Raw genomic sequence first — 277,396 nt, forward strand, 5'->3', positions numbered from 1 at the left:
GACTTAATGTGAACTGACAGCCCTCTATGTTACACAGTCATAGGTTGGTTCAGAGGAGGATGAGCGGTGTTGTCTAGAGCAGGGGTGTCCAACTCCAGGCTTCAAGGGCTCGTGTCTTTGATTCAACACAGCTGATTTAAACGACCTCCTCAGCATGTCCTGAAGTTCTCCAGATGCCTGGTAATGAACTAATCATGTGATTCAGGTGTGTTGACCCAGGGTGAGATCTAAAACCTGCAGGACACCGGCCCTCGTGGCCTGGAATTGCCCACCCCTGATACATACTGATGACAAATTGAACCAAAAATGTCATACTTAGATTCATGAGACCTACTGCCACTGATTCTCATTAACCAGTTCCCTTTCTTAAGAATGGCTCCTTCACAATCACCCTGTACCTCAGACCATTTCTGATTATGCTTCAGTGAACACTAGAGGGCTCAACTGAAGGGCCGGCTGCATCTCTGTGTCAGGTCTTTGCAGGATTTTTTCCACCCTATTTCTTAATGGCATGACTTTCAGGTATTGATTGCCTGCTCTGTTTATAGTGGATGTGTCGGTTCCTCTCTTGTCCTCCACTTGTCCAATTTTGTCAAATGTTTTAAGGACACTGCACACAGTGTCAAAATATGGCAGGATTTCATCTAATAGCTCATTGGTGCAGACTTGGCACCTATAACACACCCATTTCTGTAATATATCTATATAACCCTATATTATTGCTAATATATATTTTGTAATATATCTATATCATGGCTAAAGCATTTGATGGATGCAAACTGCATTTCGTTGCCTTGTACTTGTGACATGTGCAATGACAATAAAGTTGAATTCTATTCTGTTATCAGAGTTGTCTGTTATGTGTCGACTGCACCAGTTTCTCCCTTGAGTCAGGTAAGACACCTGGGTCATGGGTCAGGGCTTTAACATTCCTCTAAAAATGGTGAAAAACCAGCCAGTGTCCCAGGAAAAACTTCCAAAGGAAGTCAGAACACCTGGAGAACTATTGTTCAAAACCACTTTTTAAAAAATAGCAAGAAAGTCTTTGGAAATCAAAAGTTTTGAACAACTCCTGAAGATGATGTAGTGACAGAAGTTCAAGTTACAGGCAGGAAAAAGCTTTTAAAACTTGAATTTGGGTCCAAATTAGTTTTTGATTTGTAAAAATCAGATTTGAAGAGAGATTCTAAGGAGAAATTTATTTATGCATCATAGTAGCTTCACAAGTAAATTTCCAGTTCCAAGGACAGCAAATGTTAATTAATCATTTAAAACGATGTAAATTAAATGACTGAATTTAGGATCGAAAAGTCACATTTGTAAATTCAGTTGCACAGTAGTCCAAGTGTTAGTTCGAGCCGTTATATTTTTAAGGATTAATCTGAGAGATTGTTACGTTGCAGTCTTTGCGATTTAGGAAACTGATTTTTCTTGTTAAAAACAGAAATGACAGAAATAAAATTGTACATTTAAAATCAGAACTAAGATTAAAGACAGCGCAGTGACACAGGTTCACTTTTCCTTCTCTTTTTAATAACAAAAACTGCATTTCAGTTCCATAAAGAACAAAGAGAGACCCCCCCAGTGACAGACGAGTATAATGTTAAACGTGGAAAAACTGGTGTTCATCATCAGGGTCTGATGGTGGGGGCTTCCAAAATGCATTGAGATCAAGCTGGAGAGGCGCAGAACGACAGGATGCATACATTCCACATCCTAGAGGTTGTACAGGGTAAAATGCAGACGTGGTACCCATGCTTTACCTAAAATATCTCAGTTTTACTCGTAGTTCAGAATGGTACAAAGTTTCAGGTGGCTCGCCTTATTTATCCCTCTTCACCCTTTATGCAGAAAAGGCTTTATGTGGCTCAGAGCGCCCATGACAGGGATGAGGGAAAACCGAAACCCAGACGTGTCTAGAAAAGAAAACGAGAACAGTACATCGGAGGAACAGTCCAGAGACCGCCGTTATACAAAGAATGTATTCACAGCTGTACAGAGGAGTAGGCCTGTGTCTGCTTTCACAAGAAGGCACCTCCTTTCCATGCTGACTGGATACTACTGGCCTTAAAGCACACCTGGCAAGTGCACGTGTGTTTATATATGCTCGTACATACAGTACATACCCCGTGAGGACTTGACGGGGGGGCGGGACGATGTGGATTGTGACAAATCAAGTCTCACAAAATTAGGAGAATGAAATCTGAAGACATTACGCTCACTCGGGAGCGCTGAACAAACATGACCTCAACAATGAACAGTCCTGGTAAAAAGAGTTCTCTGGAAAGATTTGGAGCTGCCAGAAGTTTTATTGTAGTCTTTGGCACACTCCTGTTGTGCCCAAGGAGGGTTTCCTTATCAAACCCTTGGCAGACTTGAATACAAATTAATCTATCTACATATAAAGATTTGTGCTCTTTGACTGACAGGCAGGGCGTTTGATATCCACGCCCTCTCCCACACACTCACCCTCCTCTCAAAAAGAGGCTAAGGGAATAATCACATGCTCCACAATAAAATATATACAAGTCTGCAAACATGGAGTTTGTGTTTACTCAAAAAAAGCTACAGATTCTGACGAAGCATAAAAAGCTGTAGTTTGTTTTTAGTCTAAGGAAACATGTTATTAAGGTAACTTGTCAAGTAAATATGACCATTCAGTTTAAATCCATCGAGGTGTAAAGTGGACACCCGACTGGCTGCTCAGCGAGGCAGTGGTGACAGAGTCTCTGATCCACTCAAGTTCTGGGTTTCTTTTGGATATCTGCCGCCACCACACATTAGCCTCCATCCCTCATGCTGTGAGTGGCATAATCCAAAGGTTTCAGCTTTCTATGCAAACGCTGACATTTTGTATTTTAGCTATTAGTTTGAAAATCAGCCTGAATGCGTCACATGCAACATACAGTTAGTGTACCTGAAATCCAAAGATTTAGTGTAACACTTCCAGAAGGTTGGGAACAATCACAGACTGAACAAAGACATTTGTAGAAGCTGCAGGAACCGAATATTCCTACGCACCAAGCCACTCTAAGCAGAGGAAATTCCCATGCCAGAATCAGGATGACTCCCAGTGACATCACCAGGGAATCTCGGAGAAAGCTCCAATCTGTGTCACACTACACAGACTGAGCTGCACTCAGATAAATAGATCATGATTAAAGCTGTGGCTTTACAGCAGCTTGATGATCATCCCACACACAGCAGGTCGATTTTGAGGCTCGGAGCAGAAGTGATCACGTTTCCACCTTCCTCCTCCTCTCAACGGTAAAGTGCATGAGCTAAAAATACAAGAAACATAAAAACAAAGCAATCACAAATTAGATGTTCCTCCCCCCCAGACACAGAGCTCTCCAGCTGTCTGTAACAGTTTAATGTTAAAGTCCACAGAGTTAGATCTGTTACAACGAACAACAACACGCTCCTTCAACTCCAATACTTGAGGTTTTCAGGGAGAATCCATGTGCATGTGAACCAATAAATAACAAAACGAACTTCTGAGTAAATAACGGACACTGACAGGATTTGAAAAGATGAGCCACTTCTTATGGAGCTCGAGTCTGTCGAGGTCCCGTGAGTCCTCTTTGTTCTGGTAGAAACGAATCCCCAATGTTTCCGTCTGATGGCGGTCGACCATCGTGACATAAAAAAGTGCACCTGAAAGGGCAAGTTCACCTACAGCCAGGTTCAGCGTCTTGTTTCCGGATCTGCCATCATCTTTGGTTGTAGATTTATGCGGTCACTCTGCGATGCAGCTGGTAAAATGAAGTCATGATAAACAGAGATGGAACCTAGCCGATGAAAGGTGCTTGAACTGCTACACAAGGAATGAGGGCTTTGTGGGAACGGTAATCAACAGTCTTAGGACGTGGTCCCTCTGTCTATGATTTCACCAGCTCTTCTACTCGTACAGTGTGACAGTACAGTAGCACAGAGCTGAGATCCTGCGGTCCACACTGGCCTTGTCTGCAGGGAACAGATACAAAACAGGAACTCGTTAATAGAAGTCATTAGATAAACGTGGAATGCACAGGAAATGCTGCAATGTCTCATGAATCACAGCGCCATCCTGAACGCGTCTGAGTAAAACATCCCCCCAAGTTCAACTGCTTAAGACGGTGAGCTCGTGCTTACATTTCATCACGTTTTCGATGTCTGTGGGGTCTTGGAGGATCTTGGACAGGCCGTCCAGGAGCATGGAGGCCTTGCTGTAGCGATAGGCTATGTCCTCCGTCTGCTTGAACATCTCATCGAGAGCTGCTGACTGAACCTGGAGCACGCACACGATCGCATTAGCCTCACCAGCACCAAGTCTATCTGTACAATAGGTTTGTCACTGCATACACATGAGACCCACCAGCTCCACTGCGTGATTGTAGACGAGCTTCTCTGCGGTGACGCTGTTGATTTCGTCCACAAAGCGCTGCTTATCAGAGAAGAAGTGGTTGAGTTTGTCGGTCAGCTGCCTGCACAGGGAGATGCAGCTTTTGTAGCGCTCATTCAGACTCTTGACCACTGAGAGGATAAAGGGAGAGCCTTTATTAAACTAATAAAGATAAAATACAAAGGAAAAAGGCAGCGAGGAAGCCGAAACGTCCTTACCCTGTTTGACAGCAGTGGAAGGGTTGAGCTTGGCAGATTTAATCTGAGCTTTGGCCAGATGGAGCGAGGAAGCAAGGAGCTGAGCTGCCTTCATGTAAAGCACCAACTGCTCCACCTGCCTGTAGGGGGCAGCACAACCACAGCTCGTAAGACAAATGCGAAGTGTTTACAAACAAAGGGCCCTATGATTACATGATATTAAAAACTATATTACTTAAAAATCAGAGCAGACTTAAGTTTCTTACCCCCACTCTTTGCTCAGCTGGCTGATCTGGTCCACAACCACGCTGTCCTGGGGAGGGTAGAGGGATGCAGCCGAGATGCCGAGCTCTGTCCCCCCGGCTCGAAGCGCCGCCATCTCCAGGATGCAGTCGGTAAATGAAAGCATCATCCGCAGGTGCATCAGGGTGTCTGTGTGCTCACGCTAGGGCACGGAAAGAAAGATTGCAATGAAATGTTGAAGAGGAGAAGAGACACTGCGTGAAAAGAATCAACCACTTCTTGTAAGGCACCAATCCCTACTTCTCACCTCCATCAGAGTCTCCTCAGGAAGTTCTGGGGCTTCAAAGGTGATGAACCCCTCTAGGCTGGGAGGAGAGGTCCCATACGGGACGTACCGCAGGCTGCTGGGTGCCCCCTCTGCCCCAGGGGCCAGCTGCCCACCTCCGTAACCTCCTGGAGGAGATGAGCCTATGGCCATGCCCGGAGGAGAGCCGACATAAACCCGACCACTGACTGAGCACAGAGAGCCTGCTGAACTGTTGGAGCCCACTGAGGGGACAGAGAGGAGAGAGCATGGCAGAAAAATTTTAAGCTTTCCTCCTAAAGCTCAGCTCTGCAAGAAGGTGGCAGGTTTCCCTCACCTGAAGTGGTGCGTGATCGGGTGCCCAGGTGGCTGCAGGTTGGAGGAGTGCTGCTCTTGGGTGGTGAACCCACAGTGAAAAGGACCGTACGAGGACTCGCTGACCCACCGGGAGCGAGCGTGCTCGGACCTGCGGGGGCTTTGGGCAGGAGGAAATGTGCTCGTTACTTCTGTCGTTCAGTGAACCGTTTATTTGTAAACGATGTTCTCACGGCTTAAACTGGACACAATGTTGCTAATTTCACACATGCAGAGTATCTGCTCAGTGCTCATACCTGTGTCCATGGGCCGCTCAGTATTCAGGCTGTCACTGCTGCCCTGATAGGGCTGCCCACCCAGAGTGATTCTGATTGGATGGTCAGACAGACGACCTGTACTGACAGACCTGTAAGGAAAGTGCAGATGATGTCAGCAGAGTGTTTCACAGTTAAAACACTCTTAACATCTTTCATGTAAAAAGGAAATCAATCAGATTTCCGGGAAGTCTGAAATTGAGCCAGGCGAAAGATTGTCACTGCATAAGAACACCAACTGATCAGCTGTTTTTTATTTATTTATGACGAATCTCACAGTCCATGTTGTAAGTGACTGCACTGGACTGTCCATATGTGCATTTATCAGATTTAACAGCTCCAATGGAAGCAGATTTGGGTGCTTCTATACCTGCCAAATGTCCGGCTGCCCTCAGGAGCAGCTGGTCGCCCGGCGAGGAAGGGGTTGCTGTGGTGTCCGCAAACATCGTGTGCGTCAGCCAGCATCCTTGTGGGTTGGGGGCTGTCTGCCAGCGCCATCAAGTTACAGGAGGCTTGTGTTTTGGGGATCTTAAATGGTGCTGAAATGGTCTGAAAAAGAGACAAAAAGGTGAAGTAACCTAAATTTAACAGCTAAAAGCATACTTCTTCACTGAAGGGCACTCACTTTAGTTGGGGAGCCAATGATTGTGGGCAGTGGGGACTTTTGAAGCCAGTCAGACGTGCGAGGGGAGGAGCCCAGCAGCTTGGTGGGGGAAGAACCAAGGTTGGCGGGACGGCCAAGCTGCGGGGAGTGACTGCAGGAGGAGGAAGGCTGCACAGGGTCAGACAGCTGCTTGTGGAGCTTCTGCCTGGTCTGGTAGACCTCAGTAAGAATGGGGGCGCTCTGAAGCCGAGCCCCCAGGAGCTGAGAGGATGGGATGGGGGAACCTAAAGACACAGTGGATTAGAACCAATACCAGTTAGTAATCATCCATGGCTTAGCATCAAGTCTACCATTTTCCCTACAACCTTCCACAGAGTGTGTGCTGCTCATTTGTGTGCCTCTTCACACAGGGGACAAAGCACTAAAATCTGATTCATCATTTAGGACAGTGAAGCCTCCTTCCTGGTCACCATGACAGCAAACCTCTTGACACAAACAGTGAACAAGGCGTAAGACATGTGCGGAGCCAGAGACTCTGAAAATGGCCTGGAGTCATGGTGACTCATGCACTTTCCAAAAATTAAGTCATGTCACTAGCAAGAGAATCAGAACTCAGAACAGCAGTTGTTGTCAATTCTGCTTCTTTTAAATGTCAAACACATCGTTGTTGGGAAGGGTTGTATACTGTGAATCTCCTTTTTCATTACAACTGTACCCACAGCACCTGAAACTGAAGGGAACAGGACAATACAGAGTGAGATAGCCCTGAGAACGAGCAGGGAGCCTGAGAACGTACCTCCTGAAGAACTGCGGCTGCGGGGTTCCTGGTTCTGTAGGTGACAGCAGCAGTGACCCAGCTGCTCAGGGATGGTGCCCACTGCACACAGAAAGAGCTTAGATTTGTCAGGAGACTCGAGAGATGTCCCCTTCATGTCTGGGAGGTGTCATTAAACGTAAGCTTACCGAGAGGTGAGGGCGAGTAGGGCCGGGAGCTTCCAGTGGAGAGGCGGCGGCCCACAGTCTGAGGGACGTCTGCGGAGCTCGGAGACCCCGAGCCCACCTTGGGAAAACCCATTGGACTGGTGTTAGATCGCCTCACTGTGCCAGATCTGAAAAACACAAGCATGAATCTTTAATTATACAAAACAGACATGAAGTAACAGTCTAAGCCAGTCTTCCTTTGGCTCATTTCATCTTGTGGCAGTTTGCAAACATTTGTTTGGCTGCTGAGACGACTCACGACAGCTGAAAGTTGGCAGTTTTCAGTCCGATACTAAACTGTGTAGTCTACTCAGTCGTCTAAACATGAATATCACCATCATCAGCTCGTTACACATTCATGGTGCTTCGTGTGATGACACAGATACCCCACATCATCATATCTGTCAAATGTGGGTAATATGTTTTGGTGGTACAGCTGTATGTTCCTCGCTGCACTTATGAAACCACGAAGGCAGGACGAATGTCTGCAGGGCTGAAAGAAATAGTGATTCCATGCAATGCAACTGGTAAACTGCAAAACATAAAACACAGAATGTTTTTTAAAATTAAATTAATATCTTTTAAAATTTGCACAGTCGTTTTTTTGGAAAAACAATTGACACGATTCTCATCCTTGTATTAAAAGAATCTTTGTGGTGATTCTTTATCACACGTGTTAATCATGCACGTTAAAGTGAAACATTACAGTTTGACTGTCCTGTGGTTAAAACATAAACGAACACCTGAAATTCACCTGCATACGTTGCTCACGTAAATTGTGCTAAGAAAACTCAAAAAGCATCAACCTTTCATCAGCTGCCTCCTCTGCACTCCCCACCTAATATTAGCATTTGTGTGCACTGTTCTGCTGCTAATACAGAGGAAAATGAATCCACAGATGAGGAGGAATGTAACTAATGTTGCTCCTGCAGTGAGAACAATAACACTAACCATCTGACTCTGAGCTGAAAGTAGAACCGTGACTGAAGATTTGAATTTGTCTCTGACACTTTGTTCAGCATTACGGGAGGAATTTCACTGGCAAAGTAAGTAAACCACCAGACGAACGAAATTCTACAGAGAAGCTAACATAATAAACTTCTAATAACAGAGCCATTAGCAATGCCACAGTGAGTAGCTCCACATATTTGATTTGGCAGGTTTTTACGCGGGATGCCCTTCCTGACATAACCCCAGAGGGATCTGTGTCTCCTCCCAGGATCCGATCGAGGACCTTTCCCTTGTTAGGCGAATATGTAAACCACTACACTATCATGTAACTAGTTTCCCTGAGAAACAACGTGCCATCCCTTCTCTTCTGTCTTCACGTGAAACTGTCAACAAACCCCTCAGTAAGGCCATAAACTCAAGCAGGCAGTTGACTGATGTAATTTCAGTGAAACCTTATGGCTGATGAAATAGTTGTGGTGAGTTAAGCATTCCTCTGCAGTTCATCATTGCCACTCGATAAGTTGACTGAGCAATCCCAGCAGAGTCCTTACCTGGGGGAGCTGTAGAGTGTGGTGTTCGGGCTGCTGGACAGATTCTGCTTGATGCGCTGGTAGTTGCGAACCTGCGTAGGAACTGGAATGGGGGTGGTCTCAGCCCGCGGGGACACCATAGGCGTCTGTCCTGGGGTGGGCTGTGGCTGCCTGGAGGGGACGAAGTGAGAAAGGAGCGTCGTTAGCCAATGTGTTTGAAGTTGCTGCTGCTTGCTTGTTTGCGTGAAGTTGTCTGGAGTTTCAATTGTCATGGTAAGTCCAAAAGTTACAGCTTGTGAACTTTCACAGCCCTGAGGTCTTTGTTTACGCTCAGATGGAGGCAGGTTGGGGAAGTTCAGTTTTAGCCCAGCCTCTCAGGGACAGAGGCTTCCATGTAAACACAGGCAAGACCAATCAGCTTCAGACTTCACTCTGCTTGGGGCAGGACTACATGTAGGGGCAGCCAATAGCACGCATGAGGACGGTCCTCTGCTGTACAGACACGGGAGGGGAAGTGCATTTACATTCTTTTATCATTCCAGAGGAGACAAAATGTTCTGAGCGTAAGGTAATGACACCTAAACAGGGCCTTTAAAAAAAACATCCTATATGTTCTTAATGTTTTTTAAAGGTGACACGAGTTAGAAACCCGTTATGTAATAATGAAAGCCTGGGAGGGTCCATAAGGGAGGGAGGGAGGAGGACACGTGAGGCTGGACTAGTCCAGACAAAGAACCCGAGAGCAGCTGCTTTGTGGCATATCTGCAGTTCTGAGAAATAAACACTAGCACGTGCTGCACCACTAGCATGTGAGGTAATGAGCCTTGTTGAAGCGATCCATTTTCTCTAAGCTGCTAAAAGCTTTACTGAGCCCGGCCATTGTTAATATGGAGAAAGGTGTTGCGTGCTGCTGTTATTGGCTTTAAAAAGGAGAAAGAACATTTGGTCAGTGAACAGCTGCTCTTCAAAAAGAGCCAAGAGTAGAAAGAGAGCGAGGCTGTATCTTCAAACTCAGCTGCGTCTCCGACGACCTGGTTTTTAAACCATGTCAGCATCTAAAAAGTGTCCTCATTCATCACCATCACTTGCTTTGTCTGTTTTTTTACAGTAACAATATCTCTACACGCTCCTCTCGCTACCCCCAGGGTCCACACTCCCTTCCTGTGCCACCTTTCATCCTTTCTCTGGACTCCAATTCAGGACAAAGAAAACAGGATAAACAAGGCTTTGGTTTTGGAGAGTGTGCCTGCTGTTTCCAAATTGCTAGGGACAACTACTGCAATGAAATGAAAATTGGTTCTTCCTGTGTGTCAATGATTAACTCATTTATGTAAGCACTGAAGACTTATTGTTAAGGGGAAAAACAAAACCATGAGAACAGTAGAGGGAGGGAGTAAAGCTGGCAGCAGAGGGTGTTAGAGGGGCACAGCACAGAATAGACACATAGGAAGCTGAAATGGAGCAAGTGTGAGCAAAACGGGAACAGAGAGTAGTGAGGACTGGTTACACATGAAAAACAGGAAAGTAGGGAGACGAAGTGCAAAGCATTGGGGAAGGACAGGGGCACGAGAAAGTAGTCACAGAGAGCAAGCAAATGTATGCAAAATACTACACAAGGTAGTATTTAACTCTCATATTAACCTTTAACTTGAATTTTGGGTCTGTATTCAATCAAAATACTTACGGGTTTTACCATCTATCTATCCTGCTGAGTTTGAAGTTGTCTGCATTAACAGTGTTAGGCTAAAATGTGTGCTCCATTTACCAGGGTTTCTCCCCAGGGTGGCTGCTGCTTGCACCACTCTGCATGCAGGGGGAGGGGCATACACACACACTGGTGCTCAGCTGTCTGTAGGGTCAAATGGTGATTACAGACAACCTGAGATGCCACGGCTGTAGTAGCTGTTCATGTTAAACGTTCAAGCCTGCCTGATGGCTGCATTGCATCGCAAAGTCTGTGTGAATGAGTCCATGCAGTCACAAAACCACCGGCAGAGATGTGCACACCTGCAGAATGTAGAAACTGTGCGTAAGAGGCTCGGAAAAGCATTCGTGTCAGCATCGCTCAGAAGACAAACAAGTGCTGCTCGCCTGGGGTGTTTTCCCAGACAGCGTTAGGGGTACGCTGCATGCCTGCCGCAGTAATCAGGTCTAACATGGGCAGTGAAACTGAACTCAGCTTTCTATAAGATTGAGTTCACCAAACATTCTTGATGACTAGTTGCAAACAGCTAACTGATGATTTGTTAGAACATCTGTTACAAACATGGTTTATTTGAAGAGTTTCAGTCAGTTTTCAGCACAGAAACAGCGTGAAGGTTACAAATGATCTGGCCTCTGACTGCGCACTCATGTCTGTGCTCGTCCTGCTAGCCCTCAGTGCAGCTTTTGATTTGGGGACCATAAATTTTGATTACAGAGATTGGAGCACGCCACAGAGATTTATAGGTACTTATAGGTACTGCACTCCAATGGTTTGAATTCTATCTAATAGACTCCAATTTGTTCATGTAAATGGGGAGTCGTGATCCATGCTACACATGCTTTGCTTGGGCAGTATCATCAAAAACTAGTATTTATTAGTTCTAGGCTGGACAAGTCAGTCATTATTTATCAGGCTGTCCTAAAATCTCCTTGAGAGTACAGGACAGAACTGGACAGGGACTAGAAAGACAGAGCATATCCCCCATACTGGCTTCTCTTCTCTGCCTCCCTGTTAAACGCAGAATCAAATTCAAGATCAATTTAAGAGTATTTTAAAGTAGAATGGGAGGCAGAGCCTTTAGCTTTCAGGCCCATCTTCTGTGAAACCAGCTCCCAGTTTGGATTTGGTAGACAGACACCGTCTCTGCTTTTAAGATCAGGCTCCAAACTTCCCTTTTGGATAAAGCATATAGTTAAGACTGGATCAGGTGACCCTGAACCCTAATCCCAATAATGCCTTGAGGCACCTGTTGTTGTGATTTGACGCTATATAAATGCAATTAAATTAATAAGGAACTTAATCAAACTAAACTGAATTAATGAATCAGTGTGGGGTTGTGTGCAATTTAATACAACATCACAGGTATCACAGGTAGGACAAGGAAGTCTGAATGTATTTCAATATGGACTATCACATTACTGCAGTAAGAAAAACACCAGCTGATCAAAGGGAATAAACTTAGGAAGCATATGGAAGGCCAAAAGGAGATGAAAGCCGTGTCAACGGCAGTGTGAGAGTGTGTTTGTGTACAGTACTTACTATAATAAGACCAATATTTATTCCATAAACTGTGTTTGCGTGTGTTAAAAAAATGCAAGAGAGGTTTGGGGACTCTTATTCGAATACACACAGTCCTCTCTGTGGGTCTGGTGCTGTTTTTAGCACAGCACCACCATGTTGTCTGGCTCGGTATCTTCTTTGTAACCGATTAATCACGAAGAGCTGGTAGTGGGCAGGAGCGTTCAGTCAAGATAAATAAATCGGCACCATTTAGGGGTTACCCAGGATAAAGCTGGAAGCAGGCTGTTTGTCAAGTGCTCACAGAAATAGTGATACAAAGAAAGAAAGTAAGCCCTGCTGACACAAAAATAGATCATATTAAAATGGATAATATGAGCATTCAAACATGTCTTTGTGTGAAACAGTCTGACTCATCGTGACACACTCCTATTGTCCTGAAAATATCCAATTCACAGCCCACAAACGGTGCCTGGTGGCTTAGTGACGCTGGGCTGCATTCAAAGCATCTCCAACATCCAGTGAGGTAACAGCCTTTTTTATGAATCACACTTAACTGTTGTTAAACAAAACAAATAATTACTGAAAAAAACAGATGTGGCGTGTCAGCCCTACCACAGCTATGTCTGGAAAACCTCCATTCACCTCAATGTGGCCAACTCTAACCCAGCTCATCTTTTACATGCCACCTGCAGTCAACAGGGGTTTAACATTATAGGGCACAGAATTCTGGTAGCAGCAAACCACCTGTCATCTAAATGGGGAGCAAGCACACAAACAGCAATGGGTAGTGAAAGTCAAAGCTGAGTGTGAGTCTGCTGTGGCTGCTCTTTGGTGGCTCATTACTCTCTGCAGTACTTCAAATTGATCCACTGTTTGGTCCAAGTCTCTCTCTGCAGACACACTTTGCTAGTTCTGCTCTTCGGGCTATGTGCATACAGCAACACACGACAAGTGCCAAACTTGCTGACAGAAGCAGAAGTCATTTATGGTGAACTTTCAGTTCTCTCTTTAGAACTGCATTTTCTTTTTCGGCTGATAATTATTTTGGTAAGGTCAGAAAATTCAACCTAACTTAAGCAGAATGTGTTGCACAGCCTCGTACTCACCCTCCACACATGAGAAACTCGCTGGATGCCCGACGACCCGGTCCCATTGGTTGGTCATCTGAGGATGAGGAAAAAAGGAAAGAAAACAATCATTAACACACACACACACACAATGTCTGTGAAGGTTCTCAGTCATCCAGGTCATCGTAGTCTAGGAGAAGCTTCTTCAGTTAAAGAAGGATGAGAGGTGAAACGCCTTCAAGCAACTTAAAGAAGTCCAGACGCTTTTGTTTCCAAGCTCCTTAGACTAAACACACAATGTTGTTGTACAGCAGTTACAAACAGAGGTGAGCAGTCTCTCGGTTTTCTGATGAAGAGTTGAGACATTTTTAACCAAACAGAACTAGTCTAATAAAAGTCCAGTGAGCTCTGATAAATTACTGACCGTTACATCCTAATGGGGTTTTTAAACGACTCGAGGGTTTGAGTAAACGGAACATTTAACACATTATTCTTTGGACAATTCTAACTCACACTATTACTGTCTGAAATGTAAAATGTTGTAGATTTACGAGTAGTCTTAGGAATAGTTTCTTTTTTCTATTAACAAAAAACCCCAAAACAAAACAAAATCTTAAGGAAATATCAGGTGTGCTGGAGTTTGGTTTACACCAGAGTTGCACTGTAGACTACATGGTGCGACATGCTGGTGCTACAGCTGTCATTACTATAGCATAGGTTAGCAATTCCCATAAAAGCTGTGATTTGGTCAGCTGTTATATTGAGATCACACGTGAAGCACATAACTCACACTGGTGTAGTTGCTGGAGTCTTGGAGCATTTTATACTCTACAATTAACTAATGGGAGAACCACTTCTGTCTACAATATAACAAGTGGTCTATGTCAGTCACCTTCAATTAATGAGTACATACTTCTGATACACAGTAAATAAAGACTGAGTTCAGTTTGCATGTGTTACAGCCTGGCAGTCCCTCCAGCTGATACCATGAAGTCACCACATGGTCTGCACACAGATCCATGGATATATGTATAGATTCCTTTAAAATTACAGATAATGGAATGGTGCTGAAGTTATGTCTTTGATGTTAAATTATCATTTATCGTCGAATTAAATGATAATGTAGCTCAGGCTGAAATAGGCAGTTTGCAGTACTATGGCAAAGTTTACAGTGATGGACTCTGGTGCACTGCTAGGTTAGGTCCTGGGTAGACACACAGATATTATAAAAGAGACATAGCACTGAAAGTACTGAACTTTATGGGAGCAGCAAAGTAAAGTAAAAATCAAGCACAAATATAACTTTCCTGGAAAAAGCTAAAGCTTACATTATTTTGGGGGCCATTTTTAGGCAGTTTATTATTATTTTATTATTTATTATTTTATTAAACATTTGGTACATGATGTTTTTATGTTCCAATCACCATTAAAAGTCATTTTAGATAATGCATCATAAAATGTGAGTCATTAATTTAAGCAGGTCTTTAGTTCTACCTCAGTACTAGCGGTTGAAAAGAAGACATGACGGCTAATATAATGAAGACATTAAGATGCAAGTTAGGTGTAAATATAGACAGGTGTTGGCACTTACAGCTGTCAGCAGAGATGTGGGGCACCAGGACAAAGTCGTCCGTGTCACAAGAAGAGTTCTTACTGCTGGTGCTTCCTGCAGACTCTTTGGACAGCTGCAGGAAGTTGGGCGGACCGAGTGGAGGGGATGACAGACCATCCTCTGCTAGAGTCTGCATGTCTGGCAGAGACTGTTCACATGCAGAGAGAGTATGGGAGAGGAGGGGGAGGAAGTATAAATTGTAGTGAGGCTCCTGACTGATCCCATTAAGTCTTCCAAGCAGGGCAGCGCTGACTGTCAAACTAATCTCGTTACATTGTTACAGAGAACACTGCTGAGAAATCTCTCCTTTCCTCCTGCTGCAGTGACATGAAGAGATTGCTATAACTAGCGGAAGATGTAACCGCAGCAGCACTCACGCTAGCAGTATTCAAAGGCAGCACACACGAGGACCTAAAAATAAGGCTGAAGTGTTTTTACACAGGATCTGTGCATTTCCCAGACAAATCCATGTGATACATGTGATCAAACTCACAGGAGGAGAGCTGTAGCGGATACATGGGGAGCTGCCACAGGAGCTGTCTGTCACAGGATTGGAGGTGATGGGCACAGGAACTGGACACGCTGAGGGGGGAAACTCACCATTAATCATGGTTTCAAGTTGATGAGGCGTGGATGTGCTGTAGACTCTGACCTTTGTGCTTACATTTTTTAATGGTGGATGACGACTCCAAGAAAGGGTGGCTGAAAAATGTGTCTGAGAGAGAGATGGATAGGTAAGTGAGAAACAGCACGATATACCCCATCTAAACCTGTTCAGAGTTTTTCTTACTCTTCCCCTCCTGCTGCATCAGAACCAGCCGACTCACACAGATTCATTTTCATTCTTAAAGTTGCTGTCAAAGCTCAGAGTCAAGTTTTCATTTTTACAAACACTGAAATCCCAATTAGGCTGTTAGTTTTTTCCCAGTCGTTACTCATCAATATGTTTTATTTATTTATCTAGATTCTCCATCTTTCTAACTTTGAATCTGTGGACAGTCGTGCAGCTGTCCAGCCAGTGGTCCAAGGAAAAGCTGTGATTGGCTGTCAGGTGTTGAAATCATTTCTTAAGTTTTGCCTTGTATTAGTGGAACATTTTTAATCTTGGTTTATCCTGTTCATTTAATCGTAGGAAACCAAAAATCGTGATTTGTATTGAAATTCAACTGACTTTGTAGCCCTGGTAAACAGTGGAATAAAGTGTCTCACTGTGCACAGTATCCTTATTTAAACCCTACACAGTTTAACACACTTTATACTGAAATTAGAGGAAAAGTATGGAAAGCACCACTACTGAAAGACTGTGATGTCAGTACGTACCAAAGTCCATTCTGTCCTTCTGATTCCTCTGCAGCAGCCCAAGCAAAAGATCGCTCAGCTGTGGGGACGTCTCCCTCGGGATGCTGGGTAGTAAGAGTATGGAAACATCAACACTTTGTTTCTCTCAGGGTGCATATCAGCTGTGCAGTGCATTCTGAGGCACGTCAGACAATGCAATGGGTGCACTGTAGCTTATAGGATTGTTACTGTTAATCACGTACGTATTACAAAGTCAGTACTGTTAGTCTGCCAGTTTGGATACAGCTTGACAGACCATTTGAAAACTGACCTGCAGGTAGCACTAAGTAACTGAAGTCAGAACTTCTACTCCTCCACGGCTCCATCATTCGCTATGGATCTCTGGCTCTCTCCCACAGCTTGTGTTTTTGCCCTCTTCCTCCTCTCAGACAGACCCTCCCTGAGCCTGGTGCTGACACAGGTGTCTTCCTTTTAAAAGGGAGTTTTTCCTTCCCACTGTCACCAAAGTGCTTGCTCATAGGGGGCCATATGATTGTTGGGGTTTCCTCTGTATTATTGTAGGGTCTATACCTTACAATATAAAGCACGTTGAGGCACCCGTGGGTGTGATTTAGTGTTATATAACTGAAACTAAATTGAATATACACCTTAATTTAAAACTGAATTAGTTCTTTTCAGCCTATGCTGCTATTCAAAGCATACAAGTAGTTCAAATATGTCAGAATTGGGGGTGTAACACCTGACAGAACACCACCTTCATGCCCCAAACCATGTCCTGGATGAAACAACAGACGCCTCGGCACCAAAGCTGTGCCTTCAAAGCCGACTTGAATTCTTTCCTACCACTCAAAGCCAGTCTCAGCTTCTTCCTCAGCTCTGTGCAGCATCCTTTAATCCTTTCCTCTGCCTTCACTCGCTTCCTTTTCTTCATGTTCACCTGTGTCCTCCTCTCTTATGTTGGTCTTATATGGTCTTCCCTTTTCTTAAGTCACATGTTCACCACAATCCACAGCAACAGCAAATAACACCATACCTACACAGTTTCTGTTCCTAAAAACTATACTGTATAGTCCCATTTTCAACTAGACAGGTATAAGCCACCAACTTCAAAACATAATCTTCAGGTATTATGTGTCACTTGTATCCTGTTAAATCTATTGATCTATTTGAAAGAAACAGACTGATTGCACATATTTATTATGCATCTCGTGTCTGAGGCTACGGTGTGAAGGTGACTTACATGGGTTGCAGATTCTTGTTCTTCTCATAAAACATCCGTAGGTCTTGGGGACTGTTGGCCTGAAAATACAAGTTGAGAAATAAGACGCACAGTCGCAAACACCGACAGGTCCACGCGTTATTGGTTTGTTGTGCACACTGTTAACCTGGAATGGTGGCTTTCCAACCAGACACTGGTAGATAACCGTCCCTATGCTCCACAGGTCAGCCTTGGCGTCATAGTTCTGGGACATGATGACTTCTGGGGCCTGAGAGAGAACAGGTCACGAGCCAAGAACCACAACACAGAGTTATATGTAACAAACCGAGCAGACAGATCTTTTTTAAAGCTGACACACAGAAAATATAGAGAATAAAACACACTGACCATGTACATGGGGGACCCACACAGTGTAGCTGCCATCATGTTGCTGTGGAGGTACCGTGCAAAGCCAAAGTCAGCTGTAGAACGGAGACATGAAGCACACGTGTTGTTATCACCAGTAACACAAACCACTATTGTTGGATGAAGAATGAATGGAGACGCCCTGCACTCCAAACAGAGCTCGTACTGTGGTGTATAACAACACAACACTGCTACTCATCATCATCATCATGGCTGCATTACTTTTATAAAAACTTTCTGAATTTATAACATATTGATTTAAACTTAACCTCTGGCCACTGTAAATGACACGAAGCGAAACAATGATAGGTCTGTACACGCTTCCAAAATGTAGTTATGAGAAAACTACGCTGCACGTAACTTAATAACTGATAGTAACTGACATTCTTCTTCCATTACCAATTTTGATGCGGATGCCACTGATGTTGGACTTCTTGCGACCCACGTATGACAGCAGGATGTTCTGTGGTTTCAGATCACGGTGAATAATGCCTTTGCTGTTGAGGATGCGCATGGCAGCAGCAATCTGCTGTAGAAAGACCCTCAGTGTATCCTCTCTCAGCGTCCCCTTAGCTTAAACAAAAAAGACCACAGTAGTCAGGATCCAGTTCAATGTTTTTCCTCAAGGAGCATTTATGTAGCAACCATGCAAAAATGTTCATTAAGCTGCATCTATGTCAAATTCTCGCTTTGTTTTCAATTCAAAATTCTTTGAGTGCCATGTTTCGCTCATGTTCCTGCTAATGAAAAATGTTCATTACTGTTAAGACATAAAGTCATAAAAACTCTGTGGGCATAGATAATCTGCTCTCTGCCCAGCACAGCGGATCGACTTCTAACATGAAAAGTTGTGTAAACTGTAGAATAATTTACTAGAGATTATGCAATTTAAATGGCTGTTACCTACGCAGTGTTCACAGCAGCACTCCAATAATAAGAACACAATCACATAAGGTGCCCAGTGTAACGTAGCGCTCTGCCCACAAAGGTTTCAATTTCACAACCACTAGTGTTACTCAAGCAAGGCTCCTGGATCACGGATCCACAGAAGGGTCTGACCGTGACCCATGCTGCAAAAAGCACCACGCAGGCAGGTACGTCATGCAAAGGTACAGTGATAAGAACAGTTTCAGCAGCACAATCAGTGTTTTTATGGAACAGAGGTGTAAACACATGTTCTTATCTAACCAAGGTGCCGTCGACTCGGAGGATTTGATTCTAGAAGCTGACCTGGTTTTAACCCTGTGAAACTATTCACAGAAACAGTGTGTTGGACACCAACACCTACATCAAATAAGCCGAGGTCACAGTTTGCTTGTTTAAATGAACCTGTCCTGTCCGGGTGTCCGGGCTGAGTGTTTCAGCAAAGTTGTTCAGTAAGCCAACAACACTTTATCCTAAGTCAGGGGTGGGCAACTCCAGGCCTCGAGGGCCGGTGTCCTGCAGGCTTTATATCTCACCCTGGGTCAGCACACCTGAATCAAATGATTAGTTCATTACCAGGCCTCTGGAGAACTTCAAGACATGCTGAGGAGGTCGTTTAGCCATTTAAATCAGCTGCGTTGGATCAAGGACACATCTAAAACCTGCAGGACACCGGCCCTCGAGGCCTGGAGGTCCACCCTCCCCGGTGTACACAGTGGTCTCAAACAACAGCCTTGATGTCATTGCAGATGTGATTTTTTTTAAGCCCAAACCTTTGAGATCAATTCTGAAGATGACTTCAGTATATGCATTTAAACCTTGTGACATTTTTACAATATTTCCATGTAATTCTTAAATCAGTGTTTTGCTACACGAGTAAAACTTACTGTAAATATTCAACAGTAAAAAACAAAAGTTGAAACAGAGAATTATTTTGATTAATTGCTTATTTGACTATCATAGCAACAACACTGCTCGCTTTAACATTGTTTATTTTCAACATGGGTTTGAAAACAATCTGATTTTGCTTTCATTTATATTTCATACAGAGCCCAAGTTTTTGGTTGTGGTCACAGATCCAAGGCTGTTAGCTTAAAGTGTGTAACCTGCGTCATCCAAAATGCAAACACAAACATGAAACTTGACTATCTGGTTTTTCTCATGTGCAGCTTCAGATTCTTGTCAGGGTGGCACATCCTGCTCTCATGACAATCCCCCACCCTCAACTTCACAACTGACCTGGTAAACTTCACACTTCCTTTATTTTCTTTGCTTTACGAGCAGACATGCTGATATGATACACCACTGCATGCACACATAATCATAATATCAACAGTTACATTAGCTACTTTGTTTTGATGAACAATAATAGGTGTGTGGGGCAGACAGATGCTTACCTTGCAGGTAGTCTGCAAGATCACCTCCGTTACAGTACTGTGTGTGCAAAGACAGACAAACACCATCAGCAACAATTACATTCAGTTTCAACAAGTTGATTGGCTCCTTATGCATATACATGTGCCTCGGCATGCTTTTATTTTAATCCTAGTCCAGATTACTGCAGGTTTATTAGTTAACCTGCTAAATGTCTTAAAGGTTACCAGTGCTGACAACTCCACTTGAGAGAAATGATTTCTCATGAGTGAAAAGAAGAAGGGGCAGATGAGACTGCAGCCGTGAGTTAAAGGAAAGGGCTATAATACTCTGTTATGAGAAAAGCTGAGAAAAAAACTGATCTAGGATCTGCTTCCATTTAATCTGTGAGCTCCAGGTACAGACGGTTGGTGATCAAAAAGCTTCCCTGCTCTGATCTGTAGTGGAGGGATGACACAATCCTTCGAAAAGCTGCATCTTGATGCTGTAACAGTGGAAGCCAACCCATAACGCATTTTAAAGCAATTGGCTTGCCTCCAGCAGAGGATAAACAGGGACTGACTTTACATCATGTTCAGTGGAGCTTCACAGACTAACATTGTCCTGAAATACCCCACAGGGGTTTAGTTGACTTGACTCTCAAATCATCATAAGTGTAAACTCGACTGTGGGAAGATCCTGCGCTTCCAGAGGCTGTTTGTTTTCTGAATGGAAAGCTGGATTTCAACCAGAAAAGTCATCAGCCATTACTACTGGAAGAGAGAGATGGGCAACTTGGTTAACCATGACTATCTGTGACTAGATATCAGCTGAACAACATAAGGCTAGTATGGTTTTTAAACTTATTTAGTAGTTCTTATCTCCTTTTACTTTAATCCCAACAAAGTATACGATGTAATTAATGTAACGTAACAATTCCATACACTGGCCAACCTAACAACTGAAGCCTGGGTCTAAAAACATCTAAAATATGCACTCAAACGCTTTAGTGTAACAACAACAAGCACCATGTGCTAATGAAGGTAAACATATCACAAACCAACTCTATAGAGAGACTTGCACTGGTGGATTTTGGTCAGTTGACATTCAAACTGTAGAACTTTATTTGTTCATTTGATGAGCATCAGACATGTCGCCTGTATCGCTTACACAGATGCTTTTATTTGTTTCATCTGTGTAGGCAGGTCTTTTAAAAGACAAACAAAAAACACTAATATAAATATACCAGAGCAGTTTTCAAAGATATGTCTGCTGCTGAATGAACAAAGAAATATTCAGTGTTCTAACAGCTTCACTGTTTATATTATCCCCTCCAGACTCGGGGTTCAGTGAATACAATGCTCTCTTCATTGGGACTGCATCTGGCACATTTGCTTGGGGCCTATGGTTAATGTTTCCAATACCAGAACAAGACGAGGTTTCTCCACCCAAACAAAACACGAGGGCACAGCTCCAATTTGGCCAGGGCAAGTTCATACTTAACATTCCAGCGAGGGCCTGATGATCCGGTGGTGCTTATTCCTTCTTAAGGATGGAAGTTGGAAATATATCCATAAGAATTAATTAGCAAAGCTCCACCAATCTTCAGCTAGTGCCAGCTCTGAAAATTTTCATACATATGATGACAAACCCCCAGACAAGCTGGAGGAGGTGGCTGGGGAGAGGGAGGTCTGGGCTTCTCTGCTTGGGCTGCTGCCCCCGCGACCCGGCCCCGGATAAGCGGAAGAAAATGGACGACAAAACTGTTATGTCAACATCCTCAGAGTAATGTAACCTCGCTGTAGGACAAACAAAGTCACGTTTCTAACAATGTAATGTCCTAAAAACTCCAAAGCAAGATTTTAAGCCAAGGCAGATCTGATTCTTAGAAAAGAGGCTTGTTGTCAGAGAGAACCCTGAGATGGTTTGTTTTCTATCCTGCAGCCAGCCGAGTGTTGCAACACAAGTGCAGAAAGTTGGAGACCGTGTACAGAGTGAGGTCATCAGGAGGTTAAGAGAAAAAAAGGCAGCAACAACAGAACATTAGTGAAGCCTACGCCAGCACAGAGGGAAAGAGCACATGCTGACATCTGGCCATAAATCATTACTGTGTTTAAAAAACACATATGTTCCAACTATCTACAGTGTCATGTTTCTATACTTACCTCCATGACCAGGAAAACAAAGTTGGGCGTTTCCTGGAAAAGAGGAGACACAGAATCTGTTACAGCAGCCATTTATCCTGCAGCAGCTGTCAGCTCCAAACACACACGACAAAACAGCCACTGGAGAAAACACAACGTACCCAAACTACTTGCGGATGCCATTTATAACAGACCTGGCTTTTTCTGAACCTGCATTTTTATTACTTCCATCTTACTATGCATGTACGTGATGTTAGAATAATCTGCAACATCGTTCTGAATGGGAACGTTCACCAGAATGCCCACTCGACTTGGAAACTGAGAAAACGTTGTTGCCAACTTCTGAGGGAAATTTTGACCCGTTGCCAAGCTGCTGATGTCACGCACGAGCGGCAGATGAAAGTAAAGGGGTGACTATGGAAACCAATTAGTGGACATAACTGAGATGAACAGGTCAAATGATTATATTTGCATGATGACGCTTCTGTTTAGTAGCTTCCAATGATTAAAATCATCTGTAAAAGTCTATGCACTGTTTCATCCTTTGATCATGTGACCGCAGTGCATTGCTCTTATTAACCTGCGCTCTCACTGACTTATTCTTAGTGCTGATTGGTTGGTGAAGCCTAACCACATAAGACAGCACGGTGGTCGTTCCCACTGACCTCCATCAGCAGCGGCTTTATCTTTCTGTTGCTGTTAGCTTAGTTTAAGTACAGGATGAGTTGACGGTTACCAGCACTCCTGTTTTCAGTTTGGTTTATCTAAACTAGTTTAGAGGAGCAGCCTCAGTCCAACGGCCCACTGTGTGGTTGACTCTGGGTTTTCCTCCTCTTTTGTTTGTTTAGCCATATGGGCAGCCATCTTTTTTGTTTCTGTTTGTCCTTCGTAAGTAACAACATTTTAACTCAACGTTGTGGCGTCTTATATGTTCTGTTCTTTAGAGCCATAAAATTGTGAGCGCCAATGTATCAAATTCATCTAAACACAGATCAGGCCCTGAGGCTCAATTTCAGTCACAACATAACTTTAGTGCACCACACGCACAAACTCTTCTCTAGCATTTCATGAGATTCACTCAGCTTATCGAGCCACACAACAAACACGACTACTCGCTGTAGCACGGTGACACCATGTAAGTCAGCTGATGTGTGTGACCCCGACATAAATGGCTTTGGTGTTTTGTGTCTTCTAGGTAGCTCTTAAGTAATCCTTTCCAACTCCATACCAATGATTTCACCAGCTGGGGCAGATGTTGGAGGGAGATGGGACAGCCGAATCCATTCTTGGTGTGTCAAGTAGGAGGGATTACATAATGTGGTCGTAATCTTGAAGAGGGGGAAGTGAAAGAAGAGTCACATCACAAAGCCCACTTCATAACTAACCTCAGAGACACTGAGGTTAGTTATGAAGCAGACATGACTAAATAACACTCTTACACAAACAAGTTTGAGCATCCACAGAAAGCAGAGGTTAGCAAACAGCAGGGAGTGAAGCTGTTGCCTGGGGATTGATCCGTTTTATCCATGACGGTTCGGGCCCTTCACACGTTACCGTCTCTGGCTGCAGCAGTTGCTTCGGTTTCGGCGCGTTGCCCATTGGTAAGAAACAACATGAATTTCAAGAGGCAGGTGGTGACGACTGCACATAGGGCAGCCTCTGTCTGTGAGAGCTTAGAGGAAGTAGCAGCTCACAGTTATAAAAGTGACAATCTCTGACCATTTATAAATGATTTCTAGAATGTACCGTTCACACACACTGGCTGCTTCTGATGTAAACACGGGTGAACTTTGGATTTTGATGGGTGGATTGGGCTGGGCTCCAAAAACATCGCCTTCCAGCACAAAATTTCCAAAACAACTATGACATAAATAGACTCTCTCCTCCTCTCACATCATAGCCATGTCACACACACATAGCACTTAGAAGCCGTTTCACAAGCAACTCAGCTGGCTGGCTGCTTCGCATGATAACTGACGACACAATACATGGGCGCTGAGCACATTCACATGAATGCAAAAATACTTTGGACTGCAATGAGTCAATGTGAGCCAAAACAAGATACTGCCTGGTTAGCTGTTCCACTATTACATCATGCCAACTCCAGGAGTGCACGGTTATGTAACTATATGGGGGATGGGGAAAGGTCAAACCGAAGAGGGCAGGGGTGCACGGTGAAGCGGGAGGTCAGGAGACAGGTTCTTCACAAAGACTGGAATAATTCAAGGGAACTCAGCTCCGAGAAAAGCCTACGTTTGACCAACGGGAGAACAACGCGACAGATGGCTTGTGTAAGTGACAGCAGGGAGCAAAACAAAAAAACAACTAATGATGTGTTTAGAACAATAACTCAGGATCACTTGTTGACCATCACAGCTGCTCAGTCACAGATACACAGGACAGGATGTTTATCATTTCGCAGGAAGAGAAACATCGCGTCATTACGCAGATATGCCAGTTCACTCATACATCAATATACACTTGACTGCAACAGGTCAGTGCATGTACAACAAAAAGGCCAATAATACACTTTTATTAAGGGCCAAGACAGTCTGACACACAGTACCCACAGTTTCACAGGCTTGTATTTTGTGGCTTGAGACCTTCAGTCAGCTTCTTATGCAACATGTGTACTGAACATCATGTGACTGTGTGCGCTCATGCTTACGTGGTGATTAAACAGACACATGTACATGTTCTAAGCAGATGACTGGGCATATGTTTGTGTGCTCCAATGAGCAGCCACAGTGATTTCCTCTGATCTTCTACCCAGTTAAATGTCTGGAAAGCAAAGCTGTGCAAAAAGAATGTAGACACAGGACGATTTTCTAGGAAAACTCAAACGAGCTCTAAAACAGCAGCTAAGAGGAAATGTGCCTCTTGCTCCTTAAAACAGCCCCTATACCAGATGTTTTTACACATGTCAGGCTGGAGGGACCCTCCTTGAACAAGCACACAACGTTCCTAGGAGCAGCTTTCTCAATAACCAAAAACCTGTCTTCCTCTGTTTAACACCAGTCAGAACCTGTCCTGCTTTAATCATGTTGATCTGCTCAGTGTCCAGTTATTAGCCTTTTGTAGAACTTTCAATAATAAAATTCAAATCTTTGTCAGGAGGCAGGAATTACTCAGTTGGACATCATTCTTATGTGCTGAGAACAACAATCAACTTTTTGTTGACTGAGCACATTTTCTCTGAGTCGTCTTGTTTCTCATTTGACGAGAAGGAATTCAGTGAAACCATGAAATCAGCCATTATTATGCATCCATCCATCCATCCATCGATAAGAATCCAAATAGCAAATCTGTGGTGGCGGCAGCGTTAGAGAGGAGAAGGAACCAGGAGCCTGACACGGGACACCTTATAATTAGACCAGGCTACCTCACGCTGCTGCAGAACGCTTAACATCAACAGTGCAGAGGACAAGGACTGTAAGCCAATCAGCTGTGTGCTTGAGGCTGTCATTAAACACAGCAAATGAACAGAGCTCCTCCAAACTACAGCTCTGGTCCCAAGGACCTGCAATCTTTCAAAGGTGCAGACTCCTACATCCAGCTACACGGTCTTCTGTCAGCACACAGCTATTCTGAGAGGCTGCTGGTGCATCTGTGTACATCTGTGACTCACTGCATCCAAAAAAGCTAGCACACTCTAGTGTATGTAGAGGTTTCCAAAGATATGTAGAAGTTTATTTAGATTCTACAGTATGACCAGAGTGAAAATCAGCAGAGAAAAACATGAAAGAACTGTGACTGTTCTGTGCCATCAGCAACTAGCACGAGAAGTGCTGAGATGCCACGCTGTACGTTAATATAGTCCCTCGTCAAAGTGTGGATGCTGAGTGAACACATGTAACATACACAGGGATGTAAGCTGTTCTACTAAGTGTGTAGTAACAAGCACATGATCTATATGGTGCTCATAAAGATCCAAAGCAGTGTGAACACAAACAGCACTGTGAGCTAGAATCGCTTGATCTCCACATCTAAATTTTCACTGACCATCGAGCTAGCATTTTCCAAATGACCCTACTGAAAAAAGCAGTAGGTCACTGTGTGTACTGTTATCACTCACAATGTTCTGCAGTTCCAGCTCATACAGGATTGCCACAGTAATGTAAAACCAGCTTTGTTGCCAGTTTGCTTTGTGGGCTTGGGATGAAATATTAAGGTAGTGGAACCATAAGAAGCAGAAAATCTCTGCTCCATGCTCCTAATACAGCGGCTAGGACGGTTGCACAAGTTGGTTTGGGTCACATTTCCTGTTGTGTCTGGTAAGCCCATACATACAACACATGCTTCAAACAACAGCTAATAGAGCTGGGAACAGGTCAAGTGGGGGAGCTGGGGGGTTAAGTGAAATATATATCACGTATAAATAATGGGAAGTGACAGCTGCCAGGCTTGTAATACACCAGACAGTACAGATAACCGCCAAGGGAGCCCAGCCTGCCACGCAGCATTGTTCTGCTAGCACAGGGAACACTAAAGGGACAGTAAAAAAAGATGCAGCTGCTAAGAAAAGACACGGAGACACTGTGCCTGAAGCGGTGACAGGCAAAGCTTGGTGACCGTCTCAGACATGCAAGCAAGAGGTGACAGAGCTCAGGTAAACAAAATCACGACCCAAAGTGTACGAGTACGAAGGAACTGCAACCACACAACTGAAAGAGTGCTGGGAGTGACTAAAATGCTTTTAAGCCAAAAACAGCAGCAGTATCTCATCTCATGCCACAAACATCATGTTGGGTTTGGGTTCTTTAAACCCCAATTCTGTCAGTATGATAAACAGATTTGCACACTAAAGTCAAGTATCAGTGGGATGATCTCATAATTTCACTGACCTCTACCAACCACGACTTTTTGTGTGCCTTCTCTTTTATGTGAGTCTCTTATTTTCTCATGATGTAACCATTTCTCCCCCCAAACACCTGATTAAATATGAAACTCAGAAACTTGAGCATCTCATCCCTGCTGGAAACGCACCCTGACTAATGGGTTCCTCAGCCACTTGCTTGTGGAAGAGATCTATTACATCAGCAGGAGAGTGGATGGGTGATGAAGGGATGAGGACATGGTGGGAGGAGTGGACCGGTGGAAAGGCTGACCAGCAGGATCCCAGAGGGAGGCTTACGCAAACACAGGAAGTACCATTGCTATGTGGGATGTGCTTCACCATCACATTTGAAGTGGTAAATTAGTAGTTATGGTATTACAGCCAATTCTGGACATCTAAACAGAACCTTTTTACTGCTTGCTGATATGAACCAATATAACAGAGGATATAAACAACATAGCAGTTTGAAGAACGGGTTTTTCAGCATTCTTGTCAGAACCATCCTACTGTGCGCTCGCCTTGTGACAGACATCAGCAAAGTGGAGTAAATCACGTCATTTATTCGTGACTGCAAGTTTTCTGCCTTTAAAAAATTCAAAATCAAACATTTGTTTAACATGTGTGGAGTAAATGCAGAACAGCCTCTCTCACACCCACCATCAGTGAACAACAGTCTGTGTAGGAAACTAACTCCATCATTAATGCATCACAACATTATCTACGGCTCAACCACTGCTAAACACTACAGACAGACAGCTTTGAAAAATACAATCAAAGGCTCTCCTGACTCCAGTCTCGACGCACGCTCGTCCAGGTAAAGAAATCCACAAACGCTGACCCCGTCCTTCTGGACGTAGTGTTTTCTAAGTGACTTCTTCTTCAGCCTCAGCTGACAGCAGGTTTCCCCAATCATATAAACAGTACATTTCCTTAATGACTGAAACCAGCACCACTAACTAACAATGAATGTATAATTGTTAGGTCTAAAGGGGATCTAACCGGAGGTAAATGGTATGATGCCCGATCTGTGGTGAAGATCCGGGTTCAGGAGAGATGAGCAAAGGTAGCAAGCGCCTGGCGACGGGAAACAGCTAACACTCCTGTCTGTGGACAGTTAAGCTAGCTAGCTAAGTTTAAGATTTGCTGCGAAGCGAGAAGAGGTTTTTGAATAACCACCGTGTAATAGCGCAAGCTAGTTAAGGGTGGATGGCTCTGCCCGACATGGCCGTCGCCTTCACCAGCCAATCAGGATTGGCGGAATGAGATAAATGCTTTTGAGGAATACGCAGGGAGGCGCATCCAATAGTGAGACATTGCAGTCATGCTACTCTGAGAACCGGGGTTACACAAGTAAGCTAAAGTTTTTGTTTTCCTCCTAACGTGAACATGGGCAGCTCAGCAGCAGACTGACTGCACTGACAGGTTGGCCTTTCAGATTAAAACACTTTTCTACTAATTTGACTGCAACATATTACGACTATTTTCTTGTGGTGCTGTGATCTACTCTTAGAAATGCATATAACAGCATTTTCACATCAAGCTCGATGTGCATGTGAGCCATAGAAAAGGCCAAAATGATAGACTTACTTAACTGTAACTGCAAAGCACTCTGGGTAATTAGTCACATGGCCGCCAGATTGTATTCAGGAATTCTGGAAGCTTTTATTGTGTTTGTCAGAGTTAACGGTTTTAACACCATCATATAACACTAATGCACTTTGACACATTTAAGGAGGTTAACAGGCTTAGTTTGTGAACTTGAGCTGCTTTGTTAATGCCAACAGCTGAGATCAGAGTAAAGCAGGCGAGTTCAGAATCAGATTTTTTACCCTCACTAGGAGTTTTGCTTGAGTTCACTCATGTCTAGAAACACAGACAAGTTTACCCACAGACTTAGCGTTTCCAGCAGAAACTGCATCTGTGGCAGTAGCGAGGCCGAGGGCGTATGCCGGCGCATGAACGCCCGCAAACATGTTTGTGGATGGACAAAAACCACATACACTTTGTAACAATATTCAGCTGCCTCTAAGTTTGTCATCAATATTCCCATCTAGGAAAGCCTATGTACGGCAAAACAACAAGACCAAGTGACTAATGCAATAAAATAATTTTTTAACCAAAGTATTTTTATTTATTTAAACATTCCTTAATGATCCCTTCACTAAGATAAATTCTGACTAGTTGTGCCAAAGTTATCAGATTAAGAAGACAAGCTGCTGCTCAGCTCTTAATACTCAGAGATCCCAAATAAAGTGATTAAGATAGCGGTGTGATAACCAGGACAGCGTGCGTGATCTCGTTGGCACAAAAGATCTACGGCATCATCACAGTTTAGTGTCACCCGTTCATCATCCTAAGCGTCCATGACTTATGCTATATGTGGCACTGAACAACAACATTATCATTTCTTTTTTGAAATTCATATAACATGTTATCATAGCTATCAGAGACAGTTGCTGCTGATCTCACAATCACAACAGCTGCAGATGTGACTCATGTTTGAGGATATATTTACATTTTACTTTCACATTATTTAGCAACATACATTTGAATTATGTCCATAACATGCTAACAAATGTTCATTTCTAACTTACCAACGGATAAGTATACTGCCAGCGCAGCCTGATAATCCGCACCTCTACAATATCATTCAATCACATCCGTTTAAACGTATGGCCAAAATGCTGGCAGCTTGAAATAACAGTAAACCAATGTGTAACTTTAATATGGCTTCATCCAGCTTTCACGTACTGCCTGTGCATTGAACCATAGCCAATCCCAGGTTAGGCTAGCTGAACATATTCTTACGCTTGGTGATCTTTTTGGATGAAGGTTCATTTTGAAAATTTCTGTTTTTCTACCACGGACTTTAGAAGCTCATCCTCTCAGACACAAACAAACGATGAAACAGTAGTTAAAGAAGCTGCATACTAAAATTAAATCAAACACTAAAGACGTACATTACTTTAAAAGATTCCCAAACTTACCTGGACATCATAAAGTGCCACAATGTTTTCATGCTGCAGCTCCTGAGCAAAAAGAGCAGAAAAGTGAAAAGCATTAGCAGGAGCATCAACTAGCCTACGGAAGTTAATCGGGTCACTTTCATTCATGTTTCTATCTGGGCCGGATTTTATAAGGTGCACGCTCAAGTCGAGTCGACTCCAGTAAAGAGGAAAAAAGGAGGGAATTAAATTCAGGGTCATGCTCACCTTCAAGATTTTGATTTCCTTCCCAAGAAGGATCTGGGACTTGGACAGGTTCTTCTTGTTAATGCTTTTGATGGCCACCTCCCAATCAGTCTTCTACACAACACAAAACAAGAGGAAACAGATCACGTGAGAAGTTAACAAGGATGTTCCTGCACAACAGTTCAGATTGAATTTTTAATGCTGCCACTCATACGTTTCCTCTTGAGGTTTTGAGTTCCTTGACGCTGCAGGCTGACCACTTAAAACCAATAGAGAAAGTGCATGAGTTAGTTGTGGCTAGAGGCAACCATCCTTTCACTCAGGAAATATTTTTGTTGACCTGAAACCCGTAACATCCTGGCCAACTCGTATTGTGATCAATATACCTCGGAGACAGCCCAACAGAAACACACATGTGGGATTTAGTGTGTGATAAAGCTCTACCAGAGTGTTTTATTATTCAGTCTTAGCAAACACTGCCTCGGTTTTAGACGAGGCACGCTAAGGTAACAGACTTTATCATGTAAGATCAAGACTGGAGGTGGAGGTGAAAGAGAGATAACGGACAGTGTGAGCACAATAGCAATATGTACGTGAGGTCATAAGCTCAGCCCAATCAATCTGTGTTTACAGGATGCCCTAGAAGTCTTCGAACCACACTGGGAATCTTTAACATCAACTTCTGTCTAACTGACCGAATGTTTGCATGGTGTTCTACACTGAGCACTGTTTAATACAAGCCTCATTCACCCTGTCACAAACACTCATACAAGTGTATTTTCTATACCCTACACCGTGCCGATGAGTCAGCATGAACCACAAAGAAGGCATGAGACTTACAGACAGCAATCTAATCAGTCCATTAACTTTAAAGGCAAGAGCAGCCAAATTTATCCCCCTGATTTCCAGGTCCTCATCAATGATGGCAACCCTAACCCCTGTGGCTATCTGGCTAAACATTCTGCCACACATCAAAAACTCTAGATTTTATTTTTCTCCAAAATCTAAGGTTACATCTTATCATTGATGTGAATTTACACTTCAAAATTAAACTGATATGGCTTTGATTTTTCTAGCACATGCAAAATGCTGTTGGCACTGCAGTGGACAAGTTCTCGTGAAGGACGAAGGAAATTTTAGCTGTCCCAGTGACACCGGGTCAACTGGCTTTCTGACAGCAAGGTTCTGCACTCAGTGACAAGGCGCTCAGATGACTGTTAGAGCAATATCTTGTTTCCAGATGAGCTCTTGGATCAGGATGCCTTTATTGTACAATATAAAGGAAATGTATTTGCTCAAACCTAGCTAATTGCCACATAAGAGTTATGAAAAGGTGGAGTCACCAGATTTGCCCTGTTGAGCGCGACAGAAGCACGTGTTCATTTTCCAGGATAAAGCATTATCTCATTTATGAATCACAGCTGATTACAGACCTGTGAGCATCAAAGAGATTATAGTCAATAACACTGCAACCAGATATAGCTGAAGGTGAGACTGGACAGCTGAAAGTAGGACCAGAGCACTGTGAGCAGCGCTCTTCATAGCTTATGCGAGCCACTCATTGTACACAAAGTTTAAAATCACTTTAAGCATATTTGCACTGCACAAGACATGATGTGGATCGCACAACACTGGTCACTATATTCTTCATTTCCAGTTAATACTTGTACAGCTGCTGTTATTGTGTGTGTGTGTGCGCGCGTATAATATAAAAAAATATATATATATATACACCTTCATACATTCTTATATATTTCTATATTGTGTATTGTGTATTTTGTTGTACAGTTATTTTATTTTCAACTTTAATTTATATATTTTATCTTATTCTTTCCCAGTTAAATTTACCCTTCATTCTAATTTGTGTTGTACAGTTATTTCATTTCTAACCTTAATTTTTTATATTTTATTCCTTCCTAGTTAAATTTACCCTTTTTAATTTTTCATATTTATTTCCTATCTTATTCATAGCCTTTTCCTTTTTTTCTTTAGGTCACGAGCAGTTGTCTAAGCATTTCACTGCATATCGTACTGTGTATGACTGTGTACGTGACAAACAGAATTTGAATTTGAAATGTCCTTGTCCTGAAAACATTGGGTAGATCAACATCCAGTCAATTAAAACCAGTGGTTATGAATACATCTCTACGATTCATGTTTCAAAGAATAAAACTTGCATTGAGAAAATATTATAATTTGTTATATTATTATGAAAAGTTAAGAAAGCATTTTTAAAATGTAACAATTCTGCATCATTCTAACATGAGTTAAACAAAATCACACCCACAGCATGGCCCCAAAGGAAAACTGCAATTACAGATTTACAGAATTTAATCTTAATTTTATTTTTTATACATTTAAGTCGTATTTCACATAAAATAAAATGAACCTTTGTTTATCATTTGGCCAGAAAAATCAGGTAAACAACTCACTGTCTTATCTATACAGACTGGTAGCGCTGACTTGCACAGTCCTCCCCTACAGACCCACTTTGGGTGAGGAAAATTACCCCTTTATTTTTGAAAGGAGGGGGTGCTTGTTTTGCATTAAATACCAGAAAGAATTTGATTTTGGTAGTTTCTAAGGTGATAACATATTTGGTGTAATGTATATTATATTCATTCGCCTCAAAAAATACAGCAGTCATATATCTGTCACCTCATTGCCACTAACTGGGCTGGCTGAACTGTTCCTATTGACTTGCTAGCAATAGCTGATAACATAGCTCTCCACCCAACAGTCCAAATATGGTCATTTCTATCTGAAAAAAAAAAAACACAACAACAACAGGGCAGCAGAGACAATGTTGAGGGTCTTAAATGCAGTCCAAAACCAGTGGGCGATGTCACAGTTGTTACATCATTTATATAAAGTCTAGGAATAAAACACAAAGTGAAAAAGTGTGATATTCACACCAAATACATTTATTTCTTTTCCGACATTTGTTGTTTCAAAGTTCGAGGGGGAATTACCCACAGAAGCCAAAAGACATTTCTCAAACTAGCCCCCGGTCTATCTTATCTGTGAACAGACTCTGCATAATAAATTGATATTTCAGTGCAACATGAGACCATATGCAACATCCAACACCGCCCGAGGAATGAATCAATCCATTAGGTCTGATGCATCCAGGTGCCTCCAACTGTCCTGCGCCTGTGAGCCCACACAATCCTATAAATAGGCTAAACAGAGTGCAGATGATGGGACTAAATTAGTAAACACACTGATCACATGCCAGGTCTGTTTTAACCTGACATGGAAGCATGTGACCACACACAGGGATTGTTTACACAGACACATATGTTTCAGAGTTTCCAGGCTCTGAGCTGGTAATCGATTGTCACAGTGAGATAGAAGCTTGGCTCCGGGGATGCTCTGATGCAGCTTCAGTTCAGGAATTCAGGACCATCTGTTTCACACCAGTAGCACTGGGCCACCGTGATGTCATGGCCTGCATCTCTGTCACACATATATAAACCCACCCCATCCTAAGCTTCTTCTGTCACGGAAAGCCCCACTCCGGGAAATGTTAGCAATTTAATCCACTTTCTGAGCTTAATGATCTCTCTGTGGTTCAGTGTGAATGAATGTTGTGCAGCTCTTACATAAGTAAAGCTCTTCTGCTTAAAAAGGCAAAAGGAAAAACACTGCACCCCCCATGCTCCCTCCTGCCTTAGTACGTCAGCAAGTCATTCACAGCTGCCTGACTCATCTCGATCATGAATGAACGAAATAGCATAAATGCACTCATGCACCTCCCATCAGGCTGGTGAAATGGCACCATAATCACCTGTCACAGCATGACTCCACATTACATCAGCCAGGATGCAGGGGTTTAGTTATGAAAGTGCTTGAAAATATTATCTTTCCCCACAAAAAAGGGTGATATAGTGCTGCAGAGCAGCAGTCCCCAGTTCTACTGACTGACCCAGATTTCCAAACGAGTTGTCTGCTCGCTCTCCCTTTCCCTGCAAGATGAAGTAAAGGAGGGGATGCAAATGTGCAACTGATTTATTTACCTTCCTGTGTCTTCCTTTGAACACCACAGCAAAGGCTCCATGTCCAACCAGATCTTTTCTGCTGTACTCAAAATCTCCCACAGTTTCCATTGTGAATGACCGATGGTCCAGCTGGGCACAGTTGGTTATCCTTGGATGACGCTGTCCTCTTTAGAGGAAAAAAAATCCCAGGGCAAGCTATCGACTGAGTCCTGATGATGCTGCTGCTTCTTGCACTGCGGAATTATTTCATGACAGGCTGCTCTGGTGTGCGTTATTGCATAAATAAGAGATGCAGCCAGGACATGATGCATTCACATGCCCTCCAAGCAGGCTGGGATGTTTGCAATATCACACACAACGGACGAGTTTAAGCATGGCTAACTCAGTCTGAGCTAAACTATATCCGTGCCAGCTGTCACTCGTTCACCTAGTTCAGTAGCTTCAATCCAGCTTTGCAAAGCACTCTAAGGACGCTCACTAGCACATTGCGTGTCCTGGTCACCTAACCCGTTCAGAGGGACAGTCTACATGATGCCAATCTTGCAGATGCAGACAGTGAGCTATCTGTTAGCCTGACAGTGATATAGCCCTTTGGCTATACCAAGCGTCATGTAAACAGCGCCTAGGAACATACTAAGAAGTATAAGAACGTAAGGATACCTGTCCCGATACTTGACAATAAATCCAGACTCAAGCTAAAACATACAAGCTGTAGCAACCTATGAAGCTAGCCAGCATCAGGGAGCTAATACACAGACCATGTTAGCGTAAAACATCAACACAGGACTGTTAGTCCCTATTATCTGTCTTCTTCGACAGCAAGCCCAGGTCCATAAGAGCTGTTGGAAAAACACAGACGTCTCCCCGGTTAGTATAAATTTCATCCGTGTAAATAACAAAAACACTTCGTTGTTTCCTTCGTCGTCGAGTCTGGCAGGACAGCTAACGCTGCCTCTGGAAGTAACTGTCACCTTCGATTAAATCTGCTTCCAAACGCAACGACTGTAAGTCTGCCTGTACATATACTGTGCAGTATTTAAATCCCCGTACAGTGCTGTCACTTCTCAAAATACAGCAGAGCCGCCTACTCTGCCGTTGACTTAAACAATACAGAAACTTAGTGCCATATTTCCTTTTATAGTCTCTCCGTCCGCGAAGGCCAACATAGACCCTTCCTTCCGCTGCAAAGGTTAGTCCCGGCAGTCTAGGACTGTTCGTACAAATAAGACTCACAGCGATAAAACGATACATTTTATCAACGATGTTTGATGGCTGTTTAGATTAACTCTAGTTGATATTCTTATTTTTAAAAAATGATCACAATGAATTCTGGGAAATTAGGGGTGAAGGAGGAGGATGTTGCCTTTAACACATGTAGCTCATATATTTTATTAGTGTTTTTTGACATATATCCTATTTAAACGTGAAACAATGGATATTTTAACAATGGTTAAACAACAAAAGTTGTGTGAGAAGGGGGTTAATTAAACATCTAACTATATGTAACTATACAATATGACAGCAAATATATTTAAAAGAGGGGAAAAACCACCGTTTGTCAGCAAAATAATACATACACTGTTATTAACGACACATCTTGTCTTGCTTAGTGTTTAAAGTCTACACCCTCTGGGGCTGGGAAAAATAGCAGTAAAAGGACAAAGCTGAGTGGACATTTTAACTTGTGCAACAACTTAAAAAAAATGTCTTTTGTAACTAAGGACTGGCACACACACCCAGAATCCCTTCTGTGAAGGAGGTGAAGGCGAGCCTCCACCCTTCCAGGAAGAGAGCCTGGAGACGTGGAGGTGCGCTGTAAAAACACAGCCAAACAGACGCCATAAAAGATTAATAATAAGAACAACTTGAATTACTGAAAGAAACGTTCACTTAGTGGAGCCTTTTATCTAGCTGACTGTATCCGAACAGTGTGATACGGGAGATGTTCAAATGTATGTGCAGGGTCAGTGGGCAAAAGAGCACATTTTTAATCGACTTAAAACAACTGTAAGAAAATCAATATAAGAGATAAAACAAGAGTTTGTTTAAACTCTTTCATGACAAAGCATTTCCACGAACAAATACAGCTTATCCCTTTATCTACATGTGACGCACCACTCCTGAGTGTTTGGCTTGAAGAAAGGTGACATGTATAGATTTCTCATTAAGGATGTTTAAATAGCTAAAAGTCACAACAGTAAACAAAGTCTGCCTTTCTATTTAATTTCTACATCATTATATCTGTATATAATATCATTACTGCAGTATTACTGCAGGCTCATCTTCTACTTTGAGTCCTTTAAAATGAGAAATGTCAATTAGACTCCCAGTGAAGATGATCTGTTGTCTAATTATTAAGTGTTCAAAAACAAACATCCTGACTGGAAGTTTCACATGTACCTGTATCTTACACTAGCCTCTCTGACAGCACCAATAAGAAGATGAGGTTTAATAAGCACCCCTCACCCCACCCCCACCAAAAAAACAAAACAAAAAAACCCCAAAATGGTTTATGTTCCTGTATAAGGCAGAGATATAGTACAAAGGATGGGCTTAAGCCTCCTGAAACAGAGAAGCTAGATCATTTAGATAGGGGTATGTCTAAACCCAAAGAGAAACATCAGAACAAAAATCACAATAATATGGATTTTATTGAAAGGTCAACATTAAAAGTGACAGTTCTGGATGGTTCACGACGGCAGCTTCTTCCTGATAAACGGTGTGACTCACACAGACTTACACATACATGTTCATACATTCACAAATGTAGAAAAAGATCTCTTAAAATCACAGTAAATTAGATAATATTGTCTTGTGGCACTTCAGTTCTTCTTCTTGGCCTTAGCTGACACGTTCCCAGGCTTAGAGGAGGCGTTGTATGTCGAGGACATCAGCATGGTGAGGAGGAGCAGCACAGGCACCAACAGGTATGGTGCATATATGGAGACTAGCAACCAGCGCTCCTGGACAGTCTGAGGACCAGGATTGGGTTTCAGAGGGAACTGATAGAAGAGGATGTGGGCGAGGATTGGGATCAATGTGGTGGCCACGTGTGTGGAATACACAATGGCAGGAATCCGGATCCACTTACAACCACCTGTTTGAGCGATTGGGAGAAAGGACGTAAGACACAGAAAACCTGTGACGCCAAGTCTGTGAATCATCCAAGGCAATGCAGACGTTTTGTTTGTTTCCAACAAGCACAGAAAATTCAATTCCCTTCATCTTTATTATTTGTGTGTATAATACAGTGTGGTGGTGGCCCGGGTGACATTTTCTCCACCCTCACTGGTTCTTGGTCATTTCCTGGAAACGCCCCTGGCTGAGCTGCAGTTTGGTTACAAACACTTGAGGCAGTAGATGTCTGATGGTAAGGCAACATAAAGGCCGACAGAGGTCGCCTTTGACCAGCGTCTCTGTCCTACTAGGAGATAGTGATGGGATTTCCGGCTCTTTTTAGAGATCCGGCTCTTTCGGTTCGGCTCACTAAAAAGAGCCGGCTCTTTCGGCTCCGGCCGGATCTTCGGGTTGTTTTGTTGCTTTAATTAATTTATTATTAACAATAATATAAAATTATGCACAAAAGGAATTACTAACGTAAAAAAAAGTGGTTTTATTTATATGTTTATATATAAATATATGCGGTGGCCCCTAGAGACAAACCACGTACAAACTCCAAAACACATTTCTAGCATGAACTGAACTTCCAAAGCAGAGCTACTAGATCACTTAAATTACACAACTGAAAGCATGTGTGTATTGTTTGTGTATTTATACACAGGCACTCGTATATATATTCAAATAATTAAAAAAAAAGTTCATTTACCTGTTACTACCACACACCAAATCCGGTCGTTGGTACTTGCTGGCTTGTGTAGCCAGTAGGTAACAAAAGCTCAACACTGCGCCCAGCATCCTGGAGCACTTCTGTTGTCTTTTGTACGTGTTTTGAGTTTTTATGTGCTTCTGAGTTTTTACGTGTTTTGGAATTTTTTCGTGTTTTGGAGTTTGTACGTGTTTTTACGTGTTTTGGAGTTTGTACGTGCTTTGTCTGTAGGGGCCACTGTAAATATACTTTTATTTATTCACTCCACATAAAATGTAATAAATAAATCATATAATACAAAAATCAACTATTCACATTTCAACTTTTAACTATTTAAATGTTCAGCTTTTTCTTTTTAAACAAATTTAAAATGAAACAACACAAAACACTGCAAACCACAACACAATTAAATATAAATTAAAATATGAAAACAAAAAGAAGATGCATATTCTCTGTCATATGGACCTGCATGAATAAACTTTCTGAATCCTTTATCATCTGCAACTGAAAATAGTTGTAGATGATTACTATACCTTTCTAATGTGACGTTGTTGTCCCTGCTCTCTCTCTCTCTCCCTCCCGCTCTGTTCCTGTGCTACTGAGTAACTACCGCCCCTCCCCCCTCTGCTCAGCGTAAAGCACAAGGCTCGCTGTGGAGTGAAGCAGAAAAAAAAGTGCGAGAGAGAGGGTGAGAGAAAGAAAGAAAAAAAAACCTCCCGTCGTTCACTTCAAGGAGTCGGCTCTAAGAGCCATTTCGTTCGCGAACGACCCATCACTACTAGGAGAGCAGCTGACCTGAGAAAGTGCGCGGTTGGCTGGGTGGGTGAGTAGCTTTGATTTATTATGATGATTTTAGTAAAGTTTGGCTCAACCAGCCACTTTTCGTGTTAACTGACCTTTCAGAAAAGCGTACGCTGCAATGGGGAAAAACGGTGTTTGAAGCAAAGCCTCGCAGAAAACAAAGGACTTGAACCACTCCGGGGGGTCCAGCACCATGGGGTCTTTGAAGTCGGCTGCGTACCATTTCAGAAGGTCCTTCAGCTGGAGGGGAAAAGTGTGCATTAAGTTGTAGCTGGAAATGTGCGTGCGTGTGTGTGTTTATTTAAAGTAACTCACCGGTTGGGGGTACACGTGTTCAGGCAGCAGAGCTTGTAAGTCAATAAATAATGTGATCGGAATATGAGTGGCGAAGTAGAAGAAGAAGATTAGTTCTAACACACGGAGAGACATGATCTCTGACTTACTCAGTGCACATAACGGCAGAAACGGGGTCCAAGTCCGCTGTGGAAGCAGTGCAACGTTGAAACGCCTGTTCCCAGGCTGGATCCCATTGGCTAGCGAGAATGACATGAGGGCGTTCCTGAACGCACCATTCGTCCCACAGTGGAGAATGCGCATGCCGCTTTACGAGCTCCTCGTGAATGTAGGAATTATTATTATTATTATTAGTAGTAGTAGTAGTATTTTACAGTTTTCATTACAGCATTAAGAAAAGATCCAGTATGTAGGATAATTTTGTGCTGGTGGTAATAGCTCTGTTATTTGGAGAGATTTTAGACTCAGAAAGCAGAATCCGAGCAAAGGAAAGATGAGACAAAAATTTAAATATAAACGGAGTGCAGTCTCTGACTTATGACTGCAAATATACTTAAGACCTACTTTATTCAGTCAGTGGAAGAACTGCCAGAAGAGCTGTCAGAAAATTCAGTAACTGAGTCCACTTAAATCAAACACACGGATCAATGTGAAATCAGATGAATAATTAACCATTTAAACCTCTCTATCTGCCTTACCTATACCTTGTTAGTAATCCTGCTTTCTTGATCCGTTTTCCAGCTAAAACCTCCTGTGAAAAACATCTGGAGACAAATCGTCCAGTTTCCACGTGCAGAAGAAAACCCCTTTCCTATATGACAATACTTGGCGGTAAAGCTCATCTTAGAATGAAAACTGTGTGTTTGTGGTATTTGGTGGTTAATCTCCGATAGCCCATCACAGCAGAACAGAATCCCAGTGGCCATGCGAATTAGGACCAGGGCAGGACACCCCGGAGTCTAGAGGCTGGTGGTGGAGATGAAGATGGAGGCTTGAATGGAGCCTGAGTGACATGTGAGAGCTGGTGATGGGGAGAATGACAGATGCGCAGTGAGCTTTGAAGTGCAGGGAATGAAGGCTGACCAGTGATGTCACAATCAGCTTGACAGTGTGGGAAAGTGGAAGTGATTTAATGCTTAGATTAGCTGCAACAGCTGGGAAGCAGATGTGTGATGACAGATAATCAGAATCAGAATACTTTATTGATCCCTGGGGGAAATTATTACAGTGCTCCATTATAAACCAACATAAACCAACATTAAGACAAGACAGACAATACACTAACTATGAATAGTACAATATATACATATATATACATACATACATACATAAGTCACTCATAAATAAATAGTTGGAAAAGAAACATGTGTAGTTGTAGCAGCAAACAGTGTGTTAAGTGGATGCGTTGTACAGGGAGATGGCCACAGGCAGGAATGATTTCCTGTGTCGTTCAGTGGTGCTTTTCGGTAATCTCAGTCTCTCACTGAACGAGCTCCTGTGACTGACCAACATGTCATGGAGTGGGTGGGAGGTGTTATCCAACATTGTCTTTATCTTGGACAGCATCCGCCTCTCCGACACCACCTTGAGGGAGTTCAGCTCCATCCCCACAACATTGCTGGCCTTACGGATTAGTTTATTAAGTCTGTTGGCATCTGCGACCCTCAGCCTGCTCCCCCAGCATGCAACAGCATAGAGGATCGCACTGGCCACAACAGACTCATAGAAAATCCTCAGCATTTTCTGGCAGATGCTGAAGGACCTCAGTCGCCTCAAAAAATAGAGACGACTCTGGCCCTTCCTGTAAAGTGCTGTGGTGTTTTTAGCCCAGTCCAGTTTATTGTCAATGTGTACTCCAAGGTATTTATAGTCCTCCACAATGTCAACACTGACCCCCTGGATTGAAACAGGGGTCAAGTGTTTCCTGGTCTTCCTGAAGTCCACGATCAGTTCCTTGGTCTTTGCCACGTTGAGCTGCAGATGATTCTGCTCACACCACGTGATAAAGGAGTCGACCACAGCCCGGTACTCTGTCTCATCATCCCTGTTGATGCATCCAACCACCGCAGAGTCATCAGAAAACTTCTGAAGATGGCAGGTCTCTGTGCAGTGGCTGAAGTCTGTGGTGTAGAGGGTGAAGAGGAAGGGGGAGAGGACAGTCCCCTGTGGTGCCCCTGTGTTGCTGATCACCTTGTCAGACACACACTGTGGGAGACGTACATATTGTGGTCTTCCTGTCGGTTGATCTGATATCCTCGTGTTGGTGTTGTTCCCAGATCATCATACTAAATGTTGTTCCAGGATCAACATTGCAAGTGACCAATCAGAATGTTGTGACGTCACACTTTTGCGACTTCGGGAAAAAACGGTGTAAAACAAAAAACTGTACTAAAGCTGCGTGAAACCGCCTCTGTCCACCGATCAACGGACCCTGACCCTAACCGTAACCCTTTAATAAACAGCAAGCAGAATTGATATTGTCCTTGCAACATTGGAATTTCATAAATGCACGAATGGCTTGGCGCGCAAAAGAATAACGTCACAACAATGTGATTGGTCACTTGCAATGTTGAACCTGGAACAAAATTTTCATGATGGTCTGGGAACCACACCAACACGAGGATATCAGATCATCCCTTCCTGTCAGGTAATCAACAATCCAGGACACCAGAGAAGCATCCACCTGCATCGCTGCTAACTTATCACCCAGGAGGGTCGGCCTGATGGTGTTGAAAGCACTAGAAAAGTCAAAAAACATGACCCTCACAGTGCTCGCCGGCTGGTCCAGATGGGTGTAGACACGATTGAGCAGGTAGATGATGGCGTCCTCTGTTCCGAGACGAGACTGATAAGCGAACTGAAGGGGATCCAGATGTGGTCTTACTATGGGTCGCAGCTGGTCCAGGATGAGCCTTTCCAGGGTCTTCATGATGTGGGAGGTCAATGCCACGGGCCTGTAATCCTGGGGGCCACTGGGACGTGGCGTCTTTGGTACAGGGACGAGGCATGATGTCTTCCACATCACCGGGACCCTCTGCAGACTCAGACTCAGCATAAACAGTTTATGAAAGACTCCACACAGCTGGGGGGCACAGGTCTTGAGGACAAGGGGACTCACTCCGTCTGGTCCAGCAGACTTGCCTGAGTGAAGTCTCCTCATTTGCATCTCAACCTGGTATTGAGTGAAGGTGATGGGTGGGGGAGGGGTGTCAGGAATCTCACAGGAGGCAACAGCGCCATGTGAAGAGAGAGGCTGGCACAGTGGTGTGGCTCTGGATTCCAGGCTGACTGCAGGTGAGGTTGTGGGGGTGGGAGCAGACACTGTGGTGTCGAATCTATTGAAAAACAGATTCAACTCGTCGGCTCTATTCTCACCTCCCTCAGCTCCCCTGCTGTTGGTTGGCCTGAATCCAGTGATGGTCTTCATGCCCCTCCACACCTCTCTCATGCTGTTCTGCTGGAGTTTCCACTCCAGCTTCCTCCTGTAATTGTCCTTAGCCTCTCTGATCTTGTCCTTTAGTAACACCTGGATCTTCCTCACCTCCTCTTTGTTGCCCCCTCTGAAAGCCCTCTTCTTGTTGTTGAGGAGGGCTTTGATGTCCTTAGTCACCCACGGCTTGTTATTTGGGTAACAATGAACAGTCTGAGCTGGAACAATGGAGTCGGTGCAGAAAGTTATGTAGTCTGTGATACACTCAGTAAGCCCACTGATGTCCTCGGCGTGAGGCTCACAGAGTGTTTCCCAGTCGGTCACCTCGAAACAGCCCTGTAGTTCTGCTAAGGCCTCCTCTGACCACCTCCTGACAGTCCTGGTGGTCACAGGTTCCCTCCTCACAATGGGCACATAGCGGGGGGTGAGGTGAATCAGGTTATGATCTGACCTACCAAGTGGGGGGAGGGAGGAGGAGCTGTATGCATCCTTGACGTTAGCATACAGTAAGTCTAAAATTTTCTCTCCCCTGGTGGGACAGTCCACATATTGTTTGAATGTTGGTGTATTGTCCAGTGATACATGGTTGAAGTGACCCGAGATCACAATAAAGGCACTCGGGTGCTGAGTCTGTAGCCGAGCTATGGCAGAGTGGATAGTGTCACATGCAGCTGTGGGGTTAGCAGAGGGAGGAACATAAACAGCCACCAAGATGACGTGAGAGAATTCCCTGGGTAAATAATATGGCCTGAGTCCAACAGCACACAGTTCAGTGTCCGGGCAACAAATCCTTTCTTTGATTGTTATGTTGGCAGGGTTACACCACCGGTTGTTAACTAAAACAGCAAGCCCACCTCCTTTCCGCTTACCGCTAGCGATGCTGTCCGTGTCCGCCCGAACAGTGTGGAAGCCTTCCACGGAAGCATTCTCATCGGGAATGTCCTGGTGCAGCCATGATTCGGTGAAACACATCAGGCTACACTCTCGGTATTCCCTCTGACTCCGTACCAGTGCTGAGAGCTCGTCGATTTTATTCGCTAACGATCGCACATTTCCCATCACGATAGACGGCAGACACGGTTTAAACCTCCTCCTCGCTTCGAGCCTCCGCTGTCTCACCGTCTCCTTTTTTCTTCTCTTCTGTCCTTGACCTCTGCATCCCCGAAGTGTTTTCCTCCAAATTTCAGCTGGTACTTCTGCGGGCCTGGCCAGCGAGCCGGCCGGCATCAGGGCGATCAGCTGATCTCTGGAGTAAACAGTCCGTGCGTGTAGGAGATGTGCCGCGGTCCCGTTCCTTGATAAAAGTAACAGTTCCACGGCCACCAGAAGAACAAAAACTCTCTCAATCCACATGATTGAGTAAAAGAAAATAAACGGATGAAAATACAAGTCAGAACAAAAAAGAATACGTAAGAAAAAAGAGCTAAACTAAGAGAAAAAGCAGGAGCGACTGTAACAGGCTGCACGCTGGATGGCGCATGCGTACTTACTGCTTCATAAGCTTCATTACCTGGTTGGGTCACCCTCAGCAGCAACAACTGCAATCAAGCGTTTGCAATAATTGACAATGAGTCAATGACAACAGCGCTGTGGAGGAATTTTAACCCTCATTTTGCAGAATTTTTGTAATTCGGCCATTTTGAAGGCTTTTTAGGCATGAACCACCTTTTGAAGGTCATGCCACAGCATCTCAATCGATTTCAGGTCAGGACTGGGGAGGCCACTCCAAAGTCTTAATTTTGTTTTGTTTTTTTAAGCCATTCAGAGGTGGACTTGCTGGTATATTTGGATCATTGAGGTCAGCTTGAGGTCCTGAACAGATGGCTGACACTCTCCTTCAGGATGTTTTGGTAGACGGCAGAATTCATGGTTCCATTTACCACAGGAAGTCTTCCAGGTCCTGAGGTAGCAAAACAACTCCAACCATCACACTACCACCACCACAGGAGGGGGAGGGGGCATTTAGGATTTTTCCCCCTTAATAATAAACACCTTCATCTACATTACACTGTACATACTATGCAATGATATATTGAAACAAGTGCAAATACACAGGTAAACACAGAGTTTGTCAGCATTTATATTTCACAGTATGAGCTCTCTTAGGCTAAGTTTTTTGTAAAGGCTCTCCAGGTTCTTGAGGGACATTCTGATGCTCTTCTTTGGATGTTGGATGTCTTTTGTTTCATTTTCTGTCAAGATGATCCCACAATACTACAATTATCAAAGTCAAAGCTAACCGCTAACCCATGACAGACCCTTCACTATGTTTTACGCACGGCTGTAGACACTCACTGTCGTACCCCTCTCCTCACCTGCTCTGTGCATATTTCGGGCGATCGTGGCTCAAGAGTTGGGCGTTCGCCTTGTAATCGGAAGGTTGCCGGTTCGAGCCCCGGCTTGGACAGTCTTGGTCGTTGTGTCCTTGGGCAAGACACTTCACCCGTTGCCTACTGGTGGTGGTCAGAGGGCCCGGTGGCGCCAGTGTCCGGCAGCCTCGCCTCTGTCAGTGCGCCCCAGGGTGGCTGTGGCTACAATGTAGCTTGCCATCACCAGTGTGTGAATGGGTGGATGACTGGATATGTAAAGTGCTTTGGGGTCCTTAGGGACTAGTAAAGCGCTATATAAATACAGGCCATTTACCATTTACCATATTTCTAATTTGATTAAACACCATATGAGCCGTTCCAACTGTTTTCTGTCCACGTCTTGTGTAACTTCTCCACCTTTTTGTCCCCCTTCCTTCTTTAAGAATGGCTTCCCTTCAGGTGAGACCATTTCTGAAGAGGTTTCAGCTGAAGGGCCAGAACCAGCTCTCCTAATGGCATGACTTTCACATTGTTCTGAGTGAGAAAGTGTTTCCAGACTCATCACTACTTCTTCTGTCTTCCAAGGACTAAAACAGCCAGACAGACCATGTGAAAGATCAGGATGCACATGTGACAAATCTGTCTGTTAATATTGCTTCTTTTGTTAAAACAATGTATTGTAACACACTTTTTTTTTTAATCTGGACAATATTCCAGATTTACATCTGCATCAAATGCCACCCACCCATCTATCCACGGTGGTTAGCACTGTTGCCGCACAGCAAGAAGGTCCTGAGTTCAGTTCCACCATCAGGTCGGGGTCTTTCTGGGTGGAGTTTGCATGTTCTCCCCGTGTTTGCGTGGATATTCTTCAGGTTTACTCCGGCTTCCTCCCTTACAGTTCCATATAGTCCAAAGACATGCAGGTAGTGGGGTTAGGTTAATTATTAACTCTAAATTGCCCGTAGGTGAGACTGAATGGTCGTCTGTGTCTATGTGTTAGCCCTGCGACAGACTGGCGACCTGTCCAGGAAGTACCTCTCGTCCTAAGACAGCTGGGATAGGCTCCAGCTTCCCCTGAGACCCTGACAAGGATAACTGGATGATGGATTGATCGATTCATCAATTTTAATTATTCTTGCAATTTATTGAAGACCTATCATGTTATTGGGAGCCAGTTACAGAATTAACAGTTTTTCTTGAAAGAAATTTGTTTTGTTACAAGTATCTTGCAGCTATCTTAGAAAAATTATGAAGTGATCTCTAGATAGTGGTAAAGTCAAAGGAGCAGTACCGAAGAAAACCATTTTATACTGTGAAACATGAGCTGTTGCTACATAAACGTTGAAAGCCAACTTTCTCACATCTCTTCTGTTCTGGGTCGATCTGACCTGCAACATAACAGGAGGGATCATAAATGAAATCTCAAGAACAATGCATAAAATGAATGGCCTGATCATCTTTCTAAAATCCCTAATGTTCAGTTTTGGGACCACTACTCTTATCTGTACATTTGAATAGAATAGAATTAGAATAGAATTCAACTTTATTGTCATTGCACATGCACAGGTACAGGGCAACGAAATTCAGTTTGCATCCATCCAGAAGTGCTTTAGTGATATAGATATATTACAATATATATTAGCAATAATATAGATATGTGAGTATATTACAGAAATGGGTCTATTATGGTATGTTATAATGTACACGGTATGAAGTATGTTGTGAATATTCTATAACTATAAGTATGTACAGGCTGTAGTGAGTACAAGCTATGTACAGGATATGTACAGGATATAAATATGAAAAACTATACAGAATATGAAATAAATAACTTTACAGAATCTGGGATATACAGCTATACAGAAATGGGAACTATGCAAGTTGTAAACAGTTGTAGGATTAAAGATTATCGAATGTACAGAATGATTATTTACACAGAGCTATACAGTAGTGCAGTTATGATAAGTGAGATATAATTCCTACAGAGGCTATATAAAGTGCTGGTGGTTGTGAGTGGTGGTTCAGTCCATGTTATTATTGTGTGTTTGAGGGTACAGTTGTCCATTGTGGGTGTGTGTATGTTCAGTCCATGTGTTAACGTGGGTCAGATGTCAGGAGGCAGAGTTCAGGAGTCTGACAGCTGTGGGGAAGAAGCTGTTCCGGTACCTGGTGGTCTTAGTCCGGAGGCTCCTGTAGCGCCTCCCAGAGGGCAGGAGGGTGAAGAGTCCATGTGATGGGTGACTGGGGTCTTTGATGATTTTCCCAGCCCTTTTCAGACACTGCTTCCTGTAGCTGTCTTTTATGGCAGGAAGTGGTGCTCCGGCGATGCGCTGGGCAGTTTTCACGACCCTCTGCAACGCCTTCCGGTCCGAGGCAGAGCAGTTCCCGTACCAGACTGTTATACAGTTGGTCAGGATGCTCTCGATGGTGCAACGATAGAAGTTCACCAGGATGTCTGAGGACAGGTGGTTCTTCCTCAGAGTCCTCAAGAAGAAGAGGCGCTGGTGAGCCTTCTTGACCAGCTTGGAGCAGTTGGTCGTCCAGGTGAGATCCTCGGAGATGTGGACTCCCAGGAACTTGAAGCTGCTCACACGCTCCACAGCCGTCCCCTTAATGTGGATGGGTGGATGTGGGTCAGCATTCCTCCTGTAGTCCACGATGAGCTCCTTGGTCTTCTCGGTGTTAAGCAGCAGGTTGTTTGTGTCGCACCACTCAGCCAGACGATCCACCTCCTCCCTGTAGGCGGCCTCATCGTTGTCACTGATGAGGCCAATCACCGTGGTGTCATCTGCAAACTTAATGATGGTGTTGGAACCATCAGCAGGTCTGCAGTCGTGGGTGAAGAGGGAGTAGAGGAAAGGGCTCATCACACAGCCTTGTGGTACACCGGTGTTCATTGTGATGGTAGATGAGCAGCGGTTATCCAGCCGGACATGTTGGGGGCGGTTGGTCAGGAAGTCCAGTAACCATTTGCAGATGAGGGAACTGATGCCCAGGTCTGTCAGTGTCCTGATGAGTTGTGAGGGGTGGGTTGTATTGAATGCTGAACTGAAGTCTATAAACAGCATTCTGGCGTAGGTGTTGTTGTTGTCCAGGTGTGAGAGGACAGAGTGCAGTGCGATGGAGACTGCATCCTCTGTGCTCCTGTTCTGACGGTATGCGAATTGGTGGGGGTCCAGGGTGGGGGGGGAGACAGGATTTTAAGTGTGCTCGGACTTTGAGTTACCAGACAGCTTTAAAATGGCTGAGTGTCAAGTGTTTGAAATGTTTGACTCGTGGCTATGGTTCCAAATCGCTTCCACTTTGTTATAATACCACTAACAGCTGACTGTGGAATATTTAATATATTGGGAATTTCATGACTGGATTTGTTGCACCCTAACCCTATCACTGGAATTCACTGAGCTCCTGGGAGTGACTGGAACGCCTGAATTCAACAATTTGGATGTGTCAGTACTTTTGGCAGTGTAGTGTGTAAATCAGCTACATCCACGAGAGGGAGAAGAGTTAATGAAAAGGTAAATAATTATGCCTCACAGTGATTTCAAAATAATTTCCATTTTATGATTTCCACAGAAATCGTACCAATGTGTTCATGACACCACCTGCAGGGGTTGGATGTGTTAGTGATGGGCAGGAGGAGAAGTGCAGAACACTGGTGGATAATTTGGTTCAGGAGAAGTCATCTGCCTTTCAGTGTGAAGGTGGCCAACCTCAGGAGGAAGAGAACAGCTGCACAACCCATTTTCATCCTGGGACAAGATGATGATGTGCAAGTATTTGTCGTCCACACTGACAACAAGTTGACCAACACACAGGCTGTATAAGAGAAAGCTGTGTTTCCTAAAGAACCAGAGATCCTTCAATATGTGCAGCAAGTGTGCATTGTTATGGTCGTCTGGGGGGAGTAGCATCAGAGTTTGGATAAACTGACTGCAAACTGGTCACTTACTAAACTGTTACCCTGCTGGGTAATCCTGAGCCTCTGCACCAGTTAGTGAGCAGGTAGTGAAGCACCTTCAGACCGATTCTGCACCTCTGCCACAAAGACAGAGGTGAGTAATCTCTTATGAAAACATGCTATTGGTAGTCTACCCAGTAACGGCTCCTCTTGTTGTTACACCTTTCAAGTAATAGGAAAAAAATCATATTTATTTTATTTGCATATCAACAAAAACAAGCCACTTATCGGGGCCTGGAGCCTGGGGCTCGCTCGGGCCCCTTCGGAGGTGGGGTGCCCCCGGCCTCTCGGCCTGGGGCTCGGTCACTCAGGCGCGGCTGGCTGCCGGCGGAGCTCACGGGCGCGTCACTGCAACCCCCCCTGGCTTCTGCTCCGCGGCTGCTGAGTGAGCCCTCATCTGGGACTCTCCTCAGCTCTTTCTGGGACAGTGGTGCGGCTGCCCCTCTGTTGGTCTTCCTTGGTCTCTTGTGTTCTGGGGGCCTCTGGATGTCTGGAGTTTTGATCTCCTCCATACCTGCTTCATGCCCTGGAGGACGGGGCTGTGGCCCCCCCACACCCTCTAGCAGATCATTACATGAAGGAACCTTTTAAAAAAACAAAAAACAAGCGCGTCCATGCTCACAGGTGTACACACGGGTGATCACACCCACAAACTACACCCTTTTTGGCTCCTACCTCAAAGCACACTGTGTTCTGTTGATCTTATGTGCTGCACAATAATGTTTAATATTTAGTATTTACTGTCATATTCCCATATATCATTGTGATGTTGTTTATTCTATTACTCTTGTTCTCTTCTGCTTGTTTTCTTTTTTCTTTCTCAGCAGGTGATCCAGGTGATTGATATATGCATTTTTTTTCTCTGCCCGTTCTGTTGGTTTTTGTTTTTTGCCCTTCTCCCCCGTCCCTCTTCTCAGCTGTTTCTCTTTCCCTCTTTCTTTCTCCCCTTCTTTCCCCCAGTCAAGTCTGTCCCGTATTCAGTAAGTGAAAATAAAATAAACAATAAAAGGTGAATCAAATGGACCATTACGGCAAGGCTGGGATGGTCAATTTGGTAAAGTAAATCCGTTGGGCATCTTTGTTTGCCTTTAGACAACAATTCTGATGCAAAAGAGCCAAACGGGACAGGCAAAAAAAAAAGAAAAAACAAAACAAAAACAAAAACAAGCCGATGAGTTAAACGTAGAACAGCATTTGGTCCGTCCCCCTTCACAGGTAAGTCTTCCTACAAATCTTTGTCTGCTTGTGTTAGTCTCAAACGTTTCCATTAATACAATTCTGTTCTGTCATTTATCTTTATGTTTGAGTCTTAAAAGCAAAACCAGGGACAAGGTCTGCAATTCAGCTGTTGCAGTTTATTCAGATGTAGCAATGTTAAGTGACCCCTGCTATAGAAATACATTAAAACTGGATTTTTTTATATTGGTTTACAAAACAGCAAAACAGAAAAGCTAAAATATACAAATGAACGCAAACACTGAGAAAGCTTTGAATAAATTAATAAAGAAATGCTATTAAAATACAGACATATTAAATAACGTACATCAGACATGTCAGACTGCTGAATGCTGAACAGCTCCTCCTGTTGGACTTTACGTGTGATCATCTTGTTTCATAGAGGTTCTTCAAACGTTGAGCCGAGAACATAAATGTGATCTAAAAACGTATGTATGTTGAATTTTGCACATTTTCTGCAAACAGTTTATGAAACATCCTTGTAAAGAAAACACAACAATTAGACTCCAGGTAACAAATCAGTGCACACTGAATGATTATGAAGTGAGGCTCTGTATTGCTTTCAAATAATTATTCTCAACTTTTCTCATTTAGTATTACTCAGGCTGCGTCGCTGCACACACTGGCATGATTCAGCCTTCAGTGGTCCCGTGTGTAGCTGGTAATGTGTCAGTATTTGTGTCTGTTGTCAGAGGAAGTTGAAGTGTGCGCCTGTTAGGATACATTCACAAAAACAAAGTCCTGAAATGTGACAGTCATCAGCGTACAGTCGGCAGACTGTGATCACACAGTTTGATTCTGTTTACCACAAAAATTGGTTTTATATATAAACTAATATTTTATATATGAAAAATAATATAAGAATATAAAAATACAGAAAATGAAAACCACAGGTATATATTTAAAAGAATCCTTTTTGAACAAACATGCACATTATGACTGTTGTGATAAGTTTTCTGCTCCTTTCATTTATTCAGCAGGAATTAAAAGCCCACCTGAAATCTGCACGCATGATTTAAAGTACCCGTTTAGAAATTAGTGTCCAAACTGACACTCGCTGCTCGTAAACGATTGTTTTCCTGAATTTCGGCCTCATCTGTCACCACCTGCTCTGGACTCTCCACATCCACGTAGTCCTGCAAAGAAGAACACAGTTTATCTCACACATGTTTGTCTATCTGCAGGTTCAAACTGGGAGAAAGTTCAGAAAATAATCTCTATAAACACAATTCAACTACATGTGGGTGCATTTAATAACCAAAACACGATGAAGCAAAAGCTGAGTGAAACTCAAACGTTACCTTTCTGTTTGATTGAATTCATTTCAACAGAATTATCGCGTCAGTGAGTATTTAAGACAGAGAGACTGAGGAGTTTACTCTGACAATACTGTGGAAACACTTAATATAGTCGCGTTTTTGTCAGGATTTTAATGCTGTGTGATGAATATCTCAGCACCACAAAGGCTATGCTGTGATGTTTACAGATCATAACAAAGAGAGAAGAGCTTAAAACATGCTGCTGCTTACCGCATCGTTTTCCATGATGCTCTCCAGCATGCAGACGATGTCTGTGAACGAGGGCCTCAGGGTGTACGGCTCCTGCCAGCAGTCTCGCATGATGTGAAGTCTGTGAGGTCAGAGGCCACTCAGTGATACACAGTCCATGATTCTCTATCATAGTTACTATCATCCTGAGGTATAAGAGGATGGTACATAAGGAATGGTGCGGGACTGGCACATGAATGCGACTCATCCAGTTTAGATATTGATGGGGGGACGAGTTGAACCGAAATTAAGCTAAAGGAGGAAAAAGGTCGGAAAGCTACGTCCAGCAGAACACAGTCGCTTTCAGTTTTACTTTGTGAGTCATCTACACACGTGTTCTGATGACACCTCCCCCTCCTAAACACACACTCCCATCACAAGCACAACACACAAAAGACATGATTTTGTTTTTCTGAGCATAACTTCATTAAATATTCTCCTGAAAACAAAACTCTGTATGAGCCATGAGGCTCGACAAAATGCTCCTGACAGCGAGCCTCTTTAGTAAACGCAGCAGCTTTTTAGCGGTTTTACACAGATGTTGATGGGTCTTTTAGATTTCTGCCAAGCTAACGGGATCGAGGTGTATTCCTACCTTCCTTGGGTGAGGCTGACTCCCCCCTTTGTTAGAACTCTCTCTGCTTATTTGGCCGTTACAATTAGCCAATCAGCCTCCCCGGTGTACGTGCACCTGCTGTTCGTAACCTCTGGTTTGCACGAGCGATCTTGTTCCTTCTGCAGCTTGTTTTCCAGCTGTTTCTTTGCGTATGACACTTTGTCATTTGCTGACTGCGTGTCATAACTGGCCGACTGTGCCTCGTGTGTCCTCCTCTGAGTTCTACCAGATATCTTTGATTTGACAACAATTGTTCTTAAATTTTGGATGTTGATGTTGCTGCTCGCCTGCTGACAGGGACACGCTGGCTGCCCGTCCGTCTTAGAATTGACTTTAAAAGTTTGTTGTTCTCCTGGCTCCTACGTACCTCTGAGCGTTTGCTGTCGTGGCCCCCAGATTATGGGATACGTTGGCCCTCTGTATTAGACATATTTACATCTCTTTTAAAAACACACATGTTCTCTGAGGCATTTTAGGAAAAACCAGCTTCTGGACAGATTTAGTCAGTTTTTTGGTCACTTTTAATCTTTGTTATTTCTTTAATTGTATTTATTATCTAATTATTAATTCAAGTGTATCTTTTATTTAATTATTTTATTATTATTTAATTTTCTTTGTCTGATTAATGTTTGATTTCTTAACTTTTATCTCTGTTTTTACTGGAAAGTACTTTGGTCAGCCATGTTGTTTTTAAAGTAGAAATAAAGTTGGATTTTTTCTGATTTTCAGCAACAGTTTATGTGTTGAATATTGATGCTATGATGGCATGTTGTGTTCTTTAAAGCAGCAGCTTCAGATTTGCTCTGAAGTCTCTCACAGTGACACGTGAGCATTACTCTGCTAGAAACCTGAAAGCTGATGTTTGTGTTTCAACAAAGCTCAATGAAACCTGACTCTGAGTAACAGCTGATTTCATTACGAGGATGATTCTTCTGTTGAGAACAGCAGTATTACTCTTTACTGCAGCAGAGTACACATGTGCGGTTGCATCACGAAACATGAAACGTGGCACGGCCTGCTGAGGGACCCACTGTGACAGGGGGGAGCTGTTTTCAAAATGAAGAAATAAATCTAACTTAACTGACATATATCAATAACTAATATACCTAAAGGCAGTTTTCACTTACATCTCTGGTCTGCAGCCTTCCGGGTTTGTGTTTTTGTGACCCATACAGATGTGGTACACCACTTGCTCTGATGTCTCCAGGTTTGGATACGGCAGCGTACCTGAAAATGTATTCATATCACAATTTCTCTTAAAGTGGATTCTGTCACTGAATATGTGCCCAGAGCAGCAAATATCACTGTGTAATAGAAATCCCTGTGTGGGTGTGGACTGCAGACTTTTAGTAATTTACAGTAAGACAGATAAAAGTATCCAACTCATAATCTCTACAAAGAACCGTACAAACACTGCAGGGTCCACGAGTTATTAATACACTGTAATTCAATTCAGCTGTATTTATATTGAGTCAAATCACCACAACAGTTGCCTCGAGGTGCAGCTATTGCAGTTGCACTGTAGACTTACAGGACAGCTAACGTTTTAAATGTCATACGACTGAACTGGAGAGCGAAGTCAGACAAAAGTAGGACGACAGGATGCTTCAGTCAGCTTCTTCATGTGTTTGGATGCTGGTGACAAGGCGCCAGGTTTCCACCTCTGTTCAGAGATGTACTCGTAACCAATGACACAACTTTCCAGAGTCAATTTATGTTTATATTTGTGCTTACATTAATGTTGTGTTATTTCATTTCAGCACTGCTAATACACTGTGGCTGTATCACGGTAGAGGAAACAAGCTTTTAATTTCTCCATTTTATTCTGGCCGGAGTGAACAGCGGCCCGTTGTAATGACTTTCAACCAAAACACGGAGCCACCACAACACAAGGCCGCTCTTCAACAAAGAGCACGTTTGGAACATATTACTGAACAAGTAGAGGAGAAGTCATGATTTCCAGTGGTCAGAGAGCAGCCCAAACCTCCCACTCACCAAATGTCTGCATCTCCCACAGCACGATGCCAAACGCCCACACGTCTCCCTTGTAGCTGTAGTAGTTGTTCTTGAAGTACTCTGGGGGGTACCAGCGCAGGGGTACACGTTGCTGCACAATTTACACATGATGGAAAAAGTGATTTCACCAAAACTTGAAGGTGATATTTTCAACTATGTCAGTGGGACAATTTTAGACATCTAAAAAGATCGTGGAGGAAATGCACGACACCATTACTGCTGGTCTTTTTCTGCACCACAGTTTCCTGTTGAAAAGGATGTTGCTAAATCTCCTGCACACGTGCAGTAACACAGAAGCAAAGTCTGTTTCAAACTGGGCTCAAAAAGAGTTCACTACATTTGTAGCTCAACCAGTAACAAAGGTCATCCTATCACATCAGGTCGGACCAAACGTGAGATGCAGTTACACTTTTTGTTTTTGTAATATCCAGGTTACATTTGAAAGTGTTGTCCTGAAGCACTTTCAGTCAGGACCACTTTAGCTAACGAGAGATCCGCGGTCATTTAGATTTGCTGGTGTGGCTCATCTCTGGGACATCCCCGCTCTTCCATGTGCACACATCGAAAGCTGGAGGTGGGGAGAGGAACAGCAGCAACAAAGCAAGGCACCAGCAACTACAGACAGTGATTAAGTCAGAAATTACATAAAAGGAGAAACAATGGCGGAGGAAGGGGGTGCGAAGCGGCCTAAAGACGCGCAGTAACTGTGGACGGCTCCAATAGCTTGTACAAAGGCATGACTGGCTGTAACTCAGGATGTGGAGCAGGTCATCTGCTAAATATAAACACCAAATATCCTCAGGCAACATCTGACTCAAAGATTCTCTCCTGAGTACAGATGTGTGCACACGTTGGACAGAAAGCACTTCTGTAGAAGCTCGTATGAATGGAGCAGAGCTCATTGAGGCTGGTGCTGAGATCAGCTGATGTGACGGTGGCTGACTTTGTTCAAACTCTGCTCAAACCTCAAACATGCATTGATGTTACAGTGAGAGTGAAACTACAGCGCGGGAGCAAAGCTGGAAACGTTTGGGTCACTTTGGATTCTCACTGGGAATCAAACACGAACGGAGGACGTGATCATCCACAAATAAGATCAATGAATTTGAAAATGTGCTGCAAAGCTGTTCGGCAGTCCGAGGACTGTGAGAAAAGGATGCTGTGTGTGCGTACTGCGATCTTACACGTGGGTTTCTCCAGCGACTGCTGCGACGGCTCGCCATTCGCGTCAAGTCTCGGGCGAGACCAAACTCGGCCACTTTCACCTCCCAGGGAAACTTGTTGACCATGACATTCCTCAGAGCCAAGTCACAGTGAATAATCTGCACAGAGAACCAACAACATTAATGCAAAATGTAAACACAACGATAAAAAGTGTGTTCAAACTGTCAAAAACAAAAGTCACACTGGGACAAAGTGGGACCAGTATATTTCCTATCAGTCTGCTATGCTCTTACCATTTTGGAGCGCAGGTGCTGCATGGCTAGAGCAACGTGGTACGAGGCAATGGTGAGGAGGCTCTGCAGCTCAGGGTCAGTACTCAGGTGGGCTCTGTTGGTCTGCAGGAAGGTCCTCAGAGTGCCGTAGCTCACATACTCCATGATCAGAATGTAGGGCTCTGCACAGAGAACATCCCAGTCAGAGACAGAGACGTAGGGCCTTACAGAGGGACACGCCTCCAAGAAGAATGCAACAGACGTTACAGGTTAGTTCGTAGTTACAGGTTAGTTCGTAGTTACAGGTTAGTTCATAGTTACAGGTTAGTTCGTAGTTACAGGTTAGTTCGTAGTTACAGGTTAGGAAAGGGGGGAAACTAAGCATATCTGTCGGTGTGGAGGAAGATGACAAACAAACTGGTTCTTTCTACTCTACCTGAGCACTCTATAAAACATTTACCCGTTCATACAAGCACTTTTTCATGGTTACGTGCTTTTTGGCATGCAGACTGGAGCAGCCAGGGCTCAAACCAACAACCTTCTGATTAAGAAGGTTCCAAGCCGCTCTACCTGAGCAGAGAAACAGCAGTCTGTATGCACATGTTCATCACCTGCAGTGGTGTTCCAGTCCAGTAACTGGAGGATGTTCTTGTGGTGCATCAGTTTTCTCATGATGGAAACCTCCATGTCCACGTGTTTGAGGCGGACGCCTGAGGTAGAGGAAGACACAAAGGTCAAACCAAAGCCCAGATGTAACTGGCTAAATCAAAAGGAACGTATTCAGTTTTGTACTAAAGCTCAGCATGATTCATGTTAAAAATAATCCTCATTATTATTCTTGTCCTGACTCTTAGTTCAGCACCTGAGCTGAAGTGGTAAACGAAAAAGACAACAAAGAATAGTCGATGGATGCTAAAACTGTAGCTACAGCTGAGAGGAGTTGCAGATTCAGGTGGTTAGCCTCTGTGAGCTTGTCTCTGTGGGCAGCTCCTCCCACTTCCTTTTACAGTATTGAATGCATTGTTGTTATACGGCAAAACTTATATTGTACAAGATGAATTTGGTGCCATCAAAGTTCTCCTAGCTCGTCTCAGAGCTGCGTTTGACGTCACTGGTCACAGCATTTTAGCAATTTCATGAAGTCTGGAATCCCACAGGGTTACGTGTCAGTGCTTTTACACTACACTCGCTTCGTTTTTTTCAGTGCTAACAGTAAGTTATGGTCGGGGCTGTAATATTAACACCGAGCGCAACGTCAAAAATGTATGAAATGGCTCAGACCAATTTGTTTTTCAGGAATATTTGATCAACCAGAGCGATGACGTGTTGCAAAAACTGCATGAAAAATGTAAACAAACGTGAGCTTAAAGATTCCCACTAATTCTACTTAAAAACAGAATATTTGAACATCATTATAGGACAGCTTACAATCATTTACTTGGATGACAGTTTCCTTCTGCTTATCATGTCAAGTACTTAATTACTGCTTTCAGGGATGCTCCGCCTGCAGGCAAACCTCCAGCCATGTCCTTACCTTCCTTGCTGATCTTACAGGTGAACATGCTGTGGCCTTTACACGTCCCTCTGGTCATCCTGGCCTGGTAGAAGACGCCCTCCTTTCCTGCTTTGATCAGCTGCAGAAGGTTCAGGTCTGACTTGGTGAAAGGAGGATCCTTGAATTTGAAATAGACCCGTTCGTACATCATCAAGGTAGAACCGCACCAAACAGAACATGTGAAATCTAAATCTATCATCATCTGAAGGCTCATCTTCTGTGTCTACAGCAGGAACACAAAGATATCTGTGAATCAGCGCTACCTGCTGCAGTTGCTGCAGACCTTTCCACAGCTTCTTGGACGGAGACCTGGCTGAAGTGCTGGGTCGGAGTGGAGATTTGGGAGGAAGTTCCTCCTCCTCCTCCTCCTCCTCCACCACAACTGGGATCGGCCTCGCAGGTAAGAGGGGAGGCTCTACCCGAGGCACAGCACTCATCAGCATCTTGTTCTGCCGGAGCAATCTGATTGTCTTGAGAGCGGATCGGTATCTGCAAAATAACGTAGACAGTAGAACAGGTAACACCGACCCAGGTACGGAGGCGAAACACTCGGCTGCCCTACTAAACCAGGAGCAGCAAGTCTGACGACACACAGTTTGGGACTCGGAGCTAAACTGTGTAACTGTAAGTGACACTGCACATAAACCAAAGATCCAGACATCCAGTCTCTTCCACGTGTCCTTGTCAGTGTCATTGGGGGTGGAGCCTATCCCAGCTACCACAGGGTGAGAGGAAGGTCACGCCTGGGACAGGTCGCCAGTCTGTCGCAGGGCTAACACAGAGAGATAGACAACTGCTCATATTCACACCTATGGGTGATTTAGACTCACCAGTTAACCTGAACCCACTAACTGCATGTCTTTGTGCTGTGGGAGGAGCCAAGAGAACCCACTCAGACACGGGGAGAACACCCAGACTCCACACACTCCCAGCCAGACAGCGCATTCAGACCCAGGAGGCAACAGTGATAATATTCCTAACCTTAATGAAAACAAATCACATTTATCTAGAAATACATTATCTATAAACAGATCACCGAGTCTTGGGAGCTTTATTCTAAAAAAACGAGCTAAAACTGGTGGTTGGATAACACAGACATGAATTCAGATGGAGGCTGCAGAGCTGACCCTGACTCAACATTCGTTTTGAATAAGTCAGTCTTTTGCTATTATTTTTCACTTTTCCACTTTTTGTAATGCACCATCATTTTAGTTGGTAACATGCTGCACAAATAGAAATGTTTTCAGAATAAAAGAACGAGGAACAGCTGAGAACAGCTGGCCATGTGTTCTTTTTGGCTCATTTCAAAACAGCGACACATTTGAATGGGATTGTATGCTAATACTGAAAGATAACATATGACGCCAAAATATTAGAAACATCTAACAAGGTGCTGTATAAAGTAGGTCCGTAGACATCTGTATTATGAGTCTATGTTAACACGATCTCTTACAGTGGATAACATCTGTTTTTGGACCTATGGCGCTATGCATTTATTATAATAATAATAATAATAATAATAATAATACAAAGGCTGAGCAAAAAAACTAAATTCATCTTCGGTGTTTTCACGTTCTACTTTAAAAGTACATAAACACTGAAATCTGAAGACTGCAGATCTCAGGAAATGAGACGATCAAAGAAGAACATCTCACTTTTGTAAAAAGGGAAATAAACATCTACACCAAACTTCACACAGCAGGTGAGAGGTACATTTCACAAACAAGCAAAGACAAACTTTAAGGAAACCGTTATAGCGGTTAGCATCTGAGCGGCTCATTCCCTCCGTGAAGCCAGTGTGGCCAAAAATGGGCTTTTATTAACGTCTGATCTTATAATATATTCACGCTAAAGTACGTGAAGGGAAATTGTTATGTTTTATTTAATAATGCTGCTGTTACTGTTGCAGCTTTGGTGAGGACAGTCAGCTTAATTTGAACATAAAATGTAGCAAACAGACCAAGTGAGACTGAGGTCACGTCGTTAATAAAAGCCTTTTTAAAGAACTTAAAATGGACTTACTTTCTGATGCACACGGCTCCCAGCACTGTGAACACCACGATGGTGAAGGAGAGAAGACCGCTGAGGGTGTATACAACGGAGTAGACATCTGAAAGGCCACAAATAAGTAAGTCTAAGATTCACGAGCTCTTACAAAGCGTCAAAGCCTCAAAGCTCACCTGAACAGTTCGCCATGTCCTCTGCTCAGTGTTTGTTTTCTGGCACAAACTGGTAAAAGAACATCAGGCTGGTCTGGAACAGCGATAGGAAGAACGTTTAGAACGTTTCTTTTTATAGAGCTGATTCACTGAAGCCCAAAATACAAAGAAAGCACAGGAAGAGAGTAACTAAATGAAAAAGCCCTACCTGTGCTCTGTGACAACTTTGATCAAGTCCATTCTTCTCGCCTAAGCCTGCCAGTCAGACACCAGACAGTATTTATTCTGCTCGGTCCCACTTAAAAATTCAAAAATCCGCCTTGTGCTGGATAAAATGTCCGACCCGTGTTGTGTTCAGCAGGAGCTCTCACAGTACATCAACCACAAGACAATCAGAGGAAATGAAGTGAAGCAGCAAGTGGTTTGAGATGCGCTGTTTCACCTCACGCTGATTTCTAGAATGAGTGTGAGTCCACTTCACACTAAACTGTCTTCATGTCAGCTCTCCCAGCTCACGCAGTAACGCTGCAGATGCTCGGTCAGTTTGTAGAAGTATGAAAGTTCGTCAAAAAACTTTAATCATGCAAACTGTTTTTTTCTTTTAACTCTTTGGTTTACCCCCGCACCCTCTCATTAACCACAGTGGAATATTATTTAATGCAGCAAAAATAGAAATACCACAGTACTAACGACATAATCTCAAGTTAGACTCGAAGACGTTATCTGTGCAACTTACAGTAACAATGTCATGTAGAGGGGCTCAAATCAATGTAACAATGTTACAGTGATTATTTGATGGAGCTCGTTTTAAGCACATTATTTACTGTCGGGTAGTTTATTGTTCTGAAAAATGACCTCACTTTAATGTTTAAGGACAGCTTTCATAAGCTTGTTGGGGCTGCCAACAGAAAGAGAACCAGATCAACAGGTCATCTAAAGTACAAACATTTTAAATTTAATCACACCCAAAAGTTAATCTAGTGTTAAGTTACCGACTTAAACACACTGACGCAGTCATTTTCCACGTCCAACGTGTGACCAGTCACAGTCTCTCTGCTCTGACACTAAAAACTAAAAATGTCAGTCAGGATTAGGCGAGAGGCGGAAAAGCCCCTGACTGGTGCGCAGGGCAGAAAGAGTAGCGCTGTTTAATTCGGAGAAGCTGCTGCAAAGCCCCTGTGTGTGGTTTCCTCTCTCGTCTGTTAGCTGACTGCAAAACACCGAGGAAGGACAAGAAAGGTCAACAACCGTTTTAAATTTGCTGCACTTCTTCGTTATGACGAGCACAATCATGTAAAACCACTGCTGTTTCTAACATGTTAGCATGCTTACATTTGCTCATTTGAACCAAATAATAAGTCAAGTTTAAAAGACTTCCATGCAAAGAAATGAAGGTCCAGGGCTTTGTGGTCTAACCTCTGTCTGCCAAAACTCGCTGTAGGTGCATGTAGTGTGACATCTGTGGAGCCCGGGCATGTGTGGGAGGCTGAGAGATACGCACAGCACGCGCTGTAGAGAGCTCCTCTGCAGTAAAAAGTGGTAAACTGGGGTGAGCACGTATAGACATCTCCAAAAAATACAATTAAAGGAAAACTTTTTAATAATCAGTTAAACTTGTGGGATGTTGCTCTGCTCAATTAACCCTCATAATGTCCTCCCGATTTCCACACAGCTGTGGTCCTCAGGGGTCAGAAATGTCCCCACTTCATTTGAGTGTTTTTTAAAGTATAAATTGTCAATCAATTCAGTGTTACACCTTAGTTTTACTTAAGACCAACACATTAACACAAAATTTACCCAACATTTTAGGGCCACCAGACCTTGTTTACATAAAGTACACTTTGTTTTTGAGCGAAAATAAAACGAGACAATAAAAGATTGTTTTGACTGTTTGTCTAACTACAGAGTGCTGTATGTTGAACTGTAGTGAGAAAGTTCTTTTGAAGCATTTATAAATTTTAAATGGCAGCACATACTCACAGCTGTGGTCCTCAGGGGTCAAAAATGTCCCCATCTGGTTTGATTGATACTTAATTAATATGAAGTGGATTTTTCCCCACTTTTAATTAAAACTTAATTCAAACATTTTGACACAATTTTTTTTATTCCATTTTGAATTTAAGTCTGATAAAAACCTCATAAAAATGAATTTTTTCTTTGTTTTCGGGTAAAAACTAAATTAAATCATCAGTTATTGTGAGGATCGTTTCACAACCAGAGTCGGTTGCTTTAAAGAGCAGGAGGGGCCGTTACTCAGTTTGCTGCTATTAGAGATCAGGATGAAATCCTTGTGAGACCCTGTACTGGTGCAGTGGGTCCTGCTTTCCACCTGGTGCACGACAGTGCCCGGACTCATGTGACCAGATTATGCAGGCAGTTCCTGGAGGATACCACTGCCTGGTCTCCATGCTTGCTGGACCCACGTCCAATAGAACCTCTGGGAGATAAACAATATGAGAACAGCACCACCAAGGCTGGAGATGGAGCAACACTGAAAGAGAGGACCGGTGAAGCACGCAACACATAACAACAATGCTCAGTGGCTAGGATCTAAGAGCACACCACAGCAACCATCACAGTGGTAGAATGACTCACAGAAGCTAAAGCTACAGAAGCTAACTACACTCCATCAGCACAAATTAACGAGCTGCTTATGTATGAGATACACCCAGAATGGCTAACTGAAGGCTGGATAGTCCTGATCCCCAAAGATCCCCAGAGGACATCAGTCATGTCCAACTACCGGCCAATAGCCTGTCTCAGCACTACATGGAAGCCCCTTTTAGGCATTATAGCAGCAAGATGGATAGGTGTATGGCTCAATACATAACCAAGGAATTGGCAGAAACACCAGAGGGGCAAAATACCAACCAGTGTTCGAGCAGTCTCGCTAGACTTCTAGACTTCTAGACTCTCTAGACTGCCTAGAACTGTACAAGATCAGTGTGATGCTGAGAACCTTCTTCAGGAATCCCATGGGGGAACAGAGACCAACAGAGGCCAACTAAAAGTCAATACCACAAGTTGCCATCAAGTCTAGGATCTAACACATGCTCCGTCCCAAAAGCTGTTCTGCATAGACCTGAACCCCATGGATGGAGCAGTCGTTAACCACCTCTAGATGGACGACATCAAGCCTTATGCCAGGAGTGAACAAGACACCAACTCACTGATCCACAACAACAACATGGGAATGCCATTGGACTGGACAAGTGTGGTCACATGGTAACAAAGACAGGGCAACATTGCAGACACCTACAAGTACCTTTGGGGGGACACAGAGGCAATTTGGAACCATGAAGAGGCCACCAGGAAAGTTGCAACCAACAAAATAAGAGATAAAAGCCACTGACATTGAAACAAGGAAGCTCCTTACCATGCATGGAGTCCAGCACCCTCCAAGGAAGGACCTCGCTCTCCTGCAGCAGTGCGGTATGAGAAGGGTCCAGAGGAACAAGTGGTATAAATGAGCCCAGAAGAATCTGGTCTACATCAGAAGGTTGAATCTAGTCAGATATGCAGACCACCTCAACCTACTGGATGACTTATACGCAAGTGTGTTTCAGGCACGTCTAACCAGGAGGAAGCTCTGTGGCAGAGCCCATGAAGCTGTGGTTGCAGCCTTACTTCCCCTACAGCGAAGACATTGACTGTATTCCAAATTAGAGATGGACCGATCCGATATTACGTATCGGTATCGGTCCGATACTGACCTAAATTACTGGATCGGATATCGGAGAAAAATAAAAAATGTAATCCGATCCATTAAATATCACGAAAGCACCTCACAAAACTTGCAACACGCCGTAACTCACCTCAGAACGTTAGCACGTCGGAGCAGTATGCATCACGTGATAGAGCGGCTGTGGCATGCGGGACCTGTCGGTGGTCTGGATAGCATTTGGAGTTTCGCTAGCAACCCGGCATTTCATCTCCGACAAAGTTATCCCGAGAGAAGTAAAGCAAGTGTGTAAGTCCATCTCTGAATGTTTGTAAAGCATTCCTGCGTTAAGCTTAACAAGCGATATATGGAGCGACTGCCTCTCCGGCTGCTACTTCAATCATGAAACTGCTAATGATCAGCTGATCGGCTTTTCTGTTGCGAGTCCGTCTCTCTAGTTTGCTTTTGGCCCACTTTGCACCAGAAAGAGGAAACCAGCGGCTGAACAACAGCAGCACGTTTAAGCTTGATCAGCTGTTGTTAGAATTTATTTAATATTACTTTCTACTCGAGGATCTTTTTCTACGTAGCTGACGCTGGTAACTGTGCAGGGGCGGATCTAGCAAAGTTTAGCCAGGGGGGCCGATAGGGCATTAACAGGGAAAAGGGGGCACAAAGACATACTTTTCTTTCTTATTCTCATTTAAAATGTCGAGCTTTTAATAAATAATTATCTGACACCCAAAGTTTTAATTTGATGTAAAATGAGTAGAAGTCAATTACTGTATATAGTAACTATTAAGTCTAATATACCCTTGTAAGCTATAGTACTTTTTCCTTTGGGAAGGTACCATCTGTGCAGTCTGCAATTTTGTTGAAGAAAGATGTTGAATCTATTTAATATTTCTTGAAAAATAATTGATTTCTGTGCATTTTTTTTCACACTGCATCAAATTAAGGTTGATTACGTCGATTAAGCATCATGAGGTGGAGCGTGAGGGGTGGTTCCCTATTTTTTATTTATTTATTTTTGTTGTTGCTGGGAGTTGGAACCCTATTAGTTAGGTTGCTTAATATTTATGCTAAGTACTCTTTAAAATACCAGAATAGGGAGGATGGTGTAGGTTTAAGTTTATTAGATTGATCAGTATTGCTGAACTATGAAATATTTTTTTTTGCATACAGGTATAACAGAATAGCTTTAGTGTAGTTGTTGTTTTAAACTTGAGTATGAACTTATACAAAATGCAGCAAGATATTTAAAAAACAGTTTTGTTGATTAAAAAACACTATATCGGATTCATATCGGTATCGGCAGATATCCAAATTTATGATATCGGTATCGGACATAAAAAAGTGGTATCGTGCCATCTCTATTCCAAATATGGATAAAATAAAGTAGCTCAACCTTGACAAAAGTCACTCTGCTGGGTTGGGAAGGCAATATGAAGGAGCCAAGTTAGTTTATTACTACAGTCTGATTATGTTAACTCGAAACTTGTGAGGTAAATGTGGAACTTTTAGGCCGTTGGCTGCTTTAATCAATTGGGGATCAAGGAATAGCTGAAAGTGTTGGGGTACCTGGGTCTGGTGGTCAGTGGTTTTGATTTTGTTTGTCTATATTCTGTGACTTAGTGTTTCTCTTTTTTAGTTAGTATCTCCTGATTTCCAGTCTTAGGTTTTGTTTATATGCCTTTTCATGTCAGGTTCACACTGCTGTGTTGTTTCCTGTTTTACTGACAGTCTGCGTCTGTTAATGTTTCCAGCTGTGCTCTCATCCTGTGTCTCATTCCCTCGTCATCCTTCTCTGTATTTAAGCCCTGTGTTTTCCTTGGTCTGTTTCACGATGCCTCTCATGCTGTGTGTTCTACCCGTTTAATCCTTGTTCATTTTTCCAGTTGAACCTCCGAGGACCTGGCATCCACACGTGGACGTCACATTTTGGGTTGTTTAGACCAAAATACTAAGTTTTGCTCTACAAGGGCCTGATATCCACTTATGAGGACGTTATCCTGCCACTGTTCTATCGAAATTTAAAACGAATGTCCTCATGTGTGGATCTCATTTTTCTCAGCAACAAACATCAGGTAAAAAACAAAAACAAACAAAAACCTGGTAATTCTTAGTTTTTACATTCATCAGATCCCAGTCAGCCTAAATAGGAAAGAGAAATTAAAAATGCATGCTGTGAAAGAGTTCGGGTCTTAGGAGGTTAAGTTAGTTTCCTGTTTTTCTAATAAATCTAAGTTTCTAAGTTTGACCTCCTGCAGTCGGCGCTTCGGGTCCATTCCTGCCTGCCGCACACAGCCTGACACAAAGGAGCTTAAAAATATGTTGGAGTTCAGTCAACTTATGGCCAAACATAATGAGACACCATCGAGTTGGATCGTTTCTGTCTGTGTGATGCTTTGCTCCTGCTTGTGGCATTAAATTGAGATGATCAACGAGGCTGTTCTACTTCACAAGTCTACGCAAATTGCCTGAAGTGTCAGATCAGGGTTGTGACCACAACAAAACGACTCTGATGTCATTTCCTTTGCTGAATTTAATTTGTTGCTTGGGTATTTCGTTACAGATCAACAGGATCACTCCATATACACAACTACAGGTACAGTATTTTGTACAGTTCATATTCAAATACATAGTTTTCATTGGCTTATTTACAAAACACGTTTTGTTTATGTACACGTTTTCATGTCAGTGCAATGTGACTTTCTTCCAACGAACACCTTACAAAAAAGTTTATTAAATTAACACATCTGGTTCACATCAGACAGATATGAACTTAAATAAAAAAAGAAGCTACACACACTGAAAGACAGCTCAGTAGTCGATCGCACTGCCTGACACCGTGAACTAATCTTCCTGGGGGGCGGGGCTTCAGGTGCTAGCCCGATGTTCTACAGAATCCGTGCTAGTCCAGTTTCAGAGATAGTCCAGTTTCCCTGGGCGTCAAATCCTCGTTCCTGGATTAGAAAAATTGTGCTGAAAGTAACCCCGACATGAAACATTTCTGCTAAGAGATTACGCTACCGGCCGTTTGAGGGCACATTCACAGCCCAAGAAACAAAGAGAAAAAGAAAGAAGTTGACATCTATTGCACCTTTAAGTAGAGCAAACATTGCAAACTGAGCTCTCAAGGGACAATTTTTCCTTCGAGTCCTGTGATAACCTTCAACCACAGACACAAACTGGACACTGTCTACAGCTCAGTGCGACGGCAGGAGGGTGGAGGGGAAAAGAAAAAGAGCTGGCCAAGCAAACATAAATAACACTCTTATGTACATTTCCATTTGTTCAACAAATGTGATCTTTGCAGAAGGAAATAAAGTTTCATTCAGTGACAGATTTATCTCCAAGTACATCCATAACAAAGTTGTCTCATCACAAATACAGCAGCTAAAAAAGGGGACGAACGCAGAGACGAGACTCTGCGCTCCAGAAGACGAAGCCGGGCGCCATCGACAGTCTGCCGTCTGTTCACAGTGATTAGACGGAGCCCCCTGACGTGACAGGAGCTCCGCCATTGCTGCTACAAAGCAGACACACAGAACTCTGCAGCTGGAACCACGCGGTGAAAACATGGGCTCGTCCATCTCAAAGAGACCTCAGCAGCCACGTCGAAGCAGCCAAACCTTCAGAGGAAAGGAGGAACGGCAGCACTCTGACCCACAGAAACAAATCATTTGCTCGAACGTTGGCTCCAGTCGTGTAGCGATGCATTTACGCTCCTCACACAAACAGACTTTGGTTACTTTCCACACGTGAGCACATCTGTCTACGGGGGGATGGTTGTTTCCAAATCATTTCCCTGAAAACATCCCGGCAAAAGGTGAAAACGTTCTAAGACACTTATTTGATTTTTCTTAAAACTTTCATAGAACTTCCTGAAAAAGTTTAAATATTTATTCATTTCCACCAGAAACCATCATCCCAGTCATCAAACGTTATGCCAGCAGCTAAGAAATGAAATCATTAAAAATGGACACTGCTCCGTCTACACTGACCTGTCACTCGCTTTTGTTGGACACCCATCAGGGTGTGGCTGGCCCACTGGATGGCTCAGCTGAGGAAAAGGGGGAAACTGGTTTAAGATATGAAACACTAAGCTATTAAAATGAGATTGTGAAAGTCCGTCTATTGAGACTGGGCATTAAGATCTGCTAGAAATACAGAAGCTGGAGTAAGACCTTACAGTTTGTGTTGTGCTTTGATGGTACCCATTCACAAATATGTGGTTTCAGCACCCCTGCTGCAGCGATCAGACTGCACAGGACGGGGCACCTCACACGGCTCTCCAGGCTCGATACCCACAAAGCTCAGAAAGGTGAATGCTTGCATTGGTGGTGTCATTCACAAGCAGGCTGCTCATACACGGCAGGGCAGATGTGGCCAAGTGCACAAGTGACTAATATACCAGCCTATGGAGGCTGTAGCCAGTGAGCTAGCCAACAAGTGGTTATCCATAGATTCATTTTTTCCCCCTAAAACTAAAAAGTGTTCCAGGAGCATCTATGATCCCCTAAGCAGCAGGAGGTGGGACCACTGCAGCGATACTTCACTGCATCTTTATACACTCATGCTTCAGGTTTTAGGTGTGCTAAGCGGCATTGAACCCGAGGCTGAGCCTGCTGTTAAAAGGGAGCTCTGTTCCTATTACACATTAAAACAACTCAAAAATACAAGATGGAAGCTTTAAAAATGTAATGATGTGGAGTCGGAGAGAAGCGACTGACCAACCCTCTGCAGCCGCTCCATTGGTCATTGCATTCGCCTCTCACTCAAATGAAATACTCGTGTCAGTACACTACAAACTGTCTGACACAGTGTGTGAACTCTGACAGGGGAGAGAAATCACACGAGTGGGAATTTATCGGAGATATTTGTTAGATATCCGTCCGATCTATGAGTGCACGTCCGCACTCGACACTGAAGGAGCTCTTCCTTATTTCCTATCGTGCACACACTGGTGCAAAAGTCACTGCTCATATTAAACAGCATGACTTCTGACCTCACAGTCCAGGAAGGTTTATCAGGTCTGTATGAATTCACTGAGAGTAGATATATGAACTATGATCGCTTCAGGGACAGAAGTTAGAACCCAGGTGCTTTTCCAACTCCACGTTTGCACGGTGCAACCAAAAGTACCTGAACTGTGAATCATGCAAAGCTGCTCTAGTTGCGTGAAAAACAAAAAACCCAACAGTGCAACACATGAAACACTCATGGTTAACAAAGGCTTCCCTGCCTCTGTGCGAAGTAGCCAAGGTGACACCCGGTGAAGGTGAGAAACACTCACAGCGATCTGTGGGACTCGTTCGAATGTGAGCAAAGTGAAGTGTAAGCACAGAAGCCACATGAGACACAGTAATAAAGGCTAAAGTTGGATTCTGAATAGCATTATGGGTAATGTGGTTTACAGGCTTTGAGCAAATAAAAAAATCTCTGCTTCTTCCGTTTTGACACTTTTAAAATAACAAACAGTAAAATAATTGGCTGTGATGGACGCAGGAAGTCCAGGTTTGGGTGGACAGCAGAGAACTGCAGAGGTTTGCATCAGCCCCGTGGAGATGTGCCTGGTGTCTACAGGCGGGGCCTTTAGGTAGCCTGAAGCAACTCTAAGAAAAACTAAAAAAATAAAGCAGATCCTCTAAAATGACACATTTACACAATCAAAAAAAAGCGTTTAAACATATACCGTACAACTTTTTAAATCATGGCACCTGTCCCCAACAAACCCAGGTTCTCAGTCGTCGTGGCTACATACTGGTCAACATTGCACAAATCACCGTGGATATTTGGCAGCTGCAGGACCAAACACAGCTTTTGGCAAACGTGCCGAATTTGATGTGAACATCAGGACCCGAGGGGGGTCTTTGTGGGGGTGTTCCTGAATGCATGTACCGAGTCTCCTACACTAAAAGGAAGCATTTCATGATATTAATACTGTCACAGACTTTTGGGGTCCAGTTGGCTGAAAGAATGCAGGAAGCGATGAGGTAGCGTATGACGCGTGTTTTCCTGCTCACACTATCGCTAATAAAACCTCAGCAGAACCATTGGTTTGAAAGCTTGCCCGGGCATCCGTCGTCTCCCGTGGCACCAAACGTGACTCCAGCACACAGTGAACGCTGGGCCCCGTGTACAGTTGGCATCCGTAGGCCTGCAGGGACTCACGCCTGGAGCACATCGGTTTTTCCCTGCTCAGGTCAAATCGTGACTCTGGGTAGAAAAAGCCGTCTTTTGTTTTGAATCCTGACATCACAAGTGATAAGTGCACGATAAGAAAGCAACATCGCTGCATGACTCGGCCGTACTGCCATACATTCAGAGATGCGTTAGTGTGCAAGTATATTTTACATCTATGTCATGGCGAGGATCACGGGGTGGGAGCTGATGGGAGTTCGTCGGGCTCAGCAAAGTGCACCGGTCGGGTGCTTTCACAGGGAGGGGCTTCGCTGTTGTCTTAGCAAACCTTTTCACCGATCCGTGTTTGCAGTCGAGTTTAGAAAGTGCTGCGAAGCAGCCATAAAGACGGCGCGCGGTTCAACTGTCAGCCGTTCGTGAGATCTTCTGGCGCTTCCTGTTCAGAGCAGCAGGCTGAAAGAGGCGAGCGGGCGTAGTGCTGGCTGATGGAAGACGAGCTGCGGTCACTGGAGGACGCAGTATTTCTTGTAGTCTGACTCAAAGTCTTCGTCCATGCTACTGGTGTCGGCCATCTTCTTGCCATCGATCTTTGGCAGGAACTGGGAGTAGTTGACTCCCTGCTGCTCGTAGAAGAGAATGTAGGCCGAGTCGGTGTCGATCTCCTCAGAGTGCACTTCCTGTAAATGAAAAAACAAATAAAGCGGAGTGTTGTTACAGCGTGGTCGCATTTGGGGTGTCGACAGAGCCAAACTTTTCCTTACATCACACAAGAGTGCCCAGCGTGTGCAGAGCAGCATGTGTTAAAGTCATGATAAAGCAATCACAAGTTTGGTAAAGGTGTGTGTGTGTGTGTGTGAGACACTTTAACCAATAAAAACAACCCACATAAACCAGCACAGCTTTAAGAGGACCATCTGTTTCCCTGCACAGTGCTCCTCTAAGCTGAGTCTGTGGAGGTCGTACTGGATGTGTAGGAGGCTGTAACTAGTTACCTAGTACCTGCAGACAGTAGTGGAGGTGTGCTGGTGCCTTACCTTGCAGCTGCTGTCATTGTAACAGTACCATTTCCCATTGGGGTTTTTGGCATATGTCACATAGTGGCCTCCTCCCAATATTCCTGAATGGCACTGGAGAGATGAAGCAGAACAACATTCAGGACTTGTCTGACTGTTCTCCCCGCCCGTATGCCAGCGTGCACAAAGCGCCTGACTTACTGATATTGCATAGAGGTTGTATATGGCATCCAGACACATGTTGTCTCTGTGCTGCAGCAGAGAGCCGTCCGGCTCCGTGCTGCTCTCTGTGCTGCAGTCGGAGCACAGCCCGTTGCTGTCTCCGTTCACAAGGACCACGTCACAGTGGCTGCTGGATGCTTCACTACCGGAGGACGATTCTGATGCAACGCCCTCTCCTGACCCCTGAAGCCCTGACGCTCCTCCTGCTGCTGAACCCTCTGGGTCCGCCTGCGGTGCATCGTCTCTCAATTCAGCCTCAGAATTAGCTGCTCCGTCCAGGTTCTCCTTGCTGTTGGAGAGGCGATGTCTGCTGCCCAACTGGGGAAGGCGCAACCGACCTGGTCTGCGGCCTCCGCTCCCGGCCTTCGGGCTGCCAGACGGGCTACTGTTCCGGCTGAGAGAGGGAGCAGACTTCCTGCTTGAAGCTGGGGAAGCTGTTGGGGAAGCAGCAGTGTTAAAGCATTAGCACTTCAATTTTCACATTCTTTAAAAAACACAAACAGTGATGAAAGTCTTTACTGGACATGCCGTACCTTTGGGGAGGTTGCCAAAGCCAGCGGGTGCAGAGATGGAGGACAGATTGTCTTCTCCGACCCTCAGCAGATCCTCGCTCTCACTGCGGGAGTGGAGGCAGCGATGCTCGAGGTCCCTGGGAGCCAGGAAGGCGCTGGGGTCAAAATTCTCCCGTGGAAACTTGACGATCTTTTGGGACTTGATCCAGCGACCATTCACGAACTGGAAGCGCTTCAAGTGGACAATCTACACAAGTGAACACGTGTCAGACGCCGTCTCTAAATTTATTTCACGTGAGAACGTTAAATGCTACCAACACCCACGCATCGTTTCACATAAAACACTCAGATGCACGAGTCTGCTCCTGACCAGTATGGGTGGCAGCCTCCAGAGGTCCAGCTTCTTGGTGGCCAGTCGGTGGGTCTTGCACTTGGAGCAGTAGTAGAGTTCGTCCTCTCCCAGCTCCTCCTCGCTGGTGAAAGCCTTCAGACAGCTGTCCAAGCTGATGGGCTCAGCCTGAGCTCGCCGAGACTGCTCCACACTGCAGTGCTCCTCCACAATCTGCAGGGAGAGGAGCGCGATGCATGACGGAGGATAATGGACCACGAGAGCAGACACTCGGGGAAACAGCTACCAGGTGTCGTTTTAGAGCCAAGCAAAGTGCAACTTTAATGCATCTAACAAGTTTTACTGCTCAGAAACTCATTTTTCCTAGAATTCACATAAACCACAGCACTTACCAACACACCTCGAAGGAGTCTGGACACTTTAATCTGACATTTACTGACTCACTGACGCCTCCGTGTGGCCATACTCTGAATCACACCATATTCTGGTTTGCACAGCGATCATTACATGAGGACAACTGGACCCTGATGTAGAATTGCTAATATGACGGTGTGAAATATGAAAGCAGTGTTGCTGCTCATCACTCCTCCTGCCCCGAGGAAAGCTGGTGTTTACAAATGATGACGTTAATGACAGCGAGCACCATTTTCACAGAAATTCCATTACTGCTCTAACTCGAAGTGACTTTTTCTCTGCCTGAATTGGTGCTGTGTGTGTGTGTGTGTGTGTGTGCGTGCGTGCGTGCGTGCATGTATCCTTTACCCTCTCCTGGGAGGTCTGGTAGCGGAGGTGCAGGGCAGTTGGATCCCAGTCTACAGCTATGTAAGCATTTCCTACAGAAGCTCGGTCTTCTGTGCACTCTATCGTACAGCCTCTGCAGAACCTGCAAACACACAGATGTGCAGTACAGATGTGGGAGTTTTGCTTACAGAACACGGTTACAACAAATCAAATGTCATAATCTTGCATCAAAATGTGCTACTCCCACTTTAAGCTGTATGTAAGCCTGAATTTCACAGAACTTCAGGACAATGAGGTTCGGTTTATTTTGCCACAGCTGCACTCTCACTTTAAGCACACAAAAACAACAAAACTCTGTATTTCCAGTATTGTAATTCAGCAGGAGACGGCGTGCATGGCGTCTATCGTAGATATTAGCTGCAGCATTTGCACGCTGGGGGCTGGAGGATTAGAGAGTTCGGCTGCGTCACACAGCTGAGCTTTTGCGTGCACCTCAGAGCTGCAGAGCGTGTGTGAAAACGGCTTTAGTCGCGAGTGTCTGTATCCGAAACGCTCTTACCTGTACCACGGACACCAGGCACACGAGTTTCCATCCTTGCCCACGACCCTCAGAGTAAAGGGGTACTGATAGCCCATGCTGTCATCACTGCAAGTTAAAGGAAGACAAAAATGTCAACAAACTTGTCAGCAAAGTTATTTTTTCCTTCCAAAATTAAATTACACTAAACAAGGGAAGTGGCACGGATCAAGCTTTAGACAGCTGATGCTGATCCGACCTGATCCTGATTGTGTAAGAGACTTCGTCCGGACAGACCTGCTGCCTCAGTTTAACAGAGGAGAGTCTGGAAGTTCGCTCAGGTTCACACTCGAGAGGGTAAATGCTTCTTCAGATGAATGTTACTCAACAGAATCACACGAGTGTTTCTCTAATAAAGAGATTCGTAGGAGGAAATTACCAGTCCTGGGCATGGTTGCTGGCCTCCTGTGGGGGCAGGGGACTGGCCAGTCTGGACACCTGGATCCAGACTGCGTCGTACAGGTCCTTCTTACTGGTGTGCACAGTGCAGGGAACAATGAGCGGCATGCCGAACAGACTGGGTCGGTTCTTCTGAGACGACAGGAAGTACAACTCTGTGCGCATCTAAAGCGGGGGGCACAAACATTTACGTGTTACGTCTACAACAACCATAAAAATGACACTGCATTAGTTTTTTCTACGAGTTCTCACCATCTTCCTGTGCATAGCGATGATGTATCCAATGAAGGGGCTCTCGTGCACCGGTGTGATGTGTCCATTGGCGACCCCGTTGGTCAGAGGCGTCTCAGGGCTGCAGGGCCCACCGTTAGGGATGAGGTCTAGCTTACTGCCCACGTGCCCATTGGCAGCTGTATTGTTGGCTATAGGTGTGATATCTGATGGAGGAGGGGAGAAAATGAGAAACTCGCAGGTAGCTCTCTGGTGAGTGCGCAGACATGTGTAAGATGACACACCTGTCAGCGTGGGCGAGCTCAGTGATGTTGGTGAACCCGGCACCGGGACCTCGAACGCACACAAGAAGCCGTTGACAGACAGACGGACCTTCTGGTTATCCTGAGGGAAGTTCTGAAAACCAAAGGTCAGCACATAAGACTGCAGCAATAAAGACGCCTACATGCAAACATTTCAGCAGAACTACGAGTTCATTACACGCCGGTTTGTGCCACACATCTAAAACCTTGGTAGGACTTTAACTCTCGTTCACGTAGATGGTGCTAAATGGCGTCTGCAGCTAGTGGTGCAACGGATCAAAACTCTCACGGTTTTAAAGTCACGGATCGGATCAATTTTCGGATCAGCAAAAATAGAAAAAAAAGACAAAAATTCGACTCGCCGTTTACTTATTCAAGTATTTTTTGCCTATTAAAAATCATTCAACTGAAGACTCATTCCAGGCACTTATATAAAAACAAATTAAGGTGCAATATGGACATTATGGACCATGCTGGGCAGCCTCTGCACACGGCCATAAACAACCAGAGGAGTCTGTTCAGTGACAGGTTGCTTCTCCCAACGTCAAGGACCAGCAGACTTAAAAAGTCCCACACGCCAACAAACTGTTTAACTCCTCGCTGGAGGGGAAACGGGGACAGAGGAGGGGGGAACAAGTAGCTGTAGTGCCTTTTCACTGTGCAATAGTTGTTGTTAATATCCAACGGTGTAACAGACTCACAATACTTAAAATGTGCCGTTCCCTTGTATTCTTATTCCTATTTATTCTATTTATCCCTTTTGTATTCTCTGTATTTATAAATGTGTATATTTGGTATATTTCTGCTCACATTCTGCAACTTCTGTGGGTGCTGTGCTACTGGAAACTGAATGTCCCGGAGGAACCCACCCGAGGGATAAATAAGGTTTCATCTAATCTAATGTAATCCATAGGGCAGTGCAGGGCTTTGTATCTACCACTCTGGGCAGCAAAGGGCTGCTTAAATGCCGCAAACTCCTCTGCTCCGCTACTTGGACCGCTGGCGCTGACCATAACTATCGCTTGACAGACTGACCACGCGCACCATACACATACTTTTTTTTCCCCCCCGAGTCTTCGGATCACGTGCGTACCGAACCGTGGAGTGGGATCGGTTCGGATTTCGGATCAACCGTGATCCGTGGCACCACTATCTGCAGCAGCAGCTGCGTGTTTCCATGCAGCCGTATAACAACTGGAAGACGTGCTGCAGCAGCACTCACATCCTCTGGCACTTTTTATCTTTGATCGTGTTCGACGTTTCAGCCGTTAATTCTGGAGCGCTCTCACTGCGCCGCATATGATCGCCTAAAATATCAAGATTCTTATTATGGACACAAAATACACCTCACAGAGGAAACGTAACCATGTGGACTGACAGACAAATGAGTGTTTTTAACACAAAGAGTCTCGTGTTAAAAACACTACAAGGTTAGAGTTAGTAACGTATGACTTTCACCAGGGTCTAAGTGTGAGTGTGTACGGTCATGGATTGAACACAGCATTACGCCCCCACCAAGAACCAACCACACCGCCTGCCACAGACGGGCCCTTTATGTCGTCCAGGAGAGCGACCACCACCTCCACCACCACAGCAACATTTCCACACACCAATGAGACAACGCGGCCAAAATGTGGCTCCGACCCACACGCTTCGATTATGCACGTACCGTGGCTTTCCTGATCGCTGCTGTCAGCACGTCTGAACCAAACTGTGAGGAACATTAACATAACGTGATCATGTCTCACTGAGGAGAGGATGAGGCCAGCAGTGTTACGAGATACGAGCATCACTCACACACATTTGTAGTTTTTAAGTATAAATCGTAACCTAGATGAGCGAAGACAAACAAGCAGTGACTGCAAAGGTTCGAGACAAAACGATTCAACGAATCCTTCATTTTAATGCCGTCTTCTGCTGCATGGCGCACAGATGAGAGAGGAGGCGTTTAGCGTCAGCGTGGTGCGAATACCTTGATATTAGAAGAATGGACCTCAGCCAGGAGGATCTGCTCGGGCTTCAGGCTGCACAGTTCACTCAGCTGTTTCTTCAGCCCGGTGTACTTCTCGTCCATATTCAACCTCAGGCCGTAGCGCACGGGCGTGGAGCCGTCCAGCTTGATAACTACAGACACATCGCAGCATAGCACCGTTCAGAATTTGTTCTTTAACAAAGAAATAGGTTTTAATGACCACACAGCACATTTTTATAGATTCACTTAAAAAAAAAAAATACAAATCCAGCAGAGTGTGAGAGAATGAAACAGCGAAAGGTGGACCTCCTATAAGAAGGACACATTACTGCTGCAGGGCTTCAAACAGGCTGCTGACAGAACGAGGGAAACATGGTCAGGTCTTACGTCCAGGCTGGAAACATTTGTGTACAGTCACACTTCCGGCAAGGCTGCCGGACACTGGCGCCACCGGGCCCTCTGACCACCACCAGTAGGCAACGGGTGAAGTGTCTTGCCCAAGGACACAACGACCGAGACTGTCGGAGCCGGGGCTCGAACTGGCAACCTTCCGATTACAAGACGAACTAGCCATTTCCAGCAGGATACAAGCTTAAATCATCGCAAACTGGTTTCTCAAACCTGTCATTGAGTTCAATGCACTAAAATGACCTACAGAACGACCTAATGTCAGTTTCGTGGAGCAGCTTTGTGGATGTGGTGGGAGAACAAATCTGCAGCAACGGTGTTATTCCATCATGTCAACAAGGACCAAAATCTGAGACGCTAAGAATTTTATTCTGAAGCAAAAAGGGAGTCCAGCCCAGTGCTAGCCTGTCTGCCTCCAGCTTTAACCACTAACACTGATCAGTTCTGCAGCATTAACTCTAAGCACAGTTGATTTCTGTTCATCGGCCTGCTCACCGGTGATCTCCAGATGCATGGAGCTGTCCATGGGCAGAGGCAGAGACAGGAAGTTGAAGGGATCAAAGCGAGCGCTGATGTGGCCGCAGGTCTTACACTTCACCTGAGACTTGAGCTGTCCGTGGAACAGGTCGACCACGATGGAGCGGTTCCTACGCAGGTGATTCTCCCACGCCTGAGAGTGGAGAAAGCATAGCAGACCGTCACCAGATCATACGCTGTTAATTCTGTAAATCCCAACATCAATACGGTGCCTTATCCTCCGATTCAGACAAAGAGATCGCAAAGGCTGTGAATGAACATCGACATCCCTCTGAAGAGGGGAGGGCTCGCTTTTCAGCTGAGACCACAAAGCCTGAGGATAGAAGTCAGAGCCGGCCTATCCCCATTTCTCAGGTTTTACCCAATTTTATCATCTATCTCCCAACAGAGTTAGCTGAAATAGTTCAGCTACAGTTATTGTACCGTTATAAGAACATTACTAGTTAATGCCACTTTAACAACACGGGGAAGTCCTTCCCTCTGAAGACATCCTTTCTTTCTTTTTCTTGGTTGTGGTAACAAATAACTAAACAGCAACAGATAAAATGTGATTTGTGCCACTGCAGACACCTACAGTTTCAGAAAAATTAATAAATAGTATAAAAAAAGACAGTAAATATGATTTGAAGTGAGTAGAAGTGAGGACAATGAGTGTTTTAGCATAAAGGGATTGTTTTCATACCTTTCTTATTGTTTTTGAAAAGCAGCCCCTGCCCATCACACTCCCACCACCCTGTCTGACTGTTGCTGTCATGTTCTTTATTAGAAAATGCTGTGTCTGTTATACACCACATGTAACGCAACCCAAACCTATGGGCTCAAAATGTGGTCACAAATATTTTGTACTTGCAAAAAAGATTTGTGTGTGGACTTAGCCAAAAAAACCCTGCAAGTTACAAGTACGAATTTTGACCCTATTTTTCTTCCTTTAAGCTGATTGGTCAATGTCATGTCAATCACAAATGTAACAATCCAATCAGAGAACAGATGGGTTTGGCTGTCGGAGGGTCGCTTTTTTTTGAACTGCAGGTCTTTGAAGGGAATAAATGCCCTTTTACATGCCAACCCAGCGTTTTCCTTCATCACCACGAAGGAAAACAGTCTGTGGTCGTCCGAGTTTGGTGATTTTTATGTCACAGGTCTACGTGTATACAGGGACTTCCACAGCCTTTTCAACAGCGCTGCGGGGGGGGGGGGCAGTGTTTTGGAAATGACAGTCTTCATTACAAAGCTTTCTTCGTTATGAATTAGCATACATGTTTTTATTGAACATTTGAAGAACTAGCAAAAAAACCCCACAAACTCTTGTAGTTCACATAAAGTCAGAGATAGAAAAGACAAGGAGCAGGTGCATCTAGTGCAGGTAGAGCTGCTGCAAAAACCCACAGAGCCCAGCAGCCAGCAACAAATTCTGGATCCTTTGCTTTTAGTTAGCAGTTAGCATTAGCAGCACATCCTGCGTCCGATGTGAAAGGACTTTTATGCTGCGCACTGTGACTCACAGCAATGGTCCTGGGTCAGCCCTGACTTTGTGTTAGACTAATCCTAAAGTAATAATGTTATTTCTAACCACTGATATAGCACAACTTTATCCTTTCAACAGCTGCTGAAAGTTAGGGGACCTAGCTGCTATCGGATATTTATATAGAGATTACCCTTCAAGGACCTGCAGTTCAAAAAAGCGCCCCTCCGACAGCCAAACCCATCTGTTCTCTGATTGGATTGTTTAATTTGTGATTGACATGACATTGACCAATCAGCTTAAAGGAAGAAAAATAGGGTCAAAATTCGTACTTGTAACTTGCAGGGTTTTTTTGGGCTAAGTCCACACACAAATCTTTTTTACAAGTACAAAATATTTATGACCACATTTTGAGCCCATACAAACCTTCCAGAAAGTTCAACTTTTGTCTCGTCAGTCCATTTTCCCAGAAGCCATCATCAGTATGTTTTTGGCTAAATGTGAGACGAGCCTTTGTGCTCTCTTTGGTTTGTGTCATCTCATTAAAAACTAAAATGCCAGAAGGGATTTCTTTAAACACAGATGCCATTTTTCCTCAATCTCTTCCTCATTGTTGAATCGTGAACTCTGAACTGCAGTTCTTTGTTGTTCTGGTGTGTTGGTGACCTTCTGGATGAGTCTCAGCCTGGCTGATCCTGGAAGGTTCACCGCTGTTCCAAGTTTTCCCATTTGTGGATAATTACTGTCACTGGAGTCCCAAAGCCTTACAACTTACTTTGTCATCCAATGAAAGGTGTCAGTGACCTTGTTTCTCATCAGTTTCTTTAGATTGTTGCTTTTTAGGCTGGAAGATTTTCCAGAGGTTCTATTAAGGTGACAACAGGACTTATAGCAACTAGAGATGGCACGATACCACTTTTTTATGTCCGATACCGATATCATAAATTTGGATATCTGCCGATACCGATATGAATCCGATATAGTGTTTTTTAATCAACAAAACTGTTTTTTAAATATCTTGCTGCATTTTGTATAAGTTCATACTCAAGTTTAAAACAACAACTACACTAAAGCTATTCTGTTATACCTGTATGCAAAAAAAAATATTTCATAGTTCAGCAATACTGATCAATCTAATAAACTTAAACCTACACCATCCTCCCTATTCTGGTATTTTAAAGAGTACTTAGCGTAAATATTAAGCAACCTAACTAATAGGGTTCCAACTCCCAGCAACAACAAAAATAAATAAATAAAAAATAGGGAACCACCCCTCACGCGCCACCTCATGATGCTTAATCGACGTAATCAACCTTAATTTGATGCAGTGTGAAAAAAAATGCACAGAAATCAATTATTTTTCAAGAAATATTAAATAGATTCAACATCTTTCTTCAACAAAATTGCAGACTGCACAGATGGTACCTTCCCAAAGGAAAAAGTACTATAGCTTACTAGGGTATATATATTAGACTTAATAGTCACTATATACAGTAATTGACTTCTATTAATTTGACATCAAATTAAAACTTTGGGTGTCAGATAATTATTTATTAAAAGCTAGACATTTTAAATGAGAATAAGAAAGAAAAGTATGTCTTTGTGCCCCCTTTTCCCAGTTAATGCCCTATCGGCCCCCCTGGCTAAACTTTGCTAGATCCGCCCCTGCACAGTTACCAGCCGTCAGCTACGTAGAAAAAGATCCTGGTGTAGAAAGTGATATTAAATACATTCTAACAACAGCTGATCAAGCTTAAACGTGCTGCTGTTGTTCAGCCGCTGGTTTCCTCTTTCTGGTGCAAAGTGGGCCAAAAGCAAACTAGAGACACGACTGGCGACAGAAAAGCCGATCAGCTGATCATTGATCAGTTTCATGATTGAAGTAGCAGCGGAAGAGGCAGTCGCTCCATATATCGCTTGTTAAGCTTAACGCAGGAATGCTTTACATTCAGAGATGGACTTACACACTTGCTTTACTTCTCTCGGGGATAACTTTGTCGGAGATGAAATGCCAGGTTGCTAGCGAAGCTCCAAATGCTATCCAGACCACCGACAGGTCCCGCATGCCACAGCCGCTCTATCACGTGATGCATACTGCTCCGACGTGCTAACGTTCTGAGGTGAGTTACGGCGTGCTGCAAGTTTTGTGAGGTGCTTTCCTGATATTTAATGGATCGGATTACATTTTTTATTTTTCTCCGATATCCGATCCAGTAATTTAGGTCAGTATCAGACCGATACCGATACGTAATATCGGATCGGTCCATCTCTAATAGCAACCAGTTAATTAAAAATATAACAATTGGCAGCTTTCCCTTGATAACAGATGAAGTCAACATTTAAAAACTGCATTTTGTATTTGCTTCACTTCTCTTTGTCTAATAATAAAAATGATTTTGTGATCTAAAAACAGCAAACATGCAAAAACAGAAATCAGCAAATGTAACCAACAATAAGCAGCGTTGGGGAGTAATGGAGTACATGTACCAGCGTTATTCAAAATACAAAACACGAGTAACTGTATTCTGTTACAGTTACCGTTTTAAAAGGCTGTATTCACAATACAGTTACTTTGTTGAAATAAAGGGATTACTCGGCGTCTTTTCCTGTTTCATACGTTAGGCTGTCCCCTCTCTATTTCTTCACGCCGGTGGAAACCCAAACACGCGAGGCTCAATCTCACGGCTCGTAATGACGTGAAGGAATATTTTTTAATTATTGTTCAAAAAATGATTTAATATGAAGGCAACAGGCAGAGTGTTACAGCCCAGCTGTAAGTAAGCTATTAAGACTCGACTGTGTTCGTGTTTTCCTCCCAAACAATAAGTTCCCTTTCAATGCCTCTCTCTGTCTCTCGCTAGCAAAGTCGACCCAGACAACAAAGTAAAGCTAGTTTTCAGCTACGAGCCTGACGTATCAGCCAGAGGTCCCTTTACTACGGTTCGGAGCCGCTGACCTGTTTTATATACGCACGGAATAGTTTTCTACACGAGATCGCTGCAAAAAGTGCAGCCTTACCTAATGTCCACCTACTGTTACTCATTTATATTAAGATTTAAACATCTAGTTGCTATTGGTATGGAGAGTACCCTTCAGTAATAGTAATAAATCACACAGCAATAGGACATTCATGTAGTTGTAAAAAGCATGATAATATATTAAGTAATCCAAAGTATTAAGAATACGTTACTCTCACTGAGTAACGTATTCTTAATACGTTACAAAATACATTTTGGGGCATGTAATCTGTAATCTGTAGTGCAATACATTTGAAAAGTAACCTGACAATAACTTAACATACAACAATAATGTAACCAGTGTCTGAGCAGAAGCTTCCTGTTAAATATGCACGTGAGAGAGCAGCGGAGGCCAGTGGACAGCTGTGATCAGCCTTTTCCACTGAAGGAAACATGAAGCCTGATGAATACCAGGTAAGCTGTGGGTTGCAAGAACGCCCTCATTTTTTTGCAATTTCTGGAAAAAAAACGCGTCTCCTGTCCTTAAATCTCAGGGTGCTACGAAACAACACTGACGCCATATTTGGCAACTTCCAAACGTTAGCCAAGATCACCTGCAGCGAGGCTGCGGGGCTCCGATTGTCCTGCAACATTACGCCACAGGGACACATACGGACTCAGTATTTCACTCAGTGCTGTAACGTTCTTATGAACATGATCACTCTTTTGCATTCACTCGTATGAAGCTCTCAGCTTTTACTTGTACAGTGAATTAAGCACAGCCGGCTTCCCTGACAGGAGTGTTTGTTCATCTTTAGAGTTTGAACTCAGTCGCTCGAGCAAAGATCCTGGAAGTCTCAACACAATTTACCCGGTTGAAGGCTATAGCTCACCTGGCTGTGCAGGTGAGGCTACTGCAGAGGTGTGGCTTAAAATCCCGCCCAGATCATTACCGACCAACCTTTGCTGCTACGTCTAATTAAAGGTTCTCTCTCTTTTGCTTGTTTTTATATTTATTATCTATCATTTGAATTAAAGCTCAGGGACTCCCCCGTTACAGTGTAATTACCTGAAATGTTTAAAATGATAATCCAGATGTTTATTATCTTATCAACCAAAATAACTTATTCTTGCTCCAATTAATCAGCAGTGTGAACTCTGACCTCAGAGGCCACCTCCCAGTCTGGCCGACCATCGCTGTCCTTCAGCTCCACGTACGGCTTCTCGTGGACTCTGTTCAGGTCTTCGTGGAGGCCGTCCAGGAGGAAGGCCAGCAGCTCCTGAGAGTCCTGCTGCTGGAAGCCATTGAAACGGGGGGCGTACTTTGCTATCGTCCACTAAAGCAATGAATCATAAACTCTGATTAGAACATAAGCACGACAAAACATAGCTGAGCCAAAAATATCATACTAGCTAAGACAGTCCCACACTATCACTTTAATATTCTGTGGCCTCCTGTGGATGTGCACCCGCCTGCACATGAAACTCTTTTTGTGACTAATATATGGGAAATGCTGCAACTTCTCACCCTGAGTTTGAGTGGAGCTACATTCTTCTGTGTCCCACTCCACAGCTCCATCACCAGGTCGCCGTAACACTTGGCCATGTGACCTCGCATCCCAATAGGATTGGTTCTATTGATACACCAAAACAAAAGTTAGTTAAAATGAAAATGTTTGTTTTTCCCCTCATTGTTGTTTTGTATTCATTATGAACAGTTGGTTTTCTGTTTTTCTTTAAACTATATCCACAAATACTCAATAAAATATTTTGAATAAAAGGCACCTGTTGAGCTCGTAGAGGTGTCTCCCTGAGAGGAAGTAGTCTGTGAGAGGCTTGGTGTTGCTCACACACTGGATGCTCGAGTTCATGAAGCAGGTGTTGCCAAGGTTACTGAGGCCAGTCGCCCCTTTCTCTGTGGGAACTGTGTTGGGATACAAAGACGTGTTGTTCAGATGCTAAAATGCTTAACTGAAGAAAAAAAGAGTCATACATACAAGCACGTATGACTTCAATATGTTTTTTACATATGAGAATAAAGGACATGAGGCCAAACTGTCTTTGAACGCTTAGACAGGAGTCCTCAAAAAACAAACACCTAAACAAAGAAACAAAAAACCTTTGAACTCCAAGCACTTTTGCTTTACTTCAAAACAAACTTTATACAAATTTTAAAAATGGATCAAAGGGTTAAAAATATCCTTTTTTCCTCTTTAGACATAATTCTGTATACTTATTATTATTATTATTATTAAAATGTATTTAGTGATATAATCTGCACTGGTCATAGTTACTTCTTGGATTTTGGAGTTCAACATTTTCCAGAGCTCGGGCGCCGCTTTAGCTCACTAGACCAAGCAACCATATTGTGGTGGATTTTTGTGTGATATGTATAACTATGTAACTATATACACTATATATCTATGTGTTCTGAACATATATATTTTAACTTTAATGTAGAGTGTTAAGCACAAGACATTTTGCTTCACCGAGGTTATTAAGGTTTTACAGTAACAGGGCAGTTGATGCTGTTGAGAGTTCGCCTGAATAACTCTCCAGCTCCGGGAACTGACCTTCACTAATACACACTCAACATCTTTCATGCAGCACAACCAAAACAGTAACATTGTAACAGAGATCCTGAACACATCACGATAAAATATCCTATGATATAATCACACACACACACACACACACACACACACACACACACACACACACACACACACACAGAAGTGTTTTTATATATGAGAAAGCATGTATGTTATACGATTGTGCCACTTGCTGTATACGATTTAATAATTAGGATTAATGTGTGATGTTTGACTGTGTCATGACCTATTGTGATAAGCCAGAGCAGGGGGTAGCCGGAGTCCTGACTGGCCTTTGGCCAAGACCTTGGCCGCTACCTGACCCCTGCAGCTGTGTTTGGATGGGTGGGAAAGTTACCCAGCAGCAGGGGGATACTGGTCCCTGTATTAGGGGACCAGAGGACACCCCCAGAGCTCTTTTTCCTCCTGCCCGTCTCGGTGTTGCTCTGCTGTCTGTGCTTAAGGCTGTACACCCCGGGGTTTTGCTTTGCTTGCTTTCTGCTTTGCAATTTTCTTGCTAAATGTCTGTATGTATTTTTCCTGCTGTTCATATGATTCAGTGTATTAAACTCTGTTCCAAGAATTCTACTCTTTTCCAGAGCATCTTTTTGAGTGTCTTGATTTTAATTGGATCTAAAGAGGTTGGATCCCCACATCGTTGGTGGGAGAAGGTTATCAGGGTTGCTTCAAAATTTGCGACCACAATATGAGGCCGCGTGGCTGAGAGCGGCCGGCCCGGGTTCGAATCCGACCCGTGGCCGTTTGCCGCACGTCTCCCCCCCGCTCTCTCGTCACTCTACCCTTTCAAATAAAGCTGTACAAAGGCCAAAAAATGATCTCCAGAGCCTTTTCTTTAGAGGCAAAAGCAGAAGAAACATTACAGCATCCTATCAGAGCATGTCAGCGGTTGCACAGTGCGCTCTTTAAACTTACCTTTGTGTCTGTCCATCTTACTACTGTTGGCAATGAAAGACATTTCCTCAGGCCAGCTCATGTCTTTGTTCCTGACTGTGGAGAAACAAAAGACATGTTTGTTCCACTCTGCTGTGCCGTGATACAGAACGATCAGCAACTCTGGGGAGAAACAACACCTTCAATAACCAGCTGCTGCTCATCCTGGATCTTCAGGCTTTCCAGTGTGTGATCTTCATCATCCAGAAGTGTGAGGTAGTTCTAGTGGACAACAGGTAAAGGAAACAGGAGAAGATTGGTTGCAGTTCATATGGCTGTTTAATAACTTTTGACTTCTTTCAGCACTGGGCTAACAGCTCTGCTCAGCTTTCTTCTGTGTCAGCTTATTTTAAAAGCAGCTGTAGTCTGGGCCGGGTTAATCTGCAAGAAGGTCCTGGGGGGCAAAACGATCTGCTGGGCCACAGACTGCTCCACACTGAACGAATGCACATATAAGTTCAGACTTACCACCACCCCCAACTTTCAGCTACATAATAATGTCTACAGGAAGCATCTAGCACTCTGCTTTGTAGCAGCAGTGCTTCCTGCAGGAGATTCAAGCTTTCTTCAATAGAAATGGGATTTAGGGAACAACACAAGGCTTTTAAAAGCAGTGGATTTCTCCCTGTTAAACATACTTTCATGCAGTTGGATGTGCACTTTGGGATTCTGAAAGTGTTCTGACACTGGGAATACATTTTCCTTTAAAATGCATTCAGTGTGCTGCAGTAAACTCTAATAAAGGCTCGTATGGCCTTCATAAACAATAATCTCTCCAGGTCTGTCCAGCACTCTCATCTGAAGCTCTGTCCTACGAAACGCTTTCTTCTCTGTTTTCCTTTTAAGCATCTCATCAGCTTCATGACAGTAAAGCTCCTGCAAACATCTGGGCCTGTTGTGTTTCTGGTTGTTCTCTACTTTCTCTGGAAACCAAAGCAGACATTGGCTAACATATATCTAATATCTCATCAGAGCCCAAAAATATAACAACAGTGTGTGTGTGTCTCAAAGTCCAGGGTTAAATAGCGGGGATCGCTGTGAGAGATTTGATCCTCACCTCACTGTTGTAGAGCCAGAGCCTCATGTCCTCCTCCTTGATGCGGAGCCTTTGCGACAGGTACAGGTGGATGTCCTTAATGGTGCCCATGCGGCTGAAGCAGCCCGTGTAGGCCAGCATCCTCTTCAGAGGAGCGTTGGGGGATGGCACGTTACCTGCTCGAAGAAAGCAACAGTGACATACCCCAGCCACGCTCGGATGCAATTATTCATTCACACTAATGTCTGTTCCCATTGGCTCTCACATAATCACTGTTCATCTGTTCACAGGTTGGCAGACCCAAACAGCTGATCGGTACCAACAGCAGCATGTTGCTGACTGAGGATTAGTTGTAAGAAAGCAGCAAGAAAAGGGCAATCAGTGCAGGTTTGATTGGTCAATCAACTTAGTGAATTTAGAGGACTGTGTGTGGATTAAATCAAACACAAACCAGGCAACATTAGTCCTGTTACAATCGAGATTGATTGGAGGGTTTTTCATGTGCACAGCTTTGTAATTAAGCATCCTATAAACTTGGTGTGATGCTTCACTGCCGCCTACAGCTGTCAGGATTACATTCTGTGGAATATGAGGTATAAATTAGATCTACAGTATATCAGATACTCGACTCCATGCCTAACAAAGGTCTGAATGCCCAGCAATGACAGCGGCTGCCCAGATAGCGTGAGTCACGATGGAAGCTAAAACTCAGCGGGCTCTGTGAAACCTGTAACCAGAAACTCGATCTGTTGACTTGATTAGTGCCGGCAAGCTCGGGGTGAGCGCTGAGCATCTCCAATCTGATTACAGCTCGAGTGACTACGCACGCCTACGCATTTCGCCTCGTCATCTCGCCGCAGTGGGACATCTTTTGTTTACAGGTGTCCGTTTATACACTATGCAAGAGAGAATGAACCGCTGAGCTGAAAATCAGGCATCGCTTACTGTGTGAGTGGGTGGGTCTATAAATAGAGTCAACTGGGAGCGTTTTACCTCATATGGCTGAGCAGCCATCTACCTACAGCTCACTCACACCTGCTGGAAAAGACTCCAAGAATCTGGAGAAAGAAACTACTGACAAAGCTAAAAATCAATATTGGGCTGCAAGCTGCCACTGCCATGTGTTCATGTCACCCAGTAATTAGAAATGAAGGTTGAAGTTCCATCAAACAAAGAAGAATCAGGAAATGAACATCCAGGCCCAGTAAGGCTGCTGGCCTTATGGTTTTAAAATGGACCGAGGCACAGAAACTGCTTTGTGGACCAATGAAGAGAGGGGCCACTGACGGTCTAGGGTGCATCAGAGCCCTTCCAGCACAGGTTTCACATCTGGAAAGACACCATCAGTGCAGAAAGTTACAGTGAAGTTAGAACCTGCAAGTGCACTGGAACAATGCACACTGCATGTATTACCACAGCGTGGCTTCATACTAGTCGGGGCCCTAAAACGGCAGTCCAGACCTTTGACCGACTAAAAACACTGAAGACCCCACAGGAGCAGGCGGAGTCGTCTCGGACAAGAACGAAAGCATCACTGCTGTCCTCAGGTCTGTTTACAGGTGCTGTTGAGACAGGAAGCTGCGTAGCTGTGAACTCGCTGCAGTCTCCGTGTTTTAAACGTGTTCAAAATGAGCTCATAGTTTTCTTAGTTTAAACATCTGACGTTGTCCACAACACGGATCAGTGAGAAACTCATTGGGTTTTTTAGAATTGGGGACGTAACCATAGCAACAGGTTTTCTGCTGACAGGAAGCACATTTCTTTATGTGGTGATGGATAGCGTTTAGAAACAGCTGCTGCTCCCTGTTTGGGGTTTTCCTGAAGTTTCCTGATTTTGGAAATTGTTCTGAAAAGCAGGGAGACCGAGGCGACTGTGATTACGCCGCTCACTGCTCCACCTGCTAAATAACACTACGACGAGCTGTGTAGATGAAAATAAAATGGTTTGATTATTCCAGTGTTAGACTGATCAGCATTTCTCCTTTGTGCGCCGTGGGTTCACTCCAGAGAATCGCCTGGGTTGGATCAGTCAACTTAAAGAAGATTAACGGAGAGGAGGCGGGGGATGCGGGGTTGCTGAATGAAGCACTGTTCGACGGCTTGCTCTGGTCTTGCTGCAGGCTTACGTTACCTCTTGTGGGGGGTAAATTCGGTGGGAACATTCGCAGGCTGGTCATACCCATATTGACCCAGATGTTGGATTGGGGGGAGCGCGTGGCCGGCTGCTGGCGAAGGAAGAGGAGGTAGCGGGGGAAGCGTTCCAGCTCCGGCTGGCCTGTCTTACTTTCCAAGATTACCTGCAGGGGAAGGAATTTCAAAGGCCCATGAAACATTCTTGTACTAATAATCAACATAAAACACAAGAGACATGCAGCACATCTGAATATAAACCTTTTTTCTGCACTCTCAACTTTAATCTGCACTTAAATCTGAAACCATGTGACTTCTACGCAGCTAAAGTGGAGTACAATAAATGCACGTAATACTAGTAAAGTAGGATATTTACTGAGAGAACATGTGCTTACTATCTGCATGTTGCTGAAGTTCAACAGATGACCTTATGTACAATATAAAGCCCCTGAGGAAACTGTTGTTGTGATTTGGAGCTTTATAAATAAAGCTGAATTTGACGGCAGTGTGGTAACCCGTGGAAACGTCACCAGTGCTAATGACTGTCACAGTCATGGTTCTCTGTGCATGCTTGGATAAAAGCGAGGGAGTACAAAAACACACATGTGCTGTATTTATTTTTATTGAATTTGTGTAGAAAGCAGCTACTTTTGAACTTCCAGTGCACTTTTCAGTTTTGCCTACACACTCATTTGTTTGCTCATGGATGACCTGCTCCAGCCCAGCAGCTGACTGATTATTCCCAGGTACTGCATCACAGTGAAAGTGAAGTTCATTAGCTTGTGAGTGGTTTGCTGTGTTCACTCACCGGTCGCGGCAGGCTGAGGTTGGCACCGTACCAGTGGTAGAGCGCCCGCCACACAGGCTCTGGCACCGTCTCAAAGTCTCTACGAGGCAGCAGCTGCAGGGAGCGTTTTAGCCTGCCGCCCTCCATAGTTAACGTGGGCGCCTGCACAGGACACGGGACACACATCAGCATTTGAATAAGGGCACAAAGACGCTGGTCTGTCTCTCTGAATTACGCATAATAAAAAGAGACAGCACCCTGATGCTACACACGAGCAGAAATGCTGCGATGATTACAGAAAGATAAGACAAAAGGAAAGAGAGGTGCCATCTGGCCCCGCGGAGCCTTTGCCAGCAGATGAGGAGCGACTCCAAAACAAACCGAGAAAGAATCTGGTGGATACGGTTTGGGTTTGTTTACACGTGCTAAAGATTGCAGACGCCCTCATTGTCAAAAGCCAGGACCACATCTGTCTGTTAGACGCACAGCTTTGTAAAACATGATGCATGAGCACCACCCAGAATGCAAATCAGGAGGGAGTGCAACGCTGCTGGAATGAGCGGCTTCTCTGAGCTCGTGTGTCAAACATACGCTCCAGCTGAGCTGTGAACGTGATACGGGACGCGCGCTATGCCTGAAAAGCTGCGACCTTATTACAGCCATACTGAGTTAGTCCTTGCCTTCATGGGGTCAGTGGTGACCAGAGGCTGGTTGTCGATGGCTCCAGGTCTTTGTGCTGCCAGCTGGGAGGGGAGGTGGCCGTTGGCTCCAGAAAAACACTGATTGTTGTTGTCTGAGACGTTGTGCTGACGTGCGAAACAGCTCTCTGTGGCTGAGGCTACCTGTGGGCTCAGTGCTGCTGAGACAGAGAGGGAGCAGAGCAAATACATAGTACAAAAATAACACCCACGATTTTCATTTTGATCTACAATCCGTGATGTGCGGACTGACCAGTTTCTGTAGCCTCTGAGGCACTGGACACGGCATCGGGTGACCTCTCCTCGGTGGGGCTGACGTGGCCGGACGTGGCCGGTCCTCCCAGGCTTTCAGGGAGGGCAGGCTCGACGGTGGCCGTGGCCATTGGAGTTCTGAGTGAGCTCAGGATGGACGGCTGTTCCACCACGATGCCCTTATGCTCCTGAGGGGAAGACGACACAATTGGCAAGATTGTTTACCGTGAGAGCCGCTATCACGTTTTATCTTACTGGCTGATGGTCACTGCTTCTGTCCCAGTGAAGTTACAGCACAAGATGCAACGATGAGTCTGACACACTGACTGGAAGTGCATGAATGGAAACAGAAACTGTCGCAGATGTTTTTAAGTGGGGGAAAATATAAATACATATACCACTGCTAAATCGCACACACCCGAGACATATATAAATAATAACAGGACAGCTGTCACGCATGTAATGGCCTGTAGCTAAGCTTTGTAGTGATGTATGAAAGTGAATGAGAGGTGAAGGTGAAAACAGGGCACTCGACTTTAAAAGGCCCCGGATAAACAAATGCATGGAGTAACGAGATTGTGACCAGTTCCCGTTTAGGTGCAGAAAAGGCGACTCAAAGAGTGTCCGCTGAATATTCGATCCTGTGCCGTTCACCGCACAGCATCACGGGACGCTGCCTAACATATGTTAACCACAGTGCTGTCAGCTATTAGCAGCTATATTTAAAGCTTTCCCCATAATGACAATGTTTGACAACCTCCCCGTACCCTTAATGACAAGTTGTGACATCTTGGTACATATCAGAGGTGGTTTGACGACCATCAGAACAGGTTCCAGGTGTTAGACAGAGATCAGACTCATTTCTAACGCGCGCTCAATCATTTTGCTCCCGACGCCAGAAACCTGCTCAGCTCAGAAAACAGAAACAGACGTCTGAGGGGAAAAGAGCTCAATAAAAACTCCTGTTAATGCACTACTTACATATTTAACGTAGTCTTTCCACTGCTGCCACCACAGCATCGAGATGAGGAACCAGTTCTGGCCTTGCTGCAGCCCATGTCTGCTCTCCCTCTCTAACCAACCCCTACACACACACACAAAGGAGAAAATCACAAATCGGACCTTTCAACCAAACAATGACTGGACAGGTGGCGAGGACAGGTACGTACCTGATGATTTGCCCCTCCTCCTCTGGAGTAGCAGGCCTGAGCCCCAGGACTATGTGGCACACCTGAACCGAGATAAAGATGAAAATACACGAGGATAACGAATAAATACTCAACTTCAATGTGAACACTGTGTGAGTTTTAAGACTGTAGCATCTGGGTGCTGACCTGAAAAAGCAGGTTCAGGAACTCGTTGGCCAAAGCGCTCTTTACACTCCAGATCTGGTAGTCCTCGAGGGTCAGGTGACCCAGCTGGTGGAGAGTGAAATAGAACCAAGGCGAACATAATCAGGCACGCAACTCTGAAAATAAACACTGCTGTGACACCTTCGAATAGCTGTGGGTAAGATAAGGTGGCTGAGGACTGCGAGGTTATTGTCAGTGAGCAGCCAACACTCACACGGCCGCGTGAAAAGTGTTTGCTTTTTCTGAATGAGAGCAATGATTTCTTTAAAGCTGCAGACGCTTTAAAAGCCTTAAAAATTAATCATGAATACTAATGAGCATTTATGTATTTAGAGGTTTTGCACAGGACTGTGTTCCAACGACGATAACATGGAGCTGTCTTACCTTAGTTGTGTCGTGCATCTTTAGGATGTCTTCTACTATGTCTGACACACTACTCTGCAGCTCCTGCAACAGCAACACAATAGATCAGCATGCAGCAAAACACAGTAAGCGCCTCGTCTTAACCTCCTCCAGATCTGCAGCAGGCCATCACTGAGCTCCCGGACAGTCTGACGCGCAACCTGCTGACACTCGATGCTCTGTCGTCTCAGACTTGGATTTAGGTTGGGTGAGCATGGGAGCAGTGGACGGCACCACTTCGTTCATCCTTTGGTACCTGACTGCGCGTTTGCACCACGTGAGGCCGGGCATTGTCGTGCACCAGTAAGAACCCACTACACCAGAGCAGGGTCTGACAGTGGGTCAGTGGAGTTCATGCTGGTACCTGATGGCAGCCAGGGTGCCGTTAACTAGCCTGTAGAGGTCTGTATGTCCCTCTGTGGATATGCCCCCCTACTGAACAAGGTTACATGCAACAATGTTCCCCATGACTCATTCAGACCCTTTTACATCTGTCACATGTGCTCAGGGTGAACCTGCTCTCATCTGTGAAAAACAGAAGGTGCCAGTGATGGACAGTGGTGGACCAGTGGAGGATGATGGGCTCTCAGGCCACCGTCATGAAGTCTGGTTGTTTGGTCAGAGACATTCACACCAGTGCTGGAGGTCATTTTGTAGCTCTGGCGGTGCTTATCCTGTTCCTCTGTGCACAAAGGAGCAGATACCGGTCCTGCTGACGGTTAAGGACCTTCTGGAGTCGTGTCCAGCTCTCCTAGAGTAACTGTTGGTCTCCTGGAATCTCCTTCATGTTCTTCAGACTGTGCTGAAGCAAACAGCAATCCTTCTGGCAATGGCAAAATATTGATGTGCCATCCTGGAGGAGTTGAACTACCTGTGCAACCTCTGCAGGGTCCAGGTATCGCCTAATGCTACCAGTAACGCCCCTAGCCAAATGCAAAACTAGTGAAAAAAAACACACGAGGAGGGAGAAATATCGATGCTGATAGTGGAAAAGTTCACAAAGAGAACAAATTTACAGATTTACATTCTATTTATGCTGAATGTGCATATTTGCATACGTCTCTTAAACAGATCAGAAAATATTTTGTTATCAGAAAAAGAAAAACCTCTCTCACTCACAAAACCCTGACTGCTATAATTACCTTCCACAGTTAAAAGAACAGAGCACAGTTCTGTGCATGAGTCAGGTTCCAGTAGGCATAAATATGAAAGTTCACCCTTGATCGCTCTGGAGGGTTGTGTGCGTGTGTGTGACAGTGTGAGTTTACTTACAGGGAGTAAGTCTGTCCGATTGTCCTTCCACACCTCCAGCAAGGCCACCACCATTTCATGAAGCTCATCTCGAGACAGAACCCCATCACGGTCCACATCAAACACTTTAAAGCAAACTGGAAGTGAAAGAGACCAAAAAGACGTTTATGATGTTGATGAAGCACCACGCCGATGCATCGTGCCGTTCAGTGTACGAGCACGCTGCCACTGCTGCCAGTGCAAATGTAATTTCAAGCACCAGTGGAAGTCCTGATGAGAGCGGTCCATGACTGTACCGACCGATCGGGACTTTCTTTAAGGAAAAAAAAGACATTTAAACCCTGGATATCAGCTTCAACTGAGAAACGGGCTTGTTATGGGCAGCGGTGGAACTTGTGTGGGGTGTCTGTGTGGATCTGAATCCACAGTGAGCCTTACATTTCTGTCTCTCAGCAACAGGCCCCCTGCAGCATGCGGAGAGCCCACAAGAGATCTCTTTAAAGTCGATGTGATTGTCCCGATTTTCATCGAAGGCGTGAAACAAGCCTAAAAAACAAGATCAACAACACATAACATTAGGCACGCTTAAAGCAGGTCGTGTTCTCTGCTGAGGTCGCGTATTCAAAGCAAGAACGCCACTTTGGTCTCGTTTCTTCATCATTATTGCAAAGCTATGCAGATATGAAACTGAGCAAGTATCGTCTTACCTTCACTCAGTGACGCATGAATAGGAGGAGAGACGAGAGGAACGAAGGTTTCCAAGTCAAAGCGGCCGGTCCTGGACTGAGCTTTCAGCAACCAGTAGCGCTTCTCCAAGTCTATAATGTCAGACTCCTCCACTGCAGGAGACGCACAGAGACGGGCAGTCAGATATTTGTCACTGAAGGATCGTACTGCAGGCGAATGTTGCACAGTGACATTTGATTGAGCAGTTTCTCCACACTTTCCAAGAATTAGGAACAGCAAATCAGAAAGTTTTTATGAGACAGGTTTAAAGCCTGTTTGGACTTTCTAAAGTCAACGCATTCATCCAGAGACTGCCAACATATACATAAAGTGAAAACGGGACAAATGCAGAAGAACAAAATAAACCAAAAAACAAAAACTATATTTCTTCCTGAGACTGGCTCCAGGACGTCCGGTGTGCTAACACAACCGGCTGGGCTCCATCCACCGTTTCTGGGGTGTTGGTGTTTCTGCATCACTAAATGGAAGCACGGGACAGATGAGGTGCTGTGGTACAGAACAGCCAAGAACACGAGAGCCAAACGTCGTGTTCTGTTAGTCTGTTGCTGGGAACTCATAAACAGGTGTGTTAGTCTGTACACTGCTGCTCACAGTTGATTAAATCAGCATGCCAAACAAGCTAGCTAGTATCAGCTGATAACTTCACTCCACCCCCTTTTGCTCAAGGTCACTTCAAAATGTCACGTTGGAAGCTGACGGAGCCGTCTGTGTTTTTATTTCAAACAATATTATCCTGGTTACAGTAACAAAACTATGGAACAGCTGCCACGCGGCTACACGGTTACTGTCTGCGGCACTGAGCCACAGAGCCAAAACGAATATGTGTAATTTAAAATGGAACAACAAAGAAACAGTTGAAACACCGCAGATCTGAATTTGACCTGATTTCTGTAAATGACCAATCCAGCACCGTTGATGTGAGAATGGAAAGATAAAAGCAAACTGTATTTTAGATCGTCCAGATGAAAGCCGTTTGCAAACATGCACTGCAGACCTGAACGTCTCTTTACATGTGAGGCGCATCAGCATGTCTAATGCAGGCAGATCAGCTGTTAATGCAGCCCAGCGTACATGAAGCATCTGCGTTAATCGTTATCTTTTTCTTTACAGGTTATTAAGCTTAATCGGATATTTTTACTTAAGATGTGTCGGCTAAAACTTCTAAACTTCAAACCTTCTTCTTGCATCTTCATTACTGATGCACATTTTTCTCACGTCATGCAGCTCTAACTGAATTTTATTACTGTACAAACCATGCAAACGGAGAAAAATAACACTGTGTACTGAATCATAAATATGGTGCTTGAGGGCAAAGAGGAAAGAAAACACGGGAGCATGCGATCCATAAGTGATGCTGCTGACAGGTGAGGGAAGAACTTCTGTGGGAGTATGGAGGAGCAACACGACACGAGCGCACTCAGATACTTTATCGTACATCAGCAGAAGAAAGGATCTCCTGGGGAGAACCAGGCTGTCTCCACTGCCTCAGCAGAGCTCGGTCATTATCCTCCACTGAGAAACAGTCGGCCAGCTTCTCCTAGCAGCTCGTTTGGTTATGTTCCCGTCTACGTTCACATCTTCTCCATGAGAACAGTCTAAAAGGATGAAGGTCGTTCTGTTTCCTTTCTGATTTCTTTAAACGGTTTAAATAACTAATACAGAATGAAAGCATTGCAACTGCTGCAAACAAAACAGTGACAAAAAAGTGTGTGAGAAGACACGCTGAACACTAGTTCAGTATTTAAAGCGCTGTGTGTGTTTATGGCTTTAAGCACGTTGCTCAGTGAGACTGAGAAAGAACCAATAAATTGATAATATTGAGCCTATTTCATGTCAGCAATGAAAGCCGGCTAAAACGACGACTTTGTGGTGTCACAACTCTCACTGATTATAACAGAGCGTTTTGTTAATGTTTAAAGACAGGTCAGGATGTTGTTCTTTCAGGTGTAGCCCAGGTGACGTTTAACCATCCGAAAGAAAGAAATACAAAAATTTATTCAAACGTGTCATCGGAAATTTAATACAAGTCCACAAGTACAAATTTAGGATCATATAAACTAATTATTGCTAATTAAGCAATTACATTTGGTGACCACACACACACACACACACACACACACACACACACAATCATCATCAGTAAACCCAGGGTAGGGTTATGCAATGAGCAATGGGAGAATTTGCCTCTGGTTGTCACAAAGTGATACGGATCAGACCGATATAGCACATGAAGCTCCGCCCGGGGTAACAACCAGCCTCCTCCTTTAACTTTCTAATCTGCAGCTTAAGCTAACTGGATTCAGCAGCTAGTCAGCTAGCCTGTGGCAGGTAGCCAAAATGATAATAGTTGTCAAACGCAGACGTATGAATCAAATGGCCGGCACTTCCTGGTAGAAACTGGACTGTGGATTCTCGGTCAGGTGGGCTGAAAGCTTGTTTTTAGCAGCTACGGGTAACAAACAGGTTGCAGTGATGGGAGGCAGGTGAAGCTGAAGCCCAGACTTCTCTCTGACTCAGAGAAGGTTTTTATAACTCTCTGTAGTAAAGACACGGACGTCGATACAGCTCGACGACCTTTCTCACTTCCTGGTTCAGACATTTAAAGTTAAAGGAAACACTGAATACAAAACGAATGATTTACACCAGGGACTGTACGGAGACTGCATGGAGGAAATGATACAAGCCAGAAATATTACTGAAGGCTCTGATTCAGTCAAATGACGGTCTGACTGCTAATCTATAAAACTCACGAGGCTCACTTTGGATCCACTCCTGCACATCTCCCATCCACCATAGGCTCACTTCTACAAACACTGGCGTAGACTCGAAGACACACAAGAGCCATTCTTTGCTGGATTTAACGTCTTTATAATGATGATGAGCTTCAGTTTAGCAGTCTTCTCTTCTGAGTACGTGCATTAACTTCTACAGAGCCCAAGGACCTGCACTGCTGCTATGCTAGATGTGCTACTCAGATGCTGGTACGCATAAATCTACCAACGAAAAACAAATCCAGGTACTTTTCATTTGAATGACAAAACCGATCTGATGACGGGCCGTTACACGTCATGGCGCCCTGCAGGTCTGATACCCACCCAGAGGTGCTACTCTGTCCGAGTGGCAGCAGAGATACCATACCATTATCCAGGGAACATCCTTACACAGGTGTTGCCACCGCCAGTACGTAGCACAGCAAAACTCCCCGCATCAGCTGCCTGGAAGGTTATTTCCAAGGATTTCTACTCAAATAACTCCAAGATAGCATCCAAGCTAGCATGTTAGCAGCAGATTCACCGTGCTAAGCTCCGCCGCGAGTCACGCTTTATGTTCTCGTTCTGGAAAGAGTCATGAACCAGGGCCGTGTCAGTCATGCTCTCTCTTCATCTCACACTCACAAATACAGATCAAGAGACGCAAAGGTAAGAGGATAAGCTGGTAGCAGCCAGATTAAAGACAACCTCAGCTTCTCTGGACAACACAGCTTCTTTGCAGCCATCTGAACTTAACGGGCTAAATTTACTTCTTGGTCTTGTGAAAACACTGACCTACAGCAAACAACAGAACGTGCTTTTGTTTGACGTGCCAGCAATCACTGCTGTTCGTACGATCGCTCCATCGTTACTCTCACTGTAACTGTGAGACGCAAATGTGGAAAACTGAGCTAAAAGCCACAAACCAATGTGACACACCCACATGCATCTCTCTGTGTTTGTGGAACAATGTGGATCTAAGGTATAATGAGGTCAGGGAATCATGTGGCATGAAGTTGGCTAAGAAATTGTTTTAGAATAAAGTTTTGTGGAGACAGAATAAGTGTACTGCTACATCACACACTACTTCTTTTAAAAGACTTTTTGCAAGCATAGACACACTATGACCTGCTTATGTCGAGCTTAGTATGCGAGGACGTCCTCAACACAATAACAGTAACCAATTTTTTTCTTTTCTTTTTTGTCTTAAACTCTTTGTCGTAGAGTAAAAACTTGCTGTTTCTGAGTGACGTAATCATGTTTTTAGACACACTGTGCTGTAGATCAAACGTCTGGGCTGGTAATAAGGCTTTGTATCTGCAAACCACAGCGTGTTTCTAAAGTGAACTGTAGGGTATGAAAAGGTTTCATTATCAAGCCTTTTTCAGCTCCTTCATTTTACACAAGCAAAGCAAAGTTTCTCTCATCAGGACAATATCTTTAAGGACTCGTGTAACGTCCTGTACTGCACACGCTGCACTATACTACACTTACTGACCCTGAACAGTCTTTCACAAATCAATCAGTAACATCAGGCAGAAATAAAACCACCCATTCAAATACTTTTGTTACATAAGAGCCGGCTGGGACAGAGGTGACTGTCAGCATGGGAAGACACTCGACAGCATCAACATTCATGTTCTCTGGTTCACACTTTGACAAGAACTCGCGATTCATATGAAGGAGTGATGGAGTCACGAAGCTGGAAGACGACATGAAATAAGAATCGGGGTCAGTGGGTTTAAAAACAGCACGTTTTAAGTGTAACGCTGTCGGAGCTGGAACGCACGCCGGGAGACGTTTGTGGTGTTTCCTGAGACGTTTGCTCTCCAAGACCGAGGACGGAGGTGCAGGAAGAAGAAGATGGAAATGGGAAAATGTCCGTTTCACTCACTACGATATGGCAGAACATCACACAGTGAATCTATCACGTCCCTGAAATATTTCACTTTTAGTCCCTGCTTTTTTATTTAACCTCCCACTGAGATTCAAAACCTCTTTCTTAAGGGAGACCTGGCCGAAACAGGCAGCAGCAAGTATCTCACAGTTACAAATATTACACAATTAAACACAGGCAACAACAACAACAACACACACAAACAAAATGTAATTAAAATGACATCAGTCTCATTGAAACAGGTGTGGAAGGATCCTGAGTTTTAATTTTTCAGTGGTTCTGCAGCTCGGTCCAAGCCGAGGGTTCAGTTCGTGCAAACAGAACAGAAAGCAACAAGACGAAGAGAATAACCACCAGCACGTTTCGCTGCTTCGAATTCAGGAACAAATATTTACAAATAATCAAACGTTCTGCGCGACCAATCAGACGGGGCTGCACCTTCACATGCAACAGGCTCCTCCCAGCAGCCTGTGTTTACTGGTATACAGTGTTGGTCAAGTTACTTGAAAAAAGTAATCAGTAACTAATTACTGATTACTTCCCCAAAAAAGTAATCCCGTTACTTTACTGATTACTTATTTTCAAAAGTAATTAATTACTTAGTTACTTTTTAAAAACACGATTTACAACCTGAAGAGGTGATAAATAGATCTTTCAGCCCAATTCTACTTTTTCTACATAATCCATCATACAAAATGTAATCAAATGGAAAAGTCTCTTTTTAAAACTTGTTTTATTAGTTTTAATCTTTTAACTTTATGCATCAAGCAAAAATTTAATTATCTGCAACATTCTCTGACTGGAAGAAATTAGTTTAACATTTAAACCTATTTTCTGCACATTCCAGAACATAAAATAAAATATTTTTGTGTTTACACTCAGTCTTTCAAATAGATGCAAGTAAAACACAGCAGAAAATAAATAAAATAAATAAAGTCAAAGACTCAGCGGTCCTGTTGCTCTATTTTCACCTGTAAAGCAGGAGTGGGGTAGGCGGAGGTTTACCCTGGTGCAGGTGTGCCGCGGTCAGTGGAAGAATCCGCGAGTTTCTCTGTGAGTTTCCCATTACGTCGTAGCTACTCGGTGCTTGTTTGGAAGTTTAGGGGTTTTTTTGCTGTAAAAAGAAGTTTTCTTCCCACGCACAGCGGACACTAATGTTTTTGTCACTTTTTATGGAATCAAACTCAAAGTAAGGTCAGTACTTCCACGCTTTAAACGCTGCACGCTCATACTCTCTCTGCACTCGATATATGATCCACTGTTGATCCGCACACAGCTGTTGTCACGAACGTCGCACTCGCTTACGTCACTGTCGTGAGACATTCTCGCAAAAAAATCACGGTTTTAGTAATGCAGTAACGCAGCGTTCCTACGGGAAAGTAACGGTAATCTAATTACTGTTTTTGCAATAGTAATCCCTTACTTTACTCGTTACTTGAAAAAAGTAATCAGATTACAGTAGCGCGTTACTTGTAACACGTTACTGCCCATCTCTGCTGGTATATGTCATCACCTTCTAGCAAGAAACCTCCACATCTTGGCAGCAGCTGCTGCTCATATTAATGCAAACTTTATACCAACTTGTGGTTCCTGGTAGCATCAGGAACACCATCAGCACAAACTGCATTCCCACCACTCAGAAGAGTCTGATGCTCTCCTTTTCCCCTTACAAACACTACTCTTCAAACCAGCTCTAACCTGCTGAAGTTTTATTTTTTTTTATTGTTTTATTTATTAATCCTCCCCTCCGCTTTAACAAGCTACAAGCCATCAATTTTCTTGGAGCAGTTTCACATTAAAAGCTTTCTAAGTTATTCTCTGTGGAGCAACATTGGTTAGTAAGGCCTTGTGCATTGCAGAGTTTGGCCAGGCAGGTCAGAATTTCTTGTAGTGACTAAAAATGCTGAATAATTATCCAGACTGATTCCAATCCAAAGTCCATCTAAAACAAACCAGGTATCAAATGAACACCTGAGCGTCTCAAGTGTGAAGTAAACACATAACATTCAGGCGCACTGCTGCAGGACGCTGTTTTAGGGGTGGCCTTACGGTGTGTGACGCCCGCTAGGGTCTGGTAGAACGTGGGCGTGTCGCTGTCATCCGTCAGCGTGACACACACTCCTCCCGACAGCAGCCATCTGGACAAAGTGAAGGCTTCCTTGTCCTGCAGGAGCCAGTTCCTGAAGCGATCGTAGTTGACCTTGTCTCCCTGCACAAACAGAAAGGCAAAATGAATCTGCTGTCGCCAAAACACCGATCGCCAGCCGTGTGCCGAGTCCATCCTCGTTTGGCTATTTAATGAGGAAAGGCTTTGGCCCGTCGCTACGGACTCATTAGCTATTGTTATTCATCAGTCAAAGTGTTTTGGGGTTTAGGGCTTTTAAATTTAAACTAACAAATTACACAAAGTCTGACAAATCGAATCATTCGGTCGTGATGAGAAGCACCGACTTCTGCTTCTTGAACGTCTTTTTCCCCCAACAGAAGTTTACTGACATTTTAAAGAAGTCAGCTCATCAAAATGAGTGACAAGTGCCGGGGCAGGACTGCAGAAAGTAGCCAAGGACGAGGGCGCAAACATAGATAAGGGAAATGCACTTTGCTTCACATCAAGGTGGAAGCTCTATTCAGTTGACAGATGTCAGTTTCACGCTGCAAACATCAAACAGAGAACGACAGACGAGGCTCTAATATAAGAAACCTGATGAATCGTAACGATCCCCGATGAATGCAAATGTTCCCTCGTGCACAAACTTAGAGCTACTGTAGGAACGGCCTCGTGCACACCTGGACTACCAGTGGCCGAGGCAGCAGGTAATGCAGCCACCCCTTTAAAACCAAAGTGACACTTAAACATGTTATATGTCACAATGGCTTTGCTAAGGCCTGAACTCTGTATGTGTGCTTCAGTCAGCGAGATGATTGGCACCACAAACACAAGCTGGTCAAAATAGAGCGAGCCGAGCTGCAACACCTCCCTCTAGAAGGACTTGACTTAAATTATTTTGATACTTCAGCGATAAATAATGTTAACAGCTGCACATAAACTGTGCAACCACATTACGTACATGTGTGTGGACGTTAGCCTACATGCTGGTGCTAGCACTGCTAATGATAGCTCCAATAAACTCATTGTGAAATCATTGAGTGATATTTATTGTGCTCCAAGAAGGCTCTTAAATACACGTGCACTATTTTCAGTTGAACCTTAGGTTTGCCTTCTTTTGATGTTTTAAAACTCTTTACAGCAGCGGTCGCCGCAGACCGGTTTATGTCCAACAATATTTTCACGGACCGGCCTTAAAGGTGTGGCGGATAAATACAACAAAATAAAACCAGTGCCGGTGTCGTGCCAAAGGAGGTATCCCCGACAATGTTTCCCCTGTGCTGGGAGCACGCAGGAAGTACTGATGTTTTCATTTTGTGAAAAAGTGAAAAATTAGTATCGTTACATTACCATTCAGTTTGAGGGTTACTACAGAAAATTATATATTTATTGCTCAGATGGGATTATTTTAACAAACCATTAACATTTTGGCTGATAACTATTTTTATTCTCCTGTAACTTTACTATATAAAGAGCTAAATCCTCCAAAGTTTCAGGAGTAATGCGTCATAATAAGAAGTGTTTGTGAACTAAAAATCAGCAATGTGGGAGACCGTTTGTCCGTGATTTGGACAGTCCAGCTTGTGCTCCTGACGCAGGGGAAACAAATTCTGTCGGGGGTACCAAGTTTGGCACGACACCGGCACCAAACAAAAAGGAAGATTTATTCATAACACACAGGAAAAGACGCAGGGAAACCAAGTTAATGATAAAAACGATAAAAGAATAACGCTGAAAGCCGATAAAAACCCTGAAAACCATGAATTCCCCCCCGGAGCCTCAACTCTTGTGGCCCAGTACCAAACGACTTTTTTGTTTCTCCTGCACACAAACAATATCCCGACTCTGTTTAACCCACAAATAAGCATCTAAACAAATGAAACAATCAGTCTTGGACATGGATTTGGTTAGTGGTGATTTCAGAAGTGAACATGTAATTGCAGAAGGATAATAATGGACATAAACATCATCAGGGGAAAATGCAACACCTGAGTATTAGACTTTATTGTGTTGTGTCTCTAGAGATGTTTGCATGCTATAAAGGAGGTGGGAGTGGGGAGGTTTGCATGCTTTCAGGTGGTATTTTAATAACCAGCACAATGACTCGCTGATAAGCCAAACTTTGTATTATCACAGCGAGGAGGCTCCCTGTGCGCTCCTAGTAACAATGGCTCTTTTATAAGCATGTGACTGAAACCTCTGCAACGATCAAGCGCTCTGCGATAGAAGCTGAGGAGTCATTAGTCTGCAGCTCACTTGCATGAGTGCATGAGTTAACAGATTAATGCTGTGCAGTCTTTTGCAGCGTTTGCTCACCTCGCTGAAGGACTCCTTCAGGGATGCCGGGACTTCTCCATCCAGGACCTGCAGAACTGCTTCTATATCTTCCCTGGCAGCATATCCCCCCAGATCACTGGCAAACAGGCTGAAGAGGTCTGTGCACACAAACACACGAAGAAGAAAGCTCAGCTTTATCACAGGAACGCAGGCGTCCAGCACACAGCAGCAATGAGCTGATAAAAGTCTCAATGTCAATAATGTCCTGATGGATTTGAATGCCTGCGACATGTGAGATACGACTACCAGAATGAGCCTGAGGAAGAGGAGACGAACCAAAAGCATGAAAAACAAAAAGAAACGAAACATTTCAATCACTGTGGTCTCAAAACAGTCGCTCCTTCAGCTTGTAGCCTATCCTACAAAAAATCAACCAGATGTCTCACACAGTTCTGAGAGTTTCCGGCCCATGTGTGCTTGGACAGTTAAGGTGAGCGAGCTTTTCTGAAGCTGTATATGTAGAAATACCTTCTAAAAATGATGTTTTGCAGTAAAACAGAACCACTCACCAGCTGTCATCAGTCCACTGACAAGTTCAACATTTCAATGTTTTGTTCCCAGATTAAATTCAAGTGTTTCGCTGCAGTTCCGACTTCGCTGACTCGCTTTTTCATAGTTTTCAGTCACGTGAGCGACTCGCCACCCTGTCGGGCAAAACATCGCTCCATCATGACGGTCAGCAGTGGACGGTCAGTAGTACTGCAAGACTAAAGTTTTGTTTTTATCTCGAGCCAAGACTACGTTCATCTCTTCATGGAGGGGAGACAAAGATATGAAGAGAAACCGTGATTTTTGGGGACTTGTGACCTGCTGGATGGGTAAATAACACCACCGTGTGGGAGGCGAAGAACAAGAAACTTCACCGTTAAAGCAAAGATAACTGCTACAGCTAGCTTCAAGTACCACGTGTAAATTCATTCATTTGTCACGTGTCAGAGTATTTGTCCGGTGTCGGCTAAACCATTCCTACAGTTTCACTGAGCCGCCACTGACAGCCTGGTTGCCGTGGAGAATGATTTGGCCTGTAAGGCGGGGTAGGTGTAGGTGTGTTCACAGGTTGGTGCCATATGCCACGCCCTTCTGGAAGCTGGTGCTGTGCCAAGTTAAATCTGAAGACGTTTAGAGGACAGCTGGAGGACCGCAGTACTGTTTTGTCTTCCAGGTGGACGTGTCCCAGTAGTGATGTGACAACTATGAACACTGCATCTTTTCTCTTTGATCACAGTGTATGTATATATGCATGTACCCCATCTCCTCCTTAACGAGTGCGTCGACGAATGTCATCACACATACAGTAACTATTAACATTTAAAAGATTTTTAAGAAAAACTTTTATTATAAAGCCCCAAATCTGTTTCGTTTATGTTAATTTCATCATTCGTTTGTTTTGTCACGTTCAACATATGTTGCCTATACATAACTCGACGGATGCCAACATCCGTATCCGGGATGGATTTTGTTCCAAGTAACACTTAGCATGGAACAAAGAATGGAGACAGATATTATAAAGGACTAAACCGCAGGTTAAAATGAGTGATTGCAGAATTATTGACCCAGGAGACTAGTTTCTTAAAGTTTACAGATATAAAATTGATAGTGGGGAAAAAATAGCTGTGGAACGAGTCGTCTCATTATTTGTTTTATTAGCTTCTAAAATACAACAAAGAACAGTTTGATGACCTCAACAGAAATCTACATAATTGTTCATCTTTCAGTATGAAAGCAAACATCCAAGACAGCACTGGACGAGGCTTAGGATAAATGTCCGAGTCAAAGCCCAGAGGGAAATTTCACCAAGTAATCGTGGAACAAATCCAGGAGTCTGTCGGGCCTTTACACGGCTGAGATACTGAGAAGTGTTCACAAGGGTCAGCTGCTAATTAGTTCTTCACATTTTTAAACAGTACCTTCAAAACACGAGGCCTGTTAATACCTGTGCCAGAGCTCAGCCTCAGAAACAGCATTTAGTTCAGCTAAAGCTAGCTCGAACCAGCCTGATGCTGATTATTTGGTGGTGGAGATATTACCGAGTGCAACTCGCTATGAAAAGAGGTAGAGTGAAAGCACTTAAAGGTAAATATATGACAGGAAATACAGCCTCCGGATGTTTAACCATGACACCCCGTCTACATGCAAAGGGGGTTCGTTTTAGCAATTTAGAAATACTTTAACAAATGACTTTTCATAGTAGGTAATGATGTAATAAATTACTTTAATGACAGTAAGTATGTTTATCCAACTGTGGCAGTAGCCATGGCAACCCGTGATCACTCCTTGACTATAACTAAACTGCATTAGCTTAAAGCTTACATTATATCTCATAAAAAACAAATTTTAAAACTACTTTTATTCTGTTTTTTGTTTTGTTTTTTTTAAAGCGAGACAAGAGAGAGGGAAATGAAATCAACATCTCATGGCCTAAACAGATACTTACACTTTGCCTTCTCCTCATCACGTCCTCTGGTCAGAAGCACCAAACCCACGATCAGATTGTTAAAGTGCAGCCCTTTGGCAGAGCCTCCAAACGAGGTGTAGATCACCTAAAACACACACATAATCGTAACGTTAAACACGAGCTGCTCCACCGCCTGTAACACGATCGAGACGTCAGCCCATCCAAACACCACAGTGACAAAAGCTGCCAATGTGTGAGCAAAGAAGAGTTTTGACCAACGTCATCAGGTTTCACCGACAACTGAGAAAAAAAACAAAACCATTTGAAGTTTGTCGTTCAAAAATATAACAAATGTAACATTTAACATAACAGCTTGGATGCAGTAATGTTGGTGACTCTGGAATACTGCAAGACCTACAGTACGATGTCAGTAAAAGGAAAGCTGACAGGAGGAAAGTACTTCCTGTGCTGGACTTACAATTCATTTTCAGTTCAGTTTCTCAGAAGCAGCCCTGGACTAGTTTCTGTGGAACTGTGAGAGAAAATCACCCAAAACAAAAATAGAGAAATGTGCTCCTCATCTTTAAAACTATATCAGCTCGTGTTACGGAGGCGCTGCTGTCATTAAGCTAAAGGACACGCTGATGGCCTGCATAACATGACTCTGCAGTCAGAAGCTGATGAAGCATGTCCATGCCAGCAGGTCACACAGAGTACAGAAGCTTTATTTGTGGCTTTTAAAAACACGGAAGTCACACTGTGTCATACGATGCAAATTCCTAAATCCAACACTTTCACCGTCATCTGCCGCCCCTTCATCACACACTGCTGCTTAGAGTCCCAGAGAGCAGCCATTTGGCTTTCTACCTGGTAGGCTTTTAGCTAAGCTTTAGCTTCAGCCAAGTGGAAGCTACATTGGCTAGTCATTCATATGTAAATTAGGTTGTTACCTGAGAATTCTGGAGGGCAGTGGGGGTGTGTGAATGATTGCTGATTTCTAACTGCCAACTGCCTCTTTGTTTGTCGGGGGGGGGGGGGGGGGGGGGGGGGGGGGGGCCGCTAAAAGCGGTGAACTTCCTTTTGTGTTTCATCTTGATGCATTCTCAATCATCCAGGAAAATAAATCTCCAAAAGTCACCAACTTGGAGTGTTTCAGTTTGCCATCTTAGGGAGAAATCAACACACATGGGTGTATGTCCTTTGTTGCTGAGATTTATTGATAAAAACAGTACAAAAAACCAACCATTTGTACACATATTTACAAATAATAATAAAAAGTGAGTGAGTGCACTTCAACATTTTCAGCAATCACTCACAATCCTGGCACTGCCATGGTATCTGTATTCTGCATTTACCACATGTGTATCTGTAGCAGTGAACACATCGCACAGTGGCATGATTGTTCTTGCATTTGTGTTTGACCTGACACATGGCTCTTTTTCCAGGGATAGGTGTGGAGGGTTGTGTCCGAAGCAACTGTTCTTTTCTTGCCTTCTTCCCAGCTACATGAGAGTGAGCCAACTCTCCTGCAAGCTCCACCAGGAAGTCCACCCGTCTTTCCTGCGTCCCGGTGCATGCTTGATACAGCACATGTGCATTCAGTGCTGCCATGTCAATCATAATTATCAAAGACCAGTGGTCTGATTGATACCACAATGGACCACTGATCAATGGTCCACTGGACCACTGATCAGACCACTGGTCAGCAAACCTGGGAAACCCACAGATAATAGTCGACGCGTCGTTTGAAGCTTTGTAAGATCACAAAAGACGCAGGAATAAGTAGCAGGATTTCAGAGTGTAATAACGCACTGAAACAGAAGATGGCAGCACTGCATGTACGAGGATGCCAGCTGCCGTTAAACCCCGACGAAGAAGAAGCTGTGTCCCAGAATTCATAGCGCGGCCCAGCTCAGTTTCCAACAATGGCGGCAGCTAGTTAGTTTTAACTTTACTCTTATTATTCTTTCTGGGTCACAAAATAAACGTTTAACATATTTTCAGGCGAGAATGTAGCTGTGTAAACCTCAAATATCTGCTCAGTTTATCAGGACACCACATATTTTCAAAAGCGCTCCGACGTTTTCGGAGACGTCTGTTACCCACTAGCTCGATAGTTAGCCGGGGGCGAGGCTCACTAGAGCCGTGAGAACACCGGACTCCCGGCAAATCGTTTTCAAACCCACCGCGGTCTTTCGCTACTCAGGTTAAACATGATATATGAGTCACTTAGATAACTTAAAATGTTGTTGTTTGGCTTTTTTTGGTGTTTTATTTGTTCCTGAGTAAATCGGTTTGGCTGAGATTAAAGTTATAGTTTTTACACAGCTGAATAAACGTCAAGCAGACAGCTGATTATCAGAAGTGTGAGATGCTCCAGAATATACTCCGGTGTCCTGTTATATCTTAGATAGCAAGGAGTTTATTAAACTTCACCGAAACAATCTGCAAATTTCATTAAAATTGAATAAACTATCTTTTTGTCTTTATTTTTAGTTAGCACAGACCTTAAACACTTAACCATCTTCTTCATTTAAACCTGCATTTATTTATTTATATTAAAAAGTGACAGAAACTAAAAATACTGATGCATTCACTGATCCATGTATAAACTGTAAGTCAGGTTTGTATTCACTGCCATCCCGACTGCCAAAAACCTGCAAATAGTATTTATTGAATACACACACGCACAAAAAAAAATCTCAGTGGCTTTATGAAGAGAAACGTGATCAATTTCAGTAAACGCACATTTGTGGGAAAACAAAATTAAAGGGGAAGTCCGCCGATCTACATGCAAAAGGTCAACCGTCACAGAAAGCACATTTCACCTGTGAGAGACAGCGTGTCTTTAGTGTTTCTCAGGAACATTGGTCAAGTCATAATTCTGACGATGTGACGAGTCCACGAACAACGACAAACTGGACAAAATGTGTTTAAGTTGGACAAAGAGTAGAGCTGATGAAGACACACAGGTCGGAGTGTTTTTGGAGCTTAACTCAAACTATGAAACGGAGAATTCGTGTCCACGAAGCTCAGAGCCAAGTTGAGTCGTCAGGTTGCAGAGGAAACCTCTACAAGAGCAGATTAGTTCTTTATTCTTTTTAAAGCTGTAAATATTTTGTTACTGTTACTCTTTAAATATCACTACACGCATATAGTTTCATACATGAAACTGACTGTGGAGTCCCCAGAGACTGTGGGGAAGTCCTCGACGCAGCCAACTAAAGCACGCTTCTTAACTCGTCTGTCTCTCCTCCCACTCCCACTCCCACCTCCCAAACAGTGATCGGCTCAAACCTTGTTGTTATATTACATGTGGAAGGTGTAATGGTATTTGTGTTCATCCTGAAGCATTTGGTAGTTCACCATGAGACCTTCTTGCTACAGCACACTGTGAGCAACAATAACTCCTTGTACTTATACATTAACTATCAGGATTTATCAGCATATGTGTGCCTGAGGAACAAAATACCAGTTAATAACTGTTCATCCTACTGAGATAACACTGAGTGAAAACAAACAAAAAACAAAACATCAAGCCAACATGCGATTTATCCAGTACATAAAATCTCTGGATACTTGGCCACGAATGATCGTCAGCACCGTCATTATTAGGGCTGGGTTTTGATTATCGATTTATCGATTAAAATCGTGATATCGATTCATTAAAATCCTGAATCGATTTTTTAATATAAATTTATTTTGCCTGAAACGCCACAATCTCAGGTGAAACCTCACAAAATTTCAACAACCGCCAAACAGCTAAATAGTAAATGAGAGCAGGAACACGGATTCTGCACAAAGACGTAAACACACAGCGCCGACGGATCAGAATCAGTGAGATGTGACTTTCTCACCGACAGCACGGACACGATCAGGGCTGAAAGCCGACAGCTCGCTGACTCTGATGTGTCGGCGGGTCCGCGCTTTGTGTTTACGCCGTTTTTGCGCTGATTCTGAAGCTGTTAGTTTGATGTCTCTCCAAACAATATTGACTGAACCAGCAGCAAAAGAAGATCCAAACTACGCTTCACATAAACATCATCATGGATTCTCTGACTTTTACTGTTTTGCTTCCACCAGGATGCACAGCTCTCTCTCTCTCTCTGTACTTCAACAACAGTTTCCCGTCTAAAAATCTGTTTTCTGCATTATTCACTTGCTTGTTACGCACAAGTCTACCGTTGTTTACAGCGCTGTCGGCCGATGTTTTTTTTTTTTTCCTTTTACTTACTTCTGAAAAGAAAACCTAATTTCTGCTGTTCAACAGGCTTCTGAACAAATTGAAACTTTTTAAAAGTATACAAAATACAAAACGCCGTGTCTCTAATCAAACTGCTGTAACGTCAGAGGTGATGTTCATATGCTGGTTAATGATTTTCGTTCATTTTTGATCTACTGCAGAATATTTTTATAAAATCCCAGAACAGGAAAATCACCTTCATGTTTTTCTGTTTTATCTTCAGCGACTTTGACACAAAGGCCTCTGCTGTGATGCTCACACCTTTGATAAAGTCTGGAAAGTGTCAGCTTCCTTTTTATAGATACAAAAATATGTAAATGTACTGATCAGAATTATAATATTTCTGACTGTCTGAGGCAAAATTTCCCAGATTTAAATCGAATTGAATCGAATCAAATTGAATCGAATCGAATCGGGATCTTGTGAATCGGAATCGAATCGATTCTAGAAATCAGTGACGATACTCAGCCCTAGTCATTATACACTTATGATAAAACACCAGATAAACCTCTGAGCACTGAACAGTGCGTGTTCCTTGACTGACTGATTGGGTCGGGCTTTCTTTGAACTACCAGACTGTGCAGTAGCCACGGCTATATTTGAAGACACCAGCAGCAACCTTACATCTGGACTGCTGTCACCGCAGTAACTGCTGCCATGGTGACAAAGGAGAAGAAGGAGGGAGATGACACGTGCTGTAGTGAAGACATGCAAGCCGTGTGTTTAATAAGCAGCAGATGGAGTGGGGGGTGCGCGATGACTAACACTGGCCTTACTAATGCACTGAGGAGACAAGGTAGGTGTTGTTATTGTATGCTCAAGAAACTGGCAGAGCAGCGAGCCTTAACTGAATCACACACGTTTTTGTTTGCCATTGTAGTGTTTTCCACAAATGTACAGCGTATGCATAGCAGATATGCACAATCCAGCCACAACACGTGGTTACATTTTTATGAAGCAACTGAAGCTACAGAAGAAAGCAGTGGGACACGACAGAGGAAAGCCCACGTTTGGACTGAGATAACCATTTGCTGTCACCTCGCAACTAAGACTGCAGAGGACAGCAGGGGACATGTGCTCTTGAACAGTTAGAGCAGCATGATTTATGATATAATGTGAGGAAAATGCATTCCTATTACACAAGCAAACTGATTTTAAACGATTGTGAACTTTAAATGGTTGTGCCCACACAACGTGCATGACACGGCACAAAAAACACAGGAGAAGAAAAAGTGACAGGCAGGTGTGAATTATGTCAGAGCACCTTTATCAGTAGTTCATGGTAGGATCGTCACTCCATCGTAAAGTCGAAATGCATACAGAGCAAGGACAACAAACTTCAATCAAAACCTCGTTTTTCTTTTTTTCTTCATTACATAAACAATCATGTGCAGAGCGGTGAGGGTAGGTGTGTTTGAGCAAAGCAGACAAGACTAAAGAAACCCTGTCGTCAGAACATTAGGATGCTCCCATGTGTCTGACTGGACTCTAACTCCCTTAAATGCCCCAAACAATGAAGCAGGATCTGTAATTTGGGCCATATTTGCACACACGCTATTCAAAACCTAACATTGGTAAAAGAAAGAAATACAAAAAAGAAATCTTCATTCAACTTTCAAGTAATCCAAATAAAACTAAACTCTGGAAATTCTATTATTTCTGTTTAATACAGACACATTTAAAATGATTCAGGCTGCCCTCTACCTGTCATTTCCCTGGAGCAGTTTTATAATTCAGGTTATTCTGAATGAACAGCCTGACATCTACCAATTTAAACTTTGTCATACAAAAAGCCCATAAACCAAAATAATTAAAAGGAATGAACAAAGGAATTAGTAGCTCATTTCAAGAGCAAGACCAGGTTGCTGTCAACACAAAGCGATCAGTAGCCCAATAAAAACCAAACCAAACCCGAATTAAATAATTAAATATCCATCCATCTGTATAATTGAGCCGTTTGTACATATTAGCGCTATTTCTTACATTTGTAAACTCTCTGACATGTTGCATTATTTAAACAGTTTAGTCTGTTACTGTCTTGTTGGTTACTGTCAACTGTAACCCACAGAATTTAGTCAGGGATTAATAAAGCATTCTGATTCTGTCCTCTCTATATCTATATGTATAGAGAGAAAGATAAACTGCCCATTCTTCGATGACTATTACACTTTGAGTCTTTACATTTCATTTCAGTCTATATTCCTCCAGAGTATTTTTAAATCTGTCAACTTCACCAGAAGAAGAAGAAGAAGAGCAGGTTTCAAATGTGTAACATGAGAATGACAAGTCGTAAAAAGTGACAGGAGGAAGCTCTGTCAGATGGGGATGTGTGAGGGAAACTGTAGTCAGACTATATTATACGTATATCGTCATACTGTTGCATATACACCAGCTGTATATATCAAGTCTAGGTCTGTGTTGATTACTTTAATGATTCAGTTACTTCAAAGAAAAACAGACTCTCCTCTGTATCTGCACGAAGAGTCTCCTTTAAGCAGCTATAAATAAACTGGAAACAACGTTGCTATTCTATATTTATTCCCCTGCAGAACTTTGGCTGTTCTTTAGCCTCGAACATCAGACTGATGCTTTTCAACAGGAAACACAGAGCTATAAAATGGTAATGATACCTTTTTATTGGATCAATAAGTCTTTCAGTGGAATGCAAGGCTGAGCCTAATGTGAGGTGAAATGGCCCCTCACTACAACTAAAATCTCTAGCTTGTACTTACAATAAAATCCTTCATACAAAGCTCGTTGGTCACACTGCTAAGGCATAACCGAACTGATTTTGTTGGCTTCCTGGAAACTGCCGCCACCGTTACCCACTCAGAATACGTGGTGTGACATCATTGTGGCTTACCTCTGCGACTTTAGGGGGAACTCCATCTCCCAGCACTTCCCTGTAGAAACACTGCTGGGTCATGTAATAGGAGAGGCCACTGGTTCTTTTGAAGGCATCTTTCAGCCGCTTCAGTTCCACATCAGTGACTACAGAGAGACAAACAGAGATGGGATTACATCAACAGAGACGGAGAGCTGATCTGCAGTTGTTTGCGAAGTCATGCTACAAGTCTGCAAGAGAAAAACAGAATCTACGAAAGATAAACAGTAAAGAAACAAGCAATGGCTACAACAGTTTAAAAACTGTATTAGGACCAAGGTCTGGATGGTCCTGAAATACGTCTTTAATGTTTTTAAATGTCATTGTTTGAAGCTCTGAGGACTAGACGCCAGATTTCTTTCACCTTCACTTCACTAGGACTGCAGCACAACTGTTGGCAGCAACACAGAAAGAATGACTTCCATCCAATTACAGTAAACAGAGGAAGCGCTTTTAATGCAACGGTTAAAATGATCTTCTAACAGAAGCGCCTGAAAAAGAAGTTTAACGGTGTCATGTCGTTAATCCATAGATTAACTCTGGAACAGTTGGTAAAAATGACAAAGCTGCTTACACATGTAGTAGTAACTGTGGCGCTGTAGCGAACAATGTCACCGACTATACACAGCGGTGACAGCAAACTGCTGACTAACGGCTGAAAAGGATCCTGTTTACAGCTTCCATGACCACATTGTAGCTAAATGATCAACAAGATACCAGTAGGTGCCGCTCATCTGATAGGCAAGGGGTCAGCGTGCAGTAAAACGGAATCATTAACTGTTGACTTATCAGCTTTCAGCAGCCAATCACAGTTCAACAGGGATAAGCTGCAGTAAATTAGCAAATACAAATGTAGGTACATTAGTTAGAAATTGAGGGCACTTTAAAGACTCCATATGAAAAGCTGGTAGTGCTGGGGTTGGAGCCACAGCAGCATGACAGAACTGCTCGACTGGTTTTGACAAATGTCTGATTAGATTGGATGACTGGTCCACCTGCTTCAGGATTGGATGTTGCTCGTCAGAGGGTAGCCTATCAAATGATCCAAGCGCAACTTTGATGTTTTCTGAATCAATGATAAACTAAAACAGTGTGTTTCCTGTTGTAGTCTTAAGAGACTACAAATAACGGACGTCCTTAAATTTGACCTTGTCTGCATTAAAGTGTGGCTTTAAAGAAAGAAACTTTAGTCATTTCAGTATGCTCATTTTCTACACTGCTTATGTAATTGCAAATATACAACTGTTGTTTGTCACAGTCAGTGTTGGGGAGTAACGGAATACATGTACCGCCGTTACGTATTTAAAATACAAAATATGAGTAACTGTATTCCGTTACAGTTACCGTTTAAAAAGGTGGTATTCAGAATACAGTTACTTTGTTGAAATAAATGGATTACACTGCGGTACTTTCCTGTTTCATGTTGTCGCGGGTCAGGACTGTTTGGGTTTTGTTTGACAGCTACGTTCTGTTGTTCCAGGCGGCAGCGTTACGGTTGCCATGGTTACAGGGCGACGCTCTCTCTCTCTCTCTGCGACTGTGTGTTTCCTGGGTGAGAGAGCGCATTTCGTTGTTGTTGTTGTGCTAAGCTAACAGGCAGAATGCTACAAGCATAGCTCTAAAGAATGTAGCATCATGGGCAGTGTAGTCCGTGTTGCAGGGAGAATGGACTGCCATACACGTTATGGGTCTGTGAGCGCGAGGAGGGAGGAAAAGGGGAGTGGAAAGGTACGAGTTATCATCGAGGAAAAACGGGAGCTGGAAGCATGTAAATATAATAATAACCACTGCAGCCAAGAAGAGTGCCTGACGAGCCCAGTTGTAAGTAAGCTATTAAGACTCGACTGTACACCGTGTTCGTGTTTTCCTCCGAAAACAATAAGTTCCGTTGGAGCAGCCTTTCAACGCCTCTCTCTGTCTCTGCTAGCAAAGTTGACCCAGACAACAAAGTAAAGCTATTTTTCGGCTACGAGCCGACAGGGACCCCGCCGTATTAGTCAGAGGTCCCTTTACTACAGTTCGGAGTCGCGGACCTTCAGTAACAGTAATAAATCACACAGCAATAGTACATTCACGTTGTTGTAAAAAGCATGATAATATATTAAGTAATCCAAAGTATTCAGAATACGTTACTGTCATTGAGTAACGTAACGGAATACGTTACAGAATACATTTTGGGGCATGTAATCTGTATTCTGTAATGGAATACATTTTAAAAGTAACCTTCCCAACACTGGTCACAGTACAACATATAGTGAACATGCAGTGAAATGCTTGTGTCCTGAACTGTGGACAGGCTGCAGACGTAGCCACGCCACTCCAGGGCTTGTTTCTAGCATGGGGGTCATAGCCAGGACCCTTACTGGATACCGGGTGGAAATCAAACTTGCAACCCCCGCTCCAGAGGTGTGTAGTCTTACCACTACAGTATGCAGCTTCCATTACAGCCATTGCTGCAATTACACCACTTGTGGCTACTTGTATTTATATGCCTCCACCAATCAGAGAGGTTGCAGGTTAGTGTTATGACTAGAGATGGCACGATACCACTTTTTTTATGTCCGATACCATAAATTTGGATATCTGCCGATACCGATATGAATCCGATATAGTGTGTTTTTAATATATTGCTGCATTTTGTATAAGTTCATACTCAAGTTTAAATAAACAACAACACTGAAGCTATTCTGTTATACCTGTATTTAAAAAAAAATACACTACACACAAAATATTTCATAGTTCAGCAAAACTGATCAATCTAATAAACTTAAACCTGCTCCATCCTCCCTATTCTGGTATTTTAAAGAGCACTTAGCAGAAATATTAAGCAACCTAACTAATAGGGTTGCAAACTCCCAGCAAAAAAATAGGGAACCACCCTCCACCTCATGATGCTTAATCGATGTAATCAACTTTAATTTGATGCAGTGTGGGAAAAAAATGCACAGAAATCAATTATTTTTCAAGAATAATTAAATAGATTCAACATCTTTCTTCAATAGAACTGCAGACTGCACAGATGGTACCTTCCCAAAGGAAAAAGTAGTATAGCTTACTAGGGTATATATATATTAGACTTAATAGTCACTATATACAGTAATGGACTTCTATACATTTTACATCAAATTAAAACTTTGGGTGTCAGATAATTATTTATTAAAAGCTCGACATTTTAAATGAGAATAAGAAAGAAAAGTATGTCTTTGTGCCCCTTTTCCCAGTTAATGCCCTATCGGCCCCCCTGGCTAAACTTTGCTAGATCCGCCCCTGCACAGTTACCAGCCGTCAGCTACGTAGAAAAAGATCCTGGAGTAGAAAGTAATATTAAATAAATTCTAACAACAGCTGATCAAGCTTAAACGTGCTGCTGTTGTTCAGCCGCTGGTTTCCTCTTTCTGGTGCAAAGTGGGCCAAAAACAAACAAGAGAGACGGACTCGCGACAGAAAAGCCGATCAGCTGATCATTGATCAGGTTCATGATTGAAGTAGCAGCAGGAGAGGCAGTCGCTCCATAGGTTGTTAAGCTTAACGCTGGAATGCTTTACAAACATTCAGAGACGAACTTACACGCTTGCTTTACTTCTCTCGGGGATAACTTCCTCGGAGATAAAATGCTGGTTTGGTAGCGAGGCTACAAATACACACGACCGCTCTATCACGTGACCACACTGCTCCGATGTGCTACGGTTATGAGCTGAGTTACGCCGTGTCGCAAGTTTTGTGAGGTGCTTTTTTGATATCTAATGGATCGGATTACATTTTTTATTTCTCTCCGATATCCGATCCAGTAATTTACGTCAGTATCGGACCGATACTGATACCTAATATCGGATCGGTCCATCTCTAGTTATGACAGACAGGACTGTGCTAACTATGACATAATTACCATAACAGTTATTGGACTATTCTTGACCTTTAAATGTTCATTGACATATCAGCTAAACTTTAGCTCATCCTTGATTCCAAGTGTGCAACAAATCTTGAGAAATTTTCCAGAGAAGCTTATGAGATGTTGATGAGGACGGGATGGAGAGCACTAGAATCTCCATCGTCATCGAGGTATTTTAAAGTCTGATTGGAGAATATGTTTACAATGCAAGATGTTGTTTATATGATGACAAAGACACACCGTCACTGGAGATGGTGGAGACCAAAATAAAGCTTAAAAACAGATTCATGTGGTCAAAGTCAAAGCTAACCATGTGTGATAGATATGCAAACATGCACATCCGTTAAAGCCAGTGATATCTGCACAGCCTTTGTAACGTGTGATGATTCGACTTTTTAGTGCACTTAAGGCAAACGTAAAAACAATCCCAGTCTTTCTTTCACACTGTTACATGATTACATTAATACTACCACGCCTCTCTGTCAACGCTCACATTGTTGATGCTGTCTAATCAGCTCCACTTCGACAACTGCTCTTTAATACACGTGTAATATTTTCTGTCACAGCTTCAGCTGAATCAGTTTAATTTAACCCTTCGACAGCACAAGGTCAAAGCAAGAAGCACATATGACATTTTTGTTTGCGTCTTACGGAAAACTACTCATGCCGAGTTCCATCAACAACTCCCTTAAAAGCTGTTATTCCGCCTTTATGGAAACTTTTCTTTATAAGCGTCTCTGAACCACACTCGGGTTTCTGATATCACCTATTTCGACAGAGCCAGTAGGGGCAGTAGTGCTCATGGGGTTTCAGGTTTGACCCTAAAGCCTACCCAGACACACGTGCAAACGCTCATGCACACACACTGTCACCGCGATGTTAGCCGGCAACATTCAGGCATAAACTCATTTTGAGCAATAAACTTTATTTCCAACTAAAAGTTTAAGAGGAGAGACATTAAAAGAGAATCGCTTTTACCTGGATACGTTGGTGTTAGGGTGCAACAGCTAATTCAAATAACAGTGGACTACTGTGCCTTTAACAAAAAAGCAGAGCCCGTGCACGCAGGCTAACGACATCCGAGGAGACCCGGAGAGCACGCCTTCCACCGAGACAATGCCCTAAAGAAAGTAACAACACTAAAATTCAAAAGGTTCTTCTTCTGACCATGCTCCACCTCTCCACTAAGTTTACTGAAATGCAGACAGTTACTTTTACTGTAATCTTGCTGACAGGCCGATAATCAGTAAAACTGAGCTAATCACATACCTCTGACTTCTCTTTAGCAAGTAACCAAGAGTAACTGGACATAAATCTTTATTTTAAAAAAGTAAAAATCAGTTTAACAACAAAACAGAGTTCAAACCCCATTTACAGGAAGTGACGGTGCGGGCGCACACACCATGCATATACCTTGGTTGGCCCAGTAACCTTTGTCATCTCCACAGACGCAGTTTCACTCTGACTACTGTCACACAGACAAAGCCTTAAACTAACGGCCTCAGCTGGATCAAACTTTACTAAGAATGCACAATTTGTGTTAACGGGCTGTGCTAATGAAGTGACGCAAATAAATTACCGCAAATGCCTTTCAGCAGTAACAGCAGGGTGCTGGTGTTTGACCGAACTGACATAACAGGTATGAGGAGGGAGCTGGTGTCTCTTCAGGTAATTTAAGTAAGAGTTGTAAGATCAGCTGATGGGCAGGGTGTGACTCCACCTTCATTCTTCACATTTATTTCCACAAAAACAGAAACACTGAACCATACAAAACCTAAAAAATGTATTTATAGATACAGGCTCAGCGAGTTTGAAAAATGTTAAAGGTCACACTGCTACTGAGGCTTTTCTCCTGCCTGAGAGGACGAGCACATCGTTAGGGTGGTGTCTCCTCGCAGCATGAAGAACCCAAACCACAGCCGGGGTTTCCTGGGTGGATTTTAAATTGGCAATGATGTGGTTTAAGTCTACAGAATAAAGTGCTGTACAAATGCAAAGTAAGTAAGTGGTCAGCAAGACTAGGAAAGCATTATATAAATGTATAAAACTAACAACACGTCTGCTGGGCACAGGTGTGCTGTAAGCACAACACAGAACAAGAACCTTTTCAATTATCCTGGTTTTTGGGCACAACACATGAAAACTGTGTCAAGTGCCAAAAAAGTGCCAAGATGTGGTTTTATGAAAGGTAAGCTGACGATCAGAAGGTATTTACAGGTCACTGACAACCTCGCAGAGACAACGAGACTAAAGAAAGCCACTGTCCCAAAGAGTCATGGGTTTATCTGCTCCCTGCATAGTCCTGCACGTTGGTGTGCAGGTTGTGGTAATACTAAATATGAGTGGAAACTGCACGGAATGTAAAAAACAGACTATCATTAGAAAATAATACATGATCTCGTGTTCTGAGATAATGGATGGGAATCGTGTGTGTTTTGTTTTGGGAGAGATGAATTCTATTAAAAAAGGCCTCCGGTCCTTTTCACAGATCACTCCAGCTGCTGTAACGACACCTGCGTGCAGTCTATTACAACACAGAAATGGTTTCCTGGTGCACAGCGGTGAGAGCCACTGAAACATGGAATGACACCAACAAACATCAGCGCTTAATGACATCCACCCGACGGAGTGCAACAGCTCTGAACTGTGAACATTTATTTCGCTGGTGCCTCGTGTATCTGCTGCTTCTGCTGGCTGAAAACTACATGGGGATTTTAGCTTGCGTGTTGCGAATCCAAAGAAGCTGTGCACGTCTAACCCTACGCCTTTCACTTTCTTTAATAAGTCATCGCTGGTATAAAGATGAAGATATCCCAAAGTTAGACGTCTGAGGGCTGCTTTTTTAAAATCTTGGTCATTTTGGCCTGTATTTGTATAGCGCTTTTCTAGTCCCTAAGGACCCCAAAGCGCTTTACACATCCAGTCATCCACACATTCACACACTGGTGATGGCAGCTACACTGTAGCCACAGCCACCCTGGGGCGCACTGACAGAGGCGAGGCTGCCGGACACTGGCGCCACCGGGCCCTCTGACCACCACCAGTAGGCAACGGGTGAAGTGTCTTGCCCAAGGACACAACGACCGAGACTGTCCAAGCCGGGGCTCGAACCGGCAACCTTCCGATTACAAGGCGAACTCCCAACTCTTGAACCACGATCGCCCCATTTTGCAGAAAAGCTCTGATGCTGAGCCAAAGCAAAGCGAGATTAATGGGTCAGTGAGCTACGTCGAGCTTCAAGTCAGAGTTCTTGGTGTTACCAAAGTGGCCCTCTTTGTAACTGACCAACTCACCATGGCAACTTCTTCTGAGCACAAAACCTTAGAGAAACTCTTTTATTTGCATCATATTTTAACTGCAATGTAAATTCTCTGTATTCTCTATGTGCCAGTTGTTAAGCTGTTTAGCTTACTAACAGCAAATGAAGCTACAAAGTCAGAGCAGTGCAAACTGTGCATCTTGTTGTTAGTGGCTTGTGCAGTCTATTCTTTTGGTGATGCCAGAAATCTATACATTTTTGCTTTACTTTGCTGCCAAGTCTCCTTTACACTGTTGAATTGGAAGCTACTAGAACACACAACAACAACCAAGAATAGCTATTTGATCAATGAAGTTAATTTCCCTTTGTGTGCAGGCAAACTAAAAGGATTTCCACATCTCCTTCATTAGCCGGTGGGTCAGTAAGTTTCAGTGTTTAAATGTATCCAGTTTAAAGTTTCCGAGCTAATGTGAGGCAGTTATGTTAAAAATGAACAGCAGCACCGTGAGCACACCCACACTTAAAACAATTAACTCTGATTAAAATGCTCATCGTACCGCTCTGGGCGCTAAATCACAGGATTAACAATTTTCTGCAACATTAATTTCCTGTCTTCTTTGCAACAGTGTTGCAATGTAATGTTAGATTTTATCACCATTTCAATATAATCATTTGATAACACTCACTGGAGTCGGCTGTGCTCGTGGGGATTATTCTGTGCTGAAGGAGAGTCGGGCAACACATTAAAAGCCCCTTTGATGAGAATGTGCATCGGACCCAGAGCAGAAAGCTCAGCTTAACACAGGAAGCTGATAACCACCGTTGTGATACCTGTTATGTCCAGCTGGGGTTTTAGATTTTTTCAACTCCGCTAAAGCAAAGAAAGCCCGGCTGTATTGAATTTCCCTCGTAGTGCAAGTGTTTGCATTTCTTTTATATCACTAAAATCTGCAACAGGCCAACAATGATAAACCACATCTTCAAGTATGAAGCCAAAGATCAACTTAATAGAAGGTGTGTGTGTGCGTGCGTGCGTGTGTGTGTGTGCATGCGTGTGCGTGCGCGCGCGTGTGTGTGTGTACGCACCTGTGTGGCAACAGTCGATAAAGTCTATTGATTTGTGGAAAAAAGTGACAAAAACAGTGATTTTACTTCCCACTGGGGGGGGCGATGCCTAACATCCATGTGATCTTACCCAGACTGAGGCACCAGTAGATCACTGGTGACCTTTTTCTTTCATCCTGCAGAAGCAGGACAAACGGCTGTCCACTCCTTTAAACCTTGCTGTTAACGATGTAACATTTTTCCACATGTACTAAAACAAGCTGCAACATCTGATGTCGTCTTTGAGCTCAGAAATGTCACTGCAGTCACACACACACAAATATTACATCACCTTGTGGATCAAGGGATCCTGAAACAGAAATCCTGAAAAGGGCTCATGGGAAGGCCAATTCTGCATACGCCCAATGCCACCCAATGGCAGTGACCTTGGCTCCTCCAGTGAACACAGCTACCCCTACTTAGCTGCCTCCAAAGTTCTCATGCCTAGCACTGATTTCAGTGGTGGATCTGCACCTAAAGAGCAGAACCGACTGCCAAGGAATCTTTGAGCAACATCAGCAGCTAAAATGTTTCATTAGATTTTGGTTGCAATGCAGGATGATGCTATATAGTTTATATCTAGTAAGGTCGATACCTTAAAATTGGACTACATACAGTGTTCGCTCGGCAAAGCCCCACACCCACTCTCCTTTTGCACACAGATCTCTGCAGATTCTCCCGTAGCAAGCAGGGAGACATGGCTCTGATCCAAAACAACAAATATCTTGTGTTGGTTTTGACACTCTAAGGTTAACATTAACTTCTGTTAAATATCCATGTGTGGGAAGAGTTGACAATATTTGAATGAAAACACAAAGAAACGACTGTTTTTAAAGGCACCAAACAGCCTTTTGTACTTTGCAGAAAAGCTGCATGTCTGTGTGATCTAGGGCCATTTATAAGTCATCCACGTTCAGGGATGTGCAGCTAGGACTACAGGGAAATATGTTTCTCTTCATGAACTGTGCACACAGAACCCCATAAGCACCTGCAGGACCACAGAGTATGCATTGGCCAGTCATTAACCTACCAGCTGCCGAGTACAAAATCTACGTGAAGCTGGATGGCAACTGCAGAAACTGGAGCAGCTAATACTCCTGTTTATGTACGGCTGCCTCGAGAGGCTGATGCTGAGCTCATGCAGCTCACTAATTTAATTTTTCTCATCACTGCTAATACAACCCCAGTGCCAAAAACACTGTGCACATAATGCAATGACTGAGGTGCAGATCCACTATGTTGTTTTTATGATCAGTTGTCAATAAAATATTTAATATTTAAAATGAGAAAATGTACCGCTTTAAGAGACGTTGTTACAATTCTGTATCCCCTCTATTTTAGCACCACTTGTGGTGTTACTGGGAACTGAGGAAAGCATTTGCTGGACTTTTGAGAGAGCAAAGTGTTTGAAAGGTTGAACCTGAGGTACGTCAGATCAGCACCATGAAGCTATACTGTGGTAACAGATGAAGCGTGCACTCGAGCAGCGTCCTGCTGACACACAAGGCCCTACCTGAAAAAGACATCCATCATCTGGATGGGAGCATATCTTTCATACCTTTCAGCCTCGGGTGCCTTTTCCAAACGTGCAAGCAGCAAATTCCATCAGCACCTATCCAATTATGTAACCCTAATACATTAGCACATCCCAGAGTACCCAGGCAGATTACTAAACATCCTCCTACATGATTAGCATTAAAGCTGACCACAACATCACTGATGAGCTTAGCTTTGAGAATTACATCTTCACAAATTCTATAGCCATAAGATATATTGACAATATGGATAAATATAATTATATTAAGCAATCTGTACAAATAATATTGATGGAATTCTAACAATACACCTAAGCCATTTTAATAAACTGGCCCAGCTACATGCTGTGGGTCTGAGGTCAGCAGGGTACCCGCCTTCTACTCGGGCCTGAACCCATGCATCAATGAGAGGTGACAGCTACCCAACTGAAGACAGGACTGATTAATGCTCAAGTGCTGAATCACAGGCTGCAGGCAGCCAATCACACATGGGGATCAACACAGAGCACAAAGCTGCAGGAAGAGAGACTAAAGCCCCCTTGTGTGTCATGAGAGGTAGCAGCTAACTGTATTCATGACACAAGCAGCAGAAAACGATCCGTACAACCACTGCACACAGAAACCTGGCTGTCCTCCACATCTCTGATTAACCGCAAAACAAACAAACAAACAACAAAAAAAAAACAGCAAATAAATCTTTGAAGTTGTTTTTTAATGTGAAGGATGATAAGAATCAGATTCATGAATTCATTTTGTTACATGATTCGTTATTCAGTTCAGATTCTGAGCTCCTCTCTGAGTCTGAGCTGTAGACTTCAGACATAAAGAGCTTAACCCAACAGAGCTTTTTGACTCATTTTATAAAGAAAACCGATGAAAGATTTGGAAAACGAACAGGAAAAAAGCAGACACTTCACACTGGCTTTGCACTGCCTCGACTCGAAAGAAAAAGTGAACCAAACACTGGTGACGCAGATCAACCGTTAACTCGAGTTCAAAGGTCAGTTCAAAAGCAACGAAGTAGAACAAATCAGGGTAAGTACTAGTTTTCCTTTCATGTTTCGCCCTCCCTCCCTTCTTCACACGTACAAGCATGAATTCAGGGTCCAACGCCTCTTTGTGGCCTATCAATAATCTGTATTACCAACCAATAAATTGACCTTGTGCAGCCAGAGAGCAGCAGTAACAGCACTCAGCACACTCTATTCAGCTGCAGCAGCTGCACATAAACTGAGGTCATGAAATTTCAAACCACATTGATGCAGTTTATTAAAAGACACGTGAGAAAACTGAATGACATCAGTCCATGACCGATGCATAAAAAAAATGTTGTATTTTTATTATGACTACGAATCAAGTGAAACATATTTCTAATTACCTTCCATAACTCATTACAGTCTGTAATATAAATACATCCAACGTCAAAGCATCAACAGCCCAGCCAGTTAACCATTAACCTACCAGGACAGGATTTAATGAGGCTGTAGAAAAGCGATTAGTCCCCTCCCACCTCTCCATGCAAGAATGCAGATTAAGGTACAAACAGATAGATGGCTACAGACGTTTTGGCTTATTGTTCAGATTTGGGCCTGTGGAAATGTTCACAGCCTATAGTGGGACTTGCTGCCGTAACGTACACACATCTAATATTATGGCGATGATGACCAGGCACCTTAAAGTCACATGAATTGTGAAGATGTGGCGGCCTTCATCTCACACATATTAGCAAGTGCAAGCATAACAAATACCCTGGAGGTCCTAGGAGAGCTCCACAATCTCCATGGTGACAGATGTGGAGGTGGTTCACCAGAGGTAGCAGAGCACAGCTGGCTGAGGAGCCCATTTAGTCCTCATGAGTTTGGAGTCTGATGTTAAATATTCATCAAGTTAAATCGTTTCTGTTTAAAACAGTAACTGCATTGATGAAGATATTACACCTGTTCTGAGGAGCAGATCTCCAACAGCTCGTTAATATTGAATGTCTGGATTTGTGTCTGGCACTGAATTTAGATTTGCTTGCACTGGTCATCTTCTACAACGTTAGTCTCTTGAAATGAGCTTTTTAATGCACACAGCCACCGAACCAGAGACCAGCTTCTTTCAACGGGAATAATAAATGAAGGGCAGGCTCTTTCCCTCCTGTAGCATCTGCTTCACTTATTGTTTTTAAAGCTACGAGTTCTAAATTATAGTCCTGTCGTTACTGGTTCTTCAGGCTTCCAAGCAGATTTTACAAGATTGTCTTCAATAACCACCCCATGCACCTGACGAGGGAAAAAAGCTGTCTACTCTGTAGACAACAAGCCTGCCACTTTGAGGAAAACACGTCTGAAATAGTCGTGGCTAGCAAGCCCGAGCTTGTAAAATAAGTTTGGGGGACTCTCACCAGTAAAATAACTGCAGAAGGCACCGTTCTTCTGTATGGATATGAACAAAGACTGCAAAAAACTAAAAATGAATGCTAAACAGAGTCCATGTATGACTCCAATCACATAAAACCATCCGAATGTATCAGAAACATTTTTTTAAAAATGAGGGCACGTCTGAGAAAGTTTCTATGATTTCTTAATTCTTTGTTTTTAGTGTCACACACTGGTTAAACAATGAGCACTGTCACCTGACTGCGAGGAGGCTCCCTGCGCCTCTGTGGGTCTCCTCCAGGTACTCTGGCTAACTGGTGACTGTAAACTGGCCATTTACAAACAGGGCCTTAATAACTGATTCTACTGATACTGATGTTTACTGGGAAATTAAACTCAGTCCATCAAATACCTTGTCAGTACCACAGGAAGATCAGCATGGTGGTAACAGCAAACCTGGTCAGACACTGACCCTCTCACCCAGCTGAGCATGGACATTTTAAAGCTAACAGAAGAAAGCTCTAGAACCAAAGCTGCCCCCGAGCCAGCAGCCTCACTGAGACCAGAGGACCAAAGTAGTTACAAGGAAGGAAAAAGGGTTCATGTCCTGGTGATGTCATAAACATACTGAAAAATTATTTTATTATCTAATATTCGTTTGTTGTTTTTAATGTAAATCTGTTATTTTGCTTGGTGAGGCAGAATATGCCACCAGATAAAGGTGCACGTACAGCAACTCATTTTCAGTTAATTATTTGCACCTCCTTTAAGTTCAATTTATTAAAGCGCTTAAAGTGAGAGAATATCCTGTGACTCAGTGCAGTCAGGTGGAACTACACAGTTTCATAAACAAGTAAATGACACTGTGCATTGAAGGACAGTTGAATTTTGCATGTACATGCTGTCAGTTACAGTTCTTATAAGAGAATCAGCAAAATGAATAAATCACAAATCGGAGTCAGACACCAAAACTGCAACAAGGATGTCTCTACTTTTTGAAACTATCTTTTTACTGCGACTGATGAATCAAACTCTACTTTAGATCAAGCTTCAAAATAACAGTTTCATTGGTTCAATGCCTTAATGCTTTCTTGGTATAAACCTTTGATGATTTACGTTTGTGAAAACCATTTCTCACACATCACAGTTCTTTTGATTTTCCTGTATATTGCGCTCATTTCATCTTTGCCTTGATGACACCTTCTGTGTTTGTTTCACGTTCAACGTGCGTCACTTTTACATAACTTAAGGGCTCCGCTAAATACAGAACGAAGAATCTGTAAACCAAGCGAAGACGAGTTTGAGTCAAATAAAATAAAACATTGTTCTCCTGGAACTCCTGATCTAACGTGATGATTGGCACTGCCAGAGAGCAGAAAACTGTTGTAATAAGACGCGCTAATGGGAAAGTAAACAAAGAAAGGCCTCATTATGGAGAACACTTTGTGTATTGTAATGCTGTGATGCAATCCGGGTATTCTTAGACACTGAGTGGCATTAAATGCAATGGCTACCATTCGATTCACACAAAACAATGGGTGTGATTTCTACGAGTGCCCCAAACACACTTTTCAGCCACTCACAGTCTCAGGCTGTCTAAAGACTGCGTCTGTAACACCCGACACAAGTCACTGCATCCTTAGCTTGTCTTTGGCTCTCCCATACTGTCCACACAGACACTTTCACAGCAGGTTTCCACTATATGGCCACCTCGCTAAATCATCATGGCAGTAGAGGAGCAGCCAGAACCTCCTGCTGTGACTTGATGTTTTCTGTCCTATAAAATAAGCTGAGCCTGGTCGGCCGCTGCTGCTGTCGAGACTGGAAGCCTCCACCATGGCTTCTGAAGCAGCAAATCCTGAACTCACATGTGCCTCGGTGCCCTGTTTAGTCTGGGCAAAGCATCAACAGAAACACCTAGAGGCGCAAACATACATGCAGCTCTGTTCTTGAAGAGCTCATTTCACCTGTGGACATGATGTCACGCAACCAGCACGAGGCTGCTGTGTTGTGGGGTCGGCAAGAGGAAAAACCACATAAAACAGGAAAATCATTTTTACTCTCAGGGTCTATTTTGTGCTGTCGGAGAGGGAAAAAAGGTGAACAACAAAAACAACAAATGGGTTTTACATAATAAGACTATTACAGATTCTTCTGAGTTTAGAGCAATTACTCTAAAAAAAGCAAACAAACTGTACAATACAGCCAAGGAAGGAAAAGAAACACCTACAGAGGCTGAACGGGCTCATGGATGGTTAACTATACCATTCATGTCAGATGGAAACAGGATCATTAAGAGTCAGAAATAAGCAAAGAATAAATAAGAAGTGCAACTGAAAAAAAGCTAGTCTTCCAATTAATTTCTATAAAACGGAAATAAAATGTGGACCACAATCGATGAATGTCCAGAGGCATGAAACCTTATTGGCAATGACAACATGAGGTTTCAAAATTTTACATGAACAAAAATTCTACAAGCAGATATGCATCCACCTACAATGCAGCCATGACAGGAGCAGAACAAGTTTCCAGTGGTGAAGGACAGGACAGTAACTTTGGACCGACACTCGGTTTTTATTCATAGACGTGGAGGGATTTCTCTCCTTAAGTCCTAATGGGACTTACTGGGGAGCCTCTGGTCATTTGTAATAATTTTGGAAGTAGTCTGTGTCTCACAGTGTTGCCCGAGTTCGCCGTCTCCATAATTTGTTAAATATCCCAGTGCAAAGAAATGGTCTTCCATACTTATCCACACACAGAAGCGATGCAGCCCAACATGCTGCCTCTCAGATATTTGCTCCAATGGTAGCATTCGCTGTCATCTTGTGTCTAACGTCCGTCCCACTCACAGCCCTGCTCATCATTATTCGGTTTGCTGCACTGTTGCACATTCAGCAGTTTTGTGAATACCTTTGGTTATGTTTAAATCCCCTCTGTTTTATGAAAAGCGATGAGTGAAATCTTTATTATTTATCATTGTTCAGCATGATGTTTCACTAGCTGAACATGAAAAATACGTTTCAGTGATTCAAAGGGGCGTTCAGATGTGACTTGTGAATTCTGTACTTGATTTTGAAATGATAGAATACCGTCACACCCCAGCTCGGCACCTTCAACATGTACTTTTGGTGTAAAAACAAAAGAATGCCCTTGTTGTGTGCCTTTCCTAAAACTAGAAGGCTTAAGATCCCTGTGTGTGGTGTAAACTTACAGTAACCACATGCAGGAAGTCTAGGACCAAAAACTAAGCAACCTCCAACTCAAGGAGGCTGTTTAACAGCTGATAAACTTCTTATCTTTGCTCAACAATGAAAAATAAATACTTGCTGTGAAGCATATACCACGTGGTCGTAGAAAGCTCCATCACACTGGATTTCCACAATATTAAACTGCATCCTGGAATAACCTGACATTTACAACTTTGCTCAAAATATAGAGATTGTTGTATAGACTGTTGCACTGCTATCTAGTCACGTTTCCATAGCAAACACCATACTGGAGGTTTCTACGACAGCAGAATACAAATTTACATCCCCATGCAAAGCAGCGCTGCATTAACTCAGCTGATAAGGCCTGCTGACGTAGAGTGAGTGTGAGGCTGTGTGTCACAGTGACCGCTGTTGTTGTTGCATCGCTGAACTACATAGTGGTCAACCACAAAGGTACAAATAACCCGTGAAGGTGTTCCAGAAAAGTGCCAGGAAAGATTACTAAGAAGAACCGGTCTCACTGAGAACACAAGGAACCACAACAACAGGTAAACACGTCAACCCAACTCTTTGACAGCTCCATCAAAATCATGAACAATTATTCTGGACAGCAAGAAAGACATCCAGATGAAGCTCCACATTTTTAAAGCCACGTATTGTTGCTCGGTTAAAAACGTCTTCCTCAAGGCCAGTTCATCAACAACAGGGCTACCTGTGACAACTGAGATCAGCCTCTCACCACCATGACTGGAAGGGTCCATATCATCTGCTCCCTCTTGAATTTGACTGACAAGAAGGAACGCCAACAAGCACATCGCCGTTAAACTCGGCCAAACACGAGCATCACTGTGAAAAAGGAAAGTGGCACAATAGTTGTGCTTTCTTCATCACAGAACGTCCAAAAATCAACTACGACTCTATGAAGTGTGCAGGTCTGAACACTATACTTGTGTTCAGCGCTCCACTTCCTATTATTCCCACTGCAAAGAAACTGACTGCGATTCAGTGGCAGGAGTAGCAGAGGGTGAAAATGACTGAATGAAGTTGCATTTCTAAAAAAGTGTTGGTTTTCACAAATACAGTATCGATAATATTAAATCACCTCATTGCATCCTGTAAAACATTCTGCTATGTAATCTATTCAGGTTTAGGATATGAAGGAACTCTTTGATGTGAACTGTTTCCAAATGACGACTAAAACAGATGTTAGAAGTGTTGTTAAATCATACGAGAGATTTCCATGTTTGTAGAAGGAGCAGGTGCCCGTGGTGGTTGAAGGTCATGCTATCAAGAAGCTGTTGTTGGTTGCTCTAATGCATGAAATCAAAAATGCATCACAGTGGTGCCGTGAAATCCCCAAAACTCACAGAGAGGAACTTTAATACAACGAATCTGTTGCTTTGATTCTATCAAAACTGTATCTCTAACACGAAGAAAAAGCTTTACTGTATGAAATTTACACAGAGCTCTGTTCATTCTGGACTGAGTGGGAGGGGTTTTTGGTTTTTTAGAATTTAAGTTCATTTGCTTGTCATCTCTGGGCAAGCTGACCAGTCAGAGCAGCCTGGAGTTAGTGGGCTGGGGAGTGTAAAAAAGACAGGAGTATAAAAGAAAAACAGAATGTAACCAAATGTAATCCCCAAAATCTGAGCCTGTAAGTGTACCCGGGCTCCTCAACCACAGTCTCTATAAGCACATATGATACACGATGATGAGTGCCCACCTCTGGCCCTGGACGGAAAGCTTTGTGAACATTGTCTGCTGCAGTATGCACAATCAGCTGCTAAATGGAAGCATCACTTCCCTGCTGTAAAGTGCCATTCAAAGTGAGATTACTTTAAAAACGAACCTTATTACTCAAGAGAGAATCACACCCATCATCCTTGATAGTTTTACAAATGCAGTTAAATGTTCGTTCAGGTCACGTTACTGTTCTGTCAGCTCTGTTCCTCACGGACAACGACGATGGTAATGATAACAGCAGATTCAAGCATGTGGAGCCGTTCAGTGTGGAATAAACACCATCGCTAGACCTGACCTGAAGTTAGCTGTCACTGCAGCAAGCCACTCACCAAATGTTTGGACTTGAGCCTCGAACCTTCTCTCAAACAAATTAACGCTCCACTCTCCCACATGAGTAAATGTTCAATTGTACTGTGAGTCAACAGAAAAAGGGAAGATGACTTTTACCTCTAAAATCTTAACACTCTCAGATGTGTGTCTCTTGAACCCCTTATTACGGTACATGTTTATATATTAGATTTCCCACATTTCTAAGATTTGAGTTTATTCTATTTCAGAAAAGTGACGATGAGGAGGAACACGCACTTTTTGGTCAGATCTAATGTTTCAGGCACAATTATCCCTCGAGAAACTACCACGCACAAATCAGGCTTGAATGAATAAATGGTGGTGAGGAGTAATCGGAGGATAACACAACAAAGGTGAATCTTTCTGACTGTAAGCCCATTACGCTGCTGATGTCCTGGCAGAATAGGCTCTCGTGAAAACTGAACTCATAATTGCGGCAGTCAAGCCTGCTGTAGCAATTAGAAATGGTGTCATGTGACTGCTTTGATAAGACTGGACGACTAGATAATCCCACCCTGTGTGTATGGTCACATATGATCGTCAGAGTGTAACTGGCAATCTGTTTGAGGCATATTTAAGCCGCAGTATTACAAAGACTGAAGTCACGCTACCCGAAAATCTAAACTGTGCTAAGGCAACATAATAACATTAATAATAATAAAGATGTCCGGTCAAACTTCCCTGCGGAAGCCTGGTAAAGATATGACACAGTAATAGATGTGTAACAGGCTCTCGTGGCTGGAATCCGGACTGACAAAGTTCAGCTGTTGCCAACCCAGGGAGTAAAGTGCAACAAGAAAGCCATCAGGGATAAGATCTCTGTGTGTTTGCAGATAAATGTTCACCCATATCTTACATAAGTGCCGCTATGCTTACACTGTATCCATTGCTTCACCTGTGCGTACTTAAACTAACCTGACAACAAAATGCTTCCAGTAAAGCCCATACGAGCTGAAATACATCATGACGCTGCATTAGATTACAGGCCTGTCAACGCTTGTTTGTTTACCAGAGACCAGCCAATGGCTTCCCCAGTGTTAAAAAGCCCACCTGATCATTTTTAAGAGACTGACTGCAGCGGCAGCTATTTAAAGCACAACTGGTTGTTGTTCCGCTCCAACTACACGGCTAGCTGGTGGACGCTAGGCTCCGCAGAACCTGACAGCTCACTAGCAACAACAGTAACGATTAAGCAGCACATGGCTCGGTTTGAAAACCGGGAGACGAGGGCTGCAACAAACAGTCTGGAGGCATTCCCCACTGACAACTTAGGTGAAAGCCAGCTAACTGTCTAGCTACTAGACAAGCAAGCTAGTGGTAGCAGCACAGACATAAACGTTAGTCAGCTGCAGTTAGCTTGATACAGAGGCAACCTGTGATGCCATCCAAAAATATATATAAATGAAAAATATATTCAAGCACGGATTCGAGATTTCTTTCACAACTGTTTCTCCAAATACTGTCCGCGCAGCCCATCCCTCCTCGCTAGCCAGCACTAGCTCCCACAGCAATTAGCTGGACAGGACGTCAAACCAAGCGTAGTTCAACAACCTGCCAATTTAACTAGACCTTGCACTTAAATAAAGACACGCGCTTCATAAAAATACTTCAGGATTATCTCTATGCTATAAGGAATAATAATTAAATTCGGCGCGGTCAGATTTTACACAGCGACTGTTTAACTACGTTATTTTTCAAGATTTCATTATCCACATACGCTTTCCGCTGCAACCCAGCGTTGTCTCTTACGAGGGCAAACGACTGCGGAAAATACATGCTCAGCTAGTGATTAACTAAACATCAGAAAAAATAAGGAAGCTTTTCGACTAATTTTAATGCCGAAATGAATACTGGGCACAACAATTCCATCGAGGCCGTGCGTTTACTTTATACCCGGCGTCTACTTCGTATAACAGGTGAACCCAGTTAAAGCGTTACACTTTAACGGGTGGTCAGGACGTTCTCTTTTCCATATGGCTAGCCCAAAAGCAGACAGCTAACCTAGCGCAACGACAGATTTCTACTTCCCACGATTTTTGGCTTACCTCTCTTAACGGCCTCGTCATATGACAGGAATCCTATCCTCGACTCCTTGGCCCCCATGCTCCCCTCATTTCATTGCAGTGTGAGGAAATAAACGTTACGAGCTGAGTTGGACAGGGGTGTTTGTCGCCTTATCCGTTTATTGTGAAATGGGCTCCTGGCGGTATGTGTATGTGGTGAACGGGTGAATGTTTTTCAGCGACGCCTCCATTCTGTCACATGATCTGACTCTACAGGTCAGTTGATCTGCGAGTTCTAATACGAGTGAACGCAACCCGAATCACATACAGGGGTGGGGGGTTTCGACTTCAGACGGGGTTTTCAGTCTTATCCGGGAAAATGCAAAACAGCACTTTTACTTAGTATGCGAAGTCATACCAAGCTGTCAGTGTGCGACGAGTGCAGCCACAGTTCAAACCAGTGATAACAGCCCCACCGTGTGGTGGTGCTGCTGAATAACGCTAGCTGACTCTCCCCACAGCGACCCCCGAAGGTACGTTCAGTCAGACGATACTGGTGGCACATAGCAGATGAAAGTTTGCAATATATAGTGTCTAATAGTGATGGGCAGATGAAGCCTCATGAAGCACTGAAGCTTTTCATCCAATTGGTTCACCTCAACGCGAAGCTTCTTGAAGCTTCATTTGCTCTAGCAGAACACCTACTGGACGTAAAAATATTAGTTGGCATGAATTTGAAGAGTGTGGCATTTTGCACACAGCCTGTAAATGTCAACAACAAAAGGAGTGTGTAAAACATCTATATTGTAGTGATGGCAGTATACTGTGTATATTTATGCTGGCAGTATGGAAAATGATTATTTGCGGCAAAGTTTGAACCGCTTCCTGAACCAGTCACGTGGTACAGCCGGGCAGCGAGGCTTCGGACGTCATCATTTTCAGCTCCTCCCATAAATGAAGCAAGCCTCGATACGCGCTTCGCGGAAACGCCCCCTCCATTACTCGACACACGCTTCGAAGCCTCGATACAGAACGTCACATCACTAGTGTCTAACGCGTATATGGCGTTTGTTGCATTTCAGTGAATGTGGGAAGTAGTCCACTTATGTCAGTCGTTGTGAGTTCAGAATTTTTACACCAAAGTCGTAAATACTTATTTAAAGTTTGTCATAATGCTTGCAGAGGCGGATCTAGAAGGGTGGCATGGGGTGGCAAGTGTCACCCTAAAATGATCTCTTGCCACCCCAAGTGCCACCCTAGTTTTACATATGACAGTGTTGTTTATTAAAATAAGATAGTATTAACACTTTAAGTGCAGTTACAGTTAACAGTGAATATAAATTCTAAAACTGAATATATTGCATAGTGTTACCCCCCTCCACCATTAACAAATGGTTCAACCCACAGCGCAGACCTCTTGTTTTCAGTAGTAGTCAAGAACGGCCAATTATACCCTGGACCACAGAGGGTTAAATTTGAAAACGGTTTAAAAACAAACAAACATCCCCATTCTAAAATGTCATGTGACAATCTGATTCATAAAGAGTGATGATGTCACAAGGACATGTGATGATGTCACAAGGACATGCCTTTGATCCTTTGAAGTTTTTCTATAAATAGGGGTCAGGAGCAGCAAGTTTTAGTCAGTTTGTTCGCAGCCTTCAAACGTTCGACCAGAGATACATTTGAAAGTATTTGTAAACCTCTTCAGAGTCACTGTGCACAGGATTAAAAATGGATCCACGAGAACACCAACAAAGAATAAACAATCTTGCTGCCTCTCCTTCGAGGTCTGGCCGGCCACTCACTGCAAGAGGTAAGCCTGATATGACACGATCCATTGGTGCCTCATCAGTCCAAAGGACATTACAGGAAAACTCCGACCTACATGCAAAAATTAAACAAATTGAAGAAGAGAAGCTTCAACTGGAGGAGAAGTGCAGACAATTGGAAGCACGAAATCAAGAGCTGGAAAAACAACAGCAACGCCAGCCTTACACAAAAATTATTAGTGAGGCCTGGGAAGGAAAGTTTGGTGAAGCACGAGAGAGGATTTTGGTCCTGATGAAGGAAAACAAGACAAAGAGTGCTGAATTAAAAGAAACGTCTGCCCAGCTTCAACGCGCGAATGCTACTATTGGGGAGATGCAAAGGGATCTCCAAAACATGGAGCAAAAGAATCAGGCGCTCCAAGGAACGCTTGATGAAGCTATGGAACAAACTGCACAAATCCTCGGACAGAAAAAGGAAGGGGTCACACAAATGCAGGACCAACTCAAAGGCATAAAGAAAAAATACGAAGTGCTGAAAGTCAGGCTGGATGAAACAGAGTGCAAAAATAAAGAGCTTCTTCAAGAGAAAGAGCAACAGGAAGAAGAAAAAAAACGTATTCTCCAGGACTTGGAGAGAAGAAATGAGCAGTTAGAAAAGATGCACGAGGAAAAACAACAGCAAAATACAGACAACCGCAATCTATTAAAAGAAATGGAGCAAAGATGCCAGAAACTTGAGAAGGAAGTTGAAGAAACAACCGATCAGCTGAGAACCCTCATCCTAGAGAAGAAAGTGGTCGTGGAAAAGCTCATGGAAAAGAAGAAAAAACGTTTCCGCTTCTTCTGGAGGAGGGACACTCCTGCTTTTTCTACTTTTTCTATTTTTTCTACTGCAGATGTCACCTCGTCTCCCTCCACCTCTGTTCCATCTTAATTTTCACCTCTCCTCTCCCCTTCTCTCCTAACACTTCTTCCCTCTCTCCTTCATCTTTTTTCACCCCAACCAGTCCCGGCAGTTGACTGCCCCTCGTGAGCCTGGTTCTGCCGGAAGTTTCTGCCCGTTTAAAGGCAGTTTTTCTTCCCCACTGTCGCCTAGTGCTTGCTCAGAGGGGATTGTTGGGGTTTTCTCTTTTCTTTTTTTTCCCTTCTTATTACCATTTTCCTTTATTTACCGATTTGTTTTGTTTACTTTTCTTTTACGTTGTTTCTTTATTTACTTGTTTAACTTTTTTTCAACTTATGTAATAAACTAATAAACCAATTGAATTTATCCTCTGCGTATTTTACATCTAATCTTTAAAGAATATTTCCAAAACATTTTCAAACATCACGATCTGTCTTTTGTTTGCTTGTTAAAACCCCGTAAATGGTGAAGTAAAAACCCTGTGATATGGTTTAAAACATCAAAATAGACTAAACAACTAGTCTAAAACTAAGAGACACAGGATAAAGTTGGTGTGAAGGTTTCAGTCTGTGAATGAATCTAAGCACCATCACCTTAACTTTAAATTCATCTCTGTTACCCTCTTTGTGACTGAACTCTGACCGTGAGCACCACAGCCACTGCGCACCAGTCACACGCACTTTAAATCCATCACAGTAAACACTTGGACTTAACGCTACAAGCGCCACTTCAACGACCACATGGGATCTGTACAAGACACAAACTGAAAGCATTGGGGGATATATTACACCACAGGTGCCGTATTTGTGGGGGTAGTTACAGAGGTTGTAATTTTTGCAACGAGACTTTGGCTTTAACCGAAGATGGGGCTCCAAGTTCTGCTTTACTGGCCGAATATTGTTGGTGAGAAACACTCAGTTGTGTTACATTGCTGTGTGTTTGTATAACGAGTCACTTAACTGGTGCTGTGAACATAAAGCAGCTTGTTGCCTGCTGGAGCATTTCGGTGTGTTGGGAAGCTGCTGAAGCAGAATGACCACACTTGAAAAATGTGTAGAAATTGTGAGCTGGCCTTAAGTGTATCAAGTACTGTGTGAGTCTCAGTTTGTCATGTCTCTGTGTTTTTCAGGATACATCAGGATTGGCTGGTGTTTGCTGCATGGGCTGCTTACCAGTAGTGTTTCTCCCTCTTTACTCACTGCGTGTATCTCTTGATGGTAATGCACCCTCTGCTTAGCTCGCTGGATCTGTGAGCACAACTTTTGAATGACTTTGCTGAAAATAACTTGAATAATTTCTGCATTTCTCCTAAGCAGGTATATGCAGTTGATCATACATGTACCATATGTGAAGAGGGGCATTTCAAGACTATTTAAAATACTTTTTTTTAGGTCTTACTGACCACATAAGGCACTTTAGACTCAAAGTTACCTTTAACCATACAGCGCTTTATTCTGTAAACTTCAAGCACTTTATCTGCCTCAGTTTAATAATAAATTAACCCACAATGCTTCACATACTCTGGACTATTTAAAAGGATCCTTCTATGGCCTCTGACAGTGGACTCATCTCTGTGCTTGTCCTGCTAGACCTTAGTGCAGTGTTCGATACTGTCGACCATAATATCCTATTAGAGCGATTAGAACATGCTGTAGGTATTACAGGTACTGCACTGCAGTGGTTTGTATCATATCTATCTAATAGACTCCAGTTTGTGCATTTAAATGGAGAGTCCTCTTCACACACTGAGGTTAATTATGGAGTTCCACAGGGTTCAGTGCTGGGACCAATTCTGTTTACATTATACATGCTTCCCTTAGGCAGCATCATTAGAAGGCAGCATACATTTTCACTGCTATGCAGATGACACCCAGCTCTATCTGTCCATGAAGCCAGATAACACACACCAATGAGTTAAACTGCAGGAATGTCTTAAAGACATAAAGACCTGGATGGCCGCTAACTTTCTGCTTCTTAATTCAGATAAAACTGAGGTTATTGTACTCGGCCCTGAAAAGCCTAGAAATATGGTATCTAAGCAGATTCTTACTCTGGATGGCATTACCTTGGCCTCCAGTAACGCTGTGAGGAACCTTGGAGTCATTTTTGACCAGGACATGTCCTTCAATGCACATATTAAACAAATATGTAAGACTGCGTTCTTCCATTTGTGCAACATCTCTAAAGTTAGAAATATCCTGTCTCAGAGTGACGCTGAAAAACTAGTTCATGCATTTATTACTTCCAGGCTGGACGACTGTAATTCATTATTATCAGGAAGTCCTAAAAACTCCCTGAAAAGCCTTCAGCTGATCCAAAATGCTGCAGCAAGAGTCCTGACAGGGACTAGAAAGAGAGAGCAGATTTCTCCTGTTTTGGCTTCCTGTTAAATCCAGAATTCAAAATCCTGCTCCTCACATACAAGGTCTTAAACAATCAGGCCTGATTTGTCCTCCTTCTTTTCTCACAGAGCATGGAAGCTCCTATTTTAATCCTAAAACTGTACTAAGAGACTTTGCTAAGTTTTCCTTTAATTTGTCACCCATCCGTAAACCCTGAACAGATCTTTATAAATAACTGAAGAAACAGATTTTTGTCGATTTTGCACAGATAATGTAACAACGTAACTGTGCAGGTAGTGCTGAAATAACCAAAGAAGGAAGGGAGTAACGTAGAAATGAATTAGCTACAGTGAGTTATATATGATAGTATAAATGGTCTGTTTGAATATAATGTTGACAGTGATGTGTGACTAATGTAAACGTTCAGGAAATAAGTGTAGCACTTTATAACAATGCTGCACTATTAAGCATTATTAAGGTATTAGTAAGGTGCTGGTCTTTGTGAGTCCATGTTTTGTCCTGATGTACATTGCGGGTGAATTCAGGGTCCTGGTGATGATGTTTTGACACCAGCTTTTTATCTATAAGCAATAATATATTATGGCGGAGTCCATTAAGCTTTGATGAAGTTTTTATCACTTGTGTTTTCCATATGACAAGTAAGAACTGTCTGCATGGGCTGCTTGAATATGAGCTTCACACTGTTCTTAGTGCAGATAAGAACTGTTTAATCCCATCTAAGCCCCACTGTTCTCTGTGCAGCAGTGGACGGCTGGCTGGCAAGGAGGCTGGGCCTGACCTCCAGGTTTGCAGCATGGCTGGATGTAGCTGTCGATAACCTGGGCAGAGGCATGCTGTGGAGTCTGCTGCTTAAGGTCTTACGTTTGAAGCACATCATCACACATGCACAAGGCGATGAAAACGAGGCTGTACTTAAATACCAGCAAAAAATGTTGTGCAGAAGTCAGGAAAGACTTGAGATGAGGTATTGGTGACTAAAGCCGTAATCAACCTGCTGAGGAGGTGTTCGGGGCAGGAAATGGAACAAGGAGGCTTGGTGGTGGGATGAGGAAGTATTCAAAAGTAAAGTGGAATAAGCAGCGAGGTATATTTGAACATACACAATAGTTTATTTTTAGCTTACAAACATCTGAGCATAAAGTGCTGACAAGGAACCCTGGTGTAAACATTAAAATGAAAGTCAGTACAATGTGCAGATTGCAGAAATATACATAAAAAAAATCAGTGGCTTTACCACACTCAGTTTTTCGACATCTGTGAACTACTAGACAGTCATTCAATTAAAAAATAATATTAAATAAATAAAACTAATAAATAAAAAATACACACATCTTACTGATCTCTGCAGTCAGTAACATTACACATAAAGTGCAAACATAATAGCAATTGTATAAACACACACACAAACACGCCTTTAAAGTTTAAAGGCGTGAAATTGGACGGTCTAGTTCTGATTAGCGTCACCGCTGTCTCGGTGGAGTTTAATAAACTCGGCCGTCTGCTTCTTGCTATCTAAAATATAACCAGACACTGGTGTAAATTCTCGACTGTCTCATACTTCTGTTTAATAAGTTTTCTGTTTGACGTTTAGTCAGCTGTGTGAAAACCAAGGAGGAACCCACCCGGGGGATTAATAAAGTTTTATTTTATCTAATCTAATAACTTTAATCTCAGCCAAACCGATTTACTCACGAACAAACAAAACACTGAAAAAAGCCCAACAATAACATTTTTAGGTTGTCTAAGTGACTTATATATCACGTTTAACCCGAGCAGCGAAACTCCGCGGTGATCTGAAAATGATGTGCCGGGAGTTGTGCCGTTCTCGGCCGCATCAGTAACCCTCGAGCTCCCGGCTAGCTGTCGAGCTGGTGGGTAGCAGACGCCTCTGAAAACGTCGAAGCACTTTTGCAAATATGGGATATCTTGATAAACCGAGCAGATATTTGATGTTTACACAACTACTTTCTCGCCTGAAAATATGTTAAAAGTTTATTTTGTGACCCAGAAAGATTAGTATGAGTAATTTTAAAACTTAGTAGCGGCCGCCATTGCTGGAAACTGGAGTTTGGCTGGGCCGCGCTATGAATTCTGGGATATGGTAGTAATTTGGACAGCCGCGCGTCGCTGTGACGTAATCGGTCTACAAATGCGGCCTCAGGAGGATGCAGCCCATGAATTTGGACATGTCCAGAGTATAATTGCAGCCTTTGCGGTTAGAAAATTGCACTTGATCATGTCGCGATATTATCGCAAATGCGATATATCGTTCAGCCCTATTGTCATGTCATTGAGAGAATTTAATATTTGAGCAGAGTTCTAGCTCCCATAGATCTCTGAAACATTAGTCAGTGAATTCCAGATACTCCCCATCTTAACTCATTATGTGTATAAAGCACACCTGTCTGCAGAATCAGTTTCTTTCCAGTTTCTCCACCAAAGAACAAAAGTCTTCCCACATGACATTAACCCAAAACATACCAACAAGGTAACAAAGGAGAGGATAAGAAGAAGCTTGGCATTCCTATATGAAATTTGTGGAGTGAGCCGAAGCCTCAAGTTGCTAAGCAACAGCCAGGTTTTAGAGTTTCTGTAAAGAGCAATGGGCCAAAATCCCTACAAGAAACATCTTACTGCTGTGCTTCCCAACAAGGGTTTCTCCACCAAAATACTAAATATTTATTTCACTTAGAAACTGATTTGCATGTCATTAACTTTTACATAATGCGTGTTTCTGGATTTTGGGTTGATATTCTCTGTGCCTTAAAACTTTAGAGCAGGGGTGTCAAACTCAAATACAGAGTGGGCCAAAATTCAAAATGGAACAAAGTTGCAGGCTAACATTAATATTTATTGAAAAAAAAATCTTCCTCCAGATGTAAGAATGAATCTTTTCTTATGGACTCAAATAGGTTTTGCTGGAAAACTGAATATGGAACAAGCAAAGTATTAGTATTATACAGCTAATATATATATTAGCTGTATAATACCAGTAGGCCAGCTCTAATAATAATTTGGTATGGCTTCGCAGGCCAAATGTAATTAGGCTGCGGGCCAAATTTGGCCCACGGGCCAGAGTTTGACACCTATGCTCTAGAGATTTCTTTCTAAGTGACCAAACTTCCAGTCAAAGTTTGGTTTTCTTAAGACCCTTGTGCTATGACCAGCAGACACCATAGTTGTTAGGCAGATGACTGTCATGTTTCTGTTTGTAGGTGGCTTCTTGTCTGATGCGGGCTGGTATGGAGATGCAGAGAAAGTGTTTCTGTCGTGCCTGCAGCTGTGCACGCTCCACAGTGAGGTCCTCCACTGCTACCGGGCTGTGGAATGCTGTGTCAGGTCAGTGTCAAAGAGCTGCTTTTATTCACCAGGGAACTCTGTGTCCTATAGTTACAATACCATAATTGTTAGATGTGCCAGATATGATGTTACACAACATGTGTTTTCTCCCAGAACACTTAGGCGTCTGACAGCACAGCTTGAAATGTTAGTTGTGAATAAAAGCCACTGAGTGATTCATATGAAGAGCTGTTATACAGTCTGTCTTTACATTTTTTTGATTCTTATCAGATGAAAACGGATAAAACACAGAAACTGTATCTCATCACAGACGGTTAAGCTTTCCTTCTGAGTGGAAGTAGCAGCTATCTGTCATGGAGTAACAACACTGTAACTGTTATAAACTAAAACAGCAACATTGTTAGAAGTACCATGGGCCCATATTTAAGGCCTTGTATATAAATGAATCCTAGCAAATGGTATTAATGAATAAACTGAACACTGTAGAGCTAAGAAAAAGCTGCAAAAATGTTTGATCCAGATGTTTCTGTAGCATATTTGGTCCTGACGGGTGTGTTGACCGGGCACAAACATGTAAGCTGTGGTACAGTTTTATATGAGCTCTGCTGTCTCTGTAGTGTGTAACCGAGTGGGTGTGATGGGTTGTCCGTGATGGAGAGCAGTTTGTTCAGTGACCGCCTGTCCCTTGCTGCCCAATGACGATTCCAGATTAGTTTGTTGATCCTGCTACATGTCTACCAGCATCCCGAGAAACTAGAGACTGTTCATCCGCCTGTTGTACACAGCATCACTGTTGGGTTCTCCAGTTTAGTGTCCAGTCATTTAAGTGAACTATGGAAGTCAGCAACCATCTCTTTGTCCTGGGGACGTTCAGGAAGGGGAGATTTTTGTTGGACCATCCCACAAAACGTCTCACCAGTACCTGTACTCTGACTCCTGCCCACCCAACCACTGCAGTGTCGTTAGAGAGCATCTGCATGTGGCTCGATTCCCTGTTACACTGGAAATCTATAGTGTAGAAAATCAACAGGACTGTCCTGTGTGGTGCCCCAGTAGCACTAACACCACATTAAAGATGGGCTTCACCATCCATACAAACTGAGGAATCCAGGAGACGGTAGCAGTGGTGACAGCCAGCCTGAGCTTCTCTCATACATGCACACACACATGTTGCAAATTGCGGCAAACTGAATCCAGTTATTTTCAGGGAAACCAGTGCAGCAGTTTCCTTCCACAGCTTTTGTTGTTTTTAAATTGACAGTTATGCAGTAATACAGCAGATAAGACTGAGACTGAAGCGTCCCTGTCTTCTCTCTTCAGGCTGCTTCATGTCCGTAATGGAAACTGCAAGTACCACCTTGGGGAGGAGACCTTCAAGCTTGCTCAGTCTTACATGGACAAACTAGCCAAACATGGCCACCAGGCCAACAAGGCAGCGCTGTACGGCGAGCTCTGTGCCTTGCTCTTTGCCAAAAGCCACTATGACGAGGTGTGTAGGTTTGACCACTGAGGTGCTTTACAGTTTTGATACTGAGACAACTGAAAGTCCTTTCTGTCTGCAATGACCTTGTCTCTCAGGCGTACAGGTGGTGTATAGAGGCTATGAAGGAAATTACTCCAGGGCTGCCTGTCAAAGTAGTGGTTGATGTCCTTCGCCAGGCCTCCAAGGTAACACTCACACATGTATTTATCGCTCAGATCAGTCTTTGTCTGAATTTTTACACTAGTCTTCCAGACACATGTGTAAACTGTGGATTGTCTCTTCCCTGCAGGCCTGCGTGGTGAAAAGAGAGTTCAGAAAAGCAGAGCAGCTGATCAAACATGCAGTGTTTCTAGCAAGGTAACCCGCTGGGTGTAATGAAGACTCGACAGGGTACTTTCTAACATCGCAGTTTCTGACTGAAAATATTGTCTTACAGAGAACATTTTGGACACAAGCATCCCAAGTACTCCGACACGCTGCTAGATTATGGATTTTACTTATTAAATGTGGACAACATATGCCAATCGGTTGCTATTTACCAGGTACGTAGAGCGATGTGCTACAGGAGTATGCTCTTGTTTTCAGTGATGTTATTTAATTCAATCTTGTCTGATGTACAAATCCCAGACAGCGCTGGATATCCGACAATCGGTCTTTGGGGGGAAGAACATCCATGTTGCCACAGCCCATGAAGACCTAGCCTACTCCTCATATGTGCACCAGTACAGCTCTGGGAAATTTGACAATGCTCTGTGAGTGCATCTTCTAAACTCGGCTAATTACATTCCTCATGAGCTGCCTTGTAAATGTAGTCCAACACCCAAAGTCAGACTCTGGTATTTGGGTAATGTGTATGCAGCTGCACATATCAAATGTTTAACTGTACACACGGGCAGACGTAAAGATGACTGGAGATGCCTGTTGTTTGTGTAATTAATCATGTGATGCTCCTCGTGTATACAAAGGCTGTGATTCAGCATTGCCTAATGGTGAGACCTTTGATCCACTTTTGGACCGTATGAGCTGCAAAACAACTTTGTTCAATGGAAACACTTGATATTCTTGGAAGTGTTTGTCCCCAATATGTAGAGTTTCCAGCCAAGTCTGAGTTACACGACTGAGTGCTGTGTTTGTCCCTCAGATTCCATGCAGAACGTGCCATAGACATCATAACTCACATTCTGCCTGAGGACCATCTTCTGCTGGCCTCCTCTAAGAGAGTCAAAGGTAAGGCAGGCAAAGTGGAGAGTAGTATTATGCTCGTGTGTGTGACTGGCTGCTTGTAATAAAGTACCTTGAAAGAACAATTTAAAACTGGTTCTTTGCTAAGTTGTCTATTCGTAGGTCAAACTTTTGTGGTTTGACAGATTAAAAAAACATTCAGCAAGTGAGTGAAAAAGCAGCCGATGTCCAAACAAACAGTTTGAAAGAGCTTCAGGACGCCTGGAGAATTATTGATTAAGACCAGTTTACATGGAGTCTGAATCCTTTAAAACATAAGAAGTTAGGGATAGCTCAAGACTTTTGCACAGTGCTGTATCTGTTTGAAGCTGTGCATTATGTCTTATAGACTCTATCCGCGTTTGCTTGTTTTTCCCCAACAGCCCTGATTCTGGAAGAAATTGCCATCGACTGTCACAATAAAGAGACAGAAGAGCGCCTCCTGCAGGAGGCTCACGACCTGCACCTCTCCTCGCTGCAGCTGGCCAAGAAGGCTTTCGGAGAGTTCAACGTACAGACAGCCAAACACTATGGCAACCTCGGACGACTCTACCAGTCCATGAGGAAGTTTAAGGTGAGGAGGACATGTGTGGTTTGTAATATTTGACACAATAATTCAAATTAAGGGGCATAAACCATCCCAGCGTGTGCCAGTTGTGCTGCCTTGTGATAAAAATAATCTCAGTGTAAGAAAAGGTCAACGGCAGAGAACAGCTATTCCACATTCACCTCATCTTGATTAAGAGATGAGTGTTTGTGTGAGAGTGAGTCACATTGTGCTTTTACAAGCACAAACCACTGTTTGTGGGAGACTGAATGGTTTTTGCTATTTAAAGCCAGAAATGATGAGATGTGAAATATTGTCATTGCAGTTGGCTGGGATTACACAAATATCAGAGTGGTGCACATTTATAAAGAGTGTGCACCAGTCTTAGATGCTGTCTTTGGCCTATAAAAAGCCAGAGTGGAGGTTAAAAGTAATCCTGCAGAAGTTCTAGTCTGCAGCTGAAATGACTTTGGGCAAGTATCTAATATCCTGCTGTTAATGAGAGACTGACTTGGGACTACACGTTATTCCTTTTAGTCCATTGGAAATGGACTGGAAAACAATTTAAGTGTGAAAGGCCATAACTTGCTTTCAGAGTGTAATGTGACAACTTTACTTTGACCCAGTTACAACACTTACAGGCACTGAACCACTTTTTGTTTTCAGTGGAAACGTAGCTGGATGTTTGATTTATGGGAAAGGCCATGGAAACCAAATAAATATTGCCTTTGAGTTTTGTCTTTGTTTGTGATTCATATCTCTTTGTCTTGCACACGTATTTGTGTAACCAGGAGGCAGAGGAGATGCACATCAAAGCCATCCAGATTAAGGAGCAGCTACTGGGCCACGAAGACTATGAGGTGGCTCTGTCTGTGGGTCACCTGGCCTCCCTCTACAACTATGACATGAACCAGTACGAGGATGCAGAGAGGCTCTATCTGCGCTCCATCGCTATCGGTCAGTAAGAGCAGAACAAGTGCACGTCCATGTTTTTTAGTGTCACAGTAAATGAGGCCCAAGGCCTGGGTCCTGATGTTGCTTCGTCACAGAACATGTTGTACTGAGATGCATCATACTCAACCTACTTCTCAGTTAATTGCCAAGTTTTGCTGTTATTGTTATGTAATCATTTATGTAGAGCTGACATTAATCAGTCCAACACCTGACGTTACTTCGCTACAATGGAAGAGGGTAACATTATCAAAAACGGGGCTCGAGTCAGAGAGACTGAATGAAACATGGTCTGTGATGTTTCTGTCTTCACAGGTAAAAAGCTGTTTGGCGAGGGTTACAGTGGGCTGGAGTACGACTACCGAGGCCTGATCAAACTCTACAACTCAGTGGGAAACTACGAGAAGGTGTTTGAATACCACAACGTACTGTCCAACTGGAACCGGCTGAGGGACCGGCAGTTTGCAGTGGCGGATGCCCTGGAGGACGTCAACACTACACCCCAGCAGACCCAGGAGGTGGTACAAGCTTTCCTATTGGCCCAGAGCCTAGGCCCCACCCGCCCCTGTCTCGGCTGATTGGTTGACCGAAGGAGAAGAGAGGAGGGAAAAGAGACAAGTGGGTGGGTTTTAGCCTGGTGTGGACATGATTTGAGCCCAAAATGTGATGCTTCAGTTTCACACGGATTAGTAACACAGCAAATTCAAACATCACTGGCAGCTTGGTTGACTTTGTATGCTGCCAGTACACACACACAGACATACACACGTTTTCATGGAATAAAAAAAATAAATAGAGAAGACACTTATCAAACCTCATCAACACACTCTCACCATCAAGATGCAGTCACTGCGTTTCTCCAACAGAAAGAGGACACATGCCCGAGACTGGGGACTCGAAAAGAAACGTCAGACGTCCTATAAGGATGACGCACGACCTCCTCGCCTCTCATCTCACTCGCCTTTTTCTTCCTGGACAGCAGTTTTGCTTTTGTACCGTACCAGTGTAGCTCAGATCTCCGGGAGCGAACCCGTGTTCTCAAGAGCTGCACGACAGCATCTGTGGAATACCTGCACATCCATCAGCATCACTTGGCAGATCACAGCTGGAAATAGTTGGATATTTTTGACACTTGTACAGTTAAAGAAAATACAGATTGTACTCTTGAGTTTTATTTGAAGGCTTTTTGTTGTTGTTTTTTTCTTTGCAATTAACTGAACGCGAACCCTCAAAGTTGCGTGGAGGAGAATGTGATAACACCAGGTGTGGTTTTTACACACAACAGGTTTTCACAGGTCTTTTTTTCCAGCTTAGTACTGACATAGCATCATTAAAATGCCAATAATTTATATGCAAACATATGTTTATGTAGCCCTTTGTTTAAGTTTTCTTACTGAATGAGAAATGGCTCAACACTATGATAACAAGGGACACGGATGGGAGGGCAAAGAGGAAGCTGCTACATGTGCAAAGGCTCCGCAGCCTCGCTTTGTTCATCTTGAGGCTGTATGTGTGAGTGAGTGAGTGGAACACAACTCTCGGTGCCCAAGTGCTCCACCGATGACTACCAGCCTTACACCAGCTTGCAGTTATCTGTCTGTAGACGGACCCATATTTTGAAGTGCTAAATAAACTATTATATCCTTAACGGCGCTACAGTGGGGACCAATATTGTGTGCTTGTGTGCGTGTTTGCATAGCAGCCTGATTATTGTGCATGTGGCCTCTCTGCTTCACACCCTCCTGTCAGAAAATCCCATTAAAGTTCCTGATATGTTTTTCTGTTACTGGCCCATCGTTCAGAGTCTCGCTGTCCAGAATCTCATCTGTTGCTTTATTTAAAAGCTCAGCTTCGGCTGGTTTTCAGTTTTACTCGACATCTTAGCTCTATAACAGGGGTGGGGGAACTCCAGGCCTCAAGGACTGGCGTCCTGCAGGTTTTACATGTGCTTGATCCAACACAGCTGGTTTAAATGGCTAAATTAAAAAGGTTTCCAGAGGTCTGACAATGAACTAATCATTGGATTCAGGTGTGTTGACCCAGGGTCATATCTAAAGCCTGCAGGACACCAGCTCTACAGCTGCCATGTTGGTATTTTAAAGCTAACTTAGGCTCTCTAGTGGACAAAGTATGCAACGGCCATTACATACTTTGTGCCGAAAGGGCTTTAAAGGAACATGTTCTTATTTTTAGGCTGTAATATTGTATCTTTTCATTATTCTCAGTTCTAAATAATCCTTATTGACCTTATCCTGAGCCTTGGGGCAGCCACTCAAGTCAGTGTCTATCTGAAAACAGCTCTTTTAGTGCCTCTGTCTCTCTTAAAGCCAGCTCTCTTCTGCCTGTCACACACAAATAGTTTGAACAGCAGGTGTGTAGCCAGAGCTGTGTGCGTGACTTAACCATGTTAATGGGTTTGGCTCACTGACATGAGAAAACAGAACATTTGAACACCTAGTTGGTCCATTTGAAACCTGTTTGGATTTTGTTCTGTATATTTGGAGTAAGCTACAGTGCTGCGACAAAGTATTTGCCTCCTGATTTCTTCATTTCATGCATGTTTGTCACACTGCAGTGATTAAGATCATCAGACAACATTTAAAATGAGATAACATACGTTTTTAATTGATTTGTGATTTTTGGTGAGGGACAAAAGAACCTACCTGGCCCTGTTTGAAAAAGGAAAAAAACAAAAACAGCTTTTCATAAAAAGAACATCACAGTAAGAGCATGTGGAGGGAGTGGGAGTGGAAGTGGGCTGCTTGGATGATTAAGGATCTGGATGGAAAAAGGAATTCTGCTCTCGACGTACAGCTCGAGCGTGCTCGGGTTACGCAGCAGAACAACACAATCCCAAATATACCAGCAAGTCCATGACCTTAACAGGTTGTTCATGGCCAACACCCCACCAGTGCTCCTCCGTACTCGACCAGTTTTTAGAGTTTAGGCCAGGTAGGTTTGGATAACTTTTTACCCTTAATCCTAATTTTGAGCTTATTCTGGTTATGTCTGTGTAACATTAACAGTTGTATGATGACCTGAAAGTGAGACAAAAATGCAAAAAAACAATGTATATATCAAGAACGGGGCAAGCTCTTGTTCACAGCACTGTTTATGTACCTGTGATCCTGTAAAGCCTTCCACTGCAGATGCTTTCAGTCTAATATTTAGTCCACAGTTTGGGAATCACCAGCTTCTCTGGATGGGATTTTTTCGTTAGTGCAATTCTAACATTACACATGGACCCTTGTTTCACTAAAGCAGTCTGTCAATATAAGAGGTGAAGGAGAAATGAGCGCTTAAAGAGACGCTGCGTAACAGTGGCGTGAAGAAAGGCATGGACGCATGCTGTAGCAGATGAAGGATGAGATTTTGCACAGTCGAGGCTGAACACAGGCTGTGGAGATTCTGTGCAACGTTACTGAGAATGTGATGCCATGGATGAATAGTCCGCTGTTAATTTAGTATTTAGTTTGTTTTGAAAAGAACGAATGAAGAAAACGAGCTTTGCCTTGCTGTTGCTTCAGTGCTGTCAATGTCTCCCTCTGTAACAGTGATGTGAGGGGCTGTAGCTGAGGAGGAGGTCCAGCTCTCAGCTAAACACTCAGTGCTTTGGCTTAAATAGACCCCCCACCCCTCCACCTCTGAGTAGATTTCTTATCTACAGACTTTACTTGTAAACAGGTGCATACAAAGAGAAGGATCATGAATATTTCTTTGTCTTAAAAAGTGAATCATGGAGAAACTTTGCATGATTTGACGTGTGTGCTGTGAGGGCTACGTCTGCATCTTCTCCAGAGGATTACAAAACAGGTCTCGGCAGCAGTTTCTAATCCAGCTTCGGCTGAGGTGCAAGTTCCTTTTTCCTGCTTGGCCAAGATGATCTGCTGATGTCTGAAAGGGAATAGTGTAGTTCAAGTGGTGGTGTCGGGGGTGGGGGGCGCAGGACAAAGTTCAAATTGAAGCTGCGATGTCTCCAACAGCCCGCTTCTCTCTTCAGAGTTCAAAGGAGACGTGTGGGATGTGTTCACTGTTGTCCTGTTACTGCTTCACTGTTAGCTTCAAAAACATTAAAACATCGTTGACCATCACAGTTTCCCTCTTTGCTGTCCGTCAGCTGTACACATCTGGACTTCACCATCCCAGCAAACAACAGGACACTTTTACACTGATGAGATGAAATATTCAGTTTATTTGATTTCAGTCCTTCAAGTTTTCTTCCTTTAAATCTGGCTTTAAGTATAGGTGAGTTATAGTGCATAATACAGCGAGTGGAAAGGAACTTCAGACTTTACTTGGAAATTGCCATTTTTGGCAATTGCCACTACATTTCACTGTGAAACTTTTACTCCTTTTATAGACTAGCCTTACAGCTTCCATCACTGACATTTTACACACAAGACAGATTTTAAAGGGTTAGGATTGCTGCTATACAAATCATAATCTTTTTTTTTTTACATATATTTGATCGTGCTGGAATTAAAAGTACACCCTGCAGAGCACATAAAAGAGGCAAACGAGGTAAAGTGTGCATAGTAGCAGGCACAGGCGGACGATCTTCCTGCGAGCATGCAGAGGTGGGATGCCCAGGATTTGTAAAGTGTTCACTCTGCAAAGTGCTTCTATTGCCGGGCATAAATGAGGGTCGTTAGATCAGGTAGCGAGGCAGCAGAGAAAGCCACAAGGTGTCTTTGGATCAAGAAGGCAGATCTGTTGACGACTGCGGCTGTGAGTCTGATTAATCCAGGTGAGAGAGGGTGTCTGATGTTGAGAGGTTTAAAACCTGTGATGACCTCATGTTACATCACTGATGATGCATCCCAGCACACTAGTCTGTCATGCAGACCTCAACCAGGCACCGCTCATCACCCGAACACCACCATCACTACAGCGAAGCACGGTGGGGGCAGGATTACACTGTAGGGATGTTCCCTCTAATTTTTCATGTGTCTGAGCGAACACACAAACTCCCTGAGTGGTCTCTTGGACCACTGTGAGCAACAGCAGACGTGTGCACTGTGGTCACGCCAGCATCCAATCCACCCAGGTTACATGGTTTATTAAAATAATCAAATTACAGCATTTATGTTAGACGACTTTTAATTAACTGCTTTAGCCCACTTACAATGATTTTTTTTTTTTTTAAGAAATCTTGTTCATGACCTGTGCAGCATGTTAAAACTATTGGAAGTAAAAATAACTTAAACTCCAATTTTGAAAACACAACTTTCTAAAAAAGAAATTTATGAAGCTCTGACTCATATCATGAGTATGAGTCTGTGGTCTGGGAGAGAGTCTGTAACTCTGTCTGCAAAATACAGTAAATAATGACCAATGCTGGGCAGTTAATTATATAGTTACTTCTTCAAAAAGGTAACTGAGTTATGCAAACAACAACATTTTTTGCAGCTGTTTACCTAAAAATGCAGCCAAGGCGTTTTTTTTAAATAAACATTTCAAGCTATTTACAGAACACAAATTATTTGTGCCACTCCAAAAAATAATTCCTGTCCACTATGAGATGAAGGAGAACAACAGCCTGATACCTGCAGGCCTGACAGCAGCAGACGTATCACTGCTGTAACACCTGTAACATTCAGCAGTCGCCTCATTGTTCTGACACACAACAAAACTATTGACTACACTACACACTAACTACACACTAACTGCACACTAACTACACACTAACTACACAAGATTTGCACTAAACGTCGCAAATCTCTCACATCTCAAAAACACGCCGTCACTCCTGTTTTTACCGTTTCTTCCCACAGTAAATATAAACAACGACAGTATTCAGTAAAAAACAAAGAAACATTGCAGATATTTTTATCATAACTCTGGTTTTACGTGGCCGATCAACACAATTTAAAAACTGGTATAAAGTCCACACTTTTCCCTCAGTTGTTCCGTGGATGAGCCGAGGTCTCCCCTCTCGCCGCCGCCTCTGAACACACAAATACAAATTGCATGTGAAGCAGGAGGTGCAGATTTTTTTGCTATTGTTTTCTAAATCCAGGCTTGATCACGTGGAGGTATTTGGAAAACTTTTTTTGGCCAGCGGACGACTGTTGTCTCGCAGAAAGTCAAATCAAATGTATGCGATACACAATCAATTCACAAGAACACATTTAAACAGAAGGTGCCTGATTTCAACTAAACTAAATCATATCGTCACGTTTGGTTTTTTTCTTCTTTCTTGTTTTTTTTTATTTTTAAATTAAGCATCTTCTAATGAGAGTGCAAAAACAGTAAAGAAAGAAAAAAAGAGACCTCTTTCCTCTCGATGGAAAAATGCACCATGTCGACCAATTTTTTTAAAAAAAAGTCAGCATCTGGGATTTGGTTGTTTAGGAAGAGGGGAAAGCAAGACAGCGAGAGAGAGACAGAGATCGATAGCCGGTTTTGAGATGTGGGAGATTTGTGACGTTTAGCGTGGAGTGTATAGTTAGTGTGTTGTGTAGTCATAGTTTTGCTTTGTGTGTCAGTGAGGCCACTAATGACTGTCACAAAGGCACATTGCAATGTAAACACTGTCACCAGGTGAAAACAGGAGCAGTGCTACACCTGTTGTCCTCTTGTGGTGGACATTTTTTTTACTGGCACAAGTAGTTTGTGGGGCATCTTATTGTGACACCTGATTGTTCTTTCATTTTAGTTATAGTAGTATTTTTAAATGGTTGTACCAAATTTTAAAAATGCCAGATGTATTGGTTGCATTTTCAGATAAATAGTTGTATATGTTTATAAAATGTGTGCACAACTTTTAAAAATGTACAATTTATATTTGCATTTCAAGTTATAAAAATAATTTACTCAACATGTCTGTGGTTTTGACAGTAAAAAAAACCTAACTACTAGGATTTTATGGGGTTTTTTTGTGTGATTTCAGATTTCGAGATTTCGAGAACAGTGGTTCTCGAAATGTGGTTCTCGAAATGTTTAGGCTTCCTTCACCCCCAGCACATCACATAACCATAGGGCAAGAATCCAAATTGAATATAGCCTGAATATAGCGCCACTATATACTTTTTTGCTGCATAAACCATCTTCTTTCAGCTTTGGTAAGGTGCTCACTGATGTCCAACTGAACCCCTCTCCCTCCAACTGGTATAATTTTATATCCATAGCTGATCATTTTTAATTAAAGAATGTATCACACCAGAATTGGACACGAGAAGTGTGGACAATGCTGCCTTGTCTGGCAAGTCTTGATTTCAGCAGGACATTTGAACGGCAGGATCAGAATTTAATGTGAACAACATAAATGCATGGATTAATCCTGCCTGTTGGTAGAGGAAAGTTTGGTGAAGCACGACAGAAGATTTTGTTCCTGATGAAGGAAAACAAGACAAAGAGTGCTGAATTAAAAGAACCGTCTGCCCAGCTTCAACGCGCGAATGCTACTATTAGGGAGATGCAAAGGGATCTCCAAAACATGGAGCAAAAGAATCAGGCTGTCACGGTTGTTAAAGAGTGGACTCAGGCGCGGAGCTCAGAAATAATGACAGTGCATTTATTTACAGTGCAGCAAGGTGACAACAGTTCAAATGTGCAACAATGGTGATAGTGCGTCCCTCCTTCCGTGTAAGCCCGTGCGTGGTAGTGAGTGCCCGTCTCTCCTCCAAGTGCTTCCTTAGTGTCCGTGAATCCTCCGTCAATCCCAGGCTTAGTGCAATACTCCAGCGCTGTCTGTCGCTCAGCCACACCATTAAGTAGCCCTGCTGAAGATGGTAGTTGATTGGCAGCAGCTGGTGGATTGACCGCGGGTGCGGCAGCTCCGGGCGAAAGCACTTCCGGGTCGGTACATTGTAAATAGCTGTACTTTGTGTGAAGTTGTTTTAATAAAACAAAAAAGAATAGTATATTTGTTTGTTTTTCTTTATTATAGATCTATTCACATGTACACAGCAATCACATAAAAATGAAATGCAAACTATTTACATCGCACCACACAGCTGTCATCAATCTTTAACCACAACATGAAACATTACAGGCTATTTAGAGCAGCACGTTGTTTCCAGAAGTATTTCCCAACAAGTTCAGGAAGGCACACTTTACGAAAGAAGTCTTGTGCTTGCTTTAAGCGCGGTTTCCAGAAATCCACAGCAGGGAAGACGCGAGTCACAGCAAGGTCTCTCTGTGTCCACACAACGAGGTCACAGTGGCTGGCGCCCGTAACAAAGACTCAGCGTCTCTGTTGTGTAAACACGCCAGTGATTGGGGTAATGTGGGTGAGTGTGTAGTGTAGTTGGTGTAATAGTTTTCGACTCCACACAGTCACTGCTTTGCTGTGCTTCTGCAGCGTATCCAGTAATGGTGACAAATCCTCCAGCGTTGCAATAGGAAGCTGCTCTTAAGCGCAGAAAGAATTGTTTCCAGGGATTTCTATTTGTATCCAGCTTGGCGTGCAGGATCCTTTGTGTAATCTATGCTTACATATGTATTTTACACACAGACAATGTGAAAAATACAACACATTGCTATGGATTGATGCTGAAAGTGCTAATTGCACTAAAAAATTTAGCTGAAAAAAAAAACACCAACTAAATAGATAAGCATGTCTGTTAACAAAAAAACCCAAACGCTTTACCCAACTGGGGTTTTTCAACTACCTCAGGGACAAAGCTTTACCACAATCTTCCAACTCAGACCCTGTGACAAGGTCTGTGAAAACCACGTTTTTATGCCTGAAATACTACAGTACTACAGTCCCACCAGATGAGCTCATGCAGCCTGTCACGAACCGGGACATACAACCATGACAAAACAGGAGATGCACACACAATTTATTGTGTTATTAATTTAGATGAACTGTGCTAATATAGTATACCAAAATGAAAACAATAACTCAAATTTCAGATATTTGAGGTAGTGCTGAAAATAATGGTGCCAAATAAGGCAAGAAAAACATATTTTAAAGGTGAAATATAGAGGTAAAATCAAAAATAGTCAAGAACGGCCAATTATACCCTGGACCACAGAGGGTTAAATTTGAAAACGGTTTAAAAACAAACAAACATCCCCATTCTAAAATGTCATGTGACAATCTGATTCATAAAGAGTGATGATGTCACAAGGACATGTGATGATGTCACAAGGACATGCCTTTGATCCTTTGAAGTTTTTCTATAAATAGGGGTCAGGAGCAGCAAGTTTTAGTCAGTTTGTTCGCAGCCTTCAAACGTTCGACCAGAGATACATTTGAAAGTATTTGTAAACCTCTTCAGAGTCACTGTGCACAGGATTAAAAATGGATCCACGAGAACACCAACAAGGAATAAACAATCTTGCTGCCTCTCCTTCGAGGTCTGGCCGGCCACTCACTGCAAGAGGTAAGCCTGATATGACACGATCCATTGGTGCCTCATCAGTCCAAAGGACATTACAGGAAAACTCCGACCTACATGCAAAAATTAAACAAATTGAAGAAGAGAAGCTTCAACTGGAGGAGAAGTGCAGACAATTGGAAGCACGAAATCAAGAGCTGGAAAAACAACAGCAACGCCAGCCTTGCACAAAAATTATTAGTGAGGCCTGGGAAGGAATGTTTGGTGAAGCACGAGAGAAGATTTTGGTCCTGATGAAGGAAAACAAGACAAAGAGTGCTGAATTAAAAGAAACGTCTGCCCAGCTTCAACGCGCGAATGCTACTATTGGGGAGATGCAAAGGGATCTCCAAAACATGGAGCAAAAGAATCAGGCGCTCCAAGGAACGCTTGATGAAGCTATGGAACAAACTGCACAAATCCTCGGACAGAAAAAGGAAGGGGTCACACAAATGCAGGACCAACTCAAAGGCATAAAGAAAAAATACGAAGTGCTGAAAGTCAGGCTGGATGAAACAGAGTGCAAAAATAAAGAGCTTCTTCAAGAGAAAGAGCAACAGGAAGAAGAAAAAAAACGTATTCTCCAGGACTTGGAGAGAAGAAATGAGCAGTTAGAAAAGATGCACGAGGAAAAACAACAGCAAAATACAGATAAGTGCAATCTATTAAAAGAAATGGAGCAAAGATGCCAGAAACTTGAGAAGGAAGTTGAAGAAACAACCGATCAGCTGAGAACCCTCATCCTAGAGAAAAAAGTGGTCGTGGAAAAGCTCATGGAAAAGAAGAAAAAACGTTTCCGCTTCTTCTGGAGGAGGGACACTCCTGCTTTTTCTACTTTTTCTATTTTTTCTACTGCAGAGGTCACCTCGTCTCCCTCCACCTCTGTTCCATCTTAATTTTCACCTCTCCTCTCCCCTTCTCTCCTAACACTTCTTCCCTCTCTCCTTCATCTTTTTTCACCCCAACCAGTCCCGGCAGTTGACTGCCCCTCGTGAGCCTGGTTCTGCCGGAAGTTTCTGCCCGTTTAAAGGCAGTTTTTCTTCCCCACTGTCGCCTAGTGCTTGCTCAGAGGGGATTGTTGGGGTTTTCTCTTTTCTTTTTTTTCCCTTCTTATTACCATTTTCCTTTATTTACCGATTTGTTTTGTTTACTTTTCTTTTACGTTGTTTCTTTATTTACTTGTTTAACTTTTTTTCAACTTATGTAATAAACTAATAAACCAATTGAATTTATCCTCTGCGTATTTTACATCTAATCTTTAAAGAATATTTCCAAAACATTTTCAAACATCACGATCTGTCTTTTGTTTGCTTGTTAAAACCCCATAAATGGTGAAGTAAAAACCCTGTGATATGGTTTAAAACATCAAAATAGACTCAACAACTAGTCTAAAACTAAGAGACACAGGATAAAGTTGGTGTGAAGGTTTCAGTCTGTGAATGAATCTAAGCACCATCACCTTAACTTTAAATTCATCTCTGTTACCCTCTTTGTGACTGAACTCTGACCGTGAGCACCACAGCCACTGAGCACCAGTCACACGCACTTTAAATCCATCACAGTAAACCAGTTAGTTTACCTCAGTTTGTTTTGCAGCACATTTCACAACATGCAAAAGCATAATGTGCCATGTACAGACTCAAAATCTGATTTAAAAACATGAGGACTGACCTGTAAGCTTTACATTTACAGTTTATCACATACCACTGAGCAGTTCTTACCTGTAATTCTAAGCCCTCTTCTTCCTTTTCTGGTTTAAAACATCAAATTAGACTAAACAACTAGTCTAAAACCAAGAGACACTTAAATATTAAGTTAAACCTCTGGGGTCGCCGGACGCGTCGGCGCGTCAAAATCACATGACCAATTTAAGACGACACAGCTACAAGATGCACCGATTCAGAGGCTGTATCCCAATTCAGGGTCTGCAGCCTTAAAGGCCGCATTTTAAGGCCGATTACGTCACAGCGACGCGACGAAGGCCTAAAAATAAATGTTGGTTTCAGTTCTATGAAGCTTTGAGTATTTTGGATCAGTAGCACTGCTGTGTTTGTTGCATCATATTGCTGTAATTGTTTATATGCTTTATATATTCTGAGGTAAGTTGATCGATAGTGTTACATCATATTCTATAAGGATGTTATGTGTTTGTGTACTTTCTGCCCAGTTTGACCCATTTAGCAGAAGCCAGCCTGGTTCCACTTGCCTCTTACCCGTGATTTCAGTGGAAATTTCAAATTCAGGATCTGACACACACTGTTTCATGTCCTACACAGTTCTTGCAAGTTCATAGAAATTTGTGCCTGCCCGAAGGGTAAGTTTCATGTTGGACTCATGGTTCTTTGTTAGTCCAGTTTAGGACAATGTCTCTGACGTATGTATCATATCAAATATATGTCATATCAAAACAACCCCACACCTGCAGTTGTTTCAGTTTTTCACAGGTGTTTCCTGTCAGCCGGTCAACCTCACTCAGGTGGACATCCATATCAGCCAACCAAACGACAAGCTCCTCCCTCTGTGCTTCAAATCCCTCCCATTCTGAGACCAGGAGCTGAGAGAGAGAAAACAAGGGTCAATTATAAAGAAGAGCGAAAAGTGAAACCTCCTGAGAAGGTCTGACTCGCATACCTGCAGTCGACCTATGATTGGCGTTCACGTCATCCCAGCGGCGGCCGCACTCCCTCGCCACTGCCAGCAGCCAAGTCTGCAGGGTGCCCTGGAAGAGCAGAGTTAATGTTCGACTCCTCACATCTCCAGTGGTTGTACACGTTGTCATTAACGTGGCTTCACTCCACATCAGCCGCTTTGCTAAAACACCGGTGTCAGCACATAAGGACGCTGTCAGCCTGTCAGCTACGTTGATTAGCTGCGTATATACGAATGTGAATCGCATCATTGGCTGGACTGTGGGATAAGGTGGCCTCGTTCTGATCCCATACGGGAGCAGCCAGTCACTCACTGACTAACACTGCAAAATAGAATTGTTAAAGTATTAATTTTAATTTCAATTCAGGTCAGAATTTTTTTCCGTGCGCAACGCAAATTTTCTGTGCGCAGAGACCGTGCCAGCAGTGCGCAATTGCGCACGCGTGCAGCTTAGAGGGAACATTGCACTGTAGGGATGTTTTCGGCAGCAGGAACTGGGAAATGACTCAAGGATGAGGGAAAGAGCAATGCAGCACCATACGTAAACATCCTTGATGATAACTTGCTCAAGGGCACTATAACAGGACAGTGATGCTAAGCACACAGTTAAGATAACAAAGGAATAAATGGTATATGCCACATTTCTCTAGAAGGCTCTGCTGTTTTTCCTGCAGCAGCACGCAGCTGTCCGAGCGGACGTTTGAACAGTGGAGAAGTTCCCACGTGAAGAACGACGAACAAAGTGCCAGCCACTGCAGCACCATGCTGCCTTTCCAATACAGTTACATTAGCAGATAATTTCCTTTTCTCGGGATGTAACGGCCACTAAACACTTTGCACACACAACACATTTACAGTAAACACTGCACACATTTGCTTTATTAGATTTTTACAGTAACGTTGCATTTTAAGCCTTTTAAATGGTCAAATAAAGTATATAAATATATTTCAAATGCATTTTATCTAACCATCAAAGTCTTAAGTCTCACAGATTTCCCTTTGGTAAACTGTCTTTCTGGGGGAATAACAGCAATGACAATGCAGGTGTTCAAGTACTGCTGACATTCCAAAGACTTCCTGTCCCCTCTAAATGACAAAAGCATTATTCCACAGTGTCAAGGTAACAGGATGAGCCTCATCTGCCAAATGCAAAATCAAATGTGATTTAAAAAGAGAAATCGAGCTCTTAGTTTCTTCCAGGTGCTCGATGTGTGTCCATATGCACCACACCTGCAGAGAAAACATCTGTGAGAGAGTTCTCCAGTGGACCGTTTGGGTTCATGTTTCAGACACATGAGCGTTTGCCACATAACCTCAGCTGACAGAGCCAGCACTCGGCCTGCAACCAGCAGCAACATCCCCACATGCTGGATCCACAGAGGCAGCTCCAACCAGTGGGACAGCCCTCCCACTGGCATGGATACAGCCACACAGGGAGGCAAGCCGCCCACCACCCAAACTCCCAGAGGTGTCCGAAACCCCGGCAGCAAGACATTTATGTGGAGCTGTGTACCAGCACTAGCTCAAACACGTTGGCAGGAGGATTACCGTTTGCCATGACAGCCTGTACGAGTGGGGGGCTGCTGCCGAAGCTGTTCTTCCACTGCGCCCCCGGGTGTTGTGGTTATCCATGAACACACACCACTCCAGTGCAGACACCATCCAACCCCACAGCAATTCAATGCACCACCGCTGTTAGTGTGGCACAAATGTTAAGGCGGCAAAGAACTGCAGAGTTTTTCTGATTCCTCTCGTGTTTTTGTGATTCATCTGCCCCCCCCCCCCCTCTCATTTCCCCCCATTCATAAGCTCCTCCTCCAAGTACTCCTCCCATCTTCAAAATACTCTCTCCCTCTCTGTCCTTCTGCACGTCCTTTTCAGCTTAATGTCTCTGTTGGTTGTTTTCTCCTTCCTCAGTCTCCACCTTCACAACTCATAATACGCCTTTACTTCACCTCGCTGCTTATCCCACTTTACTTTTGAATACTTCCTCATCCCACCACCAAGCCTCCTTGTTCCATTTCCTCTGTGCAGAGGCTGCCCCGAACACCTCCTCAGCAGGTTGATTACGGCTTTAGTCACCAATACCTCATCTCAAGTCTTTCCTGACTTCTGCACAACATTTTTTGCTGGTATTTAAGTACAGCCTCGTTTTCATCGCCTTGTGCATGTGTGATGATGTGCTTCAAACGTAAGACCTTAAGCAGCAGACTCCACAGCATGCCTCTGCCCAGGTTATCGACAGCTACATCCAGCCATGCTGCAAACCTGGAGGTCAGGCCCAGCCTCCTTGCCAGCCAGCCGTCCACTGCTGCACAGAGAACAGTGGGGCTTAGATGGGATTAAACAGTTCTTATCTGCACTAAGAACAGTGTGAAGCTCATATTCAAGCAGCCCATGCAGACAGTTCTTACTTGTCATATGGAAAACACAAGTGATAAAAACTTCATCAAAGCTTAATGGACTCCGCCATAATATATTATTGCTTATAGATAAAAAGCTGGTGTCAAAACATCATCACCAGGACCCTGAATTCACCCGCAATGTACATCAGGACAAAACATGGACTCACAAAGACCAGCACCTTACTAATACCTTAATAATGCTTAATAGTGCAGCATTGTTATAAAGTGCTACACTTATTTCCTGAACGTTTACATTAGTCACACATCACTGTCAACATTATACTCAAACAGACCATTTATACTATCATATATAACTCACTGTAGCTAATTCATTTCTACGTTACTCCCTTCCTTCTTTGGTTATTTCAGCACTACCTGCACAGTTACGTTGTTACATTATCTGTGCAAAATCGACAAAAATCTGTTTCTTCAGTTATTTATAAAGATCTGTTCAGGGTTTACGGATGGGTGACAAATTAAAGGAAAACTTAGCAAAGTCTCTTAGTACAGTTTTAGGATTAAAATAGGAGCTTCCATGCTCTGTGAGAAAAGAAGGAGGACAAATCAGGCCTGATTGTTTAAGACCTTGTATGTGAGGAGCAGGATTTTGAATTCTGGATTTAACAGGAAGCCAAAACAGGAGAAATCTGCTCTCTCTTTCTAGTCCCTGTCAGGACTCTTGCTGCAGCATTTTGGATCAGCTGAAGGCTTTTCAGGGAGTTTTTAGGACTTCCTGATAATAATGAATTACAGTCGTCCAGCCTGGAAGTAATAAATGCATGAACTAGTTTTTCAGCGTCACTCTGAGACAGGATATTTCTAATTTTAGAGATGTTGCGCAAATGGAAGAAAGCAGTCTTACATATTTGTTTAATATGTGCATTGAAGGACATGTCCTGGTCAAACATGACTCCAAGGTTCCTCACAGCGTTACTGGAGGCCAAGGTAATGCCATCCAGAGTAAGAATCTGGTTAGATACCATATTTCTAGGCTTTTCAGGGCCGAGTACAATAACCTCAGTTTGATCTGAATTAAGAAGCAGAAAGTTAGCGGCCATCCAGGTCTTTATGTCTTTAAGACATTCCTGCAGTTTAACTCATTGGTGTGTGTTATCTGGCTTCATGGACAGATAGAGCTGGGTGTCATCTGCATAGCAGTGTAAATGTATGCTATGTCTTCTAATGATGCTGCCTAAGGGAAGCATGTATAATGTAAACAGAATTGGTCCTAGCACTGAACCCTGTGGAACTCCATAATTAACCTCAGTGTGTGAAGAGGACTCTCCATTTACATGCACAAACTGGAGTCTATTAGATAGATATGATACAAACCACTGCAGTGCAGTACCTGTAATACCTACAGCATGTTCTAATCGCTCTAATAGGATATTATGGTCGACAGTATCGAACGCTGCACTAAGGTCCAGCAGGACAAGCACAGAGATGAGTCCACTGTCAGAGGCCATAGAAGGATCCTTTTAAATAGTCCAGAGTATGTGAAGCATTGTGGGTTAATTTATTATTAAACTGAGGCAGATAAAGTGCTTGAAGTTTACAGAATAAAGCGCTGTATGGTTAAAGGTAACTTTGAGTCTAAAGTGCCTTATGTGGTCTGTAAGACCTAAAAAAAGTATTTTAAATAGTCTTGAAATGCCCCTCTTCACATATGGTACATGTATGATCAACTGCATATACCTGCTTAGGAGAAATGCAGAAATTATTCAAGTTATTTTCAGCAAAGTCATTCAAAAGTTGTGCTCACAGATCCAGCGAGCTAAGCAGAGGGTGCATTACCATCAAGAGATACACGCAGTGAGTAAAGAGGGAGAAACACTACTGGTAAGCAGCCCATGCAGCAAACACCAGCCAATCCTGATGTATCCTGAAAAACACAGAGACATGACAAACTGAGACTCACACAGTACTTGATACACTTAAGGCCAGCTCACAATTTCTACACATTTTTCAAGTGTGGTCATTCTGCTTCAGCAGCTTCCCAACACACCGAAATGCTCCAGCAGGCAACAAGCTGCTTTATGTTCACAGCACCAGTTAAGTGACTCGTTATACAAACACACAGCAATGTAACACAACTGAGTGTTTCTCACCAACAATATTCGGCCAGTACTTGAACACCTGCATTGTCATTGCTGTTATTCCCCCAGAAAGACAGTTTACCAAAGGGAAATCTGTGAGACTTAAGACTTTGATGGTTAGATAAAATGCATTTGAAATATATTTATATACTTTATTTGACCATTTAAAAGGCTTAAAATGCAACGTTACTGTAAAAATCTAATAAAGCAAATGTGTGCAGTGTTTACTGTAAATGTGTTGTGTGTGCAAAGTGTTTAGTGGCCGTTACATCCCGAGAAAAGGAAATTATCTGCTAATGTAACTGTATTGGAAAGGCAGCATGGTGCTGCAGTGGCTGGCACTTTGTTCGTCGTTCTTCACGTGGGAACTTCTCCACTGTTCAAACGTCCGCTCGGACAGCTGCGTGCTGCTGCAGGAAAAACAGCAGAGCCTTCTAGAGAAATGTGGCATATACCATTTATTCCTTTGTTATCTTAACTGTGTGCTTAGCATCACTGTCCTGTTATAGTGCCCTTGAGCAAGTTATCATCAAGGATGTTTACGTATGGTGCTGCATTGCTCTTTCCCTCATCCTTGAGTCATTTCCCAGTTCCTGCTGCCGAAAACATCCCTACAGTGCAATGTTCCCTCTAAGCTGCACGCGTGCGCAATTGCGCACTGCTGGCACGGTCTCTGCGCACAGAAAATTTGCGTTGCGCACGGAAAAAAATTCTGACCTGAATTGAAATTAAAATTAATACTTTAACAATTCTATTTTGCAGTGTTAGTCAGTGAGTGACTGGCTGCTCCCGTATGGGATCAGAACGAGGCCACCTTATCCCACAGTCCAGCCAATGATGCGATTCACATTCGTATATACGCAGCTAATCAACGTAGCTGACAGGCTGACAGCGTCCTTATGTGCTGACACCGGTGTTTTAGCAAAGCGGCTGATGTGGAGTGAAGCCACGTTAATGACAACGTGTACAACCACTGGAGATGTGAGGAGTCGAACATTAACTCTGCTCTTCCAGGGCACCCTGCAGACTTGGCTGCTGGCAGTGGCGAGGGAGTGCGGCCGCCGCTGGGATGACGTGAACGCCAATCATAGGTCGACTGCAGGTATGCGAGTCAGACCTTCTCAGGAGGTTTCACTTTTCGCTCTTCTTTATAATTGACCCTTGTTTTCTCTCTCTCAGCTCCTGGTCTCAGAATGGGAGGGATTTGAAGCACAGAGGGAGGAGCTTGTCGTTTGGTTGGCTGATATGGATGTCCACCTGAGTGAGGTTGACCGGCTGACAGGAAACACCTGTGAAAAACTGAAACAACTGCAGGTGTGGGGTTGTTTTGATATGACATATATTTGATATGATACATACGTCAGAGACATTGTCCTAAACTGGACTAACAAAGAACCATGAGTCCAACATGAAACTTACCCTTCGGGCAGGCACAAATTTCTATGAACTTGCAAGAACTGTGTAGGACATGAAACAGTGTGTGTCAGATCCTGAATTTGAAATTTCCACTGAAATCACGGGTAAGAGGCAAGTGGAACCAGGCTGGCTTCTGCTAAATGGGTCAAACTGGGCAGAAAGTACACAAACACATAACATCCTTATAGAATATGATGTAACACTATCGATCAACTTACCTCAGAATATATAAAGCATATAAACAATTACAGCAATATGATGCAACAAACACAGCAGTGCTACTGATCCAAAATACTCAAAGCTTCATAGAACTGAAACCAACATTTATTTTTAGGCCTTCGTCGCGTCGCTGTGACGTAATCGGCCTTAAAATGCGGCCTTTAAGGCTGCAGACCCTGAATTGGGATACAGCCTCTGAATCGGTGCATCTTGTAGCTGTGTCGTCTTAAATTGGTCATGTGATTTTGACGCGCCGACGCGTCCGGCGACCCCAGAGGTTTAACTTAATATTTAAGTGTCTCTTGGTTTTAGACTAGTTGTTTAGTCTAATTTGATGTTTTAAACCAGAAAAGGAAGAAGAGGGCTTAGAATTACAGGTAAGAACTGCTCAGTGGTATGTGATAAACTGTAAATGTAAAGCTTACAGGTCAGTCCTCATGTTTTTAAATCAGATTTTGAGTCTGTACATGGCACATTATGCTTTTGCATGTTGTGAAATGTGCTGCAAAACAAACTGAGGTAAACTAACTGGTTTACTGTGATGGATTTAAAGTGCGTGTGACTGGTGCTCAGTGGCTGTGGTGCTCACGGTCAGAGTTCAGTCACAAAGAGGGTAACAGAGATGAATTTAAAGTTAAGGTGATGGTGCTTAGATTCATTCACAGACTGAAACCTTCACACCAACTTTATCCTGTGTCTCTTAGTTTTAGACTAGTTGTTTAGTCTATTTTGATGTTTTAAACCATATCACAGGGTTTTTACTTCACCATTTATGGGGTTTTAACAAGCAAACAAAAGACAGATCGTGATGTTTGAAAATGTTTTGGAAATATTCTTTAAAGATTAGATGTAAAATACGCAGAGGATAAATTCAATTGGTTTATTAGTTTATTACATAAGTTGAAAAAAAGTTAAACAAGTAAATAAAGAAACAACGTAAAAGAAAAGTAAACAAAACAAATCGGTAAATAAAGGAAAATGGTAATAAGAAGGGAAAAAAAAGAAAAGAGAAAACCCCAACAATCCCCTCTGAGCAAGCACTAGGCGACAGTGGGGAAGAAAAACTGCCTTTAAACGGGCAGAAACTTCCGGCAGAACCAGGCTCACGAGGGGCAGTCAACTGCCGGGACTGGTTGGGGTGAAAAAAGATGAAGGAGAGAGGGAAGAAGTGTTAGGAGAGAAGGGGAGAGGAGAGGTGAAAATTAAGATGGAACAGAGGTGGAGGGAGACGAGGTGACCTCTGCAGTAGAAAAAATAGAAAAAGTAGAAAAAGCAGGAGTGTCCCTCCTCCAGAAGAAGCGGAAACGTTTTTTCTTCTTTTCCATGAGCTTTTCCACGACCACTTTTTTCTCTAGGATGAGGGTTCTCAGCTGATCGGTTGTTTCTTCAACTTCCTTCTCAAGTTTCTGGCATCTTTGCTCCATTTCTTTTAATAGATTGCGGTTGTCTGTATTTTGCTGTTGTTTTTCCTCGTGCATCTTTTCTAACTGCTCATTTCTTCTCTCCAAGTCCTGGAGAATACGTTTTTTTTCTTCTTCCTGTTGCTCTTTCTCTTGAAGAAGCTCTTTATTTTTGCACTCTGTTTCATCCAGCCTGACTTTCAGCACTTCGTATTTTTTCTTTATGCCTTTGAGTTGGTCCTGCATTTGTGTGACCCCTTCCTTTTTCTGTCCGAGGATTTGTGCAGTTTGTTCCATAGCTTCATCAAGCGTTCCTTGGAGCGCCTGATTCTTTTGCTCCATGTTTTGGAGATCCCTTTGCATCTCCCCAATAGTAGCATTCGCGCGTTGAAGCTGGGCAGACGTTTCTTTTAATTCAGCACTCTTTGTCTTGTTTTCCTTCATCAGGACCAAAATCTTCTCTCGTGCTTCACCAAACATTCCTTCCCAGGCCTCACTAATAATTTTTGTGCAAGGCTGGCGTTGCTGTTGTTTTTCCAGCTCTTGATTTCGTGCTTCCAATTGTCTGCACTTCTCCTCCAGTTGAAGCTTCTCTTCTTCAATTTGTTTAATTTTTGCATGTAGGTCGGAGTTTTCCTGTAATGTCCTTTGGACTGATGAGGCACCAATGGATCGTGTCATATCAGGCTTACCTCTTGCAGTGAGTGGCCGGCCAGACCTCGAAGGAGAGGCAGCAAGATTGTTTATTCCTTGTTGGTGTTCTCGTGGATCCATTTTTAATCCTGTGCACAGTGACTCTGAAGAGGTTTACAAATACTTTCAAATGTATCTCTGGTCGAACGTTTGAAGGCTGCGAACAAACTGACTAAAACTTGCTGCTCCTGACCCCTATTTATAGAAAAACTTCAAAGGATCAAAGGCATGTCCTTGTGACATCATCACATGTCCTTGTGACATCATCACTCTTTATGAATCAGATTGTCACATGACATTTTAGAATGGGGATGTTTGTTTGTTTTTAAACCGTTTTCAAATTTAACCCTCTGTGGTCCAGGGTATAATTGGCCGTTCTTGACTATTTTTGATTTTACCTCTATATTTCACCTTTAAAATATGTTTTTCTTGCCTTATTTGGCACCATTATTTTCAGCACTACCTCAAATATCTGAAATTTGAGTTATTGTTTTCATTTTGGTATACTATATTAGCACAGTTCATCTAAATTAATAACACAATAAATTGTGTGTGCATCTCCTGTTTTGTCATGGTTGTATGTCCCGGTTCGTGACAGGCTGCATGAGCTCATCTGGTGGGACTGTAGTACTGTAGTATTTCAGGCATAAAAACGTGGTTTTCACAGACCTTGTCACAGGGTCTGAGTTGGAAGATTGTGGTAAAGCTTTGTCCCTGAGGTAGTTGAAAAACCCCAGTTGGGTAAAGCGTTTGGGTTTTTTTGTTAACAGACATGCTTATCTATTTAGTTGGTGTTTTTTTTTTCAGCTAAATTTTTTAGTGCAATTAGCACTTTCAGCATCAATCCATAGCAATGTGTTGTATTTTTCACATTGTCTGTGTGTAAAATACATATGTAAGCATAGATTACACAAAGGATCCTGCACGCCAAGCTGGATACAAATAGAAATCCCTGGAAACAATTCTTTCTGCGCTTAAGAGCAGCTTCCTATTGCAACGCTGGAGGATTTGTCACCATTACTGGATACGCTGCAGAAGCACAGCAAAGCAGTGACTGTGTGGAGTCGAAAACTATTACACCAACTACACTACACACTCACCCACATTACCCCAATCACTGGCGTGTTTACACAACAGAGACGCTGAGTCTTTGTTACGGGCGCCAGCCACTGTGACCTCGTTGTGTGGACACAGAGAGACCTTGCTGTGACTCGCGTCTTCCCTGCTGTGGATTTCTGGAAACCGCGCTTAAAGCAAGCACAAGACTTCTTTCGTAAAGTGTGCCTTCCTGAACTTGTTGGGAAATACTTCTGGAAACAACGTGCTGCTCTAAATAGCCTGTAATGTTTCATGTTGTGGTTAAAGATTGATGACAGCTGTGTGGTGCGATGTAAATAGTTTGCATTTCATTTTTATGTGATTGCTGTGTACATGTGAATAGATCTATAATAAAGAAAAACAAACAAATATACTATTCTTTTTTGTTTTATTAAAACAACTTCACACAAAGTACAGCTATTTACAATGTACCGACCCGGAAGTGCTTTCGCCCGGAGCTGCCGCACCCGCGGTCAATCCACCAGCTGCTGCCAATCAACTACCATCTTCAGCAGGGCTACTTAATGGTGTGGCTGAGCGACAGACAGCGCTGGAGTATTGCACTAAGCCTGGGATTGACGGAGGATTCACGGACACTAAGGAAGCACTTGGAGGAGAGACGGGCACTCACTACCACGCACGGGCTTACACGGAAGGAGGGACGCACTATCACCATTGTTGCACATTTGAACTGTTGTCACCTTGCTGCACTGTAAATAAATGCACTGTCATTATTTCTGAGCTCCGCGCCTGAGTCCACTCTTTAACAACCGTGACAGCCTGATTCTTTTGCTCCATGTTTTGGAGATCCCTTTGCATCTCCCTAATAGTAGCATTCGCGCGTTGAAGCTGGGCAGACGGTTCTTTTAATTCAGCACTCTTTGTCTTGTTTTCCTTCATCAGGAACAAAATCTTCTGTCGTGCTTCACCAAACTTTCCTCTACCAACAGGCAGGATTAATCCATGCATTTATGTTGTTCACATTAAATTCTGATCCTGCCGTTCAAATGTCCTGCTGAAATCAAGACTTGCCAGACAAGGCAGCATTGTCCACACTTCTCGTGTCCAATTCTGGTGTGATACATTCTTTAATTAAAAATGATCAGCTATGGATATAAAATTATACCAGTTGGAGGGAGAGGGGTTCAGTTGGACATCAGTGAGCACCTTACCAAAGCTGAAAGAAGATGGTTTATGCAGCAAAAAAGTATATAGTGGCGCTATATTCAGGCTATATTCAATTTGGATTCTTGCCCTATGGTTATGTGATGTGCTGGGGGTGAAGGAAGCCTAAACATTTCGAGAACCACATTTCGAGAACCACTGTTCTCGAAATCTCGAAATCTGAAATCACACAAAAAAACCCCATAAAATCCTAGTAGTTAGGTTTTTTTTACTGTCAAAACCACAGACATGTTGAGTAAATTATTTTTATAACTTGAAATGCAAATATAAATTGTACATTTTTAAAAGTTGTGCACACATTTTATAAACATATACAACTATTTATCTGAAAATGCAACCAATACATCTGGCATTTTTAAAATTTGGTACAACCATTTAAAAATACTACTATAACTAAAATGAAAGAACAATCAGGTGTCACAATAAGATGCCCCACAAACTACTTGTGCCAGTAAAAAAAATGTCCACCACAAGAGGACAACAGGTGTAGCACTGCTCCTGTTTTCACCTGGTGACAGTGTTTACATTGCAATGTGCCTTTGTGACAGTCATTAGTGGCCTCACTGACACACAAAGCAAAACTATGACTACACAACACACTAACTATACACTCCACGCTAAACGTCACAAATCTCCCACATCTCAAAACCGGCTATCGATCTCTGTCTCTCTCTCGCTGTCTTGCTTTCCCCTCTTCCTAAACAACCAAATCCCAGATGCTGACTTTTTTTTAAAAAAATTGGTCGACATGGTGCATTTTTCCATCGAGAGGAAAGAGGTCTCTTTTTTTCTTTCTTTACTGTTTTTGCACTCTCATTAGAAGATGCTTAATTTAAAAAAAAAAAAAAAAAACAAGAAAGAAGAAAAAAACCAAACGTGACGATATGATTTAGTTTAGTTGAAATCAGGCACCTTCTGTTTAAATGTGTTCTTGTGAATTGATTGTGTATCGCATACATTTGATTTGACTTTCTGCGAGACAACAGTCGTCCGCTGGCCAAAAAAAGTTTTCCAAATACCTCCACGTGATCAAGCCTGGATTTAGAAAACAATAGCAAAAAAATCTGCACCTCCTGCTTCACATGCAATTTGTATTTGTGTGTTCAGAGGCGGCGGCGAGAGGGGAGACCTCGGCTCATCCACGGAACAACTGAGGGAAAAGTGTGGACTTTATACCAGTTTTTAAATTGTGTTGATCGGCCACGTAAAACCAGAGTTATGATAAAAATATCTGCAATGTTTCTTTGTTTTTTACTGAATACTGTCGTTGTTTATATTTACTGTGGGAAGAAACGGTAAAAACAGGAGTGACGGCGTGTTTTTGAGATGTGAGAGATTTGCGACGTTTAGTGCAAATCTTGTGTAGTTAGTGTGTAGTTAGTGTGTAGTTAGTGTGTAGTGTAGTCAATAGTTTTGTTGTGTGTCAGAACAATGAGGCGACTGCTGAATGTTACAGGTGTTACAGCAGTGATACGTCTGCTGCTGTCAGGCCTGCAGGTATCAGGCTGTTGTTCTCCTTCATCTCATAGTGGACAGGAATTATTTTTTGGAGTGGCACAAATAATTTGTGTTCTGTAAATAGCTTGAAATGTTTATTTAAAAAAAACGCCTTGGCTGCATTTTTAGGTAAACAGCTGCAAAAAATGTTGTTGTTTGCATAACTCAGTTACCTTTTTGAAGAAGTAACTATATAATTAACTGCCCAGCATTGGTCATTATTTACTGTATTTTGCAGACAGAGTTACAGACTCTCTCCCAGACCACAGACTCATACTCATGATATGAGTCAGAGCTTCATAAATTTCTTTTTTAGAAAGTTGTGTTTTCAAAATTGGAGTTTAAGTTATTTTTACTTCCAATAGTTTTAACATGCTGCACAGGTCATGAACAAGATTTCTTAAAAAAAAAAAAAATCATTGTAAGTGGGCTAAAGCAGTTAATTAAAAGTAGTCTAACATAAATGCTGTAATTTGATTACTTTAATAAACCATGTAACCTGGGTGGATTCGATGCTGGCGTGACCACAGTGCACACGTCTGCTGTTGCTCACAGTGGTCCAAGAGACCACTCAGGGAGTTTGTGTGTTCGCTCAGACACATGAAAAATTAGAGGGAACATCCCTACAGTGTAATCCTGCCCCCACCGTGCTTCGCTGTAGTGATGGTGGTGTTCGGGTGATGAGCGGTGCCTGGTTGAGGTCTGCATGACAGACTAGTGTGCTGGGATGCATCATCAGTGATGTAACATGAGGTCATCACAGGTTTTAAACCTCTCAACATCAGACACCCTCTCTCACCTGGATTAATCAGACTCACAGCCGCAGTCGTCAACAGATCTGCCTTCTTGATCCAAAGACACCTTGTGGCTTTCTCTGCTGCCTCGCTACCTGATCTAACGACCCTCATTTATGCCCGGCAATAGAAGCACTTTGCAGAGTGAACACTTTACAAATCCTGGGCATCCCACCTCTGCATGCTCGCAGGAAGATCGTCCGCCTGTGCCTGCTACTATGCACACTTTACCTCGTTTGCCTCTTTTATGTGCTCTGCAGGGTGTACTTTTAATTCCAGCACGATCAAATATATGTAAAAAAAAAAAGATTATGATTTGTATAGCAGCAATCCTAACCCTTTAAAATCTGTCTTGTGTGTAAAATGTCAGTGATGGAAGCTGTAAGGCTAGTCTATAAAAGGAGTAAAAGTTTCACAGTGAAATGTAGTGGCAATTGCCAAAAATGGCAATTTCCAAGTAAAGTCTGAAGTTCCTTTCCACTCGCTGTATTATGCACTATAACTCACCTATACTTAAAGCCAGATTTAAAGGAAGAAAACTTGAAGGACTGAAATCAAATAAACTGAATATTTCATCTCATCAGTGTAAAAGTGTCCTGTTGTTTGCTGGGATGGTGAAGTCCAGATGTGTACAGCTGACGGACAGCAAAGAGGGAAACTGTGATGGTCAACGATGTTTTAATGTTTTTGAAGCTAACAGTGAAGCAGTAACAGGACAACAGTGAACACATCCCACACGTCTCCTTTGAACTCTGAAGAGAGAAGCGGGCTGTTGGAGACATCGCAGCTTCAATTTGAACTTTGTCCTGCGCCCCCCACCCCCGACACCACCACTTGAACTACACTATTCCCTTTCAGACATCAGCAGATCATCTTGGCCAAGCAGGAAAAAGGAACTTGCACCTCAGCCGAAGCTGGATTAGAAACTGCTGCCGAGACCTGTTTTGTAATCCTCTGGAGAAGATGCAGACGTAGCCCTCACAGCACACACGTCAAATCATGCAAAGTTTCTCCATGATTCACTTTTTAAGACAAAGAAATATTCATGATCCTTCTCTTTGTATGCACCTGTTTACAAGTAAAGTCTGTAGATAAGAAATCTACTCAGAGGTGGAGGGGTGGGGGGTCTATTTAAGCCAAAGCACTGAGTGTTTAGCTGAGAGCTGGACCTCCTCCTCAGCTACAGCCCCTCACATCACTGTTACAGAGGGAGACATTGACAGCACTGAAGCAACAGCAAGGCAAAGCTCGTTTTCTTCATTCGTTCTTTTCAAAACAAACTAAATACTAAATTAACAGCGGACTATTCATCCATGGCATCACATTCTCAGTAACGTTGCACAGAATCTCCACAGCCTGTGTTCAGCCTCGACTGTGCAAAATCTCATCCTTCATCTGCTACAGCATGCGTCCATGCCTTTCTTCACGCCACTGTTACGCAGCGTCTCTTTAAGCGCTCATTTCTCCTTCACCTCTTATATTGACAGACTGCTTTAGTGAAACAAGGGTCCATGTGTAATGTTAGAATTGCACTAACGAAAAAATCCCATCCAGAGAAGCTGGTGATTCCCAAACTGTGGACTAAATATTAGACTGAAAGCATCTGCAGTGGAAGGCTTTACAGGATCACAGGTACATAAACAGTGCTGTGAACAAGAGCTTGCCCCGTTCTTGATATATACATTGTTTTTTTGCATTTTTGTCTCACTTTCAGGTCATCATACAACTGTTAATGTTACACAGACATAACCAGAATAAGCTGAAAATTAGGATTAAGGGTAAAAAGTTATCCAAACCTACCTGGCCTAAAGTCTAAAAACTGGTCGAGTACGGAGGAGCACTGGTGGGGTGTTGGCCATGAACAACCTGTTAAGGTCATGGACTTGCTGGTATATTTGGGATTGTGTTGTTCTGCTGCGTAACCCGAGCACGCTCGAGCTGTACGTCGAGAGCAGAATTCCTTTTTCCATCCAGATCCTTAATCATCCAAGCAGCCCACTTCCACTCCCACTCCCTCCACATGCTCTTACTGTGATGTTCTTTTTATGAAAAGCTGTTTTTGTTTTTTTCCTTTTTCAAACAGGGCCAGGTAGGTTCTTTTGTCCCTCACCAAAAATCACAAATCAATTAAAAACGTATGTTATCTCATTTTAAATGTTGTCTGATGATCTTAATCACTGCAGTGTGACAAACATGCATGAAATGAAGAAATCAGGAGGCAAATACTTTGTCGCAGCACTGTAGCTTACTCCAAATATACAGAACAAAATCCAAACAGGTTTCAAATGGACCAACTAGGTGTTCAAATGTTCTGTTTTCTCATGTCAGTGAGCCAAACCCATTAACATGGTTAAGTCACGCACACAGCTCTGGCTACACACCTGCTGTTCAAACTATTTGTGTGTGACAGGCAGAAGAGAGCTGGCTTTAAGAGAGACAGAGGCACTAAAAGAGCTGTTTTCAGATAGACACTGACTTGAGTGGCTGCCCCAAGGCTCAGGATAAGGTCAATAAGGATTATTTAGAACTGAGAATAATGAAAAGATACAATATTACAGCCTAAAAATAAGAACATGTTCCTTTAAAGCCCTTTCGGCACAAAGTATGTAATGGCCGTTGCATACTTTGTCCACTAGAGAGCCTAAGTTAGCTTTAAAATACCAACATGGCAGCTGTAGAGCTGGTGTCCTGCAGGCTTTAGATATGACCCTGGGTCAACACACCTGAATCCAATGATTAGTTCATTGTCAGACCTCTGGAAACCTTTTTAATTTAGCCATTTAAACCAGCTGTGTTGGATCAAGCACATGTAAAACCTGCAGGACGCCAGTCCTTGAGGCCTGGAGTTCCCCCACCCCTGTTATAGAGCTAAGATGTCGAGTAAAACTGAAAACCAGCCGAAGCTGAGCTTTTAAATAAAGCAACAGATGAGATTCTGGACAGCGAGACTCTGAACGATGGGCCAGTAACAGAAAAACATATCAGGAACTTTAATGGGATTTTCTGACAGGAGGGTGTGAAGCAGAGAGGCCACATGCACAATAATCAGGCTGCTATGCAAACACGCACACAAGCACACAATATTGGTCCCCACTGTAGCGCCGTTAAGGATATAATAGTTTATTTAGCACTTCAAAATATGGGTCCGTCTACAGACAGATAACTGCAAGCTGGTGTAAGGCTGGTAGTCATCGGTGGAGCACTTGGGCACCGAGAGTTGTGTTCCACTCACTCACTCACACATACAGCCTCAAGATGAACAAAGCGAGGCTGCGGAGCCTTTGCACATGTAGCAGCTTCCTCTTTGCCCTCCCATCCGTGTCCCTTGTTATCATAGTGTTGAGCCATTTCTCATTCAGTAAGAAAACTTAAACAAAGGGCTACATAAACATATGTTTGCATATAAATTATTGGCATTTTAATGATGCTATGTCAGTACTAAGCTGGAAAAAAAGACCTGTGAAAACCTGTTGTGTGTAAAAACCACACCTGGTGTTATCACATTCTCCTCCACGCAACTTTGAGGGTTCGCGTTCAGTTAATTGCAAAGAAAAAAACAACAACAAAAAGCCTTCAAATAAAACTCAAGAGTACAATCTGTATTTTCTTTAACTGTACAAGTGTCAAAAATATCCAACTATTTCCAGCTGTGATCTGCCAAGTGATGCTGATGGATGTGCAGGTATTCCACAGATGCTGTCGTGCAGCTCTTGAGAACACGGGTTCGCTCCCGGAGATCTGAGCTACACTGGTACGGTACAAAAGCAAAACTGCTGTCCAGGAAGAAAAAGGCGAGTGAGATGAGAGGCGAGGAGGTCGTGCGTCATCCTTATAGGACGTCTGACGTTTCTTTTCGAGTCCCCAGTCTCGGGCATGTGTCCTCTTTCTGTTGGAGAAACGCAGTGACTGCATCTTGATGGTGAGAGTGTGTTGATGAGGTTTGATAAGTGTCTTCTCTATTTATTTTTTTTATTCCATGAAAACATGTGTATGTCTGTGTGTGTGTACTGGCAGCATACAAAGTCAACCAAGCTGCCAGTGATGTTTGAATTTGCTGTGTTACTAATCCGTGTGAAACTGAAGCATCACATTTTGGGCTCAAATCATGTCCACACCAGGCTAAAACCCACCCACTTGTCTCTTTTCCCTCCTCTCTTCTCCTTCTCATTCGGTCAACCAATCAGCCGAGACAGGGGCGGGTGGGGCCTAGGCTCTGGGCCAATAGGAAAGCTTGTACCACCTCCTGGGTCTGCTGGGGTGTAGTGTTGACGTCCTCCAGGGCATCCGCCACTGCAAACTGCCGGTCCCTCAGCCGGTTCCAGTTGGACAGTACGTTGTGGTATTCAAACACCTTCTCGTAGTTTCCCACTGAGTTGTAGAGTTTGATCAGGCCTCGGTAGTCGTACTCCAGCCCACTGTAACCCTCGCCAAACAGCTTTTTACCTGTGAAGACAGAAACATCACAGACCATGTTTCATTCAGTCTCTCTGACTCGAGCCCCGTTTTTGATAATGTTACCCTCTTCCATTGTAGCGAAGTAACGTCAGGTGTTGGACTGATTAATGTCAGCTCTACATAAATGATTACATAACAATAACAGCAAAACTTGGCAATTAACTGAGAAGTAGGTTGAGTATGATGCATCTCAGTACAACATGTTCTGTGACGAAGCAACATCAGGACCCAGGCCTTGGGCCTCATTTACTGTGACACTAAAAAACATGGACGTGAACTTGTTCTGCTCTTACTGACCGATAGCGATGGAGCGCAGATAGAGCCTCTCTGCATCCTCGTACTGGTTCATGTCATAGTTGTAGAGGGAGGCCAGGTGACCCACAGACAGAGCCACCTCATAGTCTTCGTGGCCCAGTAGCTGCTCCTTAATCTGGATGGCTTTGATGTGCATCTCCTCTGCCTCCTGGTTACACAAATACGTGTGCAAGACAAAGAGATATGAATCACAAACAAAGACAAAACTCAAAGGCAATATTTATTTGGTTTCCATGGCCTTTCCCATAAATCAAACATCCAGCTACGTTTCCACTGAAAACAAAAAGTGGTTCAGTGCCTGTAAGTGTTGTAACTGGGTCAAAGTAAAGTTGTCACATTACACTCTGAAAGCAAGTTATGGCCTTTCACACTTAAATTGTTTTCCAGTCCATTTCCAGTGGACTAAAAGGAATAACGTGTAGTCCCAAGTCAGTCTCTCATTAACAGCAGGATATTAGATACTTGCCCAAAGTCATTTCAGCTGCAGACTAGAACTTCTGCAGGATTACTTTTAACCTCCACTCTGGCTTTTTATAGGCCAAAGACAGCATCTAAGACTGGTGCACACTCTTTATAAATGTGCACCACTCTGATATTTGTGTAATCCCAGCCAACTGCAATGACAATATTTCACATCTCATCATTTCTGGCTTTAAATAGCAAAAACCATTCAGTCTCCCACAAACAGTGGTTTGTGCTTGTAAAAGCACAATGTGACTCACTCTCACACAAACACTCATCTCTTAATCAAGATGAGGTGAATGTGGAATAGCTGTTCTCTGCCGTTGACCTTTTCTTACACTGAGATTATTTTTATCACAAGGCAGCACAACTGGCACACGCTGGGATGGTTTATGCCCCTTAATTTTAATTATTGTGTCAAATATTACAAACCACACATGTCCTCCTCACCTTAAACTTCCTCATGGACTGGTAGAGTCGTCCGAGGTTGCCATAGTGTTTGGCTGTCTGTACGTTGAACTCTCCGAAAGCCTTCTTGGCCAGCTGCAGCGAGGAGAGGTGCAGGTCGTGAGCCTCCTGCAGGAGGCGCTCTTCTGTCTCTTTATTGTGACAGTCGATGGCAATTTCTTCCAGAATCAGGGCTGTTGGGGGAAAACAAGCAAACGCGGATAGAGTCTATAAGACATAATGCACAGCTTCAAACAGATACAGCACTGTGCAAAAGTCTTGAGCTATCCCTAACTTCTTATGTTTTAAAGGATTCAGACTCCATGTAAACTGGTCTTAATCAATAATTCTCCAGGCGTCCTGAAGCTCTTTCAAACTGTTTGTTTGGACATCGGCTGCTTTTTCACTCACTTGCTGAATGTTTTTTTAATCTGTCAAACCACAAAAGTTTGACCTACGAATAGACAACTTAGCAAAGAACCAGTTTTAAATTGTTCTTTCAAGGTACTTTATTACAAGCAGCCAGTCACACACACGAGCATAATACTACTCTCCACTTTGCCTGCCTTACCTTTGACTCTCTTAGAGGAGGCCAGCAGAAGATGGTCCTCAGGCAGAATGTGAGTTATGATGTCTATGGCACGTTCTGCATGGAATCTGAGGGACAAACACAGCACTCAGTCGTGTAACTCAGACTTGGCTGGAAACTCTACATATTGGGGACAAACACTTCCAAGAATATCAAGTGTTTCCATTGAACAAAGTTGTTTTGCAGCTCATACGGTCCAAAAGTGGATCAAAGGTCTCACCATTAGGCAATGCTGAATCACAGCCTTTGTATACACGAGGAGCATCACATGATTAATTACACAAACAACAGGCATCTCCAGTCATCTTTACGTCTGCCCGTGTGTACAGTTAAACATTTGATATGTGCAGCTGCATACACATTACCCAAATACCAGAGTCTGACTTTGGGTGTTGGACTACATTTACAAGGCAGCTCATGAGGAATGTAATTAGCCGAGTTTAGAAGATGCACTCACAGAGCATTGTCAAATTTCCCAGAGCTGTACTGGTGCACATATGAGGAGTAGGCTAGGTCTTCATGGGCTGTGGCAACATGGATGTTCTTCCCCCCAAAGACCGATTGTCGGATATCCAGCGCTGTCTGGGATTTGTACATCAGACAAGATTGAATTAAATAACATCACTGAAAACAAGAGCATACTCCTGTAGCACATCGCTCTACGTACCTGGTAAATAGCAACCGATTGGCATATGTTGTCCACATTTAATAAGTAAAATCCATAATCTAGCAGCGTGTCGGAGTACTTGGGATGCTTGTGTCCAAAATGTTCTCTGTAAGACAATATTTTCAGTCAGAAACTGCGATGTTAGAAAGTACCCTGTCGAGTCTTCATTACACCCAGCGGGTTACCTTGCTAGAAACACTGCATGTTTGATCAGCTGCTCTGCTTTTCTGAACTCTCTTTTCACCACGCAGGCCTGCAGGGAAGAGACAATCCACAGTTTACACATGTGTCTGGAAGACTAGTGTAAAAATTCAGACAAAGACTGATCTGAGCGATAAATACATGTGTGAGTGTTACCTTGGAGGCCTGGCGAAGGACATCAACCACTACTTTGACAGGCAGCCCTGGAGTAATTTCCTTCATAGCCTCTATACACCACCTGTACGCCTGAGAGACAAGGTCATTGCAGACAGAAAGGACTTTCAGTTGTCTCAGTATCAAAACTGTAAAGCACCTCAGTGGTCAAACCTACACACCTCGTCATAGTGGCTTTTGGCAAAGAGCAAGGCACAGAGCTCGCCGTACAGCGCTGCCTTGTTGGCCTGGTGGCCATGTTTGGCTAGTTTGTCCATGTAAGACTGAGCAAGCTTGAAGGTCTCCTCCCCAAGGTGGTACTTGCAGTTTCCATTACGGACATGAAGCAGCCTGAAGAGAGAAGACAGGGACGCTTCAGTCTCAGTCTTATCTGCTGTATTACTGCATAACTGTCAATTTAAAAACAACAAAAGCTGTGGAAGGAAACTGCTGCACTGGTTTCCCTGAAAATAACTGGATTCAGTTTGCCGCAATTTGCAACATGTGTGTGTGCATGTATGAGAGAAGCTCAGGCTGGCTGTCACCACTGCTACCGTCTCCTGGATTCCTCAGTTTGTATGGATGGTGAAGCCCATCTTTAATGTGGTGTTAGTGCTACTGGGGCACCACACAGGACAGTCCTGTTGATTTTCTACACTATAGATTTCCAGTGTAACAGGGAATCGAGCCACATGCAGATGCTCTCTAACGACACTGCAGTGGTTGGGTGGGCAGGAGTCAGAGTACAGGTACTGGTGAGACGTTTTGTGGGATGGTCCAACAAAAATCTCCCCTTCCTGAACGTCCCCAGGACAAAGAGATGGTTGCTGACTTCCATAGTTCACTTAAATGACTGGACACTAAACTGGAGAACCCAACAGTGATGCTGTGTACAACAGGCGGATGAACAGTCTCTAGTTTCTCGGGATGCTGGTAGACATGTAGCAGGATCAACAAACTAATCTGGAATCGTCATTGGGCAGCAAGGGACAGGCGGTCACTGAACAAACTGCTCTCCATCACGGACAACCCATCACACCCACTCGGTTACACACTACAGAGACAGCAGAGCTCATATAAAACTGTACCACAGCTTACATGTTTGTGCCCGGTCAACACACCCGTCAGGACCAAATATGCTACAGAAACATCTGGATCAAACATTTTTGCAGCTTTTTCTTAGCTCTACAGTGTTCAGTTTATTCATTAATACCATTTGCTAGGATTCATTTATATACAAGGCCTTAAATATGGGCCCATGGTACTTCTAACAATGTTGCTGTTTTAGTTTATAACAGTTACAGTGTTGTTACTCCATGACAGATAGCTGCTACTTCCACTCAGAAGGAAAGCTTAACCGTCTGTGATGAGATACAGTTTCTGTGTTTTATCCGTTTTCATCTGATAAGAATCAAAAAAATGTAAAGACAGACTGTTTAACAGCTCTTCATATGAATCACTCAGTGGCTTTTATTCACAACTAACATTTCAAGCTGTGCTGTCAGACGCCTAAGTGTTCTGGGAGAAAACACATGTTGTGTAACATCATATCTGGCACATCTAACAATTATGGTATTGTAACTATAGGACACAGAGTTCCCTGGTGAATAAAAGCAGCTCTTTGACACTGACCTGACACAGCATTCCACAGCCCGGTAGCAGTGGAGGACCTCACTGTGGAGCGTGCACAGCTGCAGGCACGACAGAAACACTTTCTCTGCATCTCCATACCAGCCCGCATCAGACAAGAAGCCACCTACAAACAGAAACATGACAGTCATCTGCCTAACAACTATGGTGTCTGCTGGTCATAGCACAAGGGTCTTAAGAAAACCAAACTTTGACTGGAAGTTTGGTCACTTAGAAAGAAATCTCTAGAGCATAGGTGTCAAACTCTGGCCCGTGGGCCAAATTTGGCCCGCAGCCTAATTACATTTGGCCTGCGAAGCCATACCAAATTATTATTAGAGCTGGCCTACTGGTATTATACAGCTAATATATATATTAGCTGTATAATACTAATACTTTGCTTGTTCCATATTCAGTTTTCCAGCAAAACCTATTTGAGTCCATAAGAAAAGATTCATTCTTACATCTGGAGGAAGATTTTTTTTTCAATAAATATTAATGTTAGCCTGCAACTTTGTTCCATTTTGAATTTTGGCCCACTCTGTATTTGAGTTTGACACCCCTGCTCTAAAGTTTTAAGGCACAGAGAATATCAACCCAAAATCCAGAAACACGCATTATGTAAAAGTTAATGACATGCAAATCAGTTTCTAAGTGAAATAAATATTTAGTATTTTGGTGGAGAAACCCTTGTTGGGAAGCACAGCAGTAAGATGTTTCTTGTAGGGATTTTGGCCCATTGCTCTTTACAGAAACTCTAAAACCTGGCTGTTGCTTAGCAACTTGAGGCTTCGGCTCACTCCACAAATTTCATATAGGAATGCCAAGCTTCTTCTTATCCTCTCCTTTGTTACCTTGTTGGTATGTTTTGGGTTAATGTCATGTGGGAAGACTTTTGTTCTTTGGTGGAGAAACTGGAAAGAAACTGATTCTGCAGACAGGTGTGCTTTATACACATAATGAGTTAAGATGGGGAGTATCTGGAATTCACTGACTAATGTTTCAGAGATCTATGGGAGCTAGAACTCTGCTCAAATATTAAATTCTCTCAATGACATGACAATAGGGCTGAACGATATATCGCATTTGCGATAATATCGCGACATGATCAAGTGCAATTTTCTAACCGCAAAGGCTGCGATTATACTCTGGACATGTCCAAATTCATGGGCTGCATCCTCCTGAGGCCGCATTTGTAGACCGATTACGTCACAGCGACGCGCGGCTGTCCAAATTACTACCATATCCCAGAATTCATAGCGCGGCCCAGCCAAACTCCAGTTTCCAACAATGGCGGCCGCTACTAAGTTTTAAAATTACTCATACTAATCTTTCTGGGTCACAAAATAAACTTTTAACATATTTTCAGGCGAGAAAGTAGTTGTGTAAACATCAAATATCTGCTCGGTTTATCAAGATATCCCATATTTGCAAAAGTGCTTCGACGTTTTCAGAGGCGTCTGCTACCCACCAGCTCGACAGCTAGCCGGGAGCTCGAGGGTTACTGATGCGGCCGAGAACGGCACAACTCCCGGCACATCATTTTCAGATCACCGCGGAGTTTCGCTGCTCGGGTTAAACGTAATATATAAGTCACTTAGACAACCTAAAAATGTTATTGTTGGGCTTTTTTCAGTGTTTTGTTTGTTCGTGAGTAAATCGGTTTGGCTGAGATTAAAGTTATTAGATTAGATAAAATAAAACTTTATTAATCCCCCGGGTGGGTTCCTCCTTGGTTTTCACACAGCTGACTAAACGTCAAACAGAAAACTTATTAAACAGAAGTATGAGACAGTCGAGAATTTACACCAGTGTCTGGTTATATTTTAGACAGCAAGAAGCAGACGGCCGAGTTTATTAAACTCCACCGAGACAGCGGTGACGCTAATCAGAAGGCTAGACCGTCCAATTTCACGCCTTTAAATTTTAAAGGCGTGTTTGTGTGTGTGTTTATACAATTGCTATTATGTTTGCACTTTATGTGTAATGTTACTGACTGCAGAGATCAGTAAGATGTGTGTATTTTTTATTTATTAGTTTTATTTATTTAATATTATTTTTTAATTGAATGACTGTCTAATAGTTCACAGATGTTGAAAAACTGAGTGTGGTAAAGCCACTGATTTTGTTTATGTATATTTCTGCAATCTGCACATTGTACTGACTTTCATTTTAATGTTTACACCAGGGTTCCTTGTCAGCACTTTATGCTCAGATGTTTGTAAGCTAAAAATAAACTATTGTGTATGTTCAAATATACTGTTGTGATTGAAGAAGTTAAATAAAAATGTCAGTCATCAATTCATGCATCACCTCATGTCATCATAACAGAGGTCTGTCTTCCAGGAAAGAACAGTTTAAAATTAATGTAATATAGTATTGGCCATACTATATGATGTATTGCTTGTCTTTGTTTAATAATACAGAAGACAAAGACCTTAAAAAATAATCGCATATCGCATCGCAATCGCAATATTGGGGCAAAAAAAAAAAAATCGCAATTAGATTATTTTCCATAATCGTTCAGCCCTACATGACAATTATTATAATAACGTATTATCATAATACATATGGCCTAGGGCTGTTCAATATAACGATATGTATCTGATGACTATATAAAAACGTCTATCGTTTCATTTTACCCTCTCGTTTGTTTCGTGGTGTCACAAAATAAACTGTTTACGGTAATATTTGTTCATGTTCTGATGGTCACTGTAGTGGCTATATTAATTTCTTAAAGTTCTCTCTTTCTCTTATATTTAATATCACCACACTACGGACGGACAAGCGCCTGTTTTTATGTGTTGTCGTTAGCAACAACGACGGTAACACCATCGCGTGTTCGATTGTTTATGTTCCACATAAACCTTTCACAATAAAGCTCAAGATCCTGTTGAGACTTTTCAAAATAAACTGAATCACGTGAAAGATGCAGATTATTTACAGATGAAAAGTAAAAAAGAGCCGTCCGGTGCTAAAAAATAAACCTTAGACTCAAACGTTAGAACAGGCTTTTCCCCGCAGCACGCCGTGTAATAAATACTCACAAAGAAAACGGCGCCGTTACAACTTATGTCTAAAAATGTGTCGTTTCATGCATCGGTTAAAACACTCGACTCCAGCTACATGACGCGCAGCTGGAAACACTTCACCTGCCCGAGATTCACAGACTTTACAGAAAATGTTACATTTTTGTGATTTATATCGTTATCGGGACGATAGAGGTCTTATATCGGGATATGAGATTTTGGTCATATCGCACAGCCCTAATATGGCCCACATTATATGCTGTTTATATTGTACGTTATCAACCACCTAACATAAGGACAGCTCTGCACTTCTATCCCACACAGTGCTTATCTGAAGCCTCCACTGCCCAGCCCTGACATTTACCCAGCACAAAGCCAAACTGGATGGCCTTCTCTTTGACGTGGGCGTCAGACTCGGCGATGTAGGAGCAGCGGCGGCTGAAGGAGTTTGCCAGAACTGAGGCCACTTTCACACCGTGGTCCATAAGGGCCTGGAAACAGTGGTGCAGGAGGTGTCTGCAGTGATGAAGTCAAAGGGAGACATCGGGTCAACAGTCAAATTGCAGGAAACACAAAAAATAAAAAAATCCAGTCCACAAGCAGCTTTTAGCGTAAACAGATTCTTATCAGTCATGGCCGTAGACAGCATGGCACCATCCCTACTGTACAGAACACCTGGCACAGTTAACTAGCAGTAAGAATATCACACAAGGGACCGTCAAGAAATGAACAACAGGTCAGTGTACGCAGTTGATGTCCTCGTCATACAGAAGGGATCTCATTTCCATATATGAGCATTCCTCAGTCTAAAGAAGATTCACATGAAACGATGTCTACGATGATAGGTGCCAAATGTGTTTTCAAAGATCTACAAACAAGACCTTAAATTCTCTAGTTAGAAATTATATGATGGAAGCAATCACAATATTAGAGTTTTGGTTGATGGACATTGCTTCCTTCCTCTCTGTTCCAGCATCATTAGTGTTTCACACCTATCAGCCTGCCTAACACTACATTTAACAGAGTGGACAAGAGTTTCAAAAGAGCTAAAAACAGATTTCTCTGGTTACCTAAAAACATGTTTAACATCATTAAGGGCACCCGACTAAACCTATGCTTGGTTCCAGTGTAAAAACTGGTTCCATCCACTGTTGGAAAAAAAAGAAGAAAAAAAAAAAAGAAGAGGATTCCAGTATGAACAAATGAAAATGCAAGTTTGGTGAATGATGAAAAAACCGGCATTCACCAAACTCCAAATACCATCTTTACTGATGACAAAGTGGCCAGAGCTCATTAAAATGACTCTTTTCTACCCTCCTAAATTTAAAGTTTAGCATCCCAGTGTACAGTGACATATACTTGTATACTTCCTCTATGTTTAGTAGCCAAAGGGTCTCCAAAGGTTAGGAATATTAATATTCCTCGTTTTACTGGATTAAGATAGAAGTTCTGCTTTTCATTTAACGTGTTGCCATGGTGAATTGTGCTATCAAAGCTCCATTGAAGGTGGCTTTCTTTCCCTACTCGCACACACTAAACTCAAGGTGAACGTACTCGGAGTTAACTGATCTCAAAGGTAATCAACTTGCAGTTTATGGTTAATCTCAGACTCTGCTGAACCTGCTCAGGACTGCAGTGGAAGTGTGAAAACTACTTTAGGAGAGTGATGGGCACAGTTTGGCCCCATTATGTTCTTACCTTTTGTCTGAAGCCCGCAGCACTTTAGCAAACACCTCCAGCTCACAGAACTCTCCCCCCAGCTGGCAGAGTCGACCCTGCTGGTAGAGCTGAGAGCACAGCACAGTGAGACACAGTGAGAAATGAGATTCAGTAACAATACAACAGATGTCATCTCTATAGGTACAAGTCAAATTTCTTAATGTGCAGGGGAACCAATGTCTCAGCTGCAGGTAAATGACAGTCTAACCTGTAACTACAGGAGTGAAGCTGAACATTTTTTACTCTGCTTTAAGTGATGCAACCAATGTTGTCTGCTGAACAGGATCTTAAACAAAAAAAAAACAAAAAAAATTGCTGATGTCTGGCCTGTCATCAAAGTGCACGCAGCTGGAAACTGTTATACTGAGCCAGGATTATGCTTGTTTATGGACATGCACGTGGGCTGCTGTGGACCCCACCCTCCAACTCTGCTTGCAGTCTGCCTGGAATGTCCATACAGAGCATCACAATCACATCTGATAAGAAAATCAACACCACTCAGATTAAATAGACCCTCGTACACTTGTGGACACAGACAGTATAATCCATATAATCCTTGACACGAATGGCTCACCATAGTGGTGTTTGTGACGGAAACTATTAATCACAGATGTCTCTCTCCAAGGTTCTTACATGAAATCTCACCTAATGAAAACTTGTACTGCAGCCACTGCTGTACTGGGGCGTTATTTTGGTTGTGCAGCTTTAACCTTTCAGTGCTTGTAATTTAAGTCAAACGCTCTACTCACAAGTAGTCACCTAGCTGTGGAGGGCAGTGGGAACCAGAAACAGGAAAACATGTGCAGTGTGGACAAGACAACTTCATGATATTAGGTGTGTGCGCCATTTATGTGTCACCATTTCATAGTGTGTGTAAAAACACAGTGACAATTGTCTAGAACGGTGCTTAAAATTCTAGCATGAACTCCACAGATGTTCATGTTGCCCTCAGGATGATTTGGCACACTGGTAAAAATCAGTGTCAGTGCAGGTGAATTCACCATGTGCTATGTTTCAGCAAACTGCTGAAACTGACAGGAACCTCCACAGTGCACACAGAACAGTACCACAGCACTCAGCTTTTAGATGCTAGCTTGTGTTTGATGAAAACTGACACTTTTGTTACAGCTGTACCTTCAATTTATTGTAATGACTTAAACTCGTGGCAGCATTTTCACATGAATTAGTCCAAAGCAGACTTTGAGCACACTGAGCAAAACTCCAGTATATCGTATCAAAAACACATCAGCAAAATGGGTAAACCAGCACTTGTGTTATTGTGCTTTCCTAATCATGTTAGGAGGCACTGAGCACATCGAGTCCATGCCCCAGACTTCATGTCAGTGTGTTTCTCCTGGGAACTGGGGCATCTGAGCTCTAAGGAAAAACCCATTTTGGTTTATTTACAGAAAATATTTATTCATGCTTTTGCTGGATTTGCACCAGAGTCATTATATAAAAGGAGAAAATGTTAACGAAAGCGTAAGAAAGTAACAAAATTTTGTGCATTTGTAGCAGAAGAAAAACTTTCAGGGAAAAACAAAGATTTTTTACTGGGTTTCTGTCACAGTGACCACTGAAATGCACAGATGGTGCAGACCACCCAAAACTTTGTTGTACATGTACAATGACAATAAAAGCCTATCCTATCCTAAACTTAGAATTCTCTCCCCATTCAAGTCTGTATGGGTTTTAAAGTAACTGCCCAGCAGCGTTTCAGATAGCGTCTGTGTTTAATGTTGCTTCTGAAATGGCTTTGGTTTGTGCCCACTAGGACAATAAACATGTATTTTAAAATGTTAATGAATCAATACAAACACAATTGAAAATGCTCTCTTCCCCTTTTCCATAAGTGTGAAGACGAGCTGACTGACAGCTTAAAGGTTTAATTCTTACTGTTAGACAAGAGAAAATTTATAATAAACTTTTATACCATAACCACTGACAGTGTCTAATGAAGGTTTTATGTCACCTTGACCCTTGTTTTTCAAGAAAGACTCCATCTGGAACCTGCAGCACAAAGTAAGTTTAACACACTCAGCATATCATTTCTTTATCTGAACGTTTAAGCACTTTGGTCAGCAAGACTGCAAAAGCACCGTTTTAGTTTGTTTTCCAGCTGTTGTCGTGTTGTTGGTGCGAGAAAAAAAGCTCAGAATAAATAAATAAAATGGAATTCAAACCACTGCTTGCAAATTGAATATAATAAGGTCAACAAGTACAAAGAGGAGCCTTTTTTTAGAGAATAATTTAATGTTAAAATTATCTGCAACCAATGAGAAAATAAAACCTAATAATAATCAAGGAACACAGAATATGAATATTTATTCATAAAGAATATTTCCCCTTACTACTGCTCATCAGGGAAAAGCAAACTGACACTACTAAAAAACTTCAGACCCTCTTACTATCCAAAGGGATCTTCCTGGAAGAGACACCATTTTCCTAAACACTGATTGGTCAGTAGGCAGTGTTTTGAATTTCCAGTGACTGCTCTATAAATCATCAGAACACACAGAAACCCACAATGCCCGATTTCTTCCCAACTTAGCCTTAAGACACGTGGAGTAAAACTAATTATTTTTCCATCTGTGTCTTAAGACACACAGAGAGGCGCACATTAACAGAAGGACTACATGAATCAAAGTTACCAAATTGCCCCAGTTCTTAGCTCCATTGGCCCCCTGTCTTAATGAAGCTCTATTTTTTTCTTTCTTTGGGGGGGGACACAGTGCAGTTTGCAGGTTAACACCTGCCAGTAAAATTAACTGCAACCACGCCAAGCTGGATGTGAAACCTCATCTCTCAGGAAAATCAAGATCGATCCAAGATAAGGGCATTTTTGCCTGTAACTATTTTTCTACAATACTTCTTACTAGAGCAGGGTGATATAGCCAAAAAAATTTATCACGATATATATTTGAAAATTTGCGATAACGATATAACCGACGATATAATTGATGCAAGACAAAATACAACTCCACAACATTACTAGCGCAAAAAGACAACCTTCCATTTATTTTCACTTAAACAAGAAGCTGGTTTTTATGTACATTAAAGCTTTATAAAAATGTAACAGTGCAAATGCAAATTCCTTGCTGAAAGTTTAACCAAAAGGCATTTCCAGTAGAAATGGGCTGACATATCCTGAGCATAACCATGTATAATATCCACTGAAGTTAAAAAGAGGTGCTTTGCAACATTAAACGCATTTTTCGGACCATAAGGTGCACGGGATTATAAGGCACATTAAGCGAAACAAAGCAGTCAGATAAATCAAACTTTATTAAACTCATTCTTCTTGCTTCCTCCACTTCTGTACCATTGATTCATTAATGTTGAATTCTCTGGCAGCTGCTCTATTCCCATGTTGTTGCAGTATATTAATGACTAACCTCGTATTGTGGATGGATTATCTCAGTTGTTCTCCTGACTGAAGTTTGGTCCGTTTACAGCATCCTGCCATGCGATTGCATTTGTCTCTAACCATGAAGAACCTTCACGTTAACTTTTATAAGTGGAAAAGTGTTAGTGTTCGTCCTCCAGCTTCACTGTTTATGTTATGCTAACATAGCTGTGTCGCTAGCGATCACGTAGCACATCATTATATACCAGCTAGCCCAACTTCAGTAACCCTACAAACGTCACTGCTGTTTAGTTTCCTGTCTTCATTTATGTTGGAAGTGATAGCAGAGCTGTACGTTTGATTTTTTTCACAAATCTCTCAGTCAGAACATGCTATATCATGCTTAGGTAACTAGCGAAACTAGCGAGCTAACTTCCGCTAGCTTCCTGCTAGCTTCTAACTCCGTTAAATGTAATAACTTTTGTTTTCATGGATGCCTGGAAGTTAAACTTTATAGTTACACCTGGTAAAGCAGCAATGCTGATCGTTTTATTAAAGATGAAAGAATTTATACAGTTTTTAACTCTCAGTGATGCTGCAGTGTTGTTTGACCTGAAGAATACGGAGTTTAGGACACAGATTACTCCCAGATTTAAGAGCATCTTAGTCCGACAAATACGACAATAACGACGGCCGCTTGCATGTTCTGCAAAAAAATGTGCTTTGTTGTGTATCTGACGGACAAACACCAAACCAGTTCCACATCACTGAAGTTGCACCATTTTTACAAACCAATTCTGGTTCATCTGTTTCACTCAACAATCGGCCATGTGCGTATGAAAACAAAGGCACTGCGCATGCGCGTTTTACTCATATTCTATCGCGATATTTCATTTTCCTATCGTTGCCTAACATTATACCGGTATTACCGTGAACGGTATAATATGGCCCAGCCCTATTTACAATGCAAGATGTTGTTTATATGATGACAAAGACACACCGTCACTGGAGATGGTGGAGACCAAAATAGAGCTTAAAAACAGATTCATGTGGTCAAAGTCAAAGCTAACCATGTGTGATAGATATGCAAACTTGCACATCCGTTAAAGCCAGTGATATCTGCACAGCCTTTGTAACGTGTGATGATTTGACTTTTTAGTGCACTTAAGGCAAACGTAAAAACAATCCCAGTCTTTCTTTCACACTGTTACATGATTACATTAATACTACCACGCCTCTCTGTCAACGCTCACATTGTTGATGCTGTCTAATCAGCTCCACTTCGACAACTGCTCTTTAATACACGTGTAATATTTTCTGTCACAGCTTCAGCTGAATCAGTTTAATTTAACCCTTCGACAGCACAAGGTCAAAGCAAGAAGCACATATGACATTTTTGTTTGCGTCTTACGGAAAACTACTCATGCCGAGTTCCATCAACAACTCCCTTAAAAGCTGTTATTCCGCCTTTATGGAAACTTTTCTTTATAAGCGTCTCTGAACCACACTCGGGTTTCTGATATCACCTATTTCGACAGAGCCAGTAGGGGCAGTAGTGCTCATGGGGTTTCAGGTTTGACCCTAAAGCCTACCCAGACACACGTGCAAACGCTCATGCACACACACTGTCACCGCGATGTTAGCCGGCAACATTCAGGCATAAACTCATTTTGAGCAATAAACTTTATTTCCAACTAAAAGTTTAAGAGGAGAGACATTAAAAGAGAATCGCTTTTACCTGGATACGTTGGTGTTAGGGTGCAACAGCTAATTCAAATAACAGTGGACTACTGTGCCTTTAACAAAAAAGCAGAGCCCGTGCACGCAGGCTAACGACATCCGAGGAGACCCGGAGAGCACGCCTTCCACCGAGACAATGCCCTAAAGAAAGTAACAACACTAAAATTCAAAAGGTTCTTCTTCTGACCATGCTCCACCTCTCCACTAAGTTTACTGAAATGCAGACAGTTACTTTTACTGTAATCTTGCTGACAGGCAGATAATCAGTAAAACTGAGCCAATCACATACCTCTGACTTCTCTTTAGCAAGTAACCAAGAGTAACTGGACATAAATCTTTATTTTAAAAAAGTAAAAATCAGTTTAACAACAAAACAGAGTTCAACCCCCATTTACAGGAAGTGACGGTGCGGGCGCACACACCATGCATATACCTTGGTTGGCCCAGTAACCTTTGTCATCTCCACAGACGCAGTTTCACTCTGACTACTGTCACACAGACAAAGCCTTAAACTAACGGCCTCAGCTGGATCAAACTTTACTAAGAATGCACAATTTGTGTTAACGGGCTGTGCTAATGAAGTGACGCAAATAAATTACCGCAAATGCCTTTCAGCAGTAACAGCAGGGTGCTGGTGTTTGACCGAACTGACATAACAGGTATGAGGAGGGAGCTGGTGTCTCTTCAGGTAATTTAAGTAAGAGTTGTAAGATCAGCTGATGGGCAGGGTGTGACTCCACCTTCATTCTTCACATTTATTTCCACAAAAACAGAAACACTGAACCATACAAAACCAAAAAAATGTATTTATAGATACAGGCTCAGCGAGTTTGAAAAATGTTAAAGGTCACACTGCTACTGAGGCTTTTCTCCTGCCTGAGAGGACGAGCACATCGTTAGGGTGGCGTCTCCTCGCAGCATGAAGAACCCAAACCACAGCCGGGGTTTCCTGGGTGGATTTTAAATTGGCAATGATGTGGTTTAAGTCTACAGAATAAAGTGCTGTACAAATGCAAAGTAAGTAAGTGGTCAGCAAGACTAGGAAAGCATTATATAAATGTATAAAACTAACAACACGTCTGCTGGGCACAGGTGTGCTGTAAGCACAACACAGAACAAGAACCTTTTCAATTATCCTGGTTTTTGGGCACAACACACGAAAACTGTGTCAAGTGCCAAAAAAGTGCCAAGATGTGGTTTTATGAAAGGTAAGCTGACGATCAGAAGGTATTTACAGGTCACTGACAACCTCGCAGAGACAACGAGACTAAAGAAAGCCACTGTCCCAAAGAGTCATGGGTTTATCTGCTCCCTGCATAGTCCTGCACGTTGGTGTGCAGGTTGTGGTAATACTAAATATGAGTGGAAACTGCACGGAATGTAAAAAACAGACTATCATTAGAAAATAATACATGATCTCGTGTTCTGAGATAATGGATGGGAATCGTGTGTGTTTTGTTTTGGGAGAGATGAATTCTATTAAAAAAGGCCTCCGGTCCTTTTCACAGATCACTCCAGCTGCTGTAACGACACCTGCGTGCAGTCTATTTCAACACAGAAATGGTTTCCTGGTGCACAGCGGTGAGAGCCACTGAAACATGGAATGACACCAACAAACATCAGCGCTTAATGACATCCACCCGACGGAGTGCAACAGCTCTGAACTGTGAACATTTATTTCGCTGGTGCCTCGTGTATCTGCTGCTTCTGCTGGCTGAAAACTACATGGGTATTTTAGCTTGCGTGTTGCGAATCCAAAGAAGCTGTGCACGTCTAACCCTACGCCTTTCACTTTCTTTAATAAGTCATCGCTGGTATAAAGATGAAGATATCCCAAAGTTAGACGTCTGAGGGCTGCTTTTTTAAAATCTTGGTCATTACTAGTCCCTAAGGACCCCAAAGCGCTTTACACATCCAGTCATCCACACATTCACACACTGGTGATGGCAGCTACACTGTAGCCACAGCCACCCTGGGGCGCACTGACAGAGGCGAGGCTGCCGGACACTGGCGCCACCGGGCCCTCTGACCACCACCAGTAGGCAACGGGTGAAGTGTCTTGCCCAAGGACACAACGACCGAGACTGTCCAAGCCGGGGCTCGAACCGGCAACCTTCCGATTACAAGGCGAACTCCCAACTCTTGAACCACGATCGCCCCATTTTGCAGAAAAGCTCTGATGCTGAGCCAAAGCAAAGCGAGATTAATGGGTCAGTGAGCTACGTCGAGCTTCAAGTCAGAGTTCTTGGTGTTACCAAAGTGGCCCTCTTTGTAACTGACCAACTCACCATGGCAACTTCTTCTGAGCACAAAACCTTAGAGAAACTCTTTTATTTGCATCATATTTTAACTGCAATGTAAATTCTCTGTATTCTCTATGTGCCAGTTGTTAAGCTGTTTAGCTTACTAACAGCAAATGAAGCTACAAAGTCAGAGCAGTGCAAACTGTGCATCTTGTTGTTAGTGGCTTGTGCAGTCTATTCTTTTGGTGATGCCAGAAATCTATACATTTTTGCTTTACTTTGCTGCCAAGTCTCCTTTACACTGTTGAATTGGAAGCTACTAGAACACACAACAACAACCAAGAATAGCTATTTGATCAATGAAGTTAATTTCCCTTTGTGTGCAGGCAAACTAAAAGGATTTCCACATCTCCTTCATTAGCCGGTGGGTCAGTAAGTTTCAGTGTTTAAATGTATCCAGTTTAAAGTTTCCGAGCTAATGTGAGGCAGTTATGTTAAAAATGAACAGCAGCACCGTGAGCACACCCACACTTAAAACAATTAACTCTGATTAAAATGCTCATCGTACCGCTCTGGGCGCTAAATCACAGGATTAACAATTTTCTGCAACATTAATTTCCTGTCTTCTTTGCAACAGTGTTGCAATGTAATGTTAGATTTTATCACCATTTCAATATAATCATTTGATAACACTCACTGGAGTCGGCTGTGCTCGTGGGGATTATTCTGTGCTGAAGGAGAGTCGGGCAACACATTAAAAGCCCCTTTGATGAGAATGTGCATCGGACCCAGAGCAGAAAGCTCAGCTTAACACAGGAAGCTGATAACCACCGTTGTGATACCTGTTATGTCCAGCTGGGGTTTTAGATTTTTTCAACTCCGCTAAAGCAAAGAAAGCCCGGCTGTATTGAATTTCCCTCGTAGTGAAAGTGTTTGCATTTCTTTTATATCACTAAAATCTGCAACAGGCCAACAATGATAAACCACATCTTCAACTATGAAGCCAAAGATCAACTTAATAGAAGGTGTGTGTGTGTGTGTGTGTGTGTACGCACCTGTGTGGCAACAGTCGATAAAGTCTATTGATTTGTGGAAAAAAGTGACAAAAACAGTGATTTTACTTCCCACTGGGGGGGGCGATGCCTAACATCCATGTGATCTTACCCAGACTGAGGCACCAGTAGATCACTGGTGACCTTTTTCTTTCATCCTGCAGAAGCAGGACAAACGGCTGTCCACTCCTTTAAACCTTGCTGTTAACGATGTAACATTTTTCCACATGTACTAAAACAAGCTGCAACATCTGATGTCGTCTTTGAGCTCAGAAATGTCACTGCAGTCACACACACACAAATATTACATCACCTTGTGGATCAAGGGATCCTGAAACAGAAATCCTGAAAAGGGCTCATGGGAAGGCCAATTCTGCATACGCCCAATGCCACCCAATGGCAGTGACCTTGGCTCCTCCAGTGAACACAGCTACCCCTACTTAGCTGCCTCCAAAGTTCTCATGCCTAGCACTGATTTCAGTGGTGGATCTGCACCTAAAGAGCAGAACCGACTGCCAAGGAATCTTTGAGCAACATCAGCAGCTAAAATGTTTCATTAGATTTTAGTTGCAATGCAGGATGATGCTATATAGTTTATATCTAGTAAGGTCGATACCTTAAAATTGGACTACATACAGTGTTCGCTCGGCAAAGCCCCACACCCACTCTCCTTTTGCACACAGATCTCTGCAGATTCTCCCGTAGCAAGCAGGGAGACATGGCTCTGATCCAAAACAACAAATATCTTGTGTTGGTTTTGACACTCTAAGGTTAACATTAACTTCTGTTAAATATCCATGTGTGGGAAGAGTTGACAATATTTGAATGAAAACACAAAGAAACGACTGTTTTTAAAGGCACCAAACAGCCTTTTGTACTTTGCAGAAAAGCTGCATGTCTGTGTGATGTAGGGCCATTTATAAGTCATCCACGTTCAGGGATGTGCAGCTAGGACTATCGGGAAATATGTTTCTCTTCATGAACTGTGCACACAGAACCCCATAAGCACCTGCAGGACCACAGAGTATGCATTGGCCAGTCATTAACCTACCAGCTGCCGAGTACAAAATCTACGTGAAGCTGGATGGCAACTGCAGAAACTGGAGCAGCTAATACTCCTGTTTATGTACGGCTGCCTCGAGAGGCTGATGCTGAGCTCACGCGGCTCACTCATTTCATTTTTCTCATCACTGCTAATACAACCCCAGTGCCAAAAACACTGTGCACATAATGCAATGACTGAGGTGCAGATCCACTATGTTGTTTTTATGATCAGTTGTCAATAAAATATTTAATATTTAAAATGAGAAAATGTACCGCTTTAAGAGACGTTGTTACAATTCTGTATCCCCTCTATTTTAGCACCACTTGTGGTGTTACTGGGAACTGAGGAAAGCATTTGCTGGACTTTTGAGAGAGCAAAGTGTTTGAAAGGTTGAACCTGAGGTACGCCAGATCAGCACCATGAAGCTATACTGTGGTAACAGATGAAGCGTGCACTCGAGCAGCGTCCTGCTGACACACAAGGCCCTACCTGAAAAAGACATCCATCATCTGGATGGGAGCATATCTTTCATACCTTTCAGCCTCGGGTGCCTTTTCCAAACGTGCAAGCAGCAAATTCCATCAGCACCTATCCAATTATGTAACCCTAATACATTAGCACATCCCATAGTACCCAGGCAGATTACTAAACATCCTCCTACATGATTAGCATTAAAGCTGACCACAACATCACTGATGAGCTTAGCTTTGAGAATTACATCTTCACAAATTCTATAGCCATAAGATATATTGACAATATGGATAAATATAATTATATTAAGCAATCTGTACAAATAATATTGATGGAATTCTAACAATACACCTAAGCCATTTTAATAAACTGGCCCAGCTACATGCTGTGGGTCTGAGGTCAGCAGGGTACCCGCCTTCTACTCGGGCCTGAACCCATGCATCAATGAGAGGTGACAGCTACCCAACTGAAGACAGGACTGATTAATGCTCAAGTGCTGAATCACAGGCTGCAGGCAGCCAATCACACATGGGGATCAACACAGAGCACAAAGCTGCAGGAAGAGAGACTAAAGCCCCCTTGTGTGTCATGAGAGGTAGCAGCTAACTGTATTCATGACACAAGCAGCAGAAAACGATCCGTACAACCACTGCACACAGAAACCTGGCTGTCCTCCACATCTCTGATTAACCACAAAACAAACAAACAACAACAAAAAAACAGCAAATAAATCTTTGAAGTTGTTTTTTAATGTGAAGGATGATAAGAATCAGATTCATGAATTCATTTTGTTACATGATTCGTTATTCAGTTCAGATTCTGAGCTCCTCTCTGAGTCTGAGCTGTAGACTTCAGACATAAAGAGCTTATCCCAACAGAGCTTTTTGACTCATTTTATAAAGAAAACCGATGAAAGATTTGGAAAACGAACAGGAAAAAAGCAGACACTTCACACTGGCTTTGCACTGCCTCGACTCGAAAGAAAAAGTGAACCAAACACTGGTGACGCAGATCAACCGTTAACTCGAGTTCAAAGGTCAGTTCAAAAGCAACGAAGTAGAACAAATCAGGGTAAGTACTAGTTTTCCTTTCATGTTTCGCCCTCCCTCCCTTCTTCACACGTACAAGCATGAATTCAGGGTCCAACGCCTCTTTGTGGCCTATCAATAATCTGTATTACCAACCAATAAATTGACCTTGTGCAGCCAGAGAGCAGCAGTAACAGCACTCAGCACACTCTATTCAGCTGCAGCAGCTGCACATAAACTGAGGTCATGAAATTTCAAACCACATTGATGCAGTTTATTAAAAGACACGTGAGAAAACTGAATGACATCAGTCCATGACCGATGCATAAAAAAATGTTGTATTTTTATTATGACTACGAATCAAGTGAAACATATTTCTAATTACCTTCCATAACTCATTACAGTCTGTAATATAAATACATCCAACGTCAAAGCATCAACAGCCCAGCCAGTTAACCATTAACCTACCAGGACAGGATTTAATGAGGCTGTAGAAAAGCGATTAGTCCCCTCCCACCTCTCCATGCAAGAATGCAGATTAAGGTACAAACAGATAGATGGCTACAGACGTTTTGGCTTATTGTTCAGATTTGGGCCTGTGGAAATGTTCACAGCCTATAGTGGGACTTGCTGCCGTAACGTACACACATCTAATATTATGGCGATGATGACCAGGCACCTTAAAGTCACATGAATCGTGAAGATGTGGCGGCCTTCATCTCACACATATTAGCAAGTGCAAGCATAACAAATACCCTGGAGGTCCTAGGAGAGCTCCACAATCTCCATGGTGACAGATGTGGAGGTGGTTCACCAGAGGTAGCAGAGCACAGCTGGCTGAGGAGCCCATTTAGTCCTCATGAGTTTGGAGTCTGATGTTAAATATTCATCAAGTTAAATCATTTCTGTTTAAAACAGTAACTGCATTGATGAAGATATTACACCTGTTCTGAGGAGCAGATCTCCAACAGCTCGTTAATATTGAATGTCTGGATTTGTGTCTGGCACTGAATTTAGATTTGCTTGCACTGGTCATCTTCTACAACGTTAGTCTCTTGAAATGAGCTTTTTAATGCACACAGCCACCGAACCAGAGACCAGCTTCTTTCAACGGGAATAATAAATGAAGGGCAGGCTCTTTCCCTCCTGTAGCATCTGCTTCACTTATTGTTTTTAAAGCTACGAGTTCTAAATTATAGTCCTGTCGTTACTGGTTCTTCAGGCTTCCAAGCAGATTTTACAAGATTGTCTTCAATAACCACCCCATGCACCTGACGAGGGAAAAAAGCTGTCTACTCTGTAGACAACAAGCCTGCCACTTTGAGGAAAACACGTCTGAAATAGTCGTGGCTAGCAAGCCCGAGCTTGTAAAATAAGTTTGGGGGACTCTCACCAGTAAAATAACTGCAGAAGGCACCGTTCTTCTGTATGGATATGAACAAAGACTGCAAAAAACTAAAAATGAATGCTAAACAGAGTCCATGTATGACTCCAATCACATAAAACCATCCGAATGTATCAGAAACATTTTTTTAAAAATGAGGGCACGTCTGAGAAAGTTTCTATGATTTCTTAATTCTTTGTTTTTAGTGTCACACACTGGTTAAACAATGAGCACTGTCACCTGACTGCGAGGAGGCTCCCTGCGCCTCTGTGGGTCTCCTCCAGGTACTCTGGCTAACTGGTGACTGTAAACTGGCCATTTACAAACAGGGCCTTAATAACTGATTCTACTGATACTGATGTTTACTGGGAAATTAAACTCAGTCCATCAAATACCTTGTCAGTACCACAGGAAGATCAGCATGGTGGTAACAGCAAACCTGGTCAGACACTGACCCTCTCACCCAGCTGAGCATGGACATTTTAAAGCTAACAGAAGAAAGCTCTAGAACCAAAGCTGCCCCCGAGCCAGCAGCCTCACTGAGACCAGAGGACCAAAGCAGTTACAAGGAAGGAAAAAGAGTTCATGTCCTGGTGATGTCATAAACATACTGAAAAATTATTTTATTATCTAATATTCGTTTGTTGTTTTTAATGTAAATCTGTTATTTTGCTTGGTGAGGCAGAATATGCCACCAGATAAAGGTGCACGTACAGCAACTCATTTTCAGTTAATTATTTGCACCTCCTTTAAGTTCAATTTATTAAAGCGCTTAAAGTGAGAGAATATCCTGTGACTCAGTGCAGTCAGGTGGAACTACACAGTTTCATAAACAAGTAAATGACACTGTGCATTGAAGGACAGTTGAATTTTGCATGTACATGCTGTCAGTTACAGTTCTTATAAGAGAATCAGCAAAATGAATAAATCACAAATCTGAGTCAGACACCAAAGCAACAAGGATGTCTCTACTTTTTGAAACTATCTTTTTACTGCGACTGATGAATCAAACTCTACTTTAGATCAAGCTTCAAAATAACTGTTTCATTGGTTCAATGCCTTAATGCTTTCTTGGTATAAACCTTTGATGATTTACGTTTGTGAAAACCATTTCTCACACATCACAGTTCTTTTGATTTTCCTGTATATTGCGCTCATTTCATCTTTGCCTTGATGACACCTTCTGTGTTTGTTTCACGTTCAACGTGCGTCACTTTTACATAACTTAAGGGCTCCGCTAAATACAGAACGAAGAATCTGTAAACCAAACGAAGACGAGTTTGAGTCAAATAAAATAAAACATTGTTCTCCTGGAACTCCTGATCTAACGTGATGATTGGCACTGCCAGAGAGCAGAAAACTGTTGTAATAAGACGCGCTAATGGGAAAGTAAACAAAGAAAGGCCTCATTATGGAGAACACTTTGTGTATTGTAATGCTGTGATGCAATCCGGGTATTCTTAGACACTGAGTGGCATTAAATGCAATGGCTACCATTCGATTCACACAAAACAATGGGTGTGATTTCTACGAGTGCCCCAAACACACTTTTCAGCCACTCATAGTCTCAGGCTGTCTAAAGACTGCGTCTGTAACACCCGACACAAGTCACTGCATCCTTAGCTTGTCTTTGGCTCTCCCATACTGTCCACACAGACACTTTCACAGCAGGTTTCCACTATATGGCCACCTCGCTAAATCATCATGGCAGTAGAGGAGCAGCCAGAACCTCCTGCTGTGACTTGATGTTTTCTGTCCTATAAAATAAGCTGAGCCTGGTCGGCCGCTGCTGCTGTCGAGACTGGAAGCCTCCACCATGGCTTCTGAAGCAGCAAATCCTGAACTCACATGTGCCTCGGTGCCCTGTTTAGTCTGGGCAAAGCATCAACAGAAACACCTAGAGGCGCAAACATACATGCAGCGCTGTTCTTGAAGAGCTCATTTCACCTGTGGACATGATGTCACGCAACCAGCACGAGGCTGCTGTGTTGTGGGGTCGGCAAGAGGAAAAACCACATAAAACAGGAAAATCATTTTTACTCTCAGGGTCTATTTTGTGCTGTCGGAGAGGGAAAAAAGGTGAACAACAAAAACAACAAATGGGTTTTACATAATAAGACTATTACAGATTCTTCTGAGTTTAGAGCAATTACTCTAAAAAAAGCAAACAAACTGTACAATACAGCCAAGGAAGGAAAAGAAACACCTACAGAGGCTGAACGGGCTCATGGATGGTTAACTATACCATTCATGTCAGATGGAAACAGGATCATTAAGAGTCAGAAATAAGCAAAGAATAAATAAGAAGTGCAACTGAAAAAAAGCTAGTCTTCCAATTAATTTCTATAAAACGGAAATAAAATGTGGACCACAATCGATGAATGTCCAGAGGCATGAAACCTTATTGGCAATGACAACATGAGGTTTCAAAATTTTACATGAACAAAAATTCTACAAGCAGATATGCATCCACCTACAATGCAGCCATGACAGGAGCAGAACAAGTTTCCAGTGGTGAAGGACAGGACAGTAACTTTGGACCGACACTCGGTTTTTATTCATAGAGGTGGAGGGATTTCTCTCCTTAAGTCCTAATGGGACTTACTGGGGAGCCTCTGGTCATTTGTAATAATTTTGGAAGTAGTCTGTGTCTCACAGTGTTGCCCGAGTTCGCCGTCTCCATAATTTGTTAAATATCCCAGTGCAAAGAAATGGTCTTCCATACTTATCCACACACAGAAGCGATGCAGCCCAACATGCTGCCTCTCAGATATTTGCTCCAATGGTAGCATTCGCTGTCATCTTGTGTCTAACGTCCGTCCCACTCACAGCCCTGCTCATCATTATTCGGTTTGCTGCACTGTTGCACATTCAGCAGTTTTGTGAATACCTTTGGTTATGTTTAAATCCCCTCTGTTTTATGAAAAGCGATGAGTGAAATCTTTATTATTTATCATTGTTCAGCATGATGTTTCACTAGCTGAACATGAAAAATACGTTTCAGTGATTCAAAGGGGCGTTCAGATGTGACTTGTGAATTCTGTACTTGATTTTGAAATGATAGAATACCGTCACACCCCGGCTCGGCACCTTCAACATGTACTTTTGGTGTAAAAACAAAAGAATGCCCTTGTTGTGTGCCTTTCCTAAAACTAGAAGGCTTAAGATCCCTGTGTGTGGTGTAAACTTACAGTAACCACATGCAGGAAGTCTAGGACCAAAAACTAAGCAACCTCCAACTCAAGGAGGCTGTTTAACAGCTGATAAACTTCTTATCTTTGCTCAACAATGAAAAATAAATACTTGCTGTGAAGCATATACCACGTGGTCGTAGAAAGCTCCATCACACTGGATTTCCACAATATTAAACTGCATCCTGGAATAACCTGACATTTACAACTTTGCTCAAAATATAGAGATTGTTGTATAGACTGTTGCACTGCTATCTAGTCACGTTTCCATAGCAAACACCATACTGGAGGTTTCTACGACAGCAGAATACAAATTTACATCCCCATGCAAAGCAGCGCTGCATTAACTCAGCTGATAAGGCCTGCTGACGTAGAGTGAGTGTGAGGCTGTGTGTCACAGTGACCGCTGTTGTTGTTGCATCGCTGAACTACATAGTGGTCAACCACAAAGGTACAAATAACCCGTGAAGGTGTTCCAGAAAAGTGCCAGGAAAGATTACTAAGAAGAACCGGTCTCACTGAGAACACAAGGAACCACAACAACAGGTAAACACGTCAACCCAACTCTTTGACAGCTCCATCAAAATCATGAACAATTATTCTGGACAGCAAGAAAGACATCCAGATGAAGCTCCACATTTTTAAAGCCACGTATTGTTGCTCGGTTAAAAACGTCTTCCTCAAGGCCAGTTCATCAACAACAGGGCTACCTGTGACAACTGAGATCAGCCTCTCACCACCATGACTGGAAGGGTCCATATCATCTGCTCCCTCTTGAATTTGACTGACAAGAAGGAACGCCAACAAGCACATCGCCGTTAAACTCGGCAAAACACGAGCATCACTGTGAAAAAGGAAAGTGGCACAATAGTTGTGCTTTCTTCATCACAGAACGTCCAAAAATCAACTACGACTCTATGAAGTGTGCAGGTCTGAACACTATACTTGTGTTCAGCGCTCCACTTCCTATTATTCCCACTGCAAAGAAACTGACTGCGATTCAGTGGCAGGAGTAGCAGAGGGTGAAAATGACTGAATGAAGTTGCATTTCTAAAAAAGTGTTGGTTTTCACAAATACAGTATCGATAATATTAAATCACCTCATTGCATCCTGTAAAACATTCTGCTATGTAATCTATTCAGGTTTAGGATATGAAGGAACTCTTTGATGTGAACTGTTTCCAAATGACGACTAAAACAGATGTTAGAAGTGTTGTTAAATCATACGAGAGATTTCCATGTTTGTAGAAGGAGCAGGTGCCCGTGGTGGTTGAAGGTCATGCTATCAAGAAGCTGTTGTTGGTTGCTCTAATGCATGAAATCAAAAATGCATCACAGTGGTGCCGTGAAATCCCCAAAACTCACAGAGAGGAACTTTAATACAACGAATCTGTTGCTTTGATTCTATCAAAACTGTATCTCTAACACGAAGAAAAAGCTTTACTGTATGAAATTTACACAGAGCTCTGTTCATTCTGGACTGAGTGGGAGGGGTTTTTGGTTTTTTAGAATTTAAGTTCATTTGCTTGTCATCTCTGGGCAAGCTGACCAATCAGAGCAGCCTGGAGTTAGTGGGCTGGGGAGTGTAAAAAAGACAGGAGTATAAAAGAAAAACAGAATGTAACCAAATGTAATCCCCAAAATCTGAGCCTGTAAGTGTACCCGGGCTCCTCAACCACAGTCTCTATAAGCACATATGATACACGATGATGAGTGCCCACCTCTGGCCCTGGACGGAAAGCTTTGTGAACATTGTCTGCTGCAGTATGCACAATCAGCTGCTAAATGGAAGCATCACTTCCCTGCTGTAAAGTGAGATTACTTTAAAAACGAACCTTATTACTCAAGAGAGAATCACACCCATCATCCTTGATGGTTTTACAAATGCAGTTAAATGTTCGTTCAGGTCACGTTACTGTTCTGTCAGCTCTGTTCCTCACGGACAACGACGATCGTAATGATAACAGCAGATTCAAGCATGTGGAGCCGTTCAGTGTGGAATAAACACCATCGCTAGACCTGACCTGAAGTTAGCTGTCACTGCAGCAAGCCACTCACCAAATGTTTGGACTTGAGCCTCGAACCTTCTCTCAAACAAATTAACGCTCCACTCTCCCACATGAGTAAATGTTCAATTGTACTGTGAGTCAACAGAAAAAGGGAAGATGACTTTTACCTCTAAAATCTTAACACTCTCAGATGTGTGTCTCTTGAACCCCTTATTACGGTACATGTTTATATATTAGATTTCCCACATTTCTAAGATTTGAGTTTATTCTATTTCAGAAAAGTGACGATGAGGAGGAACACGCACTTTTTGGTCAGATCTAATGTTTCAGGCACAATTATCCCTCGAGAAACTACCACGCACAAATCAGGCTTGAATGAATAAATGGTGGTGAGGAGTGATCGGAGGATAACACAACAAAGGTGAATCTTTCTGACTGTAAGCCCATTACGCTGCTGATGTCCTGGCAGAATAGGCTCTCGTGAAAACTGAACTCATAATTGCGGCAGTCAAGCCTGCTGTAGCAATTAGAAATGGTGTCATGTGACTGCTTTGATAAGACTGGACGACTAGATAATCCCACCCTGTGTGTATGGTCACATATGATCGTCAGAGTGTAACTGGCAATCTGTTTGAGGCATATTTAAGCCGCAGTATTACAAAGACTGAAGTCACGCTACCCGAAAATCTAAACTGTGCTAAGGCAACATAATAACATTAATAATAATAAAGATGTCCGGTCAAACTTCCCTGCGGAAGCCTGGTAAAGATATGACACAGTAATAGATGTGTAACAGGCTCTCGTGGCTGGAATCCGGACTGACAAAGTTCAGCTGTTGCCAACCCAGGGAGTAAAGTGCAACAAGAAAGCCATCAGGGATAAGATCTCTGTGTGTTTGCAGATAAATGTTCACCCATATCTTACATAAGTGCCGCTATGCTTACACTGTATCCATTGCTTCACCTGTGCGTACTTAAACTAACCTGACAACAAAATGCTTCCAGTAAAGCCCATACGAGCTGAAATACATCATGACGCTGCATTAGATTACAGGCCTGTCAACGCTTGTTTGTTTACCAGAGACCAGCCAATGGCTTCCCCAGTGTTAAAAAGCCCACCTGATCATTTTTAAGAGACTGACTGCAGCGGCAGCTATTTAAAGCACAACTGGTTGTTGTTCCGCTCCAACTACACGGCTAGCTGGTGGACGCTAGGCTCCGCAGAACCTGACAGCTCACTAGCAACAACAGTAACGATTAAGCAGCACATGGCTCGGTTTGAAAACCGGGAGACGAGGGCTGCAACAAACAGTCTGGAGGCATTCCCCACTGACAACTTAGGTGAAAGCCAGCTAACTGTCTAGCTACTAGACAAGCAAGCTAGTGGTAGCAGCACAGACATAAACGTTAGTCAGCTGCAGTTAGCTTGATACAGAGGCAACCTGTGATGCCATCCAAAAATATATATAAATGAAAAATATATTCAAGCACGGATTCGAGATTTCTTTCACAACTGTTTCTCCAAATACTGTCCGCGCAGCCCATCCCTCCTCGCTAGCCAGCACTAGCTCCCACAGCAATTAGCTGGACAGGACGTCAAACCAAGCGTAGTTCAACAACCTGCCAATTTAACTAGACCTTGCACTTAAATAAAGACACGCGCTTCATAAAAATACTTCAGGATTATCTCTATGCTATAAGGAATAATAATTAAATTCGGCGCGGTCAGATTTTACACAGCGACTGTTTAACTACGTTATTTTTCAAGATTTCATTATCCACATACGCTTTCCGCTGCAACCCAGCGTTGTCTCTTACGAGGGCAAACGACTGCGGAAAATACATGCTCAGCTAGTGATTAACTAAACATCAGAAAAAATAAGGAAGCTTTTCGACAAATTTTAATGCCGAAATGAATACTGGGCACAACAATTCCATCGAGGCCGTGCGTTTACTTTATACCCGGCGTCTACTTCGTATAACAGGTGAACCCAGTTAAAGCGTTACACTTTAACGGGTGGTCAGGACGTTCTCTTTTCCATATGGCTAGCCCAAAAGCAGACAGCTAACCTAGCGCAACGACAGATTTCTACTTCCCACGATTTTTGGCTTACCTCTCTTAACGGCCTCGTCATATGACAGGAATCCTATCCTCGACTCCTTGGCCCCCATGCTCCCCTCATTTCATTGCAGTGTGAGGAAATAAACGTTACGAGCTGAGTTGGACAGGGGTGTTTGTCGCCTTATCCGTTTATTGTGAAATGGGCTCCTGGCGGTATGTGTATGTGGTGAACGGGTGAATGTTTTTCAGCGACGCCTCCATTCTGTCACATGATCTGACTCTACAGGTCAGTTGATCTGCGAGTTCTAATACGAGTGAACGCAACCCGAATCACATACAGGGGTGGGGGGTTTCGACTTCAGACGGGGTTTTCAGTCTTATCCGGGAAAATGCAAAACAGCACTTTTACTTAGTATGCGAAGTCATACCAAGCTGTCAGTGTGCGACGAGTGCAGCCACAGTTCAAACCAGTGATAACAGCCCCACCGTGTGGTGGTGCTGCTGAATAACGCTAGCTGACTCTCCCCACAGCGACCCCCGAAGGTACGTTCAGTCAGACGATACTGGTGGCACATAGCAGATGAAAGTTTGCAATATATAGTGTCTAATAGTGATGGGCAGATGAAGCCTCATGAAGCACTGAAGCTTTTCATCCAATTGGTTCACCTCAACGCGAAGCTTCTTGAAGCTTCATTTGCTCTAGCAGAACACCTACTGGACGTAAAAATATTAGTTGGCATGAATTTGAAGAGTGTGGCATTTTGCACACAGCCTGTAAATGTCAACAACAAAAGGAGTGTGTAAAACATCTATATTGTAGTGATGGCAGTATACTGTGTATATTTATGCTGGCAGTATGGAAAATGATTATTTGCGGCAAAGTTTGAACCGCTTCCTGAACCAGTCACGTGGTACAGCCGGGCAGCGAGGCTTCGGACGTCATCATTTTCAGCTCCTCCCATAAATGAAGCAAGCCTCGATACGCGCTTCGCGGAAACGCCCCCTCCATTACTCGACACACGCTTCGAAGCCTCGATACAGAACGTCACATCACTAGTGTCTAACGCGTATATGGCGTTTGTTGCATTTCAGTGAATGTGGGAAGTAGTCCACTTATGTCAGTCGTTGTGAGTTCAGAATTTTTACACCAAAGTCGTAAATACTTATTTAAAGTTTGTCATAATGCTTGCAGAGGCGGATCTAGAAGGGTGGCATGGGGTGGCAAGTGTCACCCTAAAATGATCTCTTGCCACCCCAAGTGCCACCCTAGTTTTACATATGACAGTGTTGTTTATTAAAATAAGATAGTATTAACACTTTAAGTGCAGTTACAGTTAACAGTGAATATAAATTCTAAAACTGAATATATTGCATAGTGTTACCCCCCTCCACCATTAACAAATGGTTCAACCCACAGAGCAGACCTCTTGTTTTCAGTAGTAGTCAAGAACGGCCAATTCTACCCTGGACCACAGAGGGTTAAATTTGAAAACGGTTTAAAAACAAACAAACATCCCCATTCTAAAATGTCATGTGACAATCTGATTCATAAAGAGTGATGATGTCACAAGGACATGTGATGATGTCACAAGGACATGCCTTTGATCCTTTGAAGTTTTTCTATAAATAGGGGTCAGGAGCAGCAAGTTTTAGTCAGTTTGTTCGCAGCCTTCAAACGTTCGACCAGAGATACATTTGAAAGTATTTGTAAACCTCTTCAGAGTCACTGTGCACAGGATTAAAAATGGATCCACGAGAACACCAACAAAGAATAAACAATCTTGCTGCCTCTCCTTCGAGGTCTGGCCGGCCACTCACTGCAAGAGGTAAGCCTGATATGACACGATCCATTGGTGCCTCATCAGTCCAAAGGACATTACAGGAAAACTCCGACCTACATGCAAAAATTAAACAAATTGAAGAAGAGAAGCTTCAACTGGAGGAGAAGTGCAGACAATTGGAAGCACGAAATCAAGAGCTGGAAAAACAACAGCAACGCCAGCCTTACACAAAAATTATTAGTGAGGCCTGGGAAGGAAAGTTTGGTGAAGCACGAGAGAGGATTTTGGTCCTGATGAAGGAAAACAAGACAAAGAGTGCTGAATTAAAAGAAACGTCTGCCCAGCTTCAACGCGCGAATGCTACTATTGGGGAGATGCAAAGGGATCTCCAAAACATGGAGCAAAAGAATCAGGCGCTCCAAGGAACGCTTGATGAAGCTATGGAACAAACTGCACAAATCCTCGGACAGAAAAAGGAAGGGGTCACACAAATGCAGGACCAACTCAAAGGCATAAAGAAAAAATACGAAGTGCTGAAAGTCAGGCTGGATGAAACAGAGTGCAAAAATAAAGAGCTTCTTCAAGAGAAAGAGCAACAGGAAGAAGAAAAAAAACGTATTCTCCAGGACTTGGAGAGAAGAAATGAGCAGTTAGAAAAGATGCACGAGGAAAAACAACAGCAAAATACAGATAAGTGCAATCTATTAAAAGAAATGGAGCAAAGATGCCAGAAACTTGAGAAGGAAGTTGAAGAAACAACCGATCAGCTGAGAACCCTCATCCTAGAGAAAAAAGTGGTCGTGGAAAAGCTCATGGAAAAGAAGAAAAAACGTTTCCGCTTCTTCTGGAGGAGGGACACTCCTGCTTTTTCTACTTTTTCTATTTTTTCTACTGCAGATGTCACCTCGTCTCCCTCCACCTCTGTTCCATCTTAATTTTCACCTCTCCTCTCCCCTTCTCTCCTAACACTTCTTCCCTCTCTCCTTCATCTTTTTTCACCCCAACCAGTCCCGGCAGTTGACTGCCCCTCGTGAGCCTGGTTCTGCCGGAAGTTTCTGCCCGTTTAAAGGCAGTTTTTCTTCCCCACTGTCGCCTAGTGCTTGCTCAGAGGGGATTGTTGGGGTTTTCTCTTTTCTTTTTTTTCCCTTCTTATTACCATTTTCCTTTATTTACCGATTTGTTTTGTTTACTTTTCTTTTACGTTGTTTCTTTATTTACTTGTTTAACTTTTTTTCAACTTATGTAATAAACTAATAAACCAATTGAATTTATCCTCTGCGTATTTTACATCTAATCTTTAAAGAATATTTCCAAAACATTTTCAAACATCACGATCTGTCTTTTGTTTGCTTGTTAAAACCCCGTAAATGGTGAAGTAAAAACCCTGTGATATGGTTTAAAACATCAAAATAGACTAAACAACTAGTCTAAAACTAAGAGACACAGGATAAAGTTGGTGTGAAGGTTTCAGTCTGTGAATGAATCTAAGCACCATCACCTTAACTTTAAATTCATCTCTGTTACCCTCTTTGTGACTGAACTCTGACCGTGAGCACCACAGCCACTGCGCACCAGTCACACGCACTTTAAATCCATCACAGTAAACACTTGGACTTAACGCTACAAGCGCCACTTCAACGACCACATGGGATCTGTACAAGACACAAACTGAAAGCATTGGGGGATATATTACACCACAGGTGCCGTATTTGTGGGGGTAGTTACAGAGGTTGTAATTTTTGCAACGAGACTTTGGCTTTAACCGAAGATGGGGCTCCAAGTTCTGCTTTACTGGCCGAATATTGTTGGTGAGAAACACTCAGTTGTGTTACATTGCTGTGTGTTTGTATAACGAGTCACTTAACTGGTGCTGTGAACATAAAGCAGCTTGTTGCCTGCTGGAGCATTTCGGTGTGTTGGGAAGCTGCTGAAGCAGAATGACCACACTTGAAAAATGTGTAGAAATTGTGAGCTGGCCTTAAGTGTATCAAGTACTGTGTGAGTCTCAGTTTGTCATGTCTCTGTGTTTTTCAGGATACATCAGGATTGGCTGGTGTTTGCTGCATGGGCTGCTTACCAGTAGTGTTTCTCCCTCTTTACTCACTGCGTGTATCTCTTGATGGTAATGCACCCTCTGCTTAGCTCGCTGGATCTGTGAGCACAACTTTTGAATGACTTTGCTGAAAATAACTTGAATAATTTCTGCATTTCTCCTAAGCAGGTATATGCAGTTGATCATACATGTACCATATGTGAAGAGGGGCATTTCAAGACTATTTAAAATACTTTTTTTTAGGTCTTACTGACCACATAAGGCACTTTAGACTCAAAGTTACCTTTAACCATACAGCGCTTTATTCTGTAAACTTCAAGCACTTTATCTGCCTCAGTTTAATAATAAATTAACCCACAATGCTTCACATACTCTGGACTATTTAAAAGGATCCTTCTATGGCCTCTGACAGTGGACTCATCTCTGTGCTTGTCCTGCTAGACCTTAGTGCAGTGTTCGATACTGTCGACCATAATATCCTATTAGAGCGATTAGAACATGCTGTAGGTGTTACAGGTACTGCACTGCAGTGGTTTGTATCATATCTATCTAATAGACTCCAGTTTGTGCATGTAAATGGAGAGTCCTCTTCACACACTGAGGTTAATTATGGAGTTCCACAGGGTTCAGTGCTGGGACCAATTCTGTTTACATTATACATGCTTCCCTTAGGCAGCATCATTAGAAGGCAGCATACATTTTCACTGCTATGCAGATGACACCCAGCTCTATCTGTCCATGAAGCCAGATAACACACACCAATGAGTTAAACTGCAGGAATGTCTTAAAGACATAAAGACCTGGATGGCCGCTAACTTTCTGCTTCTTAATTCAGATAAAACTGAGGTTATTGTACTCGGCCCTGAAAAGCCTAGAAATATGGTATCTAAGCAGATTCTTACTCTGGATGGCATTACCTTGGCCTCCAGTAACGCTGTGAGGAACCTTGGAGTCATTTTTGACCAGGACATGTCCTTCAATGCACATATTAAACAAATATGTAAGACTGCGTTCTTCCATTTGTGCAACATCTCTAAAGTTAGAAATATCCTGTCTCAGAGTGACGCTGAAAAACTAGTTCATGCATTTATTACTTCCAGGCTGGACGACTGTAATTCATTATTATCAGGAAGTCCTAAAAACTCCCTGAAAAGCCTTCAGCTGATCCAAAATGCTGCAGCAAGAGTCCTGACAGGGACTAGAAAGAGAGAGCAGATTTCTCCTGTTTTGGCTTCCTGTTAAATCCAGAATTCACAATCCTGCTCCTCACATACAAGGTCTTAAACAATCAGGCCTGATTTGTCCTCCTTCTTTTCTCACAGAGCATGGAAGCTCCTATTTTAATCCTAAAACTGTACTAAGAGACTTTGCTAAGTTTTCCTTTAATTTGTCACCCATCCGTAAACCCTGAACAGATCTTTATAAATAACTGAAGAAACAGATTTTTGTCGATTTTGCACAGATAATGTAACAACGTAACTGTGCAGGTAGTGCTGAAATAACCAAAGAAGGAAGGGAGTAACGTAGAAATGAATTAGCTACAGTGAGTTATATATGATAGTATAAATGGTCTGTTTGAATATAATGTTGACAGTGATGTGTGACTAATGTAAACGTTCAGGAAATAAGTGTAGCACTTTATAACAATGCTGCACTATTAAGCATTATTAAGGTATTAGTAAGGTGCTGGTCTTTGTGAGTCCATGTTTTGTCCTGATGTACATTGCGGGTGAATTCAGGGTCCTGGTGATGATGTTTTGACACCAGCTTTTTATCTATAAGCAATAATATATTATGGCGGAGTCCATTAAGCTTTGATGAAGTTTTTATCACTTGTGTTTTCCATATGACAAGTAAGAACTGTCTGCATGGGCTGCTTGAATATGAGCTTCACACTGTTCTTAGTGCAGATAAGAACTGTTTAATCCCATCTAAGCCCCACTGTTCTCTGTGCAGCAGTGGACGGCTGGCTGGCAAGGAGGCTGGGCCTGACCTCCAGGTTTGCAGCATGGCTGGATGTAGCTGTCGATAACCTGGGCAGAGGCATGCTGTGGAGTCTGCTGCTTAAGGTCTTACGTTTGAAGCACATCATCACACATGCACAAGGCGATGAAAACGAGGCTGTACTTAAATACCAGCAAAAAATGTTGTGCAGAAGTCAGGAAAGACTTGAGATGAGGTATTGGTGACTAAAGCCGTAATCAACCTGCTGAGGAGGTGTTCGGGGCAGGAAATGGAACAAGGAGGCTTGGTGGTGGGATGAGGAAGTATTCAAAAGTAAAGTGGAATAAGCAGCGAGGTATATTTGAACATACACAATAGTTTATTTTTAGCTTACAAACATCTGAGCATAAAGTGCTGACAAGGAACCCTGGTGTAAACATTAAAATGAAAGTCAGTACAATGTGCAGATTGCAGAAATATACATAAAAAAAATCAGTGGCTTTACCACACTCAGTTTTTCGACATCTGTGAACTACTAGACAGTCATTCAATTAAAAAATAATATTAAATAAATAAAACTAATAAATAAAAAATACACACATCTTACTGATCTCTGCAGTCAGTAACATTACACATAAAGTGCAAACATAATAGCAATTGTATAAACACACACACAAACACGCCTTTAAAGTTTAAAGGCGTGAAATTGGACGGTCTAGTTCTGATTAGCGTCACCGCTGTCTCGGTGGAGTTTAATAAACTCGGCCGTCTGCTTCTTGCTATCTAAAATATAACCAGACACTGGTGTAAATTCTCGACTGTCTCATACTTCTGTTTAATAAGTTTTCTGTTTGACGTTTAGTCAGCTGTGTGAAAACCAAGGAGGAACCCACCCGGGGGATTAATAAAGTTTTATTTTATCTAATCTAATAACTTTAATCTCAGCCAAACCGATTTACTCACGAACAAACAAAACACTGAAAAAAGCCCAACAATAACATTTTTAGGTTGTCTAAGTGACTTATATATTACGTTTAACCCGAGCAGCGAAACTCCGCGGTGATCTGAAAATGATGTGCCGGGAGTTGTGCCGTTCTCGGCCGCATCAGTAACCCTCGAGCTCCCGGCTAGCTGTCGAGCTGGTGGGTAGCAGACGCCTCTGAAAACGTCGAAGCACTTTTGCAAATATGGGATATCTTGATAAACCGAGCCGATATTTGATGTTTACACAGCTACTTTCTCGCCTGAAAATATGTTAAAAGTTTATTTTGTGACCCAGAAAGATTAGTACGAGTAATTTTAAAACTTAGTAGCGGCCGCCATTGCTGGAAACTGGAGTTTGGCTGGGCCGCGCTATGAATTCTGGGATATGGTAGTAATTTGGACAGCCGCGCGTCGCTGTGACGTAATCGGTCTACAAATGCGGCCTCAGGAGGATGCAGCCCATGAATTTGGACATGTCCAGAGTATAATTGCAGCCTTTGCGGTTAGAAAATTGCACTTGATCATGTCGCGATATTATCGCAAATGCGATATATCGTTCAGCCCTATTGTCATGTCATTGAGAGAATTTAATATTTGAGCAGAGTTCTAGCTCCCATAGATCTCTGAAACATTAGTCAGTGAATTCCAGATACTCCCCATCTTAACTCATTATGTGTATAAAGCACACCTGTCTGCAGAATCAGTTTCTTTCCAGTTTCTCCACCAAAGAACAAAAGTCTTCCCACATGACATTAACCCAAAACATACCAACAAGGTAACAAAGGAGAGGATAAGAAGAAGCTTGGCATTCCTATATGAAATTTGTGGAGTGAGCCGAAGCCTCAAGTTGCTAAGCAACAGCCAGGTTTTAGAGTTTCTGTAAAGAGCAATGGGCCAAAATCCCTACAAGAAACATCTTACTGCTGTGCTTCCCAACAAGGGTTTCTCCACCAAAATACTAAATATTTATTTCACTTAGAAACTGATTTGCATGTCATTAACTTTTACATAATGCGTGTTTCTGGATTTTGGGTTGATATTCTCTGTGCCTTAAAACTTTAGAGCAGGGGTGTCAAACTCAAATACAGAGTGGGCCAAAATTCAAAATGGAACAAAGTTGCAGGCTAACATTAATATTTATTGAAAAAAAAATCTTCCTCCAGATGTAAGAATGAATCTTTTCTTATGGACTCAAATAGGTTTTGCTGGAAAACTGAATATGGAACAAGCAAAGTATTAGTATTATACAGCTAATATATATATTAGCTGTATAATACCAGTAGGCCAGCTCTAATAATAATTTGGTATGGCTTCGCAGGCCAAATGTAATTAGGCTGCGGGCCAAATTTGGCCCACGGGCCAGAGTTTGACACCTATGCTCTAGAGATTTCTTTCTAAGTGACCAAACTTCCAGTCAAAGTTTGGTTTTCTTAAGACCCTTGTGCTATGACCAGCAGACACCATAGTTGTTAGGCAGATGACTGTCATGTTTCTGTTTGTAGGTGGCTTCTTGTCTGATGCGGGCTGGTATGGAGATGCAGAGAAAGTGTTTCTGTCGTGCCTGCAGCTGTGCACGCTCCACAGTGAGGTCCTCCACTGCTACCGGGCTGTGGAATGCTGTGTCAGGTCAGTGTCAAAGAGCTGCTTTTATTCACCAGGGAACTCTGTGTCCTATAGTTACAATACCATAATTGTTAGATGTGCCAGATATGATGTTACACAACATGTGTTTTCTCCCAGAACACTTAGGCGTCTGACAGCACAGCTTGAAATGTTAGTTGTGAATAAAAGCCACTGAGTGATTCATATGAAGAGCTGTTAAACAGTCTGTCTTTACATTTTTTTGATTCTTATCAGATGAAAACGGATAAAACACAGAAACTGTATCTCATCACAGACGGTTAAGCTTTCCTTCTGAGTGGAAGTAGCAGCTATCTGTCATGGAGTAACAACACTGTAACTGTTATAAACTAAAACAGCAACATTGTTAGAAGTACCATGGGCCCATATTTAAGGCCTTGTATATAAATGAATCCTAGCAAATGGTATTAATGAATAAACTGAACACTGTAGAGCTAAGAAAAAGCTGCAAAAATGTTTGATCCAGATGTTTCTGTAGCATATTTGGTCCTGACGGGTGTGTTGACCGGGCACAAACATGTAAGCTGTGGTACAGTTTTATATGAGCTCTGCTGTCTCTGTAGTGTGTAACCGAGTGGGTGTGATGGGTTGTCCGTGATGGAGAGCAGTTTGTTCAGTGACCGCCTGTCCCTTGCTGCCCAATGACGATTCCAGATTAGTTTGTTGATCCTGCTACATGTCTACCAGCATCCCGAGAAACTAGAGACTGTTCATCCGCCTGTTGTACACAGCATCACTGTTGGGTTCTCCAGTTTAGTGTCCAGTCATTTAAGTGAACTATGGAAGTCAGCAACCATCTCTTTGTCCTGGGGACGTTCAGGAAGGGGAGATTTTTGTTGGACCATCCCACAAAACGTCTCACCAGTACCTGTACTCTGACTCCTGCCCACCCAACCACTGCAGTGTCGTTAGAGAGCATCTGCATGTGGCTCGATTCCCTGTTACACTGGAAATCTATAGTGTAGAAAATCAACAGGACTGTCCTGTGTGGTGCCCCAGTAGCACTAACACCACATTAAAGATGGGCTTCACCATCCATACAAACTGAGGAATCCAGGAGACGGTAGCAGTGGTGACAGCCAGCCTGAGCTTCTCTCATACATGCACACACACATGTTGCAAATTGCGGCAAACTGAATCCAGTTATTTTCAGGGAAACCAGTGCAGCAGTTTCCTTCCACAGCTTTTGTTGTTTTTAAATTGACAGTTATGCAGTAATACAGCAGATAAGACTGAGACTGAAGCGTCCCTGTCTTCTCTCTTCAGGCTGCTTCATGTCCGTAATGGAAACTGCAAGTACCACCTTGGGGAGGAGACCTTCAAGCTTGCTCAGTCTTACATGGACAAACTAGCCAAACATGGCCACCAGGCCAACAAGGCAGCGCTGTACGGCGAGCTCTGTGCCTTGCTCTTTGCCAAAAGCCACTATGACGAGGTGTGTAGGTTTGACCACTGAGGTGCTTTACAGTTTTGATACTGAGACAACTGAAAGTCCTTTCTGTCTGCAATGACCTTGTCTCTCAGGCGTACAGGTGGTGTATAGAGGCTATGAAGGAAATTACTCCAGGGCTGCCTGTCAAAGTAGTGGTTGATGTCCTTCGCCAGGCCTCCAAGGTAACACTCACACATGTATTTATCGCTCAGATCAGTCTTTGTCTGAATTTTTACACTAGTCTTCCAGACACATGTGTAAACTGTGGATTGTCTCTTCCCTGCAGGCCTGCGTGGTGAAAAGAGAGTTCAGAAAAGCAGAGCAGCTGATCAAACATGCAGTGTTTCTAGCAAGGTAACCCGCTGGGTGTAATGAAGACTCGACAGGGTACTTTCTAACATCGCAGTTTCTGACTGAAAATATTGTCTTACAGAGAACATTTTGGACACAAGCATCCCAAGTACTCCGACACGCTGCTAGATTATGGATTTTACTTATTAAATGTGGACAACATATGCCAATCGGTTGCTATTTACCAGGTACGTAGAGCGATGTGCTACAGGAGTATGCTCTTGTTTTCAGTGATGTTATTTAATTCAATCTTGTCTGATGTACAAATCCCAGACAGCGCTGGATATCCGACAATCGGTCTTTGGGGGGAAGAACATCCATGTTGCCACAGCCCATGAAGACCTAGCCTACTCCTCATATGTGCACCAGTACAGCTCTGGGAAATTTGACAATGCTCTGTGAGTGCATCTTCTAAACTCGGCTAATTACATTCCTCATGAGCTGCCTTGTAAATGTAGTCCAACACCCAAAGTCAGACTCTGGTATTTGGGTAATGTGTATGCAGCTGCACATATCAAATGTTTAACTGTACACACGGGCAGACGTAAAGATGACTGGAGATGCCTGTTGTTTGTGTAATTAATCATGTGATGCTCCTCGTGTATACAAAGGCTGTGATTCAGCATTGCCTAATGGTGAGACCTTTGATCCACTTTTGGACCGTATGAGCTGCAAAACAACTTTGTTCAATGGAAACACTTGATATTCTTGGAAGTGTTTGTCCCCAATATGTAGAGTTTCCAGCCAAGTCTGAGTTACACGACTGAGTGCTGTGTTTGTCCCTCAGATTCCATGCAGAACGTGCCATAGACATCATAACTCACATTCTGCCTGAGGACCATCTTCTGCTGGCCTCCTCTAAGAGAGTCAAAGGTAAGGCAGGCAAAGTGGAGAGTAGTATTATGCTCGTGTGTGTGACTGGCTGCTTGTAATAAAGTACCTTGAAAGAACAATTTAAAACTGGTTCTTTGCTAAGTTGTCTATTCGTAGGTCAAACTTTTGTGGTTTGACAGATTAAAAAAACATTCAGCAAGTGAGTGAAAAAGCAGCCGATGTCCAAACAAACAGTTTGAAAGAGCTTCAGGACGCCTGGAGAATTATTGATTAAGACCAGTTTACATGGAGTCTGAATCCTTTAAAACATAAGAAGTTAGGGATAGCTCAAGACTTTTGCACAGTGCTGTATCTGTTTGAAGCTGTGCATTATGTCTTATAGACTCTATCCGCGTTTGCTTGTTTTTCCCCAACAGCCCTGATTCTGGAAGAAATTGCCATCGACTGTCACAATAAAGAGACAGAAGAGCGCCTCCTGCAGGAGGCTCACGACCTGCACCTCTCCTCGCTGCAGCTGGCCAAGAAGGCTTTCGGAGAGTTCAACGTACAGACAGCCAAACACTATGGCAACCTCGGACGACTCTACCAGTCCATGAGGAAGTTTAAGGTGAGGAGGACATGTGTGGTTTGTAATATTTGACACAATAATTCAAATTAAGGGGCATAAACCATCCCAGCGTGTGCCAGTTGTGCTGCCTTGTGATAAAAATAATCTCAGTGTAAGAAAAGGTCAACGGCAGAGAACAGCTATTCCACATTCACCTCATCTTGATTAAGAGATGAGTGTTTGTGTGAGAGTGAGTCACATTGTGCTTTTACAAGCACAAACCACTGTTTGTGGGAGACTGAATGGTTTTTGCTATTTAAAGCCAGAAATGATGAGATGTGAAATATTGTCATTGCAGTTGGCTGGGATTACACAAATATCAGAGTGGTGCACATTTATAAAGAGTGTGCACCAGTCTTAGATGCTGTCTTTGGCCTATAAAAAGCCAGAGTGGAGGTTAAAAGTAATCCTGCAGAAGTTCTAGTCTGCAGCTGAAATGACTTTGGGCAAGTATCTAATATCCTGCTGTTAATGAGAGACTGACTTGGGACTACACGTTATTCCTTTTAGTCCATTGGAAATGGACTGGAAAACAATTTAAGTGTGAAAGGCCATAACTTGCTTTCAGAGTGTAATGTGACAACTTTACTTTGACCCAGTTACAACACTTACAGGCACTGAACCACTTTTTGTTTTCAGTGGAAACGTAGCTGGATGTTTGATTTATGGGAAAGGCCATGGAAACCAAATAAATATTGCCTTTGAGTTTTGTCTTTGTTTGTGATTCATATCTCTTTGTCTTGCACACGTATTTGTGTAACCAGGAGGCAGAGGAGATGCACATCAAAGCCATCCAGATTAAGGAGCAGCTACTGGGCCACGAAGACTATGAGGTGGCTCTGTCTGTGGGTCACCTGGCCTCCCTCTACAACTATGACATGAACCAGTACGAGGATGCAGAGAGGCTCTATCTGCGCTCCATCGCTATCGGTCAGTAAGAGCAGAACAAGTTCACGTCCATGTTTTTTAGTGTCACAGTAAATGAGGCCCAAGGCCTGGGTCCTGATGTTGCTTCGTCACAGAACATGTTGTACTGAGATGCATCATACTCAACCTACTTCTCAGTTAATTGCCAAGTTTTGCTGTTATTGTTATGTAATCATTTATGTAGAGCTGACATTAATCAGTCCAACACCTGACGTTACTTCGCTACAATGGAAGAGGGTAACATTATCAAAAACGGGGCTCGAGTCAGAGAGACTGAATGAAACATGGTCTGTGATGTTTCTGTCTTCACAGGTAAAAAGCTGTTTGGCGAGGGTTACAGTGGGCTGGAGTACGACTACCGAGGCCTGATCAAACTCTACAACTCAGTGGGAAACTACGAGAAGGTGTTTGAATACCACAACGTACTGTCCAACTGGAACCGGCTGAGGGACCGGCAGTTTGCAGTGGCGGATGCCCTGGAGGACGTCAACACTACACCCCAGCAGACCCAGGAGGTGGTACAAGCTTTCCTATTGGCCCAGAGCCTAGGCCCCACCCGCCCCTGTCTCGGCTGATTGGTTGACCGAAGGAGAAGGAGAAGAGAGGAGGGAAAAGAGACAAGTGGGTGGGTTTTAGCCTGGTGTGGACATGATTTGAGCCCAAAATGTGATGCTTCAGTTTCACACGGATTAGTAACACAGCAAATTCAAACATCACTGGCAGCTTGGTTGACTTTGTATGCTGCCAGTACACACACACAGACATACACACGTTTTCATGGAATAAAAAAAATAAATAGAGAAGACACTTATCAAACCTCATCAACACACTCTCACCATCAAGATGCAGTCACTGCGTTTCTCCAACAGAAAGAGGACACATGCCCGAGACTGGGGACTCGAAAAGAAACGTCAGACGTCCTATAAGGATGACGCACGACCTCCTCGCCTCTCATCTCACTCGCCTTTTTCTTCCTGGACAGCAGTTTTGCTTTTGTACCGTACCAGTGTAGCTCAGATCTCCGGGAGCGAACCCGTGTTCTCAAGAGCTGCACGACAGCATCTGTGGAATACCTGCACATCCATCAGCATCACTTGGCAGATCACAGCTGGAAATAGTTGGATATTTTTGACACTTGTACAGTTAAAGAAAATACAGATTGTACTCTTGAGTTTTATTTGAAGGCTTTTTGTTGTTGTTTTTTTCTTTGCAATTAACTGAACGCGAACCCTCAAAGTTGCGTGGAGGAGAATGTGATAACACCAGGTGTGGTTTTTACACACAACAGGTTTTCACAGGTCTTTTTTTCCAGCTTAGTACTGACATAGCATCATTAAAATGCCAATAATTTATATGCAAACATATGTTTATGTAGCCCTTTGTTTAAGTTTTCTTACTGAATGAGAAATGGCTCAACACTATGATAACAAGGGACACGGATGGGAGGGCAAAGAGGAAGCTGCTACATGTGCAAAGGCTCCGCAGCCTCGCTTTGTTCATCTTGAGGCTGTATGTGTGAGTGAGTGAGTGGAACACAACTCTCGGTGCCCAAGTGCTCCACCGATGACTACCAGCCTTACACCAGCTTGCAGTTATCTGTCTGTAGACGGACCCATATTTTGAAGTGCTAAATAAACTATTATATCCTTAACGGCGCTACAGTGGGGACCAATATTGTGTGCTTGTGTGCGTGTTTGCATAGCAGCCTGATTATTGTGCATGTGGCCTCTCTGCTTCACACCCTCCTGTCAGAAAATCCCATTAAAGTTCCTGATATGTTTTTCTGTTACTGGCCCATCGTTCAGAGTCTCGCTGTCCAGAATCTCATCTGTTGCTTTATTTAAAAGCTCAGCTTCGGCTGGTTTTCAGTTTTACTCGACATCTTAGCTCTATAACAGGGGTGGGGGAACTCCAGGCCTCAAGGACTGGCGTCCTGCAGGTTTTACATGTGCTTGATCCAACACAGCTGGTTTAAATGGCTAAATTAAAAAGGTTTCCAGAGGCCTGACAATGAACTAATCATTGGATTCAGGTGTGTTGACCCAGGGTCATATCTAAAGCCTGCAGGACACCAGCTCTACAGCTGCCATGTTGGTATTTTAAAGCTAACTTAGGCTCTCTAGTGGACAAAGTATGCAACGGCCATTACATACTTTGTGCCGAAAGGGCTTTAAAGGAACATGTTCTTATTTTTAGACTGTAATATTGTATCTTTTCATTATTCTCAGTTCTAAATAATCCTTATTGACCTTATCCTGAGCCTTGGGGCAGCCACTCAAGTCAGTGTCTATCTGAAAACAGCTCTTTTAGTGCCTCTGTCTCTCTTAAAGCCAGCTCTCTTCTGCCTGTCACACACAAATAGTTTGAACAGCAGGTGTGTAGCCAGAGCTGTGTGCGTGACTTAACCATGTTAATGGGTTTGGCTCACTGACATGAGAAAACAGAACATTTGAACACCTAGTTGGTCCATTTGAAACCTGTTTGGATTTTGTTCTGTATATTTGGAGTAAGCTACAGTGCTGCGACAAAGTATTTGCCTCCTGATTTCTTCATTTCATGCATGTTTGTCACACTGCAGTGATTAAGATCATCAGACAACATTTAAAATGAGATAACATACGTTTTTAATTGATTTGTGATTTTTGGTGAGGGACAAAAGAACCTACCTGGCCCTGTTTGAAAAAGGAAAAAAACAAAAACAGCTTTTCATAAAAAGAACATCACAGTAAGAGCATGTGGAGGGAGTGGGAGTGGAAGTGGGCTGCTTGGATGATTAAGGATCTGGATGGAAAAAGGAATTCTGCTCTCGACGTACAGCTCGAGCGTGCTCGGGTTACGCAGCAGAACAACACAATCCCAAATATACCAGCAAGTCCATGACCTTAACAGGTTGTTCATGGCCAACACCCCACCAGTGCTCCTCCATACTCGACCAGTTTTTAGACTTTAGGCCAGGTAGGTTTGGATAACTTTTTACCCTTAATCCTAATTTTGAGCTTATTCTGGTTATGTCTGTGTAACATTAACAGTTGTATGATGACCTGAAAGTGAGACAAAAATGCAAAAAACAATGTATATATCAAGAACGGGGCAAGCTCTTGTTCACAGCACTGTTTATGTACCTGTGATCCTGTAAAGCCTTCCACTGCAGATGCTTTCAGTCTAATATTTAGTCCACAGTTTGGGAATCACCAGCTTCTCTGGATGGGATTTTTTCGTTAGTGCAATTCTAACATTACACATGGACCCTTGTTTCACTAAAGCAGTCTGTCAATATAAGAGGTGAAGGAGAAATGAGCGCTTAAAGAGACGCTGCGTAACAGTGGCGTGAAGAAAGGCATGGACGCATGCTGTAGCAGATGAAGGATGAGATTTTGCACAGTCGAGGCTGAACACAGGCTGTGGAGATTCTGTGCAACGTTACTGAGAATGTGATGCCATGGATGAATAGTCCGCTGTTAATTTAGTAATTAGTTTGTTTTGAAAAGAACGAATGAAGAAAACGAGCTTTGCCTTGCTGTTGCTTCAGTGCTGTCAATGTCTCCCTCTGTAACAGTGATGTGAGGGGCTGTAGCTGAGGAGGAGGTCCAGCTCTCAGCTAAACACTCAGTGCTTTGGCTTAAATAGACCCCCCACCCCTCCACCTCTGAGTAGATTTCTTATCTACAGACTTTACTTGTAAACAGGTGCATACAAAGAGAAGGATCATGAATATTTCTTTGTCTTAAAAAGTGAATCATGGAGAAACTTTGCATGATTTGACGTGTGTGCTGTGAGGGCTACGTCTGCATCTTCTCCAGAGGATTACAAAACAGGTCTCGGCAGCAGTTTCTAATCCAGCTTCGGCTGAGGTGCAAGTTCCTTTTTCCTGCTTGGCCAAGATGATCTGCTGATGTCTGAAAGGGAATAGTGTAGTTCAAGTGGTGGTGTCGGGGGTGGGGGGCGCAGGACAAAGTTCAAATTGAAGCTGCGATGTCTCCAACAGCCCGCTTCTCTCTTCAGAGTTCAAAGGAGACGTGTGGGATGTGTTCACTGTTGTCCTGTTACTGCTTCACTGTTAGCTTCAAAAACATTAAAACATCGTTGACCATCACAGTTTCCCTCTTTGCTGTCCGTCAGCTGTACACATCTGGACTTCACCATCCCAGCAAACAACAGGACACTTTTACACTGATGAGATGAAATATTCAGTTTATTTGATTTCAGTCCTTCAAGTTTTCTTCCTTTAAATCTGGCTTTAAGTATAGGTGAGTTATAGTGCATAATACAGCGAGTGGAAAGGAACTTCAGACTTTACTTGGAAATTGCCATTTTTGGCAATTGCCACTACATTTCACTGTGAAACTTTTACTCCTTTTATAGACTAGCCTTACAGCTTCCATCACTGACATTTTACACACAAGACAGATTTTAAAGGGTTAGGATTGCTGCTATACAAATCATAATCTTTTTTTTTTTACATATATTTGATCGTGCTGGAATTAAAAGTACACCCTGCAGAGCACATAAAAGAGGCAAACGAGGTAAAGTGTGCATAGTAGCAGGCACAGGCGGACGATCTTCCTGCGAGCATGCAGAGGTGGGATGCCCAGGATTTGTAAAGTGTTCACTCTGCAAAGTGCTTCTATTGCCGGGCATAAATGAGGGTCGTTAGATCAGGTAGCGAGGCAGCAGAGAAAGCCACAAGGTGTCTTTGGATCAAGAAGGCAGATCTGTTGACGACTGCGGCTGTGAGTCTGATTAATCCAGGTGAGAGAGGGTGTCTGATGTTGAGAGGTTTAAAACCTGTGATGACCTCATGTTACATCACTGATGATGCATCCCAGCACACTAGTCTGTCATGCAGACCTCAACCAGGCACCGCTCATCACCCGAACACCACCATCACTACAGCGAAGCACGGTGGGGGCAGGATTACACTGTAGGGATGTTCCCTCTAATTTTTCATGTGTCTGAGCGAACACACAAACTCCCTGAGTGGTCTCTTGGACCACTGTGAGCAACAGCAGACGTGTGCACTGTGGTCACGCCAGCATCCAATCCACCCAGGTTACATGGTTTATTAAAATAATCAAATTACAGCATTTATGTTAGACGACTTTTAATTAACTGCTTTAGCCCACTTACAATGATTTTTTTTTTTTTTAAAGAAATCTTGTTCATGACCTGTGCAGCATGTTAAAACTATTGGAAGTAAAAATAACTTAAACTCCAATTTTGAAAACACAACTTTCTAAAAAAGAAATTTATGAAGCTCTGACTCATATCATGAGTCTGAGTCTGTGGTCTGGGAGAGAGTCTGTAACTCTGTCTGCAAAATACAGTAAATAATGACCAATGCTGGGCAGTTAATTATATAGTTACTTCTTCAAAAAGGTAACTGAGTTATGCAAACAACAACATTTTTTGCAGCTGTTTACCTAAAAATGCAGCCAAGGCGTTTTTTTTAAATAAACATTTCAAGCTATTTACAGAACACAAATTATTTGTGCCGCTCCAAAAAATAATTCCTGTCCACTATGAGATGAAGGAGAACAACAGCCTGATACCTGCAGGCCTGACAGCAGCAGACGTATCACTGCTGTAACACCTGTGACATTCAGCAGTCGCCTCATTGTTCTGACACACAACAACACTATTGACTACACTACACACTAACTACACACTAACTACACACTAACTACACACTAACTACCAGGGCCGTTGCTAGCCATTTGGGTGCCCTAAGCACAAATGCTTTATGGTGCCCCCCCCCCGCCACTGAAAAAAAAAAAAAAAAAACATTAATACTTTTGAATTTCTCAGTGGAATTTGTTTAATTAAATAACAACAAACATGACAGTTAAACAAATAAATAAGGTTAAAGGAGGTTAAAAATACTGTTACAAATAAATACTGAAACAAAAATTGAACATTGGAACAAGAACAAAGAGCCTGGCAATAATGTGTAATTTTTTTTATAAAAAAATAATATATATAATATAATAGTATTATTATTAATATATTTACAAATAGTTTCACAATAGAATTTAAATAAGAAACTTAAATAAGAAAAATAAGAATTTGAACACAAAAGCCACATTCCTTAAGTAACTATGTTAAACATTTTTACAATTCGTTGTCAGAGTATGCCCTAGACTCTAGGGCATACTCTGACAACCAGAAAATGCAGGCGTGGTGTGCCTCTCTAGGGCCTAGAGAGGCACACGCCTGCATTTTCTGGTTGCAAAATCAGCTATAAGGTCATCATATGATAGCTTCTGAGCCACGTCACCATTGATGCTGATAACAGCCAGACCACTTAAACGTTCCTGCCCCATTGATGAACGCAGGTACGTTTTAATGAGTTTGAGCTTTGAAAAGCTTCGCTCAGCAGAGGCAACTGTGACAGGCAGGGTCAGTGTAATACGCAGAGCAATCCACAGATTGGGATATACCTCTTGAAGCTGATTGTCATGTAAAAATGACAGCATTTCCAAAGCAGACGTCTGTGGTGGCAGCTGAGGAAGGTTGATGATTTCCTGCATCATCTCAGGTCCATCAATGTCAGCTACTCCCTTATCTGTCAGTGTCTTCTGTACTTCAGTGGGATTGTTGCAGGGTCTACAATGGCTGGTGGTTGATGTCCAGGGATGGCACTACTACTGGATGGTTCATCCTGTCCTTGAGATCCTCCTTGAACATATTTAAGCATTGACCCTGCATACAAGAGAAAATATTCAGGGATTTTACAGAAATACAATTTTGAATCTACAGTAGGCCTACGAAAGATTGCATTATAAGACTAATAAATTAAGTAAGTCACTGGTACATTTAAAAATTACTAACTATATTTTACATGTATAGATTTTCATAATGGCAAATGGCAATATAAACATGCTGTACATAATTTGATATAAATGCGCAAGTAGGAAATCTATATTACTGGAAGATATAGGTTTCATATTACAGTTTCACCAACAGATGTCGCCCTTGATCTATGAACCTAAAGAAAGACGAGAACTATTTATGTGTTCAGACGTCAATGGCATAAATAAGATATGCGTCTTTATAGATATCCTGAAATGCAGCAACATACAAAGTAATCTTGTCTAATCTGATAATAATACTTGTCTGCATCACTGACCTATCCCAAAGTTAAGGTTAATCAGTAGCATGCATGACGTTAGCCAGCTAGCAACCTGAGGAGGGAAATGCTAGTCTCACGAATCACGATAACGTTAGCAATCGTGAGTCACGATTGCTAACGTTATCTGAAAACCGTCAATTGAGTGACCATGATGAGTTGCTTTTAGTAGTCCATTCTATATTCATATCCACAACGTAAACAAACTACCCAACATCAATCATTTGCAACATTTGTTAACACAGTATGAACACTGCTAACAGGAGCTATCACAGAGTTGACGGACATGAGCGTGCAAGCAAGGGCTACAATAATGAACTTTTTTTATTATTATTATTTAAACATTGCCTTACCGGCAAGCGACGCCTGAGTTTCATCACGCTTCCTCTTCTTCTTTCTTTTCTCCGCTCCCGACTCCTGTTACCGTTTCGAGGCCATGTTCAAACAGGTGTTTACCAATTATAGAACAGACCACTGGGAGTGGGGGGGCACCAGGAGGAGACTGGAGACAGGGCACAAAGCAGATTCACCCCTTTTCTCGGGAAAATTGTTTTATGTTGCTTTTGTATTGTTTAACCATATTAATGCATATGATATTTATAGTATTAATATGGTTTACTTTTTTTTTTTACGACCCTGATTTTTTTGGTGCCCTACCGGCCATTTGGTGCCCTACGCAGTGTGCGTTATGTGCGTTTGCGGAGCTACGGCACTGACTACAGTACTACACTCCCACCAGATGAGCTCATGCAGCCTGTCACGAACCGGGACATTCAACCATGACAAAACAGGAGATGCACACACAATTTATTGTGTTATTAATTTAGATGAACTGTGCTAATATAGTATACCAAAATGAAAACAATAACTCAAATTTCAGATATTTGAGGTAGTGCTGAAAATAATGGTGCCAAATAAGGCAAGAAAAACATATTTTAAAGGTGAAATATAGGAGGTAAAATCAAAAATAGTCAAGAACGGCCAATTCTACCCTGGACCACAGAGGGTTAAATTTGAAAACGGTTTAAAAACAAACAAACATCCCCATTCTAAAATGTCATGTGACAATCTGATTCATAAAGAGTGATGATGTCACAAGGACATGTGATGATGTCACAAGGACATGCCTTTGATCCTTTGAAGTTTTTCTATAAATAGGGGTCAGGAGCAGCAAGTTTTAGTCAGTTTGTTCGCAGCCTTCAAACGTTCGACCAGAGATACATTTGAAAGTATTTGTAAACCTCTTCAGAGTCACTGTGCACAGGATTAAAAATGGATCCACGAGAACACCAACAAGGAATAAACAATTTTGCTGCCTCTCCTTCGAGGTCTGGCCGGCCACTCACTGCAAGAGGTAAGCCTGATATGACACGATCCATTGGTGCCTCATCAGTCCAAAGGACATTACAGGAAAACTCCGACCTACATGCAAAAATTAAACAAATTGAAGAAGAGAAGCTTCAACTGGAGGAGAAGTGCAGACAATTGGAAGCACGAAATCAAGAGCTGGAAAAACAACAGCAACGCCAGCCTTGCACAAAAATTATTAGTGAGGCCTGGGAAGGAATGTTTGGTGAAGCACGAGAGAAGATTTTGGTCCTGATGAAGGAAAACAAGACAAAGAGTGCTGAATTAAAAGAAACGTCTGCCCAGCTTCAACGCGCGAATGCTACTATTGGGGAGATGCAAAGGGATCTCCAAAACATGGAGCAAAAGAATCAGGCGCTCCAAGGAACGCTTGATGAAGCTATGGAACAAACTGCACAAATCCTCGGACAGAAAAAGGAAGGGGTCACACAAATGCAGGACCAACTCAAAGGCATAAAGAAAAAATACGAAGTGCTGAAAGTCAGGCTGGATGAAACAGAGTGCAAAAATAAAGAGCTTCTTCAAGAGAAAGAGCAACAGGAAGAAGAAAAAAAACGTATTCTCCAGGACTTGGAGAGAAGAAATGAGCAGTTAGAAAAGATGCACGAGGAAAAACAACAGCAAAATACAGACAACCGCAATCTATTAAAAGAAATGGAGCAAAGATGCCAGAAACTTGAGAAGGAAGTTGAAGAAACAACCGATCAGCTGAGAACCCTCATCCTAGAGAAAAAAGTGGTCGTGGAAAAGCTCATGGAAAAGAAGAAAAAACGTTTCCGCTTCTTCTGGAGGAGGGACACTCCTGCTTTTTCTACTTTTTCTATTTTTTCTACTGCAGATGTCACCTCGTCTCCCTCCACCTCTGTTCCATCTTAATTTTCACCTCTCCTCTCCCCTTCTCTCCTAACACTTCTTCCCTCTCTCCTTCATCTTTTTTCACCCCAACCAGTCCCGGCAGTTGACTGCCCCTCGTGAGCCTGGTTCTGCCGGAAGTTTCTGCCCGTTTAAAGGCAGTTTTTCTTCCCCACTGTCGCCTAGTGCTTGCTCAGAGGGGATTGTTGGGGTTTTCTCTTTTCTTTTTTTTCCCTTCTTATTACCATTTTCCTTTATTTACCGATTTGTTTTGTTTACTTTTCTTTTACGTTGTTTCTTTATTTACTTGTTTAACTTTTTTTCAACTTATGTAATAAACTAATAAACCAATTGAATTTATCCTCTGCGTATTTTACATCTAATCTTTAAAGAATATTTCCAAAACATTTTCAAACATCACGATCTGTCTTTTGTTTGCTTGTTAAAACCCCGTAAATGGTGAAGTAAAAACCCTGTGATATGGTTTAAAACATCAAATTAGACTAAACAACTAGTCTAAAACCAAGAGACACTTAAATATTAAGTTAAACCTCTGGGGTCGCCGGATGCGTCGGCGCGTCAAAATCACATGACCAATTTACTGCTTTACTGGCCGAATATTGTTGGTGAGAAACACTCAGTTGTGTTACATTGCTGTGTGTTTGTATAACGAGTCACTTAACTGGTGCTGTGAACATAAAGCAGCTTGTTGCCTGCTGGAGCATTTCGGTGTGTTGGGAAGCTGCTGAAGCAGAATGACCACACTTGAAAAATGTGTAGAAATTGTGAGCTGGCCTTAAGTGTATCAAGTACTGTGTGAGTCTCAGTTTGTCATGTCTCTGTGTTTTTCAGGATACATCAGGATTGGCTGGTGTTTGCTGCATGGGCTGCTTACCAGTAGTGTTTCTCCCTCTTTACTCACTGCGTGTATCTCTTGATGGTAATGCACCCTCTGCTTAGCTCGCTGGATCTGTGAGCACAACTTTTGAATGACTTTGCTGAAAATAACTTGAATAATTTCTGCATTTCTCCTAAGCAGGTATATGCAGTTGATCATACATGTACCATATGTGAAGAGGGGCATTTCAAGACTATTTAAAATACTTTTTTTAGGTCTTACAGACCACATAAGGCACTTTAGACTCAAAGTTACCTTTAACCATACAGCGCTTTATTCTGTAAACTTCAAGCACTTTATCTGCCTCAGTTTAATAATAAATTAACCCACAATGCTTCACATACTCTGGACTATTTAAAAGGATCCTTCTATGGCCTCTGACAGTGGACTCATGTCTGTGCTTGTCCTGCTAGACCTTAGTGCAGCGTTCGATACTGTCGACCATAATATCCTATTAGAGCGATTAGAACATGCTGTAGGTATTACAGGTACTGCACTGCAGTGGTTTGTATCATATCTATCTAATAGACTCCAGTTTGTGCATTTAAATGGAGAGTCCTCTTCACACACTGAGGTTAATTATGGAGTTGCAGGCCGAGTGCTGGCTCTGTCAGCTGAGGTTATGTGGCAAACGCTCATGTGTCTGAAACATGAACCCAAACGGTCCACTGGAGAACTCTCTCACAGATGTTTTCTCTGCAGGTGTGGTGCATATGGACACACATCGAGCACCTGGAAGAAACTAAGAGCTCGATTTCTCTTTTTAAATCACATTTGATTTTGCATTTGGCAGATGAGGCTCATCCTGTTACCTTGACACTGTGGAATAATGCTTTTGTCATTTAGAGGGGACAGGAAGTCTTTGGAATGTCAGCAGTACTTGAACACCTGCATTGTCATTGCTGTTATTCCCCCAGAAAGACAGTTTACCAAAGGGAAATCTGTGAGACTTAAGACTTTGATGGTTAGATAAAATGCATTTGAAATATATTTATATACTTTATTTGACCATTTAAAAGGCTTAAAATGCAACGTTACTGTAAAAATCTAATAAAGCAAATGTGTGCAGTGTTTACTGTAAATGTGTTGTGTGTGCAAAGTGTTTAGTGGCCGTTACATCCCGAGAAAAGGAAATTATCTGCTAATGTAACTGTATTGGAAAGGCAGCATGGTGCTGCAGTGGCTGGCACTTTGTTCGTCGTTCTTCACGTGGGAACTTCTCCACTGTTCAAACGTCCGCTCGGACAGCTGCGTGCTGCTGCAGGAAAAACAGCAGAGCCTTCTAGAGAAATGTGGCATATACCATTTATTCCTTTGTTATCTTAACTGTGTGCTTAGCATCACTGTCCTGTTATAGTGCCCTTGAGCAAGTTATCATCAAGGATGTTTACGTATGGTGCTGCATTGCTCTTTCCCTCATCCTTGAGTCATTTCCCAGTTCCTGCTGCCGAAAACATCCCTACAGTGCAATGTTCCCTCTAAGCTGCACGCGTGCGCAATTGCGCACTGCTGGCACGGTCTCTGCGCACAGAAAATTTGCGTTGCGCACGGAAAAAAATTCTGACCTGAATTGAAATTAAAATTAATACTTTAACAATTCTATTTTGCAGTGTTAGTCAGTGAGTGACTGGCTGCTCCCGTATGGGATCAGAACGAGGCCACCTTATCCCACAGTCCAGCCAATGATGCGATTCACATTCGTATATACGCAGCTAATCAACGTAGCTGACAGGCTGACAGCGTCCTTATGTGCTGACACCGGTGTTTTAGCAAAGCGGCTGATGTGGAGTGAAGCCACGTTAATGACAACGTGTACAACCATTGGAGATGTGAGGAGTCGAACATTAACTCTGCTCTTCCAGGGCACCCTGCAGACTTGGCTGCTGGCAGTGGCGATCGAGTGCGGCCGCCGCTGGGATGACGTGAACGCCAATCATAGGTCGACTGCAGGTATGCGAGTCAGACCTTCTCAGGAGGTTTCACTTTTCGCTCTTCTTTATAATTGACCCTTGTTTTCTCTCTCTCAGCTCCTGGTCTCAGAGTGGGAGGGATATGAAGCACAGAGGGAGGAGCTTGTCGTTTGGTTGGCTGATATGGATGTCCACCTGAGTGAGGTTGACCGGCTGACAGGAAACACCTGTGAAAAACTGAAACAACTGCAGGTGTGGGGTTGTTTTGATATGACATATATTTGATATGATACATACGTCAGAGACATTGTCCTAAACTGGACTAACAAAGAACCATGAGTCCAACATGAAACTTACCCTTCGGGCAGGCACTCTTCAGTTTTTGGTAGCCCAAAATAAATTTAAGTAGCCCAAATAAAAAAAGAAAAGAAAAAGAGGACAGTTTTTTGATTGATGTTTTGTTTCCTTTACAATATTGTAAAGGAAACAAAACATCAATCTAAAAACATTTAAAACACAAATTACAACAACAATTTCAACCATCAACTCAAATATTTGGTTCTAATTGAACAGAAATTTCTATGAACTTGCAAGAACTGTGTAGGACATGAAACAGTGTGTGTCAGATCCTGAATTTGAAATTTCCACTGAAATCACGGGTAAGAGGCAAGTGGAACCAGGCTGGCTTCTGCTAAATGGGTCAAACTGGGCAGAAAGTACACAAACACATAACATCCTTATAGAATATGATGTAACACTATCGATCAACTTACCTCAGAATATATAAAGCATATAAACAATTACAGCAATATGATGCAACAAACACAGCAGTGCTACTGATCCAAAATACTCAAAGCTTCATAGAACTGAAACCAACATTTATTTTTAGGCCTTCGTCGCGTCGCTGTGACGTAATCGGCCTTAAAATGCGGCCTTTAAGGCTGCAGACCCTGAATTGGGATACAGCCTCTGAATCGGTGCATCTTGTAGCTGTGTCGTCTTAAATTGGTCATGTGATTTTGACGCGCCGACGCGTCCGGCGACCCCAGAGGTTTAACTTAATATTTAAGTGTCTCTTGGTTTTAGACTAGTTGTTTAGTCTAATTTGATGTTTTAAACCAGAAAAGGAAGAAGAGGGCTTAGAATTACAGGTAAGAACTGCTCAGTGGTATGTGATAAACTGTAAATGTAAAGCTTACAGGTCAGTCCTCATGTTTTTAAATCAGATTTTGAGTCTGTACATGGCACATTATGCTTTTGCATGTTGTGAAATGTGCTGCAAAACAAACTGAGGTAAACTAACTGGTTTACTGTGATGGATTTAAAGTGCGTGTGACTGGTGCGCAGTGGCTGTGGTGCTCACGGTCAGAGTTCAGTCACAAAGAGGGTAACAGAGATGAATTTAAAGTTAAGGTGATGGTGCTTAGATTCATTCACAGACTGAAACCTTCACACCAACTTTATCCTGTGTCTCTTAGTTTTAGACTAGTTGTTTAGTCTATTTTGATGTTTTAAACCATATCACAGGGTTTTTACTTCACCATTTACGGGGTTTTAACAAGCAAACAAAAGACAGATCGTGATGTTTGAAAATGTTTTGGAAATATTCTTTAAAGATTAGATGTAAAATACGCAGAGGATAAATTCAATTGGTTTATTAGTTTATTACATAAGTTGAAAAAAAGTTAAACAAGTAAATAAAGAAACAACGTAAAAGAAAAGTAAACAAAACAAATCGGTAAATAAAGGAAAATGGTAATAAGAAGGGAAAAAAAAGAAAAGAGAAAACCCCAACAATCCCCTCTGAGCAAGCACTAGGCGACAGTGGGGAAGAAAAACTGCCTTTAAACGGGCAGAAACTTCCGGCAGAACCAGGCTCACGAGGGGCAGTCAACTGCCGGGACTGGTTGGGGTGAAAAAAGATGAAGGAGAGAGGGAAGAAGTGTTAGGAGAGAAGGGGAGAGGAGAGGTGAAAATTAAGATGGAACAGAGGTGGAGGGAGACGAGGTGACATCTGCAGTAGAAAAAATAGAAAAAGTAGAAAAAGCAGGAGTGTCCCTCCTCCAGAAGAAGCGGAAACGTTTTTTCTTCTTTTCCATGAGCTTTTCCACGACCACTTTTTTCTCTAGGATGAGGGTTCTCAGCTGATCGGTTGTTTCTTCAACTTCCTTCTCAAGTTTCTGGCATCTTTGCTCCATTTCTTTTAATAGATTGCGGTTGTCTGTATTTTGCTGTTGTTTTTCCTCGTGCATCTTTTCTAACTGCTCATTTCTTCTCTCCAAGTCCTGGAGAATACGTTTTTTTTCTTCTTCCTGTTGCTCTTTCTCTTGAAGAAGCTCTTTATTTTTGCACTCTGTTTCATCCAGCCTGACTTTCAGCACTTCGTATTTTTTCTTTATGCCTTTGAGTTGGTCCTGCATTTGTGTGACCCCTTCCTTTTTCTGTCCGAGGATTTGTGCAGTTTGTTCCATAGCTTCATCAAGCGTTCCTTGGAGCGCCTGATTCTTTTGCTCCATGTTTTGGAGATCCCTTTGCATCTCCCCAATAGTAGCATTCGCGCGTTGAAGCTGGGCAGACGTTTCTTTTAATTCAGCACTCTTTGTCTTGTTTTCCTTCATCAGGACCAAAATCCTCTCTCGTGCTTCACCAAACATTCCTTCCCAGGCCTCACTAATAATTTTTGTGCAAGGCTGGCGTTGCTGTTGTTTTTCCAGCTCTTGATTTCGTGCTTCCAATTGTCTGCACTTCTCCTCCAGTTGAAGCTTCTCTTCTTCAATTTGTTTAATTTTTGCATGTAGGTCGGAGTTTTCCTGTAATGTCCTTTGGACTGATGAGGCACCAATGGATCGTGTCATATCAGGCTTACCTCTTGCAGTGAGTGGCCGGCCAGACCTCGAAGGAGAGGCAGCAAAATTGTTTATTCCTTGTTGGTGTTCTCGTGGATCCATTTTTAATCCTGTGCACAGTGACTCTGAAGAGGTTTACAAATACTTTCAAATGTATCTCTGGTCGAACGTTTGAAGGCTGCGAACAAACTGACTAAAACTTGCTGCTCCTGACCCCTATTTATAGAAAAACTTCAAAGGATCAAAGGCATGTCCTTGTGACATCATCACATGTCCTTGTGACATCATCACTCTTTATGAATCAGATTGTCACATGACATTTTAGAATGGGGATGTTTGTTTGTTTTTAAACCGTTTTCAAATTTAACCCTCTGTGGTCCAGGGTAGAATTGGCCGTTCTTGACTATTTTTGATTTTACCTCCTATATTTCACCTTTAAAATATGTTTTTCTTGCCTTATTTGGCACCATTATTTTCAGTAGTGATGTGACGTTCTGTATCGAGGCTTCGGAGCGTGTGTCGAGTAATGGAGGGGGCGTTTCCGCGAAGCGCGTATCGAGGCTTGCTTCATTTATGGGAGGAGCTGAAAATGATGACGTCCGAAGCCTCGCTGCCCGGCTGTACCACGTGACTGGTTCATGAAGTGGTTCGAACTTTGCCGCGAGATATGACAGCGATATAAACCCCTCAGACTTCATTCAAAATGTGGGTGTTTGATGGAGAGTTGCGGTTAGAGAGAGTTTGGAGACCGTTTGGAGGTTTATGAGAGTGAGGAAAGTCAGGAGAGAATGGAGCCAGCTAAGAAGAGGAGGATGTCCTCCCCTGTGTGGGAACATTTTGATTTTATTCCTCCCAACAAGGTATGTAAATTTCTACAGAAGATGTATTTTCATGATACTGATGGTGCAATACAATTTATGTTGAGCTGTCTTGACTTTTGTACAAGGTGAAGTGTTTGCTATGTGCCAGGGAGCTGGGATATAACAACAACATCCATGCTTAGGCACTACAGAGCTTTGCATGAGAATAAGAGGAACACCGATTGTGGAGCAAGACCAGGTGAGCCATCAAATGCAATGATAATATAGCATGCAGTAATGTTACTAAATGATATAACAATATTATACAACTGTTATAAGTTACGTGTGTGATATTTATATTTGTGCTTTGTCTTTATTGTCTTTCCTCAGGAGAACAATCTCAAATAGATGAAGACCTGGTCAGCATGGTGATTGAGGACTCCCAGCCATTTAGCATTGTGGAGGACAAAGGATTCAAAAGATTTGTTAAATCATTAAATCCCAGCTATGTTCTCCCCACTAAAAAGGCCATAAAAGCAGTGAAAATTTAGTTTTTACAGAATAAAATGTGAACAGGCAGGACTGAGGCTCAAAGCCTCAGTGTGTAGCTGTCCATACCTCAACGTTACAAAAGCACAACTACTGTCCACACCCCAACCACACCTCACCTCACAGTAAATGATCATTTCCATTTCAAGCATTTCCAAATAATCATTTCCCATACTGCCACTATAAATATACACAGTATACTGCCATCACTACAATATAGATGTTTTACACACTCCTTTTGTTGTTGACATTTACAGGCTGTGTGCAAAATGCCACACTCTTCAAATTCATGCCAGCTATTATTTTTACGTCCAGTAGGTGTCCTGCTAGAGCAAATGAAGCTTCATGAAGCTTCGCGTTGGGGTGAACCAATTGGATGAAAAGCTTCAGTGCTTCATGGGGCTTCATCTGCCCATCACTAATTTTCAGCACTACCTCAAATATCTGAAATTTGAGTTATTGTTTTCATTTTGGTATACTATATTAGCACAGTTCATCTAAATTAATAACACAATAAATTGTGTGTGCATCTCCTGTTTTGTCATGGTTGAATGTCCCGGTTCGTGACAGGCTGCATGAGCTCATCTGGTGGGAGTGTAGTACTGTAGTATTTCAGGCATAAAAACGTGGTTTTCACAGACCTTGTCACAGGGTCTGAGTTGGAAGATTGTGGTAAAGCTTTGTCCCTGAGGTAGTTGAAAAACCCCAGTTGGGTAAAGCGTTTGGGTTTTTTTGTTAACAGACATGCTTATCTATTTAGTTGGTGTTTTTTTTTTCAGCTAAATTTTTTAGTGCAATTAGCACTTTCAGCATCAATCCATAGCAATGTGTTGTATTTTTCACATTGTCTGTGTGTAAAATACATATGTAAGCATAGATTACACAAAGGATCCTGCACGCCAAGCTGGATACAAATAGAAATCCCTGGAAACAATTCTTTCTGCGCTTAAGAGCAGCTTCCTATTGCAACGCTGGAGGATTTGTCACCATTACTGGATACGCTGCAGAAGCACAGCAAAGCAGTGACTGTGTGGAGTCGAAAACTATTACACCAACTACACTACACACTCACCCACATTACCCCAATCACTGGCGTGTTTACACAACAGAGACGCTGAGTCTTTGTTACGGGCGCCAGCCACTGTGACCTCGTTGTGTGGACACAGAGAGACCTTGCTGTGACTCGCGTCTTCCCTGCTGTGGATTTCTGGAAACCGCGCTTAAAGCAAGCACAAGACTTCTTTCGTAAAGTGTGCCTTCCTGAACTTGTTGGGAAATACTTCTGGAAACAACGTGCTGCTCTAAATAGCCTGTAATGTTTCATGTTGTGGTTAAAGATTGATGACAGCTGTGTGGTGCGATGTAAATAGTTTGCATTTCATTTTTATGTGATTGCTGTGTACATGTGAATAGATCTATAATAAAGAAAAACAAACAAATATACTATTCTTTTTTGTTTTATTAAAACAACTTCACACAAAGTACAGCTATTTACAATGTACCGACCCGGAAGTGCTTTCGCCCGGAGCTGCCGCACCCGCGGTCAATCCACCAGCTGCTGCCAATCAACTACCATCTTCAGCAGGGCTACTTAATGGTGTGGCTGAGCGACAGACAGCGCTGGAGTATTGCACTAAGCCTGGGATTGACGGAGGATTCACGGACACTAAGGAAGCACTTGGAGGAGAGACGGGCACTCACTACCACGCACGGGCTTACACGGAAGGAGGGACGCACTATCACCATTGTTGCACATTTGAACTGTTGTCACCTTGCTGCACTGTAAATAAATGCACTGTCATTATTTCTGAGCTCCGCGCCTGAGTCCACTCTTTAACAACCGTGACAGCCTGATTCTTTTGCTCCATGTTTTGGAGATCCCTTTGCATCTCCCTAATAGTAGCATTCGCGCGTTGAAGCTGGGCAGACGGTTCTTTTAATTCAGCACTCTTTGTCTTGTTTTCCTTCATCAGGAACAAAATCTTCTGTCGTGCTTCACCAAACTTTCCTCTACCAACAGGCAGGATTAATCCATGCATTTATGTTGTTCACATTAAATTCTGATCCTGCCGTTCAAATGTCCTGCTGAAATCAAGACTTGCCAGACAAGGCAGCATTGTCCACACTTCTCGTGTCCAATTCTGGTGTGATACATTCTTTAATTAAAAATGATCAGCTATGGATATAAAATTATACCAGTTGGAGGGAGAGGGGTTCAGTTGGACATCAGTGAGCACCTTACCAAAGCTGAAAGAAGATGGTTTATGCAGCAAAAAAGTATATAGTGGCGCTATATTCAGGCTATATTCAATTTGGATTCTTGCCCTATGGTTATGTGATGTGCTGGGGGTGAAGGAAGCCTAAACATTTCGAGAACCACTGTATTATATGGGACACACACAGTGTTGGGGAGTAACGGAATACATGTACCGCCGTTACGTATTTAAAATACAAAATATGAGTAACTGTATTCCGTTACAGTTACCGTTTAAAAAGGTGGTATTCAGGATACAGTTACTTTGTTGAAATAAATGGATCTCTGTCTCTCTCTCGCTGTCTTGCTTTCCCCTCTTCCTAAACAACCAAATCCCAGATGCTGACTTTTTTTTAAAAAAATTGGTCGACATGGTGCATTTTTCCATCGAGAGGAAAGAGGTCTCTTTTTTTCTTTCTTTACTGTTTTTGCACTCTCATTAGAAGATGCTTAATTTAAAAATAAAAAAAAAACAAGAAAGAAGAAAAAAACCAAACGTGACGATATGATTTAGTTTAGTTGAAATCAGGCACCTTCTGTTTAAATGTGTTCTTGTGAATTGATTGTGTATCGCATACATTTGATTTGACTTTCTGCGAGACAACAGTCGTCCGCTGGCCAAAAAAAGTTTTCCAAATACCTCCACGTGATCAAGCCTGGATTTAGAAAACAATAGCAAAAAAATCTGCACCTCCTGCTTCACATGCAATTTGTATTTGTGTGTTCAGAGGCGGCGGCGAGAGGGGAGACCTCGGCTCATCCACGGAACAACTGAGGGAAAAGTGTGGACTTTATACCAGTTTTTAAATTGTGTTGATCGGCCACGTAAAACCAGAGTTATGATAAAAATATCTGCAATGTTTCTTTGTTTTTTACTGAATACTGTCGTTGTTTATATTTACTGTGGGAAGAAACGGTAAAAACAGGAGTGACGGCGTGTTTTTGAGATGTGAGAGATTTGCGACGTTTAGCGCAAATCTTGTGTAGTTAGTGTGTAGTTAGTGTGTAGTGTAGTCAATAGTGTTGTTGTGTGTCAGAACAATGAGGCGACTGCTGAGTGTTACAGGTGTTACAGCAGTGATACGTCTGCTGCTGTCAGGCCTGCAGGTATCAGGCTGTTGTTCTCCTTCATCTCATAGTGGACAGGAATTATTTTTTGGAGTGGCACAAATAATTTGTGTTCTGTAAATAGCTTGAAATGTTTATTTAAAAAAAACGCCTTGGCTGCATTTTTAGGTAAACAGCTGCAAAAAATGTTGTTGTTTGCATAACTCAGTTACCTTTTTGAAGAACTATATAATTAACTGCCCAGCATTGGTCATTATTTACTGTATTTTGCAGACAGAGTTACAGACTCTCTCCCAGACCACAGACTCATACTCATGATATGAGTCAGAGCTTCATAAATTTCTTTTTTAGAAAGTTGTGTTTTCAAAATTGGAGTTTAAGTTATTTTTACTTCCAATAGTTTTAACATGCTGCACAGGTCATGAACAAGATTTCTTTAAAAAAAAAAAATCATTGTAAGTGGGCTAAAGCAGTTAATTAAAAGTCGTCTAACATAAATGCTGTAATTTGATTATTTTAATAAACCATGTAACCTGGGTGGATTGGATGCTGGCGTGACCACAGTGCACACGTCTGCTGTTGCTCACAGTGGTCCAAGAGACCACTCAGGGAGTTTGTGTGTTCGCTCAGACACATGAAAAATTAGAGGGAACATCCCTACAGTGTAATCCTGCCCCCACCGTGCTTCGCTGTAGTGATGGTGGTGTTCGGGTGATGAGCGGTGCCTGGTTGAGGTCTGCATGACAGACTAGTGTGCTGGGATGCATCATCAGTGATGTAACATGAGGTCATCACAGGTTTTAAACCTCTCAACATCAGACACCCTCTCTCACCTGGATTAATCAGACTCACAGCCGCAGTCGTCAACAGATCTGCCTTCTTGATCCAAAGACACCTTGTGGCTTTCTCTGCTGCCTCGCTACCTGATCTAACGACCCTCATTTATGCCCGGCAATAGAAGCACTTTGCAGAGTGAACACTTTACAAATCCTGGGCATCCCACCTCTGCATGCTCGCAGGAAGATCGTCCGCCTGTGCCTGCTACTATGCACACTTTACCTCGTTTGCCTCTTTTATGTGCTCTGCAGGGTGTACTTTTAATTCCAGCACGATCAAATATATGTAAAAAAAAAAAGATTATGATTTGTATAGCAGCAATCCTAACCCTTTAAAATCTGTCTTGTGTGTAAAATGTCAGTGATGGAAGCTGTAAGGCTAGTCTATAAAAGGAGTAAAAGTTTCACAGTGAAATGTAGTGGCAATTGCCAAAAATGGCAATTTCCAAGTAAAGTCTGAAGTTCCTTTCCACTCGCTGTATTATGCACTATAACTCACCTATACTTAAAGCCAGATTTAAAGGAAGAAAACTTGAAGGACTGAAATCAAATAAACTGAATATTTCATCTCATCAGTGTAAAAGTGTCCTGTTGTTTGCTGGGATGGTGAAGTCCAGATGTGTACAGCTGACGGACAGCAAAGAGGGAAACTGTGATGGTCAACGATGTTTTAATGTTTTTGAAGCTAACAGTGAAGCAGTAACAGGACAACAGTGAACACATCCCACACGTCTCCTTTGAACTCTGAAGAGAGAAGCGGGCTGTTGGAGACATCGCAGCTTCAATTTGAACTTTGTCCTGCGCCCCCCACCCCCGACACCACCACTTGAACTACACTATTCCCTTTCAGACATCAGCAGATCATCTTGGCCAAGCAGGAAAAAGGAACTTGCACCTCAGCCGAAGCTGGATTAGAAACTGCTGCCGAGACCTGTTTTGTAATCCTCTGGAGAAGATGCAGACGTAGCCCTCACAGCACACACGTCAAATCATGCAAAGTTTCTCCATGATTCACTTTTTAAGACAAAGAAATATTCATGATCCTTCTCTTTGTATGCACCTGTTTACAAGTAAAGTCTGTAGATAAGAAATCTACTCAGAGGTGGAGGGGTGGGGGGTCTATTTAAGCCAAAGCACTGAGTGTTTAGCTGAGAGCTGGACCTCCTCCTCAGCTACAGCCCCTCACATCACTGTTACAGAGGGAGACATTGACAGCACTGAAGCAACAGCAAGGCAAAGCTCGTTTTCTTCATTCGTTCTTTTCAAAACAAAGTAAATACTAAATTAACAGCGGACTATTCATCCATGGCATCACATTCTCAGTAACGTTGCACAGAATCTCCACAGCCTGTGTTCAGCCTCGACTGTGCAAAATCTCATCCTTCATCTGCTACAGCATGCGTCCATGCCTTTCTTCACGCCACTGTTACGCAGCGTCTCTTTAAGCGCTCATTTCTCCTTCACCTCTTATATTGACAGACTGCTTTAGTGAAACAAGGGTCCATGTGTAATGTTAGAATTGCACTAACGAAAAAATCCCATCCAGAGAAGCTGGTGATTCCCAAACTGTGGACTAAATATTAGACTGAAAGCATCTGCAGTGGAAGGCTTTACAGGATCACAGGTACATAAACAGTGCTGTGAACAAGAGCTTGCCCCGTTCTTGATATATACATTGTTTTTTTGCATTTTTGTCTCACTTTCAGGTCATCATACAACTGTTAATGTTACACAGACATAACCAGAATAAGCTGAAAATTAGGATTAAGGGTAAAAAGTTATCCAAACCTACCTGGCCTAAAGTCTAAAAACTGGTCGAGTACGGAGGAGCACTGGTGGGGTGTTGGCCATGAACAACCTGTTAAGGTCATGGACTTGCTGGTATATTTGGGATTGTGTTGTTCTGCTGCGTAACCCGAGCACGCTCGAGCTGTACGTCGAGAGCAGAATTCCTTTTTCCATCCAGATCCTTAATCATCCAAGCAGCCCACTTCCACTCCCACTCCCTCCACATGCTCTTACTGTGATGTTCTTTTTATGAAAAGCTGTTTTTGTTTTTTTCCTTTTTCAAACAGGGCCAGGTAGGTTCTTTTGTCCCTCACCAAAAATCACAAATCAATTAAAAACGTATGTTATCTCATTTTAAATGTTGTCTGATGATCTTAATCACTGCAGTGTGACAAACATGCATGAAATGAAGAAATCAGGAGGCAAATACTTTGTCGCAGCACTGTAGCTTACTCCAAATATACAGAACAAAATCCAAACAGGTTTCAAATGGACCAACTAGGTGTTCAAATGTTCTGTTTTCTCATGTCAGTGAGCCAAACCCATTAACATGGTTAAGTCACGCACACAGCTCTGGCTACACACCTGCTGTTCAAACTATTTGTGTGTGACAGGCAGAAGAGAGCTGGCTTTAAGAGAGACAGAGGCACTAAAAGAGCTGTTTTCAGATAGACACTGACTTGAGTGGCTGCCCCAAGGCTCAGGATAAGGTCAATAAGGATTATTTAGAACTGAGAATAATGAAAAGATACAATATTACAGTCTAAAAATAAGAACATGTTCCTTTAAAGCCCTTTCGGCACAAAGTATGTAATGGCCGTTGCATACTTTGTCCACTAGAGAGCCTAAGTTAGCTTTAAAATACCAACATGGCAGCTGTAGAGCTGGTGTCCTGCAGGCTTTAGATATGACCCTGGGTCAACACACCTGAATCAAATGATTAGTTCATTGTCAGGCCTCTGGAAACCTTTTTAATTTAGCCATTTAAACCAGCTGTGTTGGATCAAGCACATGTAAAACCTGCAGGACGCCAGTCCTTGAGGCCTGGAGTTCCCCCACCCCTGTTATAGAGCTAAGATGTCGAGTAAAACTGAAAACCAGCCGAAGCTGAGCTTTTAAATAAAGCAACAGATGAGATTCTGGACAGCGAGACTCTGAACGATGGGCCAGTAACAGAAAAACATATCAGGAACTTTAATGGGATTTTCTGACAGGAGGGTGTGAAGCAGAGAGGCCACATGCACAATAATCAGGCTGCTATGCAAACACGCACACAAGCACACAATATTGGTCCCCACTGTAGCGCCGTTAAGGATATAATAGTTTATTTAGCACTTCAAAATATGGGTCCGTCTACAGACAGATAACTGCAAGCTGGTGTAAGGCTGGTAGTCATCGGTGGAGCACTTGGGCACCGAGAGTTGTGTTCCACTCACTCACTCACACATACAGCCTCAAGATGAACAAAGCGAGGCTGCGGAGCCTTTGCACATGTAGCAGCTTCCTCTTTGCCCTCCCATCCGTGTCCCTTGTTATCATAGTGTTGAGCCATTTCTCATTCAGTAAGAAAACTTAAACAAAGGGCTACATAAACATATGTTTGCATATAAATTATTGGCATTTTAATGATGCTATGTCAGTACTAAGCTGGAAAAAAAGACCTGTGAAAACCTGTTGTGTGTAAAAACCACACCTGGTGTTATCACATTCTCCTCCACGCAACTTTGAGGGTTCGCGTTCAGTTAATTGCAAAGAAAAAAACAACAACAAAAAGCCTTCAAATAAAACTCAAGAGTACAATCTGTATTTTCTTTAACTGTACAAGTGTCAAAAATATCCAACTATTTCCAGCTGTGATCTGCCAAGTGATGCTGATGGATGTGCAGGTATTCCACAGATGCTGTCGTGCAGCTCTTGAGAACACGGGTTCGCTCCCGGAGATCTGAGCTACACTGGTACGGTACAAAAGCAAAACTGCTGTCCAGGAAGAAAAAGGCGAGTGAGATGAGAGGCGAGGAGGTCGTGCGTCATCCTTATAGGACGTCTGACGTTTCTTTTCGAGTCCCCAGTCTCGGGCATGTGTCCTCTTTCTGTTGGAGAAACGCAGTGACTGCATCTTGATGGTGAGAGTGTGTTGATGAGGTTTGATAAGTGTCTTCTCTATTTATTTTTTTTATTCCATGAAAACGTGTGTATGTCTGTGTGTGTGTACTGGCAGCATACAAAGTCAACCAAGCTGCCAGTGATGTTTGAATTTGCTGTGTTACTAATCCGTGTGAAACTGAAGCATCACATTTTGGGCTCAAATCATGTCCACACCAGGCTAAAACCCACCCACTTGTCTCTTTTCCCTCCTCTCTTCTCCTTCTCCTTCGGTCAACCAATCAGCCGAGACAGGGGCGGGTGGGGCCTAGGCTCTGGGCCAATAGGAAAGCTTGTACCACCTCCTGGGTCTGCTGGGGTGTAGTGTTGACGTCCTCCAGGGCATCCGCCACTGCAAACTGCCGGTCCCTCAGCCGGTTCCAGTTGGACAGTACGTTGTGGTATTCAAACACCTTCTCGTAGTTTCCCACTGAGTTGTAGAGTTTGATCAGGCCTCGGTAGTCGTACTCCAGCCCACTGTAACCCTCGCCAAACAGCTTTTTACCTGTGAAGACAGAAACATCACAGACCATGTTTCATTCAGTCTCTCTGACTCGAGCCCCGTTTTTGATAATGTTACCCTCTTCCATTGTAGCGAAGTAACGTCAGGTGTTGGACTGATTAATGTCAGCTCTACATAAATGATTACATAACAATAACAGCAAAACTTGGCAATTAACTGAGAAGTAGGTTGAGTATGATGCATCTCAGTACAACATGTTCTGTGACGAAGCAACATCAGGACCCAGGCCTTGGGCCTCATTTACTGTGACACTAAAAAACATGGACGTGAACTTGTTCTGCTCTTACTGACCGATAGCGATGGAGCGCAGATAGAGCCTCTCTGCATCCTCGTACTGGTTCATGTCATAGTTGTAGAGGGAGGCCAGGTGACCCACAGACAGAGCCACCTCATAGTCTTCGTGGCCCAGTAGCTGCTCCTTAATCTGGATGGCTTTGATGTGCATCTCCTCTGCCTCCTGGTTACACAAATACGTGTGCAAGACAAAGAGATATGAATCACAAACAAAGACAAAACTCAAAGGCAATATTTATTTGGTTTCCATGGCCTTTCCCATAAATCAAACATCCAGCTACGTTTCCACTGAAAACAAAAAGTGGTTGAGTGCCTGTAAGTGTTGTAACTGGGTCAAAGTAAAGTTGTCACATTACACTCTGAAAGCAAGTTATGGCCTTTCACACTTAAATTGTTTTCCAGTCCATTTCCAATGGACTAAAAGGAATAACGTGTAGTCCCAAGTCAGTCTCTCATTAACAGCAGGATATTAGATACTTGCCCAAAGTCATTTCAGCTGCAGACTAGAACTTCTGCAGGATTACTTTTAACCTCCACTCTGGCTTTTTATAGGCCAAAGACAGCATCTAAGACTGGTGCACACTCTTTATAAATGTGCACCACTCTGATATTTGTGTAATCCCAGCCAACTGCAATGACAATATTTCACATCTCATCATTTCTGGCTTTAAATAGCAAAAACCATTCAGTCTCCCACAAACAGTGGTTTGTGCTTGTAAAAGCACAATGTGACTCACTCTCACACAAACACTCATCTCTTAATCAAGATGAGGTGAATGTGGAATAGCTGTTCTCTGCCGTTGACCTTTTCTTACACTGAGATTATTTTTATCACAAGGCAGCACAACTGGCACACGCTGGGATGGTTTATGCCCCTTAATTTGAATTATTGTGTCAAATATTACAAACCACACATGTCCTCCTCACCTTAAACTTCCTCATGGACTGGTAGAGTCGTCCGAGGTTGCCATAGTGTTTGGCTGTCTGTACGTTGAACTCTCCGAAAGCCTTCTTGGCCAGCTGCAGCGAGGAGAGGTGCAGGTCGTGAGCCTCCTGCAGGAGGCGCTCTTCTGTCTCTTTATTGTGACAGTCGATGGCAATTTCTTCCAGAATCAGGGCTGTTGGGGAAAAACAAGCAAACGCGGATAGAGTCTATAAGACATAATGCACAGCTTCAAACAGATACAGCACTGTGCAAAAGTCTTGAGCTATCCCTAACTTCTTATGTTTTAAAGGATTCAGACTCCATGTAAACTGGTCTTAATCAATAATTCTCCAGGCGTCCTGAAGCTCTTTCAAACTGTTTGTTTGGACATCGGCTGCTTTTTCACTCACTTGCTGAATGTTTTTTTAATCTGTCAAACCACAAAAGTTTGACCTACGAATAGACAACTTAGCAAAGAACCAGTTTTAAATTGTTCTTTCAAGGTACTTTATTACAAGCAGCCAGTCACACACACGAGCATAATACTACTCTCCACTTTGCCTGCCTTACCTTTGACTCTCTTAGAGGAGGCCAGCAGAAGATGGTCCTCAGGCAGAATGTGAGTTATGATGTCTATGGCACGTTCTGCATGGAATCTGAGGGACAAACACAGCACTCAGTCGTGTAACTCAGACTTGGCTGGAAACTCTACATATTGGGGACAAACACTTCCAAGAATATCAAGTGTTTCCATTGAACAAAGTTGTTTTGCAGCTCATACGGTCCAAAAGTGGATCAAAGGTCTCACCATTAGGCAATGCTGAATCACAGCCTTTGTATACACGAGGAGCATCACATGATTAATTACACAAACAACAGGCATCTCCAGTCATCTTTACGTCTGCCCGTGTGTACAGTTAAACATTTGATATGTGCAGCTGCATACACATTACCCAAATACCAGAGTCTGACTTTGGGTGTTGGACTACATTTACAAGGCAGCTCATGAGGAATGTAATTAGCCGAGTTTAGAAGATGCACTCACAGAGCATTGTCAAATTTCCCAGAGCTGTACTGGTGCACATATGAGGAGTAGGCTAGGTCTTCATGGGCTGTGGCAACATGGATGTTCTTCCCCCCAAAGACCGATTGTCGGATATCCAGCGCTGTCTGGGATTTGTACATCAGACAAGATTGAATTAAATAACATCACTGAAAACAAGAGCATACTCCTGTAGCACATCGCTCTACGTACCTGGTAAATAGCAACCGATTGGCATATGTTGTCCACATTTAATAAGTAAAATCCATAATCTAGCAGCGTGTCGGAGTACTTGGGATGCTTGTGTCCAAAATGTTCTCTGTAAGACAATATTTTCAGTCAGAAACTGCGATGTTAGAAAGTACCCTGTCGAGTCTTCATTACACCCAGCGGGTTACCTTGCTAGAAACACTGCATGTTTGATCAGCTGCTCTGCTTTTCTGAACTCTCTTTTCACCACGCAGGCCTGCAGGGAAGAGACAATCCACAGTTTACACATGTGTCTGGAAGACTAGTGTAAAAATTCAGACAAAGACTGATCTGAGCGATAAATACATGTGTGAGTGTTACCTTGGAGGCCTGGCGAAGGACATCAACCACTACTTTGACAGGCAGCCCTGGAGTAATTTCCTTCATAGCCTCTATACACCACCTGTACGCCTGAGAGACAAGGTCATTGCAGACAGAAAGGACTTTCAGTTGTCTCAGTATCAAAACTGTAAAGCACCTCAGTGGTCAAACCTACACACCTCGTCATAGTGGCTTTTGGCAAAGAGCAAGGCACAGAGCTCGCCGTACAGCGCTGCCTTGTTGGCCTGGTGGCCATGTTTGGCTAGTTTGTCCATGTAAGACTGAGCAAGCTTGAAGGTCTCCTCCCCAAGGTGGTACTTGCAGTTTCCATTACGGACATGAAGCAGCCTGAAGAGAGAAGACAGGGACGCTTCAGTCTCAGTCTTATCTGCTGTATTACTGCATAACTGTCAATTTAAAAACAACAAAAGCTGTGGAAGGAAACTGCTGCACTGGTTTCCCTGAAAATAACTGGATTCAGTTTGCCGCAATTTGCAACATGTGTGTGTGCATGTATGAGAGAAGCTCAGGCTGGCTGTCACCACTGCTACCGTCTCCTGGATTCCTCAGTTTGTATGGATGGTGAAGCCCATCTTTAATGTGGTGTTAGTGCTACTGGGGCACCACACAGGACAGTCCTGTTGATTTTCTACACTATAGATTTCCAGTGTAACAGGGAATCGAGCCACATGCAGATGCTCTCTAACGACACTGCAGTGGTTGGGTGGGCAGGAGTCAGAGTACAGGTACTGGTGAGACGTTTTGTGGGATGGTCCAACAAAAATCTCCCCTTCCTGAACGTCCCCAGGACAAAGAGATGGTTGCTGACTTCCATAGTTCACTTAAATGACTGGACACTAAACTGGAGAACCCAACAGTGATGCTGTGTACAACAGGCGGATGAACAGTCTCTAGTTTCTCGGGATGCTGGTAGACATGTAGCAGGATCAACAAACTAATCTGGAATCGTCATTGGGCAGCAAGGGACAGGCGGTCACTGAACAAACTGCTCTCCATCACGGACAACCCATCACACCCACTCGGTTACACACTACAGAGACAGCAGAGCTCATATAAAACTGTACCACAGCTTACATGTTTGTGCCCGGTCAACACACCCGTCAGGACCAAATATGCTACAGAAACATCTGGATCAAACATTTTTGCAGCTTTTTCTTAGCTCTACAGTGTTCAGTTTATTCATTAATACCATTTGCTAGGATTCATTTATATACAAGGCCTTAAATATGGGCCCATGGTACTTCTAACAATGTTGCTGTTTTAGTTTATAACAGTTACAGTGTTGTTACTCCATGACAGATAGCTGCTACTTCCACTCAGAAGGAAAGCTTAACCGTCTGTGATGAGATACAGTTTCTGTGTTTTATCCGTTTTCATCTGATAAGAATCAAAAAAATGTAAAGACAGACTGTTTAACAGCTCTTCATATGAATCACTCAGTGGCTTTTATTCACAACTAACATTTCAAGCTGTGCTGTCAGACGCCTAAGTGTTCTGGGAGAAAACACATGTTGTGTAACATCATATCTGGCACATCTAACAATTATGGTATTGTAACTATAGGACACAGAGTTCCCTGGTGAATAAAAGCAGCTCTTTGACACTGACCTGACACAGCATTCCACAGCCCGGTAGCAGTGGAGGACCTCACTGTGGAGCGTGCACAGCTGCAGGCACGACAGAAACACTTTCTCTGCATCTCCATACCAGCCCGCATCAGACAAGAAGCCACCTACAAACAGAAACATGACAGTCATCTGCCTAACAACTATGGTGTCTGCTGGTCATAGCACAAGGGTCTTAAGAAAACCAAACTTTGACTGGAAGTTTGGTCACTTAGAAAGAAATCTCTAGAGCATAGGTGTCAAACTCTGGCCCGTGGGCCAAATTTGGCCCGCAGCCTAATTACATTTGGCCTGCGAAGCCATACCAAATTATTATTAGAGCTGGCCTACTGGTATTATACAGCTAATATATATATTAGCTGTATAATACTAATACTTTGCTTGTTCCATATTCAGTTTTCCAGCAAAACCTATTTGAGTCCATAAGAAAAGATTCATTCTTACATCTGGAGGAAGATTTTTTTTTCAATAAATATTAATGTTAGCCTGCAACTTTGTTCCATTTTGAATTTTGGCCCACTCTGTATTTGAGTTTGACACCCCTGCTCTAAAGTTTTAAGGCACAGAGAATATCAACCCAAAATCCAGAAACACGCATTATGTAAAAGTTAATGACATGCAAATCAGTTTCTAAGTGAAATAAATATTTAGTATTTTGGTGGAGAAACCCTTGTTGGGAAGCACAGCAGTAAGATGTTTCTTGTAGGGATTTTGGCCCATTGCTCTTTACAGAAACTCTAAAACCTGGCTGTTGCTTAGCAACTTGAGGCTTCGGCTCACTCCACAAATTTCATATAGGAATGCCAAGCTTCTTCTTATCCTCTCCTTTGTTACCTTGTTGGTATGTTTTGGGTTAATGTCATGTGGGAAGACTTTTGTTCTTTGGTGGAGAAACTGGAAAGAAACTGATTCTGCAGACAGGTGTGCTTTATACACATAATGAGTTAAGATGGGGAGTATCTGGAATTCACTGACTAATGTTTCAGAGATCTATGGGAGCTAGAACTCTGCTCAAATATTAAATTCTCTCAATGACATGACAATAGGGCTGAACGATATATCGCATTTGCGATAATATCGCGACATGATCAAGTGCAATTTTCTAACCGCAAAGGCTGCGATTATACTCTGGACATGTCCAAATTCATGGGCTGCATCCTCCTGAGGCCGCATTTGTAGACCGATTACGTCACAGCGACGCGCGGCTGTCCAAATTACTACCATATCCCAGAATTCATAGCGCGGCCCAGCCAAACTCCAGTTTCCAACAATGGCGGCCGCTACTAAGTTTTAAAATTACTCATACTAATCTTTCTGGGTCACAAAATAAACTTTTAACATATTTTCAGGCGAGAAAGTAGTTGTGTAAACATCAAATATCGGCTCGGTTTATCAAGATATCCCATATTTGCAAAAGTGCTTCGACGTTTTCAGAGGCGTCTGCTACCCACCAGCTCGACAGCTAGCCGGGAGCTCGAGGGTTACTGATGCGGCCGAGAACGGCACAACTCCCGGCACATCATTTTCAGATCACCGCGGAGTTTCGCTGCTCGGGTTAAACGTGATATATAAGTCACTTAGACAACCTAAAAATGTTATTGTTGGGCTTTTTTTCAGTGTTTTGTTTGTTCGTGAGTAAATCGGTTTGGCTGAGATTAAAGTTATTAGATTAGATAAAATAAAACTTTATTAATCCCCCGGGTGGGTTCCTCCTTGGTTTTCACACAGCTGACTAAACGTCAAACAGAAAACTTATTAAACAGAAGTATGAGACAGTCGAGAATTTACACCAGTGTCTGGTTATATTTTAGATAGCAAGAAGCAGACGGCCGAGTTTATTAAACTCCACCGAGACAGCGGTGACGCTAATCAGAACTAGACCGTCCAATTTCACGCCTTTAAACTTTAAAGGCGTGTTTGTGTGTGTGTTTATACAATTGCTATTATGTTTGCACTTTATGTGTAATGTTACTGACTGCAGAGATCAGTAAGATGTGTGTATTTTTTATTTATTAGTTTTATTTATTTAATATTATTTTTTAATTGAATGACTGTCTAGTAGTTCACAGATGTGGAAAAACTGAGTGTGGTAAAGCCACTGATTTTGTTTATGTATATTTCTGCAATCTGCACATTGTACTGACTTTCATTTTAATGTTTACACCAGGGTTCCTTGTCAGCACTTTATGCTCAGATGTTTGTAAGCTAAAAATAAACTATTGTGTATGTTCAAATATACTGTTGTGATTGAAGAAGTTAAATAAAAATGTCAGTCATCAATTCATGCATCACCTCATGTCATCATAACAGAGGTCTGTCTTCCAGGAAAGAACAGTTTAAAATTAATGTAATATAGTATTGGCCATACTATATGATGTATTGCTTGTCTTTGTTTAATAATACAGAAGACAAAGACCTTAAAAAATAATCGCATATCGCATCGCAATCGCAATATTGGGGCAAAAAAATCGCAATTAGATTATTTTCCATAATCGTTCAGCCCTACATGACAATTATTATAATAACGTATTATCATAATACATATGGCCTAGGGCTGTTCAATATAACGATATGTATCTGATGACTATATAAAAACGTCTATCGTTTCATTTTACCCTCTCGTTTGTTTCGTGGTGTCGCAAAATAAACTGTTTACGGTAATATTTGTTCATGTTCTGATGGTCACTGTAGTGGCTATATTAATTTCTTAAAGTTCTCTCTTTCTCTTATATTTAATATCACCACACTACGGACGGACAAGCGCCTGTTTTTATGTGTTGTCGTTAGCAACAACGACGGTAACACCATCGCGTGTTCGATTGTTTATGTTCCACATAAACCTTTCACAATAAAGCTCAAGATCCTGTTGAGACTTTTCAAAATAAACTGAATCACGTGAAAGATGCAGATTATTTACAGATGAAAAGTAAAAAAGAGCCGTCCGGTGCTAAAAAATAAACCTTAGACTCAAACGTTAGAACAGGCTTTTCCCCGCAGCACGCCGTGTAATAAATACTCACAAAGAAAACGGCGCCGTTACAACTTATGTCTAAAAATGTGTCGTTTCATGCATCGGTTAAAACACACGACTCCAGCTACATGACGCGCAGCTGGAAACACTTCACCTGCCCGAGATTCACAGACAGAAAATGTTACATTTTTGTGATTTATATCGTTATCGGGACGATAGAGGTCTTATATCGGGATATGAGATTTTGGTCATATCGCACAGCCCTAATATGGCCCACATTATATGCTGTTTATATTGTACGTTATCAACCACCTAACATAAGGACAGCTCTGCACTTCTATCCCACACAGTGCTTATCTGAAGCCTCCACTGCCCAGCCCTGACATTTACCCAGCACAAAGCCAAACTGGATGGCCTTCTCTTTGACGTGGGCGTCAGACTCGGCGATGTAGGAGCAGCGGCGGCTGAAGGAGTTTGCCAGAACTGAGGCCACTTTCACACCGTGGTCCATAAGGGCCTGGAAACAGTGGTGCAGGAGGTGTCTGCAGTGATGAAGTCAAAGGGAGACATCGGGTCAACAGTCAAATTGCAGGAAACACAAAAAATAAAAAAATCCAGTCCACAAGCAGCTTTTAGCGTAAACAGATTCTTATCAGTCATGGCCGTAGACAGCATGGCACCATCCCTACTGTACAGAACACCTGGCACAGTTAACTAGCAGTAAGAATATCACACAAGGGACCGTCAAGAAATGAACAACAGGTCAGTGTACGCAGTTGATGTCCTCGTCATACAGAAGGGATCTCATTTCCATATATGAGCATTCCTCAGTCTAAAGAAGATTCACATGAAACGATGTCTACGATGATAGGTGCCAAATGTGTTTTCAAAGATCTACAAACAAGACCTTAAATTCTCTAGTTAGAAATTATATGATGGAAGCAATCACAATATTAGAGTTTTGGTTGATGGACATTGCTTCCTTCCTCTCTGTTCCAGCATCATTAGTGTTTCACACCTATCAGCCTGCCTAACACTACATTTAACAGAGTGGACAAGAGTTTCAAAAGAGCTAAAAACTGATTTCTCTGGTTACCTAAAAACATGTTTAACATCATTAAGGGCACCCGACTAAACCTATGTTTGGTTCCAGTGTAAAAACTGGTTCCATCCACTGTTGGAAAAAAAAGAAGAAAAAAAAAAAAGAGGATTCCAGTATGAACAAATGAAAATGCAAGTTTGGTGAATGATGAAAAAACCGGCATTCACCAAACTCCAAATACCATCTTTACTGATGACAAAGTGGCCAGAGCTCATTAAAATGACTCTTTTCTACCCTCCTAAATTTAAAGTTTAGCATCCCAGTGTACAGTGACATATACTTGTATACTTCCTCTATGTTTAGTAGCCAAAGGGTCTCCAAAGGTTAGGAATATTAATATTCCTCGTTTTACTGGATTAAGATAGAAGTTCTGCTTTTCATTTAACGTGTTGCCATGGTGAATTGTGCTATCAAAGCTCCATTGAAGGTGGCTTTCTTTCCCTACTCGCACACACTAAACTCAAGGTGAACGTACTCGGAGTTAACTGATCTCAAAGGTAATCAACTTGCAGTTTATGGTTAATCTCAGACTCTGCTGAACCTGCTCAGGACTGCAGTGGAAGTGTGAAAACTACTTTAGGAGAGTGATGGGCACAGTTTGGCCCCATTATGTTCTTACCTTTTGTCTGAAGCCCGCAGCACTTTAGCAAACACCTCCAGCTCACAGAACTCTCCCCCCAGCTGGCAGAGTCGACCCTGCTGGTAGAGCTGAGAGCACAGCACAGTGAGACACAGTGAGAAATGAGATTCAGTAACAATACAACAGATGTCATCTCTATAGGTACAAGTCAAATTTCTTAATGTGCAGGGGAACCAATGTCTCAGCTGCAGGTAAATGACAGTCTAACCTGTAACTACAGGAGTGAAGCTGAAATTTTTTTACTCTGCTTTAAGTGATGCAACCAATGTTGTCTGCTGAACAGGATCTTAAACAAAAATAAAAAATAAAAAAATTGCTGATGTCTGGCCTGTCATCAAAGTGCACGCAGCTGGAAACTGTTATACTGAGCCAGGATTATGCTTGTTTATGGACATGCACGTGGGCTGCTGTGGACCCCACCCTCCAACTCTGCTTGCAGTCTGCCTGGAATGTCCATACAGAGCATCACAATCACATCTGATAAGAAAATCAACACCACTCAGATTAAATAGACCCTCGTACACTTGTGGACACAGACAGTATAATCCATATAATCCTTGACACGAATGGCTCACCATAGTGGTGTTTGTGACGGAAACTATTAATCACAGATGTCTCTCTCCAAGGTTCTTACATGAAATCTCACCTAATGAAAACTTGTACTGCAGCCACTGCTGTACCGGGGCGTTATTTTGGTTGTGCAGCTTTAACCTTTCAGTGCTTGTAATTTAAGTCAAACGCTCTACTCACAAGTAGTCACCTAGCTGTGGAGGGCAGTGGGAACCAGAAACAGGAAAACATGTGCAGTGTGGACAAGACAACTTCATGATATTAGGTGTGTGCGCCATTTATGTGTCACCATTTCATAGTGTGTGTAAAAACACAGTGACAATTGTCTAGAACGGTGCTTAAAATTCTAGCATGAACTCCACAGATGTTCATGTTGCCCTCAGGATGATTTGGCACACTGGTAAAAATCAGTGTCAGTGCTGGTGAATTCACCATGTGCTATGTTTCAGCAAACTGCTGAAACTGACAGGAACCTCCACAGTGCACACAGAACAGTACCACAGCACTCAGCTTTTAGATGCTAGCTTGTGTTTGATGAAAACTGACACTTTTGTTACAGCTGTACCTTCAATTTATTGTAATGACTTAAACTCGTGGCAGCATTTTCACATGAATTAGTCCAAAGCAGACTTTGAGCACACTGAGCAAAACTCCAGTATATCGTATCAAAAACACATCAGCAAAATGGGTAAACCAGCACTTGTGTTATTGTGCTTTCCTAATCATGTTAGGAGGCACTGAGCACATCGAGTCCATGCCCCAGACTTCATGTCAGTGTGCTTCTCCTGGGAACTGGGGCATCTGAGCTCTAAGGAAAAACCCATTTTGGTTTATTTACAGAAAATATTTATTCATGCTTTTGCTGGATTTGCACCAGAGTCATTATATAAAAGGAGAAAATGTTAACGAAAGCGTAAGAAAGTAACAAAATTATGTGCATTTGTAGCAGAAGAAAAACTTTCAGGGAAAAACAAAGATTTTTTACTGGGTTTCTGTCACAGTGACCACTGAAATGCACAGATGGTGCAGACCACCCAAAACTTTGTTGTACGTGTACAATGACAATAAAAGCCTATCCTATCCTAAACTTAGAATTCTCTCCCCATTCAAGTCTGTATGGGTTTTAAAGTAACTGCCCAGCAGCGTTTCAGATAGCGTCTGTGTTTAATGTTGCTTCTGAAATGGCTTTGGTTTGTGCCCACTAGGACAATAAACATGTATTTTAAAATGTTAATGAATCAATACAAACACAATTGAAAATGCTCTCTTCCCCTTTTCCATAAGTGTGAAGGCGAGCTGACTGACAGCTTAAAGGTTTAATTCTTACTGTTAGACAAGAGAAAATTTATAATAAACTTTTATACCATAACCACTGACAGTGTCTAATGAAGGTTTTATGTCACCTTGACCCTTGTTTTTCAAGAAAGACTCCATCTGGAACCTGCAGCACAAAGTAAGTTTAACACACTCAGCATATCATTTCTTTATCTGAACGTTTAAGCACTTTGGTCAGCAAGACTGCAAAAGCACCGTTTTAGTTTGTTTTCCAGCTGTTGTTGTGTTGTTGGTGCGAGAAAAAAAGCTCAGAATAAATAAATAAAATGGAATTCAAACCACTGCTTGCAAATTGAATATAATAAGGTCAACAAGTACAAAGAGGAGCCTTTTTTAGAGAATAATTTAATGTTAAAATTATCTGCAACCAATGAGAAAATAAAACCTAATAATAATCAAGGAACACAGAATATGAATATTTATTCATAAAGAATATTTCCCCTTACTACTGCTCATCAGGGAAAAGCAAACTGACACTACTAAAAAACTTCAGACCCTCTTACTATCCAAAGGGATCTTCCTGGAAGAGACACCATTTTCCTAAACACTGATTGGTCAGTAGGCAGTGTTTTGAATTTCCAGTGACTGCTCTATAAATCATCAGAACACACAGAAACCCACAATGCCCGATTTCTTCCCAACTTAGCCTTAAGACACGTGGAGTAAAACTAATTATTTTTCCATCTGTGTCTTAAGACACACAGAGAGGCGCACATTAACAGAAGGACTACATGAATCAAAGTTACCAAATTGCCCCAGTTCTTAGCTCCATTGGCCCCCTGTCTTAATGAAGCTCTATTTTTTTCTTTCTTTGGGGGGGGACACAGTGCAGTTTGCAGGTTAACACCTGCCAGTAAAATTAACTGCAACCACGCTAAGCTGGATGTGAAACCTCATCTCTCAGGAAAATCAAGATCGATCCAAGATAAGGGCATTTTTGCCTGTAACTATTTTTCTACAATACTTCTTACTAGAGCAGGGTGATATAGCCAAAAAAATTTATCACGATATATATTTGAAAATTTGCGATAACGATATAACCGACGATATAATTGATGCGAGACAAAATACAACTCCACAACATTACTAGCGCAAAAAGACAGCCTTCCATTTATTTTCACTTAAACAAGAAGCTGGTTTTTATGTACATTAAAGCTTTATAAAAATGTAACAGTGCAAATGCAAATTCCTTGCTGAAAGTTTAACCAAAAGGCATTTCCAGTAGAAATGGGCTGACATATCCTGAGCATAACCATGTATAATATCCACTGAAGTTAAAAAGAGGTGCTTTGCAACATTAAACTGCAGTGTGCAGTACGCATTTTTCGGACCATAAGGTGCACGGGATTATAAGGCACATTAAGCGAAACAAAGCAGTCAGATAAATCAAACTTTATTAAACTCATTCTTCTTGCTTCCTCCACTTCTGTACCATTGATTCATTAATGTTGAATTCTCTGGCAGCTGCTCTATTCCCATGTTGTTGCAGTATATTAATGACTAACCTCGTATTGTGGATGGATTATCTCAGTTGTTCTCCTGACTGAAGTTTGGACCGTTTACAGCATCCTGCCATGCGATTGCATTTGTCTCTAACCATGAAGAACCTTCACGTTAACTTTTATAAGTGGAAAAGTGTTAGTGTTCGTCCTCCAGCTTCACTGTTTATGTTATGCTAACATAGCTGTGTCGCTAGCGATCACGTAGCACATCATTATATACCAGCTAGCCCAACTTCAGTAACCCTACAAACGTCACTGCTGTTTAGTTTCCTGTCTTCATTTATGTTGGAAGTGATAGCAGAGCTGTACGTTTGATTTTTTTCAGAAATCTCTCAGTCAGAACATGCTATATCATGCTTAGGTAACTAGCGAAACTAGCAAGCTAACTTCCGCTAGCTTCCTGCTAGCTTCTAACTCCGTTAAATGTAATAACTTTTGTTTTCATGGATGCCTGGAAGTTAAACTTTATAGTTACACCTGGTAAAGCAGCAATGCTGATCGTTTTATTAAAGATGAAAGAATTTAGACAGTTTTTAACTCTAAGTGATGCTGCAGTGTTGTTTGACCTGAAGCATACGGAGTTTAGGACCCAGATTACTCCCAGATTTAAGAGCATCTTAGTCCGACAAATATGACAATAACAACGGCCGCTTGCATGTTCTGCAAAAAAATGTGCTTTGTCGTGTATCTGACGGACAAACACCAAACCAGTTCCACATCACTGAAGTTGCACCATTTTTACAAACCAATTCTGGTTCATCTGTTTCACTCAACAATCGGCCATGTGCGTATGAAAACAAAGGCACTGCGCATGCGCGTTTTACTCATATTCTATCGCGATATTTCATTTTCCTATCGTTGCCTAACATTATACCGGTATTACCGTGAACGGTATAATATGGCCCAGCCCTATTTACAATGCAAGATGTTGTTTATATGATGACAAAGACACACCGTCACTGGAGATGGTGGAGACCAAAATAGAGCTTAAAAACAGATTCATGTGGTCAAAGTCAAAGCTAACCATGTGTGATAGATATGCAAACTTGCACATCCGTTAAAGCCAGTGATATCTGCACAGCCTTTGTAACGTGTGATGATTCGACTTTTTAGTGCACTTAAGGCAAACGTAAAAACAATCCCAGTCTTTCTTTCACACTGTTACATGATTACATTAATACTACCACGCCTCTCTGTCAACGCTCACATTGTTGATGCTGTCTAATCAGCTCCACTTCGACAACTGCTCTTTAATACACGTGTAATATTTTCTGTCACAGCTTCAGCTGAATCAGTTTAATTTAACCCTTCGACAGCACAAGGTCAAAGCAAGAAGCACATATGACATTTTTGTTTGCGTCTTACGGAAAACTACTCATGCCGAGTTCCATCAACAACTCCCTTAAAAGCTGTTATTCCGCCTTTATGGAAACTTTTCTTTATAAGCGTCTCTGAACCACACTCGGGTTTCTGATATCACCTATTTCGACAGAGCCAGTAGGGGCAGTAGTGCTCATGGGGTTTCAGGTTTGACCCTAAAGCCTACCCAGACACACGTGCAAACGCTCATGCACACACACTGTCACCGCGATGTTAGCCGGCAACATTCAGGCATAAACTCATTTTGAGCAATAAACTTTATTTCCAACTAAAAGTTTAAGAGGAGAGACATTAAAAGAGAATCGCTTTTACCTGGATACGTTGGTGTTAGGGTGCAACAGCTAATTCAAATAACAGTGGACTACTGTGCCTTTAACAAAAAAGCAGAGCCCGTGCACGCAGGCTAACGACATCCGAGGAGACCCGGAGAGCACGCCTTCCACCGAGACAATGCCCTAAAGAAAGTAACAACACTAAAATTCAAAAGGTTCTTCTTCTGACCATGCTCCACCTCTCCACTAAGTTTACTGAAATGCAGACAGTTACTTTTACTGTAATCTTGCTGACAGGCAGATAATCAGTAAAACTGAGCCAATCACATACCTCTGACTTCTCTTTAGCAAGTAACCAAGAGTAACTGGACATAAATCTTTATTTTAAAAAAGTAAAAATCAGTTTAACAACAAAACAGAGTTCAAACCCCATTTACAGGAAGTGACGGTGCGGGCGCACACACCATGCATATACCTTGGTTGGCCCAGTAACCTTTGTCATCTCCACAGACGCAGTTTCACTCTGACTACTGTCACACAGACAAAGCCTTAAACTAACGGCCTCAGCTGGATCAAACTTTACTAAGAATGCACAATTTGTGTTAACGGGCTGTGCTAATGAAGTGACGCAAATAAATTACCGCAAATGTCTTTCAGCAGTAACAGCAGGGTGCTGGTGTTTGACCGAACTGACATAACAGGTATGAGGAGGGAGCTGGTGTCTCTTCAGGTAATTTAAGTAAGAGTTGTAAGATCAGCTGATGGGCAGGGTGTGACTCCACCTTCATTCTTCACATTTATTTCCACAAAAACAGAAACACTGAACCATACAAAACCTAAAAAATGTATTTATAGATACAGGCTCAGCGAGTTTGAAAAATGTTAAAGGTCACACTGCTACTGAGGCTTTTCTCCTGCCTGAGAGGACGAGCACATCGTTAGGGTGGTGTCTCCTCGCAGTATGAAGAACCCAAACCACAGCCGGGGTTTCCTGGGTGGATTTTAAATTGGCAATGATGTGGTTTAAGTCTACAGAATAAAGTGCTGTACAAATGCAAAGTAAGTAAGTGGTCAGCAAGACTAGGAAAGCATTATATAAATGTATAAAACTAACAACACGTCTGCTGGGCACAGGTGTGCTGTAAGCACAACACAGAACAAGAACCTTTTCAATTATCCTGGTTTTTGGGCACAACACATGAAAACTGTGTCAAGTGCCAAAAAAGTGCCAAGATGTGGTTTTATGAAAGGTAAGCTGACGATCAGAAGGTATTTACAGGTCACTGACAACCTCGCAGAGACAACGAGACTAAAGAAAGCCACTGTCCCAAAGAGTCATGGGTTTATCTGCTCCCTGCATAGTCCTGCACGTTGGTGTGCAGGTTGTGGTAATACTAAATATGAGTGGAAACTGCACGGAATGTAAAAAACAGACTATCATTAGAAAATAATACATGATCTCGTGTTCTGAGATAATGGATGGGAATCGTGTGTGTTTTGTTTTGGGAGAGATGAATTCTATTAAAAAAGGCCTCCGGTCCTTTTCACAGATCACTCCAGCTGCTGTAACGACACCTGCGTGCAGTCTATTACAACACAGAAATGGTTTCCTGGTGCACAGCGGTGAGAGCCACTGAAACATGGAATGACACCAACAACATTAATGACATCCACCCGACGGAGTGCAACAGCTCTGAACTGTGAACATTTATTTCGCTGGTGCCTCGTGTATCTGCTGCTTCTGCTGGCTGAAAACTACATGGGGATTTTAGCTTGCGTGTTGCGAATCCAAAGAAGCTGTGCACGTCTAACCCTACGCCTTTCACTTTCTTTAATAAGTCATCGCTGGTATAAAGATGAAGATATCCCAAAGTTAGACGTCTGAGGGCTGCTTTTTTAAAATCTTGGTCATTTTGGCCTGTATTTGTATAGCGCTTTTCTAGTCCCTAAGGACCCCAAAGCGCTTTACACATCCAGTCATCCACACATTCACACACTGGTGATGGCAGCTACACTGTAGCCACAGCCACCCTGGGGCGCACTGACAGAGGCGAGGCTGCCGGACACTGGCGCCACCGGGCCCTCTGACCACCACCAGTAGGCAACGGGTGAAGTGTCTTGCCCAAGGACACAACGACCGAGACTGTCCAAGCCGGGGCTCGAACCGGCAACCTTCCGATTACAAGGCGAACTCCCAACTCTTGAACCACGATCGCCCCATTTTGCAGAAAAGCTCTGATGCTGAGCCAAAGCAAAGCGAGATTAATGGGTCAGTGAGCTACGTCGAGCTTCAAGTCAGAGTTCTTGGTGTTACCAAAGTGGCCCTCTTTGTAACTGACCAACTCACCATGGCAACTTCTTCTGAGCACAAAACCTTAGAGAAACTCTTTTATTTGCATCATATTTTAACTGCAATGTGAATTCTCTGTATTCTCTATGTGCCAGTTGTTAAGCTGTTTAGCTTACTAACAGCAAATGAAGCTACAAAGTCAGAGCAGTGCAAACTGTGCATCTTGTTGTTAGTGGCTTGTGCAGTCTATTCTTTTGGTGATGCCAGAAATCTATACATTTTTGCTTTACTTTGCTGCCAAGTCTCCTTTACACTGTTGAATTGGAAGCTACTAGAACACACAACAACAACCAAGAATAGCTATTTGATCAATGAAGTTAATTTCCCTTTGTGTGCAGGCAAACTAAAAGGATTTCCACATCTCCTTCATTAGCCGGTGGGTCAGTAAGTTTCAGTGTTTAAATGCATCCAGTTTAAAGTTTCCGAGCTAATGTGAGGCAGTTATGTTAAAAATGAACAGCAGCACCGTGAGCACACCCACACTTAAAACAATTAACTCTGATTAAAATGCTCATCGTACCGCTCTGGGCGCTAAATCACAGGATTAACAATTTTCTGCAACATTAATTTCCTGTCTTCTTTGCAACAGTGTTGCAATGTAATGTTAGATTTTATCACCATTTCAATATAATCATTTGATAACACTCACTGGAGTCGGCTGTGCTCGTGGGGATTATTCTGTGCTGAAGGAGAGTCGGGCAACACATTAAAAGCCCCTTTGATGAGAATGTGCATCGGACCCAGAGCAGAAAGCTCAGCTTCACACAGGAAGCTGATAACCACCGTTGTGATACCTGTTATGTCCAGCTGGGGTTTTAGATTTTTTCAACTCCGCTAAAGCAAAGAAAGCCCGGCTGTATTGAATTTCCCTCGTAGTGCAAGTGTTTGCATTTCTTTTATATCACTAAAATCTGCAACAGGCCAACAATGATAAACCACATCTTCAACTATGAAGCCAAAGATCAACTTAATAGAAGGTGTGTGTGTGTGTACGCACCTGTGTGGCAACAGTCGATAAAGTCTATTGATTTGTGGAAAAAAGTGACAAAAACAGTGATTTTACTTCCCACTGGGGGGGCGATGCCTAACATCCATGTGATCTTACCCAGACTGAGGCACCAGTAGATCACTGGTGACCTTTTTCTTTCATCCTGCAGAAGCAGGACAAACGGCTGTCCACTCCTTTAAACCTTGCTGTTAACGATGTAACATTTTTCCACATGTACTAAAACAAGCTGCAACATCTGATGTCGTCTTTGAGCTCAGAAATGTCACTGCAGTCACACACACACAAATATTACATCACCTTGTGGATCAAGGGATCCTGAAACAGAAATCCTGAAAAGGGCTCATGGGAAGGCCAATTCTGCATACGCCCAATGCCACCCAATGGCAGTGACCTTGGCTCCTCCAGTGAACACAGCTACCCCTACTTAGCTGCCTCCAAAGTTCTCATGCCTAGCACTGATTTCAGTGGTGGATCTGCACCTAAAGAGCAGAACCGACTGCCAAGGAATCTTTGAGCAACATCAGCAGCTAAAATGTTTCATTAGATTTTAGTTGCAATGCAGGATGATGCTATATAGTTTATATCTAGTAAGGTCGATACCTTAAAATTGGACTACATACAGTTTTCGCTCGGCAAAGCCCCACACCCACTCTCCTTTTGCACACAGATCTCTGCAGATTCTCCCGTAGCAAGCAGGGAGACATGGCTCTGATCCAAAACAACAAATATCTTGTGTTGGTTTTGACACTCTAAGGTTAACATTAACTTCTGTTAAATATCCATGTGTGGGAAGAGTTGACAATATTTGAATGAAAACACAAAGAAACGACTGTTTTTAAAGGCACCAAACAGCCTTTTGTACTTTGCAGAAAAGCTGCATGTCTGTGTGATCTAGGGCCATTTATAAGTCATCCACGTTCAGGGATGTGCAGCTAGGACTACAGGGAAATATGTTTCTCTTCATGAACTGTGCACACAGAACCCCATAAGCACCTGCAGGACCACAGAGTATGCATTGGCCAGTCATTAACCTACCAGCTGCCGAGTACAAAATCTACGTGAAGCTGGATGGCAACTGCAGAAACTGGAGCAGCTAATACTCCTGTTTATGTACGGCTGCCTCGAGAGGCTGATGCTGAGCTCACGCGGCTCACTCATTTCATTTTTCTCATCACTGCTAATACAACCCCAGTGCCAAAAACACTGTGCACATAATGCAATGACTGAGGTGCAGATCCACTATGTTGTTTTTATGATCAGTTGTCAATAAAATATTTAATATTTAAAATGAGAAAATGTACCGCTTTAAGAGACGTTGTTACAATTCTGTATCCCCTCTATTTTAGCACCACTTGTGGTGTTACTGGGAACTGAGGAAAGCATTTGCTGGACTTTTGAGAGAGCAAAGTGTTTGAAAGGTTGAACCTGAGGTACGCCAGATCAGCACCATGAAGCTATACTGTGGTAACAGATGAAGCGTGCACTCGAGCAGCGTCCTGCTGACACACAAGGCCCTACCTGAAAAAGACATCCATCATCTGGATGGGAGCATATCTTTCATACCTTTCAGCCTCGGGTGCCTTTTCCAAACGTGCAAGCAGCAAATTCCATCAGCACCTATCCAATTATGTAACCCTAATACATTAGCACATCCCATAGTACCCAGGCAGATTACTAAACATCCTCCTACATGATTAGCATTAAAGCTGACCACAACATCACTGATGAGCTTAGCTTTGAGAATTACATCTTCACAAATTCTATAGCCATAAGACATATTGACAATATGGATAAATATAATTATATTAAGCAATCTGTACAAATAATATTGATGGAATTCTAACAATACACCTAAGCCATTTTAATAAACTGGCCCAGCTACATGCTGTGGGTCTGAGGTCAGCAGGGTACCCGCCTTCTACTCGGGCCTGAACCCATGCATCAATGAGAGGTGACAGCTACCCAACTGAAGACAGGACTGATTAATGCTCAAGTGCTGAATCACAGGCTGCAGGCAGCCAATCACACATGGGGATCAACACAGAGCACAAAGCTGCAGGAAGAGAGACTAAAGCCCCCTTGTGTGTCATGAGAGGTAGCAGCTAACTGTATTCATGACACAAGCAGCAGAAAACGATCCGTACAACCACTGCACACAGAAACCTGGCTGTCCTCCACATCTCTGATTAACCGCAAAACAAACAAACAAACAACAACAAAAAAAACAGCAAATAAATCTTTGAAGTTGTTTTTTAATGTGAAGGATGATAAGAATCAGATTCATGAATTCATCTTGTTACATGATTCGTTATTCAGTTCAGATTCTGAGCTCCTCTCTGAGTCTGAGCTGTAGACTTCAGACATAAAGAGCTTATCCCAACAGAGCTTTTTGACTCATTTTATAAAGAAAACCGATGAAAGATTTGGAAAACGAACAGGAAAAAAGCAGACACTTCACACTGGCTTTGCACTGCCTCGACTCGAAAGAAAAAGTGAACCAAACACTGGTGACGCAGATCAACCGTTAACTCGAGTTCAAAGGTCAGTTCAAAAGCAACGAAGTAGAACAAATCAGGGTAAGTACTAGTTTTCCTTTCATGTTTCGCCCTCCCTCCCTTCTTCACACGTACAAGCATGAATTCAGGGTCCAACGCCTCTTTGTGGCCTATCAATAATCTGTATTACCAACCAATAAATTGACCTTGTGCAGCCAGAGAGCAGCAGTAACAGCACTCAGCACACTCTATTCAGCTGCAGCAGCTGCACATAAACTGAGGTCATGAAATTTCAAACCACATTGATGCAGTTTATTAAAAGACACGTGAGAAAACTGAATGACATCAGTCCATGACCGATGCATAAAAAAATGTTGTATTTTTATTATGACTACGAATCAAGTGAAACATATTTCTAATTACCTTCCATAACTCATTACAGTCTGTAATATAAATACATCCAACGTCAAAGCATCAACAGCCCAGCCAGTTAACCATTAACCTACCAGGACAGGATTTAATGAGGCTGTAGAAAAGCGATTAGTCCCCTCCCACCTCTCCATGCAAGAATGCAGATTAAGGTACAAACAGATAGATGGCTACAGACGTTTTGGCTTATTGTTCAGATTTGGGCCTGTGGAAATGTTCACAGCCTATAGTGGGACTTGCTGCCGTAACGTACACACATCTAATATTATGGCGATGATGACCAGGCACCTTAAAGTCACATGAATCGTGAAGATGTGGCGGCCTTCATCTCACACATATTAGCAAGTGCAAGCATAACAAATACCCTGGAGGTCCTAGGAGAGCTCCACAATCTCCATGGTGACAGATGTGGAGGTGGTTCACCAGAGGTAGCAGAGCACAGCTGGCTGAGGAGCCCATTTAGTCCTCATGAGTTTGGAGTCTGATGTTAAATATTCATCAAGTTAAATCATTTCTGTTTAAAACAGTAACTGCATTGATGAAGATATTACACCTGTTCTGAGGAGCAGATCTCCAACAGCTCGTTAATATTGAATGTCTGGATTTGTGTCTGGCACTGAATTTAGATTTGCTTGCACTGGTCATCTTCTACAACGTTAGTCTCTTGAAATGAGCTTTTTAATGCACACAGCCACCGAACCAGAGACCAGCTTCTTTCAACGGGAATAATAAATGAAGGGCAGGCTCTTTCCCTCCTGTAGCATCTGCTTCACTTATTGTTTTTAAAGCTACGAGTTCTAAATTATAGTCCTGTCGTTACTGGTTCTTCAGGCTTCCAAGCAGATTTTACAAGATTGTCTTCAATAACCACCCCATGCACCTGACGAGGGAAAAAAGCTGTCTACTCTGTAGACAACAAGCCTGCCACTTTGAGGAAAACACGTCTGAAATAGTCGTGGCTAGCAAGCCCGAGCTTGTAAAATAAGTTTGGGGGACTCTCACCAGTAAAATAACTGCAGAAGGCACCGTTCTTCTGTATGGATATGAACAAAGACTGCAAAAAACTAAAAATGAATGCTAAACAGAGTCCATGTATGACTCCAATCACATAAAACCAGCCGAATGTATCAGAAACATTTTTTTAAAAATGAGGGCACGTCTGAGAAAGTTTCTATGATTTCTTAATTCTTTGTTTTTAGTGTCACACACTGGTTAAACAATGAGCACTGTCACCTGACTGCGAGGAGGCTCCCTGCGCCTCTGTGGGACTCCTCCAGGTACTCTGGCTAACTGGTGACTGTAAACTGGCCATTTACAAACAGGGCCTTAATAACTGATTCTACTGATACTGATGTTTACTGGGAAATTAAACTCAGTCCATCAAATACCTTGTCAGTACCACAGGAAGATCAGCATGGTGGTAACAGCAAACCTGGTCAGACACTGACCCTCTCACCCAGCTGAGCATGGACATTTTAAAGCTAACAGAAGAAAGCTCTAGAACCAAAGCTGCCCCCGAGCCAGCAGCCTCACTGAGACCAGAGGACCAAAGCAGTTACAAGGAAGGAAAAAGGGTTCATGTCCTGGTGATGTCATAAACATACTGAAAAATTATTTTATTATCTAATATTCGTTTGTTGTTTTTAATGTAAATCTGTTATTTTGCTTGGTGAGGCAGAATATGCCACCAGATAAAGGTGCACGTACAGCAACTCATTTTCAGTTAATTATTTGCACCTCCTTTAAGTTCAATTTATTAAAGCGCTTAAAGTGAGAGAATATCCTGTGACTCAGTGCAGTCAGGTGGAACTACACAGTTTCATAAACAAGTAAATGACACTGTGCATTGAAGGACAGTTGAATTTTGCATGTACATGCTGTCAGTTACAGTTCTTATAAGAGAATCAGCAAAATGAATAAATCACAAATCGGAGTCAGACACCAAAACTGCAACAAGGATGTCTCTACTTTTTGAAACTATCTTTTTACTGCGACTGATGAATCAAACTCTACTTTAGATCAAGCTTCAAAATAACTGTTTCATTGGTTCAATGCCTTAATGCTTTCTTGGTATAAACCTTTGATGATTTACGTTTGTGAAAACCATTTCTCACACATCACAGTTCTTTTGATTTTCCTGTATATTGCGCTCATTTCATCTTTGCCTTGATGACACCTTCTGTGTTTGTTTCACGTTCAACGTGCGTCACTTTTACATAACTTAAGGGCTCCGCTAAATACAGAACGAAGAATCTGTAAACCAAGCGAAGACGAGTTTGAGTCAAATAAAATAAAACATTGTTCTCCTGGAACTCCTGATCTAACGTGATGATTGGCACTGCCAGAGAGCAGAAAACTGTTGTAATAAGACGCGCTAATGGGAAAGTAAACAAAGAAAGGCCTCATTATGGAGAACACTTTGTGTATTGTAATGCTGTGATGCAATCCGGGTATTCTTAGACACTGAGTGGCATTAAATGCAATGGCTACCATTCGATTCACACAAAACAATGGGTGTGATTTCTACGAGTGCCCCAAACACACTTTTCAGCCACTCACAGTCTCAGGCTGTCTAAAGACTGCGTCTGTAACACCCGACACAAGTCACTGCATCCTTAGCTTGTCTTTGGCTCTCCCATACTGTCCACACAGACACTTTCACAGCAGGTTTCCACTATATGGCCACCTCGCTAAATCATCATGGCAGTAGAGGAGCAGCCAGAACCTCCTGCTGTGACTTGATGTTTTCTGTCCTATAAAATAAGCTGAGCCTGGTCGGCCGCTGCTGCTGTCGAGACTGGAAGCCTCCACCATGGCTTCTGAAGCAGCAAATCCTGAACTCACATGTGCCTCGGTGCCCTGTTTAGTCTGGGCAAAGCATCAACAGAAACACCTAGAGGCGCAAACATACATGCAGCTCTGTTCTTGAAGAGCTCATTTCACCTGTGGACATGATGTCACGCAACCAGCACGAGGCTGCTGTGTTGTGGGGTCGGCAAGAGGAAAAACCACATAAAACAGGAAAATCATTTTTACTCTCAGGGTCTATTTTGTGCTGTCGGAGAGGGAAAAAAGGTGAACAACAAAAACAACAAATGGGTTTTACATAATAAGACTATTACAGATTCTTCTGAGTTTAGAGCAATTACTCTAAAAAAAGCAAACAAACTGTACAATACAGCCAAGGAAGGAAAAGCAACACCTACAGAGGCTGAACGGGCTCATGGATGGTTAACTATACCATTCATGTCAGATGGAAACAGGATCATTAAGAGTCAGAAATAAGCAAAGAATAAATAAGAAGTGCAACTGAAAAAAAGCTAGTCTTCCAATTAATTTCTATAAAACGGAAATAAAATGTGGACCACAATCGATGAATGTCCAGAGGCATGAAACCTTATTGGCAATGACAACATGAGGTTTCAAAATTTTACATGAACAAAAATTCTACAAGCAGATATGCATCCACCTACAATGCAGCCATGACAGGAGCAGAACAAGTTTCCAGTGGTGAAGGACAGGACAGTAACTTTGGACCGACACTCGGTTTTTATTCATAGACGTGGAGGGATTTCTCTCCTTAAGTCCTAATGGGACTTACTGGGGAGCCTCTGGTCATTTGTAATAATTTTGGAAGTAGTCTGTGTCTCACAGTGTTGCCCGAGTTCGCCGTCTCCATAATTTGTTAAATATCCCAGTGCAAAGAAATGGTCTTCCATACTTATCCACACACAGAAGCGATGCAGCCCAACATGCTGCCTCTCAGATATTTGCTCCAATGGTAGCATTCGCTGTCATCTTGTGTCTAACGTCCGTCCCACTCACAGCCCTGCTCATCATTATTCGGTTTGCTGCACTGTTGCACATTCAGCAGTTTTGTGAATACCTTTGGTTATGTTTAAATCCCCTCTGTTTTATGAAAAGCGATGAGTGAAATCTTTATTATTTATCATTGTTCAGCATGATGTTTCACTAGCTGAACATGAAAAATACGTTTCAGTGATTCAAAGGGGCGTTCAGATGTGACTTGTGAATTCTGTACTTGATTTTGAAATGATAGAATACCGTCACACCCCGGCTCGGCACCTTCAACATGTACTTTTGGTGTAAAAACAAAAGAATGCCCTTGTTGTGTGCCTTTCCTAAAACTAGAAGGCTTAAGATCCCTGTGTGTGGTGTAAACTTACAGTAACCACATGCAGGAAGTCTAGGACCAAAAACTAAGCAACCTCCAACTCAAGGAGGCTGTTTAACAGCTGATAAACTTCTTATCTTTGCTCAACAATGAAAAATAAATACTTGCTGTGAAGCATATACCACGTGGTCGTAGAAAGCTCCATCACACTGGATTTCCACAATATTAAACTGCATCCTGGAATAACCTGACATTTACAACTTTGCTCAAAATATAGAGATTGTTGTATAGACTGTTGCACTGCTATCTAGTCACGTTTCCATAGCAAACACCATACTGGAGGTTTCTACGACAGCAGAATACAAATTTACATCCCCATGCAAAGCAGCGCTGCATTAACTCAGCTGATAAGGCCTGCTGACGTAGAGTGAGTGTGAGGCTGTGTGTCACAGTGACCGCTGTTGTTGTTGCATCGCTGAACTACATAGTGGTCAACCACAAAGGTACAAATAACCCGTGAAGGTGTTCCAGAAAAGTGCCAGGAAAGATTACTAAGAAGAACCGGTCTCACTGAGAACACAAGGAACCACAACAACAGGTAAACACGTCAACCCAACTCTTTGACAGCTCCATCAAAATCATGAACAATTATTCTGGACAGCAAGAAAGACATCCAGATGAAGCTCCACATTTTTAAAGCCACGTATTGTTGCTCGGTTAAAAACGTCTTCCTCAAGGCCAGTTCATCAACAACAGGGCTACCTGTGACAACTGAGATCAGCCTCTCACCACCATGACTGGAAGGGTCCATATCATCTGCTCCCTCTTGAATTTGACTGACAAGAAGGAACGCCAACAAGCACATCGCCGTTAAACTCGGCCAAACACGAGCATCACTGTGAAAAAGGAAAGTGGCACAATAGTTGTGCTTTCTTCATCACAGAACGTCCAAAAATCAACTACGACTCTATGAAGTGTGCAGGTCTGAACACTATACTTGTGTTCAGCGCTCCACTTCCTATTATTCCCACTGCAAAGAAACTGACTGCGATTCAGTGGCAGGAGTAGCAGAGGGTGAAAATGACTGAATGAAGTTGCATTTCTAAAAAAGTGTTGGTTTTCACAAATACAGTATCGATAATATTAAATCACCTCATTGCATCCTGTAAAACATTCTGCTATGTAATCTATTCAGGTTTAGGATATGAAGGAACTCTTTGATGTGAACTGTTTCCAAATGACGACTAAAACAGATGTTAGAAGTGTTGTTAAATCATACGAGAGATTTCCATGTTTGTAGAAGGAGCAGGTGCCCGTGGTGGTTGAAGGTCATGCTATCAAGAAGCTGTTGTTGGTTGCTCTAATGCATGAAATCAAAAATGCATCACAGTGGTGCCGTGAAATCCCCAAAACTCACAGAGAGGAACTTTAATACAACGAATCTGTTGCTTTGATTCTATCAAAACTGTATCTCTAACACGAAGAAAAAGCTTTACTGTATGAAATTTACACAGAGCTCTGTTCATTCTGGACTGAGTGGGAGGGGTTTTTGGTTTTTTAGAATTTAAGTTCATTTGCTTGTCATCTCTGGGCAAGCTGACCAATCAGAGCAGCCTGGAGTTAGTGGGCTGGGGAGTGTAAAAAAGACAGGAGTATAAAAGAAAAACAGAATGTAACCAAATGTAATCCCCAAAATCTGAGCCTGTAAGTGTACCCGGGCTCCTCAACCACAGTCTCTATAAGCACATATGATACACGATGATGAGTGCCCACCTCTGGCCCTGGACGGAAAGCTTTGTGAACATTGTCTGCTGCAGTATGCACAATCAGCTGCTAAATGGAAGCATCACTTCCCTGCTGTAAAGTGAGATTACTTTAAAAACGAACCTTATTACTCAAGAGAGAATCACACCCATCATCCTTGATGGTTTTACAAATGCAGTTAAATGTTCGTTCAGGTCACGTTACTGTTCTGTCAGCTCTGTTCCTCACGGACAACGACGATCGTAATGATAACAGCAGATTCAAGCATGTGGAGCCGTTCAGTGTGGAATAAACACCATCGCTAGACCTGACCTGAAGTTAGCTGTCACTGCAGCAAGCCACTCACCAAATGTTTGGACTTGAGCCTCGAACCTTCTCTCAAACAAATTAACGCTCCACTCTCCCACATGAGTAAATGTTCAATTGTACTGTGAGTCAACAGAAAAAGGGAAGATGACTTTTACCTCTAAAATCTTAACACTCTCAGATGTGTGTCTCTTGAACCCCTTATTACGGTACATGTTTATATATTAGATTTCCCACATTTCTAAGATTTGAGTTTATTCTATTTCAGAAAAGTGACGATGAGGAGGAACACGCACTTTTTGGTCAGATCTAATGTTTCAGGCACAATTATCCCTCGAGAAACTACCACGCACAAATCAGGCTTGAATGAATAAATGGTGGTGAGGAGTGATCGGAGGATAACACAACAAAGGTGAATCTTTCTGACTGTAAGCCCATTACGCTGCTGATGTCCTGGCAGAATAGGCTCTCGTGAAAACTGAACTCATAATTGCGGCAGTCAAGCCTGCTGTAGCAATTAGAAATGGTGTCATGTGACTGCTTTGATAAGACTGGACGACTAGATAATCCCACCCTGTGTGTATGGTCACATATGATCGTCAGAGTGTAACTGGCAATCTGTTTGAGGCATATTTAAGCCGCAGTATTACAAAGACTGAAGTCACGCTACCCGAAAATCTAAACTGTGCTAAGGCAACATAATAACATTAATAATAATAAAGATGTCCGGTCAAACTTCCCTGCGGAAGCCTGGTAAAGATATGACACAGTAATAGATGTGTAACAGGCTCTCGTGGCTGGAATCCGGACTGACAAAGTTCAGCTGTTGCCAACCCAGGGAGTAAAGTGCAACAAGAAAGCCATCAGGGATAAGATCTCTGTGTGTTTGCAGATAAATGTTCACCCATATCTTACATAAGTGCCGCTATGCTTACACTGTATCCATTGCTTCACCTGTGCGTACTTAAACTAACCTGACAACAAAATGCTTCCAGTAAAGCCCATACGAGCTGAAATACATCATGACGCTGCATTAGATTACAGGCCTGTCAACGCTTGTTTGTTTACCAGAGACCAGCCAATGGCTTCCCCAGTGTTAAAAAGCCCACCTGATCATTTTTAAGAGACTGACTGCAGCGGCAGCTATTTAAAGCACAACTGGTTGTTGTTCCGCTCCAACTACACGGCTAGCTGGTGGACGCTAGGCTCCGCAGAACCTGACAGCTCACTAGCAACAACAGTAACGATTAAGCAGCACATGGCTCGGTTTGAAAACCGGGAGACGAGGGCTGCAACAAACAGTCTGGAGGCATTCCCCACTGACAACTTAGGTGAAAGCCAGCTAACTGTCTAGCTACTAGACAAGCAAGCTAGTGGTAGCAGCACAGACATAAACGTTAGTCAGCTGCAGTTAGCTTGATACAGAGGCAACCTGTGATGCCATCCAAAAATATATATAAATGAAAAATATATTCAAGCACGGATTCGAGATTTCTTTCACAACTGTTTCTCCAAATACTGTCCGCGCAGCCCATCCCTCCTCGCTAGCCAGCACTAGCTCCCACAGCAATTAGCTGGACAGGACGTCAAACCAAGCGTAGTTCAACAACCTGCCAATTTAACTAGACCTTGCACTTAAATAAAGACACGCGCTTCATAAAAATACTTCAGGATTATCTCTATGCTATAAGGAATAATAATTAAATTCGGCGCGGTCAGATTTTACACAGCGACTGTTTAACTACGTTATTTTTCAAGATTTCATTATCCACATACGCTTTCCGCTGCAACCCAGCGTTGTCTCTTACGAGGGCAAACGACTGCGGAAAATACATGCTCAGCTAGTGATTAACTAAACATCAGAAAAAATAAGGAAGCTTTTCGACAAATTTTAATGCCGAAATGAATACTGGGCACAACAATTCCATCGAGGCCGTGCGTTTACTTTATACCCGGCGTCTACTTCGTATAACAGGTGAACCCAGTTAAAGCGTTACACTTTAACGGGTGGTCAGGACGTTCTCTTTTCCATATGGCTAGCCCAAAAGCAGACAGCTAACCTAGCGCAACGACAGATTTCTACTTCCCACGATTTTTGGCTTACCTCTCTTAACGGCCTCGTCATATGACAGGAATCCTATCCTCGACTCCTTGGCCCCCATGCTCCCCTCATTTCATTGCAGTGTGAGGAAATAAACGTTACGAGCTGAGTTGGACAGGGGTGTTTGTCGCCTTATCCGTTTATTGTGAAATGGGCTCCTGGCGGTATGTGTATGTGGTGAACGGGTGAATGTTTTTCAGCGACGCCTCCATTCTGTCACATGATCTGACTCTACAGGTCAGTTGATCTGCGAGTTCTAATACGAGTGAACGCAACCCGAATCACATACAGGGGTGGGGGGTTTCGACTTCAGACGGGGTTTTCAGTCTTATCCGGGAAAATGCAAAACAGCACTTTTACTTAGTATGCGAAGTCATACCAAGCTGTCAGTGTGCGACGAGTGCAGCCACAGTTCAAACCAGTGATAACAGCCCCACCGTGTGGTGGTGCTGCTGAATAACGCTAGCTGACTCTCCCCACAGCGACCCCCGAAGGTACGTTCAGTCAGACGATACTGGTGGCACATAGCAGATGAAAGTTTGCAATATATAGTGTCTAATAGTGATGGGCAGATGAAGCCTCATGAAGCACTGAAGCTTTTCATCCAATTGGTTCACCTCAACGCGAAGCTTCTTGAAGCTTCATTTGCTCTAGCAGAACACCTACTGGACGTAAAAATATTAGTTGGCATGAATTTGAAGAGTGTGGCATTTTGCACACAGCCTGTAAATGTCAACAACAAAAGGAGTGTGTAAAACATCTATATTGTAGTGATGGCAGTATACTGTGTATATTTATGCTGGCAGTATGGAAAATGATTATTTGCGGCAAAGTTTGAACCGCTTCCTGAACCAGTCACGTGGTACAGCCGGGCAGCGAGGCTTCGGACGTCATCATTTTCAGCTCCTCCCATAAATGAAGCAAGCCTCGATACGCGCTTCGCGGAAACGCCCCCTCCATTACTCGACACACGCTTCGAAGCCTCGATACAGAACGTCACATCACTAGTGTCTAACGCGTATATGGCGTTTGTTGCATTTCAGTGAATGTGGGAAGTAGTCCACTTATGTCAGTCGTTGTGAGTTCAGAATTTTTACACCAAAGTCGTAAATACTTATTTAAAGTTTGTCATAATGCTTGCAGAGGCGGATCTAGAAGGGTGGCATGGGGTGGCAAGTGTCACCCTAAAATGATCTCTTGCCACCCCAAGTGCCACCCTAGTTTTACATATGACAGTGTTGTTTATTAAAATAAGATAGTATTAACACTTTAAGTGCAGTTACAGTTAACAGTGAATATAAATTCTAAAACTGAATATATTGCATAGTGTTACCCCCCTCCACCATTAACAAATGGTTCAACCCACAGAGCAGACCTCTTGTTTTCAGTAGTAGTCAAGAACGGCCAATTCTACCCTGGACCACAGAGGGTTAAATTTGAAAACGGTTTAAAAACAAACAAACATCCCCATTCTAAAATGTCATGTGACAATCTGATTCATAAAGAGTGATGATGTCACAAGGACATGTGATGATGTCACAAGGACATGCCTTTGATCCTTTGAAGTTTTTCTATAAATAGGGGTCAGGAGCAGCAAGTTTTAGTCAGTTTGTTCGCAGCCTTCAAACGTTCGACCAGAGATACATTTGAAAGTATTTGTAAACCTCTTCAGAGTCACTGTGCACAGGATTAAAAATGGATCCACGAAAACACCAACAAAAAATAAACAATCTTGCTGCCTCTCCTTCGAGGTCTGGCCGGCCACTCACTGCAAGAGGTAAGCCTGATATGACACGATCCATTGGTGCCTCATCAGTCCAAAGGACATTACAGGAAAACTCCGACCTACATGCAAAAATTAAACAAATTGAAGAAGAGAAGCTTCAACTGGAGGAGAAGTGCAGACAATTGGAAGCACGAAATCAAGAGCTGGAAAAACAACAGCAACGCCAGCCTTACACAAAAATTATTAGTGAGGCCTGGGAAGGAAAGTTTGGTGAAGCACGAGAGAGGATTTTGGTCCTGATGAAGGAAAACAAGACAAAGAGTGCTGAATTAAAAGAAACATCTGCCCAGCTTCAACGCGCGAATGCTACTATTGGGGAGATGCAAAGGGATCTCCAAAACATGGAGCAAAAGAATCAGGCGCTCCAAGGAACGCTTGATGAAGCTATGGAACAAACTGCACAAATCCTCGGACAGAAAAAGGAAGGGGTCACACAAATGCAGGACCAACTCAAAGGCATAAAGAAAAAATACGAAGTGCTGAAAGTCAGGCTGGATGAAACAGAGTGCAAAAATAAAGAGCTTCTTCAAGAGAAAGAGCAACAGGAAGAAGAAAAAAAACGTATTCTCCAGGACTTGGAGAGAAGAAATGAGCAGTTAGAAAAGATGCACGAGGAAAAACAACAGCAAAATACAGATAAGTGCAATCTATTAAAAGAAATGGAGCAAAGATGCCAGAAACTTGAGAAGGAAGTTGAAGAAACAACCGATCAGCTGAGAACCCTCATCCTAGAGAAAAAAGTGGTCGTGGAAAAGCTCATGGAAAAGAAGAAAAAACGTTTCCGCTTCTTCTGGAGGAGGGACACTCCTGCTTTTTCTACTTTTTCTATTTTTTCTACTGCAGAGGTCACCTCGTCTCCCTCCACCTCTGTTCCATCTTAATTTTCACCTCTCCTCTCCCCTTCTCTCCTAACACTTCTTCCCTCTCTCCTTCATCTTTTTTCACCCCAACCAGTCCCGGCAGTTGACTGCCCCTCGTGAGCCTGGTTCTGCCGGAAGTTTCTGCCCGTTTAAAGGCAGTTTTTCTTCCCCACTGTCGCCTAGTGCTTGCTCAGAGGGGATTGTTGGGGTTTTCTCTTTTCTTTTTTTTCCCTTCTTATTACCATTTTCCTTTATTTACCGATTTGTTTTGTTTACTTTTCTTTTACGTTGTTTCTTTATTTACTTGTTTAACTTTTTTTCAACTTATGTAATAAACTAATAAACCAATTGAATTTATCCTCTGCGTATTTTACATCTAATCTTTAAAGAATATTTCCAAAACATTTTCAAACATCACGATCTGTCTTTTGTTTGCTTGTTAAAACCCCGTAAATGGTGAAGTAAAAACCCTGTGATATGGTTTAAAACATCAAAATAGACTCAACAACTAGTCTAAAACTAAGAGACACAGGATAAAGTTGGTGTGAAGGTTTCAGTCTGTGAATGAATCTAAGCACCATCACCTTAACTTTAAATTCATCTCTGTTACCCTCTTTGTGACTGAACTCTGACCGTGAGCACCACAGCCACTGCGCACCAGTCACACGCACTTTAAATCCATCACAGTAAACCAGTTAGTTTACCTCAGTTTGTTTTGCAGCACATTTCACAACATGCAAAAGCATAATGTGCCATGTACAGACTCAAAATCTGATTTAAAAACATGAGGACTGACCTGTAAGCTTTACATTTACAGTTTATCACATACCACTGAGCAGTTCTTACCTGTAATTCTAAGCCCTCTTCTTCCTTTTCTGGTTTAAAACATCAAATTAGACTAAACAACTAGTCTAAAACCAAGAGACACTTAAATATTAAGTTAAACCTCTGGGGTCGCCGGACGCGTCGGCGCGTCAAAATCACATGACCAATTTAAGACGACACAGCTACAAGATGCACCGATTCAGAGGCTGTATCCCAATTCAGGGTCTGCAGCCTTAAAGGCCGCATTTTAAGGCCGATTACGTCACAGCGACGCGACGAAGGCCTAAAAATAAATGTTGGTTTCAGTTCTATGAAGCTTTGAGTATTTTGGATTAGTAGCACTGCTGTGTTTGTTGCATCATATTGCTGTAATTGTTTATATGCTTTATATATTCTGAGGTAAGTTGATCGATAGTGTTACATCATATTCTATAAGGATGTTATGTGTTTGTGTACTTTCTGCCCAGTTTGACCCATTTAGCAGAAGCCAGCCTGGTTCCACTTGCCTCTTACCCGTGATTTCAGTGGAAATTTCAAATTCAGGATCTGACACACACTGTTTCATGTCCTACACAGTTCTTGCAAGTTCATAGAAATTTGTGCCTGCCCGAAGGGTAAGTTTCATGTTGGACTCATGGTTCTTTGTTAGTCCAGTTTAGGACAATGTCTCTGACGTATGTATCATATCAAATATATGTCATATCAAAACAACCCCACACCTGCAGTTGTTTCAGTTTTTCACAGGTGTTTCCTGTCAGCCGGTCAACCTCACTCAGGTGGACATCCATATCAGCCAACCAAACGACAAGCTCCTCCCTCTGTGCTTCAAATCCCTCCCATTCTGAGACCAGGAGCTGAGAGAGAGAAAACAAGGGTCAATTATAAAGAAGAGCGAAAAGTGAAACCTCCTGAGAAGGTCTGACTCGCATACCTGCAGTCGACCTATGATTGGCGTTCACGTCATCCCAGCGGCGGCCGCACTCCCTCGCCACTGCCAGCAGCCAAGTCTGCAGGGTGCCCTGGAAGAGCAGAGTTAATGTTCGACTCCTCACATCTCCAGTGGTTGTACACGTTGTCATTAACGTGGCTTCACTCCACATCAGCCGCTTTGCTAAAACACCGGTGTCAGCACATAAGGACGCTGTCAGCCTGTCAGCTACGTTGATTAGCTGCGTATATACGAATGTGAATCGCATCATTGGCTGGACTGTGGGATAAGGTGGCCTCGTTCTGATCCCATACGGGAGCAGCCAGTCACTCACTGACTAACACTGCAAAATAGAATTGTTAAAGTATTAATTTTAATTTCAATTCAGGTCAGAATTTTTTTCCGTGCGCAACGCAAATTTTCTGTGCGCAGAGACCGTGCCAGCAGTGCGCAATTGCGCACGCGTGCAGCTTAGAGGGAACATTGCACTGTAGGGATGTTTTCGGCAGCAGGAACTGGGAAATGACTCAAGGATGAGGGAAAGAGCAATGCAGCACCATACGTAAACATCCTTGATGATAACTTGCTCAAGGGCACTATAACAGGACAGTGATGCTAAGCACACAGTTAAGATAACAAAGGAATAAATGGTATATGCCACATTTCTCTAGAAGGCTCTGCTGTTTTTCCTGCAGCAGCACGCAGCTGTCCGAGCGGACGTTTGAACAGTGGAGAAGTTCCCACGTGAAGAACGACGAACAAAGTGCCAGCCACTGCAGCACCATGCTGCCTTTCCAATACAGTTACATTAGCAGATAATTTCCTTTTCTCGGGATGTAACGGCCACTAAACACTTTGCACACACAACACATTTACAGTAAACACTGCACACATTTGCTTTATTAGATTTTTACAGTAACGTTGCATTTTAAGCCTTTTAAATGGTCAAATAAAGTATATAAATATATTTCAAATGCATTTTATCTAACCATCAAAGTCTTAAGTCTCACAGATTTCCCTTTGGTAAACTGTCTTTCTGGGGGAATAACAGCAATGACAATGCAGGTGTTCAAGTACTGCTGACATTCCAAAGACTTCCTGTCCCCTCTAAATGACAAAAGCATTATTCCACAGTGTCAAGGTAACAGGATGAGCCTCATCTGCCAAATGCAAAATCAAATGTGATTTAAAAAGAGAAATCGAGCTCTTAGTTTCTTCCAGGTGCTCGATGTGTGTCCATATGCACCACACCTGCAGAGAAAACATCTGTGAGAGAGTTCTCCAGTGGACCGTTTGGGTTCATGTTTCAGACACATGAGCGTTTGCCACATAACCTCAGCTGACAGAGCCAGCACTCGGCCTGCAACCAGCAGCAACATCCCCACATGCTGGATCCACAGAGGCAGCTCCAACCAGTGGGACAGCCCTCCCACTGGCATGGATACAGCCACACAGGGAGGCAAGCCGCCCACCACCCAAACTCCCAGAGGTGTCCGAAACCCCGGCAGCAAGACATTTATGTGGAGCTGTGTACCAGCACTAGCTCAAACACGTTGGCAGGAGGATTACCGTTTGCCATGACAGCCTGTACGAGTGGGGGGCTGCTGCCGAAGCTGTTCTTCCACTGCGCCCCCGGGTGTTGTGGTTATCCATGAACACACACCACTCCAGTGCAGACACCATCCAACCCCACAGCAATTCAATGCACCACCGCTGTTAGTGTGGCACAAATGTTAAGGCGGCAAAGAACTGCAGAGTTTTTCTGATTCCTCTCGTGTTTTTGTGATTCATCTGCCCCCCCCCCCCCCCCCCCCTCTCATTTCCCCCCATTCATAAGCTCCTCCTCCAAGTACTCCTCCCATCTTCAAAATACTCTCTCCCTCTCTGTCCTTCTGCACGTCCTTTTCAGCTTAATGTCTCTGTTGGTTGTTTTCTCCTTCCTCAGTCTCCACCTTCACAACTCATAATACGCCTTTACTTCACCTCGCTGCTTATCCCACTTTACTTTTGAATACTTCCTCATCCCACCACCAAGCCTCCTTGTTCCATTTCCTCTGTGCAGAGGCTGCCCCGAACACCTCCTCAGCAGGTTGATTACGGCTTTAGTCACCAATACCTCATCTCAAGTCTTTCCTGACTTCTGCACAACATTTTTTGCTGGTATTTAAGTACAGCCTCGTTTTCATCGCCTTGTGCATGTGTGATGATGTGCTTCAAACGTAAGACCTTAAGCAGCAGACTCCACAGCATGCCTCTGCCCAGGTTATCGACAGCTACATCCAGCCATGCTGCAAACCTGGAGGTCAGGCCCAGCCTCCTTGCCAGCCAGCCGTCCACTGCTGCACAGAGAACAGTGGGGCTTAGATGGGATTAAACAGTTCTTATCTGCACTAAGAACAGTGTGAAGCTCATATTCAAGCAGCCCATGCAGACAGTTCTTACTTGTCATATGGAAAACACAAGTGATAAAAACTTCATCAAAGCTTAATGGACTCCGCCATAATATATTATTGCTTATAGATAAAAAGCTGGTGTCAAAACATCATCACCAGGACCCTGAATTCACCCGCAATGTACATCAGGACAAAACATGGACTCACAAAGACCAGCACCTTACTAATACCTTAATAATGCTTAATAGTGCAGCATTGTTATAAAGTGCTACACTTATTTCCTGAACGTTTACATTAGTCACACATCACTGTCAACATTATATTCAAACAGACCATTTATACTATCATATATAACTCACTGTAGCTAATTCATTTCTACGTTACTCCCTTCCTTCTTTGGTTATTTCAGCACTACCTGCACAGTTACGTTGTTACATTATCTGTGCAAAATCGACAAAAATCTGTTTCTTCAGTTATTTATAAAGATCTGTTCAGGGTTTACGGATGGGTGACAAATTAAAGGAAAACTTAGCAAAGTCTCTTAGTACAGTTTTAGGATTAAAATAGGAGCTTCCATGCTCTGTGAGAAAAGAAGGAGGACAAATCAGGCCTGATTGTTTAAGACCTTGTATGTGAGGAGCAGGATTTTGAATTCTGGATTTAACAGGAAGCCAAAACAGGAGAAATCTGCTCTCTCTTTCTAGTCCCTGTCAGGACTCTTGCTGCAGCATTTTGGATCAGCTGAAGGCTTTTCAGGGAGTTTTTAGGACTTCCTGATAATAATGAATTACAGTCGTCCAGCCTGGAAGTAATAAATGCATGAACTAGTTTTTCAGCGTCACTCTGAGACAGGATATTTCTAATTTTAGAGATGTTGCGCAAATGGAAGAAAGCAGTCTTACATATTTGTTTAATATGTGCATTGAAGGACATGTCCTGGTCAAACATGACTCCAAGGTTCCTCACAGCGTTACTGGAGGCCAAGGTAATGCCATCCAGAGTAAGAATCTGGTTAGATACCATATTTCTAGGCTTTTCAGGGCCGAGTACAATAACCTCAGTTTTATCTGAATTAAGAAGCAGAAAGTTAGCGGCCATCCAGGTCTTTATGTCTTTAAGACATTCCTGCAGTTTAACTCATTGGTGTGTGTTATCTGGCTTCATGGACAGATAGAGCTGGGTGTCATCTGCATAGCAGTGTAAATGTATGCTATGTCTTCTAATGATGCTGCCTAAGGGAAGCATGTATAATGTAAACAGAATTGGTCCTAGCACTGAACCCTGTGGAACTCCATAATTAACCTCAGTGTGTGAAGAGGACTCTCCATTTACATGCACAAACTGGAGTCTATTAGATAGATATGATACAAACCACTGCAGTGCAGTACCTGTAATACCTACAGCATGTTCTAATCGCTCTAATAGGATATTATGGTCGACAGTATCGAACGCTGCACTAAGGTCTAGCAGGACAAGCACAGAGATGAGTCCACTGTCAGAGGCCATAGAAGGATCCTTTTAAATAGTCCAGAGTATGTGAAGCATTGTGGGTTAATTTATTATTAAACTGAGGCAGATAAAGTGCTTGAAGTTTACAGAATAAAGCGCTGTATGGTTAAAGGTAACTTTGAGTCTAAAGTGCCTTATGTGGTCTGTAAGACCTAAAAAAAGTATTTTAAATAGTCTTGAAATGCCCCTCTTCACATATGGTACATGTATGATCAACTGCATATACCTGCTTAGGAGAAATGCAGAAATTATTCAAGTTATTTTCAGCAAAGTCATTCAAAAGTTGTGCTCACAGATCCAGCGAGCTAAGCAGAGGGTGCATTACCATCAAGAGATACACGCAGTGAGTAAAGAGGGAGAAACACTACTGGTAAGCAGCCCATGCAGCAAACACCAGCCAATCCTGATGTATCCTGAAAAACACAGAGACATGACAAACTGAGACTCACACAGTACTTGATACACTTAAGGCCAGCTCACAATTTCTACACATTTTTCAAGTGTGGTCATTCTGCTTCAGCAGCTTCCCAACACACCGAAATGCTCCAGCAGGCAACAAGCTGCTTTATGTTCACAGCACCAGTTAAGTGACTCGTTATACAAACACACAGCAATGTAACACAACTGAGTGTTTCTCACCAACAATATTCGGCCAGTACTTGAACACCTGCATTGTCATTGCTGTTATTCCCCCAGAAAGACAGTTTACCAAAGGGAAATCTGTGAGACTTAAGACTTTGATGGTTAGATAAAATGCATTTGAAATATATTTATATACTTTATTTGACCATTTAAAAGGCTTAAAATGCAACGTTACTGTAAAAATCTAATAAAGCAAATGTGTGCAGTGTTTACTGTAAATGTGTTGTGTGTGCAAAGTGTTTAGTGGCCGTTACATCCCGAGAAAAGGAAATTATCTGCTAATGTAACTGTATTGGAAAGGCAGCATGGTGCTGCAGTGGCTGGCACTTTGTTCGTCGTTCTTCACGTGGGAACTTCTCCACTGTTCAAACGTCCGCTCGGACAGCTGCGTGCTGCTGCAGGAAAAACAGCAGAGCCTTCTAGAGAAATGTGGCATATACCATTTATTCCTTTGTTATCTTAACTGTGTGCTTAGCATCACTGTCCTGTTATAGTGCCCTTGA

The 277,396-nt window shown here is 42.7% G+C and overlaps 8 protein-coding genes and 2 pseudogenes across 13 annotated transcripts; 2 read left to right on the forward strand and 8 right to left on the reverse strand.

Annotated features, from left to right (window-relative positions):
* Nucleotides 1-1,517: 1,517 nt before the first annotated feature.
* On the reverse strand, nucleotides 1,518-35,201 carry ulk2 (unc-51 like autophagy activating kinase 2). Its single transcript, XM_085370718.1, has 27 exons — nucleotides 34,120-35,201; nucleotides 30,122-30,214; nucleotides 29,897-29,938; nucleotides 22,094-22,126; nucleotides 19,973-20,009; nucleotides 18,051-18,224; nucleotides 17,634-17,707; nucleotides 17,413-17,514; nucleotides 17,268-17,326; nucleotides 16,049-16,131; nucleotides 15,393-15,443; nucleotides 15,222-15,310; nucleotides 14,708-14,876; nucleotides 13,156-13,213; nucleotides 8,845-8,994; nucleotides 7,325-7,470; nucleotides 7,158-7,238; nucleotides 6,383-6,645; nucleotides 6,128-6,306; nucleotides 5,740-5,849; nucleotides 5,466-5,603; nucleotides 5,132-5,373; nucleotides 4,848-5,026; nucleotides 4,603-4,721; nucleotides 4,358-4,515; nucleotides 4,135-4,270; nucleotides 1,518-3,966 (listed from the first exon to the last, which is right to left on the reverse strand). Exons 1-27 carry the CDS (start codon nucleotides 34,207-34,209, stop codon nucleotides 3,902-3,904), a joined length of 3,120 nt encoding a protein of 1,039 aa, XP_085226844.1. The 5' UTR covers nucleotides 34,210-35,201; the 3' UTR covers nucleotides 1,518-3,901.
* Nucleotides 35,202-36,740: 1,539 nt separating this feature from the next.
* On the reverse strand, nucleotides 36,741-39,230 carry tmem97 (transmembrane protein 97). Its single transcript, XM_085370661.1, has 3 exons — nucleotides 39,044-39,230; nucleotides 38,824-38,968; nucleotides 36,741-37,198 (listed from the first exon to the last, which is right to left on the reverse strand). The coding sequence occupies exons 1-3, from the start codon at nucleotides 39,155-39,157 to the stop codon at nucleotides 36,924-36,926; spliced, it is 534 nt and encodes a 177-aa protein (XP_085226787.1). The 5' UTR covers nucleotides 39,158-39,230; the 3' UTR covers nucleotides 36,741-36,923.
* Nucleotides 39,231-50,956: 11,726 nt separating this feature from the next.
* Nucleotides 50,957-59,327, reverse strand: LOC146618219 (tyrosine kinase receptor Cad96Ca). Its single transcript, XM_085370909.1, has 11 exons — nucleotides 59,312-59,327; nucleotides 59,154-59,241; nucleotides 57,395-57,620; nucleotides 57,111-57,249; nucleotides 56,188-56,286; nucleotides 55,598-55,758; nucleotides 55,325-55,462; nucleotides 54,120-54,231; nucleotides 53,252-53,351; nucleotides 51,491-51,590; nucleotides 50,957-51,097 (listed from the first exon to the last, which is right to left on the reverse strand). The coding sequence occupies exons 1-11, from the start codon at nucleotides 59,325-59,327 to the stop codon at nucleotides 50,990-50,992; spliced, it is 1,287 nt and encodes a 428-aa protein (XP_085227035.1). The 3' UTR covers nucleotides 50,957-50,989.
* A 6,163-nt stretch (nucleotides 59,328-65,490) lies between these two features.
* usp32 (ubiquitin specific peptidase 32) lies at nucleotides 65,491-131,250 on the reverse strand. Of its 4 annotated transcripts, none has more exons than XM_085371605.1 (34): nucleotides 131,083-131,250; nucleotides 111,570-111,697; nucleotides 104,503-104,608; nucleotides 102,048-102,166; nucleotides 99,674-99,833; nucleotides 92,938-93,069; nucleotides 92,669-92,776; nucleotides 92,252-92,367; nucleotides 90,962-91,024; nucleotides 90,560-90,643; nucleotides 90,395-90,456; nucleotides 90,207-90,309; nucleotides 89,227-89,413; nucleotides 88,956-89,131; nucleotides 88,297-88,437; nucleotides 87,538-87,655; nucleotides 85,380-85,534; nucleotides 84,463-84,544; nucleotides 84,305-84,379; nucleotides 82,566-82,704; nucleotides 82,309-82,414; nucleotides 81,944-82,117; nucleotides 76,320-76,494; nucleotides 75,417-75,568; nucleotides 73,427-73,538; nucleotides 73,164-73,348; nucleotides 72,892-73,076; nucleotides 72,495-72,581; nucleotides 71,957-72,077; nucleotides 71,216-71,407; nucleotides 70,867-71,092; nucleotides 70,313-70,767; nucleotides 70,133-70,225; nucleotides 65,491-69,775 (listed from the first exon to the last, which is right to left on the reverse strand). In XM_085371605.1, the coding sequence occupies exons 1-34, from the start codon at nucleotides 131,138-131,140 to the stop codon at nucleotides 69,602-69,604; spliced, it is 4,749 nt and encodes a 1,582-aa protein (XP_085227731.1). In that variant the 5' UTR covers nucleotides 131,141-131,250; the 3' UTR covers nucleotides 65,491-69,601. The 4 variants fall into 4 exon arrangements, with proteins under 4 accessions (XP_085227731.1, XP_085227729.1, XP_085227730.1 ...); XM_085371603.1 differs by having other exon boundaries at nucleotides 87,490-87,655; XM_085371604.1 differs by having other exon boundaries at nucleotides 88,956-89,134.
* A 7,050-nt stretch (nucleotides 131,251-138,300) lies between these two features.
* Nucleotides 138,301-145,572, forward strand: LOC146618221 (amyloid protein-binding protein 2-like). The gene is made up of 10 exons (XM_085370676.1): nucleotides 138,301-139,418; nucleotides 140,700-140,868; nucleotides 140,958-141,047; nucleotides 141,152-141,219; nucleotides 141,299-141,404; nucleotides 141,490-141,614; nucleotides 142,004-142,089; nucleotides 142,467-142,657; nucleotides 143,422-143,587; nucleotides 143,897-145,572. Exons 1-10 carry the CDS (start codon nucleotides 139,270-139,272, stop codon nucleotides 144,157-144,159), a joined length of 1,413 nt encoding a protein of 470 aa, XP_085226802.1. The 5' UTR covers nucleotides 138,301-139,269; the 3' UTR covers nucleotides 144,160-145,572.
* Nucleotides 145,573-150,857: 5,285 nt separating this feature from the next.
* On the reverse strand, nucleotides 150,858-160,106 carry LOC146618222 (uncharacterized; annotated as a pseudogene).
* Nucleotides 160,107-171,123: 11,017 nt separating this feature from the next.
* Nucleotides 171,124-201,825, reverse strand: LOC146618223 (amyloid protein-binding protein 2-like). Of its 2 annotated transcripts, XM_085370079.1 has the most exons (13): nucleotides 201,651-201,825; nucleotides 182,008-182,096; nucleotides 180,674-180,825; nucleotides 177,284-177,407; nucleotides 175,834-176,002; nucleotides 175,655-175,744; nucleotides 175,483-175,550; nucleotides 175,298-175,403; nucleotides 175,088-175,212; nucleotides 174,613-174,698; nucleotides 174,045-174,235; nucleotides 173,115-173,280; nucleotides 171,124-172,805 (listed from the first exon to the last, which is right to left on the reverse strand). In XM_085370079.1, exons 1-13 carry the CDS (start codon nucleotides 201,669-201,671, stop codon nucleotides 172,543-172,545), a joined length of 1,650 nt encoding a protein of 549 aa, XP_085226205.1. In that variant the 5' UTR covers nucleotides 201,672-201,825; the 3' UTR covers nucleotides 171,124-172,542. The 2 variants fall into 2 exon arrangements, with proteins under 2 accessions (XP_085226205.1, XP_085226206.1); XM_085370080.1 differs by lacking the exons at nucleotides 180,674-180,825; nucleotides 182,008-182,096; nucleotides 201,651-201,825 and having other exon boundaries at nucleotides 177,284-178,765.
* Nucleotides 201,826-208,868: 7,043 nt separating this feature from the next.
* Nucleotides 208,869-217,604, forward strand: LOC146618224 (amyloid protein-binding protein 2-like). Its single transcript, XM_085370776.1, has 10 exons — nucleotides 208,869-209,986; nucleotides 211,268-211,436; nucleotides 211,526-211,615; nucleotides 211,720-211,787; nucleotides 211,867-211,972; nucleotides 212,058-212,182; nucleotides 212,572-212,657; nucleotides 213,035-213,225; nucleotides 213,990-214,155; nucleotides 214,465-217,604. The coding sequence occupies exons 1-10, from the start codon at nucleotides 209,838-209,840 to the stop codon at nucleotides 214,725-214,727; spliced, it is 1,413 nt and encodes a 470-aa protein (XP_085226902.1). The 5' UTR covers nucleotides 208,869-209,837; the 3' UTR covers nucleotides 214,728-217,604.
* Nucleotides 217,605-235,955: 18,351 nt separating this feature from the next.
* On the reverse strand, nucleotides 235,956-268,128 carry LOC146618225 (amyloid protein-binding protein 2-like). Of its 2 annotated transcripts, XM_085370529.1 has the most exons (13): nucleotides 267,954-268,128; nucleotides 248,282-248,370; nucleotides 246,951-247,102; nucleotides 243,573-243,696; nucleotides 242,123-242,291; nucleotides 241,944-242,033; nucleotides 241,772-241,839; nucleotides 241,587-241,692; nucleotides 241,377-241,501; nucleotides 240,902-240,987; nucleotides 240,334-240,524; nucleotides 239,404-239,569; nucleotides 235,956-239,094 (listed from the first exon to the last, which is right to left on the reverse strand). In XM_085370529.1, exons 1-13 carry the CDS (start codon nucleotides 267,972-267,974, stop codon nucleotides 238,832-238,834), a joined length of 1,650 nt encoding a protein of 549 aa, XP_085226655.1. In that variant the 5' UTR covers nucleotides 267,975-268,128; the 3' UTR covers nucleotides 235,956-238,831. The 2 variants fall into 2 exon arrangements, with proteins under 2 accessions (XP_085226655.1, XP_085226656.1); XM_085370530.1 differs by lacking the exons at nucleotides 246,951-247,102; nucleotides 248,282-248,370; nucleotides 267,954-268,128 and having other exon boundaries at nucleotides 243,573-244,920.
* Nucleotides 268,129-273,456: 5,328 nt separating this feature from the next.
* LOC146618226 (uncharacterized) lies at nucleotides 273,457-276,924 on the reverse strand (annotated as a pseudogene).
* Nucleotides 276,925-277,396: the final 472 nt, after the last annotated feature.

This window comes from Diplotaxodon limnothrissa, linkage group LG14 (assembly GCF_057381915.1).
Source record: "Diplotaxodon limnothrissa isolate DT_005_m linkage group LG14, D_limnothrissa_male_GT1.1, whole genome shotgun sequence".
In the NCBI taxonomy this organism is placed as follows: domain Eukaryota; kingdom Metazoa; phylum Chordata; class Actinopteri; order Cichliformes; family Cichlidae; genus Diplotaxodon; species Diplotaxodon limnothrissa.

Bases quoted from the DNA above. Each gene is read 5' to 3' on its own strand.
- usp32 (XM_085371602.1), bottom strand. From the start codon at position 131,140: ATGGGGGCCAAGGAGTCGAGGATAGGATTCCTGTCATATGACGAGGCC. The intron at 89,135-89,226 runs GTCAGTCCGCAC...TCTCTGTCTCAG, and splicing joins CTCAGAGGCTACAGAAACTG to CAGCACTGAGCCCACAGGTA. The intron at 76,495-81,943 runs GTCAGAGTTCAC...CTCCACTCTCAG, and splicing joins ACTGGGAGGTGGCCTCTGAG to GCGTGGGAGAATCACCTGCG.
- LOC146618225 (XM_085370529.1), bottom strand. From the start codon at position 267,974: ATGACGAGGCCGTTAAGAGAG. The intron at 242,292-243,572 runs GTCAGTGTCAAA...TTCTCTCTTCAG, and splicing joins GCTGTGGAATGCTGTGTCAG to GCTGCTTCATGTCCGTAATG. The intron at 241,693-241,771 runs GTAACCCGCTGG...ATTGTCTTACAG, and splicing joins CATGCAGTGTTTCTAGCAAG to AGAACATTTTGGACACAAGC.
- LOC146618223 (XM_085370079.1), bottom strand. From the start codon at position 201,671: ATGACGAGGCCGTTAAGAGAG. The intron at 175,551-175,654 runs GTAACACTCACA...TCTTCCCTGCAG, and splicing joins TCCTTCGCCAGGCCTCCAAG to GCCTGCGTGGTGAAAAGAGA. The intron at 174,699-175,087 runs GTGAGTGCATCT...TTTGTCCCTCAG, and splicing joins GGGAAATTTGACAATGCTCT to ATTCCATGCAGAACGTGCCA.
- ulk2 (XM_085370718.1), bottom strand. From the start codon at position 34,209: ATGGAAACTGTGGGAGATTTTGAGTACAGCAGAAAAGATCTGGTTGGA. The intron at 29,939-30,121 runs GTGAGCATGACC...CTTTTTGCTCAG, and splicing joins AGGAAATCAAAATCTTGAAG to GAGCTGCAGCATGAAAACAT. The intron at 5,850-6,127 runs GTATAGAAGCAC...CTTTCCTTACAG, and splicing joins GGCAGCCGGACATTTGGCAG to GTCTGTCAGTACAGGTCGTC.
- LOC146618219 (XM_085370909.1), bottom strand. The intron at 56,287-57,110 runs GTAAGGACATGG...CCTCTACCTCAG, and splicing joins CTGTAAGATCAGCAAGGAAG to GCGTCCGCCTCAAACACGTG. The intron at 53,352-54,119 runs GTGAGTGGGAGG...ATACATTTTCAG, and splicing joins GTGGGAGATGCAGACATTTG to GTACGCTGCCGTATCCAAAC.
- tmem97 (XM_085370661.1), bottom strand. From the start codon at position 39,157: ATGTCTCTCCGTGTGTTAGAACTAATCTTCTTCTTCTACTTCGCCACT. The intron at 38,969-39,043 runs GTGAGTTACTTT...TTTCCCCTCCAG, and splicing joins AACACGTGTACCCCCAACCG to CTGAAGGACCTTCTGAAATG. The intron at 37,199-38,823 runs GTCAGTTAACAC...TCGCTCAAACAG, and splicing joins AGCGTACGCTTTTCTGAAAG to GTGGTTGTAAGTGGATCCGG.
- LOC146618224 (XM_085370776.1), top strand. From the start codon at position 209,838: ATGACTGTCATGTTTCTGTTTGTAGGTGGCTTCTTGTCTGATGCGGGC. The intron at 211,973-212,057 runs GTACGTAGAGCG...TACAAATCCCAG, and splicing joins AATCGGTTGCTATTTACCAG to ACAGCGCTGGATATCCGACA. The intron at 212,658-213,034 runs GTAAGGCAGGCA...TTTCCCCAACAG, and splicing joins CTCCTCTAAGAGAGTCAAAG to CCCTGATTCTGGAAGAAATT.
- LOC146618221 (XM_085370676.1), top strand. From the start codon at position 139,270: ATGACTGTCATGTTTCTGTTTGTAGGTGGCTTCTTGTCTGATGCGGGC. The intron at 139,419-140,699 runs GTCAGTGTCAAA...TTCTCTCTTCAG, and splicing joins GCTGTGGAATGCTGTGTCAG to GCTGCTTCATGTCCGTAATG. The intron at 141,615-142,003 runs GTGAGTGCATCT...TTTGTCCCTCAG, and splicing joins GGGAAATTTGACAATGCTCT to ATTCCATGCAGAACGTGCCA.